Consider the following 240,109-nt stretch of genomic DNA (forward strand, 5'->3'; position numbering starts at 1 on the left):
AATCCAAGCTGGGAAATCTATATGTCAAACAACCTGGTTTCTTCCACAATAATCGGCACCAAAAAAAAAAAAAAAAAAAAAAAAAAAAAAGGGGAGGAAAGTAAGAAAAAGACTTATACATTTAAAATTTTTTTTTAATGTTTATTTTTGAGAAAGAGACAGAGCACAAGCGGGGTAGGGGTAGAAAGAGAGGGAGACACAAAATCTGAAACTGGCTCCAGGCTCTGAGCTGTCAGCACAGAGCCTGACACGGGGCTTGAACCCGCAAACTGTGAGATCATGACCTGAGCCAAAGTCAGACACTTAACCGACTGAGCCACCCAGGCACCCCCAAAAACATACATTTTTTTTTTAATTTTTTTTTTTTAACATTTATTTATTTTTGAGACAGAGAGAGACAGAGCATGAACAGGGGAGGGGCAGAGAGAGAGGGAGACACAGAATCTGAAACAGGCTCCAGGCTCTGAGCTGTCAGCACAGAGCCCGATGCGGGGCTCGAACTCACGGACCATGAGATCATGACCTGAGCCGAAGTCGGACGCTTAACCGACCAAGCCACCCAGGCGCCCCTAAAAACATACATTTTTAAAAGATGCTCAACACCCTTAATCATCAGGGGAATGCAAATCAAAACTACAATGAGACATCACCTTAACATCTGTCAAAATGGCTAAAATCAAGACAAAAGGCTCCTGGGTGGCTCAATTTGTTGAGCATCTGACTCTTCATCTCTGCTCAGGTCAAGATCTCATGGTTTGTGGGATTGAGCCCCTTGTAGGGCTCTGTGCTGACAGCACAAAACCTACTTAGGATTTCCCCACACACACACTCTCTGCCTCTCCCTGCTCACACACATGCACTCTCTCTCTAAGTAAATAAACATTAAAAAAAAAAAAAAAAAAAAAGACAAGAAATAAGTGTTGTTGTGACTGTGGAGAAAAGGAGCCCTCCTGCACTGCTGATGGCAACATAAATCAGTGTAGTCACTGTGGGAAACAATATGGAGGTTCCTCAAAAAATTTAAAAAATACCATGTGATCCACTAATTTCACCACTGGGTATTTGCCCAAAGAAAATGAAAACACTAATTCAAAAAGAGATTTGTGCCCCTATGTTTATTGCAGCATTATCTGCAATAACCAAGATATGGAAGCAACCCAAATGTCCATCAACAGATGAATGGATAAAGTAGAAATGGTATACATACACAATGAAATATTACTCAGCCATAAAAACAGTTGAGACTGTGCCATGTGAGGTGACCAGAGGGTCTTTTACTCAGTGATTTCACTGAGTAGTGAAACAGTCACTGAGAGTCAGACAGACAAACACCATATGATTTCACTCGAAACTGGAATCTAAACAAAAAAACAAAAACAAAAGAAAAAGAAAAAACAAACACACAAAAAGAATCAGACCTATTGACACAGAAAAAATGGATAGCTGCCAGAGGGGAAGGGTGAGGGTTGGGCAAAATGGGTACAGGGAAGTGAGCAATATAGGCTTTCAGTTATGGAATGAGTTAAGTCATGGGAATAAAAGGCACAACATAAGGACTGTAGTGAACAATACTATAAGAGCTAATAACAATGGTAGCTACACTTGTGGTGACCATACCACAATATATAAACTTGTCTAATCACTAGGTTAAACACCTGAAACTAATGTTAACACTGTGTATCAAGTATACTAAAATTTTTAAGTGAAAAAAAATTTTTTTAATTAACAATATTAAAACTATAATCTTTAAGATACACACTTACATAGAAAAGACTATAAAGATGGAGCACCTGGGTAGCTTAGTTGGTTAAACGTACAACTCTTGATTTCAGCTCAGGTCATGAGCTCACAGTTTTGAGACTGAGCCCCACATCAGGCTCTGCCCTGGGCATGGAGGCTCCTTAAGATTCTCCCTCTGCCCACCCCCTGACTGGTGCGAGTGCTTGCTTGCAGTCTATCTCAAAAAAAAAGAAAAACAAAAACAAAAACAAAGAAAAAAAAGAAAGGCTATAAAGAAAGGAAAGTAATCATCCTAAAAGTCAGAATGGAGTTTACCTTTGAGGAAACAAAAGAGTTGAAATTTAGGCTTCTGGGTTGGCTAGCAATGTTGTGTTTCTTGACCCCTAGGTTGGTTACAAAGGCTTTCACCTTATAATAATTTATTCACCTATAAATTTATCTCATGCAGTCGATATCTGTGCTTTGTCCTACTTTTTAAAAAGTTTTAAAGGAATTAGCACATTTTATTTTTTCAGTTTAAAAAAATTGTATTAATGTACAATGTTATGTTGGTTTCAAGTACACAACAAAGAATTCAACAACTCTACACATTACACAATGCTTAACCTAACTGTGATTACTAAAAAAATTTTTATAACACTGTAATATCCTCGAAATCTGAGAAAATATTGCATCCATCCATTAAGATACTCTACAAGAGAATAGTAACAAGCTCTTTGGAGTAAAATTATAGACAAAATAAAAAATTCAAAAGAACAAAAACCAGGGCACCTGGATGGCTCAGATAGTTAAGTGCCTGACTCTTGGTTTTGGCTCAGATCATGATGTCACAGTTCATGAGCTTGAGCCCTGTGCTGGACTCTGTGCTGACAGTACGGAGCCTGCTTGCAATTCTCTCTCCCTCTTGCTCTCTCTCTCTCTCAAAATAAATAAACTTAAAAAAAAAAAAAGGACAAAAACCAAAGACAGATAATAACAGAATAAGTAAAATCAGGGGAAATCTAAGTAACTAGTAAAAGAAATCTAAGTAACTAGTAAGATTTCTAGTAAGAAATCTAAGTAACTAGTAAAAGGACAATAAAGAGTAAACAGAAAAAAAAAAAAAAAAAAGATAAGTAGAAATTTGTCCAAGAAAAAGTAGAGGGGCTCCTGGGTAGCTCAGTCAGTTGAGCACCCACCTCTTAATTTCAGCTCAGGTCACGATCCCTGTATTGCAGGATCAAGCTCCACATTGGCTCCATGCTGAGTGTGGAACCTGCTTGAGATTTTGTCCCTTTCCCTCTGCCCTTCTCCCCAACTCACACCCTCTCTCTAAAAACAAAATCTTCAAAAAGAAAGAAAGGAAAAAGAAAATAAAAAGGAGAAAAAATCCCAGAATTGAAGGACAGGAGTCACCAGACTGAAATAGCCAGGTGTCTAGTAAATTGAATGAAAAAGACTCATACAAAAAAAAATCAAGGATAAAAATAAGACACTATGCTTACAAAGGGGAAAAAAAAAAGGCAATTTACAAAGACTCGAGAATTATAATGACAATTATTATTACAGCAACATTAGAAGCTAGAAGGTAGTGAAACTTCATTTAAAATTCTGAGTAAAAAAATAAACTGAGTGAAAATCAACTTTATAACCAACCAAATTGTTGATCATGAGTTACAGTAAAATAAGGACATTTTCCTTAAAGTTTTATCACCCAAACACACTTTCTTTGGGCCTGATAGAAGAGAGAGGCAATAAACCAAATAAAAGGCAGACATGGGATGCAAAGGAGTCAGTCAACACAGGGGAGATACAAAGGGAATTCCCAGGATGATTGTGAAAAGCAAGTCCCAAGACTAAATCTATCCAGTTAAGTCTAGAAAGCAAGTCCAGATTAGAGAAGAACTCCAGAAGAGCTCCAGGAGAGTCTCTAAGAAAAATAAATGTAACTGATAAATTACAGGACAGATGGAGAGTGGATGGAAAAGTACACTGCAAGACATTTTACAGAAGAGTAGAAAGATGTGTGAAAATTTCAATGTTCAAAGAAAACCAAGCACATTTTATTTTTTTAATGAGGCAAAAGATTTTTAAATGTTTACTTCTGGGGTGCCTGGGTGGCTCAGTCAATTAAGCACCCAACTCTTGATTTCAGCTCAGGTCGCGATCTCACAGTTGGTGAGATTGAGCCCTGTGTCAGACTCCAGCACAGAGCCTGCTTGGGATTCTCTCTGCCCCTCCACCATTCGTGCTCTCTCTCTCTCTCAAAAATAAACATTAAAAAAAAAAAGGGGGGGGGGGCATCTGTGTGGCTCAGTTAGGCATCCAACTTCAGCTCAGGTCATGATCTTGTGATTCGTGAGTTGGAGCCCCTAGTCAGGCGGGCTCTGTGCTGACAGCTCAGAGCCTACAGCTTGCTTCAGATTCTGGGTCTCCCTCTCTCTCTGTCCCTACCCTGCTCACACTCTGTCTGTCTCTCTCAAAAATAAATAAACATTAAAAAAATAAAATAAAAAGAAAAGAAAAAGAAATGTTTATTTTGGGGAGAGAGAGAGAGAGAGAGAGAGAGAGCACCTGCATGCAAGCTGGGGAAGGACAGAGAGACAGGGAGACAGAGGATCAGAAGCAGGCTCTGCGCTGACAGCAGAGAGCCCAATGTGGTAAGGCTTAACTCACCAATCATGAGATCATGACCTGAGCCGAAGTTGGACGCTTAATCAACTGAGCCACTCAAGAGACCATGAGGCAAATTTTAAATCCAGTTGTATAATAAAGAGATGTAATCCTACAAATAACAGCTAAAAACACTGTTCTAAGAACCCTGAGTGTAATAACTCCTTTAACTCTCACCATTATTTTGCCATATCATATTCTGTGTGGCTCATACTCGATGTTTATATAATCATACAAAGGAAATTTTCTGTATAAGCACATCAAAAGAATAGAAAAGGCTATGAGAGAAATTACTCATTTAACATTATAGAAAAAAAGTCTAAAACTGATGACCAAACACAGCAATATTTTACTTAGACATATAAAGAAACAACTAAGAGTTAAGAAGTAGTTGCCTCTAAGAAAGGTAGAGGAAACTGATTTAAAAAAAAAACAAAAAAAACCTATCTTTTTGGAATTTTAGAACTAGAGCTTGATGTTTCACACTCTTAGAAAGTAGCATTTTAATTAAAAATAAATAAATAAATAAATAAATAAATAGGTAAGTAAGTAAATAAATAATAACTACTAAGTGAAAAGGTGCTCTAATACCAGGTAAACTACAGGGTTTTTCACAGAACTACCTTGGAGCCTTTTATACGTTAAGACACACTTCATAGTTTTTTCCTAACATTAAACCACCAAGAACTCTCCACTTCCTCCCCCTGAATCAGCTCAAGAAACTGCACTTCGGGGGCACTTGAGTGGCTCACTCCATTGAGCATCCAACTCTGGCTCAGGTCATGATCTCATGGTTTTTGAGTTCAAGCCCCACATCGGGCTCTCTGCTGTCAGTGCAGAGCCTGCAAATCCTCTATCCGAGGTTCTCTCTCTGCACCTCCCCAACTCATGCTCTCTCTCTGAAAAATAAACACTTGAAAAAAAAAAAAAAAAGAAACTACAATGTTAAGGCAGTGGTTCTCAAATGTAATCAAGTCCATAGACCAATGCCAATCTATAGCAAAGTAAGAAAACCAAGGACAATGTATTGAGTTTTAATAGAGTTAAAATTAATCAACTTAAGCCATTCCGTATTTGAGAGCATGCCCTTCTTACAGTCTTAATACCTTTCTTTAGTGAAATGAAGGTAGTAACTGGCAATTTTTTAAAACATTCTTTCTTTCCAGAATAAAAAGCTGGCAACCCTATGTCAGTCCACTATCCCCATTCTGCCAATAACAGCCAATGATTCATGAAAGTCAAATCAGAGAATCTTTGGAAAAACCTTATTGGAATGATAGGCAAAAAAAAAAAAAAAAAAAAAAAAAAAAATCCTCTGAGGGAAGAAGTCACCACAGAAATAGAAAGATAACCCAGAAAAAAGAGTGTCATAAAAAAACAAGGAAAGACAATTAAGAAAAAGGAGGTAGAAATACATAAAATGTACCTAATAGGTTAAGTAAAATGAGTAATAAGAACTGTTTACTGAAGTTAATAATTCCAAAGTCATCTATGAACAGAGTTCAAATGCCAGACCACATGGCATTTAGAAGAAAAGACTAATAGGCTGAGTTAAACTTACTTTTTCTAAAATTTTAGCTCCTCAAAGAAGTCAAAGGAGGTTTTAGAGTTGCAAAAATCTGAACATTAATACAATATGGTTGGTTACAAGAATGAAGAAGTTGTTGAAAGTAATGAAAAATAACCCAGCCATAAACATTCATAATCTAAGAAACCTACTCTTACTTGCATACACTGATGATTAAGTCTGAATCTTCTGTGTAAAACATATTAATGGCAGAATCAAACAATCTTTTAGAAGTTTATTACCTAAGTAACTCCATGTTAACAAATGGGATTTGCATTTCAAATTACAACTGGAAGAAAATACTTTGCTTTTCACTAGATCTCTAAAACTTTTCATAATGTCTGACACAAAGTAGGTACTTAATTATTCTTGAATAAATCAATGAAATCCTAAATTTCCATCAAGCAAAATGAATGCAGATGCTATGTGTCCTATGGGTGCACATATTCTGCTACACACAGCTCCAAATTTGTTCATGTATTTAAATGCAGAAATAAAAAGCCAAAAAGTCTTCTAAAATTGTACTGAATTTCATTTCACTTGAACATTGAAACTAAAAGCAGAGGCAAACAAGCAGAGTCTCCACCCATACCTCAAGTTCAGCCTGAGACCTCTAGAATTAAAAGCAGTTTAGCCACCTAACAGGTCAGGTAATGACTAAGATGTTTAGTTTCACTAAGTGTAGCTTTGGCTCTTTTCACAAAATTATATAAAACATCTTAAAACTTAGTATAAAATATCAGCTTTATAGAACATTTCTGTATATTTAGGCCTTTGCAACAAGTATACAGTATTTTTGTGATCACAAAGATTTTTATGAACTATAAAAAAAAGAGTAACTTTTTAAAAATTGTAAATGACACTGCTGAATATAACATATCAAGTATTTTCAGAATGGCAAAGAATACCAAGCATTTAGAGACGGTATTAGATTTCTGGAATGTGCTGGATTAAAAAGATGACTGGTTAATAAATAAGCCTTTCAACACAATATCCAGTCATCTAAACTTATTGTGCAAATGGAAAATAGAATGTCTCCACAATGACAATTTAATACTAGCTAATAATGCAAGTTTGTAGATTCCTGATGATATATTAGTTGTGAGAGGACTAGTTATCTTGCATATACAATAGATAGCAAAATAACTACAGATTTAAAATACCAAAAACCAACAATGCTAATAATATACATAAAAACCATAGATAACTGCCCAAGTATTCACATCTATAACTGGTTAAGGTTGATTACAATACACAAATGGCACTACACTAACAATTCAGGAGAAAATGAACTGAATGGAAAGTTCAGAATTTTATTATAATCCTACAAAGTATGGGGCACCTGGGTGGCTTAGTCAGTTGAGTGTCTGACTTCAGCTCAGGTCATGATCTCGCAGTTTGTGAGTTCGAGCCCCCCATGGCATGGGGCTCTGTGCTGACAACTTGGAGCCTAGAGCCTGCATCGGATTCTGTTCTCCCTCTCTCTCTGCCCCTCCCCCACCCACTTTCTGTCTCTCTCAAAAATAAACATCAAAAAAAATTTCTTTTGAATAATCCTGCAGAATTTGGTACTTAAGACCAGGGAGGAAGAAATAATAAAACTGAGGTATCCTTACTTACTATGACAATGGGCACTAACATTGCCCCATTCCAATTTCTAAAAGTATGAACTGGATCTTGGGCAGTAGAGTTGACACATTAAAAGGGCTTAAAAACTTCACCTTACTATAGTGTTTAACTTTCTCAACAGCATTCCTATCTCATTTTCTCCTAATAACAATGTGAGAAGATAGGAAGGAGAGAATACTATTCCCTTTAATAAATAAGATAGTAACTGAGAAGTAAAATCATTGTCTTGAAGTTCTAAAACAAGTCAGGAAATCCTGGATTACATCCCAAAACTCTTTACTCTTAACATATGGTAAACTCTAGCAGGCCACATTGTCTTTTAGACAAAGTTATTCTTGGTATTTGTTATTTGGGATCTCAATTATTAACCAGTCATAAAATACAGTGGTAAGGCCAAAAATATTTTCAGACTTAACTAGTGGTAAAAGGAGATTCATTGCCACTATCAAGCCTCTCGTCCATAGTATATTTAGCTACAAGGTTTTTTACAGGCCTAGTTTAAGTCTACCAGTAATAAAATGCATTTCTAGAGATGGTTCAACTTGGTTAACTTTCCTAGGAATAGCTGGCTGCCCCTGATTTTGACACAAAAATTCAAGGACCACTGTCTCTAGCTTACTTTTTCAAAGCTCTGAATTTAAGTCTCATACAGATAAATATAAAAGGACTCAATAAATACCTCAAACACCAACAAAACTAAAACATTTGAGGTATTTACTAGGCTGGACATGGCTGGAGCTAGAGAGGATAATGCTAAGCAAATACGTCAATCAGAGAAAGACAAATACCATATTCCATTCATATGTAGAATTTAAGAAACAAACGAGCAAAGTAAAGGAGAGAGAGAGAGAGAGACAAACCAAGAAACTACTGAGAACAAAATGATGGTTACCAGAGGGGAGGTGGGCAGGGGAATGGGTTAAATAGGTGAAGGGGTTAAGGTGTGCACTTGTCTTGTGACAAACACTGGGTAATGTACAGAACTACTGAATCACCATATTATATACCTGAAACTAATATAATACTGTATGTTAACTATACTGGAATTAATATACTGGAATTAATATAAAAGAGTAAAATTTTTTAATTAAAAATAAATTTTCCATAATGAATTTTTTAAAATATTGCTTACTAGGCTGAAAAGGCTACAAATAAAGCATAAATAAAGTTAGTTTCTTCCTCTGGTAGGAGTTATTACATATTTCTACCTCAAGATCTAGTCATACAAAGCTCCTTTCAGTTCTTCAAAAACCAAGACCTTTCCCACCCAAGACATCCATACATACTGTACCTAGTACAAAACTGCCCTCCCCACTTCGCCATTCTTTGCATAGCTGATTCTTCTAAGTAACTCTATCAAAGTAGCTGCACTTTACAGTATTCTCTGACAGAACTTTTGTTCTTTAAAGCACTTATAACCTTTGTTACCCATTCTTAATTTTGAAAATTTCCAAATATAATTAAAAGAAAATAATAACCATCTGGGTGCCTCAGCTGGTTAAGCATCCGACGTTGGCTCAGGTCACAATCTCAAGGTTCATGAGTCCGATCCCTGCATTGGGCTCCGTGCTGACAGTGCAGAGCCTGCTGGGGATTCTCTCTTCCCTTCTCTCTGCCCCTCCCCCCACCAAAACAAGTAAATAAACCTAAAAAAGAAAACTGTCAACATACTCTTCACCTAGATTCACCAATTAGTGTTTCACAATTCTCTCTCCCCCTCCCCCATGCACACATTTCTTGCTGATCCATTTGAAAGATACAGACATCATGGCACTCCACCTGTAAGTATCAGCATATACCCACTCAGAAAAATAAACTTTCTCCTGTACAGTCACAAGATTATTATCATACCAAGCAAATTTAACATTAGTATTAGTGCCTAATAATATATAGTCCAAATTGTCTATTTGAAACAAAAATGTTCTTCAAAGTTTTTCAAAGTCTAGAATCCTTTCATAATTCACACACTGCATTTGTCATGTTCCTTCTGTCTCCTTTAATCTCAACTGTATCCTTGTTTTAAAAGGATATTTTTTGAAGTCAACCGTCTTGACTTCCAAGCTGAATGGTACATGCTACACATTCTGAATCTGCCTTATTGTTTCCTCATGATTAAAGTCAGATTAAACAATTCTAGCAAAAACACTATACAGGTGATGCTGTGTTTACTTGTTTTGTGTTGAGGGTGTGTGATTCCTCCAAAATACCACATACAAGGGCAGTATAAATGGCTATGTTATTCAACAATGTATTTCTAGCATCTAAGACTATGTCCCACATAGGAGGTCCTCCATAATACTTGTTGAATAAGAAAACGAATTCTCCATAACATATAGTACCAATATTTTCTTCAAGATGGATAACCAATTGATATTTATTATTGATTTTAACTTATGATTAAGAGATAATGTTGTTAGGATCCAAAACTATACTATGAAATTGTTTTGAAATTTAGTATGAATGTATTTTCAGTACTGGGTAAGTGCTTTTTTGTTTTGTTTCAAGTTTTCCTTTAAATTCTAGATAATTAACACAGAGTGTAATATTAGTTTCAGGAGTAGAATTTAGTGATTCATCATTTACATATAACACACAGTGCTCATTACAATGCCCTCCTCAATACCTAGCACGCATTTAACCCATCCCCCAAACCCACCTCCCCTTCAGGAACCCTCAGTTTGTTCTCCACAGTTAAGAGTCTGTTTTACAGTTTGCCTTTTTTTTTCTCCCACATTCATCTATTTTGTTTCTTAAATTCCACATGACTGAAATCATGTTATTTGTCTTTCTCCAACTTGCTTTCCTTAACATAATATATTCTAGCTCCATTCATGTTGTTGCAAATGGCAAGAATTCATTTTATGTTTGTTTATTTATTTCTATTGATAGAGAGGGAGAGTGGAGGAGGGTCAGAGACAAAGGGGAGAGAGAATCACAACCAGGTTCCAAGCTGTCAGTACAGAGCCCAACTCAAGGCTCAATCTCACCAAACATGACCTGAGCCAAAATCAAGAGTCAGACGCTTAACCAAATAAACCACCCAGGTATCCCAAGATTTCATTCTTTTTGATAGCTGAGTAACATTCTATTGTATATATGTACCACATCTTCTTTATCCATTCATCAGTCAGTGGACATTTGGACTGTTTCCTTTATTTGACTATTGTTGAGAATGCTGCTATAAAGATTGGGGTGTTTGTGCCCTTCAAATCAGTATTTTTGAATCCCCTGGGCAAATACCTAGTAGTTCAACTGCTGGATCATAGAGTAGCTCTTTTTATAACTTGAGGAACCTCCTCCACACTGTTTTCCTGAGTGGCTGCACCAGTTTCCATTCCCAGCAGTGCAAGAGGGTTCCTCTTTCTCCACATCCTCGCCAACACCTGTTGTTTCCTGTGTTGTTTATTTTAGCCATTCTGACAGGTGTGAGGTGATGTCTTATTGTAGTTTTGATCTTTATTTTTATTTCCCTGATGATGAATGATGTTGAGCATCTTTTCATGTGTCTGTTAGTCATCTGGATGTCTTCTTTGGAAAAATGTCTATTCATGTCTTCTACCCATTTAACTGGATTATTCCTTTTTGGGTGTTGAGTCTGGTAAGTTCTTTATAGATTTTGAATACTACCCCTTTATCAGATAAGTCATTTGCAAATTATCTTCTCCCATTCCAAAGGTTGCATTTTAGTTTTGTTGATTGCTTCTATTAGGTGAGCGCTCTTAACCAGAGGTGCATAAAATACTATCTTTCTAATGGAGAATTTGTGACTTGCTATCAAAAAGCCGTCAGGGGCGCCTGCGTGGCTCAGGTCATGATCTCCCAGTTTTGAGTTCTAGCTCTGTCATTGGGCTCTGTGCTGACAGCTCAGAGCCTGGAGCTTGCTTCAGATTCTGTGTCTTTCTCTCTCTCTGCCCCTCCCCTGCTCATGCTCTGTCTCTCTCAAAAATAAACAAACATTAAAAAAAAAAAAATGTCTTCAGTCAATAAAGGCATTCAACCACTCATAAAGGAATCTTAATGTTGAGGACAGGAGGAAATGACACTCTCTCTTCACAGTGAAAATTGGTGTATTTTGTTTCTATATGTTTAAAGCATCTTAGTATTAGAAAACTCATTCTAAAAATATTTTTTTAACATTTATTTTTTAAGAGACAGAGTATGAGCAGTAGAGGGGCAGAGAGAGAGGGAGTCACAGATTTGGAAGCAAGCTCCAGGCTCTGAGCGGTCAGCAAAGAACCCAACGCGGGGGCTCAAACTCACAAACGCAAGATCATGACCTGAGCTGGCTGGATGCTTAACCGACTGAGCCACCCAGGTGCCCCTAGAAAACTCATTCTAAAACAAAACAAAACAAAACCTCTCCAGGAATAGTAAAGTTGTACACATCAGTCACTCCTCAAAGAGCTGGAAGTTCAAAATGATTAAGACCTAATCTCCTGGTCTCTGGGAACTTGAAATCAGGAGAAAAGTAGACACAAAATTTTCAAAAAGCTTAAGTGTTAACACCTAGACATACATGCAAAGTTATGATATGCATGATAAAACGTTTTCTTAAAAAAAATTAATCACTTTTGTTATATACAAACCTTCAGAAAGACAAACTTGGTGGAAGATCTATTGGGGCACTCAACTTCTTCACTCACAAGGTAGGGTCTCATTTCAGAAAGGACAGAAGCTATAACAACATGAAATTCCTCATCTGTCTCCCCACCCCTGCTTCCCCTAAACCTATCCACAAAAGCATGTACCTAATTTGCTCCTCTAAAGAAGACATGCCTCTTCTTTCCAGTACTGGAGAGAAATCTCACTTCAAGAATCTCACATTATCAATTACTGTATCTCCTTTCCTTTATTTTTTTTCTTTAATTTTAAATCTTAACTTTCCTTGATGCAAACATGCCATAACCAAAATCAAATTAAAAACAAAAACGGTTCTTACAAATTATTTAATTTTTCTCATCCTTTCACCAATAAACTTAAAAAAGCACATTCCATTAAATCCATTATAAGTTGACTATCCTGATTAGTGTTAACAACTGCATCAAAGACCTCCAAATGACCAAATAAAGACAATGCTCTAGTTTTAGTATTCACTGTACCCAATCTTTGTGTAATAACTAATAGTCATGACCTTTTACTCGAAATTTGCTTCCTCTGGTTTCTGTGATAGCTATTCACCTGTAGTTACTTCTCCCAACTCTCTGATGTTTCCGTACTGACTCTTCCTCTGCCAACCCTCTAAATGTTGGAGTTGTCTAGGGATCCCTCCTCTTGTCCTACATGTTCTGCTTGTCTTAAACAGTCATGTTCTCCTAATGTTCAGTTAATTTTTATATGTTAACAATTTCTAAATCTCCAGCCCCATCCTATCTCACAAGCTTCAGACCCTGATAGCCAACTGCCCACTAAACATCTCAACCTGGATTCCCCCAGCACCTTTAACTTAACAAAACTGACATTTTCTTCAAATTCCTTCCCTTTTTCTAGTTAATGCCACTACTAAATTAATGCCATTACTGTCTGACCAGCTCTTAATCCAGAAATGTAATCCTTGATTCCTCCCTTTTCCCTGACCTTCCAAATATTCACCAATTCCTGCTAATTATATCTTAAAGATTACCTCTCAAACATCTCCACTGCCTTATTTCAGATCATTATCAGCTCTTGCCTGCACTATTACCATATAGTCTCCTAACTGATGTTCTTGCCACTGACCACATCCTTTAAATAATGCACTTTCAGTTTGCACTATGGAAAATGTGTTTTAATCACGCTTTTGCTTAAATAGCTCCAATTGGTTGGTCCTACTACTTAGACAAGTCATTAACTAAAGGATAATTTTCACATTTTTAACTCTATGAAATGTAGATCTGTATTATAATTGGCGGTATCTTAAAAGCACCAACTAGCCAAGCAGCAGGAGCAAAGCACTCATTACTACACTAAAAGCACAAGCATCAAAATTTAGATAATGGGTGCTGGAGCCAATGGGAGGAAATATTTAAGAAAATACTGAGGGGGCGCCTGGGTAGCTCAGTCGGCTGAGCGTCCGACTTCAGCTCAGGTCATGATCTCACCGTTCATGAGTTCAAGCCCTGCGTCGGGCTCTGTGCTGACAGCTCGGAGCTGGAGCCTGCCTCAGATTCTGTGTCTCCCTCTCTCTTCCCCTTCCCCACTCATGCTCCGTCTCTGTCTCTCAAAGATGAATAAACGCTAAAAAAATAAAAAAATAAAAACTTCCCCTCTTTTTCGAAAAGAAAAGAAAAGAGAAAAGAAAATAAAAGAAAATACTGAGACATCTTTTATTCCTACAGAAACCATGGGGTACCTGGGTGGCTCAGTCGGTTGAGCATCTGACTTCGCCTCAGGTCATGATCTTGTGGTTTGGGAGTTCAAGCACCACGTTGGGCTCACTGCTGTCAGCAAAGAACCTGCTTCAGACCTTCTGTCCCCCTCTGCCCCTCCCCCATTTGTGCTCTCTCTCAAAAATAAATAAAAATTTAAAAAAAAATGTTTATACCTACAGAAACCAAATGATTGTCAAGAGAAAGTGAGGTACACAGTAAATGAGACATGTTCATCTGGTTTCCCACAGTGAGAATCGAGGGTAGACCTGCTGTAGTTAACTATAAATCTGCAATAGAGCCCAGCACCAATTTTTATACAATTACTTTAATTCCCACACAGATTAGCTCAAGAAATACTGTCACCAATACTCACGATGACACAAAATTGACACCATGAGGAAACTGTGCTACAAAACTGAAAAAGTGATTCAGAATCCACACACACGCGAAACTACTAGAAGAAACCAGCAAAGCTGGAATACAAATTAATATACGACAATCAAATGCATTTCTAAATACTACCAATGAATAATCTGAAAATGAAATTAAGAAAAAAATTCATTTGCAATATCACCAAAAAAGAACAAAATACTTAGGAATGTATTTAACAACAACAAAAAAAGTAAACATTGTACAATGAAAATTACGTAACAAAGAGTAAGCAATTAAATACAACCTATGTAATTGGAAAAACGTCTCAGGTTTCTGGATGTTAAACATTGTTAAGATGGCAAAATTTCCCAAATCAATCTATAGATTCATTATAGTATCTGTCAAAATCGCAGCTGCCTTTTTTTTTTTTTTTTTTGCAAAAACTGACAGATTGCTCCTAAAATTCATATAGAAAAACAGGAAACCCAGAATACACAAATAACCTTAAAAAAGAAGAAAACCAAAGGACTCAGACTTCCCGGTTTCAAAAGTTAATACAAAGTAACAGTAACCAAGACATGATGCAGGTGTAAAGGACACATAAAAGGAATAAAACTGAAAATCCGGAAACAAATCCTTACATTTATGTTCAACTGACCTTTAAAAAGACTGTCAAAACAGTTCAATAGGAAAGAAAAGTCTTTTTAACAAATGGTTCAGAGAAATTGGTATTCACATCTAAAAAAAAATTAAAAATGAAGCTGGACACCTACCTCACATACAAAAAATGAAATGGATCACAAACTAAATATAAGAGCTAAAACTATATAATTCTTAGAAAGATACACAGGAGTAAAAAAAAAAAAAAAAGAAAAATACACAAGAGTAAATCTGTCACTCTGTGTTAGGCAACATTTTCTTAAGTATGACATAAAAGGCACAAGCAAAACAAGAAAAAGAGATATATAAGACTTCATCAGAATTAAAGATATTTATGTTTCAAAGGACATCATCAAGTGAAAGAACAACCTAAAAGAGCAGGAGAAATTGCAAATAACACACCCAAAAAGGGACTTATCACCATGACACATAACGCTTACAACTCAATAATGAAAACATAAATAATCCAATTTTTTTTATTTTTTGAGAGAGAGATGGTGAAAGGGGGACAGAGGATTGGAAGCAGGATCTGCGTTGATAGCAGAGAGCCCAATGTGGGGCTCGAACTCATGTATCATGAGATCATGACCTGAGCTGGTCCAACACTCAACCAACTGAGCCACCCAGGAGCCCCAATAATCCAATTTTTTAAATAGGCAAAGACCTTAATCAACTGTGCTCCAAAGGTGTACAAAAGGCCAATTACTACATGGAAAAGATGCTCAACATCATTAGTCATCAGGGTAATGAATATCAAAACCACAATGAGGTACCACTGCACACCCTAGGATGGTTATAAGCAAAGAGACAGACAAGTATTGGTAAGGATGTAGAAAAACTAGAACCCTCGTAGTTGTTGGTGAAACTGTAAAAGGGTGCAGGCAGGCTCTTTGAAAAAAATCTGGCAATTTCTCAAAATGTTAAACACGGAGGTGTCATGTGACCAGCGATTCCACTCCTAGATTTGTATCCAAAACAAATGGAAACACATGTCCACACAAACCCTGTAAATGAACATTCAAAGCAGCACTATTTATAACAGCCAAAAAGTAGAAACAACCCAAATGTCCATCAACTGATGGATGGATTAACAAAATGAATATATGTCCATACAATGAAATATATTTTGGCCATGAAAAAAGAATGAAATACTGATACATGCTGCAACATGGATATAGATGAAAACATTGTGTTAAGTGAAAGAAGCCAGACACAAAAGGCCACATATTATATGATTCTGTTTATGTGAAATGTCCACTGGCAAAATATAACCAGGAAGTAGTGGTTGCCAGGGACTGGAGGGAGAGAAGGGGGAAATGGGGAATGAATGCTAAGTGGTATGAAATTTCTTAGGGGATAAAAAAATGTTCTAAAATTAGACAGTAGTGATGATTACATATTTGGGGGGGGAGGAGTAATCATTAAATTGTATACCTTAAAAGGGTGAATTATAATGGCATATGAAATACCTCAATAAAAGTTTTATTTTTTTTAGTGACTCAAAAGAAGACTTTTAACAAGAAGTCATCTTAAGAATACCTTAACCCAATGTATTTCAATTATACTTTCCTTTTTATAAGAATGACATATTAAAAAGCTGCCTTACAAGTGGCATAAAATAAAAACTTTACATGGTAAGTAGTGTTCCACTTTAATTAGCAGGGTTCTTTATTTCTTAGTAATACAACAAATAGTATATCTTGCAACTGATGGCATCTGTATTTGATATGATATAGTGTTTCCCATAAAGCTGTAATGAGTACCTTGGCAGGAAATGTTTTTCATTTTATGTAATTATTTTAATGTAAATATTAAGAATATATTCAACCCTAAACTGATGGGTTACTGCTTAGAATGAAGCTAAGTGCATTAAAGTTAACACATATTAAAAAAATAAATAACAGAGATGATAATCCAATATGGCAAGAAATAATGTTGGCAACAAAATTACTTAAGTTAGGAAATATATAGGTCAAGAATATAATCTAAAACCCTTCAAAATATGAAATGCTTTCACAAGCTAACCTCTCTCATACAATCTCATTCTCACTCCCCAATACTCCAATCACAATTAATTATTTCTCATTATTCCTGAAGGATGAGGTCGTCAAGAAACAGATCATAAAGGGCTTTATCCGTAATGACTGGAATTTATAAACAAGTACTTCTCAATCTTTTTTTCCACTTTGGCCCCAACCTCCTAAAAATCTCCATTAATAACAGCAACTTAACAGGGCATTAGTTCTCTTTGGTTTTGTTGCGGCAGTTTTAGTAGATTCCACATGTGAGATCATACAGTATTTGTTGCTCTGTCCGACTTACTTCACCTAGCATGATGCTTTCAAGATCCATCCATGTTACTGCAAGTGGTAAGATTTCATTCTTTTTTATGGCTAAATAATATTGCTCTGTACACTTATACCACATTTCTTTATCCACTGACCCATCAGTGAACAACTAGGTTGTTTCCCTATGTTGGGTATTGCAAAAAATGCTGTAATGAACATGTGGATGCACATATTTTTTTGAGTTAAGTGTTTTCCGTTTCTTTAAATAAATACCCAGAAGTGGAATTGCTGGATCATTTGGTAGTTCTATGTTTAATTTTTTGAGGAACTCCATACTGTTTTCCATGGTAAGTGAACCAATTTACATTTCCATCAACGGTACACAAAGGTTCCCTTCCCCCCACACCCTCACCAACATTTGTTATTTCTTGTCTTTGATAACAGCCATTGCAAAAGGTGTGAGGAAAAATTACTTTTAATTAATAATAATAAAAGAAAACTTCCCAAGGCCAAAAGGAAATAGGAATCTTCAAAACAACTATATTTCCAAAATATTGATTTTTAAAAACCTTAAATTCACAGGAAATTGCATAACACTAAAAACAGAAGAGCACAAGCTTCCAAAGAGAAAATTCAAGTTACCTACAAAAAAATCAGACTTATGGAGCACCTGGGTGGCTCAGCCGGCTAAGCATCTGACTTCAGCTAGGGTCATGATCTCACAGTTCAAGAGTTCAAGCCCCACATTGGGCTTTGCGTTGACAGCACAGAACCTGCTTTAGATCCTCTGTCTCCCTCTCTCTGCACCCCCCTCAAAAATAACAAACATTAAAAAAAAAAAAAAAAAAAACCAGACTTATAATTCTATGACTTCTTAAAAGCAACACTGGATTCTAGAAGACAATAGAGTAATGCCTCAAAATTGTGAAACACTTCATGCAAACTAGAATCCTATACCAACCAAATTAAATTTTTAAAAAGGAAAGCATTTAAAATAAGTTTTAAGATGTCAAGCCAAAACTTGAGGGTTTGGCTCTAGCAAAATGACGAAGTACCCTCTAAGAAAGTAAAAAACATGGGATGCAGGAAATAGTGTATCCAACACAAGGGATTAACATAGGGAAGTCTTAGATGACAGCTATGGAAAAGACCTAGAGAGCAACCAATCTGGATTAAAAGGAGAAAGAAGACTCCCAGTGAGAGATGTTTGAGGGAAAAGAAGGATTTAACAAAACTAGACAGTGTAAGACAGTAGAAAAATGTATAGACGAGACAAAAGCAGAGATAAAGTATTACAAGAAAGCAACTGCAATCATGGTACTATCTGGCTCTGTAATATACTACTTGGAGAATAATATTAACTTGGTCAAAATAATAAAAAAGCTATTTATTAATTTTCAACCTTTAGAAACAACCTATAAACAAAGCATGGAAAATTACAGTTAAGAATTTTAAGGGGCACCTGGGTGGCTCAGTAAAGCATCCAACTCTTGATTTTGGCTCAGGTCATGATCTCACAGTTTTTTAGCTCGAGCCTTGCATCGGGCTCTGTGCTGGCAACAGGGAGCCTGCTTCAGATTCTGTCTCCCTCTCTGCCCTTCCACCACTGTCTCTCAAAATGTTTAAAAAAAAAAAAAAAAAAAAGAACAGAATGTTCAAAGTTATCAAATTTTAAAATATACAAGTACAGATGACAAAAATTGAGAGATGGAAGGAGGAAGAGAAATGAAGGCAAAGGCAGGGACTTTAATACTCACCTTATAAAGGGGAGAAATAAAATCTAGAGTTGATGGAATAAGAAAAAAAACCTAAGTTTAAAGTTATAAAAGTAACCAATAGAAAAGCCAAAAATTGGAAAGGGGAAAAGAGATATAGGGCATATTTAACAGAATCTTTATCACAGCAAGAAAGCCTTTACATGGCAAGATGTCTAAAATGAATAACAGTAGTGTAAAGGTATTATTTAATATTATAGAGGTAATGACCAGAACAAAGGAACATAACACTTAAAAATTAAAGTACAGGTGCCTGGGTGCTCAGTCGGTTAGGCACCTACTCTTGATTTCAACTCAGAGCTTGGATCTTGCCATTTGTGGGACTGAGCCCCAAGTCGGGCTCCACACTGACAGCATGGAGCCTGCTTGGGATTTTCTCTCTTCCTCACTCTCTGCCTCTCCACCACTCACACTCTGTCCCTCTCTCTCAAAATAAACAAATAAAATTTTTTAAAAAATTAAAGTAATGACTCTTTCTCAAAGCAGGACTCAGGAGGCCTGAAGTCTAGCTGTTCCTTTTAAGCCATTCCCCTTCTGTATTCTTCGGTATTTTTAGTCAAATACATGCATTATTAAAGGAAATTTTCAAGTGTTTAACATAAATTAAAACTACCATTAGAAATAAGATAATGAGAGGTGCCTGGTGGCTCAGTTGGTTAAGTACTCAACTCTTGATTTTGGTTCAAGTCATGATCTCACAGTTCAGTTTGTGAATTCAAACCTCACACTGACAGCAGAAAGTCTGCCTGGGATTCTCGCTCTCCTTCTCTCTCTCTCTCTCTCTCTCTCTCTCTCTCTCTGCCCTTCCCCCGCTTGCGTGCGTGTGCACGTATGTGTGCGTGTATGTTCTCTCTCTCTCAAAATAAATAAATTAAAAAAAAAGAAAGACGACAATGAAACAGGCATTCCAGGTATGGAAACATACCATCAGACATGGTAGCTGTCTGGGTGACATAGATTACCTTTTAAATTTTAATATTTAAATTTTCTACAGAGTGTATGTATATAAAAAAATACATCTTATTGATAAAGCTGTGAATAGGAGCCTAGTAAGTTGAAACTTTTCTCAAAAGTGATGTCAGTGTCTTCTGATGTGAAGACAGATTCATTTATAATTAAGTTGGTAGATGTGAAGATAGAACTGGAAGCAGGTCATGTCTGAGAGACACAAATTTTTTCTATGAAGAGACAAAAAATCTGCTTAAGAAGAGGCCAGGAATGCTAAACATCATGTAATGCATGAAACAATCCTAACTCCCTAAAGAAACAGTAGACTACAGTAGCAATCTAAAGGTATGGTCCCTGGGAATCTACAAAGTCTACAAGGTCAAGCTAGTTTTAAAATAATATTAAGAAATTTTATTTGCCTTTTTCACCCTCATTCTCCCCATAAGTTTAGAGTGGGATTTTCCAGAGACTAAATAATATCTGATGATTTCACTCTAAAGACTAAAGGTATGAGAACATGTGTATTCTTGTTTTTATATTTTCTCAGTTTCAATTTCTAATACAGTAAATATTGAGAGAGATAACCCACATAAAAGTTCTTGGGATCCTCAATAGTTAAGAATGTAAAGGGGTCCTGAGTCCAGAAAGTTTGAGAATCACTGCACCAGGACATACTGTAAGACAAACCTAAACATTTTTTTAAGTTTATTTATTTTTGAGAAAGAGAGACAAGCCTGAGAGAGCAGGGGAGGGGCAGAGAGAGGGAGACAGAGGATCTAGAGAGCCCAACACGGGGCTCCACTCTAACTCACGAACCACAACATGACCTGAACCCAAGTCAGATGCTTCACTGACTAAGCCACTCAGGCAGCCCCTAAACATTTTTTAATGTTTGCAAATAGCCACTTTTGTTTGCTCCTCTCTAACGAGCAGCAATAAAACTCTTAAAACTAAAACTTCAAATAGCTTCATATTCTTCAGCCTGTTTTTGAGAAACAAAAATCTGAAAGATGGATTTAGACAACTGTCAAAAGTGGAAAAGATTGTGAAAGTTAGAGAAAAATAGAAAAAGGGAAACTCAGAAGAAACTCAACTGTGAGAAGGATTCCATCCTCCCTAACAATTCTCATCATTAACCTAAGGGAAAAACACTGCCCATTAACTTTGATTACAATCTAGAATCCTTATTTTAGTTTTATAAAGCACCTGAAAAGTCATTTACTTTCATGATAATGAAAAAAAATCCCTCTTTATAACATCCCTAAAATGATCATCTAGCCTCTTTTTAAACACTTCCCTGAACAGAGAATTTTTCTCTCACAACACCTAAATGCAATTTTTTATTTTATTTTTTTTTAATTAACATCCAAATTAGTTAGCATATAGTGCAACAATGATTTCAGAAGTAGATTCCTTAGTGCCCTTACCCATTTAGCTCATCCCCTCCGACAACCCCTCCAGTAACCCTGTTTGTTCTCCATATTTGAGTCTCTTCTGTTTTGTCCCCCTCCCTGTTTTTATATCATTTTTGTTTCCCTTCCCTTACGTTCATCTGTTTTGTCTCTTAAAGTCCTCATATGAGTGAAGTCATATGATTTTTGTCTTTCTCTGACTAATTTCACTTGGCATAATACCCTCCAGTTCCATCCACATAGTCGCAAATGGCAAGATTTCATTCTTTTTGATTGCCAAGTAACACTCCATTATATATACATATACAACATCTTTATCCATTCATCCATCAATGGACATTTGGGCTCTTTCCATACTTTGGCTATTGTTGATAGTGCTGCTATGAACATGCGGGTGCATGTGTCCCTTTGAGACAGCACACCTGTATCCCTTGGATAAATGCCTAGTAGTGCAATTGCTGGGTCGTAGGGTAGTTCTTTTTTAGTTTTTTGAGGAACCTCCATACTGTTTTCCAGCCTAAATGCAATTTTATACAACCTTTAACAGTCCACAAGTTACCCAGACTACAAAGTTCCACTACCTACTTTATTAGCCACCAATTTAAAATATCTTAAGAGTGTGATGAGAACAGTACTAAAATATTTCTCTTTTTCATTTCAAGTATGAAAAATATGCCTATTATTAACTAGTCTTCCCTTTGTACAGCTCTTAGTGATGTTTTAGCAAGAACTAGTAAATTTCTAATCTTGACCCTAGAACAAAATTTAGCATTTCTTAACCCTGGCTACAAAACAAAATCAAGAAAAAAAATTTTTTAAACACAAAAATATATAAAACCCACCCTGAACCTGGAGTTTGGAATCTCTAGGGTATGAGTTCTAATAAACTGGTTTGGCTGGTTTGGGTTTGGGTTTTTCAGCTCTACAGGTCAATTCTGGTACTTATCAAACATCAATTAGAACTATTAGGACAGATCAGCAATTCATCAAACATCCCAGGGTGTTTTCAAGTGCATAGATTCATCATAGGTGGGCGGGTCTCTTGTTCTATGTAACAAACAACTCTCCTGCAAAATTATTTTCAAATAAATATTATACAATTATATTATACCTAGAGTTTATTAAGTATTTTCTTCTTTATTTTCCTTCTTAACCCTGCAGCAATCCTGTGAGCAATACGGGCAAGTAACATCTCCATTTAATAGGTAAAAAAAAAAAACTAAAGCTGCTGCAGAGTTACCAGATTAAAAGCATATCCTGGGGCGCCCAAGTGGCTCACTCAGTTAAGCGACCTTGATCTCAACTCAGGTCTTAATCTCAGGGTCATGAGTTGAAGCCCCATATTGGGCTCCGTGCTGGGTGTGAAGCCTACTTTAAAAAAAAAAAAAAAAAAGTATATCCTTATCTTCTGAGTATATATTCAGTACTCTCTCCACTAGACTACTGTCTTCCCATTTCACCAATACCCCAGCACAACCAAAAAAGTTCTTGAGAGTTTTTTCTGAAATATAAACTTTACTAGCAAGGATGGAGAAAACCCAAAACTCATATTTGGATTGTTTTTATCACCTGGCTGACTGAAACCAAACAAATTCAACCCATTCTTGCGATGCATGTCCTGGTCCAATTTTTTCCCCTTATTTTTAACTTAACTTTTTTAGTTTGAGATAACTGTAAATTGACACACAGCTGTGAGAAAAAATACATTCCGTGCAACTTATACCCAGTTTGCCCAAACAATAGCATCTTTAAAAATCTCAGAATACCAGGGGCGCCTGGGTGGCTCAGTCGGTAAGCCTCCGACTTCGGCTCACATCATGACCTCGCAGTGAGTTCGAGCCCCACGTCAGGCTCTGTGCTGACAGCTCAAAGCCTGAAGCCTGCTTCGGATTCTATGTCTCACTCTCTATCTGCTCCTCCCCCACTCACACTCTGTCTCTCTCTCTCTCTCTCTCTCTCTCTCACAAATAAACATTAAAAAAAAAATCTCAGAATATCAGAACCAAAATATTAACATCAAATCAGTCAAGACACTAGTATTTCCATCATCACAAGGATCCCTCGCATTGCCCTGTTCCCCTAATTTTTAAATTCCTGATCTTAGGCATTATTTGGAAGTATATAATCATTAAGCCCTTACTCAATTTTATCCATTCGAAATACCAGAAATATCTTCGGAAGCCATGAAAAAAAACTTTATCTCACAAAGTACTGGTGGTCAGGATTGTTACAACACAAGATTTTTAGGCTACTACTATAACAATATCCCTTGCAGAATGGAATTTTCAAGGTAAGACCCCAGTTGTAGCTTTATGAAGCAAAATTTTTAAAAAATTTTAACTGACATGCATACTTTTTAATTTTTTTTAAGAGAACAAACATGAGCGGGGGAGGGGCAGGAAAGGGGAGGGAGAGAAAGAACGAGAGAGAGAGAGAAAATCATAAGCAGGTGCCACATTCAGTGCGGAGCCCATCACAGGGCTCGATCCCACAACCCTGGGATAAGGACCTGAGCTGAAATCAAGAGTCAGACATTCAACCAACTGAGCCACTCAGGCGCCCCCTGACATGCACACTTAATGATTCCATTTATATGAAGTTCTAGACAAAATAAATCTAAAGTGAAAAAAAATCAGAAATTGTTGCGGCAGAAAATAACTAAAAAAGACTACATGTGAGATTTCTGGGAAAAAAGAAATATTCTATACCCTGATAAGGGTATAGGTTACACAGGTATATCCATTTGTCAAAACTGTACTGGCATTAGGCAGTATTTTCTTAGATATGACATCAAAAGCACAAGCAAAACAAGAAAAAGGGATAAATTAGATTTCATCAAAACTAAAGACTTTTGTGCTTCAAAGTACACCATCAAGTGAAAGAACAACTCAAAGAAAAGGAGAAAATAATTGCAAATCACACACCCAAAAAGGGACTTATCACCAAAACACAAAAAGAACACTTAGAATTCAGTAGTGAAAACATAAATAATCCAATTTTTTTAAATGGGCAGAGGACCTTAATCAACAGTTCTCCAAAGGTGTACAAAAGGCCAATTACTACATGGAAAAGATGCTCAACATCATTAGTCATCAGGGTAATGCATACCAAAACCACAATGAGGTACCACTGCACACACACCAGGATGGTTAGAAGCAAAGAGACAGACAAGTATTGGTAAGGATGTAGAGAAACAGGAACCCTCATAGTTGTTGGTAAACTGTAAAAGGGTATAGGCAGGGTCTTTGGAAAACAGCTTGACAATTTCTCAAAATGTTAAACACGGAAGTGTCACGTGACCCAGCGATTCCACCCCTGGATTTGTATCCAAGACAAATGGAAACACATGTCCACACAAACCCTGTAAATGAACATTCAAAGCAGCACTGTGTAGCAGCGCTACAGCCAAAAAGTAGAAACAACCCAAATGTCCATCAATTGATGCATGTATCAACAAAATGAATATATATCCATACAATGAAATATATTTTGGCCATAAAAAGGAATGAAGTACTGATACATGCTGCAACATGGCTGTAGCCGAAAACACTGTGTTAAGTGAAAGAAGCCAGACATTAAAGGCCACATATTATATGATTCTGTTAATGTGCAATGTCCAGGACAGGCAAAATATAAACACAGAAAATAGATTAGTGGTTGCCAGGGGTAGTAGGAGGGAATAATGGAAAGTGACTACTTATGGTCACACATTTCCTTTCAGGGCTGATGAAAATGTTCTGAAATTAGACAATGGTGATGGCTGCACAACTCTATGAATATACTGAAAAATCAGTTAATTGTACCTTAAAAGGGTACATGTGAATTACATACATATAAATACAATATATGCATAACTCAATAAAGCTATTACTTAGAAAGTATACAGTTAATATGTGTAAATTTCACCTTTAAAAAGCTTCTTAAAATAATTATGGAGTGGAGTGTGCATAGAAGTATAGATGAAACAAGCATGGATACAAAAAAGTTTATTATAGTATTCTGTTCACTTTGTATGTTTCTACATTTTCCTTAATAAAAAGCTTTAACTGATGTATAAAAAGTTTTTAAAAAATAAAGTAAACTGTATTTTTATTTCCTTTGTTTGACAAAGGAAATAGAATCGAGAAGTTGCTACCTTCTTCATTCTTTTGCAGATAGGACCGAAGACTCCATGTGAGACAAAAATGAAAAGTACTTCATCTTAAAAATGTACAAAGAGAATTTCAATCCTAAGTTTCAAAACAGTTCCTTACTCTTGAGTTCCTGTGGTTTTCATGGTTAATACATGAGACAATTCCTAATAAATGGGTGTAGTAACTCCTAATACTATGCTATCCAGTACAGCAGCCACTAGCTACATACAGCCATTTAAAACTTAGTTTTAATGAATTAAATTATAAATTCAGTATTCCGTCACACCAGTTATATTTCTAGTGTTCAACATCTACACGTGGCTATTGGCTACCATAGTGGATAGAGCAGATATAGATCACTGCCATCAGTGGAGAAAGTTCTATTGAACAGCACTACATGAATACGTAAAAAATATCCACAGGGAAACTTCCACATTCCAACTTAAGGTTGTTATACTGCATTTTACTGCAATAACCAAATCCTGAAAAACAAGGAAAACAAAGCATAAAAATATCAACCAAAGAATATCATTCATGGAAGTTTACACTAAAACAGCAGTTAAATTTCACTTTCAGAACCACCCAGCTACAGATGTTGGCCATGACAACTCCTCAGAGGCAAATTTCCCCATCTGTTAAAATAGATTATTACTATACTGCCAGTTTCCTAAAGTCAGATATAAAGATTATGCTGAAATACGAATAAAGCAAATTACCCTTCCAGTCAAGGATCTAATGAAAGGTGTAATCAATGACATCAAAGAATTTATGATCCATAGCAAAATACACAGAATAAAATTCCCTTCCAAACTGAGCTTTGAGGCAAACATCATAATTAAAAGGATTATTAAATATATTTTGTTTCATCCAGAAAAGAAGTTTAACCAGATGATTTCTGTACTTCTCGTTCTACAAATGTGTGCACATTTCATCCTGATTAGGTATAGATTTCCGTTAATGCCCACTAACATGAATATGCAGTATCAGGAAACAGGTGCACTCTTAATTCAAATATTTGAGAATATTTTTAGTACTTTACAAAAAAGTGGTGAGCAAACTTAAAATGTGAATTGGAATGTTTTTATATTTAGGACCCAAAAACACAAAAACAAAATTTCACTTTGTATTCCTTCTCAAGCTATCACTGCAAATGGTTGGAGTGTGAATAACATTCTAAATATCAAGAACAGAATACTTTTTTTTAAGAAATTTAAAATCAAAATCAACTCTTTCCTTGCCAAGACTACTGGGCACCTAAAGCTCTTAGTCAAAATGGCTCCGTGTAAAGCATTTTCAAGCCTTTGAAAAGGTCACTTAAGAATGCAAGTACATTTTACTTTATCCTCATAAAATTCTTTTAAATTCAGTCTTTGCAGTCCACTGCTCCCCTCCCAAAAGGAATTCTCAAGACAGAATGAAAACCTGTAAATTGAAACCAGCCTGTAGGCAAGGTATACAGAAGAGTCACATGGAATCAATATGAAGGAGAAAGTTACTACTACCGGAGCATCTGGAGTCAAATTAAATCAAGCACTAATTACATATTTCTAGTTCTGTACTGACCTCACATGGAGCTTTCTTACATTATACACAGGCCTACCTAGGTCTGCATATCTGAATTTGTAAGTGGTTCTATCTTTAACCAAAGTTAAATGTTTCAAAGCACAGAATAACATACCATATCCCCTTCCCCATTGTTCACGAACCCTCTTCTCTGTTCGTCAAATCACCCCGATAAATCCATCTGTTCCCTCTAGTTGCTTCCAAAGAAAAATTCTAGCAACCAAAGGCACCAGATTGTAAAACACACACTCAGAGTTAAGAGTTCTGGCACTACCAAAATATGTTAAGAAATCTTGGCAAATTAGTTAAAATCCCTTGAACCGTATTACCTCAGTTGTAAACATGAATAATACATATCTACTTCCGAGCAGGGATAGGAGTTAGAATTTATTGTGTGCTCCAAATATAAGGTGTCTTTCCCCCATCTCACACTTTCCCTCCTACTTCTCCCCTTTAAAGCTTTCAGGGTTTGCTTCCAGCCTCCACTTAATTCCTTATCCTTGTTACTCCATCCTGCTCTTCTTACTCTAGCCCCTTACTCCAATTCCATACAATTCCACCACCCTCTCGTTCCAAGCTGCTACTTCCCTTTGCGCCCCCTAAGGTCCCAGGCAGCCCCTTCATTCAGCTCCCCACGTCTCCCACAGTCCGCATTTCCTAACGGCTCCTCCCCTCGGTTCCCCACCCCCTCATCACCAGGTTCATCCTGCCCCTCCAACCGTCTCCCGCCCCCAGGTTCCTTCCTTCCCCTCCAAACACAGCTTCCCCGTCTCAACGTTTCATCTTGGTCCTCCAACCGACTTCCCCAATGCCTTGTTCGCTCCCTATTTTCTCCAACACCCAACTGAACACTCCATTCTATCCATTCTTTTCAACGTATACATAAACGCAAGGGACCCAAATACACACACTAGAGATCCCACCCCCACCTCGATCCTCCATCTTTCCCTTTTATACTTGCTTCCTTTCTTCCTTTCCCCCCACCCCCACCTCCTCCGGAAGAGCCTGGTTCCCAGGCCAAGGTCTCTCACCTCATTCGGTCACTTCAGTGGTGCCAACCGCTTCATACAGGAAAAAACAACCAATCACGTCCCCTTGGGCGCTTCCCCTGCGAGTCCAAGTACTTACTGGGCACCCGCCCCACCGGGCACCCCGCACATGCACACGCACAAACCGAGGTCCCGGGGACGAGGGTTGAGAAGAGTGAGCCTTCTCACACCGGCCTCAAACACAGACCACTTCGCTACAGCCCTTCGCCATTTTGGTTTCCCGCGGACTGCCGGTGCATTCTGGGAGCGCGGAGCGACTCTGGTGCCGAATGGCAGCTCTCCAGGGCTGCGAGGGGGCGGGGACTGTGCGGTGAGCGCGGAAGAACACCGCGCCCTGCGTCCCTGGCCGAAGCTGAACAAAGAAGGACTCTTTAACGTAGCAGTGGGGCTAAGTCCTTCCGCCGCCGGCGCTAACACAATAGTAATCGCTGCGCTCCTGGCCGTCGGCTGTGTTAAGTGTGCCTCTCTTATAAAGAACAGCGTCGCGTCCAGTCTTCACCGTGCGTGGGTGTTTTTTTTTTTTTTTCCTGAAAAATGCGACAGTGATCTCTACATCTTGCCTTGCCAATTTCCTTTCATTACCTTAGATAAGACACGTTTCTTCTATCTTCACTTGAAGCCTGCTGTTCGAATTTCCTTCAGCGAGGAAACCCTGGATGTCAGGATTAAATTTTGCTTGGCGATGCTTGTACAGTCCCAAATTCCTTATCGGGAGCTCCTTGTGTAGAAGATTTTCGAACTTTTTTTTTTCCTAGACGTTGAAAGGTTTTTCGGTGTATATGCTTTGCAATCATTCCTAATTATGATGAAATCTGAGAATATCCTGTACAAAGTGATTTATTTTAGGAATACAGAACTTTTTTACACTAGGGCAGATCCATAGCCTGCCAGTATCCTGCTGCCGACCGGAGTCCCAAGTGACAAACTGGAAGTGTGCGTGCTTGTCTCTGAGTTACGCTTACATACAACCTAGCTCCCCTTAGTAGCCACCTGGGTACCTTTGTAGCTTTGTCAAAATAATTTAAAAATCATTTTATATTTTTGTCTCATTATATAACAGGAGTAAAATACAAGGACAAATTAATATATTTTTTTTCCTCTCTGAAAAAGTGCCTCTTGGGCCTAAACTCACTTTGCTCATATTTCAACGTTTTTTGTTTTGTTTTTTTTTTTATTTTATTTTTGGGACAGAGAGAGACAGAGCATGAACGGGGGAGGGTCAGAGAGAGAGGGAGACACAGAATCGGAAACAGGCTCCAGGCTCCGAGCCATCAGCCCAGAGCCTGACGCGGGGCTCGAACTCACGGACCGTGAGATCGTGACCTGGCTGAAGTCGGACGCTCAACCGACTGCGCCACCCAGGCGCCCCACTTTGCTCATATTTCAAAAGGGATTCCCTCAGCCCATAATCTCAGGATTTGGCTAATAAATATTTAGTCTATCCACACCATTCAGTAGCCACACCTTCCATACCTTTGCTTCTCCTAAGTAATAATCCTAATTGAATTTAAGTCTGTCTTGCTATGGCCTCTATCAGCTACCTTTCAAGTTTCACTTTCTCTGAATTCTATTATAAAGTAGTCTCTCATAAATTCCTCTTCCATGTCCTTAACACTTTTAGTTGAGAAGAGTTTTGAATTTAAAAAAGTAGATACAGTCCCAAAACGGATAAAGATATTACGCCAACAGGTGTATTTATTAGGTGCAGCAAAGCCTAATCATAGAACATCAATTCTGAAGAACATTTTGGTGTAAGCTCTCCCCAATGTCTCTCTCAAGGGGTCAACAAGTCACAGATTTAACATCCTCAGTAGTAATTCAATAGCTCAGAGACAGTCATTTCAATTTCATAAATGCTAATAATTAGAAAATTCTTCCATCTATAAATGTGCTATGCCTTCCTATGAAATTCCCATTTACTAGTTTAACTTTGGCCTCTTTAGCCAAAAGTATTCTAATCCTTTATACATGACAGAGGCAATAATGACTATTAAAAAAAAAAGCATATCATTTTCCTATGTAAATGCACAGGTACAAAAGTGCATTAATGTAATTTAACAAAACCAGGTTCAGAGAATCAAGGGCACTAAGGGAGCCACAGTAAAAGATAAAGAACACCTATAACTGGGGTCTTAGAAATTTCTGTTAACTAGCAAATGTGCAATAAATTAAGACTTTACATAGATGTATTATCTAGGTTTACATGTGAGGACAAGGTGAGCCTAGGATCCCCCTCTGCCATCTTCCCCAGAAGTCTTGGATTAGGACTTTTTTTTTTTAAAGGAAGTAGGAACATTTATTTTTATTTTTATTTTTATTTTTTTTAATTTTTTTTTTCAACGTCTTTTATTTATTTTTGAGACAGAGAGAGACAGAGCATGAACGGGGGAGGGGCAGAGAGAGAGGGAGACACAGAATCGGAAACAGGCTCCAGGCTCCGAGCCATCAGCCCAGAGCCTGACGCGGGGCTCGAACTCACGGACCGCGAGATCGTGACCTGGCTGAAGTCGGACGCTCAACCGACTGCGCCACCCAGGCGCCCCTATTTTTATTTTTTTTTAACATTTATTTATTATTGAGAGACAGAGAGAGACAGAGCGTGAGCAGGGGAGGGGCCGAGAGATGGGGAGACACAGAATCCAAAGCAGGCTCCAGGCTCTGAGCTGTCAACACAGCCCGACGCGGGGCTCGAACTCACAGACCGTGAGATCATGACCTGAGCCAAAGTCGGACGCTTAACCGACGAGCCACCAAGGTGCCCCAGGGACATTTTTTTAAATGTTTGTTTATTGTGAGAGACAGAGAAAGAGGAGAAACAGAGACAGAGAGAGGGAGAACAAGCACATGCGCACCCACATGGGGAGGAGGGCGGAGAGAAAATCCCAGGCAGGCTGAACCAGGGCTTGATTTCACCAACCAGTGAGATCATGACCTGAGCTGAGATCAAGAGTCAGATGCTTAACTGACTGAGCCACCTAGGTACCCCAGATTAGGACTTTAAAAAGAAATGTCAAGTACCTCAGAAGTACACAGCAACGTACCTTTTGCTGTTATTTATTTATGTAATAGTCATTACATAATAGTCATGATCTAGTAGTCATTAGGATTGTTCTGGTTCTCCTTTCTTCCAGACACAGCAAAATTGCACTCTTTTGCATCCTCGAAGTTAGGTATGGCCATGTAACTCACTTTTACCAATGAAATGGGAGAAGTGATCCGTATCACTTCCTGGCAAAAGTTTTAAGAGGCAGAGGCACATCCCCTTCCCCTCTGCTGTGGTGATGATGGAACCATGTGTTGAAATAGAACAACTGTCATTTCAGGTTCCTAAATAACTACAATAAGCAGAAACTAGATGTGCAACCATCACCACAATACAGTTTTAAAACATTTCTACTACCCCCAAAATGTTCATTATGCCCATTTGTAATCAATCCCACTGGGAACCCCAGGCAATGTTATCTGCCTCTATATATCCGTCTTTTCTGGCCACTTTATATAAATGGACTCCTACAATATAGTCTTTTGATATGGCTTGTTATACTCATCACGATGTTTTTGAAGTTCATGCATGTTGTACCACGTGTCTGTGGTTCTTCCCTTTGTATTGCTGAATAGTACTCCATTGTATGAATGTACCATGATCATGGTATGAATGTAACTGTCACCAGATGCACATTTGGATTATTTGCAATTTTTAGCTATTATGAGTAATGCTGCTATGACAATGTGTGTACATCTTTGTGTAGATACTTGTTTTTATTTTTCGTGGATAGATTCCTAGAAGTAGAATTGCTGCACTGTATAGTACATTTGTGTTTAACTTTTTAAGATACTGCAGAACTGTTTTCCAAAATGTGAACAATGTGTGAAGGTTTCAACTTCTCCACATCCTCACTAATACTTGATATGGTCTATCTTTTTTTTTTTAAATGAAGATTAAGTACTGTAATTGTACTATCTTCAACCTAGCAAAACCTTTCCCCAGTCAAATGTATAATTCTCCTGCCTCTTACGAAATTCCTTCATCATTTTTTACAGACTCTGTCGTCTTTTTGCTAACAGAACTCAGAGCCCTCTCCCCCCCACCGTCCCTTCTCTACTACCTAAATGCTGAATGAATGTCATCTTGTTTTTTTAGTCATGTTTCTATTTATACAAAGAATCAAAGAACTATTGGCTCCAGTGGGAGTGAAGTGGTTTCTCATTTTGGTTTCAATTTTTATTTCCCTAATGGTTAATGATGTTGAGCATCTTTTCATGTGCTTATTAGCTAGCAATTCTTATATCCTTGGTGATGCATACATTCATATATTTTACCCATTTTTTAGCCGGGCTGTTTGTCTTCTTATTATCAAGTTACAATAAATCTTTATATATCCTGGATACAAGTCTTTTACCAGACACATTATTTGAAATTATTTGCTCCCACTCTGTGGCTTGTCTTTTCATTTTCTTAATGGTGTCTTTTAAAGCTCAAAAGGTTTTTTATTTTTATTAAATGGAATTTTTTGAATGCCATATGCTTTAGATGTTATATCTGAGAACTCTTTGCCTGACACAAGATCATAAACATTTTCTATTATGGCTTTTTTCTAGAAGTTTTATAAGTTAACTCTTACATAGTGTATGATTCATTTGAGTTAATTTTGGGGTACACTATGAGGTATGGGCCTATATTCATATTTTCGCATACGCAAAGTCAATTGGAGAAATGAAATTTTGTTGTGTGAAGCCACTGTGATTTGGAATTGTCTTCTACCCAGGATATTTTAGTCTATTCTGACTGAAACAACCTAGATATGTTAATATGGAACAGAAGTCAGTAATAGCATTAAACTCTCTAACATATGAGAACCAAAAATAAAAAATGTGAAAATTTGAGCAGAAAATTCAAATTTAGGGAATTCTCAATATTTAATAATGAAAAGTCACAGGAAATGTTAGAAAATACAATATTTATAAACCTACAAGCTCCCAATCATTAGCCATTATTCTCTCATCGAAAAGGGCTAGAATTTTTAACATTGTTTATGGTGCAGAGGTAGGAACATAAATCATCAGATGAGTCAGAGAGGTCAAAGAAAAACATTCTGTGTCCTTGTAGTTTGCTTTTATAAGTCTGGAAAGGGAAACAGAAGTGACACAACAAAAGAAAAATGAATGTTCCATAATAATCAAATCAAAAGGATTTATTAAAATCTCTCCTTTTTATACAAAGCTTTAGTGTCCGTATATAGCAAGAACACTGCTTTTAAATCCAGTTATTTGTTGTAAAAGTGTATACAGTTGACTCTTAAACAATGCATGGCTTAGAGATACCAACCCATCCCCATCCCACACAGTGGGAAATTCATGTATAACTTTTGATTCCTAAAATACTTAACTATTGTTCTTGCTTCTGCAGCACACACACCAGAAAACTTAATTACTATTAGCTCACTGCTAATGGGAACCCTTACCAATAACATAAACAGTTGATTAAAACATACACGTTATGTGTAGTATATACTGTATTGTTACAATAAAGTAAGCTAGAGAAAAGAAAATGTTATTAAGAAAATTATAAGAGAAAATATATTTACAGTACTGTATTGTAGTTATCAAAAAAATCTACATATAAGTGGATCTGTGCAGTTCAACCTGTGTTGTTCAAGGGTCAACTGTATAGCAAACTTAGACCCCTCATATAATACACCTTAGCATATGATGTGCCCATTATCAATTTTTTGCTATCACTTCCAAATTCACTCGTCATCACTTGCTTTGTGAAAATGGACATGGACCCTTTAAATATTTTTTTCTTCACCAGCTAGCAGTACATTAAGTGTCATCAAAGGTGAATGCTGAAGAGACCATGCGTTCGTTATAAAGCAGTTTTCCTTCTTTTTTTAAAGTGCATTCTCTGCAGCCTCCTGCAGTGTGCACAGCTTCCCCAGAACTGGGATCCTGTAGAACATACACCTTCCTCAGACTTGTCAAATCATCTTTTCTCTATCCCAACCCCAGAAGAATTTGCATGTGCTGCCATTAAGTGATATTTGTGCTGTCTTTGCAGTCAAAAATTTAAGGCGAGTGATTGAAAAGTGTATGTGCAGTCAAAATAAATCACTCAAGAGTCATAAGAGCTAGGTTCCAATTCCCATTTGCACATACCTTGCTTATAACACAAGCTGTGGAAGATTAAATTACCAAAATTTGGAGGAGGGGGATGAGAGAGAGAGAGAGAGGAAGGGAGTGAGGGAGGGAGATTGAGAGACAGAATTATATCCAATGGTAAGAAAGATTAACCTTCTTATCTATGTTTACACTGTTATTTGGCCCACTGAACATTCAAAGATGTGGACAAGGTAAAAGAGACAGCATGAGGTAAGAGGAAGAGAAACTGAAATAGGAATCCCGGAAGACCACAGACCTCAGTCGCTAGCCAGCCTGTCACTTTATTAGCTGAGTGATCTTGAGCAAGCTCACTGAACTCTCACACAGTCTGGGTTTTTGTGTGTGTGTGTGAGCTCAGTGGGGAAGCTTAGAATATCAACATTAAGGCTTCATCAAATGGACTAAATAAAACAGTTGTGTAAAAGTGCTTTATTTTTTCTCTTACAGCAAGTATTACATGTTTGACTCCCCTGATTCAACTTCAAGCTCTTTGAGGGTTGGAGGGCATTATTCTTCTTTATTTCCCTGTTCCTAGAAACACCTGGACCACAGGATAGCCCTTACATTAAATAAATTAAAAATGGATATATATTTAACAATGTTAAAGATGTTCTTCTGTATGGGGAGAACTATGCTGTATACTCAGGACAAGATACAAGCATCAATAATACATTATTCACAAAGCAGGCTGGAAGGCTTAGGGTCTGGAGATAGTGATATTAATAAGCAATTAAAACAAAATGCAAATCTATAATATGTGAAAAGTTGTGATGTATCCTAAGAATGAGAACAAATTTAATGGAACTAATGTGAAAGATATAATCAAGGATAGAAAGATGGTTGGGTCTTATTGTGAGAAATCTCATATGAAAAGTGGTATATTGGGCAAGACTTTTTTGATTGCAAGGGTTACAATTGCAACTTGAACAAGCTTTGGAAGGGCAGAACCCCTTTGGTCTTGCCTGGAAACAGAAACTAGAAAGATATCAAGATCTTTCTGGAAACAGAAACTAGAAAAATATAAGGATCTTTCATCTCAATCTCTCTCAGTCTCTCCCTTTCCCCTTTTCTTACTCTCCATCTCTCCCTCTCTTGTTTCTGCTCCTCTTTGAATGGTATTTTCACTTTCTTCTTCTGCAGATGGCTTTTTCCATTTAGTAGGAAATAGGGTATTAAGCAAGGCTACATATTACTATAGTAACCAGTTAAGAAAAGGGAATTTTCTCCCTCTAAGGCCTTCCCCCATCCTTATTCCCCACCTTTACAGTTCTAGCCAGAAGAAGAAGAAGAAGAAGAAGAAGAAGAAGAAGAAGAAGAAGAAGAAGAAGAAGGAGGAGGAAGGGGAGGAAGACAGGAAGGAAGAAAGGAAGGAAAGAAAGAAAGAAAAGAAAGAAAGAAAGGAGGAAAAGGAAAGAAAAGAAAAAAGAAAAAAATCCCAGGGAAGTATTCTGATGGGCTAGACTTGGGTCACATACCCAAACTGGACCAAATATTACAGGCAAGAAGATGAATTATTACACTCAACAGAAACTGAATCAGTGCCCATCCCTGCAGCCAAAGAAGTGAAGGTTTTTTTTTGTCAGCTGCCACCACAAGAAGCACATAACTGGAGTGGGAGAAAAGGTGCTTCCCCAAAGAAAGAGTTGTTATTCTGGGCTGCCAAAATACTTTAAGTCTACTAACATGCAATGAAGTTTGTACTTCCATTATAACAACGGAAGCAGTAATGATAATATTGATAATAATAACATTTGTTGAATGTTTACCCTTTGCCAAGATGTGTGAAAAGTACTTTACAAATATTATTTAATTTTCCCAAGAGAAAGGAGTGGGCTGGTATTAGATGGAAAACTAAACACCTAATCAAGCCTTAGTACTCCAATCCAGTCTGCTTCATTAGTATTCTTCCCTGACTCTCCTATACCAGGAATGAGGGATTGGCACAAATAAAAATTATAACTGAAGGAAAATAAAATTATATAATCTTGGGTAATCAATTTAATTTCTCAAAATTTTTGTATTAACCTGGAGTGCTTGCAGGATTGCTGATAGGAAGACAGGAGTGTGTGTATGGAAATGTAGAGTTAATGGTTAGCTCTAAGTGGTAAGATTTTTTTTCTTCTTTGTGCTTGTCTCTATTTCCTACTTTTCCTACTCTTCTAATATTTGAAATGTTATTTAAAACTCATACAGTGCAGCAATATAGGATTTTGGTCATGTGACCCATGAGAAAATTTAGATGCTGTCAGTTTGGGGCATTGGAAAGCTCCAAGGCATTCAAAACCTGGGCTCCTTGGGGAGCTCTCCAGGGTACTGGACTGCCTCTCCTGAAATTCTGACCAGTGAACCAGATCCTTGTGTTTCTCTTCTGACCCATTTGCCCTTGGTCTACATTGAATCTTGCCCTTCTGATTAACTGGCTGTCTCAATTCTGTATTAATTGGCAACTTAGTTCTCTGAGTGAGTTCCCAATAGGCTTTAACTGTTAATTTTATGCTGATGCCTACAAAATTTATAGCAGTAATTTTCTTCCCACCTAAACTCATCTGTCTCATTTCTACTACTATTAGTCTTCACTAATTTGTTTGACAAATAACGTGGAGTGTAAACAGATATGTAAAATGCAAAATTATAAAACTTCCAGAAGATAATATAGAAGAAAATCTAGGTGACTTGGGTATGGCAATTCATTATTAGGTTCAACACCAGAACCATGTTCCATGAATTAAGAACACTGTAAGTTGAACTTCGTGAAAATGATTTTTGCTTTATGAACAACATGACTTAGATAATGAAAAGAAAGACAAGGATTGGGAGATAATGTTTGCAAAAATCCATATTCAGGGGACTGTGTGGCTCAGTTGGTTAAATGTTCAACTTTGGCTCAGGTCATGATCTCACAGCTTGTGAGTTCAAGCCCCATGTTGGGCTCTTTGCTGGCAGCTTAGAGCCTGGAGCCTGCTTTGGATTCTGTGTCTCCCTTTATCTCTGCCCCTCCCCTGCTCAACGTCTGCTTCTCTCTCTCTCAAAAATAGAGAAACATTAAAAAAAATTTTTTTTAACCCATAACCAGAATCCAGTAAAGGGGTGCCTCAGTGGTTCAGTTGGTTAAGCATCCAACTCTTGACCTCATGGTTCATGAGTTCAAGCCCCATGTTGGGCTATGTGCTGACAACACAGAAGTTGCTTGGGATTCTCTCTCTCATTCTCTCTCTGCTCCTACCCCCCCTTCAAAATAAATAAATAAACTTAAAAAAAGAATTCAGTAAAGTTGCAGGATAGAAAATTAATACACCAAAATCTGTTCCATTTCTATACAACAATAGTGAGGTGACAGAAAGAGAAATTAAAAAAAAAAACACCTCATTTATTATTGCACCAAAAAGAGTAAAATACCTAGGAATAAACTTCACCAGAGTTTATACAAAACTATACTCCAAAAACTATAAAACACTGATGAAAACATTGAAGACAATACAAACAAATAGAAAGATATACCATGCTCATGGATTGCAAGAATTAATATTGTTAAAATATCCATACTACTCAAAGCAATATACAGATTCAATGCAATCCCTACCAAAGTACCAATAGCAATTTTCACTAAACTAGAACAAATAATACTAAAATTTGTATGGAACCATGAAAGACCCCAAATAGTCAAAGCAATCTCGAGAAAGAACAAAACTAGAGGTATCACAATCCCAGATTTCAAGATATACTATAAAACTATAGTAATCAAAACAGTATGGTGCCAGCACAGAAATAGACACAGAGATCAATAGAACAGGATAGAGATCCCAGAAATAAATCCATGCATATTTAGTCAGTTAATCTGTGACAAAGGATGGGACACCAGGATGGCTCAGTCAGTTGAGTGTCTGACTCTTGATCTTGGCTCAGGTCTTGATCTCAGAGTCATGAGTTTGAGCCACGCACTAAGCTCTGTGGTGGGCATGAAAGCTACTTAAAAATAATTTTTAAAAAATCAATGACAAAGGAGGCAAAAAATACACAATGAAGAAAAGACAGTTTCTTCAATAAACAGTGTTGCCAAAACGGGCAGCCACATGCAAAAGGATGAAACTGGACCGCTTTCTTACACCATACACACAAAAAAATTCAAAATGGATTAAAGACCTAAATGTGAAACATGAAAGTATAAAACTAGAAGAAAATAGGCAGTAATCTCTTGGCATTGGTCTTAGCAACATATTTATGGGTATGTCTCCTCAGGTAAGGGAAACAAAAGCAAAACAAACTATTGGGACTACATCAAAATAAAAAGCTTTTGCACAGGCAAGGAAACCATCCACCAAATGAAGAAACAACCTACTTAATGGGAGAAGATAATTGCAAATGGTATATTTGATAAGGGGTTAATATCCACAAAATATAAAGAACTTACACAACTGGACGCCAAGAAAACCCAAATAATCCAATTTAAAAATGGACAGAGGACCTGAATAGACATTTTTCCAAAGAATACATACAGATGACCAACAGATACATGAAAAGATGCTCAACATTGCTAATCACCAAGGAAATGCAAATCAAAACCACAAGATAATATCTCACACTGGTCAGAATGGCTAGTATCAAAAGATAGGAAACACAAGTGCTGACAAAGTTGTGGAAAAAGAGAACCCTTGTGCACTGTTGGTAGGAATGTAAATTGGTGCAGTCACTGTGGAGAACAATATGAAGTTTTCTCAAAAAATTAGTAATAGACATACCATATAATCTAATAATTCCATTATTGGATATTTACCCAAAGAAAAGAAAATGAAAACACTAATTCAAAAAGATACATGCACCCTTACATTTACTGCAGCATTATTTATAGTATCCAAGATATGGAAGCAACCTAGGTGTTTATTGGCAGGTGAATGAATACAGAAGATGTGGTGTATACACACACACACGTGCACGTGCAATGGAATATTACTCAGCCATAAAAACTAATGAGATCTTGCCATTTGCAACAACATGGGTGGTCCTGCAGGGTATTATGTCAAGTGAAATAAGTCAGACACAGCAAATACCATATGATTTCACTTATATGTGGAATCTAGAAAAAACAAAAACAAACAAAAGAAACAGACTCATAAATTCAGAGAGCAAGCTGGTTATTGCCAGAGGAAAAGAGGATGGGGGTATAGGTGAGATAGGTGAAGGGTATTAAGAGATACAAACTTCCAGTTGTAATATAAATAAGTCACAGACATGAAAAGTACTGCATAAGGAATATAGTGAATAATATTGTAATGTTGTACATTGACAGATGGTAATCACACTTATCATGGTGAGCATTGCATAATGTATAGAATTATCGAATCATTCTGTTGTGCACTTGAAACTAATATAACATTGTAAGTCAACTACACTTAAATAATGAAATATTTTTAAAACTTTAATTATGATGATCTTTAGAAACACATGAATCTTATAAATGAATAGCATCAATTATGTCTAAAAACGATTCTCTTCTATAATCCATGTGCTTTTCCCTTACTCTTTTTTTAAGCTGTTGGGAAGTGTTTTGATTATGTAGAAGAAATTCATTAAACTTTCTAAAATGAGTTTTCAAACAATCTTTTGTAGTTTCAATTGCATCATTTGGTACCTATTATACTGAGGCTGCTATTAAAATTTCTGAAATATTATAAAATAAGCATTAAAAATTTAAAATTTTTGAAATATTATAAACTATAAAGATTTCCCATATCATGTTTATACTTTTCAGGTTTATTTATAATACCCAAGAAGTTCTGGTTTTACATTGTTCAGTTTTGGGGTGCCTAGTTGGCTCAGTTGGTTGAGCGTCCAACTCTTGGTTTTCGCTCAGGTCAGGCTCAGGTGATGATCTCACAGTTCATGAGCTCGAGCCCCATATCGAGATCTGTGCTGACAGTGTGGAGCCTGCTTGGGATTCTCTCTCTCTCTCCCTTTCTCTCTGCCCCTCCCCTACTCATACTCTCTCTTTCAAAATAAATAAAAATAAACTGAAAAAAATAAATTGTTCAGTTTTGTTTTTGAATCTTAAGTCTTTGAAAATTTTTTAAAAAGTTATACTATACTATACTATGATTTAAAAGAAACAGAATATGAATGGAAAGGGAGACCATGGATATCAGTCAATAGTCATAGTTGATAAATTTGGGGAAGTCTAAGTATGTAACTTTCTAAAATTGAACTTAGTAGTCTCAATTGATTTTACTGAAATTTTTTGTCATGTAAATGATGATAATTTCTACCTATATCTCATTCTTACTTCTCAAGCTTTTACTTTGACTATGTAGTGAAATCAGTATAGTGAACTCAGTTGATGAGTATATTAGATTTCACAATAATGTGAAAATTACTGGGCTGAATTTTGTTTTAGAGCACCAATTGTTGTGGTATTTACTTCTGTTTGAATTAACTATAGTGTCTAATGTCAAAACAATACATTGGAACCAGTAGTTAGGGTAAAAATTATCCATGTACAGATGGTGGCAAAAGAGTTATCAGTTAAACTCCAGATGTAAAAATACCTTAAGTATGTATTCAGAGTTGTGAATGGAATAAGGATTCTCACAGTATTAATGTACCTTCAATAAGCTGTGCAAATAAAGAGAGTGAAACACAATCTGTTCTATACATTTTCACAATCTTAACTGCTGTAACACGAGAAATGGTTTCTTAAGGGTAGAAACCCTCAACTGCTTTTAGACCACGAAAGTCCATCAAGTTTACAGCTAGAGACTTCTATCCATCAGAATATTTGGTACTCTTATGGACAATAGTCTCACTGTTTAAGTTAATAGATTTTGTATACTTAGAAGTAAAGTGCTTTTAAGTCATGACATGACTTTAAATTTGGCTTTAAAATTAAGCCTTTTATTAAAAAGAACTTTTGGCCTTTTATTTCTAAGGACTTCTACAAAAGGGTCCTTTTGTTAACATATAACACATTACCATTGTAATATAATGTTGATGTTTCCTCTATATCTTCATGAAAGCAAAAAAAAAAGTTTTTGTACAAGTCAATAGTTGTCTCTAACACATATTTTTTCCAATTACAAAGTATTAGTATTATTTCTGGAAAAATATAGGAAAGTACAAAGCACGAAATAAAAAGTATTCATAATCCACATAGATAAAAACACCATTAGTACTTCGGTATTCACAGTCCCATATAAAATATTTCCTTTTAAAAGGAAGAAAGAAATATGACATCCATGGTTCATTTGAATTTTTTTTCTTGGGGCGCCTGGGTGGCTCAGTCCGTTAAGCGTCCGACTTCGGCTCAGGTCATGATCTCACTGTCCGTGAGTTCGAGCCCCGCGTCGGGCTCTGTGCTGACAGCTCAGAGCCTGGAGCCTGCTTCAGATTCTGTGTCTCCCTCTCTCTCTGGCCCTCCCCCGTTCATGCTCTGTCTCTCTCTGTCTCAAAAATAAATAAACGTTAAAAAAATTTTTTTTTAAATATAAAAAAAATAAATAAAGTTTTTTTCTTTACATCTATTTATTTTTGAGAGACAGAGACAGAGCACAAGTTAAGGAGGGGCAGAGAGAGGAGACACAGAATCCGAAGCAGGCTCCAGGCTCTAAGCTCTCAGCACAGAGCCCAATGCAGGGCTCGAACTCACAAACCGTGAGATCACGACCTGAGCTGAAGTCAGATGCTTAACCCACTGAGCCACCCAGGCACCCCCATCAATGGTTCATTTAAATTGGAAGTGGGAAATGCGATAAATGTGGTTAGATATATTTGTGAATATTTTCTTTTCTAATACCTATTGTGGAGATACTGATAAATAGCTCCATGAAATCAGAAGTGAAGACAGGGTGGGATATATCTGTAATTTCATTCTCAAGAAAACTTCAAAAAATATTTACATATGACTAATTATAAAATATCACCATAAAGAATAAGAGATGAATAAACTCATTGTTGAGATATATCTCTAATGTGAGGAAGAACATCAGGAAGTACAACAAAACCCATAGAATTGTACAACACAAAGAGACCCCTAATGTAAACTATGGACTTTAGTAAATAATAATGTATCAATGTTGGTTCATCAATTTTAACAAATGTACTACACCAATGCAAGATGCTAATAATAGGAGAATCTAAGGGGTGGGGGAAAGGGGTATATGGAAACTCTCTGTACTTTCCACTCCATTTTTCTATAAACCAAAAACTGCTCTAAAAAATAAAGTCCATTGATTTTTTAATGAAAAAAGAAGTAAAATAAAATAATACAAATCTTCAAACCTCAATACTTTTCTGATGGATTTTCCACCTGTATGTTTGCTGATTCTTCTTCCTCTGCTGAGTCCTTAACTAGTAACCATGACACGCCTTCCTCAGTCCTCTTTTTCTTCTCTCGTCTACTCTTCCTAAGTTAGTTCATCCACTTCCATGCCTTCAACTGTTACTTATCATCTATCACTTATCACTTAGTTCCTTCCTTTCTTCCACTGAAGATACCTACTCTCCATGTTCCCATCTTGGCTATACCTCTACCATTTTCTACCTTACTTCCATTTTCCATTTCAAGAACATCAGATAAATATGCTGTATTTTTACTTCCCAATCTGTCTGAATGCCCTTGCCCTTCATTTCATCTTTCCATATCTTACTCATTCTTTTTTTTATGTTTATTTTTGAACTGATAAGAACAGATACTACACTTGATCTTAGCCAAAAGGCCGAGAAGCGATTTTTTTATGTTTATTTTTGAAAGAGAGTATGCACGTATGAGCACGGGTGAGGGGCAGAGAGAGAGGGGGACTGAGGATCCCAGGCAGGCTCTGTGCTGACAGCATAGAGCCTGATGAGGGGCTCAAACCCACAAACTATGAGATCATGACCTGAGCCAAAGTCGTAAGTTCAATTGACTGGGCCACCCACGTGCCCCTCCATATCTTATTCAATCTTTAAGCAAATGTCCCAGAGCAAATGTCATTAGTTTTGTGAAGCTTCTCCTGGCTCAACAGTTGCATTAATTCACCATTTGCTTATAATCACAATCGGGGCTTTAAAAAAGGAAAAAAACACGACACAGTCTGGCTTATATTGTCATTAGTTGCATGTTTTGCTTACTTCCTTCACTAATCTGTGACTTATGGGGGGGCGGGGGTAGAAAATATGTACTACTCAATTTTGCATTGTCCTGTTAACAAGTATGGTACTAGGAGCATAGACAATAATAAACACTTCAGTTCATATAATCAAGCTCTGAACTAGACCCTAACTTACTCTTCTGCTTTCACAAAATACCTGTTAAACTGAGTGGAAACACTGATGGGGTTTGTTGTCTACAAGAAACAAGATTTCAGTCCTGAAATCTTAAAATTTACATTTTCAGGGCGCCTGGGTGGCTCAGTTGGTTGAGCATCCGACTTTGGCTCAGGTCATGATCTCGCAGTTGGTGAGTTCAGGCCCAGTGTTGCGCTCTGTGCTGACAGCTTAGAGCCTGGAGCCTGTTTTGGATTCTGTGACTCCCTCTCTCTGCCCCTTCCCCGCTCATGCTGTGTTTATTCAAAGATGAATAAATGTTAACAAAAAATTTTTTTAAATAAATAAAATTTACATTTTCATGTTAATAGGCTTTTTCCTTCTTTTTTTTTTTTTTTTTTTTTTTTTTGAGAGAGAGAGAGAGAGAGAGTCAGGGGTTGGGGTAGGCAGAGAGAGAATCCCAAGCAGGCTGTCAGCACAGAACCTGACGCTGGGCTCAATCCCACAAACCATTAGATCACGACCTGAGCCAAAATCAAGAGTCCAACACTTAACTGACTGAGCCACCCAGGCACCCCATGAAATAGGCTTTTAGTGTTGATAGTAATGTATCTCTTGCTAGGTCATTAAGAAGCATCCACTTAAAGGGGCGCCTGGGTGGCTCCGTCGGTTAGGCGTCCGACGTCGGCTCAGGTCATGATCTCACGGTCTGTGAGTTCGAGCCCTGCATCGGGCTCTGTGCTGACGGCTCAGAGCCTGGAGCCTGCTTCAGATTCTGTGTCTCCCTCTCTCTCTGCCCCTCCCCTGTTCATGCTCTGTCTCGCTCTGTCTCAAAAATAAATAAACATTAAAAAAAAAGGCATCCACTTGAAAAAAATATGTATATGTAATATATATATTTATTTATATATAATATATATAATATAAACATAAATATAATAATAATATAATATAATAATAAATGCTAAGAAGCATCCACTTAAAAAAAAGTATATAAATATATATAATATATAATCAATAATATAAATGTAATCAATAATAATATAAATAATATAATATAATAATAAAATAATAAAGACAAATCTAAATGTATATTATATAATATATAAATATAAAATATAAATATTATATATATGAAATAATTTATAAAATAGAGAATTTTTTTTTTTTTAATTTTTTTTTCAACGTTTTTTATTTATTTTTGGGACAGAGAGAGACAGAGCATGAACGGGGGAGGGGCAGAGAGAGAGAGGGAGACACAGAATCGGAAACAGGCTCCAGGCTCCGAGCCATCAGCCCAGAGCCTGATGCGGGGCTCGAACTCACAGACCGCGAGATCGTGACCTGGCTGAAGTCGGACGCTTAACCGACTGCGCCACCCAGGCGCCCCTAAAATAGAGAATTATACTTTAAAAAGCCTGTTCAAATGGGGGTGTGTAGGTGGCTCAGTTGGTTAAGCATCCAACTTTTAATCTCAGCTCAGGTCTTGATCTGGGCTCTGCATTGGCCTGTGCACTGGGCATGAAACCTACTTAAACAAAACAAAACAAAACAAAAACCTGTTGAAATGGACAAAGACTGATCATATAGTTTTAAAATATCATCAAAAGAAACTGAGTCTCAAACGATCTAGAAAAAGTGAAGTTGGTGGTTTCGTTGGTGTTTTCCTAGAGCTTTTCAAGGGAAGGGTATCTGGATAACACAATATGAGTGTTTCACTTGGCATGAAAGTTACAGTCTCATATGAAACATCAAATATTCACAAGATCATGAAAGAAGTATATGATGACATGGGTATGTTTTGGGTTCTGTTTTTTCTGTTTTTGTTTTTTTGTTTTGTTTTGTTTTTTGTTTTTTGCAAGAGTAGGACTTTCATCATACCTTGAGTTTCTGGTCACTAACACACACAGAGATACAACTGAATATGCTATACTGATAATCAGCCAAATATATTTATTAATTTAGACTAGAAGAATAACACTTTACCATAGTTAATTAGTATATTTGGAGGTAGACACGGAAACTGTTAGAACAAACATAGAGTACAAAACCAATTGCTTAAAATGCAAATAGATGTTAATCGAGGAGGACTGAAGTATAACTTGAAGATCAGTGCCTGATGCAGAGATATGAAAATACAGAATATGGTCAGGAGCAAATACAAATCCCTGTCTCCCTTTCTTCTTCTTTCTTCCAACGAAGGTTAACTTAGTGCTTTTTCTGTGCCAGGAATAGTGCTAGAAGCTGGAGATACAGAAATCAAAATGCCTTTATGAATCCCACCCTCAGAGTTAAGTGAAGCAAAAAAATAAGTAAACAATTGCAATAGAAATTAAATACTATAATAGAAATAGGAACAGGATTATGTGAAGAGGAAGAGCCTTTAAGTTTGTGCAAGAAGAGAGTAAGAGCAAAGTGAAATTAGTGTATGGGGGAGGGGGTTCTACCTCCAACGAAATAAAATAGTGAGGGTGACGGAAGGCAACCATACAATACCCCTCTAATAAAGTGTTGTGCAGTGAATAGTGAGTGGGTTTGTCTAACTGGAACAAGGAGTTTGTGTTGGGAATAGGAGAATATAAATTTAGAGATAGAGGCAAGCAAAGGAAAGTTTGTGACTTGGGAGTAAGGGCCTGGGAGACTTGAACTTTTCATTCATCTGTTACTACTGTAAAAATGGGCATTTCCTTGTTTACACGGTGAGCTCCTCCTCATCCTTAAAAGATCAGTTCAGATGTTCTAGATATTCGTCCCGTTAGTGCTGACGTCGAAAGCTCCTTCTATGCTTTACTTTACTCCTATTTCCATATTTCACTTGCTCACGTTGTGACTTATTTAGCTATTGATTTATCTGTTTCTTCCTTTTAGTCTGGGGTCTTTGAAAAGAAAGGACTATGTATTTTCCCTCTGTGTCTTATTATGGAGCAGGCTCGCATTATAAATAGGTGATGAATCAACAATTAGAAGAACAGCATTAGCTTTCTTCTTTTTTTTTTTTAACAGAATTTCTTTTTTGCCTTTTCAGTGAAATGCTTTTTCATTAGAGTTAGTCTACATATACTCACAGAGAAGCAGGAAAACATAATGTGGATTGTTACATGTTTCTTTCTTAGAATACTGTTTTTCCTTCCCTGCTTCTATAACTATAGGAAACCCAGGACTTGTATTCTAGAGTGTCCTGAAGATCATCCTTCCTTAGTCCCCACCCACTTTATTTAATTCTGAAGTATGAAGGCATCTTCAGACTTATCCTTAATATTAAGGCATAGAGGTACTTTGTGATTCAGACTGATGTCCTAGTCTTCTTTTCATTTGGACTATTCACAAGTCAACTGTGATTTATTTTAATGGTAAATATTAGTTGCAACAGAAAGACACAATTGAATAAAGTTACTATAATGGTTTTTGCCAAAGATTAAATCCTTTCTCCCCTGTCTACTATAGACAGATACACCTGGCAGCTTCAGAAGCTGGATTTCCCCGGTCTTTATCAGCATGTCTGTTATTTCCCGCTTATTTTGGGGAAAAGGTCCTCTGCTTAATAGCCCTCAGGAAGACAATATTTTCATGAAATTGACCAATGCTGATTCCAGAAGTTGGAGTCACATTCTTCCATGGAGAACACTCTGTCCAGGTCTAACTGTCCTCTATGTATTAAAGTGTTTTAGTGCTAAGAACTTTTTTTTAATTTTTAATTCCCAGGACGCCTGGCTAGCTCCATCAGTGAAGCGTGTGACTCTTGATCTCAGGGTTGTGAGTTCGAGCCCCACACTGGATGTAGAGATTACCTAAAAATAAAATCTTAAATAACAATAATAATGATACTATAATTCCTTTGAAATTAATGATTCAAGTATGACGTGTATTGGATTTATACTTGCTTACCACACTATAGACCACTTAACGGCAAGCACTGTCAACTAAAATACCTTGGGCAGGGTAAGACCTAACAAATACTTCTTCAATTACGTTCATTGAAACCAGGGTTGGCTACATAATTTGCAAAGCCCAATGGAGAAAAAATGAAAATACCAGGTTCCCTTAAAAGTACTAAAATGTGATGTTTATGGCAATATTATTCATAATAGCCAAAAAATGGAAACAATACACATGTCCATCAACTGATAAATGAATGAACAAAGGTGGTATATTCATACATGGTATATTATTTGGCCATAAAAAGGAATGCTACAATGTGAATGAACCTTGAAAGAAATATGCTAAGTAAAAGAAGCAACCAATAACAAAAAGATCATATATTATATGATTCCATTCATTTGACATATCCAAAACAGGGAAATCTATGGAGATGGAAAATAGATTAGTAATTGCCTAGGGCTGAATAGGGGAGAGGGAGTTGCAGGGGAAAAGGGATGGGTTTTCTTTTTGAAGAGATGGTGATGTCCTAAAATTGACTATGGTAATGACTATACTCAACTGTGAATATATAAAAAACCATTGAATTGGACATTTCAAACAGGCGAATTATATGGCACATGAACTATATCTTAATAAAACTGTTTAAAAAAGGTACTAAAATATAAAGTTTTTTCCTTTCTTCCGAAATCTTTTTCTGGACTTGCACTGATGCTGTTTATTTGATATTTAATGTTATTCTAAATTTTAAAAATATAAAATTTAAAATTATTAGCATGAATTTTAATGCTCACTTTTGTATTATGCAATACCGGTTTCAAATGTAAATATAAGAGCATTTAACTCATGCAGAGTTACCAAAATTACATGATTTATATATCATAGTTCATAGATGTGCATGTATTCTGTTCTTACCAGAAAAATGAAAACACTGTACAAAACAAACTCAATTGTTTTTATTTCCCTTCTTGTTATTCACATTATTATATTAGCACTGTCTTCAGCTTACTGATGAGTGAGGAAGAACTGAAAGGAAAAGAACCATAGGTTGTTCTCTTTCTCTTTCCTTCTATGTCATCACTTTCAGCATAAGTAGTTGGCTAACACAGGGAAGAAGCATGAGTAAGAAAGGATACGATGGAGTTCCTAAGTCATTTTTGTTTCTAAGGATGCCATTGCTTGCTTTCTGCCTTCAGAGCAAGTTCTGGTTTGAATGGAATAGATGGCTTCTCAGGCTCCAGTTTGTGTTGGATGTAACATGCTTACCTTGTACTTGCTTTGCATCTTACTGCACTCCCAGGCTTTGTGGATCTCCACTGGAATTCTGTGTTCATAGAGTCCAATATAGAAAGTTATATGCAAACTCAGCAGCAAAGAATGGAGGACATTCTTATCTCTGTCCATGCCACATTATGCCACCAGACTTTACTTACAAAATACAAGTTCAAAGATAAAATAATTAGAAATTTCCAGATGGAGACAGCAGAGCATTAAACCAAATTGGGGGCACTTCTGAGCATGAGCCCTGAGTAACTGCACAGGTTGTACGCCCATGAAGCTGACTCTGATTGAAATAGTCTACTTCTAAATGATTTTAGATACATATTTGGATAAGCGATGCATCTGAGGACATAAAATCTCCTGAATTCTAGTGTTTTTTTTTTTTCTCAACTGAGTGACTTTGAGCAAATGATATTTTAATCTGCAGGCTCTCAGAATTTAATTGGATGGTTTCATCTTTCCTTTATTCTGTCTTGACCTAAAAAAGCTAGAAGAGTGAATTAACTACATCCTTTTGCTCAGTTTTTCCAGATTCAGTTTAAAGAAAAGTTTGGTAAAAATGTATGCCATGCTTACTTGGATATTTAAGCATGAGTCTGACTGGGGAACAGATTGCCCTGTACAAAAGGTTTTAACTCCCAAGAGAGGGCTGTGGTTGATTGAAGGAACAAGGGTAGGGGTGAGAAGTTGGACATTGTGGGGAACATGGTTATGGTTTGTCGGGGCATGTATCATGGTTCATTGGGGCATGTATCTAGTCTGAATGTGCATCAGATAAACCAGGAGAAGTCTAAGAAAGAGCTCATCAACCCTCAACCCTCTCCAGAATAAATACATAAAAAGGTAGTTTGTAGATTAAAATTGCAGATGTTCAATGATAAATTTTAAATAGCTTTTTATGCATAGATAATTTAATGGCTTCAATAAGGCCATTAATAAATAAATGTCATCTATACAAATTGTCTAATAGAAATATCCAAGTAAGGTATTTATAATGCCATTTAACCAGAAAAATACTTTCATCAGCGTTCATGTAACTAAAGCACAGAACACTTTCAGGTTATTTTATAACTATTACAATAATAGGAACTCAAAATGTTTACTGAATGTAAAATTAAATGAAAAATAATCCTGTTTTGAAAAAAAATTGTTTAAGCCTACGTGATGGGCCCCTAAGGTGTCATTGAATGCAGTAAATTCCACTATCCATGATTTTATTAGTAAGAAATACCTATTAATCGACACTTCCCTTTTTAAAAAATTTTTTTAATGTTTATTTACTTTTGAAGGAGAGAGAAACAGAGTGTGAGTGGGGAGGGGCAGAGAGAGAAGGAGACACAGAATACAAAGTAGGCTCCAGGGTCTAAAATGTCAGCACAGAGCTCAACACAGGGCTCAAACCCACGGACCACAAGATCATGACCTGAGCCGAAGTCAGACCCTTAACGGACTGAGCCACCCAGGTGCCCTTGACACTTCCCTTTTTAACCTACTATGTAATGATTATGGAGTTTCATATATAGCCCTGGGACTGAAGCAGTAATTCAAAACCTTTAAATGGTGACATTACATTCAATTTTATTTTAATAACATTACATTTCAGTGCTTTGGAGATTTTTTAAAATTTTCTAATAAAACTAAATTTATTCAACACCCTCATGAAAGCCTTGATTATAAGTATCCAACAGTAGAAAAAGTAGAAAACAGATTTGTAGATTTCTAATATATTAATACAAAGTACACGACTACATACAGTACATCCTACAGGCAAAGAGGTAGAGGGGGAAAAAGAAGCCTGTGGTTGAGGTCTAGTAATAAATAAATACAGAAATAGAGATGATCCATAATATAGTATATTCTACCACCAATACTGCAGCCAAAATATACAAAAAAATTTTTTCAAAACAAATCAAGAGAAAGATGATAATGGCTGGGACTCTTGTAATACACCTCAAAGGCTGTGGGAGAGCCAACCCTACGCACTGTGTCGTCTGTGTATATGGTGGCTTGTGATTTTTGCCATAAGGAAGAAATATAAAAATTTAAGTTTGGATTAAAAACTATAAAGCTACAGGGTGTCCGTAAAAAGTGGTTCACTTCTTATTGTTATTTATACTATGCAATTTTACAAATCCAGTTTTAAACATAAGCACTGTGTCATTTTATTATAAGGTAGGCAAATGATCTCCCTCATTATGAAAAGTCTGAACTGGTGATAAGTTTTATCTGAATATTTAGAACAAAGGCGATGAGAGTGCTTTGGTCTGGGTTCAAGTAAGAGGCTTTCGAAGGAAGATTTTAGAACTGAAGAGCTCTGAGTGCTTTGAAGATTTAATTCCCAGAACTGGTATTTATAGTGCATGTGGTGTTTGATTATCAATATACACTATTCTCTGACCAAATGTAAGTATTTTATTTACTTAGTTTCTAGAGTAAGATTCCCAGTCTCTTCTATATACCATCAAAGACATATTTCTGCTTCTTAAAAAAAAAAACCCTTATTTTCATCTTGTCAAATAAATCTGATGAATTTATTATTTTTCTAGATGCCTTCCCTTTTAAGGTTATACAATTCACTTTTGTGTCACAAGCCCTGCTATCAAAACAACATCCTTTAAAAAAACAAAACAAAACTGCATGATGCAAGTGTAAATTTTATCCCTATGCAGATGGTTGATATACTACCTTTTGGTAAAAGGAGGTGCAGGTAGGGAAAACACAATCCCAGACCAATTTTCATGGCATTGTTCAAGTATAGAACAATCAGAGGGCCCACCTGGGATCATCTCCTACATTAAGAATACTCAGTGGGTGAATAGATGCACCAATCCAACCTTTGAAAATAACGATGCAGTCGGTTAAGCATCTGACTCTTGATTTCAGCTCAGGACGTGATCTCACAGTTTATGAGATGAAGCCCCACATGTGCTATCAGAGCAGAGCCTGCTTGGGATTCTCTCCTCTCTCTGCCCTTCCCCTGCTTGTTCTCTCTCAAAATAAATAAGCAAACTTTAAAATAAAATAATGATGCATTTAGCTGTTTTTTTAAGTTAAAACATTTTTTTAATATTCATTTTTGAGAGAGAGAGAGAATAAGCAGAGGAGGGGCAGAAAAAGATGGAGAGAATTCAGAGCTGTCAACGCAAAGCCCGACTTGTGGCTCAAACTCACAAACCAGGAGATCATGACCTGAGCTAAAGTCAGATGCCTAACTGACTGAGCTGCCCAGGCACGCCTAGCTTTTGTTTTTTGTTTTTTGTTTTTTTTTTTACTATATAACTAATGCCAGAAAGAAAAAAATTTTAAACTTCCCTTTTGATTAAACTTCCTGGGCATAAAACTATGGAAATCAAAGCTTTTCCTATACCCACTTTCCATTTCCTTTATTTGATTTACATAAATTCCCATGGTATTGGAGTCCTTACCCAGGGTACACCTTTATCATGGATGACATTAATCCAAGCTATATCTAAAAGATTCTTTATTTAAAGAAAATAAGTCTGTGTTAGTAATCTAAGAATCTGTAAATGATCATTGCCAGCATTGACCATCTGTGAACTGGGAAGCTGCCTTGGGAAAAATGTTGCTTCTTTTTATATCAAGCAGGCTGATAGATCAAGGAAATGCTCTTGCTGCAATGTTTCTTGACTAAAGCAGGGCAGTTGACAGAAATTTCCCTTGGTCCCCTTTAAGATGTTAAAGTGTAGGCAGCATGATGGTATTACAAGTGTCTTCACAGTTGACAGGACATTGTACCCAAAGGGTATTCTCTACCAGTCTGGAGGGAATTTTCTAGTAGAGTATCCTGAGCCAGTTCTTTGAGTTGCCTAACTCAAGATTTATAGCAATGATTTAGATCATGATTTTATTTTATTTTAAAGTTTTTTTTTTAATGTTTAATGTTTATTTATTTTTGAGAGAGAGAGAGAAACAGAGTATGAGTGGGGGAGGGGCAGAGAGAGAGGGAGACACAGAATCCGAAGCAGGCCCCAGGCTCTCATCTGTCAGCACAGAGCCTGACGCGGGGCTCGAACTCACGAATTGTGAGATCATGACCTGAGCGAAGTCGGACGCTTAACCAACTGAGCCAACCAGGCGCCCCTTAAAGGGATTTTTTAAAGCATAGCTCCACTCCAAATATTTACAGAAGACAAATATATAAAATAGATGGAAACAGAATGGCTTTGGTGAAGGCGAGAAGTAAACAAAGACACTTCCACACCCCTATAGGTCTTTCCAGAGCTCAGTTAATTAACCTAGATTAATAATGAGTTTTTTGGAACTCACTCTGTGCCAGTCATTGTGCTAAGAACTCTGTAATATATTATCTCATATAACCATCACCCCACCTTTCTATGTGAAAGAATCTCTTATTAGCTCCATTTTACAGACAAAGAAACTAAAAGTCAGAGCTGCTATTAACTGTTAAGTTAATTAATGGTCACACAGTGCTAAATAATGGAGCTGAGTCTTGACACCAGGTTTCCTGACTCCAAAGCTCAGGCTTTAACTGCCATAGTATTTGGCCTATGAATGCATGCATGTTACAGGTGTCAAACACTGGGCAAGTACAGGGAGGTGAGAGGAACAATACTGGCAAAGTGCTCACTCAAAACAACCCAAATCCCAAAGCACCCCATCTAGCCAAAGTACACTGGATTGATCTAGATCTGCTTTCCTATCTCTTACCTCCATCTTCATTCTCCTCTGCCTGTCTTCCTTTCCCAACTATTCATCTGTGGCTTTTCTTACTTAGTCTGCAGCATCCCTTGATCAAATTTGGCACCTTGTGGTTAAACACAGGCTTTGCCCTACGATTTTCCCATTGCTTCTCTGATTGAATCTGACACTTACTTCTGCTTTTTAGGAGCCCAGACATCTGTTTTCAGTTTTATGATGCCCCAGGTGTAGCCACCAAAACGCCAGATGTGGGGAACCTGTTGGTACTGGGAAAATTAAGAGAGTGAAGATCAAATGTATTCTGTTTCTTTTATTTAGAACAAAAACACAAGTCACTTGCATTTTGTGGTGAAAACAAGTGCTCAGGTTCCCACACTTAATGTGAACTTCTTCTTTCCTAAAAATTATTGCCTTGAGCAAAAGTGTTTCAACATTGGTTTGAAAAGAAAAAAGTTATTTGTTCCATACTAGTCATTAAAGAAATACTTGTAAAAAATGTGAGAGGCTTAACTGCATCTCTCTCTCTCTCTCTCTCTATTGCCTAGTAAACACCTCAAATGCAATAGGCAATTAATATTTGTGTAGCACTGAATGTATAGAAGGACTCTTTCTATAACCATCAACAAAAACGCATGTAAAGAAAAATATTTGGTCTTTCAAAGAGAATTAGGAAAAATATTTTCACTCTGATTCTTGCAAAGTTCTCTCCATGATGTGATCCAAATGAACTATGGGTATGAGTTCAAAGAATCTGGGTTGCTGCAGGAGACTGGCCTTAGCTCTTTTCATTTCAGCCTCCTAGAAAGGAGGCCTGCAGGGGGCTGAGAAGATGAGGTGCCCACACTGCACCTGCCTGCATCTTACCCAGACCTCACTGTCACTCAAAACTTTCTGTCAAGGGATAGTGTTCTTCTGAGCTTCTTTGGCCCTTGTCTCCACCATGACATCAAATATTCCTATAATTCCCTAGGCCCAGGGACGTGCCTGCCTCTCTGGACAGATGTTAGAGTAAAGAAGCAATGCCCATTTGCTTGCCAAAACCCCAGCTTTGATACTTTCTGTTGGGGTTTCAGTTGCATAATCAGTAACATTTTCTAGGGCCTGGAGCTAAGTAAGAGAAAGATGTAAGAAGTGGGCAGTTGGAGATCAAAACATCACCTCAATTACTGACAAAGGCTGATTGGAGGATGTAGTTTAGCAGCAGAACTGGACAAACTGCCTTCCCCACTCACAGGCAGTACCAGCTGACCCTATGCTATCCCTGTAAAATTCACAGCATAGAGGAACAGCCCAGAAGGTATGTTCTCAGCAGAAAGGTAGATTTCAAAGAGAATCAAGGAAGGAGCATGCTCATCTTCTTCAAATTTACCAATCAGTAATTCACTCCACACTCTATGGGGTGGTGTGGAAGGAAATATGATCTGAGGTAAGAATATATACGGACCCTTGGCAGTGGCCCATGGTCTGATCATCTAGTCAGGAATATAGAAAGAAAGGGACTAGACGATTGGAGGCAAAGAACAGAGGCATGTGGCAAGTCATAGGGAATAGGCACTGAGCGTGAGGATTTTTGATTCATTTGTTAATGCCTGCTGCAAGCATCCAACACAAGTGCTGAACAAAGTAAACAAAATTTCTCAGCTACTAGTTGATATTAGCCAGCATTGCCATTGTCAACCCTGGAACAGACATGATGGAAACATGAAACAGACTGTCTATGGTGACAGAGATAGAGGCTATGAATTGGCCCAAAAGCATGGACTTCCACTTCCTAGGACCAGTCTAACTATTGCTACCTCTGAATGTCAGCAGCATAGACCAACACTGGGGTCTGCATATGGAACTATTCTTCAGAGACCAGCTTAAGTGTCTTTTCTATCCTGGAAGAGCCAGTAATTCGTCATCACAGGTGACAATATTTATTCCAAGTATGAGTTTGCCTTTCCTGTTCACAGATCCACAACCAACACCATTTTCTGAAAGCTTATGGGAAGCTTGATCCACAGACAGGAAATCCCACTCAACATGGCCTCTGACCAGGGGATCCATTTCATGGGGAAGAAGATGTGAGAATGAGTCCATGACTCCATTTTCTGTTTGAATAGTATAGTCAGAAAATAACTTGGGTTTTCCATTTGGCCTTTGGCATTACCTGAGTAGACATTATGGAGTTGTTAACATTTTTTTCTTATATACTGTTACTTATAGGCTGAATTGTGTCACCTGCAAAATTCATGCAGTGAAATCCTAAGCTCCAGTAAGAAACCTTTAAAGAGGTAATTAAAGTAAAATGAGGTCATTAGGATGGCCCTAATCCATTACGACTGATGTTCTTATAAAAAGAGATTAGGACACAGACAGAAAGCCACGTTAAGACACAGTGAGAAGACAGCCATCTACAAACCAAAGAGAGAGGTCCCAGAATGAAATCAACTCTGCTAACGTCTTAATCTGGGACTTGTAGCCCCTAGAACTGTGAGAAAATAAATTTCTGTTGTTTAAGCCACCCAGTCTGTGGCATTTGTTATGGCATCTCTAACGAGCTATTCTAAGTTAATAATAACTAACATTTATAGTAGTTACCTTTATGGTTTATAAAGCACTTTCAGTTACATATCTTATTTGAATCTCATAACAACTCTGAGGTGGTTATAAATTTCAGTTGGGAAATTGAGGACGTGGGAGTCCCTAAGATCACATAGTAAATGACAAAACTACGTCTTGAAGCTAAGTTTTGTTTTGTTTTGTTTTTAAATAGGCTCATGCCCAGCATAGAACCCAAAGTGGGGTTTAAACTCATAACCATGAGATCAATACCTGAACTGAGATCAAGAGTCACATGCTTAACCAACTGAGCCATCCAGGTGTCACTTGAACCTAAGCAATCCGACTCCATCTCCTCTCCATCCAGCGGGACCTTCTCTTTTTAAAAATCATCAGTGTCCACATTCCTTACTTAGAATGGCATACCATGCCCTTCACATTCCAGTGTGTCCTAGCTTTCCCGTTCCACCTACTGTCATTCACCTCCTCCAGCCTCATGCTTTATCAATACGGAATCACCCCCCTCATTAAACACACCTTGCTCTCTCATTGCCATTGTGTGAACTGTTTCTCCAGCTGTGACACCTTTGATGCTTTCCCAACTTGACAAATTAACAACACATAATTCAAAACCCAGCCTAATAGCACCTTCTCTGTGACCGCCTCCCTCCCCCCACTCTTGGCTATCTCTCTTCTGTGCTCCCATATTTTGCATACTTATCTACAATTGCATTTATCTCATGAGACTGGGAAGCAAATTAGAATGAAAAGGGCCAGTGTTTTGGAGCTAGGCAGACATAGGGTCAACTTCTGACACTGCCATGTTTCATTCAGTCAAATAGCTCTTACTGAATATAAATTACATGAAAGGCATTGAGCCATGTTCTAGGAGTACAAAGAGGACAAAGCTTGCTCACCCTGGAAGAAATTCAATCCCAATATAATCTAGTTGAGGATTCAAACAGTAAATTATAATTTCGAGAGACAAATGCATGGCTAGAGATATGTCCAGGGAGCACTGGACAAAGCATTGGCCCTTCTTTAGGTCAAGGAAAGGTTTTTGAAGGACAAACAGGAATTCGATGATGGCAGGTAGAAAATTTCAGGCAGAGGAATTAAATATACCAATGAGTGAGAAACCAGCAAGGTAACTCTCCAAAGCCTTGGTCTCTTCATCTCTCACTGGGGAGATGTACACTGACCTCTTATGGCTGGTGATAGGATTAAATGACACATCATATATAAATCATCCAGTAAAGTGCCTGACATTGAGTAAGTGCTCAAATATTAAGACTATTATTTTGTTCCAGTTATTTCTGCTTCTGTCTCTCCTGCTTGGCCATGGAAGCTTTTTGAGGGTCAGGAACAGTCTTGTTCATCCTTGTATCATTAACTTCTGACACTGTGTCTGGCATATAGTGAGTGCTAAATATATACTAGTTGAATAAGCTTATGAATGCATGAAGGACTGAGTATGTGTTTCAGGATCTCATCTATTCTAAGACAAAGGTAAGCAGTTTAAGAAAAAAAAAAAAACCAACTATAGCTGCCATTTTAAAATCTTCAGACTTTTCAGGACACCTGGATGGCTCAGTCGGTTAAGTGTCTAACTTAGGTTCAGGTCATGATCTCGTGGTTCGTGGGTTTGAGCCCTGTGTCAGGGTCTGTGCTGTCAGCTCGGAGCCTAGAGCCTGTTTCAGATTCTGTGTCTTCTCCCTCTGTCTCTGCTTCTCCCTTGTGCATGTGTGCTTGCTCTCTCTCTTAAAAATAAACAAACATTAAAAAAAACCTTCAGACTTCAAAATTTCCCCTTTTTCAATTAACAGAATATTTTTTTATGTCTCCTGATTTATCAGAAATTACCAAAAACTGTTTTAAAAAAATTCAAAGAGCAGCAGATCTAGGATAAGTTGATTTTGATATGAAAAAAGAGGAGTAATAAATACTAGTATAAATCCATGAGGTTCCTGGCTGGCTCAGTTAATAGAGCATGCGACTCTTGATCTCAAGGTTGTAAGTTTGAGCCCTACTTTAGGTGTGGAGAGTACTTAAAATAAAATCTTAAAAAAAAATCCAAATCCCCTGATCTTATTTCCTTCAACAGTTATTAATACTTATGGAGGATTAAAACATCTATTTCACTGAGAAGTTGGTTGGTGATAGAAGGCTGGGAGACCAATGTCTCAGGAACTCTTTGTTTCCCCATGGCAAGTCCTAAGAGAGGATCTTGGGAACGTGGTGAAAACATTGCTTTAATACATTTTGTAAATATCATGTGTGTAACTAGAAGCTTCTAGGTCTTTGTTACAATCATTCTTTTTAGCATCAGAAAATGATAAGATAAATAGACATCAGTCTCCAAGGTCAGATTCTCTTGAAACAATCCCAAGCTATTAACTGAAAGAGTAATTAAATTGTAATTGAAGCACACTTTAAATAGCTTAACAAATCTTTGTCCAGTCAAGCATCCCTAGAGGAGATGCTGTACTTCTGCATTAATCTTAAAGGTACTCCAGCTGTATGTGTAATCTAAATTTATGCTCCAAATTATCAAACCCAGATTCTACTTTCCGCTGTTCAATCTATTTTCTTCAGTTTGTATGCAGATTCTGCCAAGCAGGTGGTCTGTAGCTTGCAACTGACAACACTTACCAGCTGTTAAATTTACACATTGCTCTAATTTAAATGCTTAATTGCTCTCAGTGCACTCAATTTACAGCTCATAAACCCCTCCCAAATGCCCCCCAAACCTCTCTGCCTATGATGGGTTCAAAGTTAAATGAACCACAGTGTTCCTTGGTGGAAACATGAAATATCTGATTAATCTTATACTGTTTAAATGTTTATAATTATTTGTCAGAAAAAAATTTCTGAGTGTTTTCTGTAAGTTAGTTTTGGAGAGAAGTAGAAGGTTGGGTTCAGCAACTGCCAGTTTACCTACTTGTCCCTTAACATCCTTGCTCTTTGAAACCGGAACATAAGGATGGTACCTGCCCTTATCTTTATATAGTGTCTAGGATGACCAGGGAGGATCATGGAAATATTAAACACTTTGTAGACAGTGACTACATCATTGAAAACTATTCCAATGTCAATGGCATCTAACAAAGGTAAAGAAAACAGGTGCTGTGTCTGGTGGGAGCATCTGTGAAGGCTTATCTACGATCTACCTGCTCCCTTTCCTGGGAAACTGAATGCTGACCTTCAGAGTTATTTCATCCTAAGATTTTATGAATGAGGATACAGAGCCCAGAAAGTTCAAATGGTTTGCCCAGCTAGTGAGTGATGAAGAGCAGGACTGGAATCTCAGGTCTTTGCTGCCTCAGGCAGTATCTTGGCCCCTTGACCACCCAGCCTCTTTGTCCCCCCAATTTTTTACCATCAACTGCAGCAAGGAGAGAGGACAGAATGGAAAGTAAGCCTTTTGAAAACCTTGCATAAGATACAGAAATGGATTTTTGTCTGTTTTTAAATGTTTTTATTAGTTTTGAGAGAGAGACACACACAGAGCATGAACGGGGGAGGGGCAAAGAGACACAGAATATGAAGCGGGCTTCAGGCTCCCAAGCTGTCAGCACAGAGCCCGATGCGGAGCTCGAACTCAAAAACCTTGAGATCATGACGTGAGCTGAAGTCAGTCGCTTAAACGACTGAAACACTCAGGTGCCCCTGCAAATGGATTTTTTTCAACCAACAATACCCAGGTACTATCTGCTTTAAGCCAAACCACATTTGAAAATAGAGATTTATACTAGGCTAAATTATGGAGTGCTTATTGACTAAATTTAAAAGGATTCACGGGGTGCCTGAGTGGCGCAGTTAGTTAAGCCTCCAACTTCAACCCAGGTCATGATATTTAGGTTCATGGGTTCGAGCCCTGCATCAGGCTCTGTGCTGACAGCTCAGAGCCTGAAGTCTGCTTCAAATTCTGTGTCTTCCTCTTTCTTTATCCCTCCCCTGCTTGCACTCTGTCTCTCTCTCTCATGAAATAAATAAACGTTAAAAAAGGATTCACTATTAGACTGCCTTAAAATCTGGGTTTCATACTGGATTTTAAAGTGGCTTATGCTGGCCCCAAGAACACATCTATGATGTAAAATAATATGTAAAAATAATATGTAAAATTTATGCATTCAACCAATTAGCAAGTGGTGTTTATAAAGTACCTAACTGTGCCAGGTGCTATATGATTTTTTTAAATAATAAGTACAATATAAGCAGTCTTCCCTACTGAGAAGGAGCTTGTATCTTAGTTGTGGGCACAAGACAAGCAAATGAAACAACCTGAAAATTTAAAAGTATATAATGAAGCTAAAATGTACAGTACGGAAAATTTGCAGGATATGGTTAATTAAAAAGGCAAGTGAAAAAATTTATGACACGCACACATCTTTGTACTAATTTTATTTGTATACTTTTGTATATTCATGGTCCATCAACGCAAATGAGAAACTATGACCAGTCATTTGGCAAGTTTGTAAGAGTTTTGACGCCCCCTAGTGGCCAGTAATAATAGTAGGGAAAGTCTGAATTTACTGTTTGCAACAACTTTTGATGCTGTAAACAATGGGGAAAATTTTAATTTAAAACTACTTTTCAAAGTTTTCTTTGAATAACAGAGGCCACATAGTATAGTGGTTAACACATAATCTCTGGAGGTACACTGCCTCAATTTAAGCACCAGCTTTGCCACTTACTTGAGCCTCGGCAGGCAAACGAGCCTTAATCTTTCCAGGTGTCTACAAAATGGGAATAATAATAGTACTGTATTCATGATTGTTATGATAATTAACTTAGCTAATATTTGTAAAGCACTTAGAATAGTGCCTATCACACAATAAGCATAATATAAATGTTTGCTAAATAAAATAAAACAAATCACAACAATGACAATAAAGATCATCCTTATATTTAAGTTTACAATAATTTATATTTTTGCTAACTTGGGAAAACTATTTAACTTCTCTGGGCTTAAGTTCCTTTAATAGTAAATAATTAGGGGCGCCTGGGTGGCCCAGTTGGTTGAGCGTCCGACTTTGGCTCAGGTCATGATCTCGCGGTTTGTGAGTTGGAGCCCCGCATCGGGCTCTGTGCTGACAGCTCGGAGCCTGGAGTCTGCTTCCGATTCTGAGTCTCCTTCTCTCTCTGTCCATCCCCCACTTGTGCTCTGTCTCTCTCTCTCAAAAATAAACAAATAAATGTAAAAAAATTTAATAATAGTAAATAATTATATGCCAAGAAAAATTTTAAAATGGACTATGTACATATGTATTTAAGACTCTTAGAGTTTTATCAACATCCCCCACCAGAGACAACATTTGTTACAACTGATGAATCCGTTGACACAACATTATCACCCGAAGTCCATAGTTGACATTATGATTCACTCTTGATGTTGTACATTTTATGGGTTTGGACAAATGTTTTCCAGAAGGTCATATAGTTGAAATCATAGAGTAAGTAGCTTTTTCAGATGGTCTTCTTTCACTTAGTAATATGCATTTAAAGTTCTTCCATATCTTTTCATAGCTTGTTTTTCTTTAGTGCTGAATAATATCCCATTGTCTGGATGTAACACAGTTTATTTATCCATTCACCTACTGAAGGACATCTTGGTTGCTTCCAAGTTTTGGCAATTGTGAATAAAGCTGCTGTAAATACACATGTTCATATTTTTGTGGACATATATTTTTAACTCCTTTGGGTAAATACCAAGGACCATGATTGCTGGATCATATAAGAGTATGTTAAGAGCATAACAGTATATGCCAAACTGTCTTCCAAAGTGGCTGTACCATTTTGCATTCCCATTAGCAATGAATGAGAGTTCCTGTTCCAATCCTTTCCAGAATTTGGTGTTGTCAGTGTTGTGAATTTTGGCCATCATGATAGGTATGTATCTCATTGTTGATATTTTCATATCACTGATGATATACAATGTAGAGCATCTTTTCATGTTTATTTGCCATCTGCATATCTTCTTTGGTCAGGTGTGACTATATTTTTAAGATTTGATTTAATTTAATTTAATTTAATTTAATTTAATTTTAGAGAGAAAGCATGAGTGGGGAAGAGGGACAGAAGGAGAGAAAGCGGGGGGGAGAGAGAAAGAGAATCATTTTTTAAAAGTTTTTTATTTATTTTTCAGAGAGAGACAGAGTGTGAGCAGGGAGGAACAAAGAGGGAGGCACAGAATCCGAAGCAGGCTCCAGGCTCTGAGCTAACAGCATAGAGCCTGACGCAGGGCTCGAACCGAAGAACCATGAGATCATGACCTGAGCCAGAGTCAGATGCTTAACCAACTGAGCCACCCAAGTGCCCCGAAAAAGAGAGAGAATCTTAAGCAGGCTCCACACTCAGCGTGGAGCCTGACACAGGGTTCAGTCCCACAACCCTGAGATCATGATCTGAGCTGAAATCAAGAGCTGGATACTCAACCAACTGACTGAGCCACAAAGGTGCCTCAATGTGTGACTTTCTTTTTTTGGACAGCTTTAGATTTATAGAAAAATTGACAACATAATCCATAGAATTGCCATATACCCTACACCCAGTTTCTCCTATTATTACCATATAATATCCATATTGTACATTTGTTACAATCTATGAACCAACATTGATACATTATTATTAACGAAAGTTCATAGTTTATTCATGCTGCCTTAGTTCTTACCTAATGTCCTTTCACTACACTAGGATCTCATTCAGGATACCACATTACATTTATGTTTACAGGTCTCATTAGGCTCCTTTTGACTATGACAATTTTTCAGACTTCCTTTGTTTTTGACGGCCTTGACAATTTTGAGGAGGACTGGTCAAATATTTTGTAGAATGTCCTTCAATTGGAACTTGACACTTTTCTCGTGATTATATTGGAGTTACGGGATTTGGAGAGGAAAATCACAGAGGCAAAGTGCCATTTTCATCACATCATATCAAGGGTGTATAGTATCATCATGGTTTATGACTGTTGGTGTTGACATTGATCACCTGGCTGATGTAGTTTTTGTCAGGTTTCTCTACTGTATGGTTATTGTTTTCCTCCCTTTCCATAATCTTTGAAGGGAAGTCATTATATGCAGCCCTCATTTAGGGAGTAGAGATTTATGCTCCCTTTCCTTGAGGGCAGACAGTCTATGTAAATTACTTGAAATTCTTCTGCATGGACAATTTGTCTCTTCTCCTTCATTTATTAATTTATATAATTATGTATATCAGTATTGACTCATAAATATTTATTTTATTCTTTGGATTATTATTTAATATTACTTTCATCTATCTATTTATTTGCCAAATTTTTTCCACCTTTGGCTACAGGAAATTCTTTCAGTTGGCTCCTCTGCCCCTTTTTAAAATCATATACTTACTGGGGCACCTGGGTGGCTCAGTCAGTTAAGCGTCAGACTTTGACTCAGGTCGTGATCTCACCGTTGGTGAGTTCAAGCCCCGCGTCGGGCTCTGTGCTGACAGCTCAGAGCCTGGAGCCTGCTTCGGATTCTGTGTCTCCCTCTCTCTCTGCCCCTCCCCAACTTGTGCTCTGTCTCTCTATGTCTCTCAAAAAATAAATAAATGTAAAAAAAATTTTTTTTTTAAATAAAATAAAATAAAATCATATACTTACTTTTTGGCATTACAACATGCTCCAGGCTCACCCTGTATATTTCTTGCCCTAGTCCTCAAATCAGTCATTTCTTCAAAGAGCCCTAGTTCCTTTCACTGGAGAATGATATTAGAAACCAAGATCTGGGTGTTAGGTGTGTTCACGTTAAGGGTGTCATTTCTTTTAGGACCTCTCAGTTAACAGGTCAAAGAAATATATGTATAGTTATCAATATATATATATATATATGTATATATGTTTGTATGTGTATATATGTATACATATATACATATATACACATACAAACATATATATGTATGTGTATATGTGTGTATGTATATATATATGTGTATATATATATACATACACACATATAATACACGCACACATATAATACATGCATGTATATATATACATACATGCACACATATAATAGGCATACAATATATGCATCTATATTAGCTAAACCTAAGTTCCTACTGATGTCTTCAACTCTAGTACATTACCACATGGATTATTCTAGCCTCCTGGTCTTGCTTATCTAGAAGTTCTCACTCCAACAAGTTACTTAGCCCCCACCACCTGCCATCCCTTTACTCAACTGTCTAGTTCCAGTATACATGTATAGAAGTATTGTTACCCCATATTCCCAAGTAAAACAACTTTATCAAATAGTGTTCCTTTATGCAATTTCTTTTGCTTTCAGTCTTATAGATTCCATTCATTTCCCACTTTACTTAAGGTCAGCACCACTTCCCCCATCTCCTTCAGTGAAGTTGTTTCAGAACATTGTTAACACAGGGACATCATGGTCTGCTTTACTTCCTGGAGTCCTCTGACCTCCTGAATGATTTTATGTTAATCCTCCTACATTAACCTTCACTCTTTGTGACATATAGTTCTACAGGTTTTGATAAATGCACAATATGCATCTACCATTAAAGTATCCTAACAAGAGTTTCACCTCCCTAAATGTCCCCTGTGCTTCACACCCCCACCCTTCCACCCCGAAGCCCTGACAACCACTGTTTTTGTCTCTATAGTTTTGCCTTCTCCTGAATGTCCTATAATTGGAGTCATACAGTGTGTAACCATTTTAGACTGCCTCTTTCCTTTAGTAATATGCATTTAAGATTCCTCCTTGTTGGGGTGCCTGGCTCAATCAGTTGAGCATCTGACTTCGGCTCAGGTCACGATCTCATGATTCATGAGTTCAAGCCCCACGTGGGGCTCTGTGCTGACAGCTCAGAGCTTGAAACCTGCTTCGGATTCTGTGTCTCCCTCTCTGCCCCTCTCCTGCTCATGTTCTGTCTCCCTCTCTCTCATATAAAGAAATATTTTTTTAAAAAAGATTCATCCTAGTCTTTTTGTGGCTTGGTAGTTTATTTCTTTTTATCTGTGAGTAATATCCCCTTGGATAGATGTACAATTTATCCAGTCAGGCAGAGTTTTAATAATTGAAAATGCAAAGATAAAGAAAAAAATCATTTTTAAGCCAGAGAATCTCACTGTCTTTGTAGTTGGTGGCACATAAATAAATTACAGCATGGTAAGAGCTATGTTATGTGTATAAGCAAAGTGCTATGGGCACCCAGAGGAGAAAGTGGATGTCTACAGGGAATGCAGTGAGGTGTAGGTACAGTGAAAAGTTGGCATTTGTCTTAGGCCTTGAAGAAAAAGTAGGCATTTGAGGGTGAGAAAGGAGAAGGAAGATGATTGGTGAAAAGAACCTGCCAGCAAGTATTGCAAGAACGTGAGAGAGATGGTCCTAGGTCCTGGAAACAAGTGTATTTTTTCTAATCTGTATGCATGACCCCAGAGTTGGATTTGCAGATCAGAGAAATGGCTTTGTGGTGCCCCTTCCCTTGGATAATAGCAATGATAATGGCTCTAAGTTAATGAGCACCTACTACCATGTGCTAGGCACAGTGGTAGGCACTTTACACATATTTTTCCCTCACAGAACTGGACTTGTGTGTAACATATATGCAAAGATATGGAAGGATTCCTTCATTCGTTCTGTTGGAAGTTGATTCTACTGACGGTGATTGCTTTCAAGGTGTGTATGGGTGACCTTAGAGATACTGTCTTACGTGTGCAAAGAAAGACGGCCCTTTGAGTCTCTTCTTCTCTAGGCCCCTTTAAAAAAGCAATCACATTACCAACTGCTGTGTTCTGTGGGGGTGCCCACCTCCTCTGTCTGATTCAGGGATCAGGCCTCCAGATCATCTCGTCTTCTTATCTCTCAGATTTTATATTTACCTAAACGATTCCAGAAATGAGTGATAATAGGAACTGGGATCAGAATTGGAAGACATCACGCTTTTCTTTCAAGAAAGTAGTAAAACGGGGGGCGCCTGGGTGGCTCAGTGGGTTAAGCGGCCGACTTCGGCTCAAGTCATGATCTCGCGGTCCGTGAGTTTGAGCCCCGCATCGGGCTCTGTGCTGACAGCTCAGAGCCTGGAGCCTGTTTCAGATTTTGTATCTCCCTCTCTCTGACCCTCCCCTGTTCATGCTCTGTCTCTCCCTGTCTCAAAAATAAATAAAACGTTAAAAAAATTTTTTTGTTTAAATAATAAAAAAAAAGAAAGTAGTAAAGTGAGGTCAGCTTTCTGTGGACTCTGCTCCATGTAAGTTTCCTTAAGAAAGTCAAGACAAATCTGTTGATCTGTTTTGGGCTGCCTGCTTCTTACTCAGAGAGTTCAGAACTTTCCCCCCTCCTGTTGACTCTATGATATGTGGCAAGACCTTGAGATTGGGCCAATGTTCCAGGGAGGCCATCAGAACAGCACTGTTCTGGAATAGAGTTCTCTAGGGCAAAGAACTACAAAAATGTGAAACTGGAAGAATAAGAGCTGCCTCAGTTCCAGCTCTGTTTGATCCTCATGACTTTTGGCACTGGAAGATGATATGTCAATTTGTACCAAAAAACAAATTACCAGTTTGGGATAATCTTTGACGAAGACTTGGCAATCCTATTGATGCTGCAGATCTTTTATGTGGTTCAGCCAATGCAATCGGCCAAGGAAAGTGTACTAAGTGACACATCACAGAGCTAAAAATAAAGTGGCAGTTAATTTGAAACCCACAACTAGATGACAAAAATGGAACCAACCGAGTGACTCATAATTAATATTATTTCCAACATTTTAAATACTGATGATTGGGTTTCTTGCATTCATTTCCCATGATGCAAACGTCTCCAAACACTAAACTTAAATTTCTTGCAGAATAAAATTTCAAGATCTAAGGAACTATGAAGTCACAATTGCACACATATCGATATGTGCCTTTATCCACATTTGTTTAGTTAGTATTTGGCTTATAGTCCTTATAAATGTATCAGTATTATGATCACACCTTTCCATTTAGGTAAAAAGTTACTTTAGTCAAGTTAAACTGGAGGTGTGTAAACCAGTTCTGCTCCTCAACTGAAGCATCCCAAAGGTAGGTATATGTTTTAAGAGTACTTGTATTCTCCATGCAACAGATACTTCCAGTTGTCCTCTGATAATCATGGTAACTTCCTGCTCCTCAGGTTTTTTTTTAAGTTTTTATTTAAATTCCAGTTAGTTAACATGCAGTGTAATATTAATTTCAGGTATAAAATATGGTGATTTAGCACTTCCATATTTCACCTGGTGCTCATCACGAAAAGTGCCCTCTTTAATTCCCATCACCTATGTAACCCATCCCCCCACCCACATCCCCTCTGGTAATCATATTTATTCTCTATAGTTAAGAGTCTGTTTCTTGGTTTCTCTCTCCCTCTCTCTGTCTCTGTCTCTCTCTCTCTCCCTTTTTTCTTGCTTTGTTCATTGTTTTATTTCTTAAATTCCACATATAAGTGAAATCATATGGTATTTGTCTTTCTCTGACAGACTTATTTCACTTAACATATACCCTCTAGCTCCATCCATGTCATTGCAAATGGCAAGATTTCATTCTTTTTGTGGCTGAATAAATATAAATATATATAAATATAATACACACACACATACATATACATAACACACAACATCTTTATCCATTCACCAATTTTTTAAAACTTCATAGCCTTTTTTTAAGTTTATTTTTATTTATTTTGAGAGAGAGAGAGAGAGAGAGAGAGAGAGTGCAAGTGGGGGAAGGGCAGAGAGAAGAGACAGAATGCCAAGCAGGCTCTGTGCTGTCAGTGCAGAACCCGATGTGGAGCTTGAACTCAACGAATTGTAAGATAATGACCTGAGCTGAGGTCAAGAGTCGGAAGCTTAACTGACGAAGCCACCCAGCTGTCCCTATCCATTCATCAACTGATGGACCCTTGTTCTGCTCCCCAGTTTTTAAGTGGGTCATATGGCCACTTAAAATAAAGACCACATTTCCTTAGCCTGCCTTGTAGATAGATAGGTATGGCCTGATAATTAAGTTCAGACAAATGATATGTAAGTGTCATATAGCAGTCTCCAGGAACCTTCCTTAATTTAGCTTTCTTCTCCATTCCTTCCTTCTTCCTCCTGGCTGGATGGTGAGCAGCTATCTTGCACCATAAAGTGAAGCCAGGCCTGGAAGAACAATTTCATAGAGCAAATCACCATGCTAGTTCTGGCCTGCCTCACTCTGGACTTTCATGTGGGATAAACTTCTATCTTTTTCAAGCAACTGTCACTAGCAACTGAACATAATTCTAACTGTTAAACCCTAAAATCTCTAGAATACTCTAGCATATCACCACCAAGGTGGAATGTATAGTAATAAAAGTTTATTGAGTAAATGCTGCAAGTATTAGAGTATACATTATTTTTGTTGGCCCAGAAGTTCATGGGGTGAAGTAGGAAAACAGCAAGGTCATCCCAAGGCCATAGGGAAATGACCAGGAGACTAGCCATTGTCAGACAAGTAAGGAAGAGATAGTCAAAGCTAAGGCCCAGCAAAAGAAGACACAACCCAGTCTGGGGGGCCTGGAGGTAAGAGGAGATTATGAATATCTATCTCTGGCCTAAAGGATAATGAACAAGTAGCTCAGGGTCTATGCCAGAGGTTGTCTACTATGGACAAGTTTGCTCTTCAGGGGACATTGGCAATATCTGGAGACATTTTGGGTTGTCACAACTGGTTGGGGGAGGGGTAGTGTTGTGGGCACCTAGTGCGTAGTGACCACAGATGCTGCTAAAAATTCTACTATGCGCAGACAGCCCCCATAACAGAAATAATTATCCAGTCCCATATGTCAGTAGAGCTTAGGTGAAGAAATCCAGGTCTGCTGCCTAGCTGTGAGGTTGGACCCCCAACTCCAGCTACTCTTGGAGTTCAGGCCAGAGGCCAAATGGATCATTTAGCCAGCCTGGATAACAGCTTGGAAAAAGACAATCCAGACTTTCGTGTTCAGCATCATTAAGCAGACTTTGTGACCAAGCTGAGTTCCTACCGATTGCTCCCAGAATATTAAATAGCTTATACCTCAAAGTTCCTCTCACCACCCAAAGATAATCATGTCCTACGTAAGGCTGAGACTGTGACATGCTCACAAGCCATTAAGGAGAGTATGGGATATAAAACAGGTATGTATGGGGCGTTCTGATATCTCAGATGGAGAAGCCCCCTCCCATTCCAAATGTGGGGAGAGAAATGAAACTGGCAAGCAGCTTCTCCTTTTGTGTGTATCATCTGTGTCCTAAATACGGGAATGTCTCCACATTCCCAAAGCCAGGGCTTGTGCAAGAAATCCATGCCAGAGTGGCTGAGAGGGCAGATCTATTCTTGATTCTGCAGTTGATTTGCTGTTTGAACTGAAATAACCCTCTGACTTTTCCAGGCACCAGTTTTCTTTATAGTGTGAAAGTCAAAATAATCATTAGCTGGAGGGGAGGCCTGAGGGAAAGAGAGAGGAAGAGCAAGTTGATTGAAACCTCTGGCTGTTAGGCACTATCTGCATAAATCAGCTCACTTAAACCTCAGAATATCCCTGTTGGTTATAGGATGACAGTACTGTGGAAATAAAGTCCTATTTATATTCCTGCATCTATGTTAGCATCCATACATCTGCTTCTCATATTAATTGGATTATAATTACTTTTGTTCCTCAGAAATTTATTTGCTCAACTGCATTAAATATTAATTGAATGCTTATTATGCACAAAGCACTATGCTTGGTGTTATGGCCCCTGCCCACAAAAGGCTTTTATTCCTGTGGGGAAGCAGATAGTCACACAAATAAATTATAATACAAGGTAGAAAAGTCACAACACCATAAAAGAGACATAAACAAAGCACTATGGGTCCATAGGGAGTGGAATAATCAATTTTGTTGGAAGAAGTAAGTTCAGTCATTCATTATTTTGTTTACAATATATTATTGAACCTCTGATATATGCCAAGGCAGTCTGCTAAGTTATGGAAATTCAAATATGAGTGAGACCAAAAAGCTTAACTGAGTGGGTAAGAGATGTACTATCGAGAAGTGGCATTTGAGCAACATTATGTTAAAAGTTGTTCATAGTCCCTCCAAAGGTCACGTATGTGTGTGCGGGGAGGGAGCATAACTCAGGGCACCAAATCGGATTCCACATAGTTCCCAATCACTGCTCAAATCCCAATTCCCACCCATAACCACACCTGTTACACTTTAATTTAGGAGGTGGCTCCGCCACCAAGTCTGCTCTGTAATGTATATCCTCCATGAGGAGTTTTTTCAATGGATGTGCAATCTTTCTCCCATTAGCAATTATCCACATTATTTCTGCTTGGAAACTATTATTAAAATGATACAACAAACATCGTTATACATGTGTCTTTGTGTGTTCATCTACGGACTAAAGCTTTAAATTGAGGTTGTAATAAACAAATTTCAAAGACAAGTCACCATTTGACAGGATCTCAGATTCCGAGGGACACGTAGGGTGTGTGATAGAGCACTGAGTCCCCAAGAGAAAAAGGCAGAAAGAGAAAATGGAAGGCTCTCAAGACAAACTTCACCTGTCTCATAATTTTGTGTAAAAGCAGGTCTGTCCATAACCTCAAACTGGGGTTTGCCAAGTGGGTCTTTACCCCTTTTAGTATCCTGCCTCAATGAGATTCATTTCTATCTGGCTGTGCTGAGCATTATACTAGCATGAGCTAACAGACGAGCAGAAGTGGCAACAAATATTCAAGATAAACTTAAGATCCATTAACTTTTATCCTGTGATTGAAAGAGAGGGGGCCTGTTCAATTTTCGCTTCTGAAGGTAAGTGCTTTGAGAACCTCAGGTCTGATGCAATCGTCAGAACCTGTGTGGGAATACAGATCATGCTACTCTGGTGGTTCTAGTTTGCTGAAGGGTGTGGTGAGGATGCTAGTACAGTGAAGAGAGGAGAGAAAGGAACCCCCCCCCACCCCCAACCCACCTGCTCAAAAAATCCCCTCTTAAATTCCTGTCAGGAGAGTCAACAAATGATTCAATCTTTAAAAAAACAAACGAAACTAGATATAATTCACATACCATAAAATTCACCAAAGAATGTACAATTTAGTAGCTTTTTGGTATATTTACAAGGTTGTACAATCATTGCTACCATCTAATTCCAGAATGCTTTCATACTGCAAAAAGAAACACCATATCCATCAGCAGGCTCTGTCCAAGTCCCCTCCCCCAGCCCCTAATCTACTTTAAGTCACTGCAGTTTTGCCTATACTGGACATTTCATATAAGTGGAATGATACAATATGGGGTTTTATGTGACTAACTTCTTCCAGTTGGCATAACCTTTTCATTATTGCTGAGAGGTTTTAATGAAATAAACTGATGGAATGAATAGCTTAAACATTTTTTTTCCTGCAACTCCAAATTCACATTCTTGCACTTTCAGTTTCTAGGCCTAGGGTTTATCTTTTTTTTTTTTTTTAAATCATTTCTTTTGAGGGGTGCATGGGTGGCTTAGTCAGTTGAGCATCTGACTCTTGATTTTGGCTCAGGTCATGATCCCAGAGTTGTGGGATCGAGTACCACATCGAGCCCTGCATTGAGCCCTGCATGGAACCCCCATGTCAGGCCCTGAGCTGAGCATGGAGCCTGCTTAAGATTTTGTCTCTCTGCCCCTCTCCCCCACTCGCGTGCTCTCCCTTTCTCTCTTTCTCAAATAAAAATTAAAAAATAATTTTTTTTTAATTTATTTTTGGGACAGAGAGAGACAGAGCATGAACGGGGGAGGGGCAGAGAGAGAGGGAGACACAGAATCGGAAACAGGCTCCAGGCTCCGAGCCATCAGCCCAGAGCCTGACGCGGGGCTCGAACTCACGGACCGCGAGATCGTGACCTGGCTGAAGTCGGACGCTTAACCGACTGCGCCACCCAGGCGCCCCAAAAATAAATTTTTTTGAATGTAGTGCTGATGCTCTGAAAAATCTATGGAGAGGAAAGATGTGAATGTGACCTTGTGCCATGTCTCTACTTTCCAGAGTCATTTTAGATTCAGAACTGATTATATATTATCTCTAACCAGCACAGTGATTCAGTTCTTTGGAAGAATAGAATTTTAATATCTCTTTCTGTTAATATCTTTCATTTTTAATGCCTTGTAGATTAGTCTTAGAATCCACAAAATCTATGGTAAAACTTCTTTGGTCATGAAATTCTTGGCCAGATCCAGTAAATACTCTACACCTCTTTTCAGCACTCAGAACTTAAGCAATTACATGACTGATACTGTCTGAGTTACACAATTATCCAGGGATGTATGTCTGCTTTGTTCATTGCTATATATTTCCCCAGTTTCTAGCACAATAGGTTGGTAGCATAGAAAGTGCTCAATAAATGTCTGTTGAATAAATAAATGGAAATGAAGCATTTAAGAAATCCCTGCTTGTGAAAAAAAAAGAAAAAAAATCCCTACTCATGTGTTGCCTAATTTAAGATTTGGTCTAATTTCACTCTGGGTGAGAGTTTCTAACAATACACATAAGAAAGCACTGGGAATTGGGAGACTGGCCTGATCAGACTTGGATCCCAGGCCTGTCAAGGGAGGGCAGTATTAGGACTTGAGTGGGAGCATATCTGTGAAGGAAGAGGAGTGCAGTTACCAAAAGAACAGGACACAAGGAACTGGGGAAACAAAACCAACAGCTGTCTACATGGTTGTCCATGAACTCATCATAAACTACTAATCACATTACATATTCCAGAAAGAACCCTTAGAATAAGAAAGAAGGAAAAAACACTAGGTATTCTGGAAAGGGGCTGAGAGAGGTCGGAGGAAGGAGAGGAAGGCAGAATGAGTGAGGCAGAGAGCACTAGCAGATGAGGATGGAGAGGGAGGTTAGCAGCAGACTAGGCAGGTGCAACAGGCTGGGCTGCAAAGCCACGATTTTATTCTCAGTGTGGTAGAAGTTACAGGACCCATTTGTGTGTTTATTTATTTTTTTTTAATTTTTTTTAACATTTATTTATTTTTGAGACAGAGAGAGACAGAGCATGAACAGGGGAGGGGCAGAGAGAGAGGGAGACACAGAATCAGAAGCAGGCTCCAGGCTCTGAGCCATCAGCCCAGAGCCCGACGTGGGGCTTGAACTCACGGACCGTGAGATCGTGACCTGAGCTGAAGTCAGACGCTTAACCGACTGAGCCACCCAGGCGCCCCTATTTTTTATGTATTTAAAACATTTTTTAATGTTTATTTTTGACACAGACTGTGAGTGGGGGAGGGGCAGAGAGAGGGAGACACAGAATCTGAAGCAGGCTCCAGTCTCTAAGCTGTCAGCACAGAGCCCGACACAGGGCTCGAACCCACGAACTGTGAGATCATGACCTGAGCTGAAGTCAGACACTTAACCAACTGAGCCACCCACGAGTCCCTATTTATTTATTTTAGAGAGAGAAAGAGAGAGAGTGCAAATAGGGGAGAGGGGCAGAGGGAGAGAGAGAACCTTAAACAGGCTTCACACTTAGTGAAGATCTGAGCCGAAATCAAGAGTCCTCCACTCAACTGACTGAGCCACCCAGGCAGCACCCATTTACGTGTTTAAAAATCATTCTGGCAGCCATGTGGAGAATGAAACACAGAAAGGTGGCAAAAGGGGAAGTCTGGAAATCAGTTAGGAGCTTACTGCCAACCAGGCAAGTGGTGCTGATGACTGGGACTGGGCTGGTAGCAGGCAAGGTAGCGAGATCTGTTAGATTACCTAGACATTAAGTGACTGTGTACACAAACAATTAACTTCGATTGGGATACATGCTACAAAAGAGATGAATAAGGTAACTTGGCCTGGTCTGGAGGGCAGGAGAGCAATCAGGTGAAGTTTCTTTGAGCAAATGACATTCCAACTGGAACTGGAAAGCTAGTAAGTGGAGAGGGAGAGAAGAAAAGTTTCTAGCAAAGGAACGTGGGCAGGAAGGCTTGAGGCCAGGAAGAGCTCACTACAGGAACCAAAAGGCAGCCACTGTGGCTGGAGCAGAGAGAAGGAGGAGCAGTTACATGAGATGAAGTTGGCGGGGTCAGCAGGAGCCAGATCTTGTAGGGTCTTCTAAGCCTTAAACGCCTGTTAAGACTGGCACAAGGAAGCCATAGAAGGGTTTTAAGCCTGAGGGAACATTATTGGTTCCTTCTGTTAACATATATTTATTAAACATCATCAACATGACCATCACCTACACAGTCAGATTCACAGCTTAGAGAGAGTAGTTTTATTTTTTTAATGTTTATTTATTTTGAGAGAGAGAGAGAGAGACAGAATGAGCAGGGGAGGGGCAGAGAGAGAGGGAGACAGAGAAATAATCCCAAGCAGGCTCTCTACTGACAGCAGAGAGCCCGAGGAAGGGCTGGAACCCACAAACTGAGAGATCATGACCTGAGCTGAAGTCTAACACTTAACCGACTGAGCCATCCAGGTGCCCCTAGAAAGTGTACTTTAATTGCAATATGGGAAGTGAATAAGAGGAAGCAAGAGTGAGTGCAGAAGACTGAGTGGTGGATTTTTGAAGTAGACCGTATAAGATGGTGGTGGTTTGTACATGGAGGTGGCAGTGGGCATAGGAGGTGGATGATGTGGGGATTGGCAGGTTGGGAGGAGTAGGGGTGTAGGAGAGGCTCAGAGATTGGGCACTGCGCAATAGGCATTGGCGGATGGGGTTTAGCAAAGGGTTGGGACATTGTATTAGATTCCAAGGAGCACCTAGTCGGTCCCCTGCTTCTTATCCTGTAGCATCTTAGAATGTCCTTAGAGGATTGTGATAATTTTTGCAGAATGACTAGCAGGAAATAGATGGCATGCTCAACTTGGAGTACTTCTAAGTGAGCTTGTTTACAAAAGGTTGCTTACAAGGATGGGGGGCAGAGTGTAGAAGAATCGCAAAGGATAACCCTAGGCCCCAAATAGATGTGGTAAGTTACCAGAACCTAGTTGGGAGAAAGTCATATAGAGAAGGTCACTTTGACCTATGATCTTTGGTTAGGGGATTCACAGAGAAGAAGCCAGGTGAGTAGAAATTCTCCCTGACTTGCTCTTCTCCCTCTCACCAGTCCACTTGCCCGGGATCCCCATTGGCCAACCCCAACCAGAAGCCAAAGGGCTTGGAAAATCTGCAGTGTATTCAGGTCAGCCTCCAGGTGTAGGGTGAAGGGTGAAGAATGGATCTGGAAGGGCAAACATAAGTCCATGCTGGAATCCAGTCAGTTACATTAACAACTCAAATTCTCACCTCTTGGCCTGTATTGGAATAGGATTTCAGACATTTTAAGTGGGAAATGAAAATAGAAGAAGAAAAATGTTCTCAACTGTTGGAGGAAGTCCCTCCACATATCCTTATCTATTACTTGGGATATTTAGTTGCAAATTCCGATGAAAATACCCTTTGGGGATCTGCAGCTTTTGCCAATCTTTCTTTCAGCAAGATCTTCAAAAATACAGTTTGAGAAGTAAAGGATTTTGCAGTGAAGTTCAAAGAAATTCAGTTTGCATCCTGCACAAGTGTGAATTGTTTTCTGCAACCTAGGCAACTCCTTGGAGCTTAAATGCATCAGAAGCAGGGAATCCTGGCCAGATAACAAAATTATTTTGCCACTTCATGAATCTGATCTACCCAGGCTTTCTGCCTTTGTTTTTCCTATTACCCAAGTTACAGCAAATTTGTTTTTTTTAGGCACATTGTCTTTTTAAGATCCATGACAAATCATGGAAAAGTCATCTATTGCTTCAAAGTCAGTTGGTCAGCACATTTTCTATCCATGACCGGTAAAACAGGTTAGCCAGATATCTTATTTCTTTGCCCTCTAAAATGTTATGATCTTGGAACAGGCTTTTAATATTTTTCTTAATGGCTCCAGTTTTCACTGCAAGTTAACAATGATTATTTGTGGTCTGACAGTTCCCTTGGCATTACACCAAAAACAGAAGCAAGAAAGCACATTCTCCGCCAGGGAGGCTTAACGTCTAAGCCAGACTTTCAGCTGTGAATCCAAATTTCCTTCTTTTCTATACTTCTTCTTTCTCTTGAGTAAAAAAATGTCATCTGGCAGGTTCTTTGGTTTTCTAGTTCCAGAAAACTATTTGAGCCCAGCAATTTCCAAAAATGTCATAGCATTTTCAAGTCAGTATAAATGTCAATCTGTTTTCTTAAAGAGAATATTTGTCTCCACGTTAAAAGAAAAGGAAGTATTTCTTTTCTCTACTTAGAGAGTTAGTTATCCAATATTGTCTTGGGTCAGAAATGCAGCCTGAGACTAGTAATGTAAATTGGTCAATAGCAAGTTGTGAGGCGCATATAAAACAGACTAGAATGCTGTCCCTCTCTTGCTCTTCCTCCTCCATCTCTGTCCCTGCCACCCCAGCCCCACCCATAACAATCCTCCAGTGTGAGAAAGGAGGAAAAAGTAGTGACCAGAGGGCAAGGTGAAGGCTGTGTGAAGAGCTCAGGAAAGCTGGGTTTCTGAACACTTTAACAAGTTCAATAACAATAAAAATGGTTCAATTAAAAGCCTTAGAACGAAAGACAGCTTAATTTTACCTTTTAAGTTTTTTTTTTTAATGTTTCTTTATTTATTTTGAGAGAGATGGGTAGGGGGAAGGGCAAAAAGAGAGGGAGAGAGAATCTCACCTAAGCAGGCTCCACACTGACAGCACAGAGCCTGATGTGGGGCTCAATCTCACAAACTGTGAGATCATGACCTGAGCCCAAATCAAGAGTCAGATGCTTAACAGACTGAGCCACCCAGGTGCCCCTACCTTTTAGTTTTAAAAATTAAGACCAGTGGACAGAATATTCTATTTAACAAAAATAAAAATTAATTTTAAAAGTCCAGGGCTAAAGTATGATCATTTAAGAATGAGAGATGTGGGGCGCCTGGGTGGCTCAGTTGGTTAAGCGTCCGACTGCAGCTCAGGTCATGATCTCGCGGTCCGTGAGTTCGAGCCCCGCTTCAGGCTCTGGGCTGATGGCTCAGAGCCTGGAGGCTGCTTCCGATTCTGTGTCTCCCTCTCTCTCTGCCCCTCCCCCGTTCATGCTCTGTCTCTCTCTGTCTCAAAAATGAATAAACGTTAAAAAAAATAAATAAATAAGGATGAGAGATGATTAAGAAAGACAGGAGAATGAAAAGGTGGAGAGAGAGAAATGACCCCAATGATTGTCAAATTCCTGAGAAGCACAAATATGATGTATTCATAGTAGTGCTAGTATATTAACAGTAGTCTTTTTTTTGCATTAAAATTTTTAAATTTATAATTTATTAAATATAACTTATATTTACCTATTAACAGCTAATTTTGAGTATTTTTAAAGCAAATAATTAAATTTTTTTAATGTTTATTTATTTTTGAGAGAGAGAGAAAGAGAGAGACAGAGAGCACAAGCTGGGGAGGGGCAGAGAGAGAGGGAGACACAGAATCTGAAGCAGGCTCCAGGCTCCGAGCTGTCAGCACAAAGCCCAATGCAGGGCTTGAACTCACGAGCCAGGAGATCATGATTTGAGCCGAAGTTGGATGCTTAACCAACTGAGAAACCCAGGTACCCCTAAAGCAAATGATTTTTAAAATTGTAAAATTTTTAATAAAAACTTATGTATGTAGGGTCTATAACATGATGAATTGATACACATAGTGAAATAACTACAGTCACATTAGTCAACATGTCATCTCCTCACATAGTTTCTGTTTTTGTGTGTGTAATGAGTGTACCTGAAATCTACACTCTTAGTGTATTTTCGGTGTTCAGTACAGTATTAAGTACACTTGACCCTTGAACAACATGAGTTTGAACCGTATGGGTTCATGCAGGTTTTTTTTTACAGTACAGTCCTACTATAAATGTATTTTCTCTTCCTTATGATTTTCTTACGATTTTATTTTCTCCAGCTTACTTTACTGTAAGAATACAGTATGTGATATATATAACATACAAAACAGGAGTTAATTGACTATACTATCTGCAAGTCTTCTGGTCAACAGTAGGCTATTGATAGTCAAGTTTGGGGGGGAGTCAAAAATTATATGTGGGGAAGATGAATGCAGGCTTGGGGAAATAGATAAAGGGGATTAAGAGGTACAAACTTCCAGTTATAAACTAAAGTCACTGGGATGAAAAATACAGCATAGGGAATATAGTCAATAATATTGTAATACACTTATCATGGTGAGTATTTCTTAATGTATATAATTGTTGATTCACTATGTTGTACACCTGAAACTAATTTTTTATGACAACTATATTCAATTAAAAATTTTAAAAATGAAAAACAAAAAATAAATACATGCAGATTTCGACTTCGTGGGGGCTGATATCCCCCATGTTGTTCAAGAGTCAACTGTATACTTAATCATGCTTACTTTAGTTCATTAGACTTATTCATACTGCACAACTGTTAATTTGTATTCTTTAACCGACACCTTCCAAACCCACTCCATCGCCTACCCCTATCAAATCCTGGTAATTCTACTCTCAGCTTTTATGAGTTCAATCTTCTTTTTAGATTCCACACATAAGTGACATCATACAGTATTTGTCTTTCTCTGTCTGGCTTATTTCACTTGGCAAAATGCCCCCCAGGTTTATCTTGATAGGACGTCACCGTCTGCTCATACACTCCTTTCCAGTTTTCCAGCTGGTTAAAAACCCATCTCTACAGTCCCAGAGGCTTCCAGTTTCTTTTTTATTTATTTATTTATTTATTTATTTTTTTAATATATGAAATTTACTGTCAAATTGGTTTCCATACAACACCCAGTGCTCATCCCAAAAGGTGCCCTCCTCAATACCCATCACCCACCCTGCCCTCCCTCCCACCCCCCATCAACCCTCAGTTTGTTCTCAGTTTTTAACAGTCTCTTATGCTTTGGCTCTCTCCCACTCTAACCTCTTTTTTTTTTTTCTTTTTCTTTCCTTCCCCTCCCCCATGGGTTTCTGTTATGTTTCTCAGGATCCACATAAGAGTGAAACCATATGGTATCTGTCTTTCTCTGTGTGGCTTATTTCACTTAGCATCACACTCTCCAGTTCCATCCATGTTGCTACAAAAGGCCATATTTCATTTTTTCTCATTGCCACGTAGTATTCCATTGTGTATATAAACCACAATTTCTTTATCCATTCATCAGTTGATGGACATTTAGGCTCTTTCCATAATTTGGCTATTGTTGAGAGTGCAGAGGCTTCCAGTTTCTAACCTGATCTCTAAAATCTACATCACCCTAACTTCTATTGGCCTGGTTTATAATGAATAATTCCTTGCTTTGAGTTGGCCTCTAATATTTGTGGGCAACTGATTAAACACTTATTGCTGACTCATTGCCCAGTTTAATAAGTGATCCATGTCTTTTCTGAACAGTGTATCTGGTAGAATAGCCCAGGCCTTAAAATTAGGCAGATCTGGGGCACCTGAGTGGTGGCTCAGACGGTTGAGCATCTGGCTTCAGCTCTGGTCATGATTTCGTGGTTCATGTGTTTGAGCCCGTCGTGGGCTCTGACAGCTCAGAGCCTGGGGCCTGCTTCGGATTCTGTCTCCCTCTCTCTCTCTGCCCCTCCCCTACTTGTTCTCTCTCTCTCTCAAAAATAAATCAATAAACATTAAAAAAGAAAGGCAAATCTGAGTTTGGGTCCCAAACTGCCAATTTACCAACTGTGTGACTTTGGTTAAGGTACCTAACTGCGCTGAGCTTAAATTTTCTTATTTGTGAAATATAGACCCTGGGATCATTGTTAAGATTATTTGAGACTTCATATGTCAAAGAGCATAATGTCTGGCAGATGCTACTTTTCATTCTCCTTTCTTTCCAACCCATCCAGTAGGGGGAAAAGTGAAGGGAGAAGATATGGTTTTATGGGTGTCTAAAGTTCTACTTAATATTTCACCAAAAAAAGAGATGGGACTTCCTGGGTTTATGAATAATCTAACTAAAATTCCTGGCAACAGGTGAGTCTCCTTTTTTTTTTTTAAATGTTTTTTATTATTTATGTTTTGAGAGACAGAGTGTGAGCAGGGGAGGGGCAGAGAGAGAGGGAGACACAGAATCTGAAGCAGGCTGTCAGCGCAGAGCCTGATCCGGGGCTTGAACTCACAAACTGTGAGATCATGACCTGAACCAAAGTTAGATGCTTAACTGACTGAGCCACCCAGGTGCCCCAACACAATGAGTCTCCTAATGTTTCAAGCTCAAGATTAAGAATCATGAGAAAAGTAGTGGTGCCCACAGTGCCAAGGGCATTATTCAACACTCTTTGAGTATTTCAGTTAAATCTCAGTAGTGATGTTTTTTGCAGTAGGCCTTTTCTTTTTTTGCTTGGCAAATTATCCTGGCCTAATTTTTAGAAAGGGAGAATAGGAAAAAGAAAACTCTGAATATCAATCAGTTCCCATGCTTATAAATAGTAAACGGAATTAAAACTGCCTAATGAAATCAATCCATTAAGAATTCTCTTTCATAAAAGCAAAAAAAAAAAAAAAAAACTTCTAAAAAGATAACAACAACAAAAAAGTGTTTGGCATAATGTGCCTCTAAAGAAATAACCTTTTCTCCAAGCAATAAAGGTGATGGCAGAAAAACAATGGCTAATTAATTAGAATAAATGTGGTTGAGAAAAGCTATTTCATAAAGTAAAAACCAGGAAGCAAAGAGAAACCCAGGCAAAGATTTAGTAATAAATAATAAAAATGATCAAGGGACTGACATTAAAGAAAATAAGTGGCCATGATAAAGGAGTCTTGACTCAGGAAAAACACTCAATGATTTCAGCTGTGGAGATAATCCCATGATATATAGATAGAACTGCTGGATGATGGGCACCTGGGGAGAGCAAGAAAGTACGCACTAAAAAATAGGCACCTTGACAAACTAGCATCCCTCTAGCTTTCCTATGCAGAATCTTAGTCCAGGCACAGGACCTAGGAGTCACCAGGCTAAGCATGCTAATATCCTTGTACCCATCTGGCTTCTTCCAGAGTGTCTGAGATTTGGAATAACTAGGCCAATATGCACCTCCTCCCTTCCATAGAAATCCCTATTCCTGCCCCAGTCTTGGGATATAAGAAGTGGCTAAGCAAGTAAAAAAATGCAAGAATCTAGCCAGCTTACCATACAGCAGGATAAAGAAATTATGCAAAATCTGAGTGTATCTATGATTGCCTCATAGAGGGTCATGGATTTTGGTTTGCCTCAGGCTTCATGCCACCTAAACTGATTTAAATCCACCATACTTCTCTAGGCAGCCAGCCTAGCCTCCCAGAATCCACAGAGCTAAGGAAGGAGTCAGGATTGGCCTGTTCCAGATTATGGCAGAGGACACAGGCCTGCCCAATTTGAGTCTTTGCCCTCAGGACTGACCTAAAGCCAACTCACTCACTAAAGTATTTGCTTTTTCATGGTACTGAAGACCAAAGACAGGAAAGATTAGATGATCATGTCAGTAACAAAGGTTAATTTCCTGCCTATTCTGTGGTCTGTTTGCTCAGTAATCTTACTTCTTTATCAGGCAATATATTTTTCTAATGTTTATTTATTTTGAGAGAAAGAGAGAGAGAGAGAGAGAGCGCACTTGTGCAAGGGGGAGGGGCAGAGGTAGAAAGATAGAGACTTCTAAGTAGGCTCTGCGCTGTCAGCGAGGAGCCAGACAAGGGGCTCAATCTCACAACTGTGAGATCATGACCTGAACTGAAATGAAGAGTCGGTTGGTTAACCAAATGAGCCACTCAGGCACCCCTTTATCAGGCAATATTAGTGGTGAGACCAGGAGTAGGAGTGTACAAGAGAGGAGAGTGGTAGGAAGCCGTTAAGAAAGGAGGGTTGAATCACAGGGTTGAATCATTCTTTCCTGTGGACCCATCAAGGTTTACTAGGGCTTAGATGCTCCCCAGCTGAGAGCGACCCTAAATGCTACAGTGACACTCTGAACATGAGTCTTTTGGAAGCCTTGGTGAAAAGAAACCAGCTCCCAATTCTACATCTCTTCTTGCTGAATCTTCTCACTTTTCCATCCTTATATTGACCCTGCAGGACAAATTTCTACTCTGAGCTGCAGTTAAAAGCCCAAATCCTGCTTTTCTACCTCATTCCTGCTATCCCATTTCCCAGGAGCAACCCCTCCATTAATTTGGAATAGATTACCTTGAATGACACAACCCATAATCACAGTCTTACTTTTTTTTTTTTTTTTTTCACTCTAAAATAAGTTCTTGGATCAGAAGCAATGGTGTTTGGTATTCCATACTGGTGGATGAGACATTAACTAAGTAAATGTACAATATTTCTGTAAGATATATGATGGGAAAGAAAGATTATCCAGAATAAATTTCTATTCCAATGAGGACAAATTACCAAATTCCTCAGTAACAGTAATAGAAGGGGAGGGGGGGAGGCCAATGTAGTAAGTCTGCCACCAGGTGGCAGTCTCTTCTTGCTAAGTGTAGTGCATAATGGCGTGCCCAAGGAAGATGGAATTCAGGGCTCAAGGTCAGGCTGACATTCAGCAGTGGCAGTAGCCAGATCAGCTTTGTTGAAGGGAACCTCATATTAAGTCCATGAGTAATCTTCATCACTGACAACATTAATCTCTCCATCAGTCTATTGTGCAAGTAGAGAAGTGTTTAGGGAAAGAAGCTGAGAGTCACAGAGTGAATAATCTTGTCCATCTGATTATTCAGATCATCCTTGATGGGCATTCACTAGGGACACAAATTTCTCACATTCTGAGATCATTCCAAGATACTCCTTCATATACATCTTTCCTAAACCCCCAGCTACTAATCCCCTGATGTTTTGTTCTTCCCTCTAAGTGTCTAAACATGTGACCAACCCTTAACCACTGCCTTTGAATTTATATAGATCTACATTTGAGTCCATCTCTCTTTCTTGACGAATCAGCCATTAGATGTACTGGTCAAAGTTATGCCCACTGGGAAGATTTTCATTCCTCACTGTTTTCAGGACACATCTAATTTGGACCGCTTCTAGCAATTTTGACTGGTAACATCATATCGTGGAAAACTAGTTGTAATCCAGGCTTGAATTTCTTCTGCCTTTGTCAATTGATCATAGAGAATTTTTCATAAGGATATACACGTGGATTGAGTGTGAAAGGAGGAAGTATACTGTGAGAGATACCTGCTCATGCAACTTGGGTCTCAGAAATTATTTAAACCTAATTTTACATATGCCATTTCCTCTTGACGATGGAATGCTTAGCTTACTAAATTTATGGCTTGGTGGTGCAGACAACTCCCAGTTAAGATGTGCAACTCACTTTATATTGGGTGTCCTGAGGTCTGGTAGGGGTGGCTAGAGGCCCTGGTAAGACACATGTACCCTAGAGCTGGGAGATAAACTCTATGTAGATTCCAAGACCATCCACTTCAGTGTAGTTTTTAGGAGTCCAGTGGTTAAAGTTTGCCAGAATAACCTCTCCAAAGTGAAAGACAAATGGCAGCATCTTTTACCCCCACAATAAAGAAATAAGCACAAAGCTCTGGAAGTCTCTTAGGGTTCTGGAAACAATATATTCCCCACTTAGGAATATTGCTCCTGCCCATATAATGCATGACATGGAATGCTGTCAGCTTTGAGGGGGCTCGGAGCAAGGAAGGGCACTCTAACATGTACAAAGTGTGGTACAGTCAGAACTGCCACTTGGGTCATATGATCCAGCAGGCACTACAGTGAAGGAGATGTCCATAGTGGCAAAAAATACAGTAAGGGGCATATGGAGAACTCCAGTGGGAGAATCGCAAGGCTGGCCCCTGAAGTTCTGGAGAAAGTTAATGCTATCAATAGCAGAAAATTATACACCTTTTGAAAAACAGATCTTGGCAAGTTACAGAGGACAACTTACATTGGCAGAAGCAGAGTGCTTGAGTATGGAGCATCAGATGACCCATGCACCCAGAACTTTCCGTTATAAGCTATGTTTTGTCAATACAACCAAGTCAAAAAGTTGGATGGGCCCAATATCAATTCTCCATAAGATGGAAATGGTGTATCCAGGATCAAGTTTGAGCAGGATTAGAGGGCATAAGTAGCTGTATAAGCAAATAGGTCAGACCCTCATGTCACTTATCACAGTTGCATTAACTCCCCTCCCATGGTTTGTACTATGACCTTGCAAAGTGTCCCATATGACCAGTCAAAATGGAGAGAAAAGCCCAAGATTGGTTTATAGATGGGTCAACTCATTAAGTGCATTAAATGGATTAGCCATTTCAAAATGGATTATGGCAATATTCAGAGGTGGTCCTAGAAGACAGTGGAGACAGTAGAGAGGGGAAATCTTTCAAAAGGACAGAACTAGGAGCAGAGTACCTGGTCATCTGCTTTGGTGGAAGGAAAAATGGCCTGAGTTAAGAAAATAAACAAATTCCTGGGTCTTTGGTAATGGCTTGACTGTCTGGTTGGAGGTCTGGAGCAAAAGGGACTGAAGACCAGAGACAAAGAGGTCTGCTTAGAGTAATGTGTATAAAAATGTGGAAGTAGGTACAAAGTGTAAAGGGTTTTGTATTACACATTAACACCAGTCAGAAAGCATCCACCAGATACTAAACAACAAAGTAGACAAAATGGCTCAGCTAACTGATATTAATCAGATCTCATCATCAGCAATCCCAGAGATGACATGATGGTCACATAATGGCAATGTGGCAGGGATGGAGGCTACATATGTGCCCAACAGCATGGACTCATATTTAGCAAGCCCAATCCAGTTGCCTCTGTCTCTGGAACTCTAACTTCTCTGCAACAGAGATCAATATTATGCTCACAATGTAGCGTTATTTTCCAAGGAAATCATCCTGGACATTGGAATTTTCCTATTCTGAAAGGCTAGTGGTTCACTCTTATGAAGATAATACCTATTCCAGATAGAAGTTTGCCTTTCCTAAGAGAGCCTCAGCCAGGAGCTTATAAAATACTTTATTCACAGGTATGGAATCCAACACAGCATAATATCTGACCAGGAGACCTGATTTAGAGCAAAAGTGCAGGAATGGACCTATGACTATGGGTCCAATTGGTATATCACATACCAGATGCAGCCAGGCTCAAAAAATGCCAAAATGGCAACTGAAGTACCAACTTTGTCTGTCTGCCTGCTTGTCTATATTTATTCGTCAGAGTAACATACCAAAAATTGAAATATTATTTCTCTATGGCAATTTTTATTTTCTTATTTTTACTTACCCGTATTTTCTATAGTTTCTAAATGTGTTAGTGTTAAGTTGAAGGGGAAAAGGTAAAGACAACTCTTTCATTGCTTCAGAAAATAGCCCTCTAACTTCTGAGCTCCAGAATCTTTGCCTTTTCTCTCTTGAACTTTCTAAAGCCTGTGTGGCTCTTTTATCACCATAAAAATCTGGTGCTTTCAAAAACATTTCTTACCACAGAAATCTGTATCACGGAAGCATTTGTCTCCCATTGTCTTGGACTCTCTGAATCTGTCATTGTTCTTCTATCAGGGTTCTGAGTGCTTCTTGTAGAATCTGGCAAAGAAGTTTACCTGGTACTTTCTGAGTTCTAGAAGCCTGCTAGTATTTATCTCAAGTCCCAGAAACTCCTATTCCACAGTGAATCTGTTATTTGTTGCTGTATAACAAATTACCCCCAAATTAGCAGTTAAAGCAGTATTTATTATCTCACACAGTTCCCAAAGGTCAGATCCAGGAACAGGTTAGCAGGGTAGATCTGGTTAGGATCTCTTATGATGTTGCAGTCAATGTCATCTGGAGCTGCCATCATGTCAAGCCTTGAATGATGCCAAGGAGCTGCTCCAAGATGACTCACTCACATGGTTTTTGGTTCAGTTCTTCATTGTGTGTATCTTTCCTCACCACACGGCAGCTGTTTTCCCCCAGAATGAGCAATCCAAGAGACAGTAACCTAGATAGAAGCTGCAATTGCAATATCTTTTATAGCCTAGTCTTGGAATTAACACATCAATTATGTCATATTCAGTTTGTTAGAAGCAATTCACTGTGTCTAGCCCATACTTAAAGGAAGGGAAGACTCTTATAGAGAGTAGCAAAGAATTTATGGATATATTTTAAAACCACAGAATCCAACTTAGGAAAGACTTCCAGATGTAGCAGAATCCACCCATCCCATTAGTTTCCTCTGAAGCTTAAGACTGTCTCCAGGGAATAGTGGCAAATTGCTGAGTTCAAACCTAGTTAGGTATTCAGAAACCTGTACACCATAGACACTTATTATCTTCCTGAGCTGTGGAAGCCATCACTTATTCCTTCTCTTCAGTACATGTGGATAATCCTGGGGTGTCATCAGGTCCTTGAATTTTAAAAAAGCACCCTTTAATTACCAACCATGTTGTTATTTTCCTCAAGCTCCAGAACTGTGTTGAGATTTGAGGTCACAAAATACAAAGAAAAGCCACAGAATATAAAAAGGATAGGCTTTTCACTCAGGAAGAACCACTAATTTATTCTTTGTTCAAATAAATAAATGAAAAACAAATAAAAATCAGTTTACAGGAGTATTCAGCAATAGTGTATGAAATGGGATATTTGTAATCCGTAGGCCTGAAAAGTATGGAAGGAAAGATTTGGGTTCAGTGATCAGTAAAAGTTTGATGAAGAGCTGATTACTATTAAACTAAATCTGTTTCCAGGCATCACTGGAAACAGGAACTAGATTATTCTTCTGCCAGAAACAGCAACAACAACAACAACCAGACAAAATGCTTTTGAAACTTAAAAAATTACCTTAAGAAACTAGAAAAAGAAGAGCAAATTAAGTTCAGAATACACAAAAGGGAAATAATAAGATAAAACAGAAATAAAATAGAAAACAATACGGACTTCAAGCTGTATTACAAAGCTGTAATCATCAAGACAGCGTGGTACTGGCATAAGAACAGACACTCAGATCAATGGAACAGAACAGAGAACCCAGAAATGGACCCACAAACATATGGCCAACTAATCTTTAACAAAGCAGGAAAGAATATCTAATGGAATAAAGACAGTCTCTTCAGCAAGTGGTGCTGGGAAACTGCACAGCAACATGCAGAAAAATGAACCTGGACCACTTTCTTACACCATACACAAAAATAAACTCAAAATGGATGAAAGACCTAAATGTAAGACAGGAAGCCATCAAAATCCTCAAGGAGAAAGCAGGCAAAAACCTGTTTGGCCTTGGTGCAGCAACTTCTTACTCAACACGTCTCTGGAGGCAAGGGAAACAAAAGCAAAAATGAACTATTGGGGCCTCATCAAAATAAAAAGCTTCTGCACAGAGAAGGAAACAATCAACAAAACTAAAAGGCAAGCGACAGAATGGGAGAAGATATTTGCAAACAAACAAACAAAAAAACCCATAAAGATCAGATAAAGGGTTAGTATCCAAAATCTGTAAAGAACTTATCAAACTCAACACCCAAAAAACAAAGAATCCAGTGAAGAAATGGACAGAGGACATGAATAGACACTTTTCCAAAGAAGACATCCAGATGGTCAACAGGCACATGAAAAAATGCTCAACATCTCTCATCATCAGGGAAATACAAATCAAAACCACAATGAGATACCACCTCACACCTGTCAGAATGGCTAACATGAACAACTCAGGCAACAAAAGATGTTGGTGAGGATGTGGAGAAAGAGGATCTCTTTTGCACTGCTGGTGGGAATGCAAACTGGTGCAGCCACTCTGGAAAACAGTATGAAGGGTCCTCAAAAATTAAAAATAGAACTACCCTATGACCCAGCAATTGCACTACTAGGTATTTATCCAAGGGATACAGGTATGATGTTTCAAAGGGGCATATGCACCCCAATGTTTATAGCAGCATTATCAACAATAGCCAAAGTATGGAAAGAGCCCAAATGTCCATCGATGGATGAATGGATAAAGAAGATGTGGGGTGTGTGTGTGTGTGTGTGTGTGTGTGTGTGTGCATGTATGTATATGTGTGTGTATACAATGGAGTATTACTTGGCAATCAAAAAGAATGAAATCTTGCCATTCGCAACTATGTGGATGGAACTTGAGGCATTATGCTAAGTGACATTAGTCAAAGAAAGACAAATGTCATATGACTTCACTCACATGAAAACTTTTAGACATAAAACAGATGAAGATAAGGTAAGGGAAGCAAAAATAATATAAAAACAGAGAGGGGGACAAAAACATAAGAGACTCTTAAATATGGAGAACAAACAGAGGGTTGCTGGAGGAGTTGTGGGAGGGGGATGGGCTAAATAGGTAAGAGGCATTAAGGAATCTACTCCTGAAATCATTGTTGCACTATATGCTAACTAACTTAGTTGTAAATTAAAAAAATAAATTACACAAAAATAAAAATAAAATAGAAAACAATAGAGAAAAATCAATGAAACCAAAAGTTGGTTCTTTAAGATAATCAATAACATTAATAAACTAATAAATCTCTAGCCAGCTTGGTTAAGAAAAAGAAAGAGAGTATGCAAATTAACAATATCAAGAATGAAATTAGTGACAGCACTAAAGATTCTAGAGCTATTAAAAAGATAATAAGGGAATATTATGAATAACTTTGTACTATAAATCCAACAGCTTAGATAAAATGGACAAATTCCTTGAAGGACAGGGCGCCTGGGTGGCTCAGTCAGTTAAGAGTCAGACTTCAGCTCAGGTCATGTTCTCACAATCCGTGGGTTCGACCCCGCGTGGGGCTCCGAGCTGTCGTAACAGCTCAGAGCCTGGAGCCTGCGTCGGATTCTGTATCTCCCTCTCTCTCTACCCCCTCCCCCACTCAAGCTCTGCCTCTCTCTCTCTCTCAAAAAATAAACTTCAAAAAAAAATTCCTTGAAGGACACAAACTACTAAAATTTACTCAAGAAGAAAAAATTAACAGAGCCCTACATCTTTTAAAGAATTAAATTTGTGGTTAAAAACCTTCATACAAAGAAAACTCCACACCCAGATTGCTTCACTGTCAAATTGTAACTAACATAGAGGGAAGAAATAATACCAATTCTGCATAAACTCTCTCAGAAAATTGAAAAGCAGAGAGTTTTTCTCAACTCGTTCTATAAGGCTAGTAGTATCCTGATACACAAACCAGACAAAGACTTTGTAAGAAAAGAAAACTTTAGACCAGTGTCCTTTGTGAACATAGTGCAAAAATTCTAAAAATATTTTTACCAAGTCAAATCCAACAATATATAAATGGAATATTACATTATAGCCAAATAGGATTCATCCCAGGAATGCAAGGGTAGTTTAACATTTGAAAAACCAATCAAGGCAATTTATCATATTAATGAACAGAAAAAGAAAAGCTATAAGATCATCTCAATATATGGAGAAAAAACATTGAACAAAATCGAGCATCCATTGCCAATAAAAACTCTTACAAACTAAAATTAGAAGAGAACTTCCTCAACTTGATAATGACATATATCAAAAACCTATGGCTAACATCATACTTAATGGTGAAAGATAGAATGCTTTCCACCTAAGATTAGAGACAAGTCAATGATATTCATTCTCACCACTTCTATTCAACATTGTACTAGAGGTTCTAGCCAGAGTAGTAAATTAAAGAAGAGAAATAAAACACATCCAGATCAGAAAGAGCACAATTATCTTTATTCACAGATGAAATAGTTATCTATGTACAAAATCTGAAAGAATCTCCAAAAATATACTAGAGCAAATAAATGAGCTCGGTAAGGTCTCAGCACACAATATTAACCTACAAAAATCTATTGTATTCCTGTATATTTCCAATAAACAATTGGAATTGAAATTTTAACATACTATTTACAATAGTATCAAAAATATGAAATACTTAGAGACAAATCTGACATAAGATGTGAAAGGCTTGTATATTGAAAACTATAAAATGTTATTGAAAGAAACACTAAATATATTGAAAGCCATACCTTGTACATGAGTCAAAAGACTCAATATTGTTCAGATGTCACTTCTCCCCCAATTTGTTCTCTAGATTCAATGCAATTCTAATGAAAATCTCAGTCAACTTTTTCATAGAAATTGATAAGCTAACTCTAAAATTCATGTGGAAATGCAAACATATTTTAATAGCCAAACAATTTTGAAAAAAAATAAAAAAGAACAAAGTAGGAGAGTAAATATTACCCGAATTCAAGACTTCTTATAAAGTTACACTATTCAAGACTATGTGATATTGGTGTAAAGATAGACAAATTAATACAATAGATACTTTGGGAAAAACACCATATATTATGGACAACTGATTTTCAACAAACGTACAAAGTAAATTCAGTGAAAAACGAGAGTCTTTTCAACAAATGGTGTTGGAATAACTGTATATCCAGATACAAACCAATGAACTTAAATCTATACCTCATACCTCCCTCTCTCTCTGCCCTCCCCTGCTCGTACTCTGTCTCTATCTCTCTCCAAAATAAATAAACATTTAAAAAAAGGCAGGGGGAGCCTGGGTGGCTCAGTTGGTTACACGTCCAATTTTAGCTTAAGTCATGATCTCACGGTTTGTGGGTTCAAGCCTCACATAGGGCTCTGTGCTGACTGCTCAGAGCCTGGAGCCTGCTTTGGATTCTGTGTCTCCCTCTCTTTCTGCCCCTCCCTGCTCACACTCTGTCTCTTTCTCTCTCTCCAAAATAAATAAACATTAAAAACAATCTATACCTCATGCTATATGCAGAAATGAACTCAAAATGGACCATAACCTAGATGTAAAATCTAAAAAAATTATGCTTCTGAAAAAACAGTGTAAAATGTTTGTGATCTTAAGTTAGGTAGACATTTCTAAGATATAATACCAAAAGAACAATCCATAAAATAAAAGTGATAAATTAGACTTCATCAAAATTAAACATTTTTATCTTCAAAAGATATTGTTTAGGAAATAAAAATGCAAGCCACTGACTAGGAGAAACTCAATAAGGAGACAAATAATCCAATAAAAAATGAGCAAAAGATTTGAATATCTTCACCAAAGAAAATATATGGATGGCAAAAAAGCACATAAAAAGATGCCCAATATTATTAGTCATTAGGGAAATGCAAATTAAAACCATACCTACCACTATGCAGCCATTATAATGAAAAAAGTAGATATGAAGTATCAGGGTGCCTGGGTGGCTCAGTTGGTTGGGCGTCTGACTTCGTATCAGGTCATGATCTTATGGTCCATGGGTTCAAGCCCCACATCAGGCTCTGTGCTGACAGCTCAGAGCCTGGAGCCTGTTTTGGATTCTGTGTCTCCCTGTCTCTCTGCTCCTCCCCTGCTTGTGCCCTGTTTCTCTCTCTCTCTCAAAAATAAATACTAAAAACTTTTTTTTTAAACCTATATATTTCTTTTAAAAAAGATAATATGAAGTATTGACAATGATGTGGAAAAACTGAAACTTCATACTCTGTTTATGGGAATATAAGACAATATCAACTGGTTTGGAAGTCTTTTAAGAAGTTAAATATACACTTATCACATGATCAAGCCAAACTCCTAGGTATTTACCCAAGAGGAAAGTCAACATAAGTGTATACAAATACTTGTACCTGAGTGTTCATAATAGATTTATTTGTAATAGTCAAAAAGTTGGAACAACCCAAATGTTAATGGATAAATGTACAAACAAATTGTGATATAGCCATACAATGGTGTACTACTCAGAATAGAACACAATGAACTATTGATACATACAACAACGTGAATGAATCTCAAAATAATTATGGTAAGTAAAAGAATTCTGACTAAAATAAAATAAAATTTAAAAAAGTGTACATACATACTGTGTTATTAAAACTCTAGACAATGCAAACTAATCTATGGTGATAGAAAATAGATTAGTGGTTACCTGGTTAGGGAGTAGCTAGGGAGAGGATCCATAGGGACATGAAAACTTGTATAGGTGATGAACACATTGCCTATTTTGACTGTGGTGATTGCTTCACAGGTGTCTACATACATTAAAACTTATCAAATTGTACATTTCAAACATATACAGTTTACTGTATACCACTTACACCTCAATAAAGGTATTTAAAATTTGTAAAAGTGATAGTTTAGCAAGGACTTGAAGGAAGTAAGGAAGTTAGTGTTATGGATAGTTAATGTGAGGTTTTAAAAAATTTTTAACCAGGGGCGCCTGGATGGCTCAGTCTGTTGAACATCAGACTCTTGATTTCAGCTCTGGTCATGATCCCTCCCCCCACCCATTTGGGCTCTGCTCTGAGCATGAAGCCTGCATGAGATTCTCTCTCTCTCCCTCTGCCCCTCTCCCCACTCATGCATGCTCTCTCTAAAATTAAAAAAAAATTTTTTTAATCACAATGAGACACAAACGAAAGGATACTAATAGAGTTGTAAAAGAGGTTAGTTTTGTTTTATTGTAGATGAGGAGTGTGCGTGTGTGTCTGTGTATGTGTGCATGTGTGATATTTTGTAATTCAACCAGTCAAAGCCTTGATACACCACACTACCCTTGCCTGTCCACCTGAAGGTGAGCTTGCTCAATGATCTATATGGGACTGGGCCCCAGAGTGAGTTCTTCTAGCTAGCCAATGAGCATCAACAACAGGAGGGATGTCCTTTCCCTCCACCAAACCCCTGCCAAACTAAGCAAACAAATGTTCCAAAACAGGAAGATGTTCGGATGATTTCTATTACTTTCAAAAGTTATGAATCCATGGTGATCGCCAGTCTTGGCCTCTTACTTGAGACCCTGAGGGACTGACAGGTTTCTCCTCAGTCTTTGGTAGAAACACAAAAAACAAGCATTGCTTTTTATACTAAGAAGCTTAAAGCAGGGTTTTTATGGATGCTTCATAAATTTTCTTTTATTGCAAAGATGAGTCCTATCTTCTTGGAAGGACCACAGATCTTGGTGTACCTTAAGAATAATAGACAACAGTTACAGCCTGTTCATCTTACCTCCTTTCCATGAAGAGAGAGAGAGAGGGACAGAGAGACACAGAGAGAGATGAAGAGAGAGAAAGAGACAGAAAGAAAGACACACACACACACACACACACACACACACACACACACACACAGAATCATTATATAACAGTGTTAGGGGCATCAGGATCCCCTCTATCTCCCCCATGGATTTTCTCAGGATTGCACATAGACAAAGGTCTGGAAGGAGACACAAGAAACCATCCATGGTTACCCACGGGCAGTTAGAATAGAGAAGATGAGGGTAGGAAGACTTTCTGTGTCTTTTGGATATTTCATGAGTGCTTATACTCTTGGAATTAAAGCTCTCTTAAAAAAATTATTCCTGCTGTGAATTAGTCCCGTATGCCTGTTAGGTGTGTATGTTGAAATAGACCCAAAAATATAATCTGAGGAAAATCTTTGCCCTGCATTTTCTAGTTCTACCTCCATGCAAAAGTTTGGTGGCTTTATATTTTGGCATACTGGTTAGATGTTTTCCTTTCATAAAGGGTATTAATTCTATGTTGATTATGTTTAATTACACCATAGAACTTCTATATTTTAGATTATTTTTAAGTGTTTATTTATTTAATTTGAGAGAGAGATAGAGAGGGAGAGAGAGAGAGAGAAAGTGCCAGCAGAAAGAGAGGGAGAGAGAGAATCCCAAACAGGTGCCGTGGTGTCAGTGCAGAGCCCAACATGGGGCTCGAACTCGTGAACCATGAGATCATGACCTGAGCCAAAATCAAGAGTCGGACACTTAACTGACTGATCTACAACTGACTGAGCCACCCAAGCGCCCCTAGTTTCTTCTCAGAAAATATAACCTTGAGTTATCTGGTGTTGAATTATTAGCAAAAGTTTTGCTATAAAAATCACATCCAGGGAGAATGGCCCAATGGGAATGGGCTCCTTCTCCAGACATTTTAAATTCTGTCAGGTTTGGAGATAGATCCTTGGAGAGATTTCTGGGGCCACATTGTCTCAACATCCATCTCCCTCAGGACATGCCCTTTTCTGTCCTATATTTTGTCATTGTGCCTTGAGTGTACACTGAGAGGTGTTTTAAGAAACAACCACATTACATCTATCATTGTATATATGGTAGGATTGTTATTGAGAACATTATCTAGATATCACAATAATATAGGAAAAGCTGTGTTTCTTCCTGAGCATCTGGTCCTCTTTTATCTTTTGCTATTCACACTATAAATCTTGCAGTAGCTTTGCTTTCCCTTCACTACTATGCAACTCTAAGCCAAATTTGTGTGCTTCCCAGTGCCTATACAGAAGTACAGGGATGAATTTCAGTGCCTGGATGTTATACATTATACTATATTATACATTATATTACATTAATTAAATTTTTTTCATGTTTATTTATTTTTGAGAGAGAGAGAGAGAGAAAGAGCAGGAATGGGGAAGAGAAGAGAGGGAGACACAGAATCTGAGGCAGGTTCCAGGCTCTGGGCTGTCAGCACAGAGCCTGATGTGGGACTTGAACTCACAAACTGCGAGATCATGACCTGAGCCAAAATTGGACACTTAAACACCCAGACACCCCTACTTTTCTGCTTTTTAAAAATGTCTTTCTTATTTTTGAGAGAGAGAGAGCAAGTGGGGGAGGGACACAGAGAGAGAGGGACAGAAGATCCAAAGTGGGCTCTGTGCTGACAGCAGAGAGCTGAATGTAGGGCTCAAACTCATGGACCATGAGATCAGGACCTGAGCCGAAGTAGGATGCTCAATCAATTAAGTCACCCAGGCACCCCAGTATTTTTCTACTTTGTAACTTTCTCTTTGCCCCTTTTCCTCATTTATGTTAATACATTTTTATTGTTATGTATCATATATTTCTATAAATGATTCCAAAGCTCCACCCCTTCCTTTTTTTGAATAAAGAGTAATAAGGGATCCACTTTCACTTTGGAGTACAAATTTGCTAAACCTCTCATGATTCAAACTAGGATTCCAAAGTCTTCAACAAGGCTTCTGACTATACCATATTAATACCATTGTCCTCAACATTAACATTAAACCCTGTTGTCACAACTCTAGAGTGACCATGAGAATCACAGACCCCTATGAAGTCAACATCGTCTAGATCAAGTTATTATGTTTTGGTTAGTGACAAAAAAAAAGTCGTAAGCTTAAGCTTATGGACTTATGCTCCAGACTAAGTTAATTTATTTATTTTTCAAAATACTTATTACTAGTTTTCTATGTACCAGGCATGCAGTTAGGTTCTATAGATACAATAGTAAACAAAAACCAGACAGGGCCTATGTCCTCAAAGAGTTTATAATCTAAAAGTGAAAAAAAACCACTAGTCTTATAATCCCACAAATGTACTTACTTGTCATGAACAGGCTTTGGGAGCATGTGATGTGGGATCAGAACCTGTCTTGGGAGTCAGGGAAGACTTGTTTGAATTGATATCTTGCAGGACAACTAGGAGTTTGGGGAGAGGATAAGAAAAGGCAAGAAGCATTTGGGGAAGTGAGAACAGCATTTGCAAAAGCCAGGTGGCAGGATGGAGCACAGTGCAATGGAGGAACTGCAAGAAAAGCCCTGTGGGTAAATGCAGACATTTGAGGGACAGTGGTGCTAGCTGAGGCTACAGGAGTATGCAAGTGGAACCGACCAAACCACTGAACTGTTTTAAATAATGACTAACTGTGTGAGCTATGATAAATGATCCAACTTTTTAAAGCCTGTTTTCCTGGCTGTAGAACACTGATCTTTTTCTTTTTTTTTTTTAATATTTATTTATTTTGAGTGGAGGGGAGTGAGGGAGGGAGGGACAGAGAGAGAGGGGAAGAGAGAGAGAATCCCAAGCAGACTCCACGATGTCAGCACAGAGCCATGAACTGTGAGATCATGATCTGAGCTGAGATCAAGAGTTGGTCGCTTAACTGACTGAGCGACCCAGGGGCCACAAGAACACTGATCTTTAATCGCATGGTGATGCTGAGCTACCTACCAAGCTACTATTAAAGTTACAAGGGGATTTAAGCTAAACTTTCTCTAGGGACCAGCATAGTGGAAATTTCCATTTACCTAAGGGAAAAACCATTTACTTTTGGTGGGGGGGGGGGGGAGGCCCTTGGGGAATTTTTTTGTTTTTTGTCTTTTAATCAAATTATGCACAGTGAAAGAACAGTCTCACATGTAAATAGTCTTGTGATGATAGCCAAAAGGGAAACAGTGTCTGCCCCACCATCTTGGTACCAATACTTTTACTTAACGGTTTTGTTAATGTCCACAGAAAACTTACAATATGCAAGACACTTTCAGCTATGTTATTTTGTTTAATTCACATAAGAGGCCTATGACTTAAGTATCATTTTTAATCTTTTAGAGATAAGAAAACTAGTAACCAGAGAAATTAGATAACTTACTCAAAAATACATAACTGAAAAATTATAGAACTGGAATTCAAACTCAGGTAGTCTGATCCAAATCCACAAAGATATCACTCACCACGGGCACCTCAACAAGACTGGATGTGGTCCAAAGTTGCCTGTCAGACCTTACAGTGACAATGAGGAAGGAAAGGAAAAATTGTATCCACCAGTACTCATTCCATGAGCCTGATGTAAAATAAATCTTATCTTTTCAGAAAATGACCTCAACTTCTGCTATCAAACCCCATGAGGTAAGACATGACCATACTATGTCTCTTCCTACACACACCCACCTATGATAAAGCTTAATATATATATATTAGGTACAGTAAAATATTAATGATAATAATAAAAAAGAACAATTATAATATACTGTAATGAAAGTTATGTGAGTATGGGGTTTCTCTCTCTCTCAAAACGTCTTATCATACTGTACTCACCCTACTTCTTGTAATGTTGTGAGATGACTAAATGTCTGTGTGATGAGATGAAGTGAGGTGAATGACATGGGCATTGTGACGTAGTGTTAGGCTGCTACTGACCTTCCGAGAGTATGTCAGAAAGAGGATCATCTGCTTCTGGCTCGCGGTTGACCATGGGTAACTGAAACTGTGGGAAGCGAAACCACAAATGAGGGAGGACTGGTCCCCCAGCTTAGAAGAAGGAAATGAAATAGATAAACCCTTCTGCCAATAAAGATAAAAGATTCTGTTTCCCCAGTTGACTTTGACAGGGAGTGAGTTCTGTAAGACCTGTACTTTATAAAAAGAAGGGAAATATCACCCAATGTTCATATCTGTAGAACTTGGCTTGCATTCTGTAATGAAGGAGAATATAACATCTGTCAATACTTCTGTTTTAATAAGAAAACTACCTTTACAAGAAAATCAGACCCGCAATGGGATGGAATAGGATGTCCTAGACATGAGTTCTAACTTGGTGCAGGATTATTAAGAAGCAAGCTCTCCAATCCTGCTGAGTCAATGGACAGGATCTATTTTCAGTTCTCAACTTGTCCTGAGATGCTGTAAGTCCCTTGCCAAGACCTGAATCAGTGCAACATCTGTGAGAACCAATTAAGAACGCCACATCACCTAGGAAGAGAGCAACAGAGTGCTGTGAATTCTTATTTGAATAAAAGTATCCAAAAGTGAAGAAAATTAGCCAGCTCTCTAGTCATGCAGTCAAATTTTTTGTTAACAAAAGGAAGAAAAAGGAGGACCTGCTCTGGTTGCTCCAATTCCATATTCCCTCAGCAACTAGATTTCTTCTTTCCTACTTCTCCTGACAGCATCAAGTTGGACACCATTTGTGAACGACATAGGCATTTGTCCTGAGAATCAGGGTTTCCTTGTAGACATCTTTGCCTGGGTGCTTGATTATGTCATCTCTTGCAGAGGCTGCACTCTTACCTCCTGATCACCTGTTTGCTCACTGGGTTCCTAACCATCTGCCTAGTTTTTGACATTCCTGGTCATTTAAGGCATTCTTTTGGGATTTCTGGTCAATTTGGCGTCTTTGCCTGATTTCTGGCACATTCTGAATTCTGCCTCTATTTGGTTCTTGCGTACTGATTTTTCCTGTTGTTTGGTTTTTGCATGCTTCTCTACTTCTGTTTTTCCATGCCTGTCCCCACTGCCTAGCAGATATCCACTTTCAACTTCCCTTACCTGCTTAATTTTTTTTAACCTGTTTTTACAAAGCACCACCATTGTTCACAATTCCAGAACTGACATTTTTAGAGTTTTAGGTGTAGCGATCAAGAGGAAATACCCTTTTGGAAAGAGGAAATCCAAGATTGGAGTATAGGGTTGCTAGCTTTCTTTAGATTTCAATCTTAGGAAAACAATAACAGGGAACACAAAGTTAAAAAGATCTGAATTCAGAGCCGCCTGGGTGGCTCAGTTGGTTGAGCGTCCGACTTCAGCTCAGGTCATGATCTCACAGCTCGTGAGTTCGAGCTCCATGTCAGGCTCTGTGCTGACAGCTCAGAACCTGGAGCCTGCTTTGGATTCTGTGTCTCCCTCTCTCTCTGCCCCTAACCCACTCGCATTCTGTCTCTGTCTCTCTCAAAAATAAATAAACATTAAAAAAAATTTTTTTAAAGATCTGAATTCAAAAGAAAGATACTTATCATTGGTAAAACAGACAATAAAATAAAAATCATCTAAGAAGAATGTAAAATAATAAATATGATAGATCACTGATTCTTAATAATATTCTATTTTTCATATCAAGAAAATCTTGTTCCTTTAAACTAACTGCTTTTAGTTTATTACCAAATTTTTAATATGTGAATTTAGATATGTTTTAATGGGTAAATATCTTAACATTTACAAACACTTATAATAGAGAATGTATTTTTAGTGTGCCATATTTGAAATGTGTTTAATTTCAAATCTAACTGAACTGTGCTATTTTCATAGGGATATATAGCCTCCTTTGGAAAAGCTTAATTTTAAGTTGTAGGAATTTTTATTATTATTATTTTAATTTTAAGTTGTAGGAATTTTAATTCTTTTAAAAAATTTTTAATGCTTATTTATTGTGAGAGAGAGAGAGAGAGCAGGGGAGGGGCAGAGAGGGAGGGAGAGAGAAAGAATCCCAAGCAGTCTCCGTGCTGCCACCACAGAGCCCAATGTGGGGCTCGAACTCATGAACCACGAGATCGTGACCTGAGCTGAAATCAAGAGTCGGATGCTTAACTGAGCCACCCAAGGGCTCCTAAAAGAGTTAATTCCTAAGTTACACATATAGCAAGCTATTCTATACCATCACTATATTTTTCTTTTTTTTTTAAAGTTTATTTATTTTGAGAGGGTGCAAGTGGGGAAGGGGCGAGGGAGGGAGGGAGGGAGAGAGGAAGAGGGAAGTGAGAGAGAGAGAGAGAGAGGGAAAGAGAGAAGGAGAGAGAGAGAATCCCAAGCAGGCTCCACACTGCCAGCACAGAGCCCAATGCGGGGCTTAAACCCACAAACCGCAAGATAACGACCCGAGCCGAAGTCAGATGTTTAACCAACTGAGCCACCCAGGCAGCCCTCAATATATATTTCTTGTAATTAAATGGGCAACTCACTCTTGTCCCTTCAAAAATAATAAATTATGTGACTCTAGAATTTTAGAGTTGGAATTTTCCTTGGAATCAGAAAAAACAAATTCCATCATTTCTATATTTTCCAGAAAAGTATAACCTTTGTTTTATTTTAAAGTGAACAGAGCAAAGCAGCAGAAATATGTAGGGAGTCAGACATCCTGTGGTAGAATTCTGACTGCACCTTCATAGCATGACCTTGGGCAAATTACCCAACCTTTCCTTACCTGAGAAAGATTTTTAACCAATTCCAGCTCCACAGTCTATGACCCAGGGCCAAGTCATCCTTGCACTGGTTTCACCTTGATAATATCCTAGACTTTAACTCTCTTTGTGTGTTCCTACCCTTATAATTAAATCTTTGCCTTGTTCTCTATTCCACAATTTATCTTCGAGTTGCCTGCCCAGCACAGCTGTCACCTCTAGATTTGAAGCCCTGCCCTTTACACAGGTCGTGATTATAGAACCTGACAATCTTTGGACAGACCTTCCAGTTACCACCTCCAGTCTGCTGGTCTGAATCCCAGAAAACTATCTCCCTCTGAGCTATTTGATTTTGTGTCAACTTGACTGTGTGTTCAACTGCTGCCTTTGGCCACCCACTGACAACTGCTTTGATGAACTATGGCCTGATACCTTGAAATATTTTGAGCACTTGTTAACATGTCAGTAACCCCAAGTTCCAATCCTATCCCAGTGGATATGTTCAAGTCTGGTTCTCTTCCCTTCTCTGGTATTAGTGGGCAAAACTCAGCCTACTTCCAAGGTGCCAGATATGTGATTCTATATGGTGTGAACCTATAGTATCAAGAAATTGTTAAGCTGTGTTCATTATAATCTGTTTAACAAGACAGAGACATAGGTGACATAGTTTAAAAAGATCTCTATTGATGTAACAATGGTCAAAATTATTACAGGAGTTGGTACTTAAAGGAACTAGTTTTGTTTACTAAAAAAATTGTGTAGGAAAGCTCATTCCCCTAAAACTCAAAAGTGGATTTTTACCTAAACTTTTTTGGGAGGGTTTGTTGAAGATGTTGGCTCTCCATGAATTTGTTGAATAAGAAATTTCACAGGAATGGTTGTAAATTTATCTATTTACCCAGTTATGCTTTTGAAGTAAAAAGCTCCTTTTATTGAATTTTTCACTTAAAAAAAAAAGTGATTGCTCATGGTTTTCCAGCATGGCATTTTTAGACATGGATGTGTGTGTATTAGCTAAGAACTTTATAACATATAGCCTCATTTAATCATTACATGGGTTTATTAACCTACTATTAAAGATGAAACTGAGGCATGGAAATTTTAAGTAACTTGCTCGAGAAGGCCACACAGAAAGTAGTGGAACCAGACAAACAGAATCTGTCTCCATTTTTAACCTGTTTTTAGCTCCTAATCACTACATGGAAATAAGAAACACTGGGGAAAAAAAGGAAAAAAAAAAACTTGGGAAAAGATAAGGAATATACTCCATAAGAAGTCTGAACCCTCATTAACATTTTCTGAATTTGTTGGTTCTGACTGGATTTTACTGGGGGTAATCAGTGAGGAAACATCTGGTCTCCTAAGATCTCTGCTGTCGTCTGAGAGAATTGGATGTTTCCTGGATTTGGATGGTTATTCCTGTGCTCAAGAGAACTGGGAAATATTTTGGACTGTTCTTCAGAAGGAAGACAACACCACAATCACCCTAATAAACAGTGCTCTGTAGTGTGATACCAGGCCACCTCTTGCTGCATTAAGTATGCAATTTTCCCCTTCTGTAGAGAGCATGACATATCTTTATACATAAAATAGGGAAACCAGATTGTGGAATGCATTTAAATGTTATAACTTTGACAATTATTCTATAGGAGATTCCATAGGACACCCCGAGACCATTGCAGAGGCTGAAAAACTCTCAGTTTCAGGATAAGTTGATATCCTGCTGAAGACCATAATCCACCGTTATAAAGCAAACTCTTCAATAACTTCAATAACTAACAAGTTTTTTTTTTTCCCAGCAGTTGCTCAGAGAATAGTTGTTTTCATGATTAATCTGAAGGTGTCCTGAGAAATGCCATCACTGCAGCCATGTGACAAGTTTTATATGATAATTTCTGATATGCTTGCTATGGTCATTGTGAATTCTTGATGTAAGTCTTTTACTGCCATGTTTTCACTGGGGGAATTTCAATTTTCAGAATTAGAGTGTTATGCCTCAAGTCAGACAAAATCTTAGCACCAAATTATTATAGGCTGTTCCTTTTCTTGAGGAACGATGCAAAAAAACTATAACATTTCTTCAGGGAATGTACCAATAAGAATAAGAAATAGAATAAGACTGTCATTCAACTGTGATTCAGTTTCAGATTTTGAATGTTATTTTTAAGTTAAAAACATCTTTAAAACCTATTCTATTTTTTAATTTTTTTGTCCTCCTAGACAGCCTCATTTATTCATTCATTCTTTCAGCAAAACCTTCTATACACCAGGTGCTGTGCTAGGTATTAAGGACATAATATGAATTAGAATTTGCTGTCAAATTGTAATCATTCCTTTTTTAAAGCATTCTATATTTAAAAACCAGATACACAAAATGCCTGCTCTACTTCATATTAAATTTCTTGTGTTCTATACTCCTAACATAATTTTATAACATTTTAGACACAATAGATTGGTAATATTTGATAGTGGTATCAATGGACAATTAGAGAATCATCGTATTTTTAAAAATCAATATCCAATTTGCCTTATTTATTTATTCATTTTACATTTATTTATTTTTGAGAAACAGAGTGAGACAAAGCGTGAGCGGGGCAGGGGCAGAGAGAGAAGGAGACACGGAATCCAAAGCAGGCTCCAGGCTCTGAGCAAGTGGTCAGCACAGAGCCTGATGCGGGGCTCGAACCCACAAACTGCGAGACCATGACCTGAGCCGAAGTCGGACACTCAACCGACCAAGCCACCCAGATGGCCCCCAATTTGCCTTTTCATAGAAGATAAATGCGTGCCCTGTCTCTCATTTTAGCTTCTTTCTTTCTTTCTTTCTTTCTCTCATTTCAGTCTTTCTTTCTTTCTTTGAAGTCTTTTATTTTAACGCCCTTTCTCTCATTTCAGTCTTATGTTCTCATGACTATATCACAACAGACTTAATTTTTCCTGGGGTGCAAATTCAGTCACCACCTTGTCTTACCATTCTAGTGCATGGTAGTGACTGAATTTGCACCCCAGGAATCAGTGTAAATAAATTATTAATTAGTCTGTCCTGTTCTCTGGGGAATCTCACATAAAACAGGGGCTGTTTTTTCATTGAATCTCTAATTCAGAGTCTAATCTCTTCCTTCTATTCTCTCTACTCATCCTTTTCCTGCTTCCCATTTTGAAGCTTCAAAGAAATTCCTGATTGTGTCTACTTTCCCAAATCACTCACAAAGAGGTTAACTCAGAGGTTGCAAAGTCAGATGCCTACAGGGACCAACCTGGAAAGAGAAATAAGTGCTAGGGGCTGAGGCAGCAAGTGAGGGGAGACTGGGGCAAACCTCAGAGCACCGGCCCAGATAAGAGGAGGGTGCTGTACTTAGCACCAGCTCATTGTTGCTGACTGAATGATCAAATCTTTGGTTAGCTGATCATCCAATTTTCACAAGAGTCAGAAATCTGGATCTTTATGTAAAATGTGTCAATCTGTAAATGTTGGACCACCCAAACAAAACATGCCTGCCCAGGGCTGCCATTTGCAACCTAGGCTGTCACTGGTATTGAATTCAAAGAACTAAAAGCACCATAGGTTTTTGAAATGTCCTTGAAGAATGTGAGTTGAGTCTGTGACCCAACCCCACACTCAAGGGAAAAGGAAAAGGAAAAGGAAGATTTCTTATCAGGGTTGTGGTTTGATATTTGTCTAATTTGTGCATTTTCATTAATCTAATCAGTACATTGTCATTCTACAGTTTTAAAAAATGTAATAAAGCAATCCATCTTTTATATAAGAAAAGGGGGGATGAACTATATATTCAATTTAAAAATACATATTCAATTTTGCTTTTATTTATATAAAGGAACACTGGCACGGGAAGAATACATTAAAAATTAATGAGTGATTATCTTTATAGGGTAGGGACAAGGAAGAAAGGCATGAATGTGGGATTAAGACTTCTCATGGGGCGCCTGGGTGGCGCAGTCGGTTAAGCGTCCGACTTCAGCCAGGTCACGATCTCGCGGTCCGTGAGTTCGAGCCCCGCGTCAGGCTCTGGGCTGATGGCTCGGAGCCTGGAGCCTGTTTCCGATTCTGTGTCTCCCTCTCTCTCTGCCCCTCCCCCGTTCATGCTCTGTCTCTCTCTGTCCCAAAAATAAAAAAAAAAAAAAAAAAAAAAACGTTGGAAAAAAAAGACTTCTCAATCTATACTTTTTATTTAGTTTTTATTTTTGAAACAGGTGAGAGCATTATATATTCAAAAATCAAAAATGTAAACTGAAAGTAAATGGCATTAACATGCCAACTTATTTTTTATTGCAGGGAAGCATGACAGGTTGAAATATAAATTAGAATGCATAAAAATATATAACAGGACAGGACCACCTGACTGGTTCAATGGGAAGAGTATGTGACTCTTGATCTCAGGGTCATGATTTCGAGCCTCATGTTGGGTGTGGAGATTAATTAAATAAATAAAACTTATATATATATGAAGTTTTATTTATATATATATTCATATATATATGAAGTTTTATATATATATATAGGAAATGGAATTATAAATGTTAAAGAAGAAAAGGGAACAATGTTACCATTAGGATAGATAAAGAAACAATTTTTAAATTTACTCTTTAAATGGTATCAAATTGCTATGGTATTTATAGTCCATTGAACACACTTAAAACTTGTGTGACCATCTTATTTTTAAATGCCAATATTTACAATGTAACATTGAAATGGTTTCCTTTACAATTGTTTTATTTTATGATAAAAATTTTGGACACTGATATATAAATAGGGATAGATGTATTTTTCAAAATTCTTTTGAGAGTATATAAACCAAAAGGTTTAAAGACTACTGAAAGTTCAAGACTATTTTCCTATACAGTTGACCCTTGAGTTACATGGGGGTTAGGGGCGCCAACTCCCCAACCGTGCAGTCAAAGATCTGTGCATAACTTTTGACTCTCCAAAAACTTAATATCCTACTATTGACCAGAAGCCTTACCAATAACATAAATAGTTGGTTAACACATATTTTGTACATTATATTATTATATGCTATATTCTTATAGTAAACTAAGCTAAAGAAAACAATATTAAGAAAATTGCAAAGAAGAAAAAATACACTTACAGTACTGCACTGCAAAATATGCATATGAGGGATCAGCAAAGTTCAAACCCATGCTGTTCAGGGGTCACTTGTACTTGAAGTACTGGAGTCACTCCTTTGCCCATGGAAGGCCAAGTTATGTTACATGATGAAAAATTAGCACCTCTGAATACTATCATATGGATTAGTTTTGGATTAGCTAGCTTTTATTTACAAAAACAGAAAACTTCTAAGTTCTATAAGAATGAGTGCCAGGTAAACAGGTAAATTTAGATGTCTATCAGATAGGTCCAACATACAAATTCAAGAATTTGCAGGGCTACTATGATGAGAGTGCAAAGGAGGGCCAAATCAAGAGGTAGTTTCATACTCAAATTTGCCATAGGCCAACCTGCTTGGGTCCATCTAGGAACACATAGAGGTGGATTTAAAACCAAAAGTATGAAGCCCCTGGGTGGCTCAGTAGGTTAAGCGTTCAACTCTTGATTTCGGCTCAGGTTATGATCTCACCGTTGTGAGATCGAATTCTTCATAGGGGCTCTGCTGTCAGCACAGAGCTTGCTTGGGATTCTCTCTCCCTCTCTCTCTCTCTGCCCCTCCCCTGTGCTCTTTCTCTCTCTTAAATTAAATAAATAAACATTAAAAAAAAAAAAAAAAAACAGCCAAAAGTATAAGTCCAGTGGTATGAGGGCTCATCAAACCCACCTATAATGGTGCACCCAGAGTGGACCCTAGGGGATTGCTCTAGCCCCATGTTTCTCTCTCAGGCTCTTAGAACATGTGATGACAGGAAAAACAACCCAAATTTGAAATGAAAATGATGTAAACTAATTTTCCCCTTTCAAATAAGAAAGTATTAACTACATTTAATCTTTGTTGACTCTAAATAAAAAACTGAGCAATCATTTCTTCTCATTAAGTTCAACAATTTGTCTTTGCTATCCCTGTTTATATACCTCACTACGAAAAAATTCCAGTCTCCCAAATCACCCTTCATCCTCCACCCACTGGCCCACTCAAGGCTCTTCATACCACCTTTTCTGAACACTTTTCCTACCATTCCCCAATTTCTGAGATCTTTCACTGCATATCCTCTGGAATTCATGGTCCTTCATCATCTGTATCCTCAATCTCCTCTCTGAATAGTTCCTTCACCTGTTCTAAAGCAAGCCTGGTTCACCCCCCTGTGGATGCCAATTTTCTCTGCAACCTTTCCAGAGACCTCAGGCCACTGGACTTGGAGGTGGAATAGGAATCCTCCTTGCTCTTCATTGCTTCTTTCAGGCTCTTCTTCCTCTCCTTCTGAATTTCTCTCCCTGCCCAGTAATTGTTTTGTTTTGTTTTAACTTTATTTATTTATTTTGAGAGAGAGAATCCCAAGCAGATTCTGCACTGTCAGCTTGGAACCCCACGCAGGGCTCACTCTCATGAACCAAGAGATCATGACCTGAAAGTCAGATGCCCAACTGACTGAGCCACCCAGGTGCCCCTGTTTTGTTTTTTAACTTGTGTCCTATGATGTCGTCACTCTCCTATTGTGGAAGTCACCTACTAACTCATGTATCACTCTGCCTTATTTTTCAAGGACTTTATCTTTTGGCTACTGACACCTTCTCCAGCGATTAGCACCTCTCCTAATTCTAAGTCTTGTTTTTATTATATACATAGATCATCCTTATGACACTCTTTTTGACTCTCTTCCAATGACACTGTATTCCACACCCTTTAGGCATTTATTGTCATTGTTGTATTCCACTCTAGACTTCATTACTTCTCCATAATCTTGTTTTCATGCATCCCACTCTAATTCCCATGTTGTTGTGGTCACTCTGCAGAAGAAGTAGGACAGACTCCTCCACCTCAAATTTGGTTTGGATGTTGAGACTGATGATGCCACACATATGTACCAAGAGAGTATGAAAAGGTTTATGGTGCACAGTTGGTGGAGTGTGCAGCTCTCGGTCTCAGGCTTGTGAGTTTGAGCCCCATGTTGGGTGTAGAGGTTATTTAAAAATAAAATCTTAAAAAAAATGTTTTATTACTCACACACAGAAGCTTTCTGTGGAGAACTGGGCAGGCTTCTAGGCTGGTACAAATATAACCTAAGGGAGAAGAGAAAGGAGACTGTCTTAGGGTTTTATGGTGATTGATGGCTAGGACCAGAGTGAAGTTTCCCTCAAGTGGGCTGGGTCTCTAATGGTTTGAACTTTCTGCTAGCACCAAAGGAGCCATCTTATCAGTTTTCCCACATGTAGGCCACAGGGAAGAGAAGAGGAGGGGCTTGAAAGCTGTCAGTGAATATAAAAAAATACATCTTTTTAGATTGTTGCCTTTTATTTGGACTCCTACAGTCCCTCGAAAAACTTGCAATTCACTGATCCAACAATATTTTCTCTGTCCTTAATCTCCACATACCCACTCTTCCTCCACCTTAAACTCGGAGAATCATAACTCCCTTACTTACATTCTCAAATTGCTTGCTCCTCTTCCCTTGGTAAAACCTGATTAAATAAAATTCTAAGCCTACTCTGAGCCTGCATCCTTGCAGCCAGTTATTATTGGGCAAAAACAAAACCAAACCACAATCACACTGATTTATGTCACTTAAATTCATGACCATGATCTCAAGTGGGTCCTTTATGGCACTCAGTGAGCATATGATTTTTCTCTCTAGTCCATTCATCTTCCCATTCGCGTAGATAACTACTTCATACCTTCTCTTCTCAAACCTCTGTTACTCTTCTGCACCTCCCTCTATTGATGACCTTACCTTCTTTATCTCTGAGAAAATTCAAATGATCAGAGGAGATATCCACAGATTCCCTCCTCCCCTCCTCCCCAACTGCTTGCCTCTTCCCATAGAAGAACCTGTGCTCCTATCAAGAGAAGATCCTGTCACTTGTGTGCTAGATTCCAAACTCTTTCCCTCTCAATGACACTGCTCCAGCAATTCTCTCTTCTTGACCCTACATTAATTTTTCTTCTTCCAGATCTTTTCCAGGTAATTCTCATCAAATTCTCATCAAAAATAGGTATTTCTCCCAATATTTTGGTCCATCTGTTTTTGACTCCACTTCCACCACCAGTTACTGTCCATTTTTGGGCTCCTCTTTGCAAAGGAACTTCTCAAAAGAATTGTATTAGGCATCTCTAATTCCTCTCTTCCCATTTTTTCTTCAACCCACAGAGATCAAATTTCCCCCCACTGCTCCATTGAGCAATAGCCTCTATGGTACTAAATCCAAAGGTTAGTTCTCAGTCCTTACTTATAAGCATTCATTCCTGCTTGATACACTATCTTCACTGATTTCCAGTCACCTCCCTCTGGGTTCTCCTCTTTCACTGGCTGCTCCTTCTGTCTCCTTTGCCAGCTTTATCCTTGGTTCTCTCCTACTTACACTCACTCTCTTGGTGACCTTGTCCAGTCTCATGGTTATAAATATCACCTAAATGTTGGTATCTCTCACTTGAGCCACTATCTTTAACCCCAGACTCACATATACAACTGCCTACTCAAGACTTCACTTGGATTTCTAAAAGACCTCAAATGTCACATGTCCAAAATTGAATGCATGATCTTTCTCCTCAAACCTACACTACCTGCAGTTCTCATCTCCACTGTTTTCTTTTTTCATATCCCCATCAGCTTTATTACCCTGTTTGATTTTACTTGTTTCATTTATTATTTATTGCCTGTTATCCCTACCCTGAAAGTGTAATATCCACAAGGGTTGGGATTTTTGTGTTTTATTCAGGTTTATAACCCAATAGAATAATGTCTGGGTACTTAATATTTATTGGATGAATGAATTAATTACACCCGGGGCACCCATTCTTAGCTAACTCAGAAATTACTGTTTTCTTAACCCAAACTGAAAATCCATGAAAAATGGGTTTATCTGCCAGCAATAACTTCCTACCCTAGTTTAAAACCCGTGTCTGTACGTGCATTGGGGGAGGGGCAGGCACGAAGGTTTTTGTTTTGTTTTGTTTTGTTTTGTTTTGTTTTGTTTTGTTTTCCAGAAATGCAGAGCTCCAGAACAAGGTTTAGGTAAAAACCACAGTAAAGATTTGGTTCTGGAGAAAACACTTGGCAGAGCAACAGGCCAGAATGAGTTGTACCTAAACTTTGTAGGCATCACGTGAAAAGGTGGTATGTGGGGTAAAAAGAAGCAAAAACCCATCTTCCTTCATTACAAGTCTCTTGGATCAACAGCTGTTCTCCCACTAGGGTGGTTCTTTTTTCCCTTATTTGGACTTCACTTTCAAAAGAAAGACACCACACCCTCCGTTATGTAGCCTTCACTGAGTAGCTCTGCCACGTCCCAGGTCTCCTATCTTCAGGACTGCATTTAATTCAGTAATACTTTACTTTCTTTTGAGTCAGGGTTCCTGGGTGGGGCCAGGAAAACTCTTTATATGTTTGAAAACAATACGAACTTTTAAAAAGTCAGACTTTTAAAAAGGTAATAAAAAAAAAGTTTAAGGCCGTTAAGAGGCGAAATGGCTTGGGGGGGGGGGGAGGCGCACACTCAGTTGAGTGGAAAGGAGCCCCGTCCGCTTTCGCTCCGCCACCAGCGCAGAACCCAGTCCTCGGGGGCTTCGCCGGTAGGCCTTACCCACTGCGGCAGATGCCCCCTGCCCCGGCCGCACCGGACACCGCGCGCGAGGGAGAACGAGCCCGTCCCCACGGAAGGAACCCCAAGCTTCCCTTAAATTTCCATGCAGCCCGCCCAGACACTTCCCGACTGAAGGAGCACTATCCATAGCGGGCGTTAGTCCTGCCAGGAGGGGTGGCTGGGTGGCGGGAGGCGCGGAGAGCGCAGCGTTGCGAGTCGGGAGCCGGCTGCCCCTGGCCGGGCCCGCCCCTCCCCGCGTGGAGTGTGCGACACCCGGGCTTCCGCGGCGCCCTCTGCCTCCTCCGCACGCCTCCCCTTTAAGCGCGAGGCGCAGTTGGATTTATGTCGGCCGAGGCGAGGCGCGACTCCCCTTTATGGCGGAGTCGGCGGCAGCGGCTCTGACAACCGCGGCGGCGGGGCAAGTAGAGCAGGAGGCAGAGCCTCGGACTGCCGGCCGCTGTCTCCGCAGAGGGGCTGGGGGGGGAGTCCGGCCCTCGCCGCCGCGGGGGCGGAGGAGTGGGCGGGCCCGGGCGGGCTGGGGGCGGGGAGGCCGGGGAAGGCGGGGAGCCCGGTCGCCTGCGCTCGGGTCCGCCTCTGACTGCGGCGCGGCGGGGCGATGTGTGATTACCATGGCGAGGAGTCTCTGTCCGGGGGCCTGGCTAAGGAAACCCTATTACCTCCAGGTAGGCCGCCGGCGAGCCCTCCGGGCGCTCTCCCTCGCCGCGCGGGATTCGCCCGCCTCCCTCCTCCCTCACTGGGTCGGCGCCCGCCCGAAACCCGCTGCCCCCTGCCGTCCGGCACCTGGCGGCGCGCCCTCCCCGGCCGCCCGGGCGCCGCAGCCTCCACGGCGGCGCTGCCCGCGCCCCCCACAGCTGCCCCCGCGCCTCTCGCGCCCTGGCCGCCGGGCTCCGGGGCCCAGGTCGCCCCGCCCGGGCTCGCCCTGGTGCCCCTCGCATTCTGAGAGCCCTGAGACGTGACCCGGGTGCGACCCTACGCCCCTAGCAGTTGAGGCTCGGCAGCCTGGACTCGGGACGTGCCGCCGGCTTCTCCCTGGTCCGGTGCTCTCCTCCTCCTCCCCTGTGGGCCCCGCACGTCGGCTTTTCAAGACTCTGTGTCTTCGGTCTGTGGTGGGAAAGGTGGTGTGTCATTCCACCATATTTTAGGAAATTATGGCAATTTGTCACATCACTGTTTCTCCAAATCCCCGAGAAGCGACGTGTGCCTTGTGCTGAGCCCCTTGGTTCGGTCTTAACATCTCACCCGTAATTTAAATGGGAGGTAGGGCTCAGAAGCCCAAATGAGGGGCGGGTGGGTGTTTGCTTTCTAAAAGGAAAGGGGACAGTGTCTGGTGCCGATCTCAAATACCCCAGCAATGCAAACGTAATTCTCAGTCATGTCATGTGTACTGTTCGCGTGTTAATCTTTCATGATTTCCCGTTCCACCCTCTGTGCCGCTGCCAGTCTGTGTCTTCGAACCCTACTACTGCCTTCATGTACAGTTGGTCGCCAGGGGGACCTAGTAGACATCGAGAGTAGCTGAGCGCAAATCTATCACCCCAGTGGAAAAACAACTACAAATCAATGCCTCGCGTGGGTCAGCAGCGTTGTCTGCATTCAGAGGACAGTATTCCTTTTACTGCCTACATTAAAAGGCTTAAGGTATCGAAAAATTATTCGGGGACGGGAATTCATGCTCAGCTGGCGCTTTTACAAATTATTTTAAAAGTTGAGAAGAAACCATTGGGACAAGTAAATCTTTCATTCTTGTCTGGAAATTGCACATGTAAATCGTTACCTTGCAGTGAATCATGCACTGCAAATTGGAAGCATGATTTGACAACCCACCATTTGAAGGGTGTAGGAGTAAAACTAAATGTCCTGGGTCCTTGTAGCGGCTCCACCAGTAGTAATTGTGCTTAAGGAACAGTAGAGCAACCCACTGTAGAATTCAACCTAGGCCAGATACCTCTTTGTAACCCTTTATATGAACAATAGAATATCTTTCCAGACTCTCCCCCCAAAATAAGTTTATTGCGATATTTAAAATGTTTTTCACTAAAACTAACTAGCTATTTATTTTTAATTTTTGAGATTTTGTGGTAAACTTTATTTTAGACTTCGATTAGTTTGTCTCTAAACGTTCTCCATAAATGGGCTGTGACATTTTTTTGGCACCATACCTCAAGAGCTTTCAGATTGGCCGAATTAAGATAAGTTTTGCAAATAGTTGTGGTTCCATTAATGGCAAACATTTGGTATTTCTGCCTTTCGAATGTGCACATCATTATATATTACTAAAATAAGGTAAACTTGGATTTTAAGCATTTCAAAAGGATTTGGGGGATATAGTGATATTTTAGTAGGCTACTTCTTTTTTTTTTTTTTTAATTTTTTAAAATGTTTATTTATTCTTGGGAGAGAGGGAGAGACAGAGTGTGAGCAGGAGAGAGGGAGACACAGTACCCCAAAGCAGGCTCCAGACTCTGAGTGGTCAGCACAGAGCGGGATGCGGGACTCGAACTCACAAACTGAGATCATAACCTGAGCTGAAGTCGCATGCTTAACTGACAGCCACCCAAGTGCCCCAGTAGGCTACTTCTATATAAAGAATGATTAAATAGGAAATTATTGATTCTAGTATTATATTTTAGATAAATAAGTTTTAAACTTGGGAACCCAGGGGCCTGGTGTTTTAAACAATGTCTTGGTATTAGTATTTATTGTTTTTATGAATTTTCTTGTTAGTTGTGCCTCACTATACTCTTTTAGTTTAACCAGTTAAAAAAAAGGCCTTCACATTACTCAAGTGTCATACTTTTTTTCTGTTCCCTATTGTCTAAATGCCTCATCTTCTGCTTTTTAGAATTCCTTTACCACTAGGTGCTTCAACCTTGAAATTGTTTTGGGCAAAGTCAGAATATCTCCAACTGAGACCATTAGACAGTACTCAGTTTCTCAGCCACTGAAGATTGAATTAATATATACAGTACTCCTTTTCCTCTTTTCTTGTTATATTTTTCCTGAGAATAAAATCACGTTCGTTTAAGAACAGCATGAGGCATGAGAACAGAGCTGAGCTTTGTTCATTTGTGCTTCTGGTTCATCATGACCTTGAAAAAACTTCCTAACTTTTTAGTTCCATAGTTTCCGTATCATAAAGTGGAGATTGTGGTTCTTAACTGAGTACGTCACATAAATATAGTGAGGATGAGCTATATGAAGTTAAGTATTTTTTGTGACATTTTTGCTATATTTTAAATAGAAAAGCATGTGAATTTAAGTAGTAAATACATACAGGTAAATATGTTGAATTCCTTCACCCAAAGATTCCTGGCTATCTACATCACCACCCCCACTTTTATTTATTGAGCATTTATTGGTAATTGATCTAGGTGTATATATAATATGACTTATCATATTGATTTAGTCATTTACTTAATATTTGTTGGAGGCCTGTCACATCCCAGAAACTTTGTGAGATGGAAGCAATTCTACTGGAGCTAAGCAAATGTCTTTGTGGTCCTTATGGAACTTAAAGTCTAGTTAGGGAGACAAACATTAATTAAATAATCCAGAAATACATAATGACAACAGTAAGTGCAATGAAGGAGAAGGGAAGGTGCAGAAGACAACTTGAGAGGAAGAGAACAGTTTCTTTCTCTTTAAAAAAAAAAAAATTTTTTTAATGTTTATTTATTTTTGAGAGTGAGTGAGAGAGACAGAGCACGACTTGGGGAGGGCCAGAGGGAGAAGGAGACACAGAATCTGAAGCAAGCAAGCTCCCAGCTCTGAGCTGTCAGCACAGAGCCCCATGTGGGGCTGGAACCCACGAACCATGAGATTATGACCTCAACCGAAGTTGGACGCTTAACTGACGGAGCCACCCAGGCGCCCCTAGTTTCTTTCTCTTTTAAAACTATTTTATTATGGAAATTTTTATACATACATAAAGCAGAAAAGAATAATGAACTCTCACCTACCTATCACCTGCCCTCAACAATGATCAGTATTTTGTTTCATTTCTCCTGCCAATATCCTCTTTCCAACTAGAGTGGTTTTTCAAAATTATTATTTAAAAATTTTTAATTCTAGTATAGTTAACATACAGTATTATATTAGTTTCAGATGTACAACATAGTGATTCAATAATTCCATATATTACTCTGTGTTCATCATGATAAGTGTACTCTTAATCCCCTTCACTGATTTTACCCATTCCTCCCACCCTCCTTCCTCTCTGGTAGCCATCAGTTTATTCTCTGTAGTTAGGAGTCTGGTTTTGGGATGGGTTCTTTTTCCCTTTGTTCATGTATTTTGTTTCTTAAATTCCACATATGGGTCAAATCATATGGCATTTGTTTTTCTCTGACCCACCTCCTTCACTTAGCATTACACTCTTTAGCTCCATCCATGTTGTTGCAAATGGCAAAGTTTCATTCTTTTTCATGGCTGAGTAATATTCTATTACATATATGCAATATAAATATATGTATGTATATCAACTCTGTATAATCGTGGGTTTATTTCTGAGCTCTCTGTTTCATTGATCTATGTGTCTGTTTTTGTGCCAGTACCATACTGTTTTGATTATTGCAGCTTCATATTAGATCTTCAAGTCTGGGATTATGGATACCTACAGTTTTGTTCTTCTTTTTCAAGATTGCTTTGGCTATTCAGGGTTTTTCATGGCTCTGTACAAATTTTAAGATTATTTGTTCTAGCTTTGTGAAAAATGCTGTTGGTATTTTGTTAGGGCTTGTATTAAATCTATAGATTGCTTTGGGTAATATGGGCATTTTAATAATATTTGTCCTTCCAACCAGCTAAAGTATTTTTTAATGTTTATTTATTTACTTTGAGAGAGAGAGAGAGAGAGAGAGAGAGGGAGAGAAAGAGGAGGAGGAGGAGGAGGAGAGGCAAAAAGAAAGGGAGAGAGAATCCCAAACAGGCTCTGCACTGCCAATGTGGAGTCAACTCGGGGCTCAAACCCTCTAACCGTGGGATTATGACCCAAGCCCAAATCAAGAGTTGGATGCCTACCTGATTGAGCCACCCAGGTGCCCCCATCAATGCCAACTTTTTGATGCAGGGAGTACTTCTTCCAGAGAAGTGGTGAAGGCACACTTTGTCTGTGGGGCCTCTGTCAGTCAGGAGGGCTCATGACCTGCCTGAAATAGATAGCCAACAAACATTTACCTGAGCAACATGGCAAGGCATTATTCTCAGAGCATACTAATTTATAGGTCCATCCTTTCCAGCTATTTTGTTGAAAACTTACCTGAGAAATAGTACTTCCTGGACTGGCTAAATGTTGCGGCACATTGAACAGAGTAGAGGCCTGCATCCGAGATCGGAAACTGTGGGTGTATTAACATGTTTAGACCATTTTTAGGCAGTGTTTTTCTTCCACACATCATTACAGTGATACTACTTTTGGCCCACTGGATGTGGTGACCCAGCATGACACCTGCATTTATCTGTTTTTAGCAGTGTGTTTCCTACAAATTAGGATCTACTTTGTTTAGGGTTTACTCAGGTCTGAGTGGGACTGATAACACAGCCTATAATTCCTTAGTTTTAGTTTAGAATACCTTCTTCCTTCTCACTATCATTAAGTCTTGGAAGAATGAAAGTTAAGACAATTTAGAACAATTTTCTGTATTTAGATTATACACATTTTTCCACTCTACTCATTCTGTCTGCATGCCCTGTTGCATTTAAAAAGCTGCTGCAACTCTAACGGAATTTGAAGTTTGAGATATGCGGGTACTTCTAAAGGTTTTCAAGCCCTTTAGATTGCAAAACTTTTAAATTTCTTAACAATGACTAACAGTTCCAATATGTGTTCTGTAGAGCTGTCATGAAAAAAGGATAAATAGCATGTTCTAATTAGGGTGTGGGCACTTGTTTAACATTTCTGATACCAGGCTCTTTGGTTTATATTAGTACTGTCTTTCAAAAATGACTGCTGTTGGGGTGCCTGGGTGGCTTAGTTGGTTGAGTGTCCAACTTCAGCTTAGGTCATGATCTCATGGTTCATGAGTTCAAACCCCACACTGGGCACACTACTGTCAGTGCAGAGCCTGCTTTAGATTCTCTGTCTCCCTCTCTCTCAGCCCCTCCCCCCACTCACGCTCTCTTAAGAATAAAAATAAACATTAAAAAAATGACTGCTGTAGATGGTTTGGTTCTTTGTAACTTAGTGTGGCTGTTTTATGGGATTTAGTGCGAGATGGGGTTACTGACTAGGTTAACTGGTACTAAGTGATGATGTTATCAAGTATGGTACTTAGGGTAAAATGGCTTCTTGCCCATTTTCAGCCTCCAGGATTATTTTAATTCTAAGGATAATTAGAGCAGGTGGTGGTTCCCTATTCCCCAAAGACTATAGGTGGTGTGGTTCTCATCAAGTTTGTTAGACCTGCTGTTCAAAGCTAAATTTTTGCCTTTGCCTGAAATGAAATCCCTAAAACTCTGATTAGCTTCCTGAGACTGGTGAGTATATTGAGAGCATATGCATCCCATAATGTCTTAAATTCAAACATAAAATTATAATGCAAACATTTGATATTATCATTAGTTGCTTTTCTACCCCTGTTAGAAACTCAAAGAAATGATGAATTCTCAGGCATATTGCATCCTCACCATACTTTCAGGCTGTAGCGTATAGTAATAGTGTTTGTTTCTTCATTGTCATCTTCCCAGTGCCCCTCCATTTTCATTTTGATCAATTATAAAGTTGTTTTACATTGTCTATAGTTTTTCCTTCCTTCTTTCTTTTCCTTCCTTCCTTCGTCCCCTCCTTCCTCCCTCCCTCCCTCCTACAGTTAGGTACATTTTAATGCTTTCATTTCTTAAAGTTGCTTCTAAAAACAATGTTATACCATTCCGTTAAATATCATCTTTTATATCATTTGGTTGAAAAGCTAAATGTCTCACATTCTTAACATATTTCTAAACATTCAAATATTTTTGACTAATTTTCCCTTAAAAATCTTAATCTACAAAGTATATGAATTTAGAAAAACTATGATATTGTCAAGTGAACATATTTGAAGAAAAAAACCCAAAATATTAGTGGATCAATTTTTCTTTAGAAATAAATAGTTCTTTTTTTTTAAAGAGTTTTTTTTTTTTTTTTACATTTTTAAAAGTGTTTATTTATTTTTGAGAGAGAGAGAGAGAGAGCAGGGGAAGGGCAGAGACAGAGGGAGACATAGAATCCGAAGCAAGTTCCAGGCTCCAAGCTGTCAGCACAGAGCCTGGCATGGGGCTCAAACCCATGAACTGCAAGATCCTGACCTGAACTGAAGTTGGACGCTCAACTGACTGAACCATCGAGGTGTGCCAGAAATAAGTAGTTCTTTTTGTGGTTGGGTGAGTTGACTGGGTATTTAATGAAATAATTTTTTTAGATGTTATCATGGTGTTGTGGTTATTTTTCTTTTGTTTTCTATTGTGGCCGCAAACACATAATATGAAATTCACCATCTTATCATTTTTTTTATGTTTATTTATTTTGAAAGAGAGAGAGCGAGAGAATGAGGGAGGGGTAGAGAGAGAGGGAGAGAGAGAGAGAGAGAGAGAGAGAGAGAGAGAGAACGAACCCCAAGCAGGCTCTGCACTGTCAGCACTGAGCCCAGTGTGAGGCATAATCTCATGAGTGGTGAGATCATGGCCTGAGCTGAAAATCAAGAGTCAGACGCTTAACCAACTGAGCCACCTGGGCACCCCACTATCTTACCACTTTTATGTGTATGGTACAATAATGTTAATATATGCACAATGTTGGAAACAGCTCTCTGGAACTTTTTATCTTGCAAAACTGAAACTCTGTAATTAAACATCTCCCCATTTCCCCCTCCCTACCAGCTTGGTAACCACATTCTGCTTTTGTTTCTGAGAGTTTGACTTCTTTAGATACCCCATGTAAGTAGAATCATGCAGTCCGTGTTTTATGACTGGCTTATTTCACTTAGCATAATGTTCTCAAGATTGATCCATCTTGTAGTTTATGACAAGATTTCCTTCTTTTTAAAGGCTGAATAATTTTCTACCATATGTGCATACCACACTTTCTTTATCCATTCATTAGTCACTGGACATTTAGGTTGCTCCCACATCTTGGCTATTGTGATTAATGCTGCAGTGAACATGGAAATTATAATAATTCTTTGTGATCCTGCTTGCAATTATGTATACCCAGAAGTGAGATTGCTAAATCATAGGGTAATTCTATTTTTAATTTTTTAAGGAAACTCCATACTGGTTTTTATTGTGGCTATACCATTTAAATTCCCACCAACAATGCACAGGTTTTCCACATCCTTGTCAGCACTTGTTATTTTCTGTTTTTGTTTTTGTTTTGTTTTTTTGATAGTGGCCATTCTAACGGATGTGAGGTGATATCTCATTGTGGTTTTGGTTTGCAATTCCTTGATGATAAGTTATGTTGAGTATCTTTTCATGTGCTTTTTGGCCATTTTTATATCTTATTTGGAAAAAGTTCCTTTTCGATTTATTGTTTCAGATTGATGTTTTTTTCAACAGGGTTATGGATTATTATAAATAGAGTTTCCTTTCTGTCCTAAGAACTGAGTAATCATGTCCGAGGATATTCTTGCAAGAGAGATTTATAACATGCTAACAACCTTCTGAATTAATTACTACATCCATTTCAGACATACATGGTATCAGAATCACAGACTGATAGATCCTAGAGCTGGGACCATAAGTTTTACTGCCTGCCCCCTGGTTGCTTGAAATTAGAGCTTCTTATTTATTTTAAATTTGAAATATTGACCAATATGCCAACCTCTGTACCATTGATTGGATCTAGGATTTTGGTGTTTTTTTTTTTTTTTTAATGTTTATTTATTTTTTGAGAGAGAGAGAGAGAGAGACAGAGTGTGAGCAGGGGAGGGGTAGAGAGAGGGAGACACAGAATCTGAAGCAGGCTCTAGGCTCTGAGCTGTCAGCACAGAGCCTGATGTGGGACTTGAACTCACGGACTCTGAGATTATGACCTGAGCTGAAGTTGGATGCTTAACTGACTGAGCCACCCAGGCACCCTGGGTCTAGGATTTTGAATAAAATGTGCTAAAGGATTTTTTTGAGATAATGGGGAAATTGAAAATGAACTATACATTGGATGGTATTATTGTATCATTGTTATCATTGTTAAATTGTATTATATAATAGAGTGTCTTTATTTTTAGAAGGTGTAAACTGAAGTATTTAGCATAAAAAATGTCATAATGCCTATAATTTACTTTCAAATAGTTCAGGAAAATACATTTGTATATACATATATAAAGAGCAGTGTTTCTTAACCTTGGCACTATTGACATTTAGGGCTGGATAATTCCTTGTGGTGTGGGGCTTTGTTTTGTAGGATATTTAGCAGCATCCCTGGCCTCTACCCTTTAGATACCAGTAGCATCCTCCCCCCCACCCCCCAGTAATGACAGTCAAAATGTCTCCAAACATTGCTAGATGTCCTCTGAGAGGCAAAATTGTTCCTAGTTGAGGACCACTGATACAGAGAAAAAGAAAGCAGGAGAGGTAGAGATATTTATGTATGTTTAGAGAGAATGACAAAGAAAGCAAATGTAGGACAATGTTAGCGATTGATGAATATAGGTATAAGGGTATTTTTTGCACTATTCTTTTAAAGTTTCTGTAGATTTAAGGATTTTCAAAATAAAAGGTTGGGGGAAAATTAATTAAACTGGATTTCATAATAACTGAGTATTATTGGAAATGTGTGAACTCTGTCCAAAGTTACATGAAAGGTCAGGAAAATGAGATTTGATAGAGCACATTTGAAGTCAGCAATTAAAGAAAGTGTGTTAGTCTTCCAGTGTTCCTGGAATAAATTACCACAAATTGAGCAGCTTAATACAACACCCATTTGTTTGTACCCTTATGTCACAGTTCTGTAGGTTAGAAGTTTGAGTACAGTTTGGCCTGCTCATTCACTGCTCCAGGTTTCAAAGGTTGAAATCAAGGTGTCATTAGGGTTGACTTTCTTTCTGGAGTACTGGACTCTTTTAGGTTGTTGTTAGAATTCAGTTCCATACTTGGGCTGAGGTGTCCATTTCCTTTCTGGCTGTTGGCTGGGGTTGTTCTCAACTTCTAGAGGCCACCTACACTCTTTGGTTCATGGCTTCCTTTCTCCATATAGAAAGCCCATGAGAGTGGTAGAGCCTTTGCATGCTTCATATCTCTCTGATTTCCTCTCTGCCTCATTGCTCTGGTTCTTCTGCCTTTCTCTTCTGCTGTTAAGGGGTCACATTGGGTACACCCAGTTAACCGAGGATATCTCTGCTTTAAAGTCAGCTGATTAGTAACCTTAATTCCAACTGCCAAGTCTCTTCATACATAGATTAGTGTTTGATTCAATAACCAAGGGGGTGGGAATCTTGGGAGACATCTTTAGAATTCTGCCTACCACAAAAAGAATACAACTGAATTCTGACAATTAAAAAAATCAGTCATTTCCTACAATATTTTATTCATGTCTTTCCCATTGCTATTAGGTTTGAAGATGTTGTCATAGAATAGATTTTATAAGAGTTGTATTGTTTTAAGTTTATTTTTTTTAATAATCTCTACACCCAACATGGAACTTGAACTCATGACCCTGAGATCAAGAGTTGTGCACATGCTCTTCTGACTGAGTCAGCACACACCCCAAGAGAATTGTATTTATTGTTCCAACAACTACTATGGGAAGAATCATGGATGTTTATTAAAGGAAGGAAGACACAAATAGCTGCTGTGTGAAAATATTTGTTTTTACAGTAGATACTATTCTTAAATCTTTTGTACTATTATAGGAACTAAAGTAAGAGTACAAAATTTCACTTTATGAACCCTAGGAAAACATTCTTTAAAATGTAACTTATGGGTCCCTTGAGTTTGTTCCTAGAAAAAAAAAATGTAATTTATGGGGTGCCTGAGTAGCTCAGTCAGTTAAGCATCAGACTCTTGCTTTTGGCTCAGGTCATGATTTCATGATCATCCAGCCCTGTGTTGTGTAGGCTCTGCACGGGGCGTGGAGCCTGCTTAACATTCTCTTTGTCCCTCTCCCCCCCACCACCCTGCTCGCTTGTGCTCTCTCCCTCTCTCTCAAAAATAAAAAAGTAACTTATTTCTCTTTATTACTATAATTAAAGTTGTTCTTAACCCCTTAAAGAAGATAACACTTGGTTTTGTTTTACTGTATCAGCTGACAACATTTTTAGTCACACCTGATCCAGTAATACTAAATTTGTCCCCAGTGAATGCAGAGCCTATTTATTACCCTGATCTTCTCCTTTTCCCTGAGCATATACTCAGGTTGTGCAAAATGATACAATGTACATGTTTTTCCATGTGTTCAAAAATATTCTGTAACCACTCTAAGATACTGAGCTCCTGTAGCCCACACTAAGCACAAACTTCTTTCTTGCATTCCTATTCTTTACTTTCACCATCACCCTCGTGTTATCATCACAACTGAGGCCTTTGCACACCCATGTCTTCCAGTCCATCCACCCCGCTCTGGCTTTCCTCCTTTCCCTATTCAGTCAGGATGCCAAGATCTGTCTTTTCAGCTGCTCTTCTTGACTCATTTACCATCTCCTTATTGCTCTGACCTTCCTTCATTCTTTGTGGATACTCCTGCCCTTTCCTTTCAGTTACTTTAGTCCTTTGCTCCCCACTTTCCCCAAGATTCCAGCCTTCTTCTACTTCTCATTTTGTACAAGCTCTGTTGGTAATTGTAGCTCTTCACGTGACTTACACTACAACCCAAATATTAATGGGTCTCAACTCTATATCACCAGTCCAAACCTCTCCCCCAGAACTTTAGATTTGCTTATTTGATATCTACCTTTAGATGGCACTTCGTATTTAACATGTTCTAACCTAAACTCCACCCCCCTCAAAACTTGCTTCTTTCCCTTTCAGTTAGTGATACTCTCCAGTTAGTAAAGAGCATTTCCCCAGCGATTAGTAATGGTAAGTACTTTTTCACGTATCTATTGGCCATCTGTCTCCTGCTGGTACCATGATTCTCTCCTTATGTGTCGTTAGGCCCACTATAATAGCCTCCAGAATGGCCTTCCGGCCTCATTTATACCCTTTTAGCTCCATCTTCCACATTGCTTCCAGAGTCATCTTCCCCCAAATGCAAATCTGATCTAGTCTCCCTCCCTTTTGATGAAATCCTTTAATGACGTTCTACTGCCTTCAGGAGACTATGCAGAGTTCTGAGCATGGCCCTCCATGTCTGGTCCCTTCCTGTCTTGCCATTTCATTCCTGCCACTACCACCTTATGCACCCTTTAAAGCTCTAGCAATCTCGAAAATCTTGCAGTTTACCAACACACAATGCTCATGTGTCAGCCTGTCTGCCCTCCCTTTTCTGCTTTGCCCTAGGATACCCTTCCCCATTTCCCTGCATTCCTGTCTACCTGGTTTATTCTTAGTTTTCTACTTGCCCTTCAGGTTTTGACTCAAAGAGGAAGTGACCTCTTAGCAATCCTTCCCTAACACCCCACACAGTATTAGTGTGCCTCTTTTGTGCTCCAGACTGTGTGTGCATGATATCCAGCACATACAATGATACTTGTCACCAGCAGTTTTTACAGCTTTCTTTGGTCCCAGGCTCGATTTCCTTGAGAGCCAAGATGTCCGTTGCCCTCCTCTATCCTCTGTGCTTAGCCAAGACTAGATGCTCAGTAAATATTTGTTGAATGAATCAGCATAAACACTAGCAGAGATAGTTTATGGGACTGATTAGATTAATTTTTTGTACAAAAGAAAACATGTATATAATAAGTAAAATAATATAGGTGAGCTTATGATGCAAATTATTGTTCTCCCCTTCTACTTCTCCTTATCCCCAGCTTTAGTCCTGAAAGGTAGCCTCTTTGAACCACTTATCTTTTTGGCTTTCCTGGTAACTATACCTCTAACTTCTAGAGCTCTGTGTTTGAAAGGAACTGTATACATCCTAGGAGGTGCTTTATTCTCATATACTTTTTTATATCTTAAAATATTTATTTTTGTCAGAATAGCTAATTATTTTCTGTTTCTGGTTTATTACTACAGTAAGCATTCCCTCCAGATAAAAAAATCTATTCAAAATTATTCTGATATACTTTTGTAAAAAAAAATTTTTTTTAATGTGTTATTTATTTTTAAGACAGAGCATGAGTGGGGATGGGGCAGAGAGAGAGGGAGACACAGAATCTGAAGCAGGCTCCAGGCTCTGAGCTGTCAGCACAGAGCCCGACACGGGGCTCGAACTCACGAACTGTGAGATCGTGACCTGAGCTGAAGTCGGACGTTCAACCAACTGAGCCACCCGGGCACCCTCTGATATACTTTTAACATCTATTTTTGTGTAAGTTATAACAGGTATGTAGTAGATTAATATAGTCATAAGTTTATATAGAATATTTATAAGTAAATATACAAATGTTAGAGATTTGTGCTTTGAGATATTTTCCTGAGAGTTGTACAGTCAAAAAGATTATTTCCTCCAAATAACAGAATTTTATGTTTTTTAATCAATTTCAGATAATATCTATTGACTTTCCACTTTAAAAAATGAGTGTTCAGGGGCGCCTGGGTGGCTCAGTCGGTTAAGCGTCCGACTTCGGCTCAGGTCACGATCTCGTGGTCCATGAGTTCGAGCCCCGCATCAGGCTCTGGGCTGATGGCTCAGAGCCTGGAGCCTGTTTCAGATTCTGTGTCTCCCTCTCTCTCTGCCCCTCCCCCGTTCATGCTCTGTCTCTCTCTGTCTCAAAAATAAATAAACGTTAAAAAAAAAATTAAAAAAAAAATGAGTGTTCAGCCCTCTTATACTATAGTCCTCCCATTCTCTCTTCCAGTGCTTGATACAGCAGTCGTATTATTAATTTTACTTCCTCTGCACTTAACTTAGTAACTTTAGACACTGACAGTGATTCTCATTTTGTCCACTTTTGACAATCTTTGTTGACTCCCCCATTTTCAAAAAGGGGCATTAGAACATGTGCTTCTTTTTCCATCTGTTTTTCTCACTTTCTGTCAGTGACACTTTCATATTGTCAAAGTTGATAACTTTTATATTTTGTCCTATTACCAAGGACAACCAAAGCTCCACATAAGTTGAATCTAAAAGATGAAAACTATAAATAGTATCATACTGTTATGACCTGCTAACTATTCCTATAAAGGAAAATCTCCCTTATGAACCTGAGACCCACTGACTGCAGCATGAAGTTACTTTCTCCTTGTCAGGAAGGCAGTAGAATTAACAGACAAGGACAAATCCTTCTTGTTATTAAGCAAATTACTGCAAGGATTTGCCCTTTTCCAAAAGCTAAACCATATTTCTGCCAGTGGGGAAGAGAACATGTGATGTTTGCTCATTCCCTATAAATAAAAACTTTCTTTTTGCTTAGGAATCATACTTGTTTGCTTTTTTTTTAAGTTTATTTATTTGAGAGAGAGAGAGTGAGGGAGAGAAAGAGAGAGAGCATGCAAGCAGGGGAGGGGCAGAGGGAGAGGAAGAGAGAGAATCCCAAGCAGGCTCTGTGCTGACAGACATGAACCATGAGATCATGACCTGAGCCAAATTCAAGAGTTGAATGCTTAACCCCGACTGAGCCAGCTAGGTGCTCCATGCTTGCTTTTTAATATTCCTATTAAAGAATAATTCAAAAGCCTATCCTTTGAGATCTATATTAAAGTAACAGAGTTATGATTTGTGATTACTATGGGGCACAGTTTCTTCCCTGAATAGTCAATATACCTTATTTTTCTGGATGACTGTCTGCTCAGCTGTGGGGAGCAGACATTTCTTCTGACATCTGCCTGCAAATCCAAGTGAACTGAGCTAGTTCTGGAGTGCTGGACCGTTTGAGTAATGAACAACTGTCACCTTTAGGGAGAGTACCGCAAATAGGAATTGCTTATCATCTCGTGCCATGTACACAGAAAATAAGAGTGAAACACTTTTGACCAGGATTTCTTTTAGGATCCTGAAATTTGTCTTGACACCAAATGTATCAGAGTTAGTTCTGGCCTAAGATGAAGAGCATCTCTATTTTTAGTATTCCGTAAAATATGATTCTGTAAATATTTAGTGTAGAGCCAATTTGCGTGCTAGGATTACATTTTCTTCTCTCAAAGCCCAGAGTAATGAACTCTGGACTCTCAAGATTCTATGATCAATAACAACCAGATCCTCTTTTCTCGTACTCCGTTAATTCCTTATCAACTGGGGTAAATGTAAGCTTGCTTCATATTTGGAATGTAGCTTCTTTGTGCCTCTTTTTTTTTTCCAGGAAGTTTCTAGTTGCCTTTCTTCTTCTAATTTATTTTTTATTTTTTTTGGTATAATAATATGCCTTTGTCATAGCCTCACTTCCTATATACATTCAGTTATGTTTTCTATTCTGCGGCATCCCCCTTTGTAACCAACTGCTTTTCTAGGTTACCAGACAGCTGTGTTACAAGGATCTCCCTCCACTCTTCTCCTGGGTTGGAATCACTTTTCTCAGGATCCTGTCTTCCACAGGATCCACTTTTACTGTCCTGATTTTGCCATCATTTTACTGGAGTGTGTCCTGAAATAAGTTCTTTAGAAAGGATATGTGGGAAATAAACTTTCTGAGTCATGTCTAAAACTGTATATATTGTATCTTAGACTTGTTCGTAGTTGGGCTGGGTGTAGAATTCAGGGTGAAAATAATTTCCTTTAGAAAATGTGAAGATGTGGTTCCATTGTTTTCTAACATCCTCTGTTGCTGACAAGAAGCCAGTTTGTTTATCGATCCTTTCTGGGTGACCTTTGTTCCTTGTTCAGGGTCTCTTTTTTATACTTGTTTTGAAATTCCATGAGGAAATGTATAGATGTAGGTCTTTTTATCAGTTAGTTGTATTGAGTACTTACTGAGCCCTTCCAGTCTTAAGACTTGGGTCTTTCTTCAGCTCTGGGGGAATTCTATTATTTGTTAAATAGTTTTCCCCTCTCTTTTTTCTGTTCCCTCTTTTTGGGGCTCTTATTAGTCAAATTTTGTACCTCTTAGATTGACTGTTTATGTCTCTTATAGTTTCTCTATTATTTCCGTATTTTTATCCATATACTCTCATTCTGTGTTTCTCAATTTTGCTTTCTAGATCATCTGTTGATTTGCTTTCATTTTCTAATCACTCTTTAAATACTAAGAATTTTAGGGGTGCCTGGGTAGCTCAGTCAGTCGAGCGTCTGACTTCAGTTCAGGTTGTGAACTCGTGGTTCATGAGTTCAAACCCCACATCGGGCTTGCTGCTGTCAGCCTGTCAGGGCGGAGCCTGCTTCGGATTCTCTGTCTCCCTCTCTCTCTGCCCCTTCCTTGCTCTCTCTCTCTCTCTCAAAAATAAATAAACAGTAAAAAAATAAAAAAATTCTAAGAATTTTAAACTAAATTCAAAAGAGTTCTTCCAAGTCCTTTTTTGTGGTTTCCTATTCTTTATGTGTTTTTCTCAGTTCTTTCTCATGCTGCTGGATTTCCCCATGTGCCTGGTAATCCTTGGTTGTCTATTCATATTTTAAGAAAGAAGGACTGAGGAACTGAAATGGATTTTCTGTGCCATTTTATTATTTTTTTTAATGTTTATTTTTGAGAGAGAGACAGAGACAGAGCACAAGTGGGGGAGGGGCAGAGAGCGAGATGGAGATACAGAATCTGAAGCAGGCTTCAGGCTCCAGGCTCTGAGCTGTCAGCACAGAGCCCAACTCAGGACTTGAACTCACAAACTGCGAGATCATGACCTGAACTGAAGTCAGAGGCTTAACCAACTGAGCCACCCAGGCACCCCTATTTTCTGTGCCATTTTATTTTCCATTTTTTTATTTAAAAAAATTTTTTTAACATTTATTTTTGAGAGACAGAGAGAGACAAAGCATGAGCAGGGAAGGGGCAGAGAGAGAAGGAGACACAGAATCCAAAGCAGGCTCCAGGCTCTGAGCTCCAGGCTGTCAGTACGGAGCCTGATGTGGGTCTCAAACCCACAAACTGTGAGATCATGACCTGAGCCAAAGTCGGATGCTCAACCAACTGAGCGACCCAGGCACCCCTTCTATGCCTTTTTAAAAGTTGGTCTCTATTCCCCCTAGACCTATCACCTGTGTGGATGGCTGACTGAGCCCTCAGTGTAGGGCAAGATGCCTTGACTGGCCTGCTTGCTCTAGGCCTGTGCTCAGACCCTGACCTTGTGCTGGAGGAGTGCTCTACTGTGGGCACACTCCCCCTAGATGCCTTTACTTTCCCCAGGTCATTTGTTCTTTCAATTATCTGGCTTTTCAACTGAGGATTAATGCCAGGATGCCTGTGATCTGTGTGGGGGTGGGGGAAGTAGATGCGGATGCCAACCACAACAGTTCCAAGTACAGACCTTCAGTTATTCCCACTGTCTTTAGCCCCACTTCTCCCTTCTCTCCTCACTTGTACCTGCTGGCCTAGAGCCCAGAGCCATCAGGTGTTCCAGGGCAGATTGGCTCTCTAGATTCCTCCTAGCATTCCAACAAGCATTTTGGCTTCCAGCTCTTCTTAGGTTGCCTTGTGGGCTATGGCTTTCTCTGGCTGTCTCATGCATCAACACAATTCCATCTGCTTTTTGAATTCTAGAAATTTTGTTGTATCTTTCATCCACTGGTGAACCCCTTAACTTTTCTTTTGTTTTGTTCTCCCTTATTTGAGTGTGGTTTTGTAAGCTGTAAGTAGTAAACACACATCCTTAATCTACCATCTTGAACTGAAAATCCTGATGTGAATTTTATTTTATTTTATTTATTTTCCTTTTTTAAAATTTTCATTTATTTATTTTTTGAAATTTATTGTCAAATTGGTTTCCATACAACACCCATTGCTCATCCCAACAGGTGCCCTCCTCAATGCCCATCACACACTTTCCCCTCCCTCCCACCCCACTCCCCGATGTGAATTTTAAACTATCTGTCTTATGAATATTTACCTAACCTGTTTGTCTTAATGGCTGCAATGTCTATTTAAGCATTACATAATTTATGAATTATTTCAATAAAGACAAGAGAATTAGGGTAAATAACTTCAGAGGAATAAAGATGCAATGACACAATTTTTCAGAAAATCTTATATAATATCAACAGTTTACTTTAGTAAAAAAGAGAAAAAACTACTCAAAGATTAGAGTCTTAGAATTATCATCAATTTTGTGTCTGATTTCTTTTTCTTTTTTTTAATTTTACTTTTTGTTTTTTAAATTTTACATCCCAATTAGTTAGCATATAGTGCAACAATGATTTCAGGAGTAGATTCCTTAGTGCCCCTTACCCATTTAGCTCATCCTCCCTCCCACAACCCCTCCAGTAACCCTCAGTTTGTTCTCCATATTTATGAGTCTCTCCTGTTTTGTCCCCCTGCCTGTTTTTATATTATTTTTGTTTCCCTTCCCTTATGTTCATCTGTTTTGTCTATTAAAGTCCTCATATGAGTCATATGATTTTTGTCTTTCTTTGACTGACTGATTTCACTTAGCATAATACCCTCCAATTCATCCACATAGTTGCAAATGGCAAGATTTCATTCTTTTTGATTGCCGAGTAATACTACATTGTGTGTGTATGTATGTATGTGTGTGTGTGTATATATATATATATATATACACACACACACATCTTCTTCATCCATTCATCCATCGATGGACATTTGGGCTCTTTCCATACTTTGGCTACTGTTGATATTGCTGCTGTAAACATGGGGGTGCATGTGTCCTTTCGAAACGACACACCTGTATCCCGTGGATAAATGCCTAGTAGTGCAATTGCTGGGTCGTAGGGTAGTTCTATTTTTAGTTTTTTGAGGAACCTCCATACTGTGTTCCAGAGTAGCTGCACCAGCTTGCATTCCCATTGTGCCTGATTTCTATAGGCTATCATCAACAAGGTTATTATGTGCTCGGTACCAGGTAAGCACTGAACTTGCAGCAGTGACATGATAGATCTCTGCTCTCATAGAATTCACATGTTGCTTTGGGGAGTTTTTGGAGTTGTTTTGGCACTGATGAATAAATAATAAATGCATTTTAAAAAATAAGCAACAAAAACATTGGGCAGCTATGTGTACAATGCAATAATTGAAATAGGTTATGTGATAATGAGTATCAGGACATCTATTTGGCCAGCTGGTTGGAGAACCTTCTTGTGGAAGGGATAATAATCTGAGATCTAACTAAAGAGCAGGAGACAGGCAGGCAAAAACTGTGACCTTGGCATTACTGTCAGAGAGCATATCCTTTCCTCTTAATCAGTGTTACCTACCCTTTGGTTTTGATCGTACCTCTGTCCTGTAAAGACTTTTTTATTAATGTAATCAATTGCTTAAACATTTCATCAGCTTTTAAATAGCACTTTGGTGAAGTAAAAGACTCATGAGATAATTTATTCCCCTAGGACAGAGAAGAAGGGATAAACAAGCCTTTTTATTCTGTAATAGCAGAATGGTTTGGTAAATTTAAAGGCTTTAATTATTATGCTTTAAGCAACAACTTAATTTGCTTCAGTCTGATTCTTAGCTTTTAGGTGGGGTTCTTCCTTTGATATATCATGTTGCTATTTTTGGTGCTTATCATTTTGCTCTTGCAGTTTTCTCTCATCAAAAATCATGTACTGCTCACTTCCATGGAGTCCCTGTGCTGGTGCTGGTACTGTGGGCTGCAGATGCACATTCACTTTTATCTTTTAAAAAACAATTTTTTTAATGTTTATTTATTTTTGAGAGAGAGACAGAGTGTGAGTGGGGGAGGAACAGAGAGAGAGGGAGACACAGAATCCGAAGCAGCCTCCAGGCTCTGAGCTGTCAGCACAAAGCCTGACGTGGGGCTCGAACTCATGGACTGCGAGATCATGACCTAAGCTGAAGTCAGCCACCCAGGAGCCCTTCACTTTTATCTTTAAATGGGATAAATCTTTAAATGGGATAGCTTTTCAAGGAGTGTGGGGCCTGGTTTAAGGGAGCCATTTGTAGGTCTTTACATTCCCCACATACTTTTCCTAACATTATTCTTCCCGAGGAATGTGCTTCTGATGGAGGTGTGGGGTCTGTTCTCCCACTTCTCTTTCACTGTTGCCCTTCTCACATGATTACAAAAGAAAGGCATATTGCTCTAGTTCATATCTCACAAAGGTCCCCGGATGTAAAAACACCAGGACACCAAAGGGCAATGGAGAATACTGGTATCTGTGCAAAGATAGTGGATGATTAAGTAACACTGTCTCAAGTAACGATGGATAATAGTTTCTTTTGCAATTCAAATAATTTCCAATTTTTTTGTTCTCACAAAACTGAGAGAGAGCCTAATTGGTTTGCTAATTAACTAATAGACTATTAAGTATATTTTTGATAGTAGGTTACTGTTATATTTTTTTTACATTGTTCAAAAAAGTTTGAAGCATTGAGAAATAATTGCTCTAACAAGACGTCCATTCTCCTCCCTCATTTATGTGAAGCAGGTTCCTCACCATTTAACATTATGAAAACTAAAGTAGGGATAGAATTGGTGCTGAGCCCTATTTTATCCTGGCAATAAAATAATAGTCACTACATGGAAACGTGAATGAATTGAAGAAGAAAAATCTCACCCATATCTTTTTTTTATTTTTTATTTTATTCATTTATTTTTAAAATTTTTCTTAATGTTTATTTTTGAGAGGGAGAGAGGGAGACACAGAATCTGAAGCAGGCTCCAGGCTCCAAGCTTGACGCACAGAGCCTGACGCAGGGCTCAAACCCCGCTGACCACAAGATCATGACCTGAGCCTAAGCCAGACGCTCAACCAACTGAGCTACCCAGGCACCTCTTATTCATTTATTTTTTTATGAGTTCAGGATTATATATATTATGATTTCCCTTGTTATAATACATTTATGGCTTTATGGTAAAAATAACTCAGGGACATATGGAATTCAAGCTAATTTGTGTAACTGCCACAAGAAAAAAAGCATTAAATGCATTTCTGAAATAAGTATTCTCTTTTTAAAAATTTTTTAAATTTTATTTATTTATCTTGAAAGAGAGAGCAGGGGAGGGATGAAGAGAAAGGGAGAGAGAGAATCCCAAGCAGGCTCTACGCTATCAGCACAGAGCCTGATGCGGGGCTCAAACACATGAACCGTGAGATCATGACCTGAGCCAAAACCAAGAGTCCAACGCTTAACCGACTGAGCCACCCAGGCCCCCCTGAAGTAACTATTCTCATTTAATTTCAGAATCTCAAAAAATCATTAGACATTGGCCTTGTTTTTAAAAAGTTTACTTACGGGCACCTGGATGGCTCAGTTGGTTAAGCGTCTGACTCTTGATATTGGCTTAGGTTGTGATCTGAAGGTATGTGGGATCAAGCTCTGTGACTGTAGGGCTCTGTGCTGACAACAGGGAGCCTGCTTGGGATTTTCCGTTTCCTTTTCTTTCTGCCCCTCACAGTTTGTGCACATGCATTCTCTCCCTCTCTCTCTCTCAAAATAAATAAATAAACTTAAAAAAAATAAAAAACAAAGTTTAGTTAAACACTAAGCTAGCTAAATGACCTTCTTGAAAGGTTCAAACATAATTGATGTAGAAAATGCTTTCCCTCAAGAAAAAAAAAAAAAGAAAATGCTTTCCCTCTAATCTCAATCTTACATAAATGGAGGAAGTGAAGGGGAAAAGGTAGATAATTTCTTTAGCAGTCTATATGGTTAAATCCATCAACCACATTAAACTAGAATGTCCATGTTGACCCCATTAAAAAGAACTGGGCAAATATCAAAAGTTATTCACTTCATAAACCAAAAGACAACAATTTTAAGGTTATGATAAGTAAAATATTTTTGAAACACTTCAAAAACCTTTAACATGAATCTAGAGGAAGCATCTCATAATTGTAAGAAATATAACAGAAAGTAAAAAACACTTAAACTAAACTGATTTTCAATCCTCTTTGAACAAAAGAAATGAAAAATAATGGTTGATTAGGTAAGCTCTGTGCTCTAACCAAACTAATTACAGCGATTTTAAATGGCAGCAGCCTATTTGATCGGGTAGCTTGACAGTTCTGAATACTTTTGCAATGATTTAAAAAAAAATTTTTTTTTTATATTTATTTATTTTTTGAGAGACATAGAGAGACAGAGCACAACTTGCGGAGGGGCAGAGAGAGAAGGAGACACAGGGATTGAAGCAGGCTCCAGGCTCCGAGCTGTCACCACAGAGCCTGATGCGGGGCTCAAACTCTCCAACTGTGAGATCATGACCTGAACTAGAGACAGATGCCCAACCGTCTGAGCCACCCAGGCACCCCTGCAATGATTTTTTTAAAACTCAAAGACACTAAAGTGATCCAATCATGCAATGTTCATCTTATGCGTTCTGCATCTTTTTGCCAATCCTGTAGCTAAGGTCTTGTTCCAGTCAATCTCAGTGCATGTAACTGGCAACTGACTATGTAAAGTTTGAAAGTACTGATAATTCTCACTGATGGCAGTCTGGTATTCATTTTCTGCAGCTTCTACAGTTTTTATCAATTCTTTTGCTATTTGAACTTCATTAGACACCGTTAGGGAATCTTGTATATATTTATGACTCACTAACTGAACATTACCATCTTCATAATAATGAACCTGAGTTTTCAAGATGCCAACCACTTGAGTGGTTGAAGGAGTGATGGTAAATTTCCAATCTGACCTCCAATGACCATTCCAAAACTTTTTGCTTGGAACTGATGGCTTTCTATTCATGCAATAATGATTTGCTATCCATCTAGTTTTGTTGTTGTTGTTGTTGTTGTTTTTTACCATATACAGTGCAGACCCCATTTGGATAATGTTCTTTCACATAAACTCGAAGAGCAGTTTCTACTGAAGTTCTCTATGACTCAACTGCATTTTCTGCTTCATATGGTCTTGGATCAGTTGTTTCCTTTCTTAAGTGATCAAATTTGAAACAGATTCTGGTTTCGGGATCCAAAAACTTTCCATTTCCCAAGTTGCCATGTTCTGTTATCAATTCCTGATCTTCATAACCTTCAATTTTTACTGGAGTAAACTGGTCCAAGTTATAGACTGTGCGAATGCATGCGTTGTCCTTTCCCTGAAAAAATTATCACTGTTAGGCAGTAACCGAACATCATTAAACACCTCATTAAATTCTCCAGGAGGGGCATGAATAATGAATTTTGCTGCTGTACATACCTTCTCCTCATTAGACAACTGCTTCTCTAGATCTGCCATTTTCCTTCTGGTGACATACTGTGGTGGGCGTGGTGCCAGCGACCACCTGACTTCCCCTCACACCCATCTCTTTAATAAAGTGTTATTATGTTTAAGAATCTTTAAAATAAAATTTTGCAGTATATTTATATTTTAATTGATTGGTTAGTAATAATAATTGTAAAGAAAACTCAAGCCAGAAGAAATTGTTTTAATACTTGAAGTCTTTTATTACAGAAAATAAAGAGAAGTTTATTTTTAATTCATAGGCAGATTTTTGTTGAGGAAAAATATAACACTGTCCAGTAAAAAACTTTCAAACATAAAATACGTTAGAAATAATTTGTGTGAGGGGCATTTGGGTGGCTCAGTTTGTTAAGTGTACAACTCTTGACTTTGGCTCTCAAGTCATTATTTCACGGTTTCTGAGTTCAGCCCTGTGTTGGGCTCTGTGCTGATAGCCCAGAACCTGCTTGGGATTCTCTCTCCCTCTCTGTCTACCCCACCTCAAAAATATATAAATAAACTTTTAATATTTACAATATTTACAATATGTTAGAAGTTACTCCTTTGCAACTACTTAAACTTATGGTGAAAGATTTTAAGTATCAATTTAAGGATGTGCCAAGGGATGTATAGCTTTCAAAATTTTCTTGGGGGTCTGCAGATAAAAAAGCGAGATTTCAATGACACATTACCCCCATTGATGAAGGGGCTACATTCTGAAAGTGTACTTTTTAAATTAATCTATCTATCTATTTATTATTTTGTTGCTTTAAGTGGGGCCACACCCAGCACAGAGCCCAGCACAGGACTTGAACTCACAACACCAAAATCAAGACCTGAGCTGAGATCAACAGTTGGACGCTTAATCACCAAGCCACTTAGGCACCCCACAAAAGTGTATTTTAAAATTTTTTTTCAACCTTTTTTATTTATTTTTGGGACAGAGAGAGACAGAGCGTGAACGGGGGAGGGGCAGAGAGAGAGGGAGACACAGAATCGGAAACAGGCTCCAGGCTCCGAGCCATCAGCCCAGAGCCTGACGCGGGGCTTGAACTCACGGACCGCGAGATCGTGACCTGGCTGAAGTCGGACGCTTAACCGACTGCGCCACCCAGGCGCCCCAAAAGTGTATTTTAAAAGAAATCAAATTCTTAATTGCCAGAGGTCGCTGAATGTTAACCTGGGACGAAGAAGTGTGGTACTGTGTTTAGATGCTGTCATTGGCCTTTAATGCCTATGTTTTAAGTCAGTATAAGTGTGTTCAGCTGCTGTGTTCTAAACAGGCAAACAAAGAAAAGGAAAGGGAGGCAGAGGATGGTTGGGTTTTTAGCAGTCTATGTTAGGGAGGGCAGAGTAACAAGGGATATTCCCCTCCACCCCCAGCAATTACCCTAATAGGTCTACATAAGGTTTACCTTTAGATAATGCATGATTTCAGACTTCCTTTTTCTATCCCTGAAAAAGAAAATCTTTATGCTTGGTGATGTCCCAGTCTTAAGTAGGGTGTTATACCAGTACTTTGGGATTAGCCAGTGTTATAGTGTAAATTAACTTCAGTCATTTGATATATGTAAATTACATGTGATCATTTTTCTAGTTGATAGAAGAGTGGAATATGAAGGAAAGGGGTATCATGGAGTACAAGAGGGCATTTGGGAAGGTGGGAAAGCAGAGAGGTATGCTTTGAAAGCTGCAAATAGAAGCAGAAAGTGAGATATTTTGGTCTTGCTAATGCATTACTTGACATGATTTATGAATGTTTTGGTTAATATTTAAAAATACTTCTGACTGCTTTATTAAGGAATTTGTATCTCTGAGGATTAGTTAACCTAAAATAGATCCCATTAAGTCAGATCAATATAAAAGTGGCCCATAGCTAGATCTACCAAATAAATTTAAAAGTCATTATGTTATGTAGATTTCCCTCCCCAAAGATGATAGAAATTAACCATATCAAATGATAGTTTTGGGTTATAAATGCTTATATAGCAAGCATTTTTATTGAAGTGGTTTTGAACTTAAATAAAAGTAGAAAGAATTCTAATGTTATGTGATATTAAGATGAGTAATATGCTTTATCATGAGATTTCAGGCATGTGATTTGCCTTGTATCAAGCTCCTTTTTCTTGGCCTTACTTTTCTTCATTTACCGGTGAGATGATAATGATCGTTGATAAGAGAGTTTTTTCTTGCCTCTCTTATAACGGTATTTTCAGTAATAAAAGAGGAATGCTTTAGCTTCCTCATAAAATGTTATGATATCCCCAAATTATAAAGTTATGAATTACTTTTTAAAACACATTATGGCCATTTATGTTGTGCACTTGCCTATTTCAAGAAATTTTTGAAATCAGACCAGTGACATTGTCAGTTTCTCCTTTCAAACTATTTCTTGTGGCATATGTTTATGACTGTCTTGGAGAAATCAATGTATTTTTTTCTTATTGAGAGATGTTAATATATCTATCATATAAAGATTTCTCAGCATTCATATACCAGTTATTTTAAAATGCTGTCATGTCATACTGAATATAGAAAATGTCATTATTTTGTGTGATAATAAACAAATGCTTTAACAAGCTACAAAGTCACACAAATTTTTTCACTTTCAATTTAAAAAAATGGCATACTTACGTTACCTAATGTGAAAAGATTCCCTTAATATTTTTGTAGAACTTTGAATAAGAAAACAATTTACATTTTTACTTGAGAAAAGAGCCTAGACAAAATATACATGATGTAGATATAAATCAATACTATCTGTATTTACTAAGGAGAGCTGCATGTGATTTTTGTCTTCCTGTATCTGTAAACACTTTCAAGAGGCAAGTAGTAAGTGTATGTCTAGGGACATGAAGGGATGCTCTTCATCTAAGGGGGTGGGTATAGCTTAGATTCGCATGTCAAGTTGCCTCCATAGAGAAGTGGTGAGGATTATAGCATCATTAGGAGGCTGCTTCATCTCTGGGTGTTGGGAGAGGTTAAAGTGGGAGTTGCCCTGGTTCATGATTTAGGATTATGACTCCATGTAGGGGTGCCTGGGTAGCTCAGTCAGTTGGGTTGCTGACTTTAGCTCAGGTCATGATCTCACGGTCCTTGAGTTCAAGCCCTGCGTTGGGCTCTGTCCTGACAGCTCAGAGCCTGGAGGCTGCTTTGGATTCTGTGTCTCCCTCTCTCTCTGCCCCTCCCCTGTTCATGTTCTGTCTCTCTCTCTCTCTCTCTCTCTCTCTCTCTCTCTCTGTCTCAAATATAAATAAACATTAAAAAAAAAAAGATTATGACTCCATGTGAAAAACTCTAACATACTCCTTAAGTATAAAGTTCTATAATACTAGCAAGTATGCTTTTACTTCTATTATAAAGAATGGCATTTAAGTTTTAAATTAGCTTCATGTTGACTGGTTTGAAAGTAAACTTTGAAATTCGTTATAAATGAAAGATGATGGAACTACCCTCAGGTTAAGGTGTGATTTTTAACCCTGAAATGGACCTTTGACGCAAACTGACAGTTACTTTTTAAGTTTAGGGTTTTCCAAAGAAGAATGAGTGAAAGTGCTTATTTCCTCTTAGGTACCATATCTGCAACTTGGGAAGGCATCTGCTAAGTAATACTTTTCTGAACAGAGAGAAGTATCTGATTAAAGATCAGAAGCTAAGTAAAAGATCAATAGCCTGGTCAATTGTGTTTCTTCTGCCAACCTAAAGTTTATTAAAGCTTTACTAGCATTCATATTAAATAATCAATACTTGTCAGCATAACTTTTGAAAATAATAACATTCTCTGGTACTGGTACAAAAATAGACATGTATATCAATGGAGCAGAATAGAAAACCCAGAAATAAACCCACAATTATAAGGTCAATTAATATTCGACACAACAGGGAAGAATAGCCAGTGGAAAAAAGTGTCTCTTCAACAAATGGTGCTGGGAAAACTGGACAGCAACATGCAAAAGAATGAAACTGGACCCCTTTTTTTTAACTTGTTTTATTTTTTATTTTTTAAAATTTGCATCCAAATTAGTTAGCATATAGTGTAACAATGATTTCAGGAGTAGATTCCTTAGTGCCCCTTAGCCATTTAACCTATTCTGCCTCCCACAACCCCTCCAATAACCCTCAGTTTGTTCTCCATATTTATGAGTCTCTTCTGTTTTGTCCCCCTGCCTGTTTTTATATTATTTTTGTTTCCCTTCCTTTATGTTCATCTGTTTTGTCTCTTAAAGTCTTCATATGAGTGAAGTCTTATGACATTTGTCTTTCTTTGACTAATTTCACTTAGCATAATACCCTCCAGTTCCATCCATGTAGTTGCAAATGGCAATATTTCATTCTTTTTGATTGCCGAGTAATACTCCATTGTATGTATATACCACATCTCTTTATGCATTCATCGTCGATGGACATTTGGGCACTTTCCATACTTTGGCTATTGTTAATAGTGCTGCTATAAACATGGGGGTGCATGTTGGACCACTTTTTTTAAACCTATACACAAAAATAAGTTCAAAATGGATGAAAGACCTAAGTGTGAGAGCTAAAGCCATAAAAATCCTAGAAGAGGGCACAGGCAGTAATTTCTATGATTTTGGCCATAGCAACTTTTTCTAGATTGGCCCCCTGAGGAAGGAAGACAAAAACAAATTTGAACTATTGGGACTACATCAAAATACAAAGCTTCTGCATGGAGCAGGAAACAATCGACAAAGCTAAAAGGCAAATTATGAATGGGAGAACATATTTGCAATGACATACCTGATAAAAGGTTAGTATCCAAAATATATAAAGAATGTATACAACTCAACACCAAAAGAATAAATAATTCAATTAAAAAAATGGGCAGAAGACACGAACAGACATTTCTACAAAGAAGACATTTCTATAAAGAGGATAAAGAGATGGCCAACAGACACATGCAGAGATGCTCATTATCACTTACCAGAGAAATGCAAATCAAAACTACAATAAGGTATCACCCCACACCTGTTAGAATGGTCAAAATAAGAAACACAAGAAACAACAGGTATTGGTAAAGATGTGGAGAAAAAGGAACACTTTTGCACTGTTGGTGGAAATACAAACTGGCACAGCCACTGTAGAAAACAGTTAAAAGTTAAAAGTAGAGCTACCCTATGATCCAGCAATTGCACTACCGAGCATTTACCCAAAAAATAAAAAAAACATTAATTCAAAGGGATACATGCATCTGATATTTATAGCAGCATTATCAACAATAGCCAAATTATGGAAAGAGCCCAAATGCCCATCAACTGATGAATGGATAAAGAAGATGTGGTACATATATACAATGGAATATTACTCAGCCATAAAAAGAATAAAATCTTGCCATGTGCAATGACATGGATGGAGTTAGTATAATGCTAAGCGAAATAAGTTAGAGAAAGACAAATCCCCTATGATTTCACTCATATATGGAATTTAAGAAACAAAACAAACAAGCAAAGGAACAAAAGAGAGAGAGAAAGAGAAACAAACCAAGAAAGAGACTCTTAACTATAGAGAATAAACTGATGACTACCAGAGGGGAGGTTGGAAGGGGGATGGGTTAAATAGGTGATGGAGATTGAGGAGTGCACTTGTGATGAGCATTGGGTGATGTATGGAAATGTTGAATCACTATATTGTACACCTGAAACTAATATAACCTTACATGTTAACTTAGGAATTAAAAAACTTTTTAAAAAGCTGTCAAACCTTTTTATTGTACATCTTCTGGTGGCATGGGCTTTCTATCTTAACACCCAGCTTTTACTCCTTAACAGTCCAGTTCCTCTATGAATCTTTATTTTAAAAATGGGGAAGGGAGGTGGTGGGGTGTGGGAGGATGGTCTGCTCATATATAGCCTTCTAAAGTGATTAGACAAAAGACAAAGAAGATTATCATCACCCCATGCTGTAAAGCCCCCAATATGACAACAAGGCAGGGATAAAACAGTGGTTAAGAGCATCAGCTTGAGAGTCAGACACGCCAGGATCCAGGTCCTGGCTCTACCATGTTTGTGATATTTCCCTTTGGACAGCATACTCAGCCTAATTTTCCTTAACTGTACAATTGTGAAGATGATAGTTATTTCATGGAGTTAGGAGAATGAGATGAAATAATGTATGCAGTGCACTTTGCTCTTTGTTTAGCTCATAATAAGAACAACGATAAGGAGAGCGTTAAGAAAATCATTTTTTTCTTTCTTTTAATGTTTATTTATTTATTTTGAGAGAGTGAGCAATAGTGCACACAGGGGAGGGGCAGAGAGAGAGGGTGAGAGAGAATCTTAAGCAGGCTCCGCCCTATCAGTGCAGAACATGGAGCTCTATTACACAAACCATGTATACACGAATCATGACTTCAGCTGAAATCAAGAGTCAGACACTTAATCGACTGAGCCCCCCAGACTCCCCAGAAAATCATTGTTTTCTATCATCTTTTTAATTTTTTCATATCAGAAAAGGGCAAATTCCCTAACCTAGACTGTTAATACTAGATCTCTAATTCTGTGAAGCTCTGAGTTTGCTAAAAGTTAATCTGCTATTAGCTTAAGATCAGTTTGGCTGTTCCTTACAGTGTATTTTGGCATTTATTCAAGAGCAGCAGATTTTTAATGTGAAAAGTCAGAACCTCAATGCAAAATAGCAAGAAAAAGTACTGCTTCATTACTTTTTATTGAAGTATAAATACATAAGGAGAAGTGCATATTTGATCAAGATATAGAACCTTGCCAGCACTCTAAAAACCTCCTGTATGTTCTCTTTCTGTCACCTCCACCCCCTGCAGTGGTAGCCACTATCCTGACTTCTAATGTTTATTTATTTTTTAGAGAGAGAGAGAGAGAGAGAGAGAACAAGTGGAGGAGGGGCAGAAAGAGGGAGACACAGAACCTGAAGCAGGCTCCAGGCTCCGAGCTGTCAGCACAGAGCCTGACGCGGAGCTCGAACTCATGAACTGTGAGATCATGACCTGAGCTGAAGTCAGACACTTAACTGACTGAGCCACCCAGGCATCCCTTTTTTTTATCAAAAATTTTTTTCAGGGGCGCCTGGGTGACTCAGTCGGTTAAGTGTCCGACTTCGGCTCAGGTCATGATCTCGCGGTTCGTGAGTTCGAGCCCCGCGTCGGGCTCTGTGCTGACAGCTCAGAGCCTGGAGCCTGCTTCAGATTCTGTGTCTCCCTCTCTCTCTCTGACCCTCCCCCGTTCATGCTCTGTCTCTCTCTGTCTCAAAAATAAATAAACGTTAAAAAAAAAATTAAAAAAAAATTTTTTTTCAGTGTTTATTTTTTAGAGAGACAGAGACAGAGACAAGACTGGGGGGAGTGGGGGAGGGGCAGAGAGAGAGGGAGACACAGAATCCGAAGCAGCTCCAGGCTCTGAGCTGTCAGCACAGAGCCAGACGCAGCGCTCAACTTGTGAACCATGAGATCATGACCCGAGCCAAAGTTGGCCACTTAAATTGACTGAGCCATCGAGGCGCCCCACACTATTCTGACTTCTAACGGAAAAGATTAGTTTTGCCTGTTACTGTTTTGTTTTATTTTTAAATATATAAAAACTGACTTCTTTTGCTTGACATTTTATTTGTGAGATTCATCCATATTGTCACAGGTAATTTTATATATTCACTCTTATTGCTGTGTAGTATTCTATGTGTGAGCATACTCCAGCTTATTTATTTATCCATTGCATTGTTCATTGATGTTTGGTTTGCTTCCAGTTTTTAGCTATTACAAATCTGGAAGCTGTGGACATTTTAGTTACCTGTCTTTTGGTGAACATATGTAAGCATTTATTTTGAATTGGAATTGCTAGGTCATAGATATGCCTACATTCAGTTTTAACAAGTAATCAGTTTTCCAAAAGATTGTGTGTTCCATACATTGCTGTGTGCATATCTTCATCAATACTTGGTATTGTACATCTTCACTTTAGATGTTCTGATGTGTGTAGAATCATATAATTTGCATTTCCCTGATGACTAGTAAAGTTGGATATCTTTTCACATTTATTTGCCATTTGGATAGCCTCTTGTAAAGTCACACATGTTCAAGTCTTTGTTCACATCTCTGTTGTGTGGTCTATATTTTTCTTACTAATTCACAAAAATTCTCTATGTAAAATCTTTATGAGTCATTTTTCAGGTATATTATTGCTATATCTTCTTCTTTTGTGGGTTGTCATTTGCTCTATTAATGGTGTCTCTTGATGAACATAAATTCTTATTGTAATAAAATTTATCAGTTTTTTCTTTTGTGGTTAGAGTTTTTTATGTCCTATATAAGAGGATACAAACACTTCAAATACTCTGAAGTCGCAAAGATATTTTATGTTTTTCTCTGAGCTTTATTGTCTTATCTTTCACATTTAGAGTTGTAGTCCATCAGGAATCGATCTTTGTAAATGGTGTAATGAAAGGTTAAGACATTTTGCCCCCAACTGGATAGTCAGATGACCTTTGCTGAGATTTTTCAAAAAGCAGCATGAATATTTTGGTGATGGTTGGGTCATTCACTGTTAGAATGAGTTCCAATCCTAGCCTAAAAAGAGACTAAAGGAGCATTTTAAGGCCTATTTTTCTTTCCTGATTTGGTGTTTAGTCTTTAGCACAATAAAGCAGGTATAGATTTTTATTGAGATTCTCACAGGCTGAAAGTCATGTCTGGTAGAGTTAGACAGAGGTATAATATGCCATAATTGTGAAGTAATACTTGCAAATTATTCATGTCACCAGTTAATGTGCTATAAGGAAGTTGAAGTTATTGGAGTGAGATGTTGACCTGGTAATAGCTAGCTTTGGATTTTATATGAAAGGTTTGAAAAAAGAAACTCAGTAATAATATTGCCTTACATTTATAGAACAGTTTATAGAGTACTTTCATTTACACTATTTCACTTTGGTAACTAGCCTTGCAAGGTTTTCAAGGCAGATACATTGTTCCAGTTAAATAGAGGGGAAAGCCCGGAAATTCAGATCAGTTAATTTAGCCTGGTAACTAATTTGATAAAACTTGTAACTCAGTAGTCTTATTGCTCTGATCCAGCCATTTTTACAAGATTGCTCTACACAAATTGAACCAGAGATACAGACAGCCCCAAGATATGATTTATTCTCTCGAAGGGATATAAAGCTTCAGTGTTTAATCAAAACAAAAATATTTTAAGTCTGACGAATGAGCTGGACCTTGGAGGGGTTTCAGCTCATAGAGTTTGATAATCTCACATTTTCCTCTTGTCTTCTTTTTACAACCATCAATTGGATTAGCTCTTCATGATGCCTTAATCCCTTTTTCTGGCACCTTATAAACGAACTTTGTGTTTGATGTCTGTTAGTAAATAGACATAGGACATAAATGCAATTAAAGTGGACATAAAACATGGTCAGAATTTAATTTTAAAAGTGTAACTCAGGGGCACATGGGTGTCTTAGTTGGTTAAGTTTCTGACTCTTGAGTTTAGTTCTTACGGTTCAAGCCCCATGTCGGGCTCGAGATAACAGCGTGGAACCTGCTTGGGATTCTCTCCTCCTCCCTCTGCCCCTTCGCTGCATCCTCATTCTCTCTCAAAATAAATAAACTTAAAAAAAAAAGTGTAAGTCAGAGGCTATGAAATTTTGCATGATCCTACTCAATTGTAAACTCCTGGAAGCTGGTGGTTGCAGGGACTATGTTTGTACTTTTTGGTCTCCCCTAGGGTAGCTAGCAGTGAATTGCATGTAATGAACTTCTGTAGTCTGTATGAACTAACAATCGTCTCAAGTGGAAAAATGGAGGTAAAAGTTGTTTCTACTAATGGTAGATTGAAAAAAAAAAAAAAAGAGGTCTAAAAGACCTGTCTGTTAAAATGCTTAAACATAAATCATCCATAATGTTAAACATATAGAACAGCATTCAGTAAAGATCAGGGTTCTTCATATCTGATATGGGTACATGGTACTTGCTATGGGGTTCTGGCAGGGATAGACTAAACAGCCGCCCTGAGCTTCTTTTATGTTCTTCTTTGTTCCCTTTTCAGAAAGACTAGACTTGGATTTTCAAAACTATCTACTTGGTTAAATGAGTGCAGAAAGATGTGATCTAAATTACCATAAATTCAACTGTGTACTATAGTTTTCTCAAGATAGTGTCCTTCTCTCTGACTGTATGCAGAGCCAAATCTACTGCTTTTTTATAGTAGAGATATTTTCTGTGTTTTAACTTGTTAATCAAGAATAGATTGATGTGTTTATTTCTTTGCTCTGTTATTTGAATGTTATAAGATAGTAAGGATTAGGATCTTATCCTCAGGTTACCTGGACTTGTATTTTAAATAATGGAATAAATTAATTACTAAATATAACAATGCTGATCCAACATGCTTGTTTTATAGCTAAGGGGGAAACAAGGCTCAGATCACACACCTAGTCAGTAGCAGAGCTAAGATTTAATTCCTAGTCTTAAGGAATCTTTCAAAGGTTAAAGATACAGAATTTCTTAGATGTGTTTTAATAGTTTGTAATCCAGTTCTAACCTCATTTTACTTTGGTGACCCTGGGACTTAAAATACACAGTCCTTTTGGGGCGCCTGGGTGGCTTGGTCGGTTAAGCGTCCGACTTCGGCTCAGGTCATGATCTCACAGTCCGTGAGTTTGAGCCCCGCGTCGGGCTCTGTGCTGACAGCTCAGAGCCTGGAGCCTGTTTCAGATTCTGTGTCTCCCTCTCTCTCTGCCCCTCCCCTGTTCATGCTCTGTCTCTCTCTGTCTCAAAAATAAATAAATGTTAAAAAAAATTTTTTAAAAATAAAATAAAAAAAATAAAATAAAATAAAATACACAGTCCTTTTAAAAACTGTTATGTACAGGATCACAAAATAAAAGTATATTGTCATTTGTAGCAAAATATTGATTGAGAAAGAGTCTATGACATTCAAGTGTTTGAAATTAAATAAAAAGAATTTAAGATACAAGAAACATGGTATTTTAAATATTATTTAGAAAGGTAGTATGGCCAGGACACCTGGGTGGCTCAGTTGGTTAAGCGTCCAGCTTCAGCTCAGGTCATGATCTTATGGTTCATGAGTTTGAGACCCGCATCAGGCTCTGTGCTGACGGCTCAGAGCCTGGAGCCTACTTCTGATTCTGTCTCCCTCTCCCTTTGCCCCTCCCCTGTTCTCAGTCTGTGTCTCTCTCTCAAAATAAATAAACATTAAAAAAAAAAATGAAAGAAAGAAAGAAAGAAAGAAAGAAAGAAAGAAAGAAAGAGAAAAAGAAAGAGAGAGAGAAAGAGAGAGAGAGAGAAAGGTGGTATGGCCTAACAGAAAGGTTGAAAATTACTGAACTGGGAGTCTCAAGACCTGGATTTTGTAATGTCACCATCTAGCTGTGCGATTTTGGGCAAATGACTTACCTTCCCTGGTCTTCTGTTTGCTTGTCTGTACAGTAAGAAATGAGGGCTAGAATTGTAACTCTCTGAAATAACTTTCATTATTGCAGAATGTGAGAAGTTAGGCAGAGCAGGTTTGTTGTCAGAAGTCTTTGGACATGAAAATGATCTGTGCATAATATTCTTTATCTTGACACTACTAAGTAACCACAGACCAGCCAGCCAGCAATCAATCTCCATCTGTAGAGCAGCCACTGTTGTCCATGTATAGAAGTCTGGAGAAGAGCCAAATTTTATTTTTGCCAGAAACACTCTTGGCAAATCTGTATCCCTAGAGATGTCTGTTTTAATTTTGCGGTGCAGTGCATGGTTTAGTGAAAAAGAAAAAGAGTGCTGAGCTATTTCATTATAAATACTCTCAGAGACAGCTTATGTTCATTTGTTTCCATACTATCTATGTTTCAAGATGTTTTGAGGGTGGAGGTGAGCCAAAACGAAATGAAATGAGGAAGGTGAGAAACCTTCCACCATGTATGCTGACTCTGGAGATGAATTTGAACTGTATAGTGATGTATGTGTTTACATATACTGAAAACTTCTGATATATGTATATATATATATATATATATACACACACACACATATATACATATATATATGTATACATATACATACATACATACATATATAGTATTAAATGTCTTGCAAATTTGTCATTTAACTTTCTCATGCTAATTTTTTAAATTGCTTTAAATACACTGGGTGTTGTATGGAAACCAATTTGACAATAAACTTCATATATTGAAAAAAAAATAAATAAAATCTGGATGAGTATATGGTAAAAAAAATAAAAAAAAATTGCTTTAAATTTAAATTGCTTCTTTTTAAAAAAACTTTTATTTGTGGCTTTTTCCATGGATATTTCAATGTATCCCGTTATCTTGCCTTATGGAAATAAAGATAAAAGTATTTGAATAAAATTTTCACTGATTTTTATTCATTTATAAAGATCCCAGTTAACAACTGGATTTAAAATTTATTTGTTTGAGAAAGTTTGTGACTGAAATTTAAATGCTGAAAATTAAATATCAATTTCTTAGGCTAAAGGAATAAATCTAGTTGAAGTTGCATTTATAGATCTTACTTGACTTAACAACAGGATTACATCCTGATCAACCCATAGTAAGTCAACAGTGCATTTAATATACCTAACCTCATAGCTTACCCTGGCTTACCTTAAAAGTGCTCAGAACACTTACATTAGCCTACGGTTGGGCAAAATCATCTGACACAAAGTATTTAATAATACAGTGTTGAACAACTCACGTAATTTATTGAATACTGTACTGAAAGTGAAAAACACTGGTTTTATGGGTACAGAATAGATGTCAGTATCAGTTGTTTACCCTCATATTTGGGTGGCTAATTGGGAACTGGGGCTACCACTGCCCAGCATCACAAGAGAGACTAGTAGCCTGGGGTATTGCTAGCCTGGGAAAACCTCAACAGTCGCAATTTGGATTGCAGTTTCTACTGAATGTATGTCGCTTTCACACCATTGTAAAGTTGAACAATCGACATCGAGAACCGTCTGTAGTTAAAATGTCATTGTATGACACCAATGATCTTCATTCTTCATTTTATGAACTTTTTCAATCTTTCAGATACCTATTTCAAACATTTTTTTAATATTTATTTATTTTTGAGAGAGAGAGAGAGAGAGAGAGAGAGAGAGAGAAAATGTGAGCAGAGGAGGGGCAGAGAGAGAGGAAGACACAGAATCTAACATAGGCTCCAGGCCCCGAGCTGTCATCACAGAGCCTGATATGGGGCTGGAACTCACGAACCACAAGATCATGACCTGAGCTGAAGTTGGACGCTTATACCGACTGAGCCACTCAGATGCCCCAGTCTTTCAGAGACCTTTAACACCCTTTTCTCCTAACTTCCATATCCACTTATTAACAAATCCTAATAATTTCATTTTTATAATGTCTCTCAGATTTCACTATTCATCTTACTGCATTTCTGCTGTCCTGCATTGCTGCAACAACGTCCTAAGTAGGCTCCCTGCCCTCCGTATTCCCTCTCATGCTAGTAAACCCAAATCCAGATCAATCTTTAAGCATCAGCTTTACTAGGCTCTATCTCTGTTTAGAAATCTCAAGCTTTCTTAATTCAGTTCTCAATACTGTCAAGCATTTAAAGCCCTTTACATGTAATACTTTCTCTTCCAAATGAATTAATTCAGCAAATACTTTTTTGAGCATCTATGTGGGAGACACTGTGCAAAGGTTAAAAAAAAAAAGAAACATCTTGCAAATGTATAATATCAGCATTAATGTTAACATCTCCAGGACTTTCTTTTTTTTCCATTTAGAAACTAGTTCTACTTCATTCCATTCTACTTAAACTGTTCTTGGCTAGGGTAATCTGTGATCTCCCTATTGCCAGAGTCATCAGGCAGTTTTCCATTATAATTATTTACCTTTTTATGCCATTGGGTACTGTTGACCAGGCCTGCTTTCTTAATACTTTTTCCTTCCTCAGTTTCTAGGTGTAGAAACTACTCACGCTTTCTAGTTCTTCTTGAAACTTTTATTTTAAATTAAAAAACTTTTGGCGGGGGCACATGGGTGGCTCAGTCAGTTAAGTGTCCAACTCTTGATTTTGGTTTAGGTCATAGTCTCACAGTTCATGAGGTTGAACCTTGCGTTGCACTCTGCTATGAGCATGGAACCCACTTGGGATTCTCTCTCTCCCTCTCTCTGTCCCTCCTCCGCTTGTGCATGTGCATGCTCTGTCTCTCTCTCTCTCTCTCTCTATCAAAATAAATAAATAAACATTTAAAAAAATCTTTTTAAGTAATCTCTACTCCCAACGTGGAGCTTGAATTCACAACCCCGAGATCAAGAGTCACATGCTCTAGTGACTGAGCCTGCCAGGCGCCCCAGAACTTTTTCTTTTTTTTTAAGGAACAAAGTTTAATTTTGTTAATCTTTAGATTATTCTCTATTAGTTTCTTTATTCTTCCTTTCCTTCTATGAACTTGTTTTTGTTGTTGTTGTTTTTCTGTTCTTATTTCTAACTTCTTGAGATGTATGTTTGGCTATTTTTTTAAAAAATATACTTTATTTTATAGCAGTTTTAGATCCATAGCAAAATTGATTGGAAAGTAACGTTCCTATATACACCACACACACACAGCCTCCCCTGCTACTAATAATGCTCCCCACCAGAATAGGGGATTTGTTAAATCGATGAACCTACACTGATACTTCATTATCACCCAAAGTCTGTAGTTCATGTTAGAGTAGAGTTCTTTCTTGGTGTTGTACATTGTATGGGGCTGGACAAATGTATAATGATATGTATCCACCATTACAATATCATATAGAATAGTATCACTGCCTTGAAAATCCTCTGTGCTCCATCCATTCATTCCTCCCACCCCTAACCTGTGGTAACCAGTGTTCTTTTTACTGTCTCCATAGTTTAGCCTTTTCCCAGAATATCATACAGGTGAAATTAATCAGATTTTTACTGATTACCTAATGATACACATTCAAGGTCCCTCCATGGCCCTTCATGGCTTGATAGCTCTTTTCTTTTTAAAGCTAAATAATATTTTATTTATCCACTCATGAAGTGAAGGAAGTCTTGGTTGTTTCCAAATTTTGGCAGCTATGAGTAGAGCTGCTATAAATATAATGTAAAGGTTTTCAGTTAATTTGGGTAAATACAAAGGAGCATTACTGCTGGATTGTATAGTCAGAGTAAGTTTCATTTGTAAGAAACTACTGAACTGTTTTTTTCAGAGTGTGCCATTTTGCATTCCCGTCAGCAATATGAGAGTTCTGATTGATCCACATCCTCAGCAGTTTTGGGGATTGTCAGTGTTTTGAATTTTTGCCAGTCTAATAAATGCATAGTAGTATCTCATTATTGTTCTAATTTGCAGTTTCCTAATTGTGTATGATGTGGAACATCTTTTCATATATTTATTTGCCATTTGTATATGTTCTTTGCTGAGGTGTCTTCAGATCTTTTGACTCTGTGATTTTCAAACTTCTTTTCTGACCTGTGCCTTTAAGACTGTAGATTCCCTGTTAGTTGCTTATTTGTATGAATTGAACCCTTTGAATTTTATTGAGACCAAATTTATACCTTAGCAATAAAAAAAAGTTCCACGTATGCTGAAAATAATATGTACGTAGCAGTGCTGGGTGAAATATTCTATATCAGGTTAAGTTTCCTACTCATGTTGTCATATTGTTCAAATCTTTTCCGGTCTTACTAATTTTATTTGTTTACCTATTTTACCAATTATTGAGAGAGGTGTTCAAATCTCTCACTACTATTGTGAATTTTCCAATTTCCCCTTATAGTTCTGTCCTTTTTGCTTTATGTATCTTGAGGTTATACAGTTGGAACCTATTAATCTAAAAACGCTGTATTTCATGATGATTTCTCATTTTATCATTAGGATATATTCCTTGAAGTCTGTTTTGGCTGGTGCTGGTATGCTTATATTATCACCTATAGTACCAGCTTTCAGTTTATAGTTGATCAGTGATAACTTTTTCCGTTCTTTTACTTTAAGCATTTTTGTATTCTTAAATTAGATGTGAGTCTTATGAATAGCACATCATTAGATTATATTTTGTTTTATTTTTATCTGTGATAATCTGTTTTTTAACAGGCTATTATCAGCTGTTTGTTTTAACAGGCTGTTTGTTTTTTTTTTTTTTAACAGCATTTTGTTCATTCATGTTTTATGTTGATCTGTTTAAGTTTGAATCTACTATCCTGTTTTGCCTCCCTTAATTTTGTAATGTTACTCCTCACACATTTCTGAATATTTATTTGTTTGTGGGGCGGTGCTGTTTTCATTACTTAAATGCTCCTGATCCCCAGTATCTTATTATTTGCCTTTTATTTTTCTATTTACTTTCCCTAGATGACTTTATTCATATTCATAAGTTCAATTACTACTTATTTGCTGAATTCTAAGCCTCAATATTCAAATGCCTCCTGACCTTCACCACTTGGAAGTCCTGTCACCACCCCAGATTCATCATTTCCAAAACCATACTTACCTTCTTTTACTCTAAAACTGGTCTGCTTTCTATATTTCCTGAATTGGTAAATATCACTACCTTTCCTCTTTCAGTATATCCTTGTCTCTGCTCTTTGTATGTCCAGTCTCCAGATCTTAGAGCCATCTCCTTTCTGTTCCCAAAGCTACTGCCTTATTTTAGGTCTTTTTCATAATTTGCCTAGTTCATCACAACAGTCTTCTTAATGGCCCCTGCTGCATTTATTCTTACATCACTACATTTTACTTTCCATTGCTTTCAGAATGAACTTGAAGGGTTTAAGCAGAAGAATGACATTAGATTTGCATCTTAGATATATAACTCTGAACATTTTCTGGTGAATATGGTAGTTATGTAAGAAGTCTAATGTCCTTTCATCTCTAGTAGATTCCCTAGAGCAATGACTTTTTTTTTTAATGCTTATTTATTTTGAGAGAGAGAGAAAGAGCGTGAGCGGGGGAGGGGCAGAGAGAGAGGGAGAGGAAGAGAATCCTAAGTAGGATTTGCACTGTCAGCACAGAGCCCAGTGTGGGGCTCAATCCCATGAACCGTAAGATACAGGTCATGAACCTGTATTGCTATATACTTCCCTCATGACTGATTTTGCTGCATCCCAAAGGTTTTGGGCCATTGTATTTTCATTTTCATTTGTTTCCATGTATTTTTTAATTTCTTTTTTATTTCCTAGTTGACCCATGCATTCTTTAGTATGAAAACTTTAACCTCCATGTATTTGTGGTCTTTCCAAATTTTCTCTTGTGGTTGACTTCAAGTTTCATAGTGTTGTAGTCAGAAAATATGCATGGTATGATCTCAGTCTTTATGTACTTGTTGAGGCCTGATTTGTGACCTAGTATGTGATCTATTCTGGAGAATGTCTCGTGTGCACTGGAAATGAATATATATTCCACTCCTTTAGGATGAAATGTTCTGAATATATCTGGTTCCAGTGTGTCATTCAAAGTCATTGTTTTCTTACTGATTTTCTGCTTAGGTGATCTGTCCCTTGCTGTAAGTGGGGTGTTAAAGTCCCCTACTATTATTGTAGTACTATCAATGAGTTCCTTTATGTTTGTTATTGTCTTATATATTTGGGTGCTTCCATCTAGGGGCATAAATATTTATAATTGTTAATTCTTCTTGTTGGTTGGACCCCTTTATACAGTGCCCTTTATACAGTGCCTTTCTTCCTGTTTTGTTACAGTCTTTGGTTTAAAATCTAGTTTGTCTGATGTTAAGTATTGCTACTCCAGCTTCCTTTTGACATCCATTTGCATGCTAAATGGTTTTCCATCCCCTCACTTTCAATCTGCAGTGTCTTTATATCTAAAATGAGTCTCTTGTAGGCAGCATATAGAATGGTCTTGTTTTATTTCTATTTTTTCAAACTGTATCCAGCTTTATTAAAGATACTTCTCATAAACAATCATGGTATTTCAGGCAGGACATTGGCAGCCAGTCATTAACAGTATACAACAACTTTCAGACTCCCTTCTTCAATGGGCTACCAAAATCTGAAAGCTACTATAAAACCCAATGAAGTCTTTATTTGATGCCCTGAATAGGGAAAGCTTAGAGTAAGGGTTGACATTTCACATTTAGCATGTTGTTTAACAACTTTTCACAAGCCATCCCTGACTTTCAAGTAATGAAATGAAAATGGCAGAATTATCATTCTGAAGATCTGATAGCTAACTAGAAAAGGAACTCTTTCGAGGGATGCAATCTCAATGGTGACACCAGGTTGCCTGACATACTGGGAATCATTTTTTGGGGTTGGGTTCTAAAAGGTCTCTGGGTTTAACGGAGTCAAGTCTATGTTGAAGTCAGAAAGAGAGAAGAGGACATAAAAAATTAATTTTAGTTTTTCCATACCACAAGGCTATTATGTCAAGGCAGCTAATGTGTGTCAACATCAAGGAATCCCTCCTCCTGGGAGCCAAGAGGAAGTTTCTCAAAACTAGAAGGGGAAGATGTTTTTCCCTTTGTATCAGTCTAGCTTTGGAGATATTCTGTTAGTGATGTGTACACTTCCCCCAAAACAACAATGAAGTGTCCTGTGTGCTAACAACATAGCTTAAAAAAAAAGTAAAACAAAATTTTCCATTTTTATAAAATTTGATAAAAAATAGTATTTCAAACTGTACAGTCACCAGAAGTACACAGTTATCAAAAGTGCACACACTTCACTTGGCACCTCCAGCACCTTCAACTTTTTGTGCCAGTATGTTTTAGTATCTCCGTTTTCTGCAGGGTTATTCCTGTCCTTGCCGTCATCAGCTTTCCTCTTTTTCTTTTTTGGGTACCTTCTCTCCCTTCTTTGCAGGGGCCTTTTTAGACTTGGACTCTGGCTTTGGGGAGCGGGTTTAATAGATAACCATTCAGATCTTCTCTATAGCTTATCCTTTACCTTGGCTTTATCTCCTTCAGCATCCCCTTCAGCCTTTCTCTTGGGCATGGTGGTGACAGTGGCAGGATCTGGGTGCTGGATGCAGGGATGCAGTGGCATGCAGGCTTTGGCTGGTCTGTGGGTTGTTCTTGCCTCTTCTGCTTCCTAGATCGGTCTTGCTTTCTTATCCATTTTGACACCCTGTGTCATTTGATTGGAGCATTTAGTCCATTTACATTCAGAGTAATTATTGATAGATATGAATTTAGTGCCATTTTGTTATTCATTTTGTTGTTGTTTCTGGAGATTTTCTCTGTTCCTCTCTAGTCTTTGTCGCTTTTGGTCTTTCTTTCCCATTTAGAGTCCCCTTTAATATTTCTTGCAAAGCTGGTTTAGTGGTCACGAACTCCTTTAGTTTTGTTTGGGAAACTCTTTGTCTCTCCTTTTCTGGCTGGATAGAGTATTCTTGACTGCATATTTTTCCCATTCAGCACATTGAATATATCATGCCACTCCCTTCTTCCCTGCCAAGTTTCTGTGGAGAGATCTGCTGCTAACCTTATTTGTCTTCCCTTGTAAGTTAGGGACTTCTTTTGTCTTGTTGCTTTTAGGACTTTTTCTTTATCTCTATGTTATGTCTTGGTATTGGCCTGCTTTTGTTGATTTTGATGGGACTTCTCTGCACCTCCTGGATTTGGATGTCTGTTTCCTTCCCCAGATTAGGGATGTTTTCAGCTATAATTTCCTCAAATAAACCTTATGCCCCCCTTTCCCTCTCTTCTTCTTCCAGGACTCCTATGATATTAATGTTATTATGCTTTATGAAGTCACTGAGTTCCCTAAGTCTACTTTGATGATCTAATATTTTTCTTTCCTTCTTCTTCTAGCCTTCATTATTTTCCATAATTTTATCTTCTATATCACATATTCATTCCTCTGCTTCTTCTCTCCTGTGGTCGCTACATCTAGTTGGTTTTGAATATCAGTTTTTTCATTTTTCATTTTGGCCTGACTAGTTTTTAGATCTTTTATCTCTGTGGTAAGGGACTCCTGGGTGTCTTCCATACTTTTCTGAAGCCTAGGTAGTATCCTTATGATTGTCACTTTAAATTCTGGATCAGGCATATTACTTATATCTGTTTCGATTAAATCCTTGGTTATGATCATTTCTTGTTCTTTATTTGGGGAAGATTTCTTCCATCTTGTATTTTGTCTAAATTTCTGTTTTCTTCTCTGTGTTAGGAAAGCCTATTATGTTTCCTCTCCTGATAGTAATGACTTTATGAAGAAGAGGTCATAGACTGTCCAGGGCCTGGCACTTCTGGAAGTGTCCCTGGTATATGTTGTGTGCACTCTGCTGCTGTGTTTTGGCTGCTCTTTCCCTCAGGTCAGTTTTCTGCAGAGTTTCTCCTTGCCTGCAGTGGAGAGTGTTGGCCACTCCTTGACCAGAGTGTGGCAAGTTTTAACCAGGTGTGCTCTGGTCTGCTTATTAAATGAGATCTGGTGCTATTTTCACTAGAACTGAAGCTTTGCAGAATGCTATGGTCAGTAGACACGGTGTGTGTAGGGTGATTGTGCTGCTCCTCTGGGGAAGAGACCCACTATGCTGGTTCTTAGGCACACTTGTCTGAGAAAAGCAGCACCTGCAGAGTGCCAGGGAGCGGGGGGGGGGGGGCAAGGCTTGGTGTAAGCTATCTAGGGCCACTTGGCACTGTGCTACTTATTGAAGGTAGTTTATCCTGAGGGGTAGGGGAGAGAAATGGTGCCAGCCCCCTCCATCATCCCCTGAGAGGGTAGTTCCTGCTCACTACTGTCCAGGAAGCCCTCCCAGGAGAATGAACAGTCTCCCCTCATGTGTCCCAGGTGTCCCTCAGATCCCTACCTTCATCCTATCTGTCCTGGCTATCTCCCTGCCTGGCAGCACAGCACATCTTGGGCTCCATCCCAGGCAGGCTGGCTGAGTTTTAAAACTCTAAATTTTAGGGATCTGGTGTGGTGGGGACCTTCTCTGGCTTCTGGAGGAGGATCTCACCAAGCTGGAACTGATGCAGGTTTGTCCCAGAAGGGCAGTAGCACCAAAGTGCAGGGACATGGGGTTTGGAGTAAAGCATAGCAAAAAGCCAGTGTCCAGGTTAGCTGCCCTCAGCAGCTGTCTCTGAACGTATGCTGAGGAGCAGGGGAGAGAAATAGTGTCTGATGGATCTTTTGTCCCTGGAGAAGCAATGCCATTTCTCCCAGATGTGTTCCAAGAAGGAGGAACTATCTCTCTCAGTGCGTCCCAGGGGATCCTCAGTCATCTGCCTTGGAGCTATCTGCCCTCCTTCTCCATAGGAACACTGCAGTGCCTTCTGGGCTCTACACCAGCCATGCCATGGGCCTCTAAAATTCCAGTCTTTGAGCCCCACTGGTTGTAAAAACTCATGAAAATTGACCCTCTTGTTTTCCCAATCAGTGGCTTTGGGGAAATTTTTTCCTTGTGTGATCCCCTGTGGGCTCCCCCTTCTCTCAATATCTCTCTCTCTCTCTCTCTCTCTCTCTCTCTCTCTCTCTCTCTCTCGCCTCTCCGTGACCTGGGCTCCCTCCTCTCTGCAGCACCTGCAATCCATTTCTCCTCCAATCCATGCCTCCACACCTCCTACCTTCCATGATGTGGCCTCTTCTCTTCCTCTAGTTGTGCAGTTTGTTCTGTCAGTCCTCAGATTGACTTCTTGGGTATTCAGGATGATTTAATATTTATATAGCTGTGGCTGAGGGAGGAGGCAAGCCAAGGGTCCTCTTACTGCTCTAGCATCTTAGCTCTGCCTCCTCGAACTTACAACGCTTTTAGAACAAATGAAGGAGAATGCCATTATGAAGAATTAAAGGAAGAACAACTTTGAAAATCATTTAGTATAAGATCTATAAGAAATTTAAAAACATTTCTGTTATCCTTTGTTGATGCAGGAAGACCTGGCCTGTATTGAACTGAAGCATAAAAGCATAAGAAACGACAAGGCTGAGATAAAAGGGGGCAGTAAGGATGGATAGGTATAGGTAAACTGAACATGCAGTAGCAGAATTAAAATACAAATTGGAGACAGTAAAAGGTGGAATTCACACTGAGGTGTGCTGAAGCAGTGATGTGGAAAACACATTTAAGAAATGTTCTGGGAACATAGGGAAGAATAAAAGATGAAAACTGTGGAAGAGATGGTAGCATATGGATGGTATCAGAAGTCAGAAGGTGAGCCAGTGTTCAGGAGAGAAGACCAACCACAGTGTGGTGCCTAGCTGCATGTTGTTTCATTCACAAAGGTAACAGACATTCCTATGTGCCAGGCAGGGTTCAAAACTATGCCGACATTTCACACAACCTCTTGAAGAAAAAAAAATTAGTTGATTGAAAAACAAATAAAAATGAAGAACTTAAGAACAGAACATATGTTTTGAAAGACCTGGTAGAGTTCCTACAGGACTGCCAGTATACAGAGGCCACACAGGTTCTTAGTACAGTCCTCATCCTAGCAAACCACACAGCTGGAATGGAGCACACTCACGAATCTGAAAGAATGTGTATCTTGTGGTATCTGGATCAAACTTAAAAGCAGACAATTTCCTCATGAGTTGTTATTCCCACTGGACAAAATTGTGTAATTGGGCACAAACAATTCATCTGGAAAATCCTCTCCCTCAGGCACTGTTTACCACAAGATCCAGAAGTTCAAATAAATAATATTACAGTACAGTAATTAAAGAAAAAATAGGCTTCTCAGAAAAAAAAAAAAAAGACTGAAAGGAGCTACTTCAAAGTGTTAATGATTACTACAAGACTATGATTTTTTAATTTTATGCTTTATTTTTCAGCTTTTGAAATGAGCATGTATTATTTTCAGTGAAAAAAAAACTAAAGAAAACTTGATGAAATGCTATTACTAAGCAAGGAAAAAAGCATACAAAATAGTGGAACAAGAGAGCCAAAAACAATTAAGATTTCATTAAATGGTAAAATGAGAGAATACAAATATTATTCAAAATACAGCATTAGCTAAAACAATGTAAAAGGAGACATTTAAAATATGAACCTCTTCCATTTTTCAAAATTCTTTAACAGTAGACCATAAGACAAATGTGACATCTTAATAGCCTTGTGCAATGGCTTCCAACCTGAGGTAAACAGTAAGAGGGCATTCTGATTACCTTCAGTGTGATGGATTTCCAAGTAATAGGAGAATTAAGAGGTTGAGAACAGAATTCCTGGTCTCTTGCCTTGTACCTTCTGTAAATGACTTCCTTAAGTGCTTCTTAGCAACTACCCTGATTTGACACTTGAAAATGGAGGCAGGATGAAACCGTTAGCCACACCCACACCTAACAGGCACCATCTCTAGCAAGTAGTAGCCCACCAGGTCACCTCTGCTTCTCAGAGATCTGAATATAAATGCAGAAGCCTACTATCTTGCTGGCTCTGGACAACTCCATGTGTCCCTTCCCTGCCTGCCAACCCTGGGCAACACAAGGTAATTAACTTCAAGCACTTATGTTGGGTGTCTTGTCTGCTCTAGCTAGGAGTCGTTAACAGCTCACCTCTTGCTTGAGGACTCCTTGGAAAGTTTTCTGTATATGCTACTTCTGACTCAGGAAATCTTTCCAGACACCTCCCCTGACCTCATCTGTCAGAATCTTGTAGGCCTTTCACTTTGGATCCAGTTCTTGCCCACCGCCCAGCCCTAAGGAATTATCTTTCTCCAGGCTGTTCTTATTCCTGAGACATCCTGCCTGACACTTTACCCCACAGCCACTGTCCTGCCTGAGTCTGGTTCCTAGGTTGCCACTCTCCTACTATCCTCAAGGGCATTTAGAATGTAGCACATTGTCTTTTTTTTTTTTTTTTTAAACTCTCTTCCACCAAAATCTCCTGATTAGTAAGCGTGTATATACCACCTTGTTCTACTTCAGATTTTTAAACAAATACATGATCTGTAAATATCTCTGGACGTGGTCTGATATTCTCATCTTTGCTTTCTGCTTTCATTCCCTCCTTTTCTGGGAAATCTTTAACGATTTTTTTTTTTTTTTTATCCTGAGTGTGTTTCTATAGCACTTAAAAATGAAATGAAAACAATTGCTTTCTCAACACAATTGTAAACTCTTTGTGGGCTGGAATGGTGGCTCATACTTTTCTCATGCAACATAGGACAAAGCAATCTGGGATTTCAAATAATAATAATAATAAAGTGTCCATAACAGTAGCAGGTAAATATTTCTCTGATTTCACATTAGCCTCTCAACTGTGGAAACTTTGGCTTCCTCCAAACTCTTTCCCAATTAGGTCAGAGTCACCAGGGATAGCTCAAATCTGCCTTGGAATACAGTTTTCTGGGCTACTTCGTGGGTAGCCATTTCCTCCAGTCTGGATCCCTAAATGTTTTTCTCTCTGCCACCACATCCCACACCTCTTTCCTTCCTCTTACACTCTGGCTACTCTGGTAAAATCTTCTGCCACCCTCATGCTCTGATGCACAATGTCCTCCAAGATCCAGTTCTCTTTGGTTCTTCTTCTGGTCCAGTTAAAGACACAGTATTGGCTACCTCTCCAAAACCAACCCACTGTCCTTACTGTAGCTTATGTGCTAGGATTCAGTTCCCCTTAGAATGAGTGATTTCCCAGGAGGATACTTGAGCCATAAAGCAACTAGTCCCCTTCATGGACACCCATCAACAAAACATATTAAGGCATGCCTTGATCATCTAAGAGCCCAGGGACCATCTTCTTCAGGAAGTCTTTCCCAAATTCCCCCTCTCCCCACCACCATCACCACCAGCTAGATAATATACATCTCTTCCTTATACCCTCGTATTCTGAACATATCCTGGATATACCCCATCTCAGCTACGAGCCCTTTCAGGGAGAGAATCATGTCTCATGCATGTTTTTTTATTTATTTTTCCAAGAGACAGAATGCAAGTGGGGGAGGGGCAGAGAGCGAGGGAGAATCCCAAGCTGGCTCCGTGCAGCAGAGCTTGACATGAGGCTCGAACTCACAAAACTGTGAGATCATGACCTGAGCCAAAGTTGGACACTTAACCAACTGAGCCCCCCAGACCCCCCAGACATTTTTGAATTCCAAGTGCCTACCTTAATTCTTGGCACTAAGATTCCATAGAGTCTCAAGCTGGGCCCCTAAGGTGCTTATGTGCACCACAACTGATTTGGCTCAAACAATACCTGGTTTTGATTAATGGCAGTTTTTCCTTTAAGAATTTCATGCCAAAGTGGTTTATTATTTCTTTCCTTTAAAATTTATGTCAAAAAATTTATCAAACATTTGGTGAGTACTGTATGTCCTAAGACCTGCCCTACTTCCTGGAGATATGGAGAAAAATGAGACATGGTTCCTGCTCAGAGGAGGTGACAGAAACTTCCTTGGGTTTCCTGCCCTCCATTTCTCCATTCTTTCCTCCCATTATTCCTTACCTGGATAAATTTTTACCAAGCCTGGAATTGTCTAATGGAATAAATACATGTAGTAGGTTAATTACAACACAGTACACTCAGTGCAACAGTAGAAGTTTTGTTCCAGGTATAGAGATAGAACAGGAGAAAGCATCATACAGTTTTTAGGGTGGACATGGGGGGTCTTGGAGGAGGTGGCTTCTGAGTGGGTTATAAAAGATGGAAAGGTAATCCAGATGCTCAGATGCGTGAAGGGTACTGCTGAGAGAAGAAAACATGTGAAAGCCCTAGAGATGTGAAATAGCACTTGTGTGTTTCAGAAACATTAATACTCTGGTATCTCTGCAGCATGAAGTTCTGTAGAGTGGGGATGGTGTGGGCTGGGGTGGGAGATGAAGCAAGGCTAATAGGCAGTTTTCAGGGCTATGGTCTTTAATGTTTGAGCAACTGTTTAGTTAAGAGAATGGTAGAATCCAGTATAGCTGGTGATATTAATAATCCAAGTGTGAAGCCATATATTGCTATTTTTTATCCTCTTCCCTCATAGAACTAATAAGCAAGGTTTTGTGATCATCTGGCTACATTTTAGTAGTCATTGTATTGTTAGATAAAAGTGAAAAGAAGACATTTCCTGGAATTTACGGTCCTGTGGAGAACACAGAATATACCCACACAGTTTAGAGCACTTACCAAGCAATCTACAGACTAGTGCAAAGTAAAATCGTAAAGACAACATGTCAGCACAATCTTGACATTGGGTTATAGGAATGATTAGGAAAGTGTGGGGTTATGAAGAGGCAACCTCATTTTTGGCTTAAGAAAAACAATTTCCATCAGAGCTAGCTGCAAAATTGAGGAATGGACTTGTAAATTAGAAACTTTTTAATGTTCTATAGTCTCTAGTCAAGAACTGGCCTTCTAAGACCAACAAACATTTATTTATCTTTGAGTTTCATAGTGTAAGCAGGAGACAAATTTATTTTTTCTGTATATTTTCCATTAATTTTATTTTTGTGTACTTCTAGATACTCAGTTTGCTTGAGAGATTGTTTATTGCTTATTTGTGTTTCTGTCAAGCCCCTCAGACTAGACCACACAGAGATTATCTTAGCCTCTCCTTTCATCCCTTTACTATAAAAAATGTACCACTTCTGCTTTTTTCCTTGTGGAATGTGTTAACCCAATATCCTTTCCTTGTCCCATTGGTCCTCATATCCTACAGCCCTCTACTTGGATATTCTTTCCTTCCATGGAGGTAGTGTGGACTTTTATCAGGCCATAGGGTTTCTGCGTGGGCCATCCTAGAGCCTCTGATCATTAATATACATTTCACACTTATGTAAACTCAAATTTAGGAGGTAACATGTTTTATCAATCCTCCAGGAAACCTTTCCCTTTCTATTTGTATCCTTTATAAATTATTTAAGTTTGACAATGAGCATTTGCTATTTTTATAACTAAAAAGTAAAAGTGATTCCATCATGAAAAATGAAATTTAATAGAGGCTTTAGTACCATTTCATGTTTGTTAAATTAACCTGTATATATCCACAAACACACACACACACACACACACACACACACACACAAACACACACACAGTGCAAAATAGTGTTGAAAAACTCATACTAGTTTAGGGGCACCTGGGTGGCTCAACTGGTTAAGCATCCAAGTTCGGCTCAGGTCATGATCTCACAGCTTGTGAGTTTGAGCCCCACAGCTCAGAGCCTGGAGCCTGCTTTGGATTCTGTGTCTCCCTCTCTCTCTGCCCCTTCCCTGCTTGTGCTCTGTCCCTCTCCTTCAAAAATAAACATTAAAAATTTTTTTTAAAAAAAGAGAGACAAAAACTCATACTAGTTTAGAAAGCAAGAGCCATAAAAATGTTCATACTGTATGACCCAGAATCTCTACTGCTAAAGAACAACCTAAGAAAATAATTCAAAAGAAAGGAAATATAAAAGTCTATATATAGTTTGTCTACACACAGAAAAATTGAGGAAAGACAATTTTAAAGTCAATGTAAGGGGAATAGTTAAGAAAATAATGATACATCAACTGGATGAAATATTGCAACACAGAAAATGATTGTTATAAAAAATCATGTTAACAATACAGCATGTTTACAGTATAATGATAAAGGGAATGCAAAATTATATACATACTGATTACAGCTGTGTATAAAATGAACTACATGTAGATGACTAGAAGAAAAAAAGTAGTGAAAACAGCTGTTGTTCTAGTGTGGTGTGATGGGTGAATGTTAAAATTTTATCAATTATCTCTTCAAATTTTCCCATTTTTATTTATTGAAAAGTTTCAGATTGTCACCTAATTCAGATTATTGTTGTTCTGGGGCTTTTGCAGCAAAAAGAAGGAAGGATTCTGGAATTTGAGCCCCTTTCCTCTTTCTTTCTTTGGCCAAAGAATTACCCCTTAGGAAAGAAGGAAACTCTACTTCCCTAGGAAGTTATAAAAAGGGACATTTTTATGGGACACCTTATTTGTTCAGTTGGTAGAGCATGTGACTTTTGATCTCAGTTCAAGCCCCATGTTGGGCATAGAAATTCTTTAAAAATAAAATAAAATCTTAAAAAAAAAAAAAAAAAGGAACATTCTCAGGACATATATTGGAAAGCCTCCCAGGGAAGTTTGTAGGCTTCATTTTTACAAATCTTTAAGAAAAATTAGAAAATTGTTATGGTTGATTCATTTATTCATATTACTAAAGACGGATCAGATCTTATCATTTTTTTTCAAATCTGATGATTTTTAATAGCCACTTTGTTGGGATAAAATTCATGCACTATAAAACTCACCCTTTTTAAGCACACAATCAGTGGTGGTTAGTATAATTACAGATTTGTACAATCATCACTATTTAAGTTTTTGTTTTAATTTCAGTTAGTTAACATACAGTGTTATATTAGTTTCAGGTATACAACGTAGTGATTCAACAATTCCATATGTCACCCAGTGCTCATCATGACAAGTGCACTCCTTAATAATGCCATCACCTGTTTAACTCATCCCCCCACCCATCTCCTCTCTGGTAACCATCAGTTCTCTGTAGTAAGAGTCTGTGTCTTGGTTTCTCACTCTCTCTCTCTCCCTCCCGCCCCATCTCCCTCTCTCCCCACTTTTTCCCCCCTTGCTCATTTGTTATGTTTCTTAAAATTCCACATATCAGTGAAATCAAAGTGTATTTGTCTTTCTCTGACTTATTTCACTTAGCATTATACTTTCTAGCTCCATCCATATCATTGAAATGGCAATATTTCATTCTTTTTTATGGCTGAATAACATTCTGATTATATATATATATATGAAAAATAAATATATTTAAAAAAGTATATATATATACATATATGTATATGTGTGTATATATATATATATATCCCCCATGCCCCATATCTTCCTTATCCATTCATCAGTCGATGACTGGATACTTAGGCTGCTTCCATACCCTGGCAATTGTAATAATGCTGCTAGAAATATAAGGGTGCATCTATTCCTTTGAAATTGTGTTTTTGTACTTTGGGGTAAATAACCAGTAGTGGGATTGCTGGATCCTAGGCTCGTTCTATTTTTACCTTTTTTAGGAAACTCCGTACTGTTTTCCAGAGTGGCTGCACCAGTTTGCATTCCCGCCAACAGTGCAAAAGTATTCCTTTTTCTCCACATCCTTGCCAACACCTGTTGTTTCTTACGTTTTTTTTAAATTTTTTAATGTTTATTTATTATTGAGAGACAGACACAGAGCATGAGCAGGGGAAGGATAGAGAGAGGGAAGACACAGAATCTGAAGCAGGCTCCAGGCTCTAGCTGTCAGCACAGAGCCCGACATGGGGCTCAAACTCACGAACTGTGAGATCATGACCTGACCCGAAGTCAGTCTCCCAACCAACTGAGCCACCCCGGGGCCCCTCGTGTTTTTTATTTTAGCCATTCTGACAGGTGTGAAGTAATACCTCGTTGAAGTTTTCATTTGCATTTCCCTGATCGTAAGTGATGATGAGCATCTTTTCATGTGTCTATTTGCCATCTGGAGGTCTTCTCTGGAGAAATGTCTATTCATGTCTTCTGCCCACTTACTAGTTGAATTATTTGGGGTTTGTTTATTTTTTGGTGGTGAGTTATATAAGTTGTTTGTTTGTTTTGTTTTTTAAGTAAGCTCCATGCCCACTGTGGGGCTTGAACTCATGACCTTGAGATCAAGAGTCATATGCGTACCTACTGAGCCAGCCAGGCTGAGTTGTAGAAGTTGTTTATATATTTTGGATAGTAACCCTTTACTGGATATGTCATTTGCAAATATCTTCTCCCATTCTGTAGGCTGCCTTTTAGTTTTGCTGATTGTTTCCTTTAGTGTGCAGAAACTTTTTATTTTGATGTAGTCCCAGTAGTTCATTTTTTGCTTTTGTTTCCCTTGCCTCGGGAGACATATCTAGAAAAAAGTTGCTATGGCCAATGTCAGGAAGTTACTGCCTGTGCTCTCTTCTAGGATTTTTATAGTTTCAGATCTCATATTTAGGTCTTTCATCAATTTTGAATTTATTTTTGTGTATGGTGTAAGAAAGTGGTCCAGTTTCATTCTTCTGCATGTTGCTGTCTAGTTTTCCCAGCACCATTTGTTTAAGAGACTGTCTTTTCCCCATTGGATATTATTTCCTGCTTTGTTGAAGGTTAATTGACCATATAGTTTTGGGTTCATTTTCTGGGTTTTATATTCTGTTCTATTGATCTTTGTGTCTGTTTTTGTGCCAGTACCGTACTGTTTTCATCACTACAGCTTTGTAATATAACTTGAAGTCCAGGATTGTGATGCTTCTAGTTTTGCTTTTCTTTTTCAAGACTGCTTTGGCTATTCAGGGCCTCTTATGGTTCCATACAAATTTTAGGATTATTTGTTCTAGTTCTGTGAAAAATGCTGTTACATTAAATGTGTAGATTGTTTTGGGTAGTATATTTAAAAAATATTTGTTCTTACAATCCATGAGCATGGAATGTCTTTCCATTTCTTTCTGTTGTCTTTAATTTCTTTCATCATTGCTTTATAATTTTTGGAGTATAGGTCTTTTACCTTTTTGGTTAAGTTTGTTCCTAGGCATCTTACAGGTTTTGGTGCAATTGTAAATGGGATTGCTTTTTGTTGTTGTTATTTTTTTTTTAATGTTTATTTATTTTGAGAAAGAGAGAGAGAGACAAAGTGCAAGTTGGGGAGGGGCAGAGAGAGAGGGAGACACAGAATCTGAAGCAGGCCTCAGGCTCTGAGCTGTCAGCACAGCGCTTCACACGGGTCCCAAACTCTCGAACCATAAGATTATGACCTAAGCTGAAGTTGGCCGTTCAAACGAGTCACCCACGTGCCCTGGGATTGCTTTCTTAATTTCTCTTTCTGCTGCTTCATTATTGGTGCATAGAAATACAACAGATTTCTGTACATTGCTTTTGTATCCTGTGACTTTACTAAATTTATCAGTTCCAGCAGTTTTGGTGGAATCCTTTCAGGTTTTCTATGTGTAGTATCATGTCATCTGCAAATAGTGAAAGTTTTGCTTCTTCCTTACCAATTTGGATGCCTTTTATTTCTTTATGTTACCTAATTGCTATAGCCAGGACTTCCAGTACTATGTTGAATAAAAGCAACTGTCACTATTATCTATTTTTAAACTATTTTTTAGGAGTACCTATTAGCAGCCACACCCCATTCCTCCCTCCTGCCAGCCCCTGGGAACCACTAATTTTTCTTTTTTATTTTTCTTTTTCTTTATTTTTAACGTTTATTTATTATTGAAAGATAGAGCAAGTCAAAGCGTGAGCAGGGCAGGGGCAGAGGGAGAGGGAGACACAGAATCCGAAGCAGTTTCCAGGCTCTGAGCTGTCAGCACAGAGCCCGACGTGGGGCTCAAACTCACGGAGTGTGAGATCATGACCTGAGCTGAAGTCGGACGCTCAACCAACTGAGCCACCCAGGCACCCCTAATTTTTCTTTTTTAAAACAAATTATTTATTTATTTATTTTGAGAGAGAGAGAGAGAGAGAGAGAGAGCGCGCATACGGGCAGGAACAGGGGAGGGGCAGAGAAGGAGAGAGGGAGAGAATCCTAAGCATACACCGTGCTGTCAACACAGATTTTTTTTTTTTTTAATATATGAAATTTACTGTCAAATTGGTTTCCATACAACACCCAGTTGTCAGCACAGATTATTTATTTAGCTTTGCCCATAACTGTTTCCCCCTAAATTTAATATGAATAATCTGGAGAGTTTTTATAATCTGGGAGTATTCCCAGGCTTTTTCACTAAGGATTCTGATTGATTAGGTGTGGGGGTAGATCTTGGTAACCAGCATTTTAAAAATAACATCAGAGGCACCTGGGTGGCTCAGGTCAGTTGAGTGTCTGACTTCGGCTCAGGTCATGATCTCACTGTTTGTGAGTTCAAGCCCCACATTGGATTCACTGCTGTCGGCACAGTGTCCACTTCAGATCCTGTGTCCCCCTCTCTCTCTGCCCCTCCCCTACTCAGGATCTCTCTCAAAAATAAATAAACATTTAAAAAACTAAAAAAATTATATCACCTGATTCTGATTCAAGAGATCACGTTGAGAAATATTGAATTATAATTTTATGGTGTATAAATAGGAGCATTTTTAATTCTTTTGTGGCATAGAGAATTTGTGGTTAGGTGAGAATTTTAAGAGCAAATTACTGATAAAATTTTTGAAATACCCACGTGTAGAAAAAAGAGCATTTGACCAGACTGAGTTATGTACTTGCTCTAAATCAACAAGAACTTTGAAAAGAAAGGAGTCTGCCCTTGATTCTTATTCATATTGAAGGAGTCTTGCTGGCCACTTTTTAAAAAATATTTATTTATTTTGAGAAGGAGGGAGGGGCAAAGAGAGAGGGAGAGAGAATCTGCACTGAAAGCACAGAGTCCAGCACAGGACTTCATCCCACAAACCTTGAGATGGGGCATCAATTCCACAAACTGCAACGTCATGACCTGAGCCAAAATCAAGAGTCAGATGCTTTTTTTAAAAAAAATTTTAATGTTTATTTATTTTTGAGAGAGAGAGAGAGAAAGAGAGAGACAGAGTATGAGCAGGGGAAAGGCAGAGAGAGAGAGAGAGAGAGAGAGAGAATCCAAAGCAGGCTGCAGGCTCTGAGCTGTCAGCACAGAGCCCAACGCGGGGCCCAAACTCACAAGCCATGAAATCATGACCTGAGCCTAAGTTGACCACTTAATCGACTGAGCTACCCAGGTGCCCCAAGAGTCAGATGCTTAACTGACTGAGTCACTGAAGAGCCCCTGCCTGACCCCTTGTAATTTATTTGTGCAAAGAAGGCAAAGACTTCTGTTTAAGTTACAAAGACTGCACAAAGAAAATGCTCTTCCAGGGTGAGGAATGCTGAAAGTAATGTACTCATTAATTCTTTAGTTGTTGTTTTTTTTTAATATTTATTTAAGTAATCTCTACACACAGCATGGGGCTTGAACTCACAACCCCTAAATCAAGAGTTGCGTGCCCTTAGCCAGCCAGATGCCCTTAAATCCTTAGTTTTTGTAAATGAAGGTTTTTACCCTTAATCCTAGTTACAGGCATACCTCAGAGATATTGTGGGTTTGGTTCAATGCCTGTGCAATAAAGTGAATGTCACAATAACGTGAATCAAATGAAGTTTTGGTTTCCCAGTGCATATAAAAGTTATGTTTACAAACATAATACAAAAACAAGGAGGGGAACAAAAACATAAGAGACTCTTAAATATGGAGAACAAACAGAGGGTTCCTGGAGGGGTTGTGGGAGTGGGGAGGGGCTAAATGGGTTAGGAGCATTAAGGAATCTACTCCTGAAATCATTGTTGCACTGTTATGCTAACTAACTTGGATGTAAATTAAAAAATAAATAAAAATTAAAAAAAATAAAAAATAAAATAAGTAGACAACAACAACAAAAAAGTTATGTTTACCCTATACCATACTCTATTAACTGTGCAGTAGCAGTATGTGTAAACAAAAAACAATTAACATACCTTAATTAAAAAATACTCCAAGGGCACCTGGGAGGTTCAGTCAGTTAAGCGTCTGACTCTTGATTTTGGCTCACATCATGATCCCAGGGTTGTGGGATTGAGACTTGTGTTGAGCTCCGCACTGAGCATGGAGGCTGCTTAAGATTCTCTTCCTACATGTACCTCTGCCCCTCCCCCGTTTGTGCACGTGCTCTCTATCTCAAAAATATAAATGAAGAAATGAATGAATGGATGAGTGAATGAATGAATGAATGAATAAATAATAAAAATAAATACATCATTGCTAAAAAATACTAACCATCACCTGAGCTTTTGGCAATTCATAATCTTATCAGGGTGGTCGTTGCTGAAGGTTGGGATGGCTGTGGCAATTTCTTAAAATAACACAGCAATGAAGTTTATTACACCAACGGATTTTTCCTTTCACAATTTCTCTGTAGCATGTGATGCTGTTTGCTAGCATTTTACCCACAGTAGAACTTCTTTCACAATTGAAGTCAGTCGTCTCAAATCTTGCCACTGCTTTATCAACTAAGTTGATGTAATATTTAAATCCTCTGTTGTCATTTCAACAGTCTTTACATCATCTTCACCAGGAGTAGATTCCATCTCAAGAAATCACTTTCTTTGCTCATCCATAAGAAGCAACTCTTTTTTCATGAACATGAGATTGCAGTCATTCAGTCACATCTTTGGGCTCCACTTCTAATTCTAGTTCTTTACTATTTCTGTAATATCTGCAATTCCAGAAACCTTGTGCTGTTTATCTGTCAATACCTTACTCTCTTTGGCCTGTCTTTTTCTACCGACTTCCTGTCAACATATGTGCTGGTGGGGCGCCTGAGTGGCTCAGTCGGTTAAGCATCTGACTTCAGCTCAGGTCACAATCTCACGGTCCGTGGGTTCGAGCCCCACGTCGGGCTCTGGGCTGATGGCCCAGAGCCTGGAGCCTGCTTCCGATTCTGTGTCTCCCTCTCTCTCTGCTCCTCCCCCGTTCATGCTCTGTCTCTCTCTGTCTCAAAAATAAATAAATGTTAAAAAAAAATTAAAAAAAAAATTAAATATGTGCTGGTTTCTCTTAGGTTTAAAAAATCTCTGCCTCAAGCCCAGCTAATGCCCTATGTCTTGTCTCCTCTGGATAGTCACCTTCTCTTAAGAGCTATCTACCGGGTTGTTTTTATTTTCACACCTCCTGCCCTTCATCTCACTCCATTCTGGCCCCTCTCCCATAAACTTGCTCTTGTCAAGGTAAACACTGACTTTTGTGTCACTGAGTCCAATGAATACTTTACAATGCCCAGCTTTGTCACCTCTCAGCCACATTTGCCACCTTTGACTACTCTCTGCGTCTTGAAATCCTCTTTCCATCATTTGCACATTACAACATTCTTCTGGTTTTCTTCCAACCAGTCTGCTCCTGCATGTTCTCTGTTATAGCTCGTCCTTTTTCACCCAGAGATTAACTAGTGAAGATTCTCAGGGCTCAGTCCTAAACCCTTTTCTCACTCTGAGTTTTTTCTCTAAGTGATAGCAGCTTGCCATGGTTTTTATTACTTTTTCCCTGTGTCTCTCCTGAGTCTTCCCTGTGACTCCAAACCCCTGCCTCTAGCTCTGACATGTGTTTTCTCAGCCATAGATCTCTATATCCTCCTAAATATCACTTGCATGACTCATAGGCATTTTAGTCTCAACATGTGCAAAACCGAACTCCTTAGTTTATCCTTCCCCTAATATTTTTGTCCTCCATTGTTTCTAGTTTTAGGAAATGACACCGCAATCTATCTAGGTGCTTAAGCCACAAACCTGGGAGTTCTTGATTGCTGCCTCACCATCACTCCCATTTTCATTTAACCATGAAATCCTGTTAATTCTACCTCCTGTCTTTCAGACTCTTTTTCCTGCCATTTCTCACAGCCACAACTCCAGTGTAGTTGCCTTCTGATTTCTTTCTTGACTCTGTAAGAGATAGACATTTTTCAGTATTTTAGTACTTGATGTATTTATCTTTAAAATTTTCTTATTCAAGTGTGATTTACATATGACAAAATCCTCAGATATTAAGTTGTACACTTTGATCATCTTTGACAAGTGCATTTACCTAATGTAACTTCATCCCTGTTAAAATATAGAACATTTCCATCTCCCTAGAAATTTCTCTAGTGACTCTTCCCAATCAGTCACCCATCAAAGCAGCTACTGATCTAAGTTTTAAAAATATTTTTAAGTGTATTTAAAAATTTTTTTAAATTTTTTTGTTAAAAATTTTTTTAATGTTTATTTATTTTGATAGAGACAGAACATGAATGGGGGAGGGGCAGAGAGAGAGGGAGACACAGAATCCACAGTAGACTCCACGCTCTGAGCTGTCAGCACAGAGCCTAACACAGGGCTTGAACTCATGAACCATGAGATCATGACCTGAGCCGAAGTGGGATGCTTAACCGACTGAGCCACCCATGTGCCCCAAATGTATTTTTTTAAGTTTATTTATTTATATTGAGAGAGAGAGCCAGTGAGCACAAGTAGGGGAGGGGCAGAGAGAAGGAGAGACAGAATCACAATCCCAAGCAGGCCCCACACTCTGCAGAGACCAATGCAGGGCTTGAACTCACAAACCGTGAGATCATGACCTGAGCCAAGATCAAGAGTCAATGCTTAACTGACTGAGCCACCCAGACACCCCTAAGTGTATCTTTTTTTTAAAGAAAGATATCCCTGAATAAACACAAAAAGATGCTCTAAACCTTAAAAATAATTTATTGGTAGTCTTGACATGGAGCTGTTTTAAAATACAGAACCTGTGGCTTGTGGTGATTAACTTTATCCTGTTTTGTAAGCTATAAAAGTTTTACTGTTAGGTTCAGTATAAATGGGTAGGAAAATAATGGCCGATTTACTATGTAAACTACCCCTTCAGAATGATTAGAAATATTTTAGACTAACCTTTTAACTTATAATTTCAACACTATTCTAATTATGCACACACACATGTGTATGTGTAAATACACTAACATACATGCACATACACACACACACACACACACACACACACTTTACACTTTGGAAATACTTAGAGCTGAGGAGATGGGGAAAGTGAGTCCAGAAAAAAAATTTAAATTATATCAGTATCAATTAGGAATCTTTTATGCATATGTGTATATAAAGCAATACAAATAATGGTTATTTTTATTTATCTTACAAAGAACTCTACATTTTTACTGAGATAAGATGTCCAGAGAACTCCAAATCTCCCCAAAATGTAAAAAACTTTTAGCATTTATGGACTCTGCAACATCTTTTTATTTCTCTTATTTTATTTTCCCAATTAATTTGTTTAAATCATACCTTTAAACTCCTAGCTAACTAAAAATAGAGATTAGAAAATTTAAATTACTTTGTCATACTTGCATAACGAACATTTAAAGAAGCTAGCAGAGCTGGGGAAACTGACCTCTTTTGTTTAGTCGCATCATAGGTACAGTGGAGGCAGCCAAATTGTGAGCTTGCTTATAATGTACTGGATGCATTTCTAATTCAAAGGCACCATCTTTAAAAGAAGTAACTTAAGCTCCTCTATACAGACAACTCAGCCCTTTTCCTTTCATAGCTAGGCTGGTTTGGGGCCATTAGATTCTGGATGGAGACCAATGGCATAGTGAGAAGAGCAAGAGCGCTAGATCTGACACTTACTTGGGAAAAATGAACACTACCAGGTCCTAGAGATGGTGTCTTTTTTCACTGATCCCCACAATTATCATTTTGCATTTCTATTGGGAATTTTTTGGAGCATATATCCCTGATATATGTGTCATTATATTAATATTACTTCTATTAGTATACTTCCATGAAGAGGAATTTTTAAGCATATTTTTTTGTCCATGAGTTTAATTTTCACAACATTTGCATTTTAAATTTTTTTTTTCAATGTTTTTTTATTTATTTTTGGGACAGAGAGAGACAAAGCATGAACGGGGGAGGGGCAGAGAGAGAGGGAGACACAGAAACGGAAACAGGCTCCAGGCTCCGAGCCATCAGCCCAGAGCCCGACGCGGGGCTCGAACTCACGGACCGCGAGATCGTGACCTGGCTGAAGTCGGACGCTTAACCGACTGCGCCACCCAGGCGCCCCAACATTTGCATTTTATAGATGAAGGCACTAAGCTCAGGGAAGTTTAGTAACTTGCCCAAGGTCACATAAGTTACTGAGTGGTATTTGACAAATCCCAAACCATTTGGGGCCTCAGTTATAAAATTATAGATTCCAGCTATGTGATCTGCAAGGCCTCTTCTAGCTCTGAATAACCTGTGCTTTTGTGCTGATGCTAACACTCACCCATCTGAGACATAATCTCTGTTTAATATTTCTAAGTAGATAAGGCCTTATTATGGTCCATATATTAATAACCAGGAACTTTAGGAGTTAGTGGGATGTAGAAGAGAAACTGAGTATCTAAAATAGTGTCAGGTTAGTTTGGTCTTTGGTATAATTTTTAAAATCCACTGGCATTTTTGTGTTCAGAATATATGTTGCATATTTAAGAGATTGGTAGCAACAATCACTACAAACTGTTACAAATTGATAAGATATCTATTATTATCTTAAGTACCACAGGTAATCACTATATATTCATGAGGATTTTTTGGTAATTACTTTTCAACATTTCTCCCTCCGGCAAAGTAAAGCCTATTATTTCTCTAAGTACTTGTGTTAACTGCCAGTTTGGTAGGTGTCTCACTTAACACAATGCCAGCAAAAACATTCTCATATAGAAACTGTTTCAGTGCATTTTCTTTTTAAGTCAGCTCCTTTTCTTGTACACAAAAATTGCTATGATCAAAATCACTGTCATTTGCCTTTGAAGCATTTTCTATAGGTTTCACTTCGTTTCTTTTTTAGCTTTCTCTGGAATTGAAGAGAGAAATGGGAAGACAATTTTAGATTAACACCTGTCTGAGAAATTCCAAAATTAGAGATGGCCATCTGGTTTGCATGATTTGTAATATTTTATAAATAGAATCTTACCATTCCAAACAGGCTTTTAGCTTACTCTAAAATAATACTTAATTTAAAAACGCTTCAACTGTCAACATTTTACTATCAAACTGGAAAGAGGATTGTTAGATGTTGGTTATATTCACACCAAGAAGGAATGCTTCTGTAACCCTTTGTCCTCTGATACAGACAGTGGAAGGTCATATTCCTCATTCGTTGGACTCATAACCTGAAGGCCCATCTTAGATTCCTCTGTGCTTCTAATTATTCTTTAGAATAATTTACTTAGGTCAGGCCTAAAGCATTCAACCACAGTAGCTACCACAGTAGCTCTTAAGATATCTGAATTTGACTGAGGTCATCCCTAACTTGGGGTACTTTAAAATTAGACTAGCTTTTGCTACAACTAATGCTAAAGATTCAGAGAGCATGTAAAAAAGTTATCAAGGAAGTTGTCAAAGAAATGAAACTAAAACTGTGATTTGCCTGTAAAATTATATGTGGGGGAAGGTAAAATAAGTGCATTTGAAAAAACCAGTGAATGTTAATTGTTGTAAGCCTTTTGGAAAGCATTGTAGCAATATGTACCATGAACCTTTTAAATTTTTCTTTTTTTTTCAACGTTTTTTATTTATTTTTGGGACAGAGAGAGACAGAGCATGAACAGGGGAGGGGCAGAGAGAGAGGGAGACACAGAATCGGAAACAGGCTACAGGCTCCAGGCTCCGAGCCATCAGCCCAGAGCCTGACGCGGGGCTCGAACTCACGGACCGCGAGATCGTGACCTGGCTGAAGTCGGACGCTTAACCGACTGCCCACCCAGGCGCCCCCCATGAACCTTTTAAAACTACATCCCCTTTGACCTAGAAATTCTACTAACTGAAATCTCCCCTGAAGAAATAATCAAATACTCTGGCAAGTATTTGTGTATTTAATACAATAGGCAATAGAGTAAAGCGAGTACAGACTCTGAAGCCAGGTTGCCTCAAATCAAATTCTGGTTGTCCTACTTACTACTAGTATAGCCTTGCTTTAACCTCTGTATTTTCCTGAGTTTCTCCATCTGTAAAAAGAATAGTCCCCAACTCGTAGAGATCTTGTAAGGAGAGAATAATAATCCCCTCCAGTATTGGTTAGCAACCACAACAGTGCTGCATAACAAATTGCCCCCAAACTCAGTGACATCTAATGAGTCATACATCTGCAGGTCAGCTGGTGTTCACCTTTTCTGGGCTGCCCTTCCCTCCAGCTGTGAGATTGGTTCAGCTGGGTTGCAGCATGACTTACTCTCCTAGGATCAGTGGACTACCAGGGACCTATTCTTCTCCTGGTAGTGTCTGAAATATAAGAAAGCAAGTCCAATTATGTGCTTTTCTTTGCATTGCATCTACTAACAAACATGGGCCAAAGTAAGTCACGTGGCCAAGCCCAACATCAGTAAGGCAGGGGAAGTGGGGCAGGGGGAGGGAATGAATATTTGCAATTCAAGGGTTGACATACTATTTCTCTAAAGAGCCAAATAGCAAATATTTCTGGCTTTTCTGGTCATACAGACTCTGTTACAACCACTCAACTGTGCTGTTCTAGCCTGAAAGCAGCCTTAGACAGTAAATCAATGAATGGGGTGGCTGTGTTCCATAAAACTATATTTACAGAAACAGGTGGCAGAGTGGATTTGGCTCATGGGCCATAGTTTTCTGATCCCTAACCAATTTGTCACATCAGATCATAGAGTTTTTATAAAGATTAAGGAAATTAGTATATAGAAGGTGCTTATAACAGTTCTTGGTAGAGTATCACTAATGAATATTGGCTCTCATTAATAGTGTTGTTATTATTATAATAGCACAATATTGAAAATAATAAAAATATCCAACAATAGATACAGGGTTAAATAAATTAGGGCACATCCATACTATAAAATTCTATATATTCATTTACATATCATATTTTTTAAATATCAAAACTATTTAATGGCCTAGGGGCATATTTGTAGTATGTTAAGTGAGAAAAAAAGAGACAAATGATATTTAACATATGACCCCAATTTTATTTTTCTTAAGAGATGTGTATTTTTTATACATACATGGAAAAAAATTAGGAAATATATCCTAATATATCCTATATATCCAATATACCATATTGGATCATTTACTTAGTTTTTCTTTTTGTGTTACTGTTTTTATCAAGATATAATTGATCTATAAAATGGTATTAGTTTTAAATGTACAACACAATGATTTGATATATGTATATATTGCAAAATTATCACCACATATGTTTACTTAACATCTACCACCACACACAGTTACAATTTTTTTCTTGTGATAAGAACTTTTAATTAATTAATTTTTAAATTTTATTTTAAATTCCAGTATAGTTAACATACAGTGCTATGTTAGTTTCAGGTGTACAATATAGTTATTCAACAATTCCATATATCACCCAGTGCTCGTTACAACAAAGCATTCTTTAATCCCCATCTTGTGATGAGAACTTTTATGATCTATTCTCAGCAACTTTCAGATATACAATACAGTGTTATTAACTACATTCACCAGGCTGTACATTACATGCCCCATCACTTATAACTGAAATTACATACTTCTTTATTGTCCATTTTTTCCCCTCTACTGGGCATGTACTGTTTTCTGGTATTAAAGTACTTTGATGACAAAAAAATATAATCTGGGTCCATTAAGGACTCTTCTTACTCTAATGTAGTTACTATTTTATTTTATTTTAATGTTTAATTTTATTTTTGAGAAAGCGCAAGTGGCAGAGGGACAGAGGATCTGAAGCAGGCTCTGCCCTGACAGGCTGACAGCAGCAAGCCCCATGTGGGGCTCAAACTCACGAACCATGACATCATGACCTAAGTTGAAGTCAGACATTCAGACGAGTGAGCCACCCAGATGCTTCTGATGTAGTTACTATTTTATATGTCAGTTACATTTTAATTGCCTAGCGAATTAGGAGTTTACCCTCAGAGATGTCTGATTAGAATGGATTGTGTTGGGTGCCTGGGTGGCTCAGTCAGTTGAGCATCCGACTTCAGCTCAGGTCATGGTCTTGTGGTTTGTGGGTTTGAGCCCTGAGCCAGGCTTTGTGCTGACACTGTGGGGCTGCTTCAGATTCTCCGTCACCCTCTCTCTCTCTCTCTGTCCCTCCCCCACTCGTTCTCTCTCTCAAAAATAAAAAAAAAAAAATTACAAAAAAAAAAGAATGGACTATGTGGACACTTGCCAACCTCTTGTATTTTTAACTTAAAGAAAAGTTATTCTGCTCTAGGGCTCCTAGAAAACAGTGGCAGGGTACCAACCAATGGGAAGAGAATCCTGACATAGTCTCTCAGGTCATAGGAACAGTAGCTCCTTTCAGACCACATTCCCTGAGCAGCCACAGCCCTTTCAGTGATAAAAGGCAGAATATTGTTGTACAGAGGTGAACAACAACATCCCTTCTCTGGCCACCCCAGTGTTTGAACATACACAAATTCTTTTTTCATGTATCAAAGGGAGATTAGGTTTCAATATTTAATTGCCACTTTGCCTAGAAGTCCCATAAATAAATACAGGGAAAGGAAGCTAGAGAACTCAGTAGCCTCTTCATCAATATCACAGAATATTAATTAAGATTAATTTATTTTTAAGAACCCTTTACAACAATCAAGTTTCATCTAAATTAAATCAATTAGCCTCTGGATTCTCCAAGATTTAAACTAGGTTGAAAATTGGGTTGTACAACCTTAGGAAGAACTATCCCAAATAAAATTTGCCCTAGAATGTGCTTTAGAATCTGAACTTTAAAGGGACCGTGCTTTTTTTAATCTTCAAGTTTCAGTAAAACCTAGCTAACCTTTATTTTAAGTGAATTGTTAGTGAATTTAAGTGCCAAGTAGGATTCCCATGTAAGATTTGCTTGTGGCTACTGTATGCTTCAGTAAGATCAAGACCAATATGGTGCCTTAGGCCTACTAAAAGAGGAAAATGGACACCTGATTTTCCCATTCTAGATGTCAGAATCTTAACTGAAATAATAAGGTAATAGGAATCCTATATTAAAACTTAACCTATAACCATATCTCAAGTGGTTCTTTAACAGGGGACTTTGTATATATAAGACAAAGTTTTATTGATAGTTTTTGAGCTTATGATATAGAATAAGAACTGTATTTATTCAGTCAACTTAAACGTAAATATATACAACTACATATACTATTAATAGATTTTAACTCCAATTTCCAATTCTTCCCCACTAAGGAAGAAAGAAGAACCCGTAATCAGAATGGCCAAAAGAATTGTCTCTCTTCTGGCTGGCACCTCCACATTGCTTTTCTTCTTACCCCTAGACCTTTCTTTGCTGATTCTATCCTGCAGAGGTTTCTAGTCTCCAATGATGACCCTGCAGTGAACCATGCCTTCTGGTAATCATGCCCTTATGGAGTAGTCCCCTACATTCAATTTGTTCTGGCCCTGTGTTACCGTAAGAGTGGGGCAGAAATGATTAGCTTCCTTCTTGATCTCTGAGAACATTTGCTCTGGGATAAGTCAGCTATCCTGTAAGAAGCCTGAATAACATGAGCACCATGCCCTGAAGAAGTCCAGCTAGCCACATGAAGCTGTTCCAGCCATTGCAACTAAGGAGTTGGATAGGTCTAACCCTGTGAGTCCTCTGTCACGTGCCTTCAGCCCTAATCACAAATGCATGAAAAACTTCAGGGGCACTGCCCAGCTGATTCAATCAACCCTCAGAACCATGAGAGATGTAAATTACTGTTGTAAGCCATTAAGTTTTGGGATAGTTATACAGCAATAGAAAATTGGAACACTTAGCTTTCTTAACCCCTGTCTTTCTGCACTGGTATGTTGAAGAACCCCATGACTGAGTTCTTTTGCTGTTGCAAATGCTAATATTTCTCTTATGTAGAGTGCTAATGGAGGCTACACTCCCTTCCCATATGCTTTGTAAAATGCTGACTGCCTACTTGTTCATAAAAAGCAGTCAGGAGACTTCTAAATCCTAGAGATATATTTTTGCAGACTAAAAAAGTAATATATTCATTATAGAAAATCTGCCTAATAGAGAAAAAAATAAAAATCACTCATGATTTCACCATTCTTGACATTCTGAGATAACTACCCTTGACATTCTAGTTTATTTGCTTGCAGTTTCTACAGTCTATTCTCTCTTTTTTCTTTTAATTTTTAATGTTTATTTTTGAGAGAGAGAGCATGCATGCGCGTGCGAAAGCATAAGCGGGGGAGGGGCAGAGAGAGAGAGGGAGACACAGAATCCGAAGCAGGCTCCAGGCTTTGAGCCGTCAGCACAGAGCCTGATGTGGGGCTCGAACTCATGAACTGTGAGATAATGACCTGAGCCAAAGTCAGATGCTTAACTGACTGAGCCACGCAGGCATGCCTCTCTTTTTTTTTAAAGGCAGAATTGGGAGCATACATGTTGTTTTGAAAACTGATTTTTTTTTTCACTTACTGTATCACGAGCATTTTCCCATACTTTGACACTTCTTTGAAATAGTAACATACCATCGAAACTAGCCACAGACTTAAGGATCGCTCCATGTGATTAATTCACCAGGAGTTCTGCATTTTTGATGCTGTCAGTCACTAAGCGTAAAAAATATGAACCAGCATTCAGAGAAAATGTGAAAATTATCTGTTCATTTTTGGAATTTTATTTTTACAAGAAAATCAAAACAGAGAAGATGCTCATGTAAATAAAACTTTTAGAATTGAGATCAGAGAACAGCTAGGATTCTTCCTATAGATATGAAAATTCACCTCTTAGAAAGATGAATGCTAAAAAATTCTGACCACTAGACTAATACTGCTGTTTGACAAGGAATTGTCTAAAGTTTTGTCATAAAAAAGCATTTTCACGCTCAAGACAAGCTGGGAAGCATGGACATTTTTAGAACCTTTCTTTTCACTATTTTTAACTTCTAAAAACTAAAGGTTTTCCTTGTTTGGAATGACATAAAACATTTTTTAAATGTTTGAGAATCATAGCTGTTTTTGACGTTTGTGAGAGCACTAGGATAGTTTGCATTTGGTACATTTAGACCTTCTTAGTGGTTTTCCAATAGTCCTGCAGCTAGTAGTGAGATATAATAAAGGTGTAGGAGCCATTCCAAATAAAGTTAATTGCATATGTTGTGGTATATAGTAAATATTTACCCTATTAAATTGTTTCTTCATATTTCTGTTTTTTTGTAGCTAGCATATTTTTCAAAAGTGTTATTACTGTGAATAGAATATATTTAAAGAAAGGATAAAAGTATGTCTGGGATATTTATCCATAATTTTTACCTCTAGTTTTTCAGGCACATTAGTTCTAAAAAGTTAGTTAGCTATAGTCAGCTACAAAGTTACCAATATAACAAGAAGGAAGAAGATAGTTGTGAAGATTATTTTAGGGTAGCTGGTAATTGAAAAACTTGAATAAAAAGACAAACACACGTCTCTCAGCTTTTTCTTTGAAATGGTGAATGATAAATGATTGTTATTTGAGTTTGTGCAAATCATAACCTTATCTATTTGTTATGTTTTCTGAGTGTTCAGGTCCACTAAATTTGTTAACTAAATTTTTGTGGGTAAAAATAAATATATGATATTTTTCCCTGCTTCTCAAAATTAAGAACATCTGTGCAGGGAGTGTTCAGGGGTAAAGCTTTATATGTTTATAAAAGATGTTAAGTAGGAAAAAAATAAGTATTGGAAGTAGTCCTAAATTTTGATGTGTTTCCCCCTTCATGCCTGTTTTTAAAACTTGATGTAAAATTACTTAAACAAGATCGAAGGGCCACCTGCGTGGCTCAGTGGGTTAAGCATCCAACTCTTGATTTCCACTCAGGTCATGATTTCACAGTAATGGATGGAGCCCCATGTCAGGCTCTGCGCTGACAGCACAAGAGCCTGCTTGGGATTCTGTCCCTACCTCTCTCTCTCTCCACTCCTCCACTGCTCATGCTTTCTCTCTCAAAATAAATAAACTTATAAAAAAAATTTAAAAGACGGCTTTGAAATTATAAAAAAAACTCAAAGGTTTTCAGATTTCTTTTGAAATAAAAAGATATCACAATGAGATAAAACAATATAGAAAAGAAGAAAAAGCATCACTATTCTTTAGAGGGGAATTGGTAGGGAAAGTTTGTTTCATTATTTATAGATTTGCCATCTCCAGTGATTTTTGTCTCCTATACTACTAATCATTTATTCTAGTCATAAAGAACTCCTTCTGTTATTTGCACACAGATGTTATATTTTTCTAACTACTGGTAGTAGTAGTTGATGTCTTAAAGACTATAAGCTATATTCTTTATATTAAAGAATATAAAATGGCAGTGTAATACAAATTTGATTCTTTCCATTTTTGTTTTCATTTTGTAATATAATCATAATGCGAGGTTTCTCAACCTTAGCACTATTGACATTTGGGGTCAGTTAATTCTTTGTTGTGGGAGGCTCTTCTGTGCACTGTAGGATGTTTAGCATCATCTCTGGCCTTTACCCATATGGTTCTAGTAATAATACTCCCCAGTCATGAAACAAACAATGCCACCAAACATTGCCAGGTGTCCCCTAGGGGGCAAAAGTGACTCCATTTGAGAACCACTGCCATAGTGTATTTACTAAAATTCTTATCATGCTTTCCAGGAGCATAATTTAGAATAAAGCAGTGTACCATTAGTAGCTAGGCACAAAATCAGAACAGAAAAGCTACTAGGCAGTATTTTGGATACCATAAATAAAAAGATCAGAAACAATAAGTACATTTCTTAATCAAAGACTGTATTGTCTGGGTAATTGGTACAGAACAGACTACTGGAAACATTTTAGTGATTACCAAACAGGGAAATAAAATTATTTAATAGCTAGAGAAGTCATTTATGGCTGTTTCTCTTCAATCATTATTTTACGATGTGAAGCAGCAGGATCTGCAGATATTAAAGGACACATGAAGGTCCTTGTAACTATTTTGTGTTACCCCACATCACAGTGATTTTCCATGGTGTTCTAGAATACAAATCTCTCACTCCTTTTGTCATTATGTCTACAACAGGTGATGCCCAGTGCCCTGCTGGGAACATCATTAATCTAACTTCCTCTCCAAAATCTTTGGCATTTGGTATCATGACAAGCACTCAGCAGGCAAGGCAGTTCACAGGGTGTTTTTCAGTTTAAACATATGCCAGAGAAAAAAATTTTTAATGTAGCTATTTGAGAGATATAGAAAAGCAAAATGATTTCACATTTTATTAAATTGAATATGCAGGAGGGAAAATATACACAAGCCTTAGTTGCCTACATATATTAAGTTTAATGTGCATTTGAAAGCATCTTACCTCAGCTTTACTGAATATTTGTACAAAACCTGAATAGAAATTATTAATAAGGGCAGTTAACATCACTAGACTCCTTAAGATGGTGTCAAGAAGAAGGTAAGACAGGACCAAAGCCTGAATGCTGGGAGAAGACCCTACTCACTAGTTCTGTGTTCTTTTCATTTGCTCTGTGACTTATACCTGCTGTAGGGCAAGGCAGGAAGAGAAAGAAGGGAATAGTATATCTTAATCTTATTTTAAAACCCTGCTTCAGGGCAGGGCACCTGGGTGGCTCAGTCGGTTGAGTGTCTGACTCTTGATTTCAGCTCAGGTCATGATCCCAGGATCATGGGATAGAGCCCTGCGTTGAGCTCAGCTCTGAGCGTGAAGCCTGCTTGGGATTCATTCATTCATTCATTCATTCTCTCTCTCTCTCTCTCTCTCTCTCCCCCCTCCCCTCCCCTCCCCTCCCCTCCCCTCCCCTCTCCCCCTCCCTCCTTCTGTCCTCCCCTACTCTTGTACACACTCTCTAAAAAAAATTAAATAAATAAATAAATCCTGCCTAAAAAAAAAAAAAAAAAATCCTGTGAAATGTTAATATTAGATTGGACTTCCAAAAGTAAAATCATGCCATGCTGTGGCCCTTCAAGTGACCCTCTGAACTATATATAGGGGTACTTGGATGGTAGATATATTTTAAAAAGATTTTTTTAATGTTTATTTTTGAAAGAAAGAGACAGAGTACAAGCAGGGAGGGGGGCAGAGAGAGAGACACACACACACAGAATCTGAAGCAGGCTCCAGGTTCTGAGCTGTCAGCACAGAGCCCGATGCAGGGCTCAAACCCATGAACTATGAGATCATGACCTGAACTGAAGTCGGATGGGCAACCAACTGAGCCACCTAGGCACCCCTGTATGGTAGATCTATAATTTGTTCTTATAACTGGAGATGTTCTTAAAATGCCTAAGACAGTAACAGTAATAGACATAATAGATAACCAGGAAGTAGTGGCTGAATGAATGTATGAAAAGGATGCATCTTGATGTAGAAGTATGCCTTATTGTATAATATAAAAAACATTTTTACATCAGTAGAAAAAGACATACACAGAAGGCATGCATCCATCACCCAGCTTGAAAATTATCAACTCATGGCCAGTCTTGTTTCAAATATACCCCACCTACTTTTTCCTTCTCTATTGTTTTGAAGCAAATTCCAAATATATCACTTTATTCGTAAATATTTTGATATCTGTCTCTAAAAGATGAGGGCTCTTTTCTTTTAAAATAACATTATCATGCCTGAAAAATTAAAACAGTTTCTTAATAGCATCCTGTCAGTTTTCACATTTTCAAGTGTCTCATAAACGTCTTTTGAATCAGGACTCACTTTGTGATTATTTGATATATTTCTCAAATATTTTTTAATCTTCAAGTTTCCCCATCTTCTCCTTATTTTCTCCCTTGCAATTTATTTTTTGAAGCACTGGGTTGTTTGTACTGCAATGTTTTCCATAGCCTGGAGTTTGCTGATCATCCTAATAGTGTCACTTACTGAAGTCTCCCTTATATTCCTCTGCCCCCTGTATTTCCTGTAAGCTGCTAGTTGGAGCTAAAGACTTAATCAGATTCAGATTTAGTTTTCTTTTTGCAAGTCCAAAAAGAAGGTGGTGGCCAAATCATAGAGCATTCTTGACTTTTTGCTCAGTACCATGCAAGTTGATTTAGCTAACGTTTGTCGAGTGTTTTCTATATGCCTAGCAATGTGCTTATGTTCTATGGACATTATGTCATTTAATCATATTTAAGCTTCATAACACTAGTGCATATCCATTTCTGTCTGATGACTAAATTTCTTTAAGAGGGCTAAGGAGGGGCGCCTGGTTGGCTCAGTTGGTTAAGCGGCCGACTTCGGCTCAGGTCGTGATCTCGCGGTCCGTGAGTTCAAGCCCCGCGTCGGGCTCTGTGCTGACAGCTCAGAGCCTGGAGCCTGTTTCAGATTCTGTGTCTCCCTCTCTCTGACCCTCCCCCGTTCATGCTCTGTCTCTCTCTGTCTCAAAAATAAATAAACGTTAAAAAAAATTTTTTTTAATAAAAAAAAAAAGAGGGCTAAGGAATCTTAAATGCCTTTCAGGCAACCCCTCAGTGTATACACAATTGTCATTTATGTGATTTAATTTAGAATTCTGTCTGAATTTTCTTTTTACTGGATTCATTTAGAGCTATACAAAAATAGCTTGCATTAAATGCATTTTTTATATTTTAATAATAAAGCTCGAAGACCTGTCACTTCACTGTGAATTTGTTGTACTCAAGTTTTTTGGTACTGGAATTCACCAGCTGTTAATCTCACAAAAAGATAGATATCTAAACCACAAATAGGGCCAACAGAATTCAGTATTTCCTGAGTCTCTTTTTCCTTTTCACTCATTGTCTTCTGCAGGTGCACTTAGGTCTCTTTCATCTCTCTCTGCTTTCTTTGCACTGCTCACAGCGCTCACAGTATCCTACTGTTACCCAGGGTGAGAAACTGTCTGGTGATTGCAAAAGCAAAATTAGCTTTTCATTGTTTGTTTACATATCTTTAATTTATTCTGTTCAGTTATCTCCATACTCCCCAGGTTTACCGTTTATAAAACCAAACCATTGGAGAGCCAAACTCGAAAAGCCAATGTCAAATTATCTTGACCAGCTGACACTTTTGAAGATTAAACTGTCTGATACGTGGTTGATGGAGAAAAGGCAGTAACTGGCCCATGTTGCAATTAGTTACCAGAGAACTGGAAACAAAACAATGCAAAGAGGGTCCCATTGTGCAGCTTTACAAGCTGACATGCAAAGAGTAATTTATTCTTTATATATTTTAACCCTTCTTCTCCAGTCATATCTCCTTTAATAGTTGTAACAACTTGTCTCTGAATATGACAGAGAAATAGGAGTGAATGAAAAGGAAGTTTAATTTCTTATTCTGGTTGCACTTCACTATGAGACATTAGACAAATAGCCAAATTCTCTGTCCTTATTTCTTTAAAACAAAATTATTTTTATACTGATTATCCATAAAGAACCTTAAGACTCTTATTTGAATAGTCTCCCATGAGCTCAGAGTGTGTATAGGAATTGTGTCTCTCTACCTGATCTTCCAGGGTGCCCAGGGTAGCATGGTGCACGTGCTCATGCTTCCTAAATGGCTTTCGATGCCGGTGGTATTTGAAAGGTTATACATTTTAAAGGGTATTTTGTTCCCTTTTTTCTTGGCAGAACCGAGGAGCTTCCTTTTCTAAGACCAGTGCTGTTTGGACTCAGTGAAAGTAGACTCTGTTCTAGGAGAATTGCCATGTGAAAGCCTAGAATATATATTGAGTTCTTCCAAGAAAGGGGGAAAAATCACGTTCTAGGACAGTGAATACTGACTTGGTGCTGAATGAATGATTGTTATGTGCTCTTTTACTCACAGGCTCGCTTTTCATATGTGCGGATGAAATATCTTTTCTTTTCCTGGTTGGTGGTTTTTGTTGGAAGCTGGATTATATATGTGCAATACTCTACCTATACAGAACTATGCAGAGGAAAGGACTGTAAGAAAATAATAGTAAGTATTTTTTATTTCCTACTATTTAGAAAAACCATATTAATAGGTTATATTAATAATATATTTATACATACTAATAATTATTTTCAAAAAGTAAAAGTTAATTTGACTTTAGAGTTGTGTTGAACCTCTTAGCTTTTTGATGTGACCAAGTTAGTAGGAGTGTTCTGCATCTTGAAAAATCTAAAATTCAGAAAGCTAAATATATAATACAGATTACTGTGAGAGCATCCTCACTGCAGAGGGGTTTCTTTTTAAAATATACTGTAAGTTTAGTTTAATCAAGTAAGTTTTTAAGTGTTTATAGAGTATAAAAGTATTATTTACCTTTCTGGAACATATCTTTTAAATAAATGGAGTCACTCTCAAGTACCAAAAATGTACCTGAAAAGCATATAGTGTATTTAGTATTCAGTTTCTATCCTAATGACTAGGTGTGTCTTAGGAAAATTGCTCTATCAGTCTAAGATTTTTAGTAGTAATTATTGGTTATATGTTTGAGGATAAGTAATTTTTTTAATTTTTAAAAAATTTTTAATGTTTATTTATTGTTGAGAGAGAGAGAGAGAGCTGGGGAGGGCAAAGAGAGAGGGAAACACAGAATCCATGAAGCAGGCTCCAGGCTCTGAGCTGTCTGCACAGAGCCCAACGTGGGGATCGAACTCATGAATCATGAGATCATGACCTAAGCTGAAGTCAGACGCTTAACCGACTGAGCCATCCAGGAACCCCTTGTGGATAAGTAAATTTAACTCCTTGTTTTCTGCTAATATTTTCTGATATAAATAATATTAAAACATTGCATCTGATAATTGTATTTTTGTTAATATGATTGTTGGAATCCCAGTGATTATAACTTATTAATGATTCTGTAGTTATTGAGTGGTTGCTCTTTACCCAGGCCAGTGGTACTAAGTATGTGCATATAGCAGGGAACAAGCTATCATGACCTTGGGAACTTACAGTCTAGCAGGGAAGATGCTGAATACAGTAAGGTAGGATAATTATTACAATAGCAAGCGTTATAGGAACATAAGACAGGGAAACCTGAAGCTTTCCAAAGTTCTAAAGAAATGAAATCAGTTTAACTCTAGCCTTTCTCAATCAAGATAAAAACAACAACAACAACAACAAAAATAACAAAGAAACCTCCTCAGGAGTATTACAGCCTCTGAAATCAGCAAGGGAGGAATCACTAATATAATAAGCAGGGAAATTAATTAGTAAAGACAACTCCCAAGTCAAGTTCAAAGGTGTCCATTGTATATGTCCATTCCAAATGGCCATTCCAGATCCTTGAGGAATTTTAAGATCAGAGGAACCTCTGGGGCCAGGCAATGTATTGCATACTGGTCAGTAATAGTTAAAATAATACTATGAAAGCCTCCCAAGCCCATTTTACAAATAAAGAAATATGTACACCTGAAACTAATGTAACATTGTGTGTCAACTATACTTTAATTATACATGTATATATATATAATATATATATGAATAAGAGAGAGAAGCACTTGCTTATGATGGTAGAGCCAGACTCTTGGTGCTACCTTATGTTAGAAAAGACTGACAAAATTATAGCTTAATAAAGCTAAGGAAAAAACCCAAAAAAACCTACATGCTCACCTTCAATGAAGAAGAAAGAAGCAGGAGTTATATAATCAATTATAATAACATAAAATAACCAAAATTAAGGACGCTAGGTGGCTCAGTTAGTTGAGCATCCAGCTCTTGATCTTAGCTCAGGTCATGATCTTGTGGGTTCATGGGATTCAGCCCCAAGTTAGGCTTTGCACTAACAGCATGGAACGTGCTTGGGATCCTTTCTCTCCCTCTCTCTCTCTGCCCCTCCCCGCTTGCATGTACTTATTCTGTCTCTCTTTCAAACTAAATAAACTTTATTTATGTATTAATACAATAATATCCAAGTTATAAGGCATATGCTGGTGCATATTCTGTTATTAGTGAATTATAGTTGTATTTTTAATTATTTATGATTATTAATATTTTATTATTGAAGTTTTTAATGATTTTTCCTTTAATTTTACTTTATAATAAACAGAAGAATTCTAGAATAATTTAATAATTCTAATATAGTAATAATTCTAGCATAATTTAATGGTTATCTTATTACAATTTGAAAATAATGAAAACATTTTCTGAGCCTAAAGCATATCTTTTCCCTAAGGCTGGCTTAAAAAAATTGTAGTTTCTCTGCACAATTTGGGAATTATGTTCTTAAATCTTACCAAAACTGGTAGTATTAAGATCAGTAATACTAAGATAGTAGTAATATTTAATAAGAATTGTATGATTAGAACCAAAAAGCAAGCAGAAAAAATATTTTTTAACTATAAAAGCTTCAAAGAGCTAGCAAGATAGTGAGGAGTTACTTGGTCAAGATCTGGGAAAGGATGGTGAACCTAGAGTTGACTGTGTTTGCCTAGGGTATATAACCTAAAATACAGTTTGGAGGAGCTAGGAAGATACAAATCTATTTCAGGTCCTACAAGGATGGGACCTTGGTTTACCATGCTGTGGGCTGATACCCCAAACAGCTGAACCCCGGTAGTAAAGATGAACTAAAAGAACCTCAGATATGTGAGCTGACTTTTGTAGCCTCTTTTTCCCTCAGGGGGTATTGCTGATACTGGGCATGAGCAGTGGTCTGAGAAGTAGGACTGTATACTGGAAGAGAGTTGCTGCTGGGGACAAGAAACCAGCAAGCTTTTGTAGAAAACTAAGAGAGCCTCAAGCATACAGCCAGTTATCCTGTTGGGATATTTGCCAAATCCTAGGGTTTTACAGAATGGGAGGCTAAACATCTCATTGGAAAGCCTTTGAAAAGCAGAGCAGACATTTTGGCAGTCACACAAGGTACTGTCTAGAGTTATGAACCTACCCATGGGGGGAAACCCCAATGAATTCCCAGGCTCTCTGTTAAAAACCCTAGAGGGCTATGATAATTTCTTGGAATGGAGATCAGCCAAAAATAGCTTGAGCTTTACTAGAACCGCAGCCTAGCCTCCATTCAGCATAGTCCCTGATTGGGTTAAGATGATCACCTTCCATTCTATCTATCCAAGGGAAGGGAAACCCTCTCTGAAAGCATTATGTAAAGAATTACAGGACATGGCAAAAGACAATGTGACATGATCAAAAACCAAGAGATAAACATGGACAATAGAATCAGATCCACAGATGATCCAGATATTGGAATCATCAAAAAAGGATTTTAAAATAACTGTGTTCCTGTTCAAGTAAATAGCAAGAAAGGTAAAGAAAATAAGTGAAACGATGGATAATTCCAATAGAGAAATGAAATGTATTAAAAAGAATCAGGAAGACAATGTGGCAGTTCCTCAAAAAGTTAAATATAGAATTTACATATGATCAAGAAATTCTGCTTGTGGGTATATACCCAGAAAAATTGAAAGCAGGGACTTAAACAATACTTGCACACCAGTGTTCATAGCAGCATTATTCACAATAGACAAAAGATGGAAACAACTCTGATGTCCATTAATAGATGAATGTATAAACAAAATACATGGAATATTATCTAACCTTTAAAAAGAATACAACATGGATAAACCTCAAAAACATAATGCTAAATGATATAAGACAGACACAAATGGGCAAATATTGTATAATTCCACTTATATGAGGTACGTAGAATAACAATTATATATAAATTGGGACAATGGTAAAAGGAATTAAAATGTTTAAGATTCTTTTTTTTTTTTTTAATTTTTTTTTCAACGTTTTTTATTTATTTTTGGGACAGAGAGAGACAGAGCATGAACGGGGGAGGGGCAGAGAGAGAGGGAGACACAGAATCGGAAACAGGCTCCAGGCTCCGAGCCATCAGCCCAGAGCCCGACGCGGGGCTCGAACTCACGGACCGCGAGATCGTGACCTGGCTGAAGTCGGACGCTTAACCAACCGCGCCACCCAGGCGCCCCAAAATGTTTAAGATTCTTATCATATAGCAGAGTAGAGTAAAAGTATCAACAAGTTAATATCAATTAGTTTATTAATATCAATTAATTAATGAAATATCACTCAATTAACTTTAGACTTCGTTGGAGTATCTGGGTGGCTCAGTCGTTTAAGCATCTGACTTTGGCTCAGGCCATGATCTCACAGTTCGTGAGTTTGAGCCTCACATCGGGCTCCCTGCTGTCAGCACAGAGCCTGCTTTGGATCCTCTGTCCCCCTGTCTCTGTCCCTCCCCCACTCGTGCCCTCTCTCTCTCTCTCAAAAATAAATAAACATTAAAAAAAAAAAAAAAAAAACTTTAGGCGCACCTGGATGGCTCAGTTGGTTAAGTGTCCGACTCTTGATTTCAGCTCGGGTCATGATCTCATGGTTCATGAGTTTGAGCCCCACATTGGGCTCTGTGCTGATGATGAGCCTCTCTCTCTCTCTCCCTCTCTCTCTGCTCCTCCCCTGTTCTCTCTCTCTAAAAAACTAAAAAAATTTTTTTTTAACTTTAGACTTTGTTGATCAAAATATGCACATTGTTATTTCTAGGATAGCCTCTGGAATAGAAAAAGAGTGTATCGTTTCCAAACTAATAATGAAAAATGGAATAATAAAAGAATACTCAGTTCTAAAGAAAGCAAGAAAGTAAAGAACATATAGACAGTAGAAGTACAGAGTACAGACAGTAGAAGTACAGAATACATTACAAGATGATAGATGTCACAAATTGAATTCCCTGGGAAACAGATTCAGAGACTGAGATTTACCTGAAGGATGTTTATTGGGGTGGGCTTTTGAGATTAACATCTGTAGGGGAGGGAGGAAACAGGATAGACCAGAGAAGTTAAACTGCAATACAGTGGTAACAAAGACCTCAGTCGATTCTACAGGGTCCAGGCATCTATACCTTGTCACTGATCAGTCATTGAATACAGTTTTCTACCTTCTTCTGTCCTCCCTTAAGGGGACATGACCTTGGATAAGGCTGTATTCTAAGGCTGAGGATAAGTCCCAAAGAAAGATTCAGCTGAGAGCTGTTGACTACTTACATGCCTAATAAGGGAATGAGTACTCTTGTTCTGGACAAGATATGGGTGGTTTACCATGGCACTGGCTGTAGTATATTTAAACCCAAATATATTGGTAATTACATTAAATGTAAGTGGACCAAATGCTTCAGTTAAAAGACAAAGATTATCATACTATACTAAAATTAAAAAAACAGGGGCGCTTGAGTGGCTCAGTCGGTTGAGTGTCTGACTCTTGATTTTGGCTCGGGTCATGATACCAGGTAATGGGATTGAGTCCCACATTGGGGCTCCACACTGCTTAATATTCTCTCTCTCTCTCTCTCTCTCTCTCTCTCTCTCTCTCTCTCTGCCCCTCTCCCCCACTCACACACACTCTCTCTCAAAAACAAATAAACAATGATATTTACAAGAGAAACATCTAAAATATAAAGATGCAGATGGATTGAAAGAAAAAGAACAGGAAAACCATTCAGGCAAATATGCAAATTATAAAAAAAGGGGGGTGTTTAAAGGAAAACCTATAGCTATATATATTCACGTAAGTTTCAAATTATACAGACTATACCTCATTTTAGAGTCTAAATCAGCCTTTACTGGCTTGAAATGTAATACCTTTTAAATTTGTTTCTTCTGTGTTTTAATTTTACAGTATTTGCATATGTAATTGTCTGGCCTTTTCACAACCTTTGGCAATATCCACACATACTTTTTTTGGTCCTGGTAATTCCTGTTTTGAAATGTAGAGTCTAAACTGATTGTCTCTCTCCCTCTGTATTACTGCATAGACTGTTCTCCTATTTAAATGGACTGAACTGAACCAGAATATATAATAAGATGGCTAATTTTCAATTTGGTTATAAAAATATAAAGCTACATTACCTCAAAACCACATTTAGCAAAAACATGGTTGCCAAAGGATTTGTAGTATATAAACTCTGAACAGATTTACTCCAAAATCTTCTATTTCATCTTTGTGAAGGAAGATTATAAAGAAATACAGAGTGCTCTAGTTCTGGACAAGAAGATCCCAAAGAAGTCCTACAAACATTACTTGCTTAAGTTTAACAATGTGGGTTCTTTCCTTCCCTGTGTAAATTGACAGTTTGACTTCTAAATTTTCTCTAGTTATTTTTTTCCTGTTTTTAATCATTTAATACTTATATTCAAGGTAATTACTATCCAATAACAATCATATAAAAATAAACCCATTTTAAAAGAAGTATCAGTTAACAAATATTTTTTGAACACCTACTACATGTCAGTCATTATTCTAGGTGTGGTGATTTAGGGTAAGCAAGATATAGAGTCCATGTTTTAAGGAGCTTACAGTATAGTGGAATATGTATAATAAAAACAAAAATACACAACAACTTTAGGGACTAAGAAGTGTAATAAGAAAGGATATAATAGCAATATTTTGTAGAGAATGGCTAGGGCATGCTACCTTAACTAGGGTAACTGGGAAAGTCTTCCCTGAGAAGATGGCATTTTGATCAGAACTTGATGAGAAGGAAGCAATTACATGAATATCTGGGCAAAAAGCATTTTTAAAAAAAGGACCATAAGTGCAAATGCCCAAGAGGGAGCAAGCTTGGGAAATATGATTGATTTCATGAGTAATTTATGAAAATCTGCCTCATTACTTTAGTCATTTCATGTACATTTTATTTATTTTTTGTTTTTTAATATTTATTTTTGGGGAGAGCACAAGCAGGGCAAGGGCAGAGAGAGGAGGATCTGAAGTGGACTCTGTGCTGAAAGGCTGACAGGAGCAAGCCAGTTGTGGGGCTCAAACTCACAAACCATGAGATCATGACCTGAGCTGAAGTCAGACACTCAACCGACTGAGCCAGCCAAGTGCCCCTAGTCATTTCCTGTACATTTTAAAATCTTGGATATTGATGGTACAATTCATCAAGTATTGGGAACTTCTTGATTATAAGTAGTTCAACCATATTATGTTAGTCTATTGGAGAAAATCCTAGGCTGGAGTCAAAGTACCAGACTTCTTTCTTGTAGTGTACTATATGACTTCGAGTAAGTGACTTCATTTCATTGACTTGCTATTAAGTTCATTCATTGTACAGGTGGGAGAACTACCCTGGCCTTGCCCTACCCACATCACAGATTTTATGGACATAAAGTAGAACTGAACCAGTTACAATGGCTTTCTATTACTGAATGATACTGTAACATATCTATTGAATATAGAGAAGGTTCTCAAGTCTTTGACTTGATTCCATTTGGCCTAGGGCAAGTACCTTAATATTTGATATTGCTATAACTATAACATTGTAATTCAGAAATTTCTCCAGAAGATTGCCCTGGCTGTTCCATTCAGAGCATTGCTTCCAAGCTGAGATCACTGTTTAGAAGTTAGATATCATAGGTGACCAATAGAATGTGATAAGCAGTTTATTTATATTTAAGAATCACAGTCTATCTTGTCCTACACAGCTTTCTTCTTCTCTGTATGTACTTATCTTTTTCCCTCTCTCTTTCCATTTGTATATGAGAGGTCATAGCTATTATAGTGGTTAAGAGCATAAGCATTGGAATAAATGAGCTTCAGGCTTGAGTTCCAGCTTTGCCATTCCTTAGCTAGATAGCTTTTTCTTAACCTCTGTAAAGTGGGGATTAGTAATACTGTTGTCTCATCAGGTGATTGTGAGGATAAAATGAGCTTATGTATTGAAAGGCTTAACACTGTGCCTGGCCCACAGTACTCAGTAAATCATCATTAGTATTGTTTTCTCAAGTTTATGCCTTTGAATCTGACTGGGAAGATAGCACGCACACACACACACACACACACACACACACACACACACACACATATTATATGATCAGTTATATCAATCAAGGTTCAAGGAGAGAAGCAGAACCCAAAGAAATATATAGTAAGGGGCACCTTGGTGGCGTAGTCAGTTGAGTGTCCAACTCTTGATTACAGCTCAGGTCATGATCCCAGGGTCATGGGACCTAGCCGTGTGTGGGGCTCCATGCTGAATGTGGAGCCTGCTTAAGATTCTGTCCTCTCCCCCACTCATATGCGTGCGCACGTGCGCGCTCTCTCTTTCTTTCTCTCTCTCTCTTTCTCAAAGAGAAAAAAATTAAAAAAAAAATTTTTACACTTATTTATTTTTAAGAAACAGAGTGAGACAAAGCATGAGCGGGGGAGGAGCAGAGAGAGAAGGAGACACAGAATCTGAAGCAGGCTCCAGGCTCTGAGCAAGCGGTCAGCACAGAGCCTGATGCGGGGCTGGAACCCACGAACTGTGAGATCATGACCTGAGCCGAAGTCAGACGCTCAACCGACTGAGCCACCCAGGCACCCCCTTTTTTTTTAATTTTTTTTTTTGAAAAAGAAATTTTTTAAAGGTTTAGGGGTTCCTACGTGGCTCAGTTGGTTAAGCGTCAGACTTTGGCTCAGGTCATGATCTCACAGTTCCTGGGTTTGAGTCCTGCATTGGGCTCTCTGATCCTCTGTCACTGTCTCTCTGCCCCTCCCCAGCGCCCCCTCTCTCTCTTTCTCAACATAAATAAATAAACTTAAAAAAAAAAACTATCACAAGAAAAAGAATGTTTAACTATGTGTGGTAATGGATGGTAACTAGAATTACTGTGATGATTATTTCACAGTATATGCAAATACCAAATCATTCTGTGGTACACCTTAAACTAGGATAATGTTACATGTCAGTTATATCTCAGTTTTTTTAAAAAAGAGATTTATTACAAGGAATTGACTTACCCAGTTGTGGGAGCTGGCTAGACGAGGCCGAAATCCATAGGGTAGATTGTCAGAACTTCTTGGGCATGGGTTGAAGTTGCTGTCCACTGACAGCATTTCTTCTTCATCAGAGGAGCCTCAATAATTCTCTAAAGGTCTTTCAACTAATTGAATCAGGCCCACCCAGATTATCTGGTATAACCTCTCCTAAAAGCAATTGATCACAGGCTTCAGTTATATCTACAAAATACCTTCCCAGCAACACCTAGATTATTGTTTGCTTCATTAACTGGGGACTGTAGCCTGGTCAAGTTGATACATCCAAAGACCATCAGATTGGATTAAAACGATTTAGTTGGGAGGCACCTGGCTGGCTCAGTTGGTGGAGTGTGTGACTCTTGATCCCAGCATTATGAGTTCAAGCCCCACATTGGGTGTAGACATTACTTAAATAAATAAGTAAATCCTTTAAAAAATAAAATAATAAAATGATTTAGTTTGTACCAGAGATAGTTGTACTGCACCAGTTTAAAGAAAGAAGACTTCAATGAACACACATCTCTGTGGGTAGAATAGTAGAGAAAGGCTTCATAGAGGATGTAGAAACTTCTGTAGGCCTTCTAGAATAGAAAGAATTAGGTGGGTTCTTGAGGAATGTCTTTCTCCTTGTAATTAGAAATCAGGCTTGCTTTAGTACTTTTATCCCAAAGAGCAATTTGATGATTAACATTAGATCTGAGAATTCCCAGAACATGCATTAGTAGCCACTGAACCACAGCCTTGGTTGTTGGGCCGTTTGGCTGCCCATAAATTAATAGATCTTCCTCTTTTGTCTTTTCATAGTAAATTTAAAACACAAACCTAGAATGTGGAACAAATTAGATATGTATTTCATATAAATTATATACTATGTGTGAATTAGTCTAATTTAGTAATCAAGTATATTTCTCATAATTTCAACATTGGAAATCAGTATAGAGCATTAGTATTATTTACCTGAGATGTTTTCTCTAATCAGTGGATAATTTTTATTAAAAGATGTTATAAAGTTAATGTGTTTCTTATCTAAGGTTCCAGGAAGCTAGGAGCTAAAACTGGAATTAATTTCACACATTGTATATTGATTTGCAATTTGAATTAAAGTTTCTTGTGTTCAGTTTTTAGTAATAGTGTGATACTATCCACTGTTATATCCATTATTTAGAACTTGATTCCAGTGAACTGCATAACAGGCTTTTAAATAGTAGGCTTTTAAAACTTTGAGAAGAAAACGCAGTGGGGGTGGTTTACCAGGAGAAGCCAAGGATAACTTGGTGGACGTTGTAAGCACTGAGAACGGTTCTGCTCTTCTTTGTTTAAAGGCAGCTCTCTCTGAAACTGAGGGGGCAACCACTAACTCACCCTAATTAGATGCTCTTGGAAGGATCTGTTTTTTTCCAGTTGTGCTTTTTTCTTTTATCCACCAAGCTAATTAGAATATGTTGTATAGTTCATTGTACATTTTCTCTGATTACAGAAATCACTAATTCACTCATTATTTCAGCAAGTTCTACTTGGTGCCTAGTCATAAAGGAATTTTTCACTGTTTGTGTAGTTTTCTGCCTTCTTTAAAAAAGAAAAAAAGAGTAAGGACAGGGAGAGAAATTTTCCTTCCATGTAATTTTCAGGACAACACTGTTTAATATTGGTATTTCTGACATATTCCTCAATGATGGAGAGTGTTGGTTTTGAGGTTCTATCTGCATAGTAATGAGGAATCACTCACTGCCATGCTGGTGAACTTTTGTGAGTATTACTTGAGCATGTGCTTTAAGGTGGAATCAATAAAAGATAAGGAGCCCCTGAATTTTATTACAGTCTCTTTAAAGATCTAATTTCTAGAAATAATGGTTTGTTGCTTAAAACAACTAGCTTAACATATATGAAAGGATATTTAGAACTATGTTTTCAATTAGATAGTGATACATAACGATTTCATTTAGCTTTGCATTTGCTTAGGATAAATTATTATATGACTCTAGAGGTTCATTTTGTGTTGTTATCCTCTGTTTTTAAAATATATGGGGGGCGCCTGGGTGGCGCAGTCGGTTAAGCGTCCGACTTCAGCCAGGTCACGATCTCACGGTCCGTGAGTTCGAGCCCCGCGTCGGGCTCTGGGCTGATGGCTCGGAGCCTGGAGCCTGTTTCCGATTCTGTGTCTCCCTCTCTCTCTGCCCCTCCCCCGTTCATGCTCTGTCTCTCTCTGTCCCAAAAATAAATAAAAAACATTGAAAAAAAAAATTAAAATATATGGAATGAATCCACTTGGAACATACTGTCTTCAGAGTAGAAGCGTAATTTTTTCCTTTTAAGAAAAGTATAATTTTCTTGTATGTCAACTTGAGTTAGATTACCAATCTCTTCCTGGTGAATTTACAGAAAAATATTTACTAAACAAGTGTATTTCAAGTTTTAACAAACATAAACCCTATTCTAGGGGTAATGTTACTGTTTAGATTATAGTAGCATTTCTGGTGACCTTCGTGTGTTAATGCTGCGCTCTCTTATATCATGTGATGGTCACTGTAATCCTGAAACAGGTGGTATTGTTACCATTAGCATAATTCCTGAGAAGCAATAAAGAGACTAAGGGTTAAAGCCAGTTTAGAGGAAACAAGCCAGCAGGGCAACTGGCTGGCTCAGTTGGTGGACCAAATTACTCTTGATCTCGGGGTTGTGAGTTCAAGCCCCATGTTGGGTGTAGAGATTACAAAAATAAAGATTTTTTAGAAGAAACAAGCCAGCAATAAACACCATGATATTTTAGTTACATGCTTACCAGTATTTGCTAGAACTGGGAGATACAGAGATAACACATGTCCCCTCCCTGAAGATGCTTACAGACTACTAGAGGATATGGAAAAATAAACAAGAAGCACATAATTGAGACTGGGAGTAGGGTTGCTAAATTTAGCAAGACAGACAAACACAAAAACAGAATGCCCAGTTAGATTTGAATTTAACTTAAAAATGAGTTTCTTTTTTGAGTGTAAGTATATCCCAACTATTGCCAATAAACAACTAATATTTTTTCAATATAAGTATGTCCCCTGTGATATTTTACTGGGAAGTCGGAGAACATCCCAGAAGACTCCTTGGAAGAGGTTATATCTTAGCTGAATTTTGAAGAATCAGGCATTGCAAGCAGGAGGAGGCTTGTGCACGGCTACATTCAGATAGGAAAGAATGCTACATTCCAGGAACTGCCTGGCTAGAGCAGAGTATGAGGAGCAATTTACGGAGGTCACAATAGCAGAGTCAAAATCATAAAAGACCATTTACATCCTATTGAGGAGTTTGCCTTCCATCCTCAGGGCAGTATAAAGTCAACAGAAGTTTTTAAGCAGGGAAGTAAGTGGCCAGATTTATGTTTCAGAAGAATTTCACCAATTGTGGTAGAGAGGGTGGGCTGGATAGGAGATGCCACAGGAAGGGAGACCAGTTTTATGCTTGTTGTAGTAATCCAGGGACAAAGCAGTCAGGATTTAAATCATGGCGTTAGTGGTGGAAATGGAGGGGGGAAAATCGTTTCAAAGATATTAAGGAAATAATTTGATTTCCAGCACTTGGTGACCAATTGAATGTGGGGGGAACAGGGAAGAAGGAGAAGTTTAAGACAACTCACTGTTTATTCCTTCAGATGCATGGGTGATGGCACCTTTCAGTGACATAGGGAATAAAAGCTTAAGTTTGGATAAGAGGAAATAAGAGTTGACAGCAAGTATAGACTGCTGTTTCTAGGAACTGTGCTGGGAAATCGGTCAGTTTTGATTTGGTTTAAATTTTTTTAAATTGTGGTAAAGTATACAGAACATAACATTTACTGTATTTTTAAATGTGTACTTATTTATTTTGATGGGGGAGGGGCAGAGAAAGGGACAGAAAGAACCCCAAGCAGGCTCAGAGCTGTCAGCATTGAGCCTGACTCCAGGCTCTGTCTCACTAATGGTGACATCATGACCTGAGCTGAAATTGAGAATTGGATGCTTAACTGACTGAGCCATTCAGGTGCCCCTAACATTTACCATCTTAATCATTTTTTTTGTTTGTTTTTCATTACCTTTTTTCAGCTTTACTGATGTATAATTGACAAAATTGTAAGATTTTTAAGGGTGCAATGTAGTGATTTGATATACATACACATTCGGAAAGGATTCCCTCCCTTGAGTTAAATAGCACATCCATTACTTCACATATTTACCTTTTTTTTGGGGGGGGGGTGAAAACATTTAAGTCCTAATCTCAACAGATTTCATTTATACAATGCAGCATTATAAACTACAGCCACCATGTTATTCATTAGATCTTCAGACCCTTATCATCATCTAACTGAACATTTGTATTGTTTTACCAATCTCTCCCTATTTTCCACACCCCCCAGCCCATGGTGACCACTTTCCTACTTCGTTTCTAGGATCTTGACTTTTTTTAAAAAAAATGTTTATTTTGAGAGAGAGACAGAGTAGGGGAGGGTCAGAAAGAGAGGGAGAGAGAATCCCAAGCAGACTCCGTGCTGTCAGCACAAAGCCCGACCTGGGGTTGGATCTCACCAGCTGTGAAATCGTGACCTGAACTGAAATCAAGAGCTGGATGCTCAACTGACTAAGCCACCCAGGCACCCTGACTTTTTTTTTTTTAATTCTACATATATGTGATACCATACAGTATTTGTCTTTCTCTGTCTGACTTATTTCACTTAGCATAATGCCTTCCAGATTCGTCCATGTTGTCACAACTGATAGAATTTCCATATTTTTTAAAGGCTGAATAATATTTCGTTGTGTGTGTATATGTATATATATGAATTAATAAAATGTGTGTATGTATATATTTATGCATATATATATACATATTTGTGTATGTATACCTATGTATGTGTGTGTGTGTATATATATATGTGTATATATATATATGTATATATATGTATACATACACCGCTCTCCCCCACATTTTCTTTATTTGTCCATCATTGGACAAATATTTTTTTTATAAGACAGGTTCTTCTTCTTTTTTTGTTTTTCAATTTTTTTTTAAGTAATCTCTACACCCAACGTGGTGCTTGAACTTATGACCCCAAGATCAAGAGTCACATGCTCTATAGACTGAGCCAGCAAGGTGAACCTACTTAGATTGTTTCCATACTCTGGCTGTTGTGAATAGTGCTGCAATGAACATGAACAGGTATCTCTTTGAGACAATAATTTCATTTTCTTTGTATATATACCCAGAAGTCAGATTGCTGAATCATATGGTAGTTCAATTTTTAATTTCTTACAAAACCTCCATACTGTTTTCCACAGTGCATTGTAACCATTTTTAAGTGTATAGTTCAGTAGTGTTAAGTATATTCATGGCTGTGAAACCAGTCTCCATAAACATTTTCATCTTGCAAACCTAAAACTCTATACCCATTAAACAAGAACTTCCCATTTTCCCTCCTCCCCAACCCCTGGCAACTACCATTCTACTCACCATTTCCATGAGTGTGTCTACTTTAGATACCTCATAAAAGTGAAATCGCACAGTACTTGTCATTTTGTGCCTGGCTTATTTCACTTCGTATAATATCTTTAGGGTTCCTCCATACTGTAGCATGTTTCAGAGTTTCCTTACTTTTTAAGGTTGAATAATATTAAGGTTGTACATATATACCACGATTTGTTTATCCATCATCCATGAGTGGACCCTCGGGTTGCTTCTAACTTTTGGCTGAGAAATTGTTTTAAATTGACCTCATCCAGTTTGGTTATGCACACTCCTTAGATTCTGTTTTGAAAGATAAGGGTAGCTACTGAAAATATTTGCTCCAGGTGAGTATTAACTATTCCCGCACCACCATATTACTGGATTATAAAATCTGAAGCAGGCTCCAGGCTGTCAGCACAGAGCCCAACGTGAGGCCCAAACTCACGGACCGTGAGATCATGACCTGAGCCAAAGTCAGCACTTAACCGACTGAGCCACCCAGGTGCCCCTATAATGATGTGATTTCTGCTACACATATAGGCATTTATTCAGCCCATTTTTATTTGTAAGCAGTCACAAAACTTTTAATATAATCAGTCTGTAAATTTATTAAAGTTTTTATTCTGTCCTTTTCAGTATTCTATTTGCATGAAAGATTTACTCAAAGCAGAAGCAATGATACTCCAGAGACAAGCTTCTGTTACCCTTATAATTAGCGTCAGGCAACTAGAAATTCTGAGCCAGTGATTCTTAAAATGTGGTCTCTTTGACCAGCAGCATTAGTATCGCTTCTTGGAAACTTGCTGCAAATGCAGATTTTCAGCCTCACCGAGAACTAAATGAGTCAGAAACTGACATCTGGGTCCATCTTTCTGTGTTTTAGGTTTTTTTAATGTTTATTTATTTTTGAGACCGAGAGAGACAGAGCATGAATGGGGGAGGGTTGGAGAAAGGGAGACACAGAATCCAAAGCAGGCTCCAGGCTCCGAGCTCTGAGCTGTCAACACAGAGCCGGATGCGGGGCTCGAACTCACGGACTGTGAGATCATGACCTAAGTGGAAGTCGGATGCTTAACCGACTGAGCCACCCAGGCGCCGCCCCCTCCCCCATCTTTCTGTGTTTTAACACAAACTTCAAGAGATCTAAATCTCCCTAAAGTTTGAGAATCTCTGTTGTAAAACTGTTAACTCCAAGTATTTCTTTTTACCCCCATTATGAAAAGATAAGGAATATTTCATATTTTAGCCAATCCAAATATTTTAAATACCTTCAATTTCACCATAGATAGTCCATTTCTAACATTCATTCACTACGATATTTAACAAGCTAAAAATTTCGCCAATATGATCCTAATTTGGTAATTAATAAAATCCCCCAAATGGGTCAATCTTAGTCAAGATGTGGACAATAGAAGCATGTATTACCTTGGAGCATGTGCTTCCTTATTACCTGACTGGGACTCTTGTGGAGCTCCTATACATTCCTGGACTAAAAACAAAAATATCACACTGTGTACACTGAATAATTTTAAAGTATATTACAGATGTTATAACAGAAGGGAAGGAAAGAGTTGAGAGGGTTCTTGTGTGTGTGTGTTTGTGTGTGTGTGTGTGCATATGCATACATGTAGGGAGAGGAAAAGAGAGTCTATGATAAGCACAATTAATGGTTGAGAGAAAGAATTCAGGAAGAGGGGAAAGGAGAGAGGCTGGAGATACAGCGAGAGTGCAGAGAGTGGTGAAGATTAAAAATAGCTGATATAGATATTGGAGAGCGCACTGACTAGACTTGGAGAATTTTCAGGCACTGGTTAAGAGACCAACTCTGCTGTTTTGTCCTAAAGAGAAATTGTAAGATTGTCTAAAATACATTTTTATAACATGTATCTTAGAAAATGATTTAAGACCTGGTACTTATACATCTATTTGTTGTTATCACCCCTTGAGGTAGTTTCCACAGTTCATGAAATTATTCCTTCAGCACCAATGAGTTTTGTAAAATTTAACTGAGGAGTGCCATCTTCCGGTACAATTAGGTATGTGCAAGCAAAGGCAGAGTATGGGAGAATCCTCATAGTAATAAAATCTTAGAACTGGAAAAACCTTTAATGTTTTTTGCTGAGTATCCTATTGTGAAGTTGAACTCCTTTATAATCTGTATCTTTTTAGTTAGGAGATCAGATTGCTGACAGTGATTATAGGTTGTGTGTATGACCATGCCTGAAAAACAAACAAAACAGTATGTGGCCAACCAATCTTTTCATATAAGCTTGTGGGAAATTTGCTTTTGGTTTGTGATAGAAGCCACAAGTTGAAGAGCCTGTTGTCTGTGACTACCTCTTTGATGCAGGGTTGGCTTGAGGCCTTTGCTCAAAACAAGAATCTGATTCTTATAGCAGAATGTCAGACTTGTCTTCACTGCTTAACAGTTTACCAGTAAGATACTGATTTATTCTTTTTTTTTAATGTTGAATGGATTATAGAAAATTACTAATTTTATCTTCAGTGAGGTTTTGAAATCAAAACCATTATGTTTTTTATCATCGTTTTATATATATATGTATATATATATATATATATATATATATATATATATATATATATAAATTTTTGAGAGAGAGAGCACAAGCTGGGGAGGGGCAGAAAGAGAGGAGACACAGAATCTGAAGTAGGCTCCAGACTCTGAGCTGCAGCACAGAGCCCGATGTAGAGCTCGAACCCACAAACCATGAGATCATGACCTGAGCCAAAGTCTGACACTTAACTAACTGAGCCACCCAGGTGCTCCTTATCGTGGTGATTTAATAAACATTTACTGAATACTTAAAATACTAAACTCTCTTCTGTATGCTAGAGAAAAAGGGGAGGTTCAAAGATGAATATGACTTTGTCTCTGCCTTTCCACCAGGGAAGATAACATGAACATAAATGATGTTAGATCTGGGAATATAAAGAAGGAAGGGAGGAAGAATATAGTATCAGGAAGGAAATATACAGTCTCAAGATTATTCATTGGCAATAATGTTGTGGAAAGGGCCACATTTAAATCTTGACCTGGAGCAGGTTATGAATCGAGTGTTCCTCAAGATTCAGGAGCCAAATCTCAGGACATTTGATCCTTTAAGTCCTTTAAGTCCTGTTCCAGAAGCTCTTCACAACAGAATGTGCTATTTCTGCATGAAAACCAAGAACACAGTTCATTTATTCATTTGTTCAGCAAGTGCTTTTTATACACATTTGACTATGTGTCAGGCATTGTGCAAAGTCCTAAGGAAACAAAGATGGAAGTTCTGGCCCTACTTTGAGTTGCTTATGCAGAGGGAATGAATGTGACCAGAGCCCTTTGGCAGGAACAGTGTGGATGGACATCTGACCCAGCCATTATTAAATCTGCTCTACATGTTTCTCTCCAAGATTAAGTCATTCTGGTTCTTTTACCTCAATCACTAATTAAAAGCACGGCTCTGGAGGCAAACTATCTCGCTTCAGATTCTAGCACTACCACTAACCTGCTCTGCAAATTCCTTAACCTCTGTTGCCTTAATTTATTTATTAATAAAATGGAGATAAATGATGGTAACATCTATTTTATTGGGAGGTTGTGAGGATTAAAGAGTTATACACAAAAAGCTATTAGAATAATGCTGAAATACAGAAAACAATATGACAAATACCTATGGAGCTACCATCTACCTAACAAACCTTTTGCCATATTTGCTTCATTTTTAAAAGGGAAAAGCATCACAGATCCAATTGAAGCTCTCTATCCTTCCTGATATTCTCCTTCCTCCTCCCTAGGGGTAACCACCATCTTGAATTTGCTGTGAGTCCTTACCATCATATTCTATACTTTCAGTATATGTGTACAGGGACATAAACAATATATAGTATTGCGTTGCATGTTTCTAAACTTTTTTTTTTAAGAGAGAGAGAGAACATGAGTGGAGGAGAATGACAGAGGGAGAGAGAGACAGAGACAGAGAGAGACAGAGACAGAGCATCTTAAGCAGGCTTCATGCTCAGCACAGAGCCCAACGCAGGGCTTGATTACACAACCTTGGGATCATGACCTGAGTAAAATCAAGAGTTGGACACTCAGTCAACTGAGCCACTCAGGAGCCCTGTATGTTTCTAAACTTTAATTAGTGATATTAAACTGCACCTATCATTTTGTAACTTTTTCCACTTGACATTATGTTTTCAACATTTTTCCATGTTCTTTCATTTTAAGTACTGAGTTCTTTTGAGTTAATTACTGAGCTAATTACTGAGTTCTTTCATTTTAATTACTCTATAGTCTTTCACTGTATGAATACACCTCATTTTATTCAGCCATTCTCCTGTTGATGGACATTTGTGTTGTTAACCATTTTCCACTTAGAAACAGTACTACATCCTAAATGGCACCTTGAGGTCCTCCTAGACTGTACTTTGAGCTGAGACTTTTGGAGGGAAAGATTTTTCATTATGGGTTCAATTTTTTTTTAATGTTTACCAGTCTTATTCAGATTTTCTGTTTCTTCTTGCATCTTTTCTATTGTCTCTATTTTTCTAAAAAAAACTGTTCATTTCAAATGTATTGCCATGTATTTATATTATTCACTATCCCTACCCTTTTCTTTCCTAATAATCCTTATTTGTGCCTCTTTTTTTCATGATCAGTCTTGTTAAAGGTTTATCTCCTTTGCTAAAGTTTGAGAACTGTTGCTATTATTGATCTTTTTCTTTTTTTTTTATTAACTTCTGCTTTTTTTTCTTCTTCTTTTGGAGGTTTACTCTGTTATTGTTGGGGTCTTTTTTAAGCCTCTTTAGTTGAATGCTTACTATTTATATTCAGTTTCTTATCTTTTTTCATCATTGCATTTAAAGCCATAAATTTCCCTCTAAGAACTCTTTTAGCTGCATCTTACAAGTTTTAATATGTATACGTTTGTTGTTGTTCGTTCTAAATATTCTGCATTTCCATTGTGGTTTTTTCTTTAATCCACAAAATAGGAATGTGCTTTTTAGTTTCCAAACATGTCTGTTTATGCTTACATTATTTTTGTTGTTGATTTCTTATTTCTTTGTGATCAGAGGATGTGGTCTATGTGATCTAAATTCATTAGAAACTCTAACCTGTAACCATAGGAGGTTTTGCTGCATCTCCTGAGTAAGGCCTCAGAACTCCCACCATCTTCGCCTTAGTAAAGACATATGCCAGTGAAATTGCTGGCCATCTGCTACAAGCAGATAATGTTTATACCAAACAGATGGTTCTGCATTCCCTAAAAATCCCCAGAGGTTGACCTAGGGAAGGAAGTATCAAGCATCTCCCATGTGATCCTCCCCAAACTGGGGTGTAGGAACTAGATTGCTCTGCTCCTCCTATGAAAGTGAAACCTCATCTTCTTGGTTACAGCCAGGTCTGAAGGAGAAAGCAAGCATGGTGGAGGCTTATCCAGGAGCTTCTCTGGTAGTGACAGCTGAAGGGCAACAGCCCCCAGGTGTTGGCGTTTAACTCTACACATAGGCAGAGCACTCCATCCCTGTCAGGGCTATCCTTATCCTCCCAGCAAACTAGAAAGTATTGGTAGGGGGGCCCAGGAGGCAAGTCTGAGGAACCTGTGCTGACCTCTTCAAGCATTGAGTACTTACCAGACTTGACTGTGCTTTGGCTTTTTCCTTGGGATCAATGAAAAATTTAAGCCCCCAAAATGAAAGGTTCAAGAAATTATCCTCAGTCCCTATCCCACACAAGAGAAGCCCAGGGTTGGCCTTCTAGTAGGTTGCAATATATCAAGAACCAGAGCTGGGCAAGACTGATCTGTGAGCCACATCATGTCATCAGACTGAGGGAACCAGACAGACACAGAGAACCATCAAAAGGTAATTGCAGAAACCAGAAAAGAGCAAGAGATCTAAAGCAGAGATTGGGAGATGAAGGTCAGAGGAATTCTTACAACTATAGGAATATACCATAGCCTTCTATTGTTATTTTAATTGGTTAATTCCTTCTTTCTGCTTTCTTTGGATTAATTTTTTTTTCCAATTTCTTGAATTTTTAATTCATTTGTTTTGTTCTTTGCTGTTTGTTAACATAATTAAGACTTCAAATTCTACTCTAAATTGTTCTTTAATTTTATCATTAGTTTTATTTTTAGTTTCTGATTTTTTAAAAAATTATTGTTATTTTCTAGACACTTAAATTTTCAATTTGAACTTTCTCTTTGATTCTCAAGAATTAAAAGAACCTTTAGTGGCACATGGGTAGCTCAGTTGGTTAGCATCCAACTCTTAGTTTCAGTTCATTCTCCTTCTCCCATTTCTTTGCCCCTCTCCACGTCCCTCTCTCTGTCTCCAAATAAATAAACATTTAAAAAAAATAAAATAAAGAACATTTAATTATGTATAGATAGATGTTTTATTAATTTCAAGTTTTATCATATTGTGATTAGAGAACACTGTTTCTGCCATATCTACTGTGTGGAATGTATTAAGATTTTCATCTAATTTTGTGTTTTTTTAATGTTTATTTATTATTTATTTTGAGAAAGAGAGAGCATGCGAGCAGGGGAGAGACAGAGAGAGGGAGGGAGAGAGAGAATCCCAAGCAGGCTCCGCACTGTCAGCAGAGCCCAACTCAGGGCTTGATCCCACCAACCGTGACATCATGACCTGAGTAGAAACCAAGAGTCGGGCTCTTAACCAATTGAGCCACCCAGGCGCCCCTTGGTCTAATTTTGTAAATGTTCCATGGACATTTGAAAAGTCTGTTCTCACAGCAATTAGATCTACTTTATTATTCAGGCTTTCTAATTCTTTTATGTCCTTTTTTTCATACACCTTATCTGTCATGGACTAAGAGAAGTCAATTAGGCTCTAATGTCTTTGTTTATTTCTTTTTTTATTTCTTACAGATTTTGCTTAATAAATTTTAATACTTTATTTGCCTTATAGAAACTCATGACTGTAATATCTTCATTGTGGATTGTATGTTTGATCATTGTAAAGAGCCTTTTTTTTTTTTTTTTTTTTTTTTTTTTTTTTTTTGTTTTTTTAACCTTTTTTTTTTTTTTTTTTTTTTTTTTTTTGCCTTATTTAATGCTTTCTTAACCTCTGACATCAACCTTGTCTGGTATAAGATTGTGATTTAATTATGTTTTCCTTGCATTTTCCTGATATACCTGTACTATCTTTTATCTTTTATTTTCAACTTTTTTGACACTGGTTTCTGAAGATATTTTTATTTCAGTAGATGAGATTATCCTGTTGACATTTATAGATATGACTTAGTTCTGTATCACATTTTATGACCTACTTTCTGTTTTTAAGGATTCATTTGGTTTGTATCTTTCTCTAGATGGTGTATATTTCTTTGTTTTATGCATTTTCCTTCTGATTATGAAGGTCTGTATTCTGTTTTTAGCTCTTCTAATGTTTGTCTTTATTTTATAACTTTTAAAAACATACTTTATTTTTTTTTAAGTTTATTTGAGAGAGAGCGAGAGACAGAGAGAGAGAGAGAGAGAGAATGCTCACACAGGCACACGTGAGCCGTGGAGGGGCAGAGAAAGGGAGAGAGAGAATCCCAAGCAGGCTCCATGCCATCAGCGCAGAGCCCAATGCAGGGCTTGATCCCAACAGTGAGATCATGACCTAAGCCAAAATCAAGAGTTGGACAATTAACCGACTAAGCCACCCAGGAACCCCTATCCTCTATTTCTTTAGACTAAATCTACTTCTTATGAGCAGTGACCAAATTATAATTCCATTCATCTCATCTCCTTTACTCCGCCTAATTTTAATCAATATATTATTGTTATTAGTTCTTTTAGTGATCATTGGTATACTTTTGAATGTACCTCTATATCTGTTAATTGATTTATAAGATATAAATGTTATCTTTGACCTTGAATATTAAAAATAAAGAGGGGCGCTGGGTGGCTCAGTCAGTTGGGCGTCCGACTTCAGCTCAGGTCATGATCTCGCAGTTTGTGAGTTCAAGCCCAGCGTCAGGCTCTGTGCCGACAGCTCAGAGACAGGAGCCTGCTTCGGATTCTGTGTCTCCCTCTGTCTCTGCCCCTCCCATGCTCATGCTCTGTCTCTCTCTCTCTGTCTCTCAATAATAAATAATCATTTTTAAAAACTTAAAGATAAAGAAATCAACATCCTTTTGCCACCTTCCATCTTCCTACATCTTCCCTTCTTAGTTTTTGTTAATTTTATAACTTTTGCTGGTATAGTTTGTAATATAAACATTCTGAGTAATATATAAAATAGTTATTAAGAGAATGAGCTCTGGAACCAGACTGCCTAAGTTGGAATCTTGACTTTATCATTTTTAGGTGTGTGACCTTGAGCAGATTGCTTAACAGATATTTATTTGTTTCCTTGTTTTTACAATGGATATAACAATAGGTTCTACCTCACAGGTTTGTTTTCATGATAATGAATGAAAGTATAGCACTAGAACAGTGCCTGACACATAATGAGCATCTAGTAATTATAAGATATTGCATTAATTATTATGAAGTAGATTTCCAGTTTTGTTTTAATCCCAGTTCTATATTTCAACTGACTACCATGTTCAGGTTCTCTGTTCATCTCTTGGTTGCCTAAAATCCATTCTCAAGTAGTTAAGAGACACTAATGGCAGGGGCACCTGGGTGGTTCAGTCGGTTAGGCATCCAACTCTTGATTTCAGCTCAGGTCATGATCTTGCAGTTCATGGGTTCAAGTCCTTGGGCTCCCATGGAGCCTACTTCAGATTTTCCCTCTGCTCCTCCTCTTCTCTCTCTCTCTCTCTCTCTCTCTCTCAAAATAAATAAATAAATAAACCTTAAAAAAAAAGAGAGACACTAATGGGAGTTATAATTTCTAAACCTTTTATGTTCAAAAACATTTGATGCCTTTTACTTGAAAGGAAGTTTAGTATGTAAAATAATAGTACCTACTATTGAGCACTTATTAAAATCACAGGTGATCTGTATTCATTATAATATCATTTTACCTCATAATAATGCTATAATTTTATTTTTATTTTTTTAAGTAAGCTCTATGCCCAATGTGGGGCTTGAAATCACCATGAGATCAAGAGTTGTATGCTGTACAGACTGAGCCAGGCGCCTCCTTCATAATAATGCTATAAGTCAACTATTACGTGTATTATTCATATCCCCTTTCACAAATGAAAAGGCAAGTCACGCTTCCTTTCTCAGACTTTGCTGGCATTGAACCATTATCTAACATTGATGTGGCTGTGGAGAAATCTGAGGCCAATCTCATTTATTTCCCTTTAAAGATGCCTTGATCTTTTTGCCTGAATGCTCAAAGGATTATTTATTTTTGAAGTCTAGTAAAATTCAGTGGGATATGTCAGAAGGGTCATTCTGTGTCGGTTTTCTTGGAACATTGTGTGTTCTTTCAGTCTGTGAAGTGTGCTTTCACTTACACGAAGTTGCCTTGAATTCTACTTTGAATATTTTTTCTTTTCCACTTGTTCCATTCTCCTTCAGGTGGACATGCTGGATATCCTTTATCTTCTGTATCCATAATTTTGCCTCAAATTCTTTTTAGTTCTTTTTAAATTTCCATTTCCTTTTTCTCACTTTTCTTACCTAGCCCTCGTTTAAGTCTAACTGTGTTGTTATCCTTGTCTTCCTTCTTCTTCCGCCCCATTTATAATATGGCTTTAATTTTTAGGATCTTTTCCTTTTCTTCCTTCCTGAGTTCTGCTAGCTTATTTCACAATTCCTTCTGTTATCTCATCATCATTTCTGCTTTGAGGTCTTATTTTTTGAACGGTTTCATTAAGTCCTTTGAATTCACAGCCGTATGCTTGATCTGCTTCATGGCAACGTATTTCTGGAAAATTTATTTTTATAACATTTCATTTCATTTCATTTCCTCCTTTTTCTTGTAGATTTGCTGTGTAGATCTTGGTTTCCTTGGTTATTACTTGTTACTAAACAAAAAGAGTTCTTCCTCAACCAGTTACTTACAGGAAGCAACTGGAGCAGTGAATTGTATTAGTAATGAGGCTGCTATGGTCCAGAGTGTGTGTGTGTGTGTGTGTGTGTGTGTGTGTGTGTGTGTGTGAGAAAAAGAGAAAAAAAGAGAAACATAGAGACAAAAATATTCACATAGATTGGTTTAGCTAATGTTATCTCCCCAGCAGATGCTCATAATATACTTTCCCTCAACCCATTTCATTAACAGACTGCCTCCAACATAGGTAACATTTTTAAGGAATTTATCATTCAGCACTGCCTTGTCCTCTTACTTCATGATGGCAAATAGAGTCCTTGAAAGTTCCCACAACTTGTGCTCCCTTAAACTTTCATTGTAAGTCAGGGTGGTGGTTCTGCCCCTCAAGTGTACCATCTGTTTGGTTCTATGCCAACTTTGAGAAGTAAAATCACAGCAGTTATTTAATCTCAACATACTCTGGACTCTGGTATAATTTTCATTGAATTTGGTAGGCCATCCTCATTAATTGTGCCTTAGGGTTACCTTGGTACCTTATCTTATTAAATATGGAGTTTGTGTTTATTTTCCTTATTTTCTTGTTTTTGGGTGATCTCAAGGATGACAAGATGACATCATGAGCTAATTTTATTTTGTTATTGTAAAATATTTTGGCATTTTTATTTTTAAACGTTTATTTATTTTGAGGGGTGAGGGAGGGACAGGAGGGAGGCAGAGGGAGAAAGAGAGAGAGACAGGCAGACAGAATCCCAAGCAGTCTCCATACTGTCAGCGCAGAGCCCAAATGGGGCTCAAACTCACAAACCATGACCTGAGCCAAAGTCAAGAATTGGATGCTTAACCGACTGAGTCACCCAGGCACCCCATAAAATATTTTGGTACTTTAATTTTTTATTTTAAAATTAGAACCATTTTTTAAGAGTGCCTATAATCTTAGAGCAGGTAGCATACCACCTCAGACCCTGTTAAGTGCGAAAAATAGCTTCCAGTTTTTTGCACAATATAGTCCCAACAAGATCTCTCCTCATCATATAGCAAGTAAGAGCAAAGCTCTGGATTCAAGTTCAAATCTGTCCAAATCCAGAGCCTGAGTTCTTTTCATCATAGAACTACATCTTAAAGAATATAGATATCTCTTTACAGTGTCTTTATTATGTTTCCTCTTATAAACATTTTTCATTAACTACTGTGTTTGTTTCCTGGTTTTTAGTGTGACAAGTACAAGACTGGAGTTATTGATGGACCGGCATGTAATAGCCTTTGTGTTACAGAGACTCTTTACTTTGGGAAATGCTTATCCACCAAGCCCAACAATCAGGTATGGACATTATGAATAAACATTCCAGACTGATAGTGCACTCTACTTTTACCTTAAATTAACGTATTATTAAAAGAATTCTTGAACCAGAGCTTTAGGAAATTTTATATACTTTAATTTTGTATGCTTTGATTCACTCATCCAATAGATATTAATCCTTTATTCCCAGTATATTCCAGACACTTTAGTTGTTAGGAATATAGTGGTAATTGAGATAGATAAGATTACTTCCATTATGGATCTTATATTAATTAATAGTGACTGATTCTGGGGTATGGGATTAGGGAAATGGAAACAGAGGAGTTTTGCCTTTCATCTTTCTGTGTAATATGACTTTAAAAAATTTACTTCTAGCTATAAATGCTTACATTAAGAAACAAGAAAGATCTCAAATCAACAACCTAACTTTACAACTTAAGGAACTTGAAAAAGAACAAACTAAACCCAAAGCTAGCAGAAAAAAATAAGTAATACAGATTACAGGAGAGAGAAATGAAATGGAGAATAGAAAAACAATAGAAAAAAATCAATGAAACCAAAGGTTGCTTCTTGGAAAATATCAACAAAATTGACAAACCTTTAGCTAGATGGTCTAAGAAGAAAAGAGAAGGCTCAAATTTCTAAAATCAAGACTGAAATGGGGATATTACTATTGATTCTATAGAAATAAAACGTATTAAATGAGTACTATAAACAATTGTACACCAGGTTAAATAACCTAGATGAAATGGACAAATTCCTAGAAACAGAAAGCCTACCAAGAAATAGAAAATCTGAATAGACCTACAACTAGGAAGGAGATTGAATTAGTAATCAAAAGTCTCCCAACAAGAACAGCCCTGACCCTTCACTGGTGAGTTGCCTTCACTGGTGAATTCTACCAAACATTTAAATGCTTCTCAACCTTTCCCAAAAAATTGAAAAGGAGGGAATACTTCCTAACTCATTCTGTGAGGCCAGCATTACCCTGATACCAAAGCCAGATAAAGACACTACAGAAAATCTACAGACCTTGTGAACATTAATGCAATATCCTCAACAAAATACTACCCAACCGGGGTGCCTGGGTGGCTCAGTCGGTCAAGCGTCCGACTTTGGCTCAGGCCATGATCTCACAGTCCGTGAGTTCGAGCCCCGCGTCAGGCTCTGTGCTGACAGCTCAGAGCCTGGAGCCTGCTTCAGATTCTGTGTCTCCCTCTCTCTCTGACCCTCCCCCGTTCATGCTCTGTCTCTCTCTGTCTCAAAAATAAGTAAACGTTAAAAAAAATTAAAAAAAAAAAATACTACCCAACCAAAATGAATGTAATAAAAAGATCATACACTGTGACCAAATAGGATTTATTCCTGGAATGCAAGGATGGTTCAAGATACAAAAATCAATCAATTTAATACACTAGATTAACAGAATCAAGGGGAAAAAAACCCTGGGATCATCTCAGTTGATGCAGGAAAAAAGTATTTGACAAAATTCAGTACCCTTTCATGATAAAAATACTCAACAAAGCAGGAATTAGAAGGCAACTACAACATAATAAAATCCATATATGAAAAATCCACAGCTAATTTCATACTTGATGGTGAAAGTCTGAAAGCTTTTCCTTTAAATTCAGGAACAAGGCAAGAATGCCCACTGTTGCCACCTGTATTCAAAACAGTACTGGAAGTTCTAGCCAAACAGACAAGTAAGAGAAATTTTAAAAGGCATCCAAATTAGAAAGGAAAAAGTAAAATTATTTATGTATGCAGATGACATGATCTTTTATATAAAAAATCTTGTTTTGGTAGAAAAACCTTTTATATAGAAAAAAATTGTTAAGCTAATAAATTAATTCAGCAAAGTAGCAGGAAGCAAAGTCAACACATAAAAACCAGTTGTATTTCTATACACTAACAATGAACAATCCACAAAGGAAATTAAGAAAACCATTTACAATAGCATCAAAAAGAATAAAGTACCTAGGAATTAACATAACCAAGGAGGTAAAGGACTTGTACAATGATAACTTCAAAGCATTGTTGAAAGAATTAAAGACATAAACAAATGGAAACATATCCCATGTTCATGAATTGAAAGACTTAGTATTGTTAATCTCTTTCAAAATCCTGATGACATTTTTTGCAGAAATCGAAAAACCCACCCCAAAATTAAAAAGGAATCTCAAATAACCCCAAATAGCAAAACAGTCTTGAAAAAGAACTACAGAGCTGGAGGATTCATATTTCCTGATTTCAAAACTTACTATATAAAGGGGTGCCTGGGCGGCTCAGTCGGTTAAGCGTCCAGCTTTGGCTCAGGTCAAGATCTCACAGTCCATGAGTTCGAGCCCTGCATCATGCTCTCTGCTGTCAGCACAGAGCCTGATTCAGATCCTCTCTCTGTGTCCCTTCCCCACTCACTTGCTGTCAAAAATTAAAAAATAAACAAACATTAAAAAAATACTACACAGCTACAGTAATCAAAACAATGTTTACTGGAATAAAGATAGACATATAGATCAATAGAGTAGAGAGCCTAGAAATAAGCACCCACATATCTGATCAAGTAATTTTTGACAAGAGTGCTATGACCATTCAATAGAGAAAGGAGTCTTTTCAACAAATGGTGCTGGGAAAACTGGATATCCACATGCAAAAGAATGAAGTTGGACCCTTACCTCAATGCCATATGCAAAAATTAAGTCAAAACATATTAAAGACTAAAATGTAAGAACTGAAACCATAAAACTCTTAGAAAAAATATAGGGCAGGGGCACCTGGGTGGCTCAGTCTGTTAAGTGTCCGACTCTTGATTTTACCTCAGGTCATGATCTCGTAATTTGTGAGTTCGGCCCTGTGTCAGGCTCTGCACTCACAGCACAGAGCCGGCTTGGGATTCTCTCTCCCTGTCTCTCTGCCCTTCCCCCTGCCCTGTCTCAAAAATGAATAAATAAACATTAAAAAATTTTTTTAAATATAGGGCAAAAGCTTCATGACATTGGATTTGGCAATGATTCCTTGGCTCTGACACCAAAGGCACAGGCAACAAAAGAAAAAGAGACAAATTGTACTTCAGAAAAATTTAAAATTTTGTGCATCAAAGGGCGCCTGGGTGGCTCAGTTGGTTAAGCATCCGACTTTGGCTCAGGTCATGATCTCATGGTTTGTGAGTTTGAGCCCTGCATCAGGGTCTGTGCTGAGCCTGGAGCCTGCTTCAGATTCTGTGTCTCCCTCTCTCTCTGCCCTTCCCCCACTCATGCTTTGTCTCTCTCTGTCTCTCAAAAATAAATAAATGTTTAAAAAAATTTTGTTTTGGGGCGCCTGGGTGGCTCAGTCGGTTAAGCGTCCGACTTCGGCTCAGGTCACGATCTCACGGTATGTGAGTTCGAGCCCCGCGTCGGGCTCTGTGCTGACTGCTCAGAGCCTGGAGCCTGTTTCAGATTCTGTGTCTCCCTCTCTCTCTGACCCTCCCCCGTTCATGCTCTGTCTCTCTCTGTCTCAAAAATAAATAAACGTTAAAAAAAAATTTTTTTTGTTTTAATTTTGTGCATCAAAAGAATATCAATAGAGTAAAAAGCAAATCCACAGAATGAGAGAAAACATTTGCAAATCATGTATCTGATAAGACGTTAATATCCAGAATATATAGAGAACTTCTAAAACTCAACAACAACAAAACAACCATATTTAAAAATGTACGAAGGACTTGAATAGGCATTTCTTAAAAAAAAAAAAAAAAAAAAAGATACACAAATGGCCAATAAGTACATGAAAAGATGCTCAGCATCACTTGATCTTAGGGAAATGCAAATCAAAATCACAATGAGATACCACTTCACACCCATTAGGATGGCTACTATCCAAAAAATGGAAATTGACAAGGGTTGGTAAGGATGGAGAGAAATTGGGAACCCTTGTGCACTATTGGTGGGAATGTGATATGGCACAGCCATTGCAAAAAGCAATATAGCAATTCCTCAAAATATTAAACATAGAATGATTTTATGATCCAGCAATTTCACCTCTGGGTATATACCTTAACAAATTGAAAGCAGAGTCTTTATAAAAGATATCTGTACAACAATGTTCATATCAGCATTATTCACAGTAGCTACAATGAGGAAGCACTCAAGTGTCTATCAGCAGGTGAACAGAAATGCAAAATGTGGTATATACATATGGGTTATTAGCTTTAAAAAGGAAGAAATTCTGATACATGCTAATACATGGATGAATCTTGAGGACATTATGCTAAGTGAAATAAGCCAGTCACAAAAAGACAAGTTTTGTATTGTTCCATTTATAGGAGATACTTAGATTAGTTAAAACTGTAAAGACAGAAAATAGAATGGTGATGTCAGAGGCTGGGGTGGGTGAGGAGGGGGAGCAGGGAGTTATTATTTAATGAGTATAGAGTTTAACTTTTATGAGATGAAGAGTTCTGCAGATGGATGGTGGTGATGGCTGCACAACATTGTGAATGTAATACCAAAGTGGTTAAGATTGTAAATTTTATGTTTTTAATATTTTGCCACAATTTAAAAACTGGAAAAAATAAAATTCATCATGGTAAAAAATATATGTATTTAAGCACGCATAGCTTTTATAACCTAAAAAAGTTATGGACAAAAGCTCAATCCTAATGTTTTGTTACTTTGTGTGTTTTTATAAGAAGAGGACACTAAAAATACAGTGGTAAAATTTTCTACTTAGCCTAAAGAATAATTTGTCATTCTTTTTTCATATAGATGTATTTAGGGATTTGGGGTAATCTACCAGGTGTTGTGAAATGTCAAATGGAACAAGCACTTCATCTTGATTTTGGGACTGAATTGGAACCAAGGAAAGAAATAGTGCTATTTGATAAGCCAACTAGGGGAACAACTGTACAGAAATTCAAAGAAATGGTCTACAGTCTCTTTAAAGTAAGTATATCCATTCACATGTTGTTAGTGTGAGGCAGTATATTCTTCTGGAAGAGTTGGTAAGACCTCATCCTAAGCCACAAAAATGTTGGTATTCTTTAACCTATATCAAGGTCTCCATCTTGAGGAAATAATTCAAACAAAATGTGTGGAAGATGTTTATATTAACATTATTTATGATAGCTAAAAATATCCAGATATGAAAGGGGAATTCATTAAATTGATGAGCTGCTCTATAGTTTGACACTGTAACTGGTATACATTATTAAAGATGGGGGAGGGGATAAAATTAGTATACATACCCTGATTGCAAATTATTTCTCAAAGATTTAAAGAAATATTCATACAAAGATTAAATATATTAAAAGATAAAAATAGTTACAATTTTGGAAAGAATCTCTTTTTATTGCTGTCATATTTTCACTCAAAATCTTTTTTTTCTGGGGTTACTGGTTGACTTAGTTAAACATTCGACTAGTGGTTTTGGCTCAGGTCACAATCTTGCAGTTCATGGGTTCTAGCCCCACATCGGGCTCTACGCTGAGAGTGTGGAGCCTGCTTGGCATTCTCTCCCCCTGCCTCTGCCCCTCCCCTACTCACACTTCCTCTTTCTCTCAAAATAAATAAGTTTTTTAAAAAATCTTTCTTTTCTTTGAACAGTTTACAGTTTCAGACTATTTATCCCAAGAATCTTCATGGGGAAATACTTTTTTTTTTTTAATTTTTATTTAATAAACACCCAACATGGGACTTGAACTCACAACCCCAAGATCAAGAGCTGCACACCCCTCCAACTGAGCCAGCCGGGAGCCCCAATACTTTTTAACCTTCATCATTGGAATGATATAACTTGAACAAAATAGTTCTATTAATGTATTTAACTACAAAATAGGAGAAAATAATTTTCCATTGACCCACATTATAACTTTGGATATGAGCACATTACACTGCAATTTTGCAAGTCAATGTATAAATAAGACAAAACTAATACTTAGTGTCTTGGATAACTGTATTTATCTATAGGGCCCAAGGGGCTAATGGAAGCTAGGGTGGCCATTTCTTAAAAAAATATATACTTAATGAAGTGGGTTTTACTATAATTATATAAAACATACTTATTCACTTAGTAAGCATTATATTTGGAGATGTATTAAGTTCCTTTATGGAGATTCAGTAATAAGATCATTACTTAGCATAGTAATCCTGTAAAGTTAGTATGTATATTATATGTGAGGTATTTTTCATTCCTTATACACATAGGCAAAGTTGGGTGACCAAGGAAACCTCTCTGAACTGGTGAATCTCATCTTGACGGTGGCTGATGGAGACAAAGATGGCCAGGTTTCCTTGGGAGAAGCAAAGTCAGCATGGGCACTTCTTCAACTAAATGAATTTCTTCTCATGGTGATACTTCAAGATAAAGAACATACCCCCAAATTAATGGGATTCTGTGGTGATCTCTATGTGATGGAAAGTGTTGAATATACCTCTCTTTATGGAATAAGCCTTCCATGGGTCATTGAACTTTTTATTCCATCTGGGTTCAGAAGAAGCATGGATCAGTTGTTCACACCATCATGGCCTAGAAAGGCTAAAATAGCCATAGGACTTCTGGAATTTGTGGAAGATGTTTTCCACGGCCCGTATGGAAACTTCCTCATGTGTGATATTAGTGCCAAAAACCTAGGATATAATGATAAGTATGATTTGAAAATGGTGGACATGAGAAAAATCGTGCCAGAGACAAACCTGAAAGAACTTATAAAGGATCGCCACTGTGAGTCTGATTTGGACTGTGTTTATGGCACGGATTGTCGAACTACCTGTGATCAGAGTACAATGAAGTGTACTTCAGAAGTGATACAACCAAACTTAGCAAAAGCCTGTCAGTTACTCAAAGACTACCTACTGCGTGGTGCTCCAACTGAAATTCGTGAAGAATTGGAAAAGCAACTTTATTCTTGTATTGCTCTCAAAGTCACAGCAAATCAAATGGAAATGGAACATTCTTTGATACTAAATAACCTAAAAACGTTACTGTGGAAGAAAATTTCCTACACAAATGACTCTTAGTTCATTTGGACATCGTGACCATCATAGGAAACTTAACAATTCTAAGGAAAAATTTTGAGCATTAAAAAAATGGCTTCTGACTCAAATCCTTTCCAGTTATACGAAACCCCTTTTCCCTGGTTTTAAGAAGCCATCATCTTAAGATACATATTGATTGCTTGAAGGAATGGCAGGAGGTATAGGATGAACTGATCCAAAGATTAATTCCTGCATTAGAAGCCCTGGTACCTTTCTTCCCAGTACATTCACTGTGTTAACTATTTTGACTAATGACCTAAAATAATGCTGTGAAAAGCCTCATCCCATAAACAGAATATTTCGTAGATTTTACTTAAGCCAAAATACCATTGCTGGAAACATTGCAATGAAGCTGCTGTTTAAAAATATATATATATATATACGTACACTTACTGAAGTCTTAGCATGGTAAAGTTTGCACATTAACAAGAAATTAAGACTGCAAAGCAGGTAGTTACTCCTTTATAAACAGATGTTGGGTTAATAGCATGGTTTGTTGTATTTATAGACCTAAAAACATTTGTTACATGGCTTCAGAATGTTGAGTGGCTCTTATTAGCTTAAAAATAAAAATCCATCAGAAAGTGTTCTACTTGGCAATATGTAATTGCCAAGTTTAGAGGCTGAAACTGGATGAGCTTTCATCATCCTTGATTTGATGGGTCCTTTATAGTGTCAATGAGCAGTCCTTCAAAACTGACTTAAGGCCATCAACTCAATCCAAATCCACAAGTCTGAATTTGAGCTATGGGGAAGTGGGACATTAAGAGGCAGACTCTGAAATCATGGGACTTTTTAATAACAATTTTCCATTTTGAACAGTATTTCCTGTTGGCCAAAGGGCTATTTCTTAAGAGGCATGTAAATTTATTTTTCCATGTGAACTTGATATGCAAGTTAATATTTGTTCATGTTATTTTCATGTTTATTAAGATCTGGCATGTACCTTTCAACATCTCTTTTGAAGGAACCTCTTTTGAAGGAAGACCCAGTATTTTTTGCTCCAAGGTTTCACCTGATTAAAGTGAAATGTTATGTGAACTTCACTGGACAGCCTTCTCTCAAAAATTAAAGCCATTGATGAGCACGTTTTGCTTACTTTAAAATGGTGTAGTTTGAAGGTACCTTTTCTTCCCACTAACCATCTGGTTACAATAAATGAATGGAAGAAATAATTCCTAGTGGATGGTTGGTCTGTTGCTTGCCAGACTTTTTAACGGAGAGCTGTATATCATACAATTAGAGGGACAATGCCTGTCACGGAAACAGAAGCCCAAGAAGCAGGTGTGAACTTTGAGTCAATATGTAAAGTTATACTTGTTTCTTGAAGCAAACAAAAACAAAAACAACCCATCAACTCCTCTGCTTTTATATTTTGACGTTATTTCTTGTAGTTTCATTAACAAGAGGTTAACACAGAAACTGCTGCTTGATGAATAAGTTTATTATTGTCTTTATCTGAAAAATCTTCATAGAAAATTGTGGTTTGGTTTATTAGCTCTCAGCAGCCCGCTCCTGAGCTCTAAGGAAGCTTGCCTTCTTCTGAGCTACCCGGTCTTTCTTCTGGGCAAGAGACATTTTGGGACGGTTCCACCTACAAAACAGAGTAAAATTAAGAGACAAATGTGATTTTTAAAAACCATAGCTAGAGGATAAAAAATAAATATTTAACTTTGAAAAGGACAAGACTGCAACCAGGTCAAACAATCCAAATTCCAATATACCTACTTATGATCATAAGCTAACTTCCCCACACCCATTATTAAAGAGATGCATTAAAAATGCAGTTAACTGGTAGTTATACTGTACTGGGATAGAAGGGGTCAGCTCAGTAAGTAGCTTCTGAGGCTAATACATTTCTATCACCATAATTACTTTAGCAAACCTGGTTCCCCTCACTTCTGCAACATCATGCAGAGTTAGTGATCGAGTTTGCACAACTTCAGTAAGAGTCTGAGTAACACAAAACAAGGCAAGGAACTCCTCCCAACCTCTCTTAAAAAGACAACAGGAGGATGCATACCTCTTCTTTTTGACTTCTTTCTTAGGCTTCTTCTCATAGACTGGATTCTCTCGAATAGCAGCATGAGCTTTCTTATACATCTCCTCCATCTGAAAGAAAGCAAAGCAAACAGTATTTGGTTTCATTTCACATGCCCTACAACAGTCAGGTAACACTGCATTCTACTACTGGCTCTATTTCGTCCTTCTAAACCAGACTGTCAAAAGCAACTAAACTAGGTCAATGCTGGTATCTCCTATTTCTACATGTAACCCACCTTTTCTTTAAAATACTCTGACCTCCCTCCCCTACTTGCGCATTTTCAAAATAAACTTAAAAAAGAAAAAAAATAACAGAGGGCGCCTGGGTGGCTCAGTCAGTTAGATGTCTGACTCTTTAATCTCAGCTCAGGTCATGATCTCTAAAACCCTGCATCAGGCTCTGTGCTGACACTGCGGAGCCTGCTTGGAATTCTTGCTTTCTGCCACCCCCCCTTCCCATGCTCTCTCAAAATAAATACGTTTTAAAAAATAAAATACTGTCTGACCTAAATTCTTTTTGAGAGCACACACATGACACTTAACCAACTGAGCCACCCAGGTGCCCCTGACCTAAATTCTTTTATTCAAGTGAGAATACATGCCAAAACCAAGTATTTAAGATGTTAAGATGAAGAGTATATGGGGCCAACAAGCAATTGCTAAATTCATTTGTGTTCTCCCACATTCCCCCGATTTGTATTTTCCTTCAGTACCTGATTAGATCTTTCAATGCTATACCCAGAACTGCATACCAGGGACCTCTTCTATTACTATTAGGAATCACTAGTATTTGGCAACAGTATTAGGCCTCTGTGGAAACAGAGGTTTGAATTTCCCTAGAAAACCCTGAGACACTATCCAATTAGATCTTAATGAGAATTTTGTTCTAAAATTCATCAAACAACAATGCTGTATCTCTGAACTGTTTCAATCACCACCTCCAAATAAATGACGATGGGTTCTATGGAAGACCAAGTCATGAAGCAGCTATAAAATGCCTGAATGTTTATTATCACAATATAGTAACAAGTAGAGCTCCCTAAAGAATGAGTCACAGTAATCCAAGTCTCTAAAATTACTCATTCAATATGGAGAAAATATCACTACATGCATTTATTTGTATAAAACTTAGCAAAAGACGGGGGGGGGGGGGGGCGCCTGGGTGGCTCAGTCGGTTAAGCAGCCGACTTCAGCTCAGATCATGATCTTGCGGTCCGTGAGTTTGAGCCCCACGTCGGGCTCTGTGCTGACAGCTCAGAGCCTGGAGCCTCTTTCAGATTCTGTGTCTCCCTCTCTCTGACCCTCCCCCGTTCATGCTCTGTCTCTGTCTCAAAAATAAATAAACATTTAAAAAAAAAAAAAAACTTAGCAAAAGAAAATAATGCCAACACTTTCACTGCATGAGATCTCAACTCCCTAAATCCCTCCTCAAAGTTTCTCTTTTATTTTAGGCACTTTATGACAGCTCCCCACTGTATTTAACAAATCTATTCGATGACTTCAAGTGCAGTCATTTAATAAATCTAAGCAACTTGGTCCATTCGTTCCAGGAGAAACCAAGAGAAAATACAACCACGTACATAATGAGTTTAGGTAAAAACCACTTCCTCCTAGGGCAAGTCAAATGTCTGCAGAGGATTTCAGCAGCCATACAGAAAAACAGGCTTCCAGAGATCAAATTAATGAGCTAGCTGGGAAAAGTACATTAGCCTAAGAGTGGTCCGGCTGAAGTACACCACATATATTAGAAAGCATTAAGAAATAGATATCTGAAAGGAGCTTAGGAATTTGGAAAGTTTTGAGCAAGTGTGACATTACCAGAGTAAGAAATGGCTTAGGAAGAAAAATTATGCAGGCCAAGTAGAATCATCACAAGTAAAAGACCTATTAACCACAGCAAATGAGGACAATGTCAATAGTAACATAAAAGCATAAATTTCTGAAAATTATCATGTACTTGAATTACCAACATAAATACTAACCTTTTCTTAGCTCCAAAACTCAAGCTATGTTTATTCAGCCCTAGACTGTGTACTAAGCATACAAATGACAGTGATCTTCAATTACAACTCTACTTAAAAGATTTTCATAACCAAAACTGTGTCAAAATGGAAACTGTTCACTAACAGAAAAGGACATTTGCTATAACCTCCAATTTATATACAACTCCATAAGCTATATAATAGTTTTGTAATAATCAGTGTGATTTTTGTGTTCTGTGCCTATTATCTTCCATTACTACAATGGATTAACAGAGAGCCTTGGAGGTAAAACTTTAGGGCTCATAAATTCTTTTTTTAACGCTTATTTATTTTTGAGACACAGCGACAGAGCATGAGTGGAGGAGGGGCAGAGAGGGAGACACAGAATACAAAGCAGGCTCCAGGCTCTGAGCTCGACGCAGGGCTCAAACTCACGAACAAGATCATGACCTGACCTGAAGGACACTTAGCTGACTGAGCCACCCAGGCACCTCTACCTTGTCTGACTTTTAACTTACCCTTACCCACTATTCCAATTTTCATGTCATCCCATTTTAAGGTAAGGACAGCTCATTTGAGTCCATCTATACCTATTAACATACTCATATTCAACTTGTAGATGTTAACTGGAAATAAAACTACTCATGTACCCACCAAAACCAAGTAGTAAAGCGCTCTATAAACTAACCAATACAGGAATTTTTAGTTAAAATTTTTACCATGTCTGGAGTAACGTTGTTCTTTATGTATTGAGAGAACTGTTTTTTGTAAGCATCTTCATCTTCTTCCATTAGGTAACGCATATAATCTGCAACATTTTGACCCATGATGTGCTTCCGATGTACTTCTGCATTGAATTCCTTGCTTTCTGAATCATAACCAGGGAATCGTTTGGTACTAAAACAAAGTTTTTCATTTTAGTATGTAATGATTGAAATCAGTTCACTAGCAGGAATTCACTTCAGTAGCTGCCATCAGTCCCGTCTTGAAACAATTAATTGCATCATATGCAACCAAAGGACCAACTACTGACTGCTCAGTTAGTGGGATATCATCATTCAGCAGCTGATCTCTGAATTCCCAGATAGAAGAGAAAATCATGCCACAAACACCTTTAAAAGTCACAAAATGAATCAAGTTTCTACCACTATCAAGTTAGTTTTCCATATTAGTATAGGAAATGGTTTCAAAACTGTTCCCCCCCAAACCCTAGAATCTCTCAGTGGTGCCTCAGAGTACATGGGGATAAGTGATTTGTTCAAGACCACATCTAATAGGTGCTTTGCAAGAGATCTGCATGTCCCACCATTATAAAAGTTCCAGTTAGGTTACATTTCACAGGCTAACCTCTCCAACGCCAAAACCTATAGCCAGATAAAATTTTGGTTAAGTCACCAACTACTTAAATAACCTTACGAGGCTAATAATAAATCATGTCTTAAAGATGCATCTATTCAACAATAACAAAAATCATTAACTTAAACCAAAGGAACTACCAAATTAAAATCACCTACTTAGCCTCTAATGATCTACAATCTTATTTCCAGTGGAAAGTTTGGGAATTTATCTTAAGCCTTTTCTCAAAATCTTTTCCTGGAGTTGACAGTTTCCCATAACTGAATAAAGCAATTTTCATTCTGAATGAAAAGAAAATGCACTGGGAGGGGAGTGAACTTGAATTCCTCATTTCTAACCAAAACTAAGCCACAACACAAAAGCTAGTGGTTTCAACCCTGGCTTTTCTGCTACTGGCTCTAAAACCTTGAACGAATCATTTACCTCTGAACCTCAGTCTCATTTATGAAATACGTTACAATTCCTTCCTGCCCTGCCAGGTTCCTTTTGCATAGTATTAAGCATATAGCAGGTACACAATGATAGCTTCCTATTATTTTAATTGATTCAGTAATCTCCAGAGTCCAACCAGTTAGAAATGGAAATACTGGAGTCTAAACAATGAAGATTTGAATACTATTACCTGTGAGGAATAGACAAGCCTCCATCCACAGCTCCCTTGAGGGCCCCAAAAACTTTATTTCCAGTAGTAGTTCTGGCAAGACCTGCATCCAAATAGCAGGTGAAGGCACCAGGTTGACCATCAATGCTTTCCACATTGTATTCATCTCCAGTCACTTCTACTTGGCCTTCATAGATCTTATCCATGCCAAACCTATTGAGAAGCTATTAACAAAAAAGCCAGTCTAAATATATTTAAACAATTCTAACATCCAATCACAACATTAATGACCTGACGAGAAGAAAAAATTTCCTTCCAATTCACTTATCCCTTTGTACCAACTTACTTTTAAATATTAAGATGCTACAAAAAGAAACTTCAGACCTTCGAATTTATAACAATTTTGTCTTGTAGCTTCTGTACCTTTGCTACATGTCCATACTTGATTTATGTAGCCATCAATTAAGATGTAACCATGCTGTATGTATCTACTCAAGGGAGATATTCTCCACATTTCTTCAGTCTTATTTGGCTACAATAAAATTCAACTATTTATGTTATCACACATGTAGTTTTGATTAATTTAATTAAAATCTTAGGAGGAGGATCCTGGGCAGAAGAGAACATCTGGAGAGCTCTACTCTCCAAAGACATTACATCAATAAGGGTGACTCCTCTGCTAGTACATCTAACTAGAACTTCACCACAAGCAGTGTGAGTTTGTACCACATTGTTCTCATATATAAGGACGATACTTCCCACTCCTACTCAAGCATATTTATAACCAATGAAAACGTGGGTCCTTGGGGCGCCTGGGTGGCTCAGTCGGTTAGGAGTCCGACTTCGGCTCAGGTCACGATCTCGCGGTCCGTGAGTTCGAGCCCCGCGTCGCGCTCTGTGCTGACTGCTCAGAGCCTGGAGCCTGTTTCACATTCTGTGTCTCCCTCTCTCTCTGACCCTCCCCTGTTCATGCTCTGTCTCTGTCTCAAAAATAAATAAACCTTAACAAAAAAAAAAAAAAAAAAGTGGGTCCCTAACAATGACGCATGCTTAACATTTCCAATGCAAAACAAGATCGGTAACAGAAAACAAAAGGCAAAAAAAATCACATTTGCATCTACTTTCCACGTATTATAGGAAATGCTGCCACCCAAAGGCAAAAATGATTAAAAAAACTGAATCCCATACCCATGCCTGCTCACCCTCCCCAAATTTAAAACATTGTTTCTCAAAATTAACATGTGTATAACCTGGACATCCTATTACAGATTACAGGAGTGAGGAGTGCAGCCTGCATTTTAAATATGCACTGATGGTCAGAAAATCTATACCTCTGAATAAAGGTCTGCAACATCCAACAAGGCAATAATTAACCTACAGATGGCTATTTAAAATTGTTTAAATTCAGTGCTTGCTTCAGCAGCACATATACTAAAATTGTTTGAATTCAGTTCCTCAACAGCACCAGCCACATTTCATGTGCTCAACATCCACATGTGGCTAGTGGCTATCATTCTTTGGTTTATACTCTAGTGATCTAGATCCACCCCACACGGTAAAAAAACAAAACCTATCTCCCCAGAGTACTAGAAAACTGTGTAGTCTCAAACTTTGTATTTATAAAATTGTCTTCCCTGATGATGACCTTGTAAGCAACAGCACAACAACAGGCACTTCCCAGAAGCCACAGCTGAGAGTATCTTATTCATGTGTGAACATCTACCTGGCAGACAACTCTTAACAATGAGTTGTAAAACATCAAAGTTATCTTCTACATACCCTGCGGGCCAGCAGCAGGCCAGTACAATATGCTGCAGCATAATTTGTCAGGCCAACCTTCACACCATACTTTGGGAGTTCATGAGCATACGCTGCACAAACTATCATGTCTCCTTCTATACGGGCATAAGCAATCTGTAAGAGAAAAAACCAGATTAGTAATCTGTATTTTCAATTGTTTGATTACTTGTCCTAGGTGCCTTCTTTTTCAAAGGACTTAAAAAAAAAAGAAAAAGCCGGACACAAATTACAACACTTAGAATCTGTCTTTGTTAACCTTACCAATGGGAGTTTATGGTTTGGTCAACTATAGCAGATAGGTTTTCTGTAAATGTTTGTCATAATATCACAAATTGAACTATAAGTACCACACATACATTGAACATCAAAATGCCTTTGGAATAAAACTGTTGTTCTTTCCAAATACTGAAAAGACTTAGCTGCATTAGTCAATGGATTAAAGAGGCATCATGAAAAAGTCAAAAAAGGAATCTATCATTATTTCAAACATCTTTTGAACTAAGCATAGCTAGGTCCAACAATGCTTCTAATACCTAATGTTTAGTTATCTGAACTTAGGGATGAAGGAACTGTTAGTTTGCCCAGAAAACAGAGGTGTGCCTGCAAAAGCTCAGCAAATCATTAACTGTGAAAAATTTTCCCTAAATGTAAAAGCCCAGAAAACTAGCTTCTAGGAGCAAACTACCGTTTTCTGGATGTCTTTTATGGGAAAGACACCTTCATACAGATTTATCAAAGCCTATTTCAAGCAATGAACAGAAATAAAAACAATCTTAAAAGCCTAATTTAACCTCCACAACTATCTCTTCAATAAGCAGTGGTATTGTGGCATATAAGGCCATACAGCACAAGTCAGGATTTAGTCCGTTAACAAATTCTATTACTCTCTTGGAACTGGAAAATGCAAGAACATACTTGGCCTCAAATTTATCCTCCTACCCCTTCAAGAATAGTATATACCCTAGATTTCTCCAATCCTCTCCCCCACCATTAGAAAATGGGATTAAACTAGTTTGGTCAGGATTGTCAAACATGGCCAATTTTTCAGTTGAGTATTTTAATGTACCAATCCCTCCTGTGCTCCAACTTCAGGCCTACTAAAAGAAAAACACTACTCAATGTTTTTAAAATGCCAGGCACTAGAGAGCCTCTAATCCATACATGTGTTTTGCCCCCCAAGTACAACTTCTCCAGCATTCAGTTAAAGAGGGTGAGGTTTACCATCTGTTGCTTGAGTTCTGAATACAACTTACCTGACAAATGATATCTCTGTTGGTTACGCGAACTATCATCCTGTATTTAGGTGTGTTGTACTTATTTTTATCCTGAATTACCAAGCGTTTCCGGGCATAGTAATCAGTTTTACCCTCTGGGGGGGAAAAATAGCAATTTAAGAAAGTCTGTTCCACTGCAGAATCTTCTAATATTGTGAACATGAGTAACTGACCATACCTCGTCTTCTTCTAAATTTCACTTGGTATCTCTTGAAGTAAGCCTTATTCTTGACAACTTTAACAAACCCCTTTAAGAATAAAAGAACATTATTAAAACTTTGATAAATGGCTTACGATATTTTTGATATCTGCGCTAACTCTGTAACAAAACAACACTTCAAGAGTGAATCCACACAACTGTCACTTTTGTAGAGTCCAGTTTCTCAAACCAGAGGGTCAAGACTCACTTTTTCTACTTCCCATCAATCACTTTTCCAAAGCATTGCTCTAGACAGCAATCTTGCCTAACGTCAGTTTGTTCCAAACACCATACGTCTCATTTTGAGAACCTAACCTCGTATTTCCTGCACTGTCCACGCACGTTTTCCAAAAGCCTCAATTACTTGCCACAAAACTCATCTGGTCAAGGGCATATTTAGCAATTACTCCCGATTAAAAGAGCACTATCCCCCTCGAACCAAAGCAACGCCCCATCCCCCAAATCATTAAAAACTAGTGCCAGCAACAGTCTAGAAACAGAGGCAGGAGGCACCTACCAACTAAAGGAGCTTTCTTTCGGGGCTCAGAAAAGTCACAGCCTCCAGGCTGACTGTTAAGTTTAAAAGCCACCTCTGGAAGACCCACCGACCCAAGACCCTCCCGAAAAAACCACGGAGCAGTCAGGGCTGGATGAGTCCGAGGAGCCGCAGCCCATCTCCTCAGGCATCCCCAGCTACTCACGGGACCGACTGCATGCAATCTTCCCCACCTGCTGGTGCCCCTTCGGACAAGCCGGCACTATCCCCGCAGCCTGTCTACGAAAATCATCCCCCTCCTCAATCCGCCGCCCCGGCTCCTGATTTTCTTCGTCAACCCCTCCCCCAAGCTTGCGCGCCGGGCGGCAGCCATTAAGGCCACGCTGGGAGCGGCAGCCCTACCTCAGCAGAGCCCACTATCGAACGCCATCCAACCCCAGCGCCGCGCGAAACGGATCCTAGGCTGGCGTTTGAGCAAGGACAGGGAACCCCCGTGCATCCGTAGCCCCGATTCCAGATATCCACTCACCATCCTGCGGAACAGAGACCGGCGTCCGCGGCTCGCCACAGACCAGCAGGCCCAGCAGCGCTCCGCGGGGGGAAAAGGCCTCAGTCCGTGCGCAGGCGCAGTATGTAGCACTGATGATCACGCGAGCGACGTATGGAAGAGAGAGCGCGCCGGCCCTAGTCGTGCGGAGTACTGCCCCCATCTGGCGGGAGGACCGATGCTGGACTTCGCCGGTCAGTAACAAACCTTCAAAGCCACCGAGTCCCCAAACTCCTGGCTGGAAATCCGGTTGGGATAGGCGGTAAGTAGCAGGGAGGATTATAGAAGTTGTCAGTTTCATATGCTAAGAAGTTGTTTCGTAACGAATATATATGACTTTGTAAATAGGAAAAAAAGTTTAAAATTAAATAGAATGTATTTGCTGTGGAGCTCGTTTGCACCCTCCAGGACTCTACCTCCTGGACCTGGACTACTCATCCGGGTCCAGGTCATACAGGATCTCTTCAGGAAGCCTTGTCCCAGTACTTCAAACCTGAGTGAGGAAGGAGCCTCTCTTCTGCCTTCCCACAGCACCTTCAAATCTGCTTCAGCCTACCCTCCCCTGTAAATACCCTGAGGGTGGGCCCTGAAGTCCCAGTTCACCCTTGAATTGCCTAGCACAATGCTGGCATTCAGTAAGTGCTTGGTGTTTGTTAAATGGTAAAAGAACTACTTACTGCACCCCTTTACCTCCATCATCTTTCTTGATCCCTGACAGCTTCATTCTTTTTCCCTCCATCACTCTGAGCTAGTCAGCTTAATTTTTCTCTGTAAGTACTTTTTTTTTCATTCTCTCAAAACTAATTGAAATTAAGGAATAAGCTGTTCCCTTTCCGTGTTCTACACACGCAGACTGAGGAGAACCGATCAACAAGCACCAACCAAACAAAAAAGCGCCTCAAGAGAAAGTACTCCCTTATCTAATAGCATTTCAAAGGTGGTCGTTGGGCTATTGCACGAGAATCATTTGAGTACTGGTTAAAATGCAGATATCTGAATATCCCACCTTTCCTGAATCAAACTTGCTGGTTTGGTCCCAGGAATCTCAATTTTTAATTTGGCCTCAATCTCAATCAATGCAGGAGGTCTCAGGAAAGCAGAAAACAAATCTTATTTTGTCCAGTAATGGAATTTACTGATGCTACCAGGAAAAGAAAGCGAATTACTTACCAGCACAGCTGCTTAAAATATTCCCATCTTCAGAATGAGTGTTAACTCTATACCCCCATCATTCAAAATTTAAACTTACTCTTGGGAAGTGAATGTACATATAATTAATCTAGCAGGAAAAACTCAGTGTGCAAACTGCTCAATATCAGAGCAGGGAGGGTCTGTCAAACAGAATGACAAGGTTAAGTGGCTCCAAAAAACTGCCACTGGACTAAACTAAAATTATGATACTAATTTCCTCTGGTTTCATTTGTAACTTCTTATATAACAGGAAAAATGTACATCGAGTCCACTCTGGCCAATGTCAACAGAGCTTTCAAGGAGAAATGTTAAAACATTCACGGACAAGTGTGGTTCAATCTTTGCCAAGTGGCTTCTGGAAGTACAAGGAAAGAAGTATATAACTTATATTTATAGAAAATAAAGATCTTCATTTTGGTGTTTCATTAATTTATTAGCCTCTGAAAGGTGCCACATGTCTTTTTCAGGCCCTGCTTACTCTGGAGAGTGGAAGGATCAGAAGGGAAATCTACCTGGAAATAGGCCCACCCCTAATTTTACATGTTTTAGGGCAAGAGTATGTATGAAGGCCCACATATCATGCAGCTGAATATTTAGAAGTTATGAAGCAACCTAACACATTGTTGAATTAAACATTGTTTTATCCTCCTTGTACTTCTTCTTACGTTATTAGTCTTCATAACAACAAAATTAAAAATATATGCCCCTATTGCCTTTGGCTGCAGCTGGGGGTCTATAGCAAGTATTGGCTGGCTCAGCCAGTGCAGATGGTGATACCAGGAGCCAGGGGAACTTGTTTAGCACCCTTACCTAACATAATCTTGTTCAAGTGGTAAAAGTTAAAATTCACCAGCAATGGACCAGTCAACGTTTTGTGCCTCCTGATATGATGCATTGAGAAGAACACAGAAGTTACTTGCTACCAAATTTATGTAATTTAATCTAATTACATAATTTAACTATTCTGATATGTGATGAACTGCAAACAAACTCAAACTGAGGGACATTCTACAAAGTAAGTGGTCTGTATTCCTCAGAAATTACAAAATCATGACGGATAAGGCCAGACTGAAAGAGACCAAAGTGATTTAACAGCTGAATGAAGTATGTGATCCTGGAACACATCCTGGATAAAAAAGAAGATGAAAAGGAAGACTTTAATTTCTTTTGTACAAAGGACATTCTCAGAACAATCAATGAAATTTGAATGGAGTCTGTGGATTAGATGGATTAGATGGTAGTAATAGATCAATGTTAACTTGATAGGTACACCATGGTTATCTATAGGTGTTCTTGATTTTTAGGAAATATACTCTGAACTATTTTGAAGTAATGGGCATTATGTTTGCAACTGACACTCAGTGTATGGCTCAGGAAAAAACCACATGTGTGTGAATACACATACACATATATGTTTGTAAAGAGGAAAAACAATAAAGCAAATATGTTAAAATGTTAACAATGGGGAATCTGGGAAAAAGACATATGGAAATTCTTTGTACTATTCTTACAAACAATTTGTGATTGTGAATTTCAAAATAAAAACTAAAACAACAATTCTTGCTGGAGTGGGAAATACTTTTTATGATTTGAAATGAGAGTGAACTCAATTTTATGCTATATGTCAAACATATATTACAAATAGAAACTCAGCAATTTTATTTATTGTAGTGATGGTTTCACACCAAAATACGAAAAGATTTCTATGATGTTACCCATATATTATAATTTTGAGATAACTACTTACTGCCCTAATCAGCTGTACTGTTCTGTACTGTTACCAACTTTAATAATTATAATCAAAAACATCTTAAGTTATTTCAAAATGTTTTTTTCTTTGCAATTGACTTTTGCTTTATTTGAACTTATACACTGAAGGATAGCAAATAGTATGAACTACCTTATGGTTGGATACCCTTAATTGATATTAATCCATTAGAAACATTTTAAACATTCTAAACCTATACTTTTATGTAGGAAAAACTAATTATCCTCCCTCAATAAAAGAATAAACTTTCTTTTTAAAATATAAATCTGTGGTTTTTATGGAACTGAAAGTCAGTAAAATACCAAAGGCAACCAAACATAATTATGATCACCACCATAATTATGTCTGGGTGTTCTGTTGATAAGCTATTGATGTTTGAATGACTGATAAGATAAAGACATACAAAATTAATGAATTTATTGCATAAAAGTTCTGTTTCATATCTTCATTTCAGCAAAATTTCTATGTTGTTATCACTAAGATACCACACCATTTGTGTTCTACAGATAGTAATGCCAACTTGGACAGTCTTTCTTGGGTCATTGATGTGCTTATGTAATTTTTGTTAATTTCAACTAGGAGAAATTTTGTTTTGGTGAAGCAAGAGAAACTGGAATTTTAAATAAAATTTATAAAACAATACACTATTTAGATTTGGAAATGAACCATGATCTTTACATATCACATTCTAACAATGTAATGATGTCATATAAGATAAATTATTATCTTCAATAGAATACAATAGAAACTATTACTAGATTTAAAAAATTGTTTAGTGTTTATTTTAAAAGAGAAAAGAGTGTGTGTGCATGTGCACACATGCAAGCAAGTGGGGGAGGGGGAGAAAGAGAGAGAGAGAGAGAGAGAGAGAGAGAGAGAGAGAATCCCAAGCAGGCTCTATGCTGTCAGTGCAGAGCCCAATGCAAGGCTCCATCCCTTGAACTGTGAGATCATGACCTGAGCTGATATCAAGAGTTGGATGCTTAACTAGCTGAGCCACCCAGGTGCGCCTAGATATTTTGGTATTGTCATATAACTCACTTTTATTGTGATTTTTACTGTCTCTTACAGTAGTATCCATATCCACACACATTTTGTTATTCTTCTAATATTTCAATACTATGGTATGATAAAGAACAACAAAAATATTATGTTGCTCAATTTGCTCAAATGTTTTTACCATCAAACTATACATTGGTCTATCAAGGTCAGAAAATAATCTCCATAGAAATTAGTTTCAGGTTTATTTGTACATGTATTTTCTTCTTCACAGCCACAGAAACTTTTTTGTTTTCTTGTTCTAATTTCTTTATATTTAATTAGAATGTCACATTTATTGAATATTTCTCATGCAGTTATATTTAAATTAGAAAAAAATTATCTAGGGGTACCTGGGTGGCTCAGGGGGGTTAAGTGTCCACCTTCAGCTCAGGTAATAATCTCATGGTTCATGGGTTCGAGCCTTGTGTCAGGCTTCATGCTGGCAGTCTGGAACCTGCTTGGGATTGTCTCTCTTCCTCTCTCTCTGCCCTTCCCCAACTTGCACTTTCTCTCTCAAAAGAATAAACTTTAAAAAAAAGAAAAAATTGTCCAAAATTTTAATCCTTTTAAGAATTAGATGTGTTTGAAAAAAAAAAAAAAAAAAACTCTGGAAAACAGTGTGGAGGTTCCTCAAAAAATTAAAAATAGACCTACCCTATGACCCAGCAATAGCACTGCTAGGAATTTACCCAAGGGATACAGGAGTATTGATGCATAGGGGCACTTGTACCCCAATGTTTATAGCAGCACTCTCAACAATAGCTAAACTATGGAAAGAGCCAAAATGTCCATCAACTGATGAATGGATAAAGAAATTGTGGTTTATATACACAATGGAGTACTACGTGGCAATGAGAAAGAATGAAATATGGCCCTTTGTAGCAACGTGGATGGAACTGGAGAGTGTGATGCTAAGTGAAATAAGCCATACAGAGTAAGACAGATACCATATGGTTTCACTCTTATGTGGATCCTGAGAAACTTAACAGAAACCCATGGGGGAGGGGAAGGAAAAAAAAAAAAAAAAAAAAAAAGGAGGTTAGAGTGGAAGAGAGCCAAAGCATAAGAGACTCTTAAAAACTGAGAACAGGGGCGCCTGGGTGGCTCAGTCGGTTGAGCGGCCGACCTCGGCTCAGGTCATGATCTTGCGGTCCGTGAGTTCGAGCCCCGCGTCGGGCTCTGTGCCTGGAGCCTGTTTCAGATTCTGTGTCTCCCTCTCTCTGACCCTCCCCCGTTCATGCTCTGTCTCTCTCTGTCTCAAATAAACGTTAAAAAAAAAAAAAAAAATTAAAAAAAAAAAAAACTGAGAACAAACAGGGTTGATGGGGGGTGGGAGGGAGGGGAGGGTGAGTGATGGGTATCGAGGAGGGCACCTTTTGGGATGAGCACTGGGTGTTGTATGGAAACCAATTTGAAAATAAACTTCATATATTGAAAAAAAAAGAATTAGATATGTTTGAGTTTTGAATACCTATATTACTACCAAAAGCAAGTAATACTATATATCAAATAAATAGCACAAATTCAAAATTCATTTTTCATCCAAAGACTCTGATTTGCTCTTTATTTAAACACCTTCTATTCTTGGGGCGCCTGGGTGGCTCAGGTCATGATCTCACAAATCGTGAGTTTGAGCCCCGCATCGGGCTCTGTGCTGACAGCTTAGAGCCTGGAGACTACTTCAAATTGTATGTCTCCCTCTCTCTCTGCTCCTCCCCCGCTCATGCTCTGTCTCTCTCTCTCCTTCAAAAAAATAAATGAAAACATTTAAAAAAATTTTTAAACACCTTCTAATCTTTCACTTTACTCTTCTAGCATCTCTTTACTCACTAGCATCTCATGTCTTGTTTAAATCAGATCTACTGTTTTAACATGACGAATACCTCTGGAACCAGGAACTGGAACATGAAGGTACACAAGAAAATGGAATTGGGGCTCTACTCAGACATGAAACTTTGTTATACCAGAATTTGGGGGTGGGGTTCACATTACCACAAAGAAGGGATTTGACAAGTTAATTTGTTTTCTTTGTTTTCTTCCTCTTTCCTAAAAAAGTTTCCATTACTCAAATCCTCCTGCACTCCAAAGAGTGTCTATTTCAAATGTCAACAGCAGCACAAACCCAAAACTTCCATGACATTCAGATACAATTGCCTTTTGTTTCAAGGACATAGCACAAGAAAAGTGGAATGGTGTTTCCCTGGGGCCTGGAAGGTGTTGATTACCAAGACAGAAGCTTAGGGTTTCTGGTCAGAGCCGAATGTTAAATCCTAGGAGAGAGAGAGAGAGAGAGAGAGAGTGAGAGAGCCATAGCCATGCATTTTTAGTAAGTTTACTTTTCTATGCGTTTTGTGATCTGCAGGGTATTATAAAGGCCAGGGCCAGGGCAAGAGCCCAGGTGAGGGCCCCTCTTGCTGGGTCAAAGGGAGGTATACTTCAGGAAACTTCATATCCACCAAAGATCACAGGATTTGAAATGTCTGAGCCCCTCCTGTTGGAGTGCTTTGCTGGAATCATCTCAGTGACTCAGACTTGACTGGGGGATTAGTGAGTGGGGATAAAAGAGGGGGCTGTAGGGTTTCTATACCATAGAAATAGCAAGAATCTATTGAGAACCTACAATGTGCCACAGTCTATGCTGAGCGTTTATTACAGTATCTCGTTTAATCTCAAAACCACTCTAGTAGATAGTATTATTACCCTCATTTTACCAATGAAGAAATGGATGCCACAGCCAATCATAACAGAACACAGATGGCTATCATCAGTAATTTTCGGATGTGAGCCTGCCTTAAAACCATGCTAAAAAGGGCACCTGGGTGGCTCAGTCAGTTAAGTGCCCGACTCTTGATTTCGGCTCAGGTTATGATCTCACAGTTTGTGGGATTGAGCCCTGTGTCGGTCTTTGCACTGACAGTACAGAGCCTCCTTGGGATTCTCTCTCTTCCTCTTTCTCTGCCCTTCCCACATTTGCATGCTCACTCTCTCTCAAAATAAATAAATAAACTTTAAAAAATTGTGCTAAAAGAGGGGCTCTAAATATTCATAAGCCTGTATATTTGACTTTGGAACATATTCCATAATGGTTTTTTGTATGACTAAGATGTAAACATTCTTTGGCTTAGACTAACTATAATTAATTCTGTTTAGAAATAAAGGTGATGGAAATGCAAGCTGGTGCAGCCACTCTGGAAAACAGTATGGAGGTTCCTCAAAAAACTAAAAATAGAACTACCCTATGACCCAGCAATTGCACGAAAAGGCATTTATCTACGGGATACAGGTGTGCTGTTTCGAAGGGACACATGCACCCCGTGTTTATAGCAGTACTATCAACAATAGCCAAAGTATGGAAAGAGCCTAAATGTCCATCGATGGATGAATGGATAAAGAAGATGTGGTATATATATATACAATGGAGTATTACTCAGCAATCAAAAGGAATGAAATCTTGCCATTTGCAACTATGTGTGTGGAACTGGAGGGTATTATGCTAAGCGGAATTAGTCACTCAGAGAAAGACAGATATCATATGACTCACTCATATGAGAACTTTAAGATACAAAACAGATGAACATAAGGGAAGGGAAACAAAAATAATATAAAAACAGGGAGGGGGACAAAACAGAAGAGACTCACAAATATGGAGAACAAACTGAGGGTTACTGGAGGGGTTGTGGGAGGGGGGATGGGCTAAATGGGTAAGGGGCACTAAGGAATCTACTCCTGAAATCATTGTTGCACTATATGCTAACTAATTGGGATGTAAATTTTAAAAAATAAAAAATTCAACAAATTAAAAAGAAAGAAAGAAAGGTGAAACTACAGCCCATAAAGTGCTTATCATCTTCTGAACCTGGAGCTTCACAAAATTCCAGGAAAAGAGGTACAAAACTCTGGTCAGTATTAACTAAGAGACATATTCTTGTTCACCAGATGAAACCCATAGTTTTAGAATTAGGAGGGAAACTCTTGAAGCCTGAAGAAGGCAGTCCCAGGAGAAATCTGGGAAGTCCAGGATCACTTTATTAGATGGTTAGTTAACATATGAAAGTCAAAATATTTATTTTGGTTTTTTTAATGAAAATACTCATCTTTAACATTTTTAAATGTTTATTATTTTTGAGAGAGAGAGAGACAGAGTGAAGGCAGGGGGGGACAGAGAGAGAGAGGGAGACACAGAATCCAAAGTAGGCTCCAGGCTCTGAGCTGTCAGCATAGAGCCTGAGTTCAAAGCTGGGCTTGAACTCACAAACCGCGAGATCATGACCTGAGCCAAAGTCAGATGTTTAACTCACTGAGCCACCCAGGTGCCTTGAAAGTCAAAATATTTAAATGACTCGGAAATATTTAGATGGTTTCTTGAAGACTAGGTTTATTATATGTTATTAAGAAAAAGTTAGAAATGTCTAAGAATTGCTAAACTTTAGAAGAGCTACTTTAAGGGCAGTTATCATCTGTCCTGCTTGCCTAAAAAAATCTCTTATTGCTACAAGATTGAGGGGGTATGAAATAAAGGCAAAGAAGCAGCTAGCTAGGAGTGTGTTAGGTGGTAAGAAAGCTACCTGGGAATTAAAAGTATGTGTCTACACATCATTCCTGGGATCATCAAAAGTGATGGTCTTATTTTGCTTGTTCTTCACGTCTAATAATATATGTTTAATGACTAATTCCATAAATCCTTTTGAGATTCCACTTATTAACTGACACTAATAATATTTGTTTCCCTCTTCAGTTACTTTGGACATATATAAGGTGGACCCAGTGAAAGCTGACCAAGTACTTTGGGAGAAACATTATAAATTATTGTGGCTGATTCTCCCCATCGCACATGACAGTAAAGCCAATTTCTGGATTCTTCCTGTCTCCCAGGCCAACTTCTTCAAGGAAAGATTGCAAACAAACAAACAAAAAAGGTGTAATTATATCTATTACAGACAACTTCAAAGTGATGGTCATAATGCTCTGAGTCATTCCTATATTTCTGTGTGTGGTCAGCATCTTGGAGAGTCTGTGCTTAAAGGCACAGTGTCTTGAAGGGCACTTGAAGGGCACATCATAGCCATTAGATGAGTTTATGAATACATATAACTACTCCAGGAGCTCTAATGGAGGAAACAAGACAAGCACATAAGATGAACTTCTTATAGAGCAAATAACACCAAAAACTTTAGAGTCATACTTGATGCCACTCTTAATCAAGTTCCACATCCATAAAGTACATGGCTGTACTTTAAATATATGTATTACTTCTCATGTCCTCGTCCAAGCTGCCATTATCTATTACCTAGAATATTGCATTAACCTCTTAATAGGTCTCTCTGCTTTGAACTTGTTACTCCTACAATCTATTCTCCAGACTGCTTTTTAAAAAAAATATAAGTCAGGGTGCATCTGGGTGGCTTAATTGATTAAGCATCCAACTCTTGGTTTGGGCTTAGATCATGATCTCACAGTTCATGTGATTGAGCCCCACTTCAGTCTCCATGCTGATAGCACAGAACTTGCTTGGAATTCACTCTCTCCCTCTCTCTGCCCCTCCCCTGCTCTTACTAGTGTGCATACTCTCTCTCTCAAAATAAACTTAAAAATTATGTGTATATATATGTATATATATATATATATACATATACATATATATACACATGTCAGAATATGTTGCCAACAGACACATGAAAAGATGCTCAACATCACTCATCATCAAGGGAATACAAATCGAAACTACAATGAGATATCACCTCACACCTGTCAGAATGGCTAAATCAAAAACACAAGAAACAACAAGTGTTGGTGAGGATGTGGAGAAAAAAGAACCCTTGTGCACTGTTGGTGGTAATGCAAATTGGTGCAGCCGCTATGGAAAACAGTATGGAGGTTCCTCAAAAAATTAGAAATAGAACTACTCTGTGATCCAGGAATCCCACTACTGGGTGTTTACCCAAAAAAATGCAAAAACACTAATTTGAAGGGATACATGCGCCCTGTGTTTATTGCAGCATTATTTACAATAGCCAAATTATGGAAGCAACCCAAGTGTCTGTCTATAGATGAGTGGATAAAGAAGAGGTGGTATATATACACAATGCACAATGGAATATTATTCAGCCATAAAAAAAGAATGGAATCTTGCCATTTGCAAGAAGATGGGTAGAGTTAGAGAGTATAAAGCTAGGTGAAATAAATCAGTCAGAGAAAGACAGATACCATATGATCTCAATCATGTGGAATTTAAGAAAGAAAACAAACAAGTAAATGGAAAAAAAAGAGAGACAAACAAAGAAACTGACTCTTAACTGTAGAGAACAAACTGATGGCTACCAGAGGGGAGATGGGTGGGAGAAATAGGAGATGGGTATTAAAGGGTACACTTATTGTGATTAAAGAGAGAGAGAGAGAGAGAGAGAGAGAGAAGAGAAGAGGAGAGAAAGGAATATGTCACTTTTGTCCTCAAACTCTTTCAATGGCCAAAGTGTTCATTACAGCCTATGCAGCCCTATATGCTCTGCCCCCACACCCCATGTTTCTTTGACTTCATCTCAAGTCCTTCCATCCCCCTTTTTTTTTTTTTTTTTTTTTTTTTTTTTTTTTTTTTTCATCCCTTTCTTATTCTACTCCAATTTGCCAGCCTCTAAGCCACTCCTATCTTAGAGTCTTGGCACTAATTATTCCCTCTGCCTTGATTGTGCGTCCCCTAGACGTTCATTTGGTGTGCTGCATTACTTTCAGCTTTCTATTCAATTGTCTTTTTTTTTTTTTTTACATAAAGGCATTTCCTAACAATTCCATCTAAATTAGAACACTCCATCATTCTTTATTCCCCACATTCTGCTTTTTCACCATAGCAATTATTACCTCCTAGCAGTTATAAATTTGTTTATTTGCTTATAGTCTGTCTGCCTTTCCTACTACAAACATTTCATGAAGGCAGAAAAGGGACATGTTGAGGATAGAGCATGAAGAACAGAGCTTGGTATGAAATTAATTGAGTAAATGAGATAAATATGATATTATAATCCATAATTCATATGAATTCATATATAGACACTATAAAATCTGATCATTTATTCTAATCATTCCATTTATAAATTGGCATATAATAATCTACCTCAAAACATAAAGACTTAAAATAGTAGCACTCATTTGTTTTGCTCATGAATCTGCAATTTGGGCAAAATTGTTGGGAAGGCTTATTTCTGCTCCATTTGGCAACAGCTAAAGTAGCTCAACTGGGTCTGGAAAGATTCTTTCGAGATGGTTCATTCACATGGCTGGTAAGTTGGAGCTTGGTATTGGCTAGGAGCTTGGTTCCTCTCCATGGGCTCTCTGTGACTTCTCCAGATTCTGCACAGAATAATGGCTAAGTTCCAGGACAGTGCTCCAAGAAAACAAAGTGTGGTTTTTACAGTACTCCGCGAGTCAAGGTAGTCACAAAGGCCCACCCAAAAGGAAAAGAGGCATGGATTTTGCCTCCTAATGGGGGAGTGGCTTGATTCTAGAAGCACATGCAGAATGGGCCACATTGTTGTAGTTATCTTTTAAAAATATAATCTGTGTAATTAAACCAATCTTTGAGACACTGTAAAATAATTATAAAAACAGAAACATTGGTGTGTATGGAACTGTCCTATATAATAGCTACACTTTTCTTACACTCATGTTAAAAAGTTATGCTTAGGGGCGCCTGGGTGGCGCAGTCGGTTGAGCGTCCAACTTCAGCCGGGTCACGATCTCGCGGTCTGTGAGTTCGGGCCCCGCATCGGGCTCTGGGCTGATGGCTCGGAGCCTGGAGCCTGTTTCCGATTCTGTGTCTCCCTCTCTCTCTGCCCCTCCCCCGTTCATGCTCTGTCTCTCTCTGTCCCAAAAATAAATAAAAAACGTTGAAAAAAAAATTAAAAAAAAAAAAAAGTTATGCTTAGAGGATCTCAGAAAAAAAATTCAATTTCTCTCTGGACTTTACCTCTGATGCTGCCTCCTGCGGCTCTTCTCCAGCTTCCGTAAACACCTCTTCAAATGGGACTTCAACCAGGACTGAATTCTTGCTCTTTTTTCTCCTCCACTATTAGACAATTATATTAAATAAAATTTAAAATACCAATAAAAGGTCAGTAAATGTATTCTGACCACATATCTTAAATGTTCTAATTCCTAATCGACATCTTTTTCAAATATTCCTCTTTCCGTGCAATTGAATAGACATGGGTTAAAATCCTGGCCTTCGCAAATACTATCTGAACAACCTTTGTGAACTACTTGTTTGCAATCTTTGTCAATTTTTTTTTAACATTTATTTATTTTTGAGAGACAGAGAGAGTCAGAGCAGGAGTGGGGGAGGGGGAGGGGCAGAGAGAGAGGGAGGCACAGAATCCGAAGAAGGCTCCAAGCTCTGAGCTGTCAGTGCAGAGCCCAATGTGGGACTCGAACCCATGAACTGTGAGATCATGACCCAAGCTGAAGTCAGACACTTAACCCACTGAGCCACCCAGGTGCCCCAAGTCAACTTTTTTATTGGCTTCTTAGTGTCTTCTATTGATTCACAAGTGATGTAACAAGAACATTAACTCTTTCCCCCCTGGGTTGTTGTTAACCTTTCAATTTTATGTGAAATATTTGTTGACAAATATAAGTTGATAGTTGATTATGGGTAATTTGGTATTGCTTGCAGTGTCTCTGTGCACCAGAAGGAGGAGTGCGATCAGAAAGCTGCCAGAACATAAAATTGCATTTCAAGAAGCAAAAGGCAAATAGGGAAATGAACAAATGACCAACTCCTCTACGTCCAAATGTACCTAAAGAAAAGTGCAGCTACTGGCTACTGTCCCCAAAACTGTGAGATAGAGGATATAGGTGAAAGCCTGGGAGAAGCTTGTCACAATTGCTTTATTTCCAATAACAGAGGGGCAGAGCAGGTCAGTTTGAATGTGTGTGTGTGTGTGTGTGTGTGTGTGTGTGTGTGTTTCAGGGGATGGGGTGAACGCCTCAGGAAGAGAAGGTGATTCATAATAGACTCAGTAGGTGTCAGCAAATGACTCTACAATTCACAGTGCTGTTACCTTAAAACCAGGAAGTAAGAACAAGACTTTATAAACATTGTACAAGTCATGTTCATGTACACTTGTGAGTTTGGCCCTAAAACAGGAGACAACCTCTATGTGTGCCACAACTGTCCTTTGTATTTCAATCTTCTATAGCACACAGATGGACACACTGTCTTTAGCATGGACTTGATTATATTTCCTGGCCCCACTGTCTCCTAATTTTTGCCCCTCTCTTTAATGCTTTAGTACCTGCTGCCAACCTTTCGTTGAGGCAAAGACCAGCTCATTGTGAAATGCCTTTTCAAGAATAGCTGATGGCACAAAAACAGACACATAGACCAATGGAATAGAATAGAAACCCCAGAACTAGACCCACAAATGTATGGCCAACTCACCTTTGACAAAGCAGGAAAGAACATCCAATGGGAAAAAGACAGTCTCTTTAACAAATGGTGCTGGGAGAACTGGACAGCAACATGCAGAAGGTTGAAACTAGACCACTTTCTCACACCATTCACAAAAATAAACTCAAAATGGATAAAGGACCTGAATGTGAGACAGGAAACCATCAAAACCTTAGAGGAGAAAGCAGGAAAAGACCTCTCTGACCTCAGCCGTAGCAATCTCTTACTCGACACATCCCCAAAGGCAAGGGAATTAAGAGCAAAAGTGAATTACTGGGACCTTATGAAGATAAAAAGCTTCTGCACAGCAAAGGAAACAACCAACAAAACTAAAAGGCAACCAACGGAATGGGAAAAGATATTTGCAAATGACATATCGGACAAAGGGCTAGTATCCAAAATCTATAAAGAGCTCACCAAACTCCACACCCGAAAAGCAAGTAACCCAGTGAAGAAATGGGCAGAAAACATGAATAGACACTTCTCTAAAGAAGACATCCGGATGGCCAACAGGCACGTGAAAAGATGCTCAACGTCGCTCCTTATCAGGGAAATACAAATCAAAACCACACTCAGATATCACCTCACGCCAGTCAGAGTGGCCAAAATGAACACATCAGGAGACTATAGATGCTGGAGAGGATGTGGAGAAACGGGAACCCTCTTGCACTGTTGGTGGGAATGCAAATTGGTGCAGCCGCTCTGGAAAGCAGTGTGGAGGTTCCTCGGAAAATTAAAAATAGACCTACCCTATGACCCAGCAATAGCACTGCTAGGAATTTATCCAAGGGATACAGGAGTACTGATGCATAGGGGCACTTGTACCCCAATGTTTATAGCAGCACTCTCAACAATAGCCAAATTATGGAAAGAGCCTAAATGTCCATCAACTGATGAATGGATAAAGAAATTGTGGTTTATATACACAATGGAATACTACGTGGCAATGAGAAAAAATGAAATATGGCCTTTTGTAGCAACGTGGATGGAACTGGAGAGTGTGATGCTAAGTGAAATAAGCCATACAGAGAAAGACAGATACCATATGGTTTCACTCTTATGTGGATCCTGAGAAACTTAACAGAAACCCATGGGGGAGGGGAAGG

General features: G+C 38.1%; 3 protein-coding genes, 1 long non-coding RNA gene, 3 other non-coding genes and 2 pseudogenes across 8 annotated transcripts in view; 1 reads left to right on the forward strand and 8 right to left on the reverse strand.

Annotated features, from left to right (window-relative positions):
- Positions 1–28,208, reverse strand: part of MTF2 (metal response element binding transcription factor 2) — a 76,854-nt gene extending 48,646 nt beyond the window's left edge. For both annotated transcript variants that reach the window (XM_049618456.1, XM_049618459.1), the window contains exon 1: positions 28,118–28,208. In XM_049618456.1, coding sequence (XP_049474413.1) covers positions 28,118–28,122 — 5 coding nt within the window. In that variant the 5' untranslated portion in view covers positions 28,123–28,208. The remainder of the gene's footprint in view (positions 1–28,117) is intronic.
- Positions 28,209–42,918: 14,710 nt separating this feature from the next.
- Positions 42,919–43,008, reverse strand: LOC125913859 (uncharacterized; annotated as a pseudogene).
- A 42,526-nt stretch (positions 43,009–85,534) lies between these two features.
- Positions 85,535–97,224, reverse strand: LOC125913375 (uncharacterized). The gene is made up of 3 exons (XR_007454993.1): positions 96,668–97,224; positions 96,304–96,352; positions 85,535–85,816 (listed from the first exon to the last, which is right to left on the reverse strand). It is a non-coding gene; the product is annotated as an uncharacterized LOC125913375 (long non-coding RNA).
- A 4,099-nt stretch (positions 97,225–101,323) lies between these two features.
- LOC125913820 (small nucleolar RNA SNORD58) lies at positions 101,324–101,389 on the reverse strand. Its single transcript, XR_007455112.1, has one exon. It is a non-coding gene; the product is annotated as a small nucleolar RNA SNORD58 (small nucleolar RNA).
- Positions 101,390–109,125: 7,736 nt separating this feature from the next.
- Positions 109,126–216,153, forward strand: DIPK1A (divergent protein kinase domain 1A). The gene is made up of 5 exons (XM_049618460.1): positions 109,126–109,911; positions 182,600–182,734; positions 208,167–208,274; positions 212,999–213,175; positions 214,436–216,153. The coding sequence occupies exons 1-5, from the start codon at positions 109,603–109,605 to the stop codon at positions 215,246–215,248; spliced, it is 1,542 nt and encodes a 513-aa protein (XP_049474417.1). The 5' UTR covers positions 109,126–109,602; the 3' UTR covers positions 215,249–216,153.
- On the reverse strand, positions 131,517–132,787 carry LOC125913369 (F-actin-capping protein subunit alpha-2-like; annotated as a pseudogene).
- A 536-nt stretch (positions 216,154–216,689) lies between the features above and the next one.
- On the reverse strand, positions 216,690–225,865 carry RPL5 (ribosomal protein L5). The gene is made up of 9 exons (XM_049618861.1): positions 225,772–225,865; positions 225,547–225,656; positions 224,501–224,570; positions 224,302–224,417; positions 223,028–223,162; positions 221,270–221,472; positions 220,011–220,188; positions 217,290–217,378; positions 216,690–216,860 (listed from the first exon to the last, which is right to left on the reverse strand). Exons 1-9 carry the CDS (start codon positions 225,863–225,865, stop codon positions 216,761–216,763), a joined length of 1,095 nt encoding a protein of 364 aa, XP_049474818.1. The 3' UTR covers positions 216,690–216,760.
- LOC125913821 (small nucleolar RNA SNORA66) lies at positions 217,068–217,204 on the reverse strand. Its single transcript, XR_007455113.1, has one exon. It is a non-coding gene; the product is annotated as a small nucleolar RNA SNORA66 (small nucleolar RNA).
- On the reverse strand, positions 220,259–220,354 carry LOC125913817 (small nucleolar RNA SNORD21). The gene has a single exon (XR_007455109.1). It is a non-coding gene; the product is annotated as a small nucleolar RNA SNORD21 (small nucleolar RNA).
- Positions 225,866–240,109: the final 14,244 nt, after the last annotated feature.

Source organism: Panthera uncia (assembly GCF_023721935.1).
Source record: "Panthera uncia isolate 11264 chromosome C1 unlocalized genomic scaffold, Puncia_PCG_1.0 HiC_scaffold_4, whole genome shotgun sequence".
Taxonomy (NCBI): Eukaryota; Metazoa; Chordata; class Mammalia; order Carnivora; family Felidae; genus Panthera; species Panthera uncia.

Bases quoted from the DNA above. Each gene is read 5' to 3' on its own strand.
- DIPK1A (XM_049618460.1), top strand. From the start codon at position 109,603: ATGGCGGAGTCGGCGGCAGCGGCTCTGACAACCGCGGCGGCGGGGCAA. The intron at 182,735-208,166 runs GTAAGTATTTTT...CCTGGTTTTTAG, and splicing joins AGGACTGTAAGAAAATAATA to TGTGACAAGTACAAGACTGG. The intron at 213,176-214,435 runs GTAAGTATATCC...TTATACACATAG, and splicing joins TGGTCTACAGTCTCTTTAAA to GCAAAGTTGGGTGACCAAGG.
- RPL5 (XM_049618861.1), bottom strand. From the start codon at position 225,865: ATGAAACTGACAACTTCTATAATCCTCCCTGCTACTTACCGCCTATCC. The intron at 224,571-225,546 runs GTGAGTGGATAT...TTATTCTTAAAG, and splicing joins GGTCTCTGTTCCGCAGGATG to GGGTTTGTTAAAGTTGTCAA. The intron at 223,163-224,301 runs GTAAGTTGTATT...TTTCTCTTACAG, and splicing joins ACAGAGATATCATTTGTCAG to ATTGCTTATGCCCGTATAGA.